Source organism: Thamnophis elegans, chromosome 3, assembly GCF_009769535.1.
Source record: "Thamnophis elegans isolate rThaEle1 chromosome 3, rThaEle1.pri, whole genome shotgun sequence".
NCBI lineage: Eukaryota > Metazoa > Chordata > Lepidosauria > Squamata > Colubridae > Thamnophis > Thamnophis elegans.
In genome coordinates this window covers 142,010,315-142,225,766 of record NC_045543.1, presented here as the reverse complement: position 1 = coordinate 142,225,766, position 215,452 = coordinate 142,010,315, and the positions used below count along the sequence as shown (strand labels likewise).

At 45.7% G+C, this 215,452-nt stretch overlaps 4 protein-coding genes across 4 annotated transcripts in view; 1 reads left to right on the top strand and 3 right to left on the bottom strand.

The window, feature by feature from the left end:
* Window positions 1-5,914, top strand: part of SIGLEC15 (sialic acid binding Ig like lectin 15) — a 6,853-nt gene extending 939 nt beyond the window's left edge. Inside the window, exons 2-3 of the mRNA XM_032213911.1 lie at window positions 4,059-4,418; window positions 5,880-5,914. Coding sequence (XP_032069802.1) covers window positions 4,059-4,418; window positions 5,880-5,914 — 395 coding nt within the window. The remainder of the gene's footprint in view (window positions 1-4,058; window positions 4,419-5,879) is intronic.
* A 10,282-nt stretch (window positions 5,915-16,196) lies between these two features.
* EPG5 (ectopic P-granules autophagy protein 5 homolog) lies at window positions 16,197-125,939 on the bottom strand. Its single transcript, XM_032213219.1, has 44 exons — window positions 125,824-125,939; window positions 111,758-112,633; window positions 109,535-109,781; window positions 106,669-106,805; window positions 105,230-105,337; window positions 103,872-103,945; window positions 100,226-100,331; window positions 98,375-98,489; window positions 94,989-95,139; window positions 93,901-94,056; window positions 92,301-92,458; window positions 90,002-90,156; window positions 88,021-88,161; window positions 87,137-87,304; window positions 85,148-85,267; window positions 80,812-81,059; window positions 76,546-76,686; window positions 75,222-75,366; window positions 73,232-73,429; window positions 72,221-72,331; window positions 71,143-71,262; window positions 67,095-67,261; window positions 65,458-65,685; window positions 63,548-63,671; window positions 60,989-61,133; window positions 58,198-58,369; window positions 54,913-55,075; window positions 52,175-52,317; window positions 48,453-48,609; window positions 46,399-46,593; window positions 44,570-44,783; window positions 41,775-41,935; window positions 39,665-39,872; window positions 37,210-37,285; window positions 36,447-36,550; window positions 35,106-35,281; window positions 33,977-34,162; window positions 30,336-30,542; window positions 29,185-29,329; window positions 28,026-28,268; window positions 26,747-26,966; window positions 24,476-24,691; window positions 18,932-19,046; window positions 16,197-17,044 (listed from the first exon to the last, which is right to left on the bottom strand). The coding sequence occupies exons 1-44, from the start codon at window positions 125,878-125,880 to the stop codon at window positions 16,862-16,864; spliced, it is 7,680 nt and encodes a 2,559-aa protein (XP_032069110.1). The 5' UTR covers window positions 125,881-125,939; the 3' UTR covers window positions 16,197-16,861.
* Window positions 125,940-130,680: 4,741 nt separating this feature from the next.
* Window positions 130,681-184,946, bottom strand: PSTPIP2 (proline-serine-threonine phosphatase interacting protein 2). Its single transcript, XM_032214494.1, has 15 exons — window positions 184,756-184,946; window positions 172,209-172,309; window positions 169,146-169,223; window positions 163,056-163,090; window positions 158,062-158,166; window positions 153,188-153,252; window positions 152,443-152,541; window positions 151,073-151,118; window positions 146,061-146,140; window positions 143,070-143,168; window positions 139,361-139,457; window positions 137,395-137,473; window positions 135,641-135,675; window positions 133,863-133,925; window positions 130,681-131,560 (listed from the first exon to the last, which is right to left on the bottom strand). Exons 1-14 carry the CDS (start codon window positions 184,786-184,788, stop codon window positions 133,873-133,875), a joined length of 1,005 nt encoding a protein of 334 aa, XP_032070385.1. The 5' UTR covers window positions 184,789-184,946; the 3' UTR covers window positions 130,681-131,560; window positions 133,863-133,872.
* A 12,241-nt stretch (window positions 184,947-197,187) lies between these two features.
* ATP5F1A (ATP synthase F1 subunit alpha) lies at window positions 197,188-211,975 on the bottom strand. The gene is made up of 12 exons (XM_032213237.1): window positions 211,787-211,975; window positions 208,411-208,489; window positions 206,252-206,421; window positions 205,242-205,415; window positions 204,987-205,153; window positions 204,576-204,724; window positions 204,267-204,418; window positions 203,948-204,172; window positions 200,806-200,913; window positions 199,664-199,808; window positions 197,708-197,858; window positions 197,188-197,501 (listed from the first exon to the last, which is right to left on the bottom strand). The coding sequence occupies exons 1-12, from the start codon at window positions 211,844-211,846 to the stop codon at window positions 197,420-197,422; spliced, it is 1,662 nt and encodes a 553-aa protein (XP_032069128.1). The 5' UTR covers window positions 211,847-211,975; the 3' UTR covers window positions 197,188-197,419.
* Between the last annotated feature and the right edge of the window lie 3,477 nt (window positions 211,976-215,452).

Below are 215,452 nucleotides of genomic sequence, written 5' to 3'. Positions count from 1 at the left end.
AGACAGAGACAGAGAGAGACAGAGAGAGAGACAGAGAGACAGAGAGAGAGAGACAGACAGAGAGAGACAGACAGACAGACAGAGAGAGAGAGAGACATAGGGAGAGAGACAGACATAGGGAGAGAGACAGAGAGAGACAGAGAGAGACAGACAGAGAGACAGACAGAGAGAGAGACAGAGAGACAGGGAGAGAAAGAAAGAAGAGAGAAAGAAAAGGAAAGAAAGGGAGGGAGGGAGAAAGAAAGAGAAAGAAAGAAAAAGAAAGAGAGGGAGGGAGGAAGGGAAAAAGGAAAGGAAGGGGGGACTACAAAGCTGGCACTAGACGCAGCTTCAGAGGATAATCCAGGGCTGGAAGGGACCTGGAGGTCATCTAGTCCAACCCTACTCTAGCAGGACATTGTTAAAGCGAGTTTCTGTCTTTTGATCCCCCAGTTACAGGACCACAGTCACATGACCCCCACCAAGCCACACTCACCAAGCCAAGCCCACAGAACCGATAGTAAAAACATTTTTAGAGTTCACCCCTGTTGTATTCTGACTGGTTGTCAGACTCCCATGGGGCCATGCAGGGGCAACTTTGTAGGCTGTCCTGAGTCCCAGGCTCGGTTGAGCCTTGCTGGGTGATGTCATCTTCCCAGGTGCCTGTTCTGTCCCCCAAGCCTCCAAATTATACTGATGCCAGCTTGGCCATCTGCCATGCGACTAATGAAGTAGATAAGCCATCCCTTGGCTAGGAGCCCAGAAACTTATCTCTATGAAAAACCAGACTCGCGGAATTCACGGACTTCTTCAAACTGAAATTGATATTTCCTGCAAAATTCCCCTCCCGTCGCTCCACCTATAGGCTCTCTGGGAGGGGCCAATCAGTAACCACCTGTGTTCTATTTCCTTCTGCGAGCCTGTTTCCACAGCTGCTCCCTCCTCCTTGCAGCCCTACGAATCCGTATGTCAGGGACAACTTCCCCTGTTCTTCCTCACTGCTTCCTGGTTCAGACGCCACCTGGTGGCCAACAGGACTCTCTAGTCCCTGCTCTGACTCCGAACACCCCACCCCACCCAGAGTCTTCCTCAGCCTCCAGGGCAGTCCCATAACGTTCATCGCTGTCAGATTCCACCAACAGCTCAGCCGGCCACTGCTGGGCCACAACAGTGCCATGCAGGGGTGAATTGCTGCCGGAGTTACTGCCAGTTCGCTTTGCACGCACTTTTTCCATTGATATTTCTGGTTACCAGGGGTAGGTTTCAGGCGGTTCGCGGCGGTCCCCGCGAACCGGTTGGTCGGCGAACCCAGAAGTAAGTAACTTCCGGGAATGCCGAAGGATCCACCCCCCCACCCGCGTTTCTTACCCGCTTTTGATGAGTTCTGTGCTTCCACGCATGCGCAGAACACATACAGCGCCTGCGCGATCCTCCAGGAGCAGCTGGAGCATCGCACAGGCACTAGTACGCATGCGTGCACTGCGTGCGTGCACGAGGACGCTGCCGGCCCCGTTCCAACCGAACCGGTTGGAACGGGCCGAGAAACCCACCCCTGCTGGTTACGTAATTTGACCTCATTCTGGAATTAACCAACTGGACCGTAATGTTATCAAAATGGCTCAACTGCAGCATGCTGAGCCAAAAGGAGAACGCTCATCTCAAATTAAAAGGAGGCAACCTTAGCTTGTTCTGCAGGATTCTCTCTTTATTTTATTGCCTTGATTAAAGATATTGTGTGAAAGCAGTTCATGTGTATGTACAAGAAAGAGATTGGAAAAAAGGGTCTTGGAATCCACTTGCTTCTCCTTCTGTTTCTGGACAATGGGGTGAATGAGGGATCCTTGGTGCTTTCAGACTGTGTCAGGTTTCCGAAAGATACCTAATTGATTCATGAGTCTCGAGCCAAGTTTCAAAAGAAAACCAGTCTTTTATTAGGAGCACCATTTTGCAGTCAGATCTTAACCTCATTTGAATTATAGCTGAACTTCACCCCTGTTCCTTCCCTCAGTCTGTGTTATAAATCACATTCCCCAATGAGGTGCACCCCTCCCAAGCCTGCTGTAGTAATCTGAGATCCGACTCTAGGCAAAAGTATGCGTGGAATGCAGTGTCCCCCCCTCCTTTCCTCACCATGGCAACTTTATGAGTTGATAGGCTACTTGTTTTCTTGTAGACTTTTCAGCACTGGTCAGCACTGATGATGTTACCTAGTTGGGTAATGAAATGTCTGCAAGAAAACAAGCAAGCTCAGAGAGCACCAAAGACCTCTCATGTCAACCCTGAGCTACAAATATTCTCTTTAATGGGGTGAATTTCCCCTCCAGAGCAATGGGGCCTAAACCAAAGCACACCGAGACAAAGATACTTCAAGGACTTTATTAACAGACAGACAGGCGCTTGGCAGTCATCCAGTATAGACAAGACGTTGCCCTCAATCCAGCATAAACAAGACGTGGTAGCAATCCAGCACAGACTAACCTTGGCAGCAATCCAACCTGCCAAGCTAGCCCCAGAAGTTCTCCCACTTTAGTGCATACATTGACTCCTGCAAAAGGGTGTGTGCACAATCATTCCTTTTATAGTCTTGAGAGGAGCCTAATTACCACCAGCTGAGTGCAATTATCTCCTGTAACTGCGCAACTGTTCCTTTCGCCTATTAGCTCTTCGGTGCCGGGCATTCAGGAACAACTCCCTTGGCTCCTCCCCACTGCTCCAATCCATGACTTCAGGATCACACTCCCTTGTCCCCTCCCCACTGGTCCAAGGCTCAGGTGCCTCCTGGTGGCCAACCAGCCTCTCTGCACCCTGCTCAGAGGCGGAACCCTGTCCAGGGTCCTCCACATCCTCCAGAGCCGGCTCATAGGGCCCCTCGCTGTCGGAGTCTGGTGGCAGCTCCAACGGCTCCTGCTAGGCCACAACAGTTAGGCATACATTTATAATATTTTAAACTTTATATTTTTATCTTTTGTGGGTTTTTTTTATTGAAATGTGATGTGCGTGTGCCTTATGATAAATAATAGTAATGTAGCATGTTATGAATCTAGCTCTTTATAACATATCCATTAAACTAAAGCAAAGTAAGCCATGGTTTACAGCATTCCATTTTGCTTTAATCAATCAAGCAATCAATAATTGAAAGCAACCTGCAGCTTGGTGCAATGCCTAAACTTCAAAAATAGAACCAGGTAATGTCCAGAAGCCACAAATTTAGCCTATATTCAAACTACCGTATTTTTCAGAGTATGAGACACACCGGAGTATTAGACGCACCAAGATTTTGAAGAGGTTAATTTTTTAAAAACGTTTTTGCACTCTGCAGACCTCCCAAACTCTCTTGTATGAAAAACAGGGCATGCAGAAAGTTTGAGAGGCCTTCAAAGTGTTCCTGGGGGTGGGGTGGGGCAAAAATGAGCAAAAAACAGGTCTTTTTGCAAAAACGGGTCAATTTTTTGCCAAAAAAGAGGGCATGCATAGCTTTTAGGAGGCTTTTAGAGTGTTCCTGGGAGCTTGGGGGGGGGGCAAAACTGAGCAAAAAATGGCGGGGTTTCAGGAGGCCAAAAATACTGTATTCAGTGTATAAGATGCACCCAGATAGAGCCGAGGTGGCGCAGTGGTTAAATGCAGCACTGCAGGCTACTGCTAGATCAGCAGTTCAGCAGTTCAAATCTCACCGGCTCAGGGTTGACTCAGCCTTCCATCCTTCCAAGGTGGGTAAAATGAGGACCCGGATTGTTGGGGGCAATATGCTGACTCTCTGTAAACCGCTTAGAGAGGGCTGAAAGCCCTATGAAGCGGTATATAAGTCTACTGCTATTGCTATTGCTATTGCAGATTTTTACCCTCTTTTGGGGGGGGGGAGGTGAGTCTTATACTCTGAAAAATATGGATTTTAAAAACTATAAAATAAGTTATAGTAGCTCCCCCATGGTGGCTGGGAAATTCTGGGAGTTGAAATCCACACGTCTTAAAGTTGCCACAGTTGAAAAACACTAAAAGCGGGTGGGGGGACTATGTTAGAAACAATAACATCCTGAGTGAGTACTAATAATTTATGTTTCCTATTTTTGGATTTTCTGCAGCTGCTCCCAGGATTATAAATATCTCTGTCCAAGCTGGGCAAGATAATGACTTCCATGCCAAGTGCACAGCTGAAGGCGAACCGCTGCCCATCCTGATGTGGGCTGGCCCCCTGTCTGGAAATGCCACCTCTGTGTCCAGCACAGGCCACCAAGTCACCAAGGAGCTTCAGCACCTGTCTCATGATGGGAAATACACCTGTGTGGCCACCAACAGCCACGGCAAAGCAGAAGGGACCGTCTACTTCTACAAGTTCAAAGCCGGAAGTGGGTCCTGGGTTATGATTCTATTGTACGTAGCTTTGGGGGTCAAGTTCGTGGCCCTCCTGGTGATCTTAGGGATCGGGGCCTTTTGCAAGGGAGGTATGTATCACTCGTTTAAATGCCAGTGACGGCTGTGTAAGAGAGGGCAGGCTCGGCTTGAGTTCATTAGTAAACCCCAATGTGGACTGCTGACTTAGTTGAAGTTGATTCAGTAAACTGTGGTACAGTCGCACCTTCTTTAGCAACTACTTTATTTTGCAACCATTCACAAAGATGATGGTAATTTTAAAAATTATTTCCCCGACCAAAATGCATGTATTCAGCACTGAATTTCATACACCTGGTAACTAGAATGAAATGATTAAAGTCTTGTCAGTTTCAGGCAGCAGCCGGCTCAGAGCTGAGCTTGTTAATTTGTGGTGGGAAGCAATGCGCTCTGAAGAAAAGTGGATCAGGAAGAGATTGCTAATTTAAGCAATCTCTTCAACGTGCCAGGAGGGAAGATGGAGGGGAAAAAAACAGGTCAGGCACAGGACGCTGTAGGAGAGAATTTTACTTGAAGAGGATGCAACGACCAGTGATCTTTGCAGCAGTGATCTCTTTCTCTCTATCGTGGGTTCCCTTAGCGTCCATTATGCTTCACAATCAAGTTGTTGGAATGGAGTGTGATCCTTAAACAAGGAGTGGTTGCATAACAAACTAATTGGCATGTTTCATGAGTACAGAAAGAGTACAGGTAGTTCTTGACTTACAACGGCGATGGAGCCCCAATTTTCCATCGTTAAGTGAGACATTTGTTCAGTGAGTTTTGCCCCATTTTGCGACCTTTCTTGCCACAGCTGTTACGTGGATCACTGCCGTTGTTAAATTAGTAATGCTGTTGTTAAGTGAATCAGGTTCCCCCGTTGACTTGGCTTGTCAGAAAGTCACAGAAAAGGGGTCAGGAGAGAGAAATGATCATAAATATAAAACAGTTGCCAAGCACATTTGAATTTTGATCACATGATCACGGGGATGCTACAACAATTATAACTATGAAAAATGAATCCAGCTCTTTGCAACGTATCAACTAAACTAAAGCAAAGCAAGCCATACATTATTTACAGCATTCCATTTTGTTTTACTCAATCAATCAATCAATCAATCAATCAATCAATCAATCATTGAAAACAACCTGTAGCTTGGTGCAATGCCTAATTAAAACTAATTTTAAAAGCTGTTAAGTAAGTTGTAGTACAGGAGTGTCCTATACTTGGGAACTTTAAGATTTGTGGACTTCAACTCCCAGAATTCCCCAGCCAGCCATGGGGAATTCTGGGAGTTGAAGTCCACAAGTCTTAAAGTTCCCAAGTTTGGACACCTCTATTGTAGTAGGTTCCCCATGCTGGCTGGGGAATTCTGGGAGTTGAAGTCCACAGGCCTTCAAGGTTGGACATCCGTGATGTAACTTATCCAGGCCCTGGGCCATTTCCACCTTCCTAATATAATGAGCACCTAGGGATAGTTTAGCAAGAGATACATGGATATTTTCCATTAGTTTTCTTACCTTTTGCATTACAGATAACTTAATGGTTCCAACCAGCTTTTCACGGTAAGAGTTCTCTTGAGTCTCGTTGAAAATACCGTAAGCACATTTCTAGAAGTTATTGATCGCCTGGCAGTTTCCACAAGCTAGAAGAAAAAGGGAAAGGTTTGCTTTGCAGAATTTCAACTGGAAGGAGCTGATATTTCAACCCTTGTGTTCCTGATAGGAAGCAGCCCACAACTAAACCTTCAAAAACGGTCAGCCAGGCGCTTTGGTTATCGGCTCTCCGTATGAGGTCTAAATCTATTTTAAAAGTCTACATTGAACCCCCTAATTTGTATTCTATGGAAATTCTCAGTCATCCAGGTCCTGGTTGTCCCAAAGGTGTTTTTTTTTTTCAAGAGGCAACTGGACTTTCTGGTTTTTCTTTGAAGATGTTTTGCTTCTCATCCAGGAAGCTTCTCCAGCTCTCTTCCACCTTCTTGGATGAGAAGGGAAACATCGTCAAAGGAAAACCAGAAAGTCCAGTTGCCTCTTGAAAAAGCCCCTTTCGGACTCCCAGTTCCTGCTCGCTCAAAACTAGTCAATGAATTCTGTAGGCTAATGAAATAACATGTCAGAAGGTTCTAGAAGAGCCCATTCAAAATTAGGGTGACTTAGTGGCGAAGATGCTGAGCTTGTCGATCAGAAAGGTCGGCAGTTCGGTGGTTCGAATCCCCAGCGCCGCGTAATGGAGTGAGCTCCTGTTCCTTGTCCCAGCTTCTGCCAAACTAGCAGTTCAAAAGCACAGTAAAAAGGCAAGTAGAAAAACAGGAACCACCTTTGGTGGGAAGGTAACAGAGTTCCATGTGCCTTCGGTGTTGAGTCATGCTGGCCACATGACCACGGAGACGTCTTCGGACAGTGCTGGCTCTTCAACTTTGAAACGGAGATGAGCACCGCCCCTTAGAGTCGGGCAGCATAGCTGGCTAGGGAATTCTGGGAGTTGACGTCCAGAAGTCTTCAAGTTGCCAAAGTGTTCAACCACACTATGGCCTGCTCTTGAAGGAAATTCTTCACCGCAAATCTATCAGTGGTGGATTGCGGATCTGGATGCAACCGGTATGGTGCAACAGGGCCTGGCATCCACCACATGAATGGACGCAACATGCGCGTATATGCATACAGTGCGTGCATGCGTCCTTACCTCCTGCGATGCTCCGCAATGCCTCTGCAGCACTCCAGCTGCTTGGCGGAGCGCCATGCAGGTATTGTACGCTCCGTGCACGTGAGCGGAAGTGCCGAAGAGCCCAAATACAGGTAAGGATGGTGGGCGGGTGAGTGGGCCCTCCAGAGCACCATACCAGAACGGTACCCGGTGCTCCCGGAAGCAGCAGTACACCTGTAGCTGGGAGTACCGCCTGCAACCCACCACTGGTGAACATCAACATCAGAGGTGGGTTCCAACTGGTTCGGACTGGTTCAGCCGAGTAGGTAGCAACTCGGCTGACCACACCTGCAAACCCCTTCCATCAGCGGCACCATCTTGTTTTTTTGCTCCTGTGCATGCGTAGAAGCAATTTTTTACTACTGCACATGTGTGCATAGCATGCATCAAATGTGAACCGGCAGCAACAGAAGCTGGAACCCACCCCTGATCCACGTGGTCTCCTGTTAGCACCATTCCCCCCATTGTAACTTGTATTATTTATGGTTTGGAGTTGACGTGTTGTGGATGGATCTCGACAAACCCCAAAAGCAACCATGGGAGATCCGTTCTGGAGGAGAAACGGATCCTCTGGAGGAGGGGCAAAATATCCCAAAGAGGACACTCATTTATATTTTCTTCTTTAAAAAAAAAAGGAACTCGTGGCTTTCTAGAGGGTTACTAATCAAATCCGTTCCTTCAGGAAGCAGAAAGATCAGCCTAATTGAGGCCTCCAACTTGGGAAACAGTGAATCATGATTCCTTTCTGCAGGAAGTTAGCACCCTCTCCTAGAAAAATGAAATATTTTGGGAAATATTAAAAGGGCAGAATATTTCCCCTAAAAGGGAGGCAGAAACTCATCCTCCCCCACCTTTGTGAGTGGACCATTAAGGCCAAACCCAGCTTTTTAGTATGCGGTCTAGATTTGCCATAGCTTCCCTCCTCAGGAGCAAGCGCCTTTTAATTTCTAGGCTGCAGTCCTCATCTGCGGTGATCTTGGAGCCCAGGAAAATAAAATACATCACTACCTCCATTTCTTCCCCTGTTTGCCAGGAATTGAGGGCTGGATGCCATGATCTTAGTTTTCTTAATGTTGAGTTTCAAGCCAACTCTCCTTCTTGAGAGTTTCAAGAAACTCTCCTTCTTCGCCCACCTCAAGAAGAGGCTCTTTAGTTCCTCTTCACTTTCTGCTGTTAGAGATCACCGACTACAGCTGCTATTATCCATGTCTCCTGAACATGTTGTGAGGGATTTGCTGGGTTTAAGAGAGCTTCATGCTGGTGGTAGGTGACCATTTATATACACGGCTTGAAGATGTTTGCCGTATCTGGCAAGCACCCCAAAGGGCAGCCGCTGTTGTTGCACAAAAGCAACACACCGTCTCTGCAAACAAAACCAGATCAGGGGATTTGATAGGATGAGAGAATGTTCATGCTGCCATGAGAATAATTCCTTCAGTTATGAAAGAGAATATTCGCAGCTCAGGGTGGAAATGGGGGGTTCTGGGTGCTTTCTGAGCTTGGTTGTTTACATACAGACTTTTCTTAACCCAGCTAAGTAACGTCATCAGGGCTAGGAGGGAGTGGTGTTTGTTTTCTGTTTATATGGTTATATGCATTTAGGCAAGAAAAACGAAATGCACAGGTACGGTATAGGTGGTACCTCGCTCAATAGTAGTAACTGTGAGAGGGATCTTGGAGTCCTAGTGGACAATTGTTTAAATAGTGTGCAGCAGCTACCAAAAAAGCCAACACAGTTCTAGGCTGCATAAAAAGAGGGATAGAATCAAGATCACGTAAAGCGTTAATACCACTTTATAATGCCTTGGTAAGGCCACACTTGGAATACTGCATTCAGTCTTGGTTGCCACAATGTACAAAAGATGTGGAGACTCTAAAAAGAGTTCAGAGAAGAGCAACAAAGATGATTAGGGGACTGGAGGCTAAAACATACGATGAACGGTTGCAGGAACTGGGTATCTCTAGTTCAATGAAAAGAAGGACTAGGGGAGACATGATAGCAGTCTTCCAATATCTCAGGGACTGTCACAAAGAAGAGGGAGTCAAGCTATTCTCCAAAGCAATAAGAAACAACAGGTGGAAAGTAATGAAGGAGAGGAGCAACTTAGAACTCAGAAGAAATTTCCTGACAGTTAGAACAATTAATCTGTGGAACAACTTGCCTCCAGAAGTTGTGAATCCTCCAACACTGGAAGTTTTTTTAAGAAGATGCTGGACATACAAATAACTTGCCCTGTCAGTGCAAAGAACCACCAAGGCCACATCCACCAACACTAACAGGACAGGCCACCAAAATATAAATTGAGAGCAAACACCATTCCCTAGGAGGGCTTATTTTCAGGGGAGGGCTTATTTTAGCACATGCACGCAAAAGCCCGATTGGGCTTAGTATTCGGGGAGGTAGGTCTTATTTTCAGGGAAACAGGGTATATTACCTATAGGCTGCTAACCTGGTGGTAGGTCTTATTTTCAGGGAAACAGGGTATATTACCTGTAGGCTGCTAACATGGATGCTTTCGTTCACAGACAACCGAGGCCCGAATCTCCATACGAAAACTTCAATCGGAGAATCAACTCCATAAGTCAAAGTCTGTCTCCAGAATCTTGAGTAACACACACTTGTTAAAGATCCAAATCTTTGGCTCAACTCTTTCTCCTGAAGATGGTCCCATTCGGTTTGTCATGGTCCCGTATGTTTGTGACAAGACGTCCGTGGTTAAAACCCGCAACTGCTCAACAGGAGTGTCAGTAATGGAATTACTGATATTTCTATGGGGGAGAACTTATATATAAACGGCTGCTTGTGTGTGTGTGTGTGTGTGTGTGTGTGTGTTTGTATGTATGTATGTATGTATGTATGTATGTATGTTCATTCCAGCATAACTCTGGAACACCTTGAGCAATTTCTCTATATACTTTTTTATTTTCCATTTTCATAACATACAAATCACATGTATAGTATTACATAGCCAATATCCTATTGTATTAAGTAGTAATTACATCAGTTCCTCTTGCCATCAATGCCCAGAAAGATAAAAAGCCATTATTAGCTCTTCTGCTCTCCATACACCTCTTTCTTCTACCTCTCTCCTACCCTCTTTCTTCCCTCCATCATCCTTTTCTACTCTACTTCCCCTTCCTTTCTCCTTCTCCTCTCTCTTCATTCCACTCCTCCTTATCCTCCTCATCTTCCCCCCTTACCCTCTCTCCCATCCCTCTCTTCCTATCTTTCTTCTCTCCTCTGTTTCCCACTCTTCCTCTCTGCACCTTGAGCAATTTCAACCAAACTTGGTACACAGATGACTTACTCTCTGGAAACAAATACTGTGGAGGGTAAGACACCCCTAAAACCCCTCAGGGTGTGTGTACTGTTAAGATACAGCTTGTTGTGCCTTAAAATGGCTTCTCCTGTACAGTGCAGTGGTAAAGGCTTCACAGTACTCCACAAGGGGGCTCCCTCCGGTAAGGGGGAAAATCCAACATTAGAAATTATTTTTGGTCCTGGATTATTTTTGAGGACGAATGTATGGATTAGGATAAATAAATACCGGCAACACCGGGTTATCAGCTAATAGTAGATATATCCAATTGTGGAGTCGACACGACTTCTGAATCCATTCTGGCTGGGGATGATGAAACTTTCAAGTCAGGACACCTTAAACTCACCACATTTCCTGGTTTGCTATGCAGGATATTTGAATGTTATAAAGTTCAGTGTTATTTTGTTGTTAGTCCAATCAATGGTGCGTGTCTTGTCTATTGGTACTGAATGTTCACCCTATCATTTGTGGTTGCCCCAAATATGCTTTTTCCAAAAGGCAAGTGGACTTTGTTTTATTTCTTTTCTCTTGAAAATGTTTTGCTTCCATTCCAAGAAGCTTCTTCAATTCAGTGATTGGAATTCCCCATAAATACATTGCTTGTGATCGTTGCCAACTGCTGCTAGGCAAGTCCCGATGACCACACCAAGCGGATCCAGGACAACTCGGCGTGGCCAACTCACTGCGGCCAACTCGCCACATGACAAGTCACTGCTGGGCGAGTGTTACATTAATATCAAAGAAAGGGTGGAATAGAATCGTTAAAAAAGGAATGGAAAAGGAAGGACAAAATGAAAGGCGAGCGACAAAAATTATAAAATATTTTTAAATTATTTTAAATAAATTAAATTGAATAGTTTGATTGTCCTGCAGCGAGTTGTCCCACAGCGTGTTGGCCATGGTGAGTTGCCTATGGAGAATTGGCCATGGAGTTGGCTGTACAGAGTTGGCCATGGAGAGTTGACCATAAAGAGTTGTCCATGAAAAATTAGGCATGAAGAATTGGCCATGGAGTTGGCTGTACAGAGTTGGCCATGGAGAGTTGTCCTGCCATGAGTTGGCCATGAAGAATTGGCCATGGGGAGTTGGCCATGGAGTTGGCTGTAGTGAATTGGCCATGGCAAGCTGGCCATGAAGAATTAGCCATGAAGAATTGGCTATGGAGTTGGCTGTAGTGAGTTGGCCATGGAGAGTTGTCCTGCCATGAGTTGGCCATGGAGGTGGCTGTAGTAAATTGGCCATGGCAAGCTGGCCATGAAGAATTGGCTATGGAGTTGGCTGTAGTGAGTTGGCCATGGAGAGTTGTCCTGCTGTGAGTTGGCCACTAAGAATTAGCCATGAAGAATTGGCCATGGAGAATTGGCCATGTAAAGTAGTCCATGGAGCTGGCTGTAGTGAGTTGGCCATGGAGAGTTGTCCTGCCATGAGTTGGCCATGGAGAGTTGTCCTGCAATGAGTTGGCCATCAAGAATTAGCCATGAAGAATTGGCCATGGAGAATTGGCCATGTAAAGTTGTCCATGGAGTTGGCTATAGTGAGTTGGCCATGAAGAGTTGGCCATGGCAAGTTGGCTGTGTAGAGTTGGCCATGAAGAGTTGTCCTGCCATGAGTTGGCCATGAAGAATTGGCCATGGGGAGTTGGCCATGGAGTTGGCTGTAGTGAATTGGCCATGGCAAGCTGGCCATGAAGAATTGGCTATGGAGTTGGCTGTAGTGCGTTGGCCATGGAGAGTTGTCCTGCCATGAGTTGGCCATTAAGAATTAGCCATGAAGAATTGGCCATGGAGAATTGGCCATGTAAAGTAGTCCATGGAATTGGCTGTAGTGAGTTGGCCATGGAGAGTTGTCCTGCCATGAGTTGGCCATGGAGAGTTGTCCTGCCATGAGTTGGCCATCAAGAATTAGCCATGAAGAATTGGCCATGGAAAGTTGTCCATGGAGTTGGCTATAGTGAGTTGGCTATAAAGAGTTGGCCAAGGCAAGTTGGCTGTGTAGAGTTGGCCATGGAGAGTTGTTCTGCCATGAGTTGGTCATGGAGAGTTAGCCACCAAGAAGTTGTTCCATTTCAGCATCAAGCAAGTTATCTATATTTCCTCCACTCTCTCTTGATGGTATTGCAAATTACTCTGGTATAATGGTTAACAAGTTGAACTTTGGCTAGGGTGAAATTGGGTGACTTTGAGCCCGTCCTTCTTGCTCAAACCCACTTTGGAAGGTTATGGCTGTTACCTTAGGGAAAATCATACCCTCCCACCTTGCTGTGTACATCACTCTGACCTCTCAGTGGAAAGCAAGGAGACCAATGCAGCATATTAACAATAGGTAGTCCTCAATTTACGACCACAATTGAGCCCAGAATTTATGTTGCTAAATGAGAAATTGGTTGTCAGTGTTTTAAGCCCCATTTTACAACTTTTCTTGTGACGTTTCTTAAATGAATCACTGCAGTTCTTACATTTGTAACACGGTTGTTAAGTGAATCTGGATTCCCCATTGACTTTGCTTGTCAGATGGTTGCAAAAAGGGATCACATGAAATCGGGACACTGCAACCGTCATGAATATGAAGCAGTTGCCAAGCGTCTGCATATAAACCATGTGACCATGGGGATGCGGCCAAGGTCATAAGTATGAAAATCGTATGTCACTCTGACGTTGTAACTTTGGACGGTCATTAAATGAACTGCTTTAAGTCAAGGACAATCTATAAACAATCTGTACATTGACATGCAATGGTTTGTAAGTCATAAGTAGCAAAGCACTTTACTATTCTGACTGAAGCTTCCTGAGAGCATGAAGCAAACTCCTTGTCCCGACAAAAATCCCTTTATTCATTTACTGTGCATTCTGCTCATTCACATCCAGCAAAGTCTTTTAAAGGAGGATTTACAGTCACAGACCTTATCTGGCTTGGAGAGCTGCCAGGCCGATATCTGGCAAGGAGTCTCGGAGAGTCACAAACCAATTAAGTGAACTAATTGTCTTCTGCAAACTCCACTCCCCTTTCGCTCCTCTTTTATTTCCTTTGGGAGGGGCCATTCATCATCCACTTGTGGCCTTACTCCCAAGTCGACCCCTGTTCTTTAGCTGTTCCCTTTTCCTGGCAGCTCTGCTCATGCGCACACTGGGAACAGGCTCCAGCTGTTCGTCTGCCTCACGGATGTCTGACTCTGAAGGCAGCTGATAACTGACATACGGCTCTGGCCCCCTCTCTGCCTCCGACACAGAGCCCTCATCAGAGCCTTCCCCAGACTCCAGGACTGGCCCATGTTCCTCTCCAACCTCCTCACTGTCCGACTCTGCTGCCAGCTGTGTTAGCCGCTGGCGGGCCACAACACTTTCAAAGCAGGTCAAATTCTTATTTCTCTTTATTTCACGTGATCCAGACAAGTAGTGACTATTTTAAACATGCTTTCTGTGCAAACCACACCTCCCAAATTATCATGCACAGACACACCCGCAGTCTGCACCTCCACAAATGTGTTCTTTGAATCATTTCTGCTGAACCAAAATAAAAGAAACATTAAAGATGCTTTGTGTGTCTGTGCCTCTCAAAAAGAAAACCAGCATTTCCCCCGCCACACACACACACACACACACACACACACACACACTTGTGAGATCTGTACAAAGATCCTTTGAAACATTAAACATGTTTTCTCCCCCCTCTATTCGCTTTGCTGTTTTTTTGATCAACCTACCAAAGGGATAGCATAACATCTCCATCTGCAATCTAACTCCTTCTTTCTCAAGGTAACTAATTATTTGCATAATTTGGCAAGGCGGAGAGAGAGAAAAGCGACTAATTTTGCAATAATTAGCTGAAAGGCAAATCATGAACACCGGGCGCTGCATAAGATGCAAATGAATCAGGACAAGCTGTTAGGCAGAAAACACACTCCGCTACTAAGTGGAAAGCAGAGGTGCGAAAATGCAATTACCTTATTCAAAAGGAAATGCCGCCTGCATTTTACTGATGAGCGCCCAGAAAGTGTTTTAAATTACCATATTTTTTTGAAGTATAAGACGCGCCTTCTCCCCCCCAAGAGGGTGAAAATGTGGGTGCGCCTTATACACCGAATGTAGCCCCACCCGCCCACTGCCCCCCGCCCTTTGGCCTCACCCTCCCAGCAATTTACCTGCTTGCAGCAAACGGGGAAAATGGGGCTTGCGGAGGCAGCAATAGGCTATGGCAATCCTGCAGCCTGAAACAGTTGATGATCGGGAGGCCTATACTGAAATTGAAAGTGAAACTTGCTTTTTGGTGCAGGAGGCAAATTGCTGGGAGGCAGAAGCAGATTTTTTTTTCTTGTGCTAATCAGGCTGTTTGCTGCAAGGAGGTAAGTCAACAACTATAAATGCCTATAGAATGTTCAAATTATTAGACTGCTTTATTATTGTTCTAGACAACAAAATGAAGAAGCTTTTTAAAATAAATGCTTGGTCTGAAGAGGCCCAGTGCTATTGTATCTTCTTTTAAACAGCAGAGAATAATGTATACTTCCAGAAAGCCACATCAATTTTAACAGCCTCTGTACAAATATAGTCTGAAATGTAACACTGCAAAGTGTATATTGTCTGTACAGCTTGCTGTTTGTTGCAAGGAGGCAGATTGCTGAGAGGCAGATTTTTTCCCCTTGTTTTCCTCCCCAAAAGCTAGGTGCGCCTTATACTTCGGAGTGTCTTATACTCCGCAAAAATACGGTAGAAAGTGGGAAAGCAAAGACTCCCTGAGCTAGCGATGTGCAGAGCATTTTGACGCAGGAGGGTGAAATGCCAGCACATGGCGATCACAGGGGCACCCTAAGGAAACCCTCACCTTTGCTTTTTTCATTTTTGAACAAGAATTGAAAGACCCTGTAACCAAATGAGAACGCTGCACAGGTTAAATGGTAGATCACGTTTAAGGGAGTGTGTTACGTGTGGCTGGGACCATATCAAAATAAACCGGTGATTCCAGATGTGCTCAGAGGAGAGAAAAATGTATTTTGAGGGTTAAATTGGGATGTGGATCTGGAGCAAAATAGAAAGAGGTGTATTTTGTCCTGTGAGGCCCCCTATTCCTACGGCCACTAAACACCCAACTGTTTTCTTTTAAGAACCTGCTTACAACACAAGACTAAAAGCTGTGTCTTTTTTTCTGTGTCCCTAGCCACAATCACCCTAGCTCAGGGGTGTCAAACTTAAGGCTCGGGGGCCAGATCCGGCCCACGGGAGTATTTAGATCTGGCCCCGGAAACAGTGAAAGACTGCCCCGCGGTGCTTTGGCCAGCAAAAACCAAGCTCGGAAGGGCTGTGCACAGCCCTCCCGAGCTCCATTTTCACTGGCAGAGGGTTGCAGGAGGCTGTGGCAGCCGAAAACGGAGCTCGGGAACCTGTTTTAGCTGGCAGAGTGCTTGGCCCACCACTGGCACCCCAGATATGAGTGATGTCGAGCTGGCCATGCCCACCCCGGCCACACCCACCCCAGCCCCGGAAGTCAAACACAATCCTGATGCGGCCCTCAATGAAATTTGAGTTTGACACCCCTGCCGTAGCTTATTGGAAGTGAGAATAATGTTGGGTTTAATGCAAGTTCATTTTGTCAGATTGCAGGAAGAAACAAAAAAAGATTTCAAGGCGATGGCATATGTTAAAAGAGTCAGCATAAATTCTGCGAAATGGACTATTTTCCCCCCAAAAGGTTATCTGTTGCAAGAAATCTATATTGCTCTCAATTAAATTTATCCTAAGGGCAACCCACTGCCCCTATAATTAATCCGGATTGTACGTTCTCCGCACTCGTGCAAATATCGGGGCTTGCCGTATTTCGCAGTAAGTGAGTCATTGGGAAAACGGGTGATTTATTCCAAGTAGAATCAATTGTGCAAACTTCACACCAGAGTCTCCTTTCTTCATATCCTTCCACAGATAATTCCAGCATAGTAGACAGGGCAAAAACAAAAACAAAAACAACCCCACAGAAGAAGAAGAATCAACACTCTGTTAATTATTTTTAACATCCCAACCAAGGCAAGCATTCACTTCAGGGGAGAGACAGAAAAACAAATGAGCAGGAAATCACAAGGACCATCCAGCGTTTTGAGATGGCAACAGGGGCCAAAAGTTCCCCATTCAAAAGAAGAAGATAACAACGAAGAAGATGGCACAAGAGCAAAGTTTGAAAAAGTGCAAACAAAAAGGCAGAAAAAGCTCGGAAATGGCCTTTAAACAAAACAAACTGCGGACCATTTCTTGACGCACCCAAAGTTGAACAGGCGCCAAGAAAGTGGCCCGTGGTTGGCCTTCTGGCAGGAAGCCAAGGACTTCCCAATCGCTTTCAGAGTACAGCAATGGGAATTCAAACTTTCCCTTCCTTCCATCCTTCCTTTCGTCTCCGACGAGCAGCAAAACCTCCGGGAATGCCAATCCCTTGTGCAACATTATCTCCGACTGTAAACTGATCATCCATGATTAGAGCAAGAAGCAATCACTCTCCGGCTGGCTTCCTGTTATCGTATCGCGTCCAAGTAACGCACTTCCGCGTACAAAGTGTTGAGGAGGATAGCCAGAAGGTGAGTCCCGTCGTGAAGGCAATGGTGAGAGTCTTTGATGAACTGGGATGCTTGGAGGATCTGTTCTTGGTAGTCCCCATATTGTTTGTTTGTTGCTAGAGAGTCCAGAGTGTTGAGCGCCTACAAGGACAGACATGAAATATATCAAGTGGATGGATGCCAGGCCTGTTGTAGCCATCTTTTCTTTTGGGTCTTTGTCCTGCCACACTTTCTATTACTCTATTATGCCTTTTTTATTGTGGGAAAATGGGAGGGGGGATTGTACGGGGATAGATGATATGTAGCCATAACAACATTCTTTCTAGAAAGCCAAGGTCATCCTTTGTCTTTGCACCTCTGCACCTGGATGGGTGGAAGATGCCAGCATGGCAGTGGGAGATTGGACCATGGGATGGACTTGTGGGTGGGGTGGGGGCAAGATCTTGAACTTTCAACTGGGTGGGGAAAACCGGGGAGCTGTCAGATTCAGGTTTTCCCAGCTGTGCCAACATGGCTCTCTTAATAAATTGGAACTTTGAGCAATACTTTGCCTTGGACTCTGATTTAATTTTGGGTGCTATTTGGAACAATGGATTAACCAAGCAAAAGTTCCTATTGCTATGAGTTCTGCTTCAATACAGATTTCCAATTGGCAATCCGTCATTTCCAATTGACATTCCATCATTAGATGTCAATGGAGATTCTCAGTCATCCAAGGTTACGGTTGTCTCAAAGATGCTTTTTTTTCCAAGAGGCAACTGGACTTTCCGGTTTTTCCTTGAAGGCGTTTTGCTTCTCATCCAAGAAGCTTCTCCAGCTCTGACTGGATGCTTCTGACTTCATCCGGTCTGATTCTTTGACTGCAAGGAATATAAGTCCTTCCATTCCCTTCAGGTCCTGTCAGACCTGAAGAAGCTTCTTAAATGAGAAGCAAAACATCTTCAAAGGAAAAAACAAGGAAGTCCTGTGGCCTCTTGAAAAAGCAGCTTTGGGACAACTATGACTTGAATGACTGAGAGTCTCTCTACAGAATCTTTTAGCTATACAATTTGGGATGAACACCCTTTGAAGGGTGTGGGAGTATGAATGGAATTCCAGAGGAAAAAAATTGCAGGCTATAGGGACCAGGAGTGCAGATAAACCTCCAAGTGCTTCAACGGCCCTCTAAAAGGATGCAAAACGACCAGCTGTCTGCAAGGAATGTAAATTCTTCCATTCTCCACCATCCAGTCAGAGCTAAAGAAGCTTCTTGGATGAGAAGTGAAACGCCTTCAAAGAGAAACCAGAAAGTCCAGTTGCATCTTGAAAAAACACCTTTGGGGCAACCATGACCAGGACGATGGAGAATATCTACAGAATTTTTTAGTTATACAATTTGGGATGAACCCCTTTGGAATGGTGTGGGAGTAGGAATGGATTTCCAGAGGAAAAAAATTGCAGACTACAGGAACCAGGAGCATCACTCAGGTGACCCTGAGAACACAGACAAACCTCCAAGTGGCCTCAACGACCCTCTAAAAGGATGAAAATGACCAGCTGTCTCCAAGGAGTATAAATCCTTCCATTCCCCACCATCCAGTCACAGCTGAATGGATGAAAAGCAAAACGCCTTCAAAGAAAAACCAGAAAGTCCAGTTGCCTCTTGAAAAAAGCACCTTTGGGACAACCATGACCTGGATGATGTAGGATCTACATAGATCTTTTTATACCTACCGCCCACTTTTGTATCTCTGTTAGTAGTAAAATGTTCTAACCGCCCACCAGTTCCACAGTAATAGTGATTTATAAAGTAGGGAAGTAACTTTACTTTATAAAATTTATAAAGCAGAGTTACAGCAAACCCCTACCGCCCACCATGAAAGCTGGAACGCCCACTAGTGGGCGGTAGGGACCAGGTTGACGACCACTGATATAGACACTCATCCGTATCACTTTCTTACACATGTTGGCACAGAGTTTGTTACGAGTGTTTACAAGGGTTGAGACAAAGAGTCAGTCCAACCCGAGAGTACCAAGAACCCAACCGACCTGCTGAGCTTTGGAAGACAATTGCAATTCCAGTCCAGATCTCAACCGGATTTGATTCTCTACCGGAATTTGCACCAACAGGAAGGCGGACATGCTCCGGGCCAGGACACGGAATCTGCCAAGAAAAAAAAACAGAGAGGATAGTTAAGAAAGGATGTAGGGCAGTGGTTCCCAACCTTATTTTGGCCATGCCCCACCTAAGCATCTCTATAATCCTGATGCCTCCCCACCACCCCCTGGCCCCATGACATATAATTCTTATTTTACTCAAAAAGTGAACTCTACTTACGTGGAGGAAGCCTGAAAGGCCATGACCTTAATACAATAGCAGAGTTGGAAGGGATGTTGGAGGTCTTCTAGTCCAACCCCCTGCCTAGGCAGGAAACCCTATACCGTTTCAGACAAATGGATATCCAACATCTTCTTAAAGACTTCCAGTATTGGGGCATTCACAACTTCTGGAAGCAAGTTGTTCCACTAATTAATTGTTCAAACTGTCAGGAAATTTCTCCTCAATTCTAAGTTGCTTCTCTCCTTGATTAGTTTCCATACATTGCTTCTATCCTCAGGTGTCTTGGAGAATAGTTTGACTCCCTCTTCTTTGTGGCAGCCCACGAGATATTGGAAGACTGCTATCATGTCTCCCCTGGTCCTTCTCTTCACTAGACTAGCCATGCCCAATTCCTGCAACCATTCTTCATATGTTCTAGCTTCCAGTCCCCTCATCATCCTGGTTGCTCTTCTCTGCACTCTTTCTAGAGTCTCCACATCTTTTCTACATCATGGCGCCCAAAACTGAATGCAGTATTCCAAGTGTGGCCTTACCAAGGCATTATAAAGTGGTATTAACACTTCAGGGGATCTTGATTCTATCCCTCTGTTTATGTAGCCTAGAACTGTGTTGGCTTTTTTGGCAGCTGCTGCACACGGCTGGCTCCTATTTAAATGGTTGTCCACTAGGACTCCAAGATCCCTCTCACAGTTGCTACTATTGAGCATGGTACCACCTATACTGTACCTATGAATTTCGTTTTTCTTGCCTAAATGTAGAACCTTACTCTTTTCACCATTGAATTTCATTTTATTAGATAGTGCCCAATGTTCAAGTTTGTCAAGATCCTTCTGTATCTTTAGCTTGTCTTCTGGAGTGTTGGCTATTCCTGCCAGCTTGGTGTCATCTGCAAGTTTGATGAGTTCCCCTTTTATTCCCTCATCCAAATCATTGATGAAGATGTTGAAGAGTACTGGGCCTAAAACAGAGCCTTGGGGGACTCCACTGCATACTTCCCTCCATGTAGATGCAGTTCCATTGAGGACTACACGTTGAGTGTGGTTGGTCAGCCAGTTACGAATCCATCTGGTGGTGATGCTATCTAACCCACATTTTTCTACTTTATCTAGTGGTAGGTTATGGGCTACTTTGTCACATGCTTTGCTGAAGTCCAAGTAAATTACAGCTCTACACTTGATTGCGGGAGAAGGGGCAGATGATGGATTTTAAACAGGAGCAGATAGAACATGATTTTAGCAACAAGGCATTCTCCTAATGCTTTTTTTAGTCAAACAGAGAAGGCAGAGACCAAGTCACCAGGTTTAACTGAGCCCGTGTCCCATGCCTCTGCGGGCAAGGACAAAATCAGTCATTGCGAGCGGTTTGTGTCACAAGAAAAACCACAGCTATTTTTATCCCGAGCAAACTCAGACTATTTTCATGCAAGGTAAGTTCTCAGATTATAAGGCTAGATAGGCAATGTAAGACTCCCACCTTGTAAGCCAAAACACCACAGGATACAGATGAGCCCTGAAACACTCAGGTGACATTGTTAAAATATTCATGATTGGGAGAGACATGGGAACAAGGTCTGCCAATGAGTAGGCATGGTGACAAGTCAGCCAATGAGGCTTATTTGGAAACAGAAACTTAAGACAGACGTCTGAGCGTGGCTTAGCTGTATTAAAATCTGAGCTCTAGAGCTGAACTACCGTATTTTTTGGAGAATAAGACACACCAAGATTTTGAAGAGGCAAATTTTTTAAAAAAGTTTTTGCACTCTGCAGACCTCCCAAAAACAGCCTGTTTTTCACAAAAAAGGTCCATTTTTGTCAAAAAAAAAAAAAAAAGAGGGCATGCTTAGCCTTTAGGAGGCTTGTAGAGTGTTCCTGGGGGCTTGGGGGAGCAAAAATGAGCTTAAAACGGCCCGTTTTTCGCTCATTTCTGCCCTCCCCAGCCCTCAGGAACACTCTGGAAGCCCCCTAAAGGCTATGCACAGCCATTTTGGTGAAGGGGCGGGGTTTCAGGAGGCAAAAATGATGTATTCAGTGTATAAGACACACCCAGATTTTCAGCCTTTTTTTGAGGGGAAAAAAGTGCGTCTTATACTCCAAAAAATACGGTAAGACGTTTGGGCGTGGCTTAGCTGTATTAAGGTCTGAGCTCTAAAGCTGAATTAGTTTGAAACTGCTTGTAACTCTCTACCACATTGAAAGAATCTACTATTGGTATTGTACATTTATTCATCTGTTATTATGTATATAAAGAAGTTAATGAATCCAGCTGAATCAGTTGTCTGTGTCTTCTTTCTGGATTTGACTCTGACCGACATGAAGTCTCAGAGGCGGCCCAAAGGTGCTTTTTCAAGAGGCAACTGGACTTTCTTGTTTTTTAACTTGAAGATGTTTTGTTTCTCCTCCAAGAAGCTTCTTTAGATCTAGGGAATGGAAGGATTTATTCTCCTTGCAGACAGCTGGTCATTTGCATCCTTTTAGAGAGTCGTTGAGGCCACTTGGAGGTTTATCTGTGTCTCCAGGGTCACCTGAGTGGTGCAAATGGATATGGAGGCTTCTTGGAACTGCTGAAAGCACTGTGTTGTAGGCTGGAGATAGGTGATGTCGTATCCCTCCCCCACTGTTGAGAGGGGGGCTGTTCAGTTTTGACATAGAGGGTGTCAACTCTGAAGCGAGTCTGGCTGAGGCCATTTTGGGACTTCAGGGTTGCCACAATAGAGAAGAGGGGAGAGGGGAATAGAGATATCTGGAGTTTTGTAGCCAGAACAACAAAAGGTTCCTGTGGGAACCAAGGACATTCCAACAAGCGTCTGGAGAGAGGAGGAGAGAAGTTGTCTAGCAACCAGACAGCAACCTTGATCAGAAAATGTGACTGACTGGATTATATCCCTTTTAGCAGTGTTTTTCAACCACTGTGCCACAGCACACTAGTGTGCCGTGACATAGTGTAAGGTGTGCCGTGGGAAAAACACTTTATATATAGTCAATATAGGCACAGAGTTAAAATTTTTTAACATTTTCTAATGGTGGTGTGCCTCGTGATTTTTTTCATGAAAAAAGTGTGCGTTTGCACAAAAAAGGTTGAAAAACACTGCCTTTTAGGATCTTTGGCCTGCCACACTCTCTTATTTCATTATGCTGTTTTATTAGTGTAGTAGTTGGGAGGGGGGAATAGAAAGGAGTAGAATTGTGGAATGTATTGTTGTCATTCTTTTCTAGAAGCCCAAGGTTATCTTTTGTCTCTGCACCTGACCGGAACCAGCTGGGTGGAGATGCCAGCGTGGAAGAAGAAGATTAGACCATGTGATGGATTTGTGGGTGTGGGGACAAGATCATGAACTTTCAACTGCGTGGGAATCCTAGGTAACTTCCAGAATTGGGATTCCACAGATGTGCTAAGATGTCTGACTTATTAAATTGGAACTTTAAGGATCGTTTTGCCTTGGACTCTAGATTTAATTCTGCATGATACTTGGAATGCTGACACTGGGTGGGAAAAGGGGAAACCTTCACTTTTTAATTAGGTGAAAACCACGGGAACTTTTAGAGTTGGTTTTCACCAGCCATGCCAATATGGTAAGTCCAATAAAATTGTTCTTTGTGGAACTAGCCAAAAATAAAGAGAGAAATAGGGGGAAGCAAAAAAGAGAAATCCTGGGGAGGGTTATCCAAACAATCTATCGAAAAGTGAGAGAAAAGATTCAGAAGAAAATATATAATACATATAAAAAGAAAAAAAAAGAATCCAGGAACAGGGGATTAGTAGAATAAAATGAAATATGTCAATCCCGGTAAGGATATGTAGCTATTTAAGATGTGAGAGAATTATACAGAAACTAATTAAGCAAAATGTTTATTATATAAAAATTGAATTTGAAAGAAATATGTTACTTATAGAAAATAAATGGAAATCAAATGATACATTTGGTTTCTTTCTGAAGGGATAATGACATTGTTTATGTGTAAAAAAAATAATTAAGTCTAAGATGGAAAACATGGGAAGAAAATAATACGGCTAAAACTGGAAATGGAAATATAATGTAAAATGAATTATGTATATGTGAGAATGTTTGTTTACAAAAGAATTTTAAATATGTAACAAAAAATAAAAAACTTTGTTTGCAAAATAATGTTCATTGAGGAATCTAACCGCCTCGGACTTCTGTTTGCAATGGATATATTACTTGGAACCCTCTTTGACCCCTCTGGTTCTCTCTGTCCAGAATATAAATCCTCCCATTTCCATAAACAACCCTCTTCTCAACAGGGATACAACATCATCTACCTCCACTCTACAACACCATTCCAAGAAGACTCCACACACTCATTTGCACCACTCAGGTGACCCTGAGGACACAGATATAAACTTCCAAATGGCCTCAATGTCCCTCGAAAAGAATGCAGATGACCAGCTGTCTGCAAGGAGGATGAATCCTTCCATTCCCCACCATCCACTCAAAGCTGAAGAAGCTTCTTGGATGAGAAGCGAAACATCTTCAAAAGAAAAAGAAGAAAATCCAGTTGCCTCTTGAAAAAAGCACTTTTGGGACTTTGATCCTACAGGTATTCCTTGAGTTATGACCCGAATGATGCCTGCAATATTATGACCCCTTTTGTGCTGATTGTTAAGTGACTCGCTGCCGTCATTAACACAATACAATACAACAGCAGAGTTGGAAGGGACCTTGGAGGTCTTCTAGTCCAACCCCCTGCCTAGGCAGGAAACCTTATACCGTTTCAGACAAATGGCTATCCAACATCTTCTTAAAGACTTCCAGTGTTGGGGCATTCACAACTTCTGGAGGCAACTTCTGTTCCACTGATTAATTGTTCTAAATGACAGGAAATTTCTCCTCAGTTCTAAGTTGCTTCTCTCCTTGATTAGTTTCCACCCATTGCTTCTTGTCCTACCCTCAGGTGCCTTGGAGAATAGTTTGACTCCCTCTTCTTTGGGGCAACCCCTGAGATATTGGAACTCTGCTATCATTAGGAGAAAGCTGCAGTCGTTAAGCAGACCGATGCTTCGAAGCATCGTAAAAATGGGGGTTTGGGTGAACGTCCTGATTTCATGACCTGGATGAGAAACGAAACGTCTTCAAAAGAAAAACCCAAGAAAGTCCAGCTGCCTCTTGAAAAAGCAACTTTGGGGACAACCAGGACCCAAATGACCGAGAATCTCCTTAGAGAGTCTCAGAGGCCATTTTACACAACCGGGAACAGGGGGAGGTGGGGAGCACCTTTTGTTCTCCGTGGTCTTACCTGTTTGATAAAGGAGACCTCCTGCCCAGCCCAATAGCACCCAGGAGTCCAGAGGTGAGCCTCTCTTCTGCCAGCAGACTCTGCCGGCTTTGCAGTGTGGTCAAGGCCCGGATGACCGATTCCATCAAGATGGGATCTTCCTGTTCGGTTTGCAGGAGGCACAGCTGCAGAAGTTTGTGCCACCAAAGGAACAGCTTGGCTTCATCCTTGGCAGAGCTGGGCAGGGAAGAAACCCAAGAAAAGACACCGTCTAGTTAGAAACCCCACCAGCTCTCTGGCATCCGCTGCCCGGCCTGGGGAACGCCGCTTGCAAGAAGCCAATTGCAAAACTCAGGGAATGGGTTGGCTAGAAACTTAACGTATTTTTCAGACTATAATACACACCGGTGTATAAGACGCACCAAGATTTCGAAGGGGCAAGTAAGAAAAAAAAGTTTTTGTCATGCCCGGCCTGTTTTGCGGAAAACAGGCCATTTTTTCCAAAAATCGGGGGCATTTTTGCCTTCTCCCACCCCTGCTGAAGCCAGTAGAGTGCTCCTGGGGGGCCGGGGAGGGCAAAAATGCCTGTGTTTTTGTGAAAAAGGGCCCGTTTATTGCAAAAAATGGGATGAAAGGGCGGGGCTTCAGGAGGCTAAAAATGGCTGTATTTGATGTATAAGACACACCAACATTTCCATGCTCTTTTAGGTGGGAGGTGCGTCTTATATTTCAAAAAATACGGTAATTATTTTGCCCCTTTCCTTTTGGAAGTTGGAAGGGACGAGTCTAGTGGTTAAAGGCATCAGTCTGTGAACCAGTTCTAGCCCTGTCTTAGGCACGAAAGCCAGCTGAATGACTTTCAGCCAATCACTGAGAGAATTGGAGTTCTGGTCCTGCCTTAGGCATGTAAGCCAGCTGGGTGATTTTAGGTCAAGCAACAGGAGACTGTGAGTTCTAGTCTTGCCTTAGGCATGGAAGCCAGCTGGGTGACTTTGGGCCAGCCTCTCTCTCTCCGCCCAACCCACCTTACAGGGTTGTTGTTATAGGGAAAGTAGGATGGGGAGGGACTATTAAATATGTTTGCCACCTTGGTTTTTGTTAGTAAAATAATAAAGGTGGGAGAGAGAGAGAGAGAGAGGGAGAGACAGAGAATGAGAGGGAGATAGAGAGGAGACAGCTACAGAGGCATAGGGAGAGACAGAGAGGGGGGAGGGAGGGAGAGGGGGAGAATGAGAGGGAGAGAATGAGAGGGGGAGAGAGAGAGAGAGAGAGAGAGGGAGAGAATGAGAGGGAGGGAGGGAGGGAGAGAGAGAGAGAGAGAGAAGGATATTTTGTTAGCATTTAGAACAGGGGTGTCAAACTCAATTTCATTGAGGGCCGCATCAGGTTTGTGTTTGAACTTGGTGAGGGGATGGGTTTGGTCAGCTCGACATCACTCATGTTGGGGGCGCCTATGGCATTGTTGTGGCCCACCAGCGGCCAGCAGAGCTGGTGGAAGACTCAGGCAGTGAGGAGATTGGGGAGGAACATGGGCCAGTCCTGGAGTCTGGGGAAGGCTCTGATGAGGGCTCTGTGTCGGAGGCAGAGAGGGGGCCAGAGCCGTATGCCAGTGATCAGCTGCCTTCAGAGTCAGAGATCAGTGGGGCAGAAGAACAGCTGGAGCCTGTTCCCAGTGTGCGCATGCACCGAGCTGCCAGGAAAAGGGAACAGTTAAGGAACAAGGGCCGACTCAGGAGTAAAGCCACAGGTGGACAGTGAATGGCCCCTCCCATAGGGAATAAAGAGGAGCGAAAGGGAAGTGGAGTTTGCAGGAGACAATTAGTTCAATTCATTAGAGTGAAGATCTGTTCCTGACTTCTTGCCAAGGATTGTCTGCTACAGAATGGCGTTTGGAAGATATCGGCCTGGCAGCTCTCCAAGCCTGATAAAGGTCTGTAGTTGTGAAATCTCTTGAAAGACTGTTGGCCGGGACTTTGCTGGAGAGGAATTCACTTTAAACTAAATAAAAGAGGTTTTATCAGGACGAGGAGTCGGCTTTTGTGCTTTTGGGAAGTCAGAACATGTGGCCCGAGCACTCTGCGGACAAAACGGGCTCCAGAGCTGCATTTTTGCTGGCAGAAGCACCGCGGGCTGGTCTTTCGCTGGTCCCAGGGTGGCCCCACAGGCCAGATCTAAGCACCCCATTGGTCGGATTCCGACCCCGGGCCTTGAGTTTGACACCCCTGATTTAGAAGATCCAGTAGACAAGAACCCTGCCAGTTACGTGGAGGTTTAAATCCTATAGGGACGTACCTGGGATACACCTGTTCCAACCACTTGCTTAGAGTTAAGAGCACTCTCATTTCGTTGCTTAGTGTTCGCTCAGCATTCAGCTGCTGCAGGGTGTAAACATACAGGGTTAGGTAGCCTCCCAACGAAAGGGACTCTTGCAGGAAGTCTTCGGCTGCGAGTTCTGGAACCTGCAAGGCGGCCACGATTGGTCCCCAGCCCAAATCTTGGTTGAGAGGAGGGTCTTCATCCCCCCAAAAAGAGGGTGAGATGGTGTGGAGGGAGAGAAGAGGAGGGGAAAAAAAGAAAAGAAAAGCTGTTAGGCTAAACTCATCTAGGCAATGATGAACAGCATAGCAATCAATCAATCCATCCATCAGAATGGAGTTAGAAGGGACCTTGGAGGTCTTTTAGTCCAGCCCCCCACTCAAGCAGGAGACCCTGTACCAGGGGTCGCCAACCTTGCAGAACTCAGCAACCAGTAAATTCATAATTTGAAATCCCGCGGACCACTAATATGATCTGCCTAATGACCGGCTGGATGGGTGTGGCCAGGTGGTCATGTGACTGGGTGGGCGTGGCCAATTCAATATCACTCACGTCAAGGGGCACCTCGCCAGCCTCTACTCACCCCTCCCCTCCTACTCCTTAGGGCCTTAACAGGAAGCAGTTGCTGGAGCTAAGCAGCCACCATGAGTTGGCAAAACAGCTGGCTCAGTTCAAATTTCGATCTGACCGAGAAGGAGGCTCAGCAGAAGCACCTCACTGAGGACTACGAGCATAGGCTTTCCAAACAGATGGAAGATCTGTGGGAGTGCAAGGCCAGGGACTGACGCCTGGAGGCTCAGTGGGCGGAGATGATCAGCCAGTTCTAAGCCATGATGCAGTCCCACTGGAACGAGGCCCTTCGGCTCTTCACCACCAGCGGCACTTCCCTCCAGCCTTCACCCAAAGCCCTACACCAGGAGGCTGAAGCAGACCCCAAGACACAATTTCTGCCCCCCTCCGACCCGCACAAAAAGACCCTGAAGGGGGAGACTTTCTGCAGCAACTCAAACGTTCATTGCATGTATCCGTCCCAGGGGGCGTAGTTTGACGACCCCTGATTTAGTGCAATATAAAAAAATGCAAATAATTAGCATTTCCAGCGTCTCCCTGGGAGCAATTACTCTTTGACAAGTGTATCAGAACTGATTGTGAGCTTTCAGGATGATGATTAATATCAGGAAAAATAAGACTGGTTCCATAGAGAGAGAGAAAAAGACCCAGCATGCTATCTGCGGGGAACGAAGCCGCGTCTCACCTTCGTTAAAGTAGGCGGTGACACAGGCCTCCATCGTCATGGCCATGTGTCTTATGGAGGCCAAACTCTGACAAGAGGCTCTTAAGAGGGGCATCACCCCTAAGCCACGCATTGTGCCATCAATCCAGCGGCAGAGGCAAACCAGGAGGGATTCTGCCGAGGCAGCACTGGCGTTGTTGATCACCATCAGGGCTTCGGCAAAGAGGCTGGTTAAGGACGCATTGCGAACCTGGACATCGGCGTCTGCAAAGCAAGGTTGAAAAACAGTTGAGAACTTATGGAACTTCATATATATACATACATACATACACACACTTATTTTCCAGACTATAAGATGCACCTTTTTGTGGGGAGGAGTCAACGTCGCGACGATACGGACATGCGGTCTCGATGCACGCGGAGGGCAAAACCTTTTTTCACACACACACGCACAAACCTTTTACATATATAAGTATTCAATAGATAGTGTATTGTCTGGGTCGTTTTACATAAATAGTGATTATTATTATTATTATATAGAAATTGCAGCTTCCTGCAATAACACCAGCGGAACAGCAAAAAACTGTGCTACTCAGAACATCGTATATTTTAAGAAGGTACTTGGTCGATACCTAGGACGCTGGCAGCAAACCGTACCAACCATTAGCGCCAATCAATGGTTTTTGTGAGGCATTTTTGAATGTTCAGTTGGCTGAGTTTCATGTCTAATGAATAAAGTATATAATAATATTCTTTACTTGTATATAATAATATTCTTCTAACTTCTAATTTTTATTTTTATTATCTAACCATTGGTGAAACAGATCCCAAGTTAAAAAAAAATATTCTTTATCCTTTATCTTTAATGTTAACCTATCCATTTCTGCATAATCTAATATTTTTTAAATTATATTTTCATCTGAAGGAGTTTCCTCGTTTTTCCAATGTTGTGCAAATTTCTTTGGAATTGTTGGGAGATACCAGTCTGGATAGATTCTTAGTCATTCAGGTCATGGTTGTTTTTTTTTCTTTGAAGACATTTCGCTTCTCATCCAAGAAGCTTCTTCAGCTCTGACTGGCCGGTGGGGAACGGAAGGATTTATTAAGCCTTGCAGACAGCTGGTTATTATGCCCAACTCTCCTCCCCACTCAACTCAGGCGCAGTTTTCTCAGGACCCACCTGGGGGATTAAAGATGGCAATATCATCCAACAGTTTTGAAAATTCCTGCTCCAGGGCTGCTGAAGAAATCGTCCCATTTTGTTCCAGAAGACCAAGGAAGTGGACAGCCTGCCGAATGAAAGCTTGGCACTTGAGGCTGGCATCCTAAAGAGAGGAGAAAGACAATGAAGGGCGTTCCCTCCCTCTGTCCTCACTTCTCCAACGGAATCTGGAGGGGAGGCAGGAAAGAAAGAGAGATTTTGCTGGCGGGAGGGAAGGAGAGAGAGAGAGAAAGAGAGAAAGGAAGGGGGAGGGGGGAAGGAGGAAGGAAGGGGGGGAGAGGGGAGAAGGAAGGAAGGAAGGAAGGAAGGAAGGAAGGAAGGAAGGAAGGAAGGAAGGAAGGAAGGAAGGAAGGAAGAGACAAACGGGGAGGGAAGGAAAAAGAAGAAAGAAGGGTGAAAGAATCACAGAAATAAAAAAAAGAGAGAAACAAAAGAAAGGATGAAGGACAGAATGAATGAATGAATAAATGAAGAAAGAAAGAAAGAAAGAAAGAAAGAAAGAAAGAAAGAAAGAAAGAAAGAAAGAGACAAACAGGGGGAGGGAAGGGAAAAGAAGAAAGAAGGGTGAAAGAATCACAGAAATAAAGAAAAGAGAGAGAGAGAGAGAAGGATGAGGGACAGAAGGAAATAAGGAAAGAAGGCAGAGAGAGGGAGAGACAAAGTAAGAGAGAAATTGAGGGAGGGAGAGAGAGAGAAAGAAAGAGAGAGGTAAGGAAGGAAGTGGGGGAGGGAAGAAAGAAAGAAAAAAGAAAGTAAGAGCGAGAGAAAAGAAAGAATGAAGGACAGAAGGAAGGAAGACAGGAAGGAAGAGAGAGAGAGGGAGAGGGGAAGTAAGAGAGAGAAATTGAGGGAGGGATCGAGAGAGAGAAAAGAGGGAAGGAAGGAAGGGGGGAGGAAAGAAAGAGAAAGAAAAAAGTAAGAGAGAGAGATAAAAGAAAGAAAGAATGAAGGACAGAAAGAAGGAAGGAGGGAGGGAGCGAAGGAAGGATGGAGGGAGGGAGGGAGGGAGGGAGGAAGGAAAGGAAAGGAAAGGAAAGGAAAGGAAGGAAGGAAGGAAGGAAGGAAGGAAGGAAAGAAGGAAGGAAGGAAGGAAGGAAGGACCTGCTTACAAGGTGCCCGATGTCCAAAGAGGTGCTGAAGCCGGCAGACACTTTCAAGAGTTTCACCACCAGTTCAGTGGCCGGTTCCTTGGCCAGAAGCACGGAGGGAGGATAGTGGCTATTGAAGTAACCCAGGATGCTCTGGTAGGAGATAATGTTGATGTGTTGCCAGGGAAGGGAGCTGGTTTGGCCCAGGAGGTTGAGCAGCGGAGATTGCTGGAGGAGAAAAGAAACAGGCGTTTCATGCATGGCCTTTTCTCCCCACCCTGCAGGCAGCACCGTCCTTCTTTAACAACCACAATTGAATTTCAATCAGTAATTTCAACCAGTGGTTAGAATGCAGTATTGCAGGCTAACGCTGCCCACAGCCTGGAGTTCGGTCCTGACAGTGCTCAATGTTGACTTCCATCCTTCCTAGATCAGTAAAATGAGGACCCAGACAGTTGGGGACATAATGCTGATATTGTAAAGCACCCACTGAGTGCTGTTAAGCACCGTGGGGCAATATATAGGTCTGTCCTAGTGCTAATCTCCATTCCGATTTTACAACTTCAATCCGTCAATCAGAATAGAGCTGGAAGGGACCTTGGAGGTCTTCTAGTCCAACCTGCTGCTCAAGCAGGAGACCATTTCAAACAAGTGATTGTCCACAGTCTCTTCTGAAAGGCCTCCGGTGACAATGAATTTTGATCATGGAGATGTTGCAACAGTCATAAGAGTGAAAAACATTTGTAAGTCACTTTTTTTTCAGTGCTGTGGTAACTTCAAACCATCACTAAGTGAACTGTTATAAGTTATAACCTGTATAACTTAAGGCCGTGATGGCGAACCTATGGCACGCATGCCACAGGTGGCATGCGGAGGCATTTGTCGGGGCACATGAAGCATTGCCCTGTCTTCAGCCTTCTTTTGAGGCCATTTTTCGCCCTCGGGGGGCTTCAGGACCTTCCCTGAAGCCTCCGGAGTGTGAAAACCCGGCCCTATAGGCAAACCAGAAGTTGGGGAACGTACTTCCGGTTTGCTCATAGGGCCGGTTTTAGCCCTCCAGAGGCTTCAGGGAAGCTCCTGAAGCCTCCGGAGAGCCTCCAGGGGGACAGGGGAGGCTGTTTTCGCCCAAGGTGGCGCAGTGGTTAAATGCAGCACTGCAGGCTACTGCTAGATCAGCAGGTCAGCGGTTCAAATCTCACCGGCTCAGGGTTGACTCAGCCTTCCATCCTTCCGAGGTGGGTAAAATGAGGACCCAGATTGTTGGGGGCAATATGCTGACTCTCTGTAAACCGCTTAGAGAGGCCTGAAAGGCCTATGAAGCGGTATATAAGTCTACTGCTATTGCTATTGCTATTGCTCCTCAGGCTCCCATAAAGCCTCTGGAGCCTGGGGAGGGTGAAAAAAGCACACCAAAAAATGGGGGGAAGTGCTGGTCGTGCGCGCATGTGCGCTGGGGTCGTGCGCATAGCATTATGGGTGTGGCACACCCGCGCACGACCCCCGTGCGCTCCCCCCGCTTTTGGTGCATGAGCCACAAAAGGTTTGCCATCACTGACTTAAGTAGTTCTGTTGTGGCCCACCCACTGCCAGCGGAGCTGGTCGCAGACTCAGACGATAAAGACGTTGGGTAGTAACTTGGGCCAGTTCTAAATCTGGGGAAGGCTCTGATGTATGCTCTGCGTCTGATATTTCCCAGCCACTGGAGAGGCAGCTGCCTTTGGAGGCTGAGATGAGTGAGGAGGAAGAACAGCTGTGGGCCTGTTCCAGATGTGCGTATGTGCACAGCTATTAGGAGAGGTGAACAATGGAGGACAAGGAGTCGACTCAGGAAGCAAAGTACACAAGGACGCTGGATGGCCCCTCCCTGGCTGGGGAATAAATAGAAGGGAAGTGGAGTGGTGGTCATAGGAGACAACAGTTCGTATTTCTGAAGATTTTGCTCATCGTGCTTCATGCCTCAAAGACTGCTTGCCAAAACTTAAATTTGCAGCCTTTCGGCTGGGAGCTCACAGCCTGGATATTATCGTAAGGAACCAATAAGGTCTGTTGCTGCAGTTAACTCCTTGAAGGACACTTGCCTGGACTTTTCTGTGTGTGAATGCCATTAATTCACAGGAGATAAATAAAGAGGGTTTTTTGGGGGGACAGGGAGTCTGTTTCTTGTTTCTGCTAAGGCTGGGTCAATAGCAGTTAGACATATAGCAGTTAGACATATACTGCTTCATAGGGCTTTCAGCCCTCTCTAAGTGGTTTACAGAGTCAGCACATTGCCCCCACAGTCTGGGTCCTCATTTCACCCACCTTGGAAGGATGGAAGGCTGAGTCAACCTTGAGCCGGTGAGATTAGAACCGCTGAACTGCAGATAACAGTCAGCTGAAGTGGCCTGCAGTACTGCACCCTAACCACTGCGCCACCTCGGCAGAGAGCCAAGGAGGGTGCAGAAAACAGTTGTGTGATGCGAGAGCTTCTTCTGGATCGGATTCCTTACGGAAACGCAGTATGATACAGCGCACAAAAATGTCAATTACGGGAAAATCCTCCCTGCGGGGATATTGGGAGACCCATCCCAGGGCTTCCCTTTTCTGAAATACAAACTTCGGCAGCTTAAATCCTCACTACTTTTCTTCTAGCTTTTAAGTGTCATTAAGAAGGGATGAAACCAATTCAGGGGAGATTACGGTATTGTCTAGCTACATGCGACGTTCCTCGGGATTAGAGACAGAATCCTTCTGAGCCATTGAGAGTTGTCGGCAGGAAAGCCCTCTTGGGTTCTGCCCTACTTGGAAACTTCCAAAGAGCTAAAATCTGTCTGAGTAATGAAGCAAGGAAGTTTCTGGGCAAGGTCTGAGTTTGGTCCAACACAACAAGGAGAGAAGCAACTTGGAACTAAGGAGGAATTTCCTGACAGTGAGAACAATTAACCAGTGGAACAACTTGCCTCCAGAAGTTGTGAATGCTCCAACACTGGAAGTTTTTAAGAAGATGTTGGACAATCATTTGCCTGAAATGGTATAGGGTTTCCTGAACAGGGGGTTGGACTGGAAGACCTCCAAAGTCCCTTCCAACTCTGTTATTCTATTCTATTCTATTCTATTAATCTCCGCCTCTGCCTTTTATCCCCAGAGCTAGGGTGGGACTTCGCTAGCAGCGGTGGCTCTTCCATTCCAAGGACCAGTCCATAGATTTCCACTGCTCTCCTCTCCTCTGCCTTCTGCACATCCATGCATCAGCCACTGGACCCAGCTGTTCCTCCTCTTCCTCATCAGCCACCTCCAGACTTAGGGGCTGTTGACTCTCCATCTGAGGGCTGGTGGACGGCTCCCCCTCTGGCCCTCTCTCCCTGCCAGCTCCATTCTCTCTTCCACCTTGGAGCTCTCAGGTTGCCTGACTCCCACGCCTCTGCCTCCTCTTCCGATTCTGGTGCTGGAGGGGCACAACACCCCTGCTCAAGGCAAGAGACCCACCTGCGCCCGAAACCTTGGCAGAATAAACTTTTGATCCTGGTAACCGACTCAGATTGGATCCTACAACAACATCCTGGGACTCGTGTATTTTTCTTCGTCCGAGAAAAACATCTCTGCTACCAACAGGATTCGATGAATGTGTCCTGGGAGCCACCAGGAGTCGAACACACGTAGGGGGGGGGGGGGCTTATCCTTACCTCTTTGCTGATCAGCTCTTCCTCTTTGGCCAGCAGGATCACCATATAAAGCAGGCACACGATGAGGCTGTGGGTGTCCGGGGGAGGGGTGGGATCCCAGGCGTCAGCCAGGACACTGACCCAGTTGACTTCGCACAGCACTGAGCCCAGGAACAGGAAACAACTCTTGGGGCTGCCTCTTTCTACCTGGGACCAAAAAAAAGGGAAAAGGAAAAAGGGAGGGAGAGGTTAGAAAGGAAAAGAAAGGAAAATAGGGAGGGGGAGGGAGGGAGGAGGAGGGGGGAAGAGGGGAGGGAGGAAAGAAGGGAGGAAAAGAGGGAGGATGAGGGAGGGAGAAAGAAAAAGAGGGAAGGAGAGAGAAAGGAAGGAAGGAAAAAAGAAAAAGAAAGGAAAATAGGGAGGGGGAGGGAGGGGGAGGAGGAAGGGAGGAAAATAGGAAGGGAGGAGGGAGGAAGAAGGGAAGGAAGGAAAAGAGGGAGGGAGGAAGGAAGGAAGGAAAAAGGAAAAAGAAAGGAAAACAGGGAGGGAGGAAAAGAAGGAGGGATGGAGGAAAGAAAGAAAAAGGAAAAAAGGGAGGGGGAGGGAGGAAGAAGGAAGGAAAATGGGAAGGGAGGAGGGAGGAAGACCTTAAATATAATCATGGTTCCTCCCATCCCTCTGTTTTTATATTTGGCTCCTCCTTCCAATCATCCTTTTCCACAACCACCATTCTACCATCCTTGCTGTACTGTTTTTTGTCCTATTCCATGAACTCCTCCCCTCCATCTTCCCCCACCAAGGAGATTTCAAAAGCCTCAGAGAAGAGCCGAGGTGGCGCAGTGATTAAATGCAGCACTGCAGGCTACTGCAGTTTGGCTGTTCAAATCTCACCGGCTCAGGGTTGACTCAGCCTTCCATCCTTCCGAGGTGGGTAAAATGAGGACCCGGATTGTTATTGGGGGCAATATGCTGACTCTGTAAACCGCTTAGAGAGGGCTGAAAGCCCTACGAAGCGGTATATAAGTCTTATTGCTATTGCTAATTTAGCAAAGTGAGAATGAAGCTCGGATCTTACAGGAGGCCTCCTTTCCTTCCTCCCCACCTTATTCCTTCTCTTCCTGCCTTGTGCTCACCAGCCATAAGCCATTACCTTAAAGAATTTCTCCATGAGGTGCTGATCTGGATGAACCTCCTTCCAGGGCAGGCGGTCCAATTCCGTATGGAATATGTGCAGGATGTGCTCCGGCATTTTGGGCGCTGTGTACGACTCACAATAGTGCATCACAAGAAGCCAAAGGATTCCGGGGTCGCTTGGCAGCACCTTATCTACGACAATTTTGAAAAAAAGAGAACGGATAGAAATGGCCAGGGGTGAGATTCAACCGCTTCGGACCGGTTCGCCTGAACCGGTTGCTCCAACGATCGCGGAAGCACGCAATCACCGAACCGGATGTTAAACCGGTAGGATCCCACCACTGGGAATAGAGCAGCCTTCAAGAAATCTAAAGGAATAGCAAAATCACGAGGGATTTTCTTTTCTTTCTCAACTCTTACCGTATTTTTTGGAGTATAAAATGCACCAAGGTTTTGAAGAGGCAAATTTTTAAAAGAAGTTTTTGCACTCTGCAGACCTCACAAAAACAGGCCCTTTTTTTAAAAAGGGGGGGGCATGAATAGCCTTTAGGAGGCTTGTAGAGTGCTCCTGGAGGGTGAGGCCCCCAAAAAACAAGTAATAAATGGCCTGGGTTTTTTGCAGTTTTGGTAAAAAAAAAAAAAGAGCATGCATAGCCTTTAGGAGCCTTGCAGAGAAAAACGGTCCATTTTTCGCTCATTTCTGCTCTCCACAGCCCCCAGAAGCACCCTGCAAAGCTCCTAAAGGCTCTGCACGGCCATTTTGGTGAAGGGGCGGGGTTTCAGGAGGCAAAAAAATGATGTATTCGGTGTATAAGATTGACCCAGATTTTCAGCCTCTTTTTGCGGGAAAAAGGTGTGTCTTATACTCCGAAAAATACGATATATATTGAGGAAGGGAAACTTTAGAGATTGTAAGAATCAGGATAACACTTTTTCAAAGGACTTCGACAGTCGGAAATGTTCAGAGTCGTAGTCCTACTACTTAACAGAATAACGGAATAACAGAGTTGGAAGGGACCTTGGAGGTCTTCTAGTCCAACCGCCTGCTCAGGCAGGAAACCCAATGCAATTTCAGACAAATGGTTGTCCAATTTCTTCTTAAAAACCTCCAGTGATGGAGCATTCGCACCAAACTAGGTAACACCATCAGAGCTAAAACTCGCTAGCACTGATGATATTACCTAGTTTGGTAATGCAAAGTCTAAGGAAACAATCAAGCGTAGAGAGTACCAAGGACTCCATACAGGGGATAATTGTTTTTTAGAGGAGGAATTAGTCCATATCTGTTACCTAAGGAGCCACCTTATAAGTGTCCAACCCATGAAGCCACTGAGATCCCAGTGCTGAATCTTCCTACCTTTAAAACCTTTGTGTAAAACGGCTACGCTGGATGCAAACAATTCCACCATAGTTGAAGCAATGGAGGAGTCACTTTCCAGCCATGGATAGCAGCGCTGTTTGCTACAGAGAGAGAGAGAGAGAGAGATTGAGAGAAGGGGGTGAGAGACAGAGAGGGAGGGGGGAGGGAGGGATGGAGGGAAAGAAAGAAAAAGAAAGGAAGGAAGGAAGGAAGGAAGGAAGAAAGAAAGAAAGAAAAGACAGAGAGAAGAGAGAAATATATTGAGAGGGGGAGGAGGGAGGGATAGGGAAATAAAAGAAAGAGAGAGAGGAGAAAGAGAAGATTGAGAGAGAAGAGGGGGAGGGAGGGGAAGGGAAAGAAAGAGATATATTGAGAGAGGGAGGGAGGAAAAAAGAAAGAGAGGGAGAGAAGAGAGGGAGAGACAAGAGAAGAGAGAAGAGAGGAGAGAGAGGGAGGGAGGGAGGGAAAGAAAGAAAGAAAGAAAAGAGAGGGAGAGAAAAAAGAAAGAGAAGAGAGAAGAGAGGGAGGGGAGGGAAAGAAAGAGAAAGAAAGAAAGAGAAGAGAAGAGGGGGAGGGAAAGAAAGAGAGAGAGAGAGAGAAGAGAGGGGGAGGGAGGGGGGAAGAAAGAAAGAAAGTGAAAGGGGAGGAGACAATCAAAGACACATGCTTAAAATTTCCCAGGTGTCCACCATCCCCCAGATAGCTGGAGATCCCAGGTCAATTCTGTTTTCTTTAACCTCGTAACCAGCTTCCCACTTACCTTGTCTCTTCCCCCTCTAAAACCTCCAGCCATGGCTTGAAGAGTTGAATGGTAGCTAAGAATAGAGAATGCAAAGCTGAAAAGAAGAGAGAAAGAGAGACGTCTAGTGAATTGCTTCCAAATACACATGTCCAACCTTTTTAAGGAATTCAAAAGGGGAAGCGCAGAAGATGAAAACTGTTCCCACAGGCCCAAAATAAAAATATGTCTTCTTTTCATGAGAGTAAACATGAGTTGAGACAAGGCTTACTCTACCATTAGGCAGAATACATGACCTGCAATTGTTTTTATATGTATAATTGTTTTGGTACCTCTATTTTTATTTTATTTTTTACTATACTGTAAGCCAGCCAGAGCCCCTTCGAACAGCAATGTTGTGAATCTGTGGGCCAGAGCAGTCTGAGATCGAGGGGGCAGCTGGCTTTCTTTGTTGGCTTTCTTCTGTTTTGGAAACATGGATCAATATTCGGATGAGGAAACCTTAAAATTCCAAAATATCTTGGCTGGAATTCCAAATCTATTGGAAGGATATGGGAGAACTGAGAAGAAGTTAGGGTTAGGGTTAGTCTTCCTCACAGCAAGGGATGATGGAATTGGAGTCCCAAAAATTAAAGGGGAGAATGAAGATATAGAAGATAAAGATAAGACAACAGATGAATTTATTAATGGAGCAAATGTGGGTGAAAGTGGAAAGAAGGGAATATGGAAAAGGGAATTTGACAAATTGGAGCTCTACCCCAGATTCCAGGATACAGAAGAAAAAAAATGGTAATGATGATGGACTTAATAAGAGAAATTTTTTCAGAAGCAAGATCGACAACCAAAGACAAGCTAATTTTAGTAGCAGCTGGTGGGCAACGAGATTACCTGAGAGATCCTTCAAGCAACAAAGTGCGGAGAAAAGTCTATAAAAACCTTATAAATGAGACAAAAAGAAGACTGACACCATAATTGGTGAGAGAGATAAGACTGTTTTGTTACTGGAAAGATACAGGTTGACAATGAAAGTTGATAATAAAAAATTAGTTGATTTTTGGTGATTAAGTAGGAATTTAGTAACTTAAGATTGTTTTAGATTGTCATTAAATGTTTATTCATTAACAAATAATTAAACTATAATAACAATGAAATGATAATGGATACAGCTTAATGATATACACGTGTACTGGAAAACTAGTAAAAGAAATTTGGATATAAATTGCAAATTGTGACTTGGGAAAAAGACCTATAAATTTTATTAACAAATTTTTATTTAGGTCTTGTTATAAAGGTATAAGGTGTTTTTTTTTTGGGGGGGGGTCTGACGAGAGGAGATGGGACATAAATAGTAAATGATTTTTAGCCAATTATAATAACAACAAGGAAATGTCAATGGACATTGTTTAACAATATATGTATGCTATGGTATTGGCAAAAGTAACGGATATAAATTCTAAACAGTGAGTTTGGGGGGGAAAAGGGGGGGAAAGGTTTAGAAACTTTATTAATTGACTTTTACTTAAAAGATGTCATAAAGGTGTAATGTTATTGGAGGATTTTTTGAAATAGCTAATGAATGCCATTATGTGGTTGTGTCTTTAAGTATGAATGATTTGAGGCAAAAAACATGTTCAAATAATTGTAGTCAAATGAGAATTGTGATACTTTGATAGCAAGATATACAAAAAAAATTGATTTAAAGTGTATAATCTAATATGAACTATAAGTAATGATTGTGGAAGAAATGCATAAAAGTTATCTGTAACCAATCGACACGCTTTATACAAGATATAATGAAGGATGATTCTTGTTAGGAATATAATCTGACGGTTGTGTTGGCAATATATAAATCATGTAACAATGCTATACCTGTTTCTTTAAATCATACTGTAAAATGTGATTGGTTGCTGTTTCCTCAATTGGCCATAAGAGGGAGCCAGAATGACTGTTAGCTCTCTGTTAGATGCTGGGTTGATCCGATCTGAGTGTTTTGGAAGCTGGCTGTTAAAAAGTGCCGTGAGCTATTGTAAGTTTTGCAACTGCTAGCAAACTTTGAGTACCAGACTGTTTGTATGATTATGGACTATGTTATTTGGATTATCCCTTAACTGAAAGACATCGATGACTGACTGTCTTATCCGTGTATGACTCGGACTGTTTGATGGACTCTGATACCTCTATTTCCACGAAAGTAAAAGCCTATTTAAACTGCAGTGTCTCTGTATGCTGGTTTGTGTGTTCTCCAACACAACTCTCACAACGCTACTCTGAACACACTCGCTCTCCAAACGGGGAGCTCACCTAACAATTCTTTTTTGTGTGTTTTTGTTCAATTAAAATTTTAAAAAAACATTTCAAAAAAAAATAAATAAATCTGGAATCCAAAGTTTTGGCAGATTCTTGGGACTCCTGGCCGAGGTTCAGGTTTTACAAGATTCAGTAAAGTGTGACAATGATCAGCACCAAACTTCATTACCTTCAAATACCCTGTTGCTGCCTACAGGCTCCCGTGATAAAGTGTCCATTCTTGAGTCGATTAGACGGTGGATCAGATACTGCATGAGGCGTCGGACATGAGCGACGTAAGGGGCCCACTTGGAAAATAATCCAAAACTTCGATAGTCTTGAGAAGACAACCGGAGCTTGAGGAAGTAGTCGGTAATCCACTCTATAGTCTCCGTGACCTGCGAAGTAAAGAAGGAACATTCAGGAAGAAATTGCCTGCAGGTTACAACTCCAAATCCATTCCCAACTCATTGGGGACTGACTTACATTGCTTATGCGGGTAGTCTTCGACTTACGACAGTTCGCTTAGTGACTGTTTGAAGTAATAAGTTATATTGTAAAATATATTGATTCATGAGAATAAAGTAAATGTTCTATATGTTAATATCTCTAGGCCAGGACCCCTCGCATCCTGGATATTGGAGTTTGGAGTTGGAGTTTATTCAATTTGTAGGCTGCCCGATTCCCCGAAGGGACTCAGGGCGGCTGAACAAAAGCCAAGGGAGGGGAAAATTACAAAAAGTAAGACAAAAACAATCAGACAATACGAACAGTTTAAAAGCACAACAGACACAGCAAATTCGAGTAGCGGGGGGAACTCAACCCCAGGCTTGCTGGGACAGCCAGGTTTTCACGGCCGTCCGGAAGGCCTGGAGGGTGGTGAGGGTCCGAATCTCCACGGGGAGCTCGTTCCAAAGGGCCGGAGCAGCCACAGAGAAGGCCCTCCTCCGAGTAGTCGCCAGCCGACATTGGCTGGCAGATGGAATGCGGAGGAGGCCTAATCTGTGGGATCGAATGGGTCTGTGGGAGGTAATCGGCAGAAGGCGGTCTCTCAAGTACCCAGGTCCAATACCATGTAGGGCTTTATAAGTAATAACTAGCACCCTGAAGCGTATCCGGAGACCAATAGGTAGCCAGTGCAGCTCGTGGAGGATAGGTGTAATGTGGGTGTACCGGGGTGCACCCACAATCGCTCGCGCGGCTGCATTCTGGACCAGCTGGAGTCTCCGAACACTCTTCAAGGGCTGCCCCATGTAGAGCACATTGCACCTGAGGGTAAGACGAGAAGCAATGGGTGAAAACTAATCAAGGAGAGAAGCAACTTAGAACTAAGGAGAAATTTCCTGACTGTTAGAAACAATTAATCAGTGGAACAACTTGCCTCCAGAAGTTGTGAATGCTCCAACACTGGAAGTTTTTAAGAAGAGGTTGGATAGCCATTTGTCTGAAACGGTATAGGGTTTCCTGCCTAGGCAGGGGGTTGGACTAGAAGACCTCCAAGGTCCCTTCCAACTCTGCTATTGTATAATGGTCATAAGTATTGAAAACACTCATAATTTTTTTCACTGCGACTGTAACTTTGAACGGTCACTAAACAAACTCTTGTAAGTCGAGACATATCTGTAGTTGACTTATGACCTGTTTTATAACCCCTGGCTGGACTTTCAGAACTTTTTTTTCCTATTTGCCATTGAATTCCAGACAGTCTAAGGCAGGGGTGTCAAATTCAAGGCACACGGCCCACAGGGTGCTTAGATCTGGCCCGTGGGGCTGCCCTGGAAACCAAAGGACCAGGTCATGGTGCCTCTGCCAGCTCTGTTTTTGCTATCAGAGGGCTATCAAAACAAACTAAAAATAAAACGAGAAATGTTTCCCCTTTAGCGTTTGAGCATGCAAGAAGGGACAGGAAAAGGGAAAGGGAAAGAGGAAAGAAAAAGAAGGAAAGATGGGCAGAGAGAAAGGAATGAAAAAGAAGAAAAGAGGGGAAGGAAGAAGAAAGGAGAATGAAGAGGGAAAAGGAAGGAAGGAAGGAAGGAAGGAAGGTTGGTTAGAATGAGAATGAGGGAGGGTCTGAGGAAAGTCCTTCCTTAGCACTTTAGCTCACCCTGGCATCCCCGACATGAGTGACATTGAGCTGGCCATGTACACACACACACACACACACACACACACACACACAAACACACACACACTGAGGTCAAACACAACCCTGATGCGGCCCGCAATGAAATCGAGTTTGACACCCCTGGTCTAAGGTCCTTCAAGCATTGTAACAGAACCAGTGCACCCAGATTGCTCACCTGTTCAGGTGACAGAATTGGCTCCGTTGAAGGCTGCAGTGGGATGCTTGAATTAGCCATCGCTTTCCTACTGTTTTCTTTTGCAACGGAGGATGTAGGGCAGCCCAAAGCTTTAAGAGAGGCTTTCCAACAGTCAGGGCTCAGGAGCCGATCTGAAGAACCTGGGCAGAAAATTCAAACCAAAAATCAAAATTTCACACCGATGTTGAATCCTGTTTCAATATATTAACGGCTCTCTGCTATTCTGTAAAGCCCGAAGGAGATCACGTGACCACACACAGACCCCCCCCGAGGACACTGCAACCGTCGTAAATATGAGTCAGTTGCCAAGGGTTTGAATTTTGAACGTGGGGATGCTGTAAACTGTCATAAGAGTGAAAAATGGTCATAGGTCAGTTTTTTCAGTGTCGTTGTAACTTTGAACGGTCACTAAATGAACTGATGTAAGTCGAGGACTACCTGTACTTAAAGCACGTTATTGTAGGCTCCGTCTGCCCATGGTCAGGAGTTCGATCCTGATGGGACTCAAGGTTGACTCAGCCTTCCATCCTTCTGAGGTCATTAAAATGAGGACCCAATTTGTCGGGAGCAATAGGCTGACTCTGAAAATCACTTAAAGAGGGCTAGTAAAATACTATGGAGCAGTAAATAAATGTAAGTGCTATTGGTCTTCCTTCCTTCCTTCCTTCCTTCCTTCTTTCCTTCCTTCCTTCCTTCCTTCCTTCCTCCTTCCTTCCTTCTTTCCCTCCTTGATCCTTCCTCCCTCAATTTTATCAATAAGGCAACTTTCAAAATATATTAACAGCGCTCTTCTATTCTATAAAGAGATCTCTGTTGTATGAATACCTGCAATTAAAGGAATGCGGAATAAGAATGGACTGAGCCTCTTAAGAATCCAATTTCCCCTGAACTGTGAGCCGCCCTGAGTCCCCCCAGGGAAAAGGGCGGCATACAAATATTAATAAATACCAAATACCAAATACTTTCCACTACATATTAAGGAGCACAGGTTTCTAGTCCTTTAAGTTATGAGATCTGCTTGAAAGCCAATGATAGGTAGCCCTCAACTTACAATCACAATTGAGCCAAAAATGTATACTGTCAAGCGAGACAGTTGCTAAGCCAACTTCGCCCTATTTTACGACCCTTCTTGCCACCGTGCTTAAGTGAATCAGTGCAGTCGTTAAGTTAGTCACACGGTTGTTTGGTGAATATGTTTTCCCCCCTCGACTTTGCTTGTCAAACATTTGCAAAAGGGGATCACTGCAACCGTCATAAATAGGAGTCAGCCAAGCATCTGAATTTTAGCAATAGCAATAGCAGTTAGACTTATATACCACTTCATAGGGCTTTCAGCCCTCTCTAAGCAGTTTACAGAGTCAGCATATCGCCCCCACAGTCTGGGTCCTCATTTCACCCACCTCGGAAGGATGGAAGGCTGAGTCAACCTTGAGCCGGTGAGATTTGAACCGCCGAACTGCAGAACTGCAGTCAGCTGAAGTAGCCTGCAGTGCTGCATTTAACCACTGCGCCACCTCGGCTCTATAATTTTGATCCCTGGTGACCATCGCTGGATGCTGCTGCATGAAAATGGTCATGTCACTTTTTTTCAGTGATGTTGTATCTTCACACGATTGGTAAATGAACTTTCTGTAAGTCAAGGACTTTTTTTAACTATTACCATCTGGCAGACGGTACAGGATAATAAAAACAAGGAGACAAACAGGCTGAAAAACAGCTTCTATCCCAGAGCAATAACCATATTGAGCTCTACAATTCAATATCAGGTTTTCAATTTCAATTATAAGAAATGTAAAGGATGTATGTTTGTGTTTTTATTTTTTACAATTGTAATGTACACTGAAGATGGCATTTAATTTTGTTGTACCATGTGGAATAGCAATAGCAGTTAGACTTATATACTGCTTCATAGGGCTTTCAGCCCTCTCTAAGCGGTTTACAGAGTCAGCATATCGCCCCCACAGTCTGGGTCCTCATTTCACCCACCTCGGAAGGATGGAAGGCTGAGTCAACCTTGAGCCGGTGAGATTTGAACCGCCGAACTGCAGAACTGCAGTCAGCTGAAGTAGCCTGCAGTGCTGCATTTAACCACTGCGCCACCTCGGCTCTATAATTTTGATCCCTGGTGACCATCGCTGGATGCTGCTGCGTGAAAATGGTCATAAGTCACTTTTTTTCAGTGATGTTGTATCTTCACACGATTGGTAAATGAACTTTTTGTAAGTCAAGGACTAGCTGTTGCACATTAAAACAGTGTATTAAAACAGTGTTTCTCAACCTGGACAACTTTTAAGAGGTGTGGACTTCAATTCCCAGAATTCCCTGGCCAGCCACATGCAAACTCCAACTGATGAAATGTTCAAAACATTCTCAAAGATCCATCTCATGGGCACTTTTTTTTTTAACTATTACCATCTGGCAGACGGTACAGGATAATAAAAACAAGGAGACAAACAGGCTGAAAAACAGCTTCTATCCCAGAGCAATAACCATATTGAGCTCTGCAATTCAATATCAGGTTTTCAATTTCAATTATAAAGAATGTAAAGGATGTATGTTCGTGTTTTTATTTTTTATAATTGTAATGTACACTGAAGATGGCATTTAATTTTGCTGTACCATGTGGAATCCCCAGCACAGCCACGTGTTGATTTCAGTTCCCAGAATTCTTAAAAGTTGTCCAGGTCCAGAAATACTGGAGAAATCCATCCTCAAGATTCTTTTCACATTCTTACTAGATGAAAACTAGTCCTGAAAGTCGAGATGGGACTTACTTTGAAGAAGGAGCCTCAAAAAACTACTGTAGTGGTCAGGAAACTGGTATTGCAGGAGGCAGACCCCGTGTTTGCAGAAGATGGAAAAAGGCATCAAGAGGTCTTTCTCCGGTTCAAAGCCACAGGTCTTGAGACCCACGTGGATGGACTCCAACAGCTGGCCACGCTCCGAAAGGGCCGGTTTTGAACTCTGCAACCATTCCAGGAGGTCAAACTGTTTTTGTTTTTAAAAAAAAGGAAAAGAAAAGGGGCATTGAGGTTGGGCCGTAAATGGAGAGATATGGGAGGGGGGTGGAGAGAGAGGGAGAGAGAGAGAGAAGGGAGGCTGATTAATTCCGAAATTAGGAGGGAAAGTTAGAAATGGCCCACTCTGGATCACAGAAGTAATTATGATCATGATTGTTTCCCATAAATTTTATGAGGATCCGGTCATCCTTTGGCTGAATATTCACTGTCAGCAAGTGAAGAAGAGGGGAAAAAGGCAAAGAGATGCAGTGAATTTGAACAAGGACATATATTTTTCCTGGTCCTCCCCCACCCCCACCCCACGGCCCCAAAACCTGCCTGCAGGAATGAGTGTTTACTTTTTAAACTGTACTAATCTTATTTTAGGGTTCTGTATTTTATTTCTATGGGTCTAATTAAAAAGCGGCAGAGAAAGAGAGATGGGGGAGGTAGGTGGATGGACAGATGGATAACAGCTAGACAGATATGTATGTATGGAGAGAGAGGGGGGCAGGGAGGAGGGCAGGCAGGCAGACGGATGACTGGATGGAGAAAGACATGGATGGATGGATGGATGGATGGATGGATGGATGGATGCATGGATGAAAAACAAATGGACAGATGGATGACAGATGGATGGTGAGATAGGCAGATTGACAAACTGACGGAGATAAAAAGATATATATATATATATGTATGTATGTATGTATGTATGTATGTATGTATGTATGTATGTATGTATGTATAATAGATTTACCGATGGATGGTAGATAGATGGATGGGTGGTGAGTGAGAGTGAGAGAGAGAGAAAGGGATGGATGGATAATAGATGGACAGATGGATGGTAGATAGATGGATGGGTGGTGAGTGACAGAGAGAGAGAGAGAGAGAGAAAGGGATGGATGGATGGAAAATAGATTGACAGATGGATGACGGATGGATGGTGAGATAGATAGATAAGACAGACGGAGATAAAGAGAGAGATATATAAATTGATCGATAGCAATAGCAATAGCAGTTAGACTTATATACTGCTTCATAGGGCTTTCAGCCCTCTCTAAGCGGTTTACAGAGTCAGCATATTGCCCCCAACAATCCGGGTCCTCATTTTACCCACCTCGGAAGGATGGAAGGCTGAGTCAACCTTGAGCCGGTGAGATTTGAACTGCCGAACTGCAGAATTGCAGTCAGCTGAAGTAGCCTGCAGTGCTGCACTCTAACCACTGCGCCACCTTGGCTCTCATGGATGGATGGGTGGATAATAGATGGACAGATGGATGATAGATAGACGGATGGGTAGATGGTGAGTGAGGGATGGATGGATGATAGATGATTGATTGATTGATTGATTGATAGATGATAGATGATAGATAGATGATAGATAGATAGATAGATAGATAGATAGATAGATAGATAGATAGATAGATAGATAGAATAAAAAACCCTGCTTTGAGTTCGTTTGAGAGAATAAGCTAATTATTACCCTCCTGAGAAGCACGAAACCCTTAAAATCCAGCCATTGCTTTCAAGAAGGGGGGGCTGGGGGAAAGACTCCCAAATCAATGGCTCAGACATCAAAGCCACATGGCAATCCCCTCGCTTGCCTTTGTCAGCAGCATGAAAATGACATCGCTGTTGTCGTCACCCAGGAAAGCCACAACTTTCTCGTACAAGTTGACAAATTCCTCCGGGGAGGCAACAGGAGTGAAGTACGGGGAGAGCAGCGTGCAAAGCCTTCGGTTCTTCAGAATAGTTTGCAAAACACGCTGACATTCGGACTTGGTCCCGGCAATGAAGACCTGGAACGAGAAGTACGAGCGAGGTTTCATTCATACAACATTCAATCCTGTAGGGTCTCCGAGACCCTCGAACGTGTGCCAAAAACAGCAGCACAGATGATAAAAGGGTCTGGAGGCCGTACAGGTAGTCCTCAACTTATGACCACAATGTTTGCCATTCAATGACCCCTGTAATTGTTTGCGGGGGTGGAGTCTGGGCAGCTGAATGGAGCTGAGTGTTTACTGGCCAGATGCCCTTCCTGTCACCAACGCAGAGTTTTTGTTCAGCAGATATATCCTCATCGTGCTCAGAGAGAGAAATATCTGCCCCTGCCTAGGATCGAACTCACAACCTCACTGATTGCGAGAGCTCCACCTTTAGGCCGCTGCACTGTTAAGTATATCTCCTTTTGGAGACTAGAGTTGAGTAGCAGAAGGTAGCAAGAAATGTGGCACTGAATAGTCACACTATCAATCACAGCCGCCGAAGTTAAAACAAGGATAACTTTACTTGCGTTAACAAAAATAATGTAGGATAAACATTCTCCAAAACAAGCAATAAGTAGTCTTGAATTATATACACCGTCTATGATACAACACGTTGATTTACAGATGATCAACTCACGATTCACCACGTAGACAGGCAACTAACATACAGAGCAACCACCATCCAATATACAGTATTCAACTCCAACAACAAGCACGGAGAACATACAGGAACAACCAGGAACAAACAGTAGTAGTTCCTACTCCCTCTTCTGGCTGATTAAAGCAACAGCATCCAATCACATCTCACTTGAGCATTTAAAGTGACAGATGCATTATTTCAATCATGGTATGTATATATGTATATATCCAACCAAGACTAGGATTACATCCCTAACATTCTCCCCCTTGGGTTGCCAATGTATATACACATACCTCACATCCTTAGTCCATAGTCATCACAACACTTTTTGTGTTTTATAGCACCTTGTGCCTTAGTGAAATGGTCAGCTATATTGTGTTCAGACATACAATATTCCAATACAATCATTTTATTTTTCACTTTAGCAAGCTTTCGGTGGCCTATTAAAACAATTCATTGCAGAACTCTAAATCGGCATCAACAAGAAACTCGGATGCACAATAACGCACAAAAAAGTACAACAAAGAATTTTCTTTGTGCGCCAACTCATAAAGCTCAGACTGCCCAAGGAGCTGCTGATTCTGTTCTACAGAGAAATTACTGAGTCTGTCCTCTGCACCTCTATAACTGTCTGGTTTGGTTCTACAACCCAACAAGACAGACACAGACTTCAGAGGATAATTAGAACTGCAGAAAAATCAATTGCTACCAACCTGCCTTTCACTGAGGACCTGCACACTTCACGAGTCAAAAAGAAGGCTGTGAAAATATCTACAGACCCCTCGCATCCTGGGCATAAATTGTTTCAACTCCTATCCTCAAAACGGCTCTTTAGGGCACTGCACATCGGAACAACTAGGCACAAGGATGGTTTTTTTCCCCGAACGCCATCACTCTGCTAAACAAATAATTCCCTCACCACTGTCAAACTATTCACTAAGGCTGCATTGCTATTACTATTAGTCTTCTCATCGTTCTTATCCCCCATCTCCTCCCACTTAGACTGCAGGACTGTAACTTGGTTGCTAGTATCCTTACGATTTATATTGATATTGATTGTTTCCTGATTGCTTATTTGTACCCTAGGACTATCGTTAAGTGCTGTACCTTATGATTCTAGACGAATGTATCTTGTCTTTTTATTTATGCTAAGAGCTTCTGCACCAAAGACAAATTCCTTGTGGTGTCCAATCACACTTGGCCAATAAAGAATTCTACTATCCGTTAGAGACTCCTACCCCAAACAACTCACCTGGCCAAGGACCTCGATGCAGGAAGTGAAGAACTGTCTGGACGGGGGGTGACGCTGCGTTTCATCGCACACGTATTCCACGACCGCAAAGAACAGACTGATGCCAATTCGTTGGATCCTTGGTGTAGGCTGAAGCTTATAGGTATTTATTAAACCTCTGGTGGCAGGGATTAAAAAAAAAACGAGATTTTTTTTTTTATTTTAGACGCAAAGGACGGAGAACATTAATGTTAATTCAGGTTTTGGACCAGCACCATAAATAAAATTATGCAGTCGTGGGATAAGATTTAGTGCAAGAAGGAGGGCCCGGCCTTCCCCTTTGGGCCAATTTGTCTATTTCCGTATCAATCCTGCAGTAGAAGGCTTCCCTTTCTCACGGATATACATATATATGTATATATGTATGTATGTATGTATGTATGCATGTATGTATGTATGTATGTATGTACGTACGTACTGTATGTATGTATGTATGTATATACCGTATGTATGTTTGTATGTATGTATATACTGTATGTATGTATGTATGTATGTATGTTGTATATGTTGTATATGTTGTATATGTTGTATATATGTATGTATGTATGTATGTATGTATATATGTATATATGTATATATGTATAGAGATAGAAATATGGATGGATGGATGGATGGATGGATGGATGGATGGATGGATGGTTGGATGGATGGTTGGATGGATGGATGAATGGATGGATGAATGGATAGATGATTGATTGATAGATAGATAGATAGATAGATAGATAGATAGATAGATAGATAGATTCGGAACGTAACATATATTACCCACTTAGCTTTCGTTAGCCTCTGCTAACATCATCAGAGTGTAAAAACTACCATTGAAGAGATATCTGCCTTTATACATCATTAATCAATTTGGCCCTTGCATGCGTGATCCACCCACCTCCCACCTTTTTTTACACTCTGATGTTGTTAGTGGACGCTAACGAAAGCTAAGTGAGTAATATATTTTAAGTTCCGGAGATTGCAATGTCTGTATCAGGCCTGCAACCATCTTTTCTTTTGGATCTTTGACCTGCCACACTTTCTATTATTCTGCTATGCATTTTCTATTCTGGGAAAGTGGGAGGGGGGGATTGAATGGAGTTGGATGATATGTAGCCATAACAAAATTCTTTCTAGAAAGTCAAGGTCATCCTTTGCCTTTGCACCTCTGCACCTGACCGGAACTGGATGGGTGGGACTGCCAGCATGGCAGTGGGAGATTGGACCATGGGATGGACTTGTTGGTGTGGGGCAAGATCTTGAACTGGGTGAGGAAAACCGGGAAGCCTTCAGATTCGGGTTTTCCTAGATGTGCCAACATGGCTCTCTTAATAAATTGGAACTTTAAGCCAGTGTTTTTCAACCTTTTTTGTGCAAAGGCACACTTTTTTCATGAAAAAAATCACGAGGCACACCACCATTAGAAAATGTTAAAAAAATTTAACTCTGTGCCTATATTGACTATATATAAAGTAATTATCTTGAATAGGAATCAAATAAATATGTAGTGGAAAATGGGAGCAATGTCAAAATAACTTTGTTTGCCAGAACGGGGAACACCTTGGGTGCTGCAACGGTCGCTAAGTGTGAAAAATGGTCGCAACGGTCGCTAAGTGTGAAAAATGGTAATCAGTCACTTTTTTCAATGCCATTGTAACTTTGGTCACTAAATGTTTTCCCCCTCCTCGAGACTCCTCACTTCTTCCTTCATTCCTTTTGCTTATCTACCTTCACCTTATCCGTCTTCTGCTCTTTCCCTCTCTTCCTTCCTTTCTCCTTCCATCATCTCTTCTTTCCTCACTCACTCCCTTCCTCCTTTTTTCTCTTCCTTCCTCCTTCCATTTTTTCATCTTCATTTCTTTTGCCTATCTATCTTCTCTGTCTTTCTGCTCTTTCCATTTCTCTCTTCCTCTTCGCTTCTGTTCCTTCCTCCTTCCCTCCTTTCCTATTTTTTCCTTCTTCCTTCCTTCTGCCTATCTACCTTCACCTTCTCTGTCTTTCTGCTCTTTCCCTGTCTTCCCCTTTCCTCCCTCCCTCCCTCCCTTCTTTCCTTTCTAGTTCCATCTTTTCTTCTTTCCTCTCTCCCTCTTTTTCTTTTTTCCTTCCTTCCCCCTTCCTCTTGCCTATCAACTTCATCCTCTTTGTTTTTCTGCTCTTTCCCTCTCTTCCCCTTTTCTTCCTACCTCCTTCCCTCTTTTCTCCCTCCCTTCTTCTTTTTCTTCCTTTGTTCTTCCATCTTCCTCCTTCTCCTTCCATTCTTTCTCCTTCCATCCATCTTTTCTCCTTCCATCTTCTTCTCCCCTCCCTTCTTCTTTTCCTCCCCCCCTCCCTCCTTCCTTCCTCTCCTTCCCTTTCTCGCACACAGGAAGGGGAGGGGGGCTTTCTAGTCGCTTTCACAGCATAATTTCTTTATCTAACTTTTAAAAAACAGTGTGCAAATCAAACAAGATTTTTGTAACCTGCGAAGCACCAAGTTATATTATGTTGTTACAAATTCGCAGCTACTCCATTCTTTCCGATAGGGAACTGCATTTCCCAAGATGCCTCAGGTCCTCAAAGCACTGAACGCGGTTTTGCAATTGACTCCAGCGAGGCCCGGTAGCCGCCGGCTGGGGTGGCTGTCAAGGCGCTGCGGAGCGGATGCGCCGTTTGTTACTGCTTCCAGCAATCGAGACGGACAAGGGAAGCGACTGAAACGGACGCCGGCCGCAGGAGAGTGAGGCTTCTGCCGGGCGCCACAACCGGGTGTTTTTCCCACGGCACACTTTACACTATGTCACGGCACACTAGTGTGCCGCGCACAGTGGTTGAAAAACACTGCTTTAAGCAACACTCTGCCTTGGACTCTGATTTACTTTTGGATGCTAATTAGAACCCTGACAGTCTGTCTCATGTTACATACATACCAGTGGTGGGTTTCAAAAATTGTTCGAACCTACTCTGTGGGTGTGGCCTCCTTTGTGGGAGTGGCTTGCCGCCCATGTGACCGGATGGGAGTGGCTTGCCGCCCATGTGACCGGATATGAAGATGCCAACGACACTTGTCAGAACCACCTTAAATTACCTCACACACAGCACTGGCATGCATAAGAATATGATGTAAACTTGTTTTTTAAAAGGCATCTTTGGTTTGCGTTAAAACAATTTCAACACACGCAACGTTCTGATTGCACCACAAGCGCAGTTGTCACCCTTACCTTTCACAGAGGCACTGAGTTTTATAAATAGGAGCATGATAGTGTAGAATAATCCTATCCAAGGACCAGTAGTGGGTTTCAAAAATGTTTGGATCCTCTTCTGTAGGTGTGGCCTGCTTTCCGGGTCCACTGGTGGAACCTCTTCTAACCGGTTCGGTAGATTTGACGAACCGGTTCTACCGAATAGGTGCGAACTGGTAGGAACCCACCTCTGATACATACATACACACACACACACACACGGACACACCTCTCTGTCCCTGGGATGAATATTTCTTTTTTAAAAAGTGGTTACAAACAACCTCTTTAAAAGGCCAATTTGGGGCTCATTCAGGACTACAGGTAGTCCTCAGGTTACGACCAAAAGGAAATATCTTCAAACAAAAAAGTCCATTTGCCTCTTGAAAAAAAGCACCTTTAGGGGCCTGGTTTGCGTTGTTCGGAATCGGAAACACAAAGCAAGACAAGGTTTCATGGCAGAGAGGAAAGCACACAACTCACGTGATGAAGTTCTCCACGTAGACTGCGGCTCCTACGACACTCAGCGGAGGCATCTGAGAAGCTTCTGCCTGCAGGTGCTTCGTTTCTTTCTCCAAAATGTGCAATTGCTGGTTGATGGCTTCATTTTTGTGTTTGCCCTCGAACTAAAATGGAGAGAATATAGACAATATAACAGCATTGGAAGGGACCTTGGAGGCCTTCTAGTCCAACCCCCTGCTTGGGCAGGAAACCCTACACCACTTCAGACAAATGGCTATCCAACATCTTCTTAAAGACTTCCAGTGTTGGAGCATTCACAACTTCTGGAGGCAACTTCTGTTCCACTGATTAATTGTTCTGAATGTCTGGAAATTACTTCTAAGTTCTAAGTTGCTTCTCTCCTTGATTAATTTCCACCCATTGCTTCTTGTTCTACCCTCAGGTGCCTTGGAGAATACCATATTTTTCAGAGTATAAGGCACACCAAGATTTTGAAGAGGCATTTAAAAAAAAAACGTTTTTGCACTCTGCAGATCTCTCCAAAACGGCCCCGTTTTTTGTCAAAAGAAGGGCATGCATAGCCTTTAGGAGGCTTATAGAGTGCTCTTGGGGGTTGGGAGGGCAAAAACGAGCAAAAAAAGGCCCGTTTTTCTCTCATTTCTGCCCTCCGCAGCCCCCAGGAGCACTCTGGAAGCCTCCTAAAGGATATGCATGGCCATTTTGGTGAAGAGGGTGGGGTTTTAGGAGCCAGAAATGCTGCATTCAGTGTATAAGACGAACCCAGATTTTCACCCTCTTTTTTGAGGGAAAAAGGTGCGTCTTATACTCTGAAAAGTACAGTAGTTTGACTCCCTCTTCTTTGTGGCAGCCCCTGAGAGAAGACGGAATCAAACTACTCTCCAAAGCACCTGAGGGCAGAACAGGAAGCAATGGGTGGAAACTAATCAAGGATAGAAGCAACTAAGAACTGAGGGGGAATTTCCTGACAGTTAGAACAATTAATCAGTGGAACAGCTTGCCTCCAGAAGTTATGGATGTTCCAATAGCTTATTGCATTCGACTAATAATTCATAATAACTAATAATTAATAAATTAATTATTTAATAAATTAATAAAAAATAATAATTCAATTTTAGAATAATCCCATAAATCAACTATTATGTTAGATTCGCCACAGCTGCTCCGCCACATTCATTTCTGATCGCGGAGGCAAAAATGGGAATGGAACGGAATCTCCCTTGGGAAGAGAAGAATTACAGGGAGTCCAACTTACAACAGTTCGTTTAGTGACGGTTTAAAGTTGCCACGGCACTGAAAAATGTGACTTAAGGCCGTTTCTCAGAGTTACGACCTTTGCAGCATCCCCATGACCATGTGATCAAAATTCAGCTGCTTGGCAACTGACTCATAGTTATGACCGTTGCAGTTTCCCGAGGTCATGCGACTTTTCTGACCAGAAAAGTCAATGGGGAAGCCAGGTTCACTTAACAACCATGTTACTAATTTATCAACTGCGGTGCTGCGTTTAACGACTGTGGCAAGAAAGGTCGTAAAATGGGGCAAAACTCACTTAACAAATGTCTCGCTCAATAACAGAAATATTGGGCTTAATTGTGGTTGTACGTCAAAGGCTCTCTGTACTTTCTCTCTAAAGGGACTGAATTTTAGATCATGTGACCCTGGGGTTGTAAGTGCGGGGACTGGTTGTATATCACTTTTTTCATTGCCGTTGTAACTTTGAACGATCACTAAACAAATCGCTGCACGTTGAGGACTATCTGTCGTCTTCCTGGATGAAGGGAAGGGACAGATTAAAAATATACAGGTAGTCCTCGACTTACAACAGTTCATTTAGTGACCATTTGAAATGACAACGGCCATGAAAAAAGTGACTTACGACTGTTTCCCCCACTTATGACCATTGCAGAATCCCCGTGGTCACAGGATCAAAATTCAGATTCTTGGCAACTGACTCATATTTATGACGGTCGCAGTGTCCTGGGGTCACATGATCCCTTTTTTGTGACCTTCTGACAAATAAAATCAACGCAGAAACCACATTCACTTAACAACCAGATTACTAACTTAATCACGGCAGTGATTCACATAACAACTGTGGCAAGAAAGGTCGTAAAATGGGACAAACCTTACTTAACAAACATTTAGCAGCAGAAATTTTAAGCTCAGGGATGCCCTAAATAGCTGACTACCTATATCCGTGATGGTGAACCTATGGCATACATGTCACAGGTGGCACGCAGGTCCTTCTCTGCAGACACGCCAGGCGACGCCCCAGCCCAGCTCCAGAGCACACACATGCACGTGCCTCCCGCCAGCCAGCTGGTCTTCGGCTCTTTGCCGCCCATGCGCGGAGGGCAGCACCTTCCCCCATCTCTGCGGGACGAGCGTGGGGGGCACATGCGTGGGGGGGCAGGGCGCATGCACGGTGATGCATGTATATGCGCGGTGATGGGGTGCATGCGCAAGGGTGCTCACATTGCATTTGGGGGGGTTGGGGTTCCAGCGCGTGTTTATTCGTGTGTGTGCATGCTTAGGGCGCTCGTCGCCAAAAGGGTTAACCATCACCGCCCTTTATAAATCAGGAAGCAGCGGCCCTCTAGCCCAATGGTTTCAGAAATTGCAGGGCCGCCCCTCCCCATACAAACACCCTCCACCCTCCCCGGTGATCTGCAGAATAGGCAGGCATTAGAGGGAAGACAGGTTGAGACCCTTGAAGAGGAAGGGACTTCGGTTCTAACCTGGATTGTTACATGAGCCGCTCCGTGGCAACTTTTACCGGATCCTCCCCGACATTCCAGGTGAAGAGTAACCTGTTCTTCTCGGTTGGTATAAAGTTTCGGCAGTGTGTCCAAGATTTCGCTACTGAAAGCCACTTGCTGGGATTCTCGAAGTGCTGCCAGTCTAAAATTTAACAACAATCATCCATTGTAGTTGAGCACTGGCAGCTGGTGGGCCACCAGGGAAAATATTACCGTGGCACAACAAAACCGCGCTCGACTAAAGCGCGCTCGACGAAACCGCGTCGCTGACGTCATCAACAGGGCGACAACAGCGAGCGCGGAGAAAGAAGGGCGCTTTAAATAGCGCTTTGAAAGCAAGCCGATTCAAGTTAAGGTAAGGGTTAGGTTTAGGGTTAGGTTAAGGGTTAGGGTTAGGGTTAGGTTTAGGGTTAGGTTAAGGGTTAGGGTTATGTTAAGGGTTAGGATTAGGTTTAGCGTTAGGTTAAGGGTTAGGTTTAGCGTTAGGTTTAGGCTTAGGGGTTAATTTTAGGTTTAGCGTTTACAGCGTGCTTTTTTCTCCGCGCTGTTGTCGCGCTGTGATGACGTCAGCTACGCGGTTTCGTCGAGCGCCCTTTAGTCGAACGCGGTTTTGTGGTGGAACCAAATATTACATCAGGGAAATGAAGGAGACTGAAGTAAGAGATCTCTCTTTGAGAAATGAGGGATGGACAATCTTTGGAACCATTGTACTCATTTGGAATATGAAACCCGGGGAAATGTTTCCATTCAGGTTGCATTGTGTTGGTGATTCAAAAGTGGCGCTTCAGAGCTTGTAGGCCTGTTGAATGCAGTTCCTGTCTAGATCTCATTAAAGCAGCCCTGTCTTTTTTCTAGGATGACACGGCTGCCATCAAAGGCTTTTCACTGCAACATGGACGCTATGATAGGCCTGTCTTATCATAAATCCTTCGCTGCCCAGTAGATTCCTCCAAGCCTGGCCCGGTGGGTAGTTCTAAAATTAAATCATTGCAGTGAGCCCCCTCTCTGTTTTTTTTAATAAATATGATTCTTGCCAAAGATGGGTATTTTTTTCTTTATCAGATCCGGCCCTTTAAAAAATAGACATTTTTAAAGAAATGAGGTAGGGGAAGGAATTCCTGAGCGCTACACAGAGTCCCACTTTATCTGAACCTGATCAAAAGGAAGAATGTGAAAACTACTGCACATAGTAACGTGATACAGAGTTGGAAGGGACCTTGGAGGTCTTCTAGTCCAACCCCCTGAACAAGCTGGAGAACAACCACCATGCCAGACAAGCGGCTGTCCAATGTCTTCTGAAAAACTTCCAGTATTGGGAGCCCCTGCAACCGTGATGGCGAACCTCTGGCATGCGTGTCACAGGTGGCACATGGAACATATGAGAAGCCAAGTGCACATGTGCGCGCTGGCCAGCTGATTTTCAGCCTTCCGGAGGGCAGGGAAGGCCGTTTTTCGACCTCCCCACGCTTCTGGAAAGCCTCCGGAGCCTGTGGATGGGGAACAATGGGCCCAAGGGGCCTACCGGCCTGTTGGGCCATTTTCTGCCCTCCGAAGGAGACTTTCCTGAAGCCTGGGGAGGTCAAAAGATAGCCCAACGAGCCTACCATTAGTCCAGAGGCTTGTGTGCATGCGTGTGGGGAAAGCGCAGGAGGGTTATGCATGCATGCACTGGAGGGGGGGCATTGCATTATGGGTGTGGGCACGCATGTGCACTAGCCACGCATGCATACACACTTTTAGCACCCGAGCAGAAAAAACATTCACCATCACTGCCCTACAACATCTGGAGGGAAGAGAGCAATTACTCAGTGGTACAATGTGCCTCCAGAGGTTGTGGGTGCTCCATCGACGGAGGTTTTAAAGAAGAGATTGGACAACCACTTGTCTGGGATAGTATGGCACAAGGTGGCACAGTGGTTAGGGTGCAGTACTGCAGGCCACTTCAGCTGACTGTTATCTGCAGTTCAGCGGTTCTAATCTCACCGGCTCAAGGTTGACTCAGCCTTCCATCCTTCCGAGGTGGGTGAAATGAGGACCCAGACTGTGGGGGGCAATATGCTGACTGTAAACCACTGTAAACCGCTTAGAGAGGGCTGAAAGCCCTATGAAGCGGTATATAAGTCTAACTGCTATTACTGCTATTGCTATGGGGGGAGGGGGGTTGGACTAGAAGACCTCCAAGGTCCCTTTCTGCTGTATAATAATGTTATTCTGTTAATCCATTCCGCGGATTAATTGTTCTGATTGTCAGGAAATTTCTCCTTCTAGGTTGAATCTCTTTTTAATTCCATCCATTTACTTCTCCTGCCCTCCGGTGCTTTGGAGAATGAAACGGCCCCCTCCCCACATTGACCAGGAATCTTCTGGGTGATGAAGCAAACATTTAGCAAATATATAAAATATGAGCGTCAGTGTGTTCAGGCTTCTCTCTTGACTTTGAGGGCCCCCGTCTTTACTCAGCTGAATAAATGCATAGAGCTTATTGAGGCATATCAGGATTTTGTCTTTATTTCTACTGAGCCACACCAGGAAACCGGCAAAACACACCTCCGCTTCTGTGAGAACTCCCCAGAACTGCTGTCAAATCACTCCTAGTCCAGTTGGATGTACCGTATTTTTGGGAGTATAAGACGCACCTTCCCCCCCCCCCAAAAGTGTGTGGAAATGTTGGTGTGTCTGCTAACATCGTCAGAGTGTAAAAACAGGTGGGAGGTGAATGTGGATGGGACTATCACATGCACAATGGCCAAATTGATTAATGATGTGTAAAGGCAGATATCTCTTCAATGGTAGTTTTTACACTGATGATGTTAGCAGAGGCTAATGAAAGCTAAGTGGGTAATATATGTTACGTTTCCGATATACCATATTTTTCAGAGTGTAAGATGCACCTTTTTCCCCTCTAAAAGAGGATGGAAATGCTGGTCCATCTTATACACTAAATACAGCCATTTCTGGCCTCCCAAAGCCTCCCCCCTCACATCCCATTTTTGCAAAAAACGGGCGAAAAACAGGCCGTTTTTTTTTTAACAAAAACGTGGTTATTTTTTGCCTTCTCCCAGCCCTGCTGAAGCCTGCAGAATGCTCCTAGGGAGGACCAAAACTTTTTAAAAACTCTTCAAAATCTTGGCGTGTCTTAAAAACACTGGTGCATCTTATAGTCAGAAAAATACGGTACTTAAAGGACACCATAACTAAATACAGTTCAGAAGAGAGGAAACCAAACACAGCGAAAGAGGGAAAGAAAGAAAAAATAAATCTTACTTAGCATGATGTTGGAAGACCCTGAGGTTGGTGCAAGTCAACCCTTTGGCTTCGTGCTGGTTCACCAAGCTAGCAGGAGAAATGACAGGCACAGGGGCTTTCATTGGCTGAAGAGGCAAAGAGGGCTGGGGGGCATCGTACTTCTTCAAGCTGCTGATAATCCTCTCCTTAGCTGGGGGAGGGAAGAGATGCAAAACATTCATTCACCACCCATTCTTAACCTGCAATCACAACGCTTGCTTTCCAGATGACAAATATATTTGGGAAATGTTTGTCTTTCAGGTGGGCCCAGCATCTGAATAACCTGCAACCAACCATAATCTGGAATATCTATGCCAGTGTTGGTGAATCTTTTCGGCACTAAGTGCTGAAACCGGAGTGCATGCGCAGGGGAACACCCAGCAAACGGAAAAGCAGCTCCCTGGAGCGGATGTGAGCGCTGGGAAGCTGAACTTCTGGTTTCGGACAGGTGCATGCGCGACGGTCACCTGGTCTTCTGGTGCACATGTGTGGGAGAAGACCAACTGGTTGGCGTGCATCAGAAACTGGAAGCTCAGCTTCCCAGCACCCGCATGCATGGCAGGGAACTGCTCTTCCAGTTTCTGGCGCTCCCGCGTGCGCGAAGAGCAGCTGGCCAGTGCACGTGTGCACACCGGAACCTGGAAGAGCAACAGGGGGCAGCTGACGTGCCTGGAGAGGACTCTGCATGCCACTTCCGGTACGCATGCCATAGGTTCTCCGGTTCCACCACAAATCCGCGAAGCCCTTATCCGCGGAGACATAAGCGTGAAGACTAATTCGCGCCGTTCTAAGAGCTAAGGAAAAACGCGACCCTACCGCGATGACATAATCGCGGAGGGCAAATCCACGCATTCCCAAGCACTCAGTACCCTAAACCTAACCCTAAACCTAACCCTAAACCTAACCCTAAACCTAACCCTAAACCTAACCCTAAAACAAACCCCTAAACCTAATCCTAACTCTTACCTTAATTGAAATCGGCTTTCTGCCGCAGCGCCGTTTTAAGCGCCCTTCTGTTGCCGTGGCGGTGATGACACGCAGTGATGACGTCGCGGCTTTAGCGACGCGCTTATGTCTCCGCGGATAAGGGTTTCGCGGTTTTGTCGTGCCATGAGGTTCTCCATCACTGATCTATGGAGATTCTCCCTTATCGAGGTCAGGATTGAGTCTACATTGAACCATTTTTACATTTTGGACAGAGAGGACCGCTGGTTTGAAAGAGAGGGTCAAAGGGGCCATCCACATTAAGACAGAACAGCCCTGTCACCACAGGAGGGGGAGGGATATGACACCACCCTTTCAGCAGTCCCAAAAAGGTTCCACTCTGTTTATACTCCGATTCAGGTGAGTCTGAGGGGCACAGGTAAACCTCCATGTGCATCCGAGGTGGCACAGTGGTTAGGGTGCAGTACTGCAGGCCACTTCAGCTTACTGTTATCTGCAGTTCAGCGGTTCTAATCTCACCGGCTCAAGGTTGACTCAGTCTTCCATCCTTCCGAGGTGGGTGAAATGAGGACCCAGACTGTGGGGGAGATATGCTGACTCTGTAAACCACTTAGAGAGGGCTGAAAGCCCTATGAAGCAGTATATAAGTCTAACTGCTATTGCTATTGCTATCCTCACTTGTGCAAGCAGCGGGCGAAGGCACACACGCTCCATTTAAGGGAGCAGCGGGCATGTGCCCACCCCACTCGCGGGAATGGAGCTGCGCACCGAAATGCTTGCCGGTTGCTCATACAGAACCATCCCCTCCCTCTCTCCCACCCCCGGCGGTCCGCAAAGCAGAAAACGTTGAGGAACTATTGGAACCCAGGAGAAGGGCCTTCTCCGTGTTGGCTCCCGGTGGAACATCACCCCTGCAGAAATAAGGCTGGCCTCCACCTCAACACTCTTCTGAACAGGTCCTGAAGACGTGGTTTTGCCAGCAGGCCTGGGGACCCCAGAGGGAATACGGAGCCTGTGACTGTTGCAGTGGTGGCAATAAAGTTTTTTTATTTTTTATTCTCTTACACACCATTGTGTATACATCCACATGTTGTTATCCTTCTTTACATTTGTCATTCTTATAATTTGTTATTCCATTTAATAGGTTCTAATATACAATTTGGATTGCTTTATTTACCATCCCTTCCTCCTGTTGTAATACCACCTTATTTTCCCTTTCTTTTCTCCCTCTCTCCCTTCTCTACTTCCTTCCTTCCTCCTCTCCTCCTCCCTTCTTCCCTTACCTTTCTCCTACTCCTACTCTTCCTCTTCCCCTTCCTACCCTCTCTCCTTCTCTTCCTCTCCCTTCCATCTACTCTCCTTCTCTCTTCCTTCCCTCCTCTTCCCCTGCTCCTCTCCCCCTTTCTTTTTCTGTTGTTATAGGCGTCACTTTCAAATCTCAGATTATGTTTTCTTGGGATGGCATTTCCACAAACCCAAATGTAATTAAGCATCATTCCTTATTCCCTTTCCTTCGCTAATCTATCCTATGTTTTTTTCCCTTTATCTCTCTCTCTTTACTTGTATATTTAGTACTTTCTTTTCTATTTCCCCTTCTCCCCCCTCTTTCTCATTTAATAGTGTATTGTCTGGGTTCTGTATCTTCACCATACTTTCTTTTCTAGATTCCTTTCTCTACCCAGTCATAAAATTTACAGGGGGAAAAAGGTTTGACTGGGTTTTATATTGAGGCTTTATTTCGGTAAGCCACCTGGAATCGCCACAAACAAGTTGGGCAGCCAAATAAATTTTCATGAATGAATGAATGAATGAATGAATGAATTACCTAACAAAGGGTCCGTGAAATCTTTCTGCACCGGCGAAGCACTAGAGGCAGGAAGGGGTCCCACTCTGACTTGGAACCAGAGGTCTAAGGCTTCCTGGAATTCACATTGTATCTGCTGAACGTTGACAAATTCCATCCAGAGATCCTTCAAGCCAGCGGCAGGGAAGAGACAGTAAGAAACAGCCGTAAGGAGGACTAATAATTTTTATTGCCAGTCAGATCAATTAAAGCACTCACTTCAATTTAGCCCCACCTCCGTTGGGGTGGCTGCCAAGTAGCATGGATGTCAATTGCAATGGAAGCTTTGACACAACACACACACACACACACACACCTTGAACAAGTCCAATCGCACTTCTGTGTAATTCAAAATGATTTGTCAAATCTACAGTGAATCAGAACTGAGCAGCCGCTGGGACCTGTTACAAGTACTGTATTTTTCAGAGTATAAGACGCACCGGAGTATAAGACCCACCAAGATTTTGAAGAGGCAAATTAAAAAAAAAGTTTTTGCATTCTGCTGGCCTCCCCAAAACGGGCCTGTTTTTTGTCAAAAAAAGGACATGCATAGCCTTTAGGAGGCTTATAGAGTGCTCCTGGGGGCTGGTGGGGGACAAAAACGAGCAAAAAAACAGCCTGTTTTTCGCCCTCCCCAGCCCCCAGGAGCACTCTGGAAGCCTCCTAAAGGCTTTGCACAGGCATTTTTGCAAAGGGGCAGGGTTTCGGGAGGCCAAAAATGCTGTATTGTATAAGATGCACCCAGATTTTCACCCTCTTTTTTGAAGGAAAAAGGTGCGTCTTATACTCCAAAAAATACAGTACTCATCGGCTTGCAGCTCTTCATTTTGTGACCATTTGTAATTGTAACAGTATGGAACCAAGTGACCCATGACTGTTTTTCACACATCCCTTGTCTGTGATCTAGCTCTCTCAACTGTTCATCATGCAATTTAGCTGACCAGATCCCTGGTCCTCTTTGTTGGTCTTCTTTGTTCACTTTCTAGGGTCTCGGCATCTTTTTTGTATCATTGTGACCGGAACTGTATGTTAAGAGTTTGCAGCAGCAACCACATCCAGAAAGCACACACGGGTAACTGATTCAGCAGGATTCATTAACTTCTCTTTATGTATAACTAGCTGAATACCTGTGCTTCGCTCCAAAACTATGTGATCAGGCTTGATAATTTGACACTTGAAGCTTGAAAATTAATGTAGAATTTGCAACTCCTTAGCATCAGAGCATATTAATATACGGCAACTGGCAGTTGGAACAGTTCTTTTCAGGTGGGGAGGGGGAGTAGAATGTCTAACTCCTTAGCATCAGAGCGTTATTAATCTACGGCAACTGGCAGTTGGAACAGAGTTCTTTTCAGGTGGGGAGGGGAAGTAGAATGTCTAATTCTTTAGCATCAGAGCATATTAATATAATACTGTGTAAGAAATACTAATGATCAAATGGTCATTTCAAAAAATCTTTTCTTAACATCTAGAAGCCAAGAGGAACATATGTGCCAAATTTCAAGTTTGTAGGCTTTACGGTTCTGGAGGTTTCATGATGATGCATGAGTGGTATTTGGCTTTTATAGATAGATAGATAGATAGATAGATAGATAGATAGATAGATAGATAGATAGATAGATAGATAGACAGACAGACAGACAGACAGACAGACAGACAGACAGACAGACAGACAGATGATAGGTAGGTAGGTAGGTAGGTAGGTAGGTAGGTAGGTAGGTAGGTAGATAGATAGATAGATAGATAGATAGATATGGATGGATGGATGAGAGAGAGAGAGAGAGAAAGAGAGAGAGAGAGAACACATGAAGTAAATACACAATACCAAAAGGCAGAATTTCCAATGTGGTAGCAAATACAAGCAAATACAGGTAGAGGAGAGAACAGTTTCAGTTTCAGTTCAGAGAAGCAGACTAGTTTACAGCTCTGCACAAACTCAAGAGCTACAGAGCTAAGCCATGTCCAGGCTCCTTGCTGTCTCGTTGCTCACACAGCCAATACTGTTTCAGTTTCCAAAAAGCCCTCATTGGCTGATCCAGTTGCCATGTCTCTTCATTGGCTGACCTTGTTACTAAGCCCTATTGCAGTTCATGAATATACAGACACTGTATGCAGTACTCCAAGTGTGGTATTCCAAGGTAGACTTCCAAAACTGACTTATGACCATTTCTCACACTTATGACAGTTGCAGCATCTCCACAGTCACATGATCAAAATGCAAACACTTGGCAACTGACTCACATTTATAACGGTTGCAGTGTCCCAAGATCACACGATCCCCTTTTGTGATCTCCTGACAAGCAAAGTCAATGGGGAAGCCAGATTCATTTAAGAACCCTTGTTACTAACTTAACAACTGCCGAGATTCACTTCACAACTATAGCCATAAAAGTCATAAAACGGGACAAACTCACTTAAACAACTGTTTCTCTTAGCAACAGAAATGTTGGGTTCAATTGTGGTCGTAAGTCAAGGACTACCTGTAATGATTTCAAAGTCATGCTTGCACAGCCTAAACCCAACCGATCCGTTCATTTTTACCTGCTGGCTCTGCATGATCTTGGCAAGCCGATGTCCATCATATTGCTTGGGCAAAGAGGGAATGTATGTGTCCCCTTTTTGAAACCTTTCTTCCTCCAGCCAGAGAACAAATGTGGAGAAAAGCCTGAAAGCACATCCAAAAGAGAAGATTTGAAGCAGGAACTCACTTTTTGGTTGTTACGTAACTCAAAGAAGGGTTCTGACCTAGGCTTTCCCAAAAAACACGAGGCAGAGTCCTGGTCCCAACAAAACCCCTTTTATTAAACGTGAATTCCTCACATTCACATTCAGCAAAGGCCTGGCAAACAGTATTTGAAAGGAATATTTATGACTACAGAACTTATCTGTCTTTGAAAGCTGCCATGCAAACATTTTCCAAAGGAGGTGCTGTGCAAGGAAAGACTGGGCACAGAGTCTCTGAGATGCACGGACAGATCTTCACACTCCTGAAACGAATCTAACGACCGAACGAATGAATTGTTTCCTGCAAAAGCCCCCTCCCCTTTTGCTCCTCTTTTATTTCCTATGGGAGGGGCCCATCACCTTCCACCTGTGACTTTACTCCCAAGTCTACCCTGATTTCTGAGCTGTTCTCTTCTTCTGGCAGCTCTGCGCATGCGCACACTGGGAACAGGCTCCAGCTGTTCCTCTGCCTCACTGCTATGTAGCTCTGTAGGCACCTGATCACTGCCAGATGGCCTTGGTCCCTTCCCTGCCTCTGATGCAGAGCCCTCGTCCGAGCCTTCCCCAGCCTCCAGGACTGGCCCATGCTCCTCCCCAACCTCCTCACTGTCTGGCTCTGCTGTCAGTTCTGCTGGCAGCTGGCGGGCCACAACAAGAAATATGTTTAGACTGCGCGCGCAGGTGTCTTAGTGCCTCCGCAATGCTCTAACTGCTCAGTGGAACATCGTGCAGGCGCTGTACACGTCATGAGCATACACGGAAGCGCCAAAGACTTAAAAAACCGGTAAGGAGCTCGGGCAGGTGGGTGGGTCCTCTGGAGCACCGTACCAGAATGGTATCCAGTGCTCCGGCAGGCTCCGGTACGCCTGTACCGGGGCGTACCGCCTGCAACCCACCACTGCAGCCATCCCATTAAAGTGAATGGGACTGTCAGTGAGTCCACAGTGGGTCAGAAGAGGAGCCGCTGCAGGGCAGAGATGACAGCTGCTCTTTAAAAATTATGATTTAAAACAAGTTGATTTAAATCAAGCCTTTTTACTAGTTTAAATTTATATCCACTTGATTTAAATCAAATCCACCCTGCTAGAAGATCCTCAGAAGCCTGATAGGGGTTCCTCAAACAGGTATGTGTCAAGCCTGCAGCTTTCTTTTGGATCTCAGGCCTGCCACACTTTCTATTATTCTACTATGCCTTTTTGTATTGTGAGAAAATGGGAGGGGGGGGGTTGTATGGAGCTAGACGCTATGTAGCCATAACAAAATTCTTTCTAGAAAACCAAGGTCATCCTTTGTCTCTGCACCTCTGCAACTGACTGGAACTGGGTGGGAGGAACTGCCAGCATGGCAGTGGAAGATTGGACCATGGGACGGACTTGTGGGTGTGGGGGCAAGATCTTGAACTTTCAACTGGGTGGGGGAAACTGGGAAGCTTTCAGATTCGGGTTTTCCCAGATGTGCCAACAGGGCTCTCTTAATAAATTGGAACTTTGAGCAATACTTTTGCCTTGGACTCTGATTTACTTTTGGATGCTATTTGGAACCCTGGCAGCATTTTGGGCTTGTCCACAAGGGGATCACTTCAGTCTCAAGGCTACAATTGGCTTGGGACAATTCAGGGCAGATCCTGGTGGATCTCCACCCAGCCTCCTTGCATCCATGGATCCTGGACTTCCGTGTTAGCAGAGACCCTCTGGGAAACTCCAGCCCTGAAGGCCATTTGAAGTTACCTGACCAGGTCCTTGTGAAGTTCTAGGAAAGTCACATAATGGGCTTTGCTGAAGCCTTTTGCCGTTGGTTTTTCGCTTCCACCTGCTGGGCTGTCCAACTGGAGCATTTTGCTAGCTGCATGGTGGAAGTCAGTGGCCTCAATCAGATGCTGCTTCAGGTCGTTCAACAGGCTGAGGTGAGCAGGACTCTGGAAAAACCTCTTCCCGATGCAGCCGTCTTTGGGTAGCCTTAAAAGCAGAAATCCTGTGGTTTACAACCAACACAAACCAACCAGTGGTAGGTTGCCAATTTTTTTACTACCGGTTATGCACAGAAGCGTCCAGATGAGTGGGCAGAGCCTCCCGCCGTCACTACTACTGGTTTGCCCGATCCGGGCTGAATTGGGAGCAACCTACCTTTGAAACCAACCAATTTTAGTGTTCCTGGTGTGTACCGTATTTTTTGGACTATAAGACGCACTTTTTCCCCCCAAAAAAGTAGGTGGAAATGTCTGTGCGTCTTATAGACCAAATACAGGCCCATTTTTTGTCTCCCAAACCCTCCATATGTCTCGTTTTCACCCTCTCCGGCCCACAAAAGTATTCTGCAGGACAAAAAACGGACCAGTTTTTGGTGAAAATGGGATGCACAGAGTACTTCTGGGTGCCAGGGAGGGTATAAATGGGACGTTCAGAGACCAAAAACTATTTATTTCTTGTTTTCCTCCTCTAAATCTAGGTGCATCTTATAGTCTGTGTCAGGTTTCCGAAAGATTTATTTAGATTCTTGTAGCCCGCCTTTCTTGTTTTGATAAATAACTCAAGGCAGTAAATATATCTAATGCATCTTCCCCCTATCTTCCCCACAACAACCCTATCGTGCGAGTTGGGCTGAGAGAGAGGGACTAGTCCAAAGTCACTCAGCCGGCGATCATGGCTAATGCGGGACTAGAACTCACAGTCTCCTAGTGACTGGCCCAAAGTCATAGAGCTTGATTTTGTGCCTAAGGCAGGACTAGAACTCACAGTCTCCTAGTGACTGGCCCAAGTCATATAGCTGGCTTTGATGCTTAAGGTGGGACTAGAATTCACAGTCTCCTGGTGATTTGGCCCAAAATCATAAAGCTGGCTTTGATGCCTAAGGTGGGACTAGAACTCACAGTCTCCTGGTGACTGGCCCCAAGTCATACAGCTGGCTTTGATGCCTAACGTGGGACTAGAACTCACAGTCTCCTGGTGACTGGCCCCAAGTCATACAGCTGGCTTTGATGCCTAAGGTGGGACTAGAACTCACAGTCTCCTGGTGACTGGCCCCAAGTCATACAGCTGGCTTTGGTGCCTAAGGTGGGACTAGAACTCACAGTCTCCTGGTGACTGGCCCCAAGTCATACAGCTGGCTTTGATGCCTAAGGTGGGACTAGAACTCACAGTCTCCTGGTGACTGGCCCCAAGTCAAACAGCTGGCTTTGATGCCTAAGGCGGGACTAGAACTCACAGTCTCCTGGTTTCTTGTCCTGGTACTTTAATCACTGGACCAAACTGGCTCATATAGTCTGTACTCTCTTGAAACTAGAAGACTAGATCATTTGAACGTGGGGCTTTCAAAACAGCTCACCCAATTCAACCAAGTCCCCCGTCGTTAACCAACAATCACTCACCCATCCTGCAATCCCGGGCGCTGCAAATAGAGAAGGAAGAACTTTTGGCAAATAAGAGGAAGGAGAGGATGATCCACCGGAGTGCTTAGTGCTTGGTGAGCCCATCGGTAAATCAGCAGGCGCTGGAGAGAAGGCACGACTGGCAGCTTCAGATGGGCCTGGGCTTTCTGCGAGTGGGAGGGAGGGAAAACAGAAGGAAGGTGGGAAGGAGGGTCAAGGAGAGGGAAAGGAAGGAAGGAAAGGAGGAAGGACAATTGGGAGGGAAAGGGAAAGAAAGGAAAGGAGGAAGGGAGGGAGGAGAAAAGGAAGCAAGGAAGGTGGGAGGGTGGATGGATGGGAGAGGAAGGAAGGACAATAGGGTAAAGAAAGGGAGGTGGGGGGAGGGCGGGAGGAAGGATGGACAACAGGGGGGAAAGGAAGAAAGGAGAGGGAGGAAGGGTAATAGAAGGAAGAAATGACAATAGGAGGAGAAGGAAGGAAGGTGGGAGGAAGGGAGGGCAGAAGGAAGGATGGACGGACAATAGGAGGAAAGGAAGGAGGGAGGGATGGATGGAGAGACAATAGGAGGGGAAGGAAGGAAGGTGGGAGGGAAGGAGGGAGAAAAGGTAATAGAAGGAAGGAAGGAAGGAAGGAAGGAAGGAAGGAAGGAAGGAAGGAAGGAAGGAAGGAAGGACAGACAACGGGGGGAAAGGAAGAAAGGTGGGAGGGAGGGAAGAAAGGAGAGAGGGAGGGAGGGTAATAGAAGGAAGGAATGACAATAGGAGGGGAAGGAAGGAAGGTGGGAGGAAGGGAGGGCAGAAGGATGGATGGACGGACAATAGGAGGAAAGGAAGGAGGGAGGGATGGAGAGACAATAGGAGGGGAAGGAAGGAAGGGGGGAGGGAGGGAGAAAAGGTAATAGAAGGAAGGAAGGAAGGAAGGAAGGAAGGAAGGACAGACAATGGGGGGGAAAGGAAGAAAGGTGGGAGGGAGGGAAGAAGGGAGGGAGGGAGGCAGGGTTGGATGATGTTCAGTAATTGATTTGTTTGTTTTTATATAACATTTAATTCCCACAGCTTCACTGTTCTGAAGCATTCCCAAAACAGAGATGAAGTACAATTGTTTAAAAATGTTTACATATTTGGTAGAAATGTAAGACTGCCAAGAAGTATTGGGATCATATACGTTTGTTTGAGCCGAAAAATATAGGTATCATGGATAATAAGCAGACTGAAAAAAGCCCTGGGTTTTGTTTCCATACGTGAGAAAGGCCTCACAAGATTTTATATGCACAGAGGTGGAAAGGAACACACATTCCCAGAACTAAAGAATGGATTTTGAAATTAAGAAAATTGGCAGAGAAACCAAAACTCACTACTTTGGTGGAAGACAAAAGTCTACCCTAGCTTTGTTTTCATTTGGAGACCACATCTGGACTTCTTGTTTGAGAAAGATTTTAAAAAGCCATTTTGATTTGAGGATTTGACAAATAGATTTGTTTTGATTATGGAAATATTGCATGCTTGGATTCTAAATTCTTACTATACAGCATATCTACTGTATTTTTTTTATTTTTTTTATTAACAAACATGTAAAATACACACACACAAAACCTAGACGTACACCACATTTACACAATACAATACGAACAGGAGCTTCCTGTTCTTTCTATAGCAGTTAGACTTATATACCGCTTCATAGGGCTTTTAGCCCTCTCTAAGCGGTTTACAGAGTCAGCATATCGCCCCCACAGTCTGGGTCCTCATTTCACCCACCTCGGAAGGATGGAAGGCTGAGTCAACCTTGAGCCGGTGAGATTTGAACCGCTGAACTGCAGATAACAGTCAGATGAAGTGGCCTGCAGTACTGCACCCTAACCACTGCGCCACCTCGGCTCTTTATTAGCAATCCTCAATCGATACCGCTCACCTTGTATTATTTCCCCTTCTATTGTATTTCATTTGGATTTCACCATTCTTAACCCTCTTATTTTACTCATAACTATTATTTTTTTGAGTTTTGTTACATTCCTTCATTGATTCTTGTTTCTTTCCTCCATCCACCTATGCCATTTATCCCATATCTGGTAGAATTCTGATTCTTCTTTTCCCTGGATTTCTTTAGTTAGTTTGTCTATTTCAGCACAAACCATAACCTTTCCTATTATTTCATCTTCGCTTGGAAGATCTACTGTATTTTTATGCTTGTGTTTAATCTCAGAATAAGAAATTTATTGTTATATGTTAATGTTATTTGGATTGTTTAATCTGTGTATATTATACAATGTTTTTATGTTTTACTTTTTAACTCAAGAGTAATTTTAGTGCAAGATCGGGAAATGCGGAGAGACCTGGTCCATAGAATTACCAAGAATAAGACTCAAATGAATGGATAACAATATCAAAAGTTGAACTTCCTATTTATTTTTACCTGTACGGAAGAAAGTAGGAAGTCAATTCCTTCCTTTTTGGTGACTTATAACTTTTTTTCCTTTATTTGATCTCACCTTCTCAAAGTTGTTATTTTGTATTTTTTTTAAAAAATAAAGTTGATTAAAAATGCTTAAATAAAAGTTAGTTTTTTTAAAAAAAGGAATAACTGAATAAAATATCTGAGAACTTATATTGCGATTCTAGTCTCCTCAAATATAAATAATACAAGGATATTATTCAGAAAGAAATACAGAGCAGCATCAGCTAATCAAAGGCATCCTGATTTGAAATGAATTCTAAGAAGATTTGGTACCTTCCCAATCAAAACCATATGGCAATATCTCACATTAGCAGTTAGACTTATATACCGCTTCATAGGGCTTTCAGCCCTCTCTAAGCGGTTTACAGAGTCAGCATATCGCCCCCACAGTCTGGGTCCTCATTTCACCCACCTCGGAAGGATGGAAGGCTGAGTCAACCTTGAGCCGATGAGATTAGAACCGCTGAACTGCAGATAGCAGTCAGCTGAAGTGGCCTGCAGTACTGCACCCTACCCACTGCGCCACCTTGGCTCTTGGTGCTCTCTGAATTTTCTTGTTTCCTTGCAGAGGTTCCATTACCCAAACTAGGTAATAACATCAGTGCTAGTAAGGAATAGGTTTTTTCAGAGCTCTGCAAAGCCCATTCCTACTAGTACTTATGATGTTACCTAGTTTAGTAACGAAACGTCTGCAGCAAAACAACCAAGCTCAGAGAGTACCAAGGACCCCTCATTTCAACCCTGAGCTAGAAATATTCTCTTTTATAAATGTCCCACATCCTTCAGGTGGTGGGCCAGGGAAGCCACCTAGATGGGGATTCAGCCAGTTCGTACCTATTCGGGAGAACCGGTTGTTAACTTTCTAAGCAGTTTGGAGAACCAGTTGTTGGAAGAAATCTCCTTTTGGTTTTTTTCCTAAATCCTGTAAGGAAGGCAGGAAAGAAACATTCTGGTGTTGTTACTGCCTCTCCCTTAACCCTTATTACATTCTTGGCAGTAATAGCAATAGCAATAGCAGTTAGACTTATATACTGCTTCATAGGGCTTTCAGCCCTCTCTAAGCAGTTTACAGAGTCAGCACATTGCCCCCACAGTCTGGGTCCTCATTTCACCCACCTCGGAAGGATGGAAGGCTGAGTCAACCTTGAGCCGGTGAAATTTGAACCGCCGAACTGCAGATAACAGTCAGCTGAAGTGGCCTGCAGTACTGCACCCTAACCTCTGCGCCACCTCGGCCTAGACTTACTGACTCCGGATGTTTTTTTTAATTTCCTTTGCTGGGGCTTCACTTTCTTAAAGGGGAAGGGTTGTTTTAAGCTTTTTACATTGCTGTTGGGAGGAAATACTCCCCTGTTGGAGTTCTTCCAGCCGGGATGAAAAGATCAACCCTTTGAAGAAATAATTGACTAACGAAGCAGAGCTGATGGAAAGAATCTCTTAATGACGAGGAACCAAGATGAGTGACATTCAGCAAGGCTTCTTGGCTAGCTGGAAAGATTGACATCCAAATGTGAGTTTACATACCCTTTCTGACTTTTGGTCTAAATGTTCGTTCTGGGAGATGTTATGTAATTAATGAATAAATTTTCAGATTTACCTTCAGAGCCTGGTCGGGTGAAACGGAATTGGTAACCAACTCTCTCACTACGACCCTACGGAGCTGGGAATCCTCTTCAAATATGGACTCCATATTCAGAACACTCCAGGCAAACCAAACCTGTGAATTACAAAGCAACGCTTGCCTCTTTATTTATTTTAAAATAATTTGTATACTGCTCCCCAACTCACTCTCGGTGACTTCCAGTGCCTTGCAAAAGCCCCGTGCAAACAACAAAAAAGCAATTAATTCCCACCCACCCATCTCCAGTGACAGCAATCAAAGGAGTCCCTTGATGGGTTCCTGTCCTGACCCGCCCCTTCTCCGTCCAGGAACGAAAGCCAAAACAGACGTACAAAAGAATATTTTAATCAGTCCAGACTCTTGTTGGCTGCAAGCCCAAAATAAACAAAGAGATAAGCTCTCTGGCAGCAATTAAACAAGCTTCTCACAGCAAACCACTTATCCAAGTTGGTTTCTCTGAATCATGAACATAAGCGAGAACGTTGACTCCTGCAACCAGGGCGTGGCACAAACAGTCTCTTTTATACTCAGGAGAGGATCTTAATCAGCATCAGCTGCTTGTAATCACCTCCTGTAGTTACTCCGTTGTTCTTTACGCCAAGTAGTCCTGCGCCTGCGTGCATCCTGAAACAACTCCCAAATGTTTTCCTGAACATTCCCTTTGATCCAATGCTCTGCCGCCACCTGGTGGTCGACCAGTCTCTCCTCGCCCTGCTCGGAGTCGACACCCTGTCCAGGGTCCTCCACCTCCTCCAAGGCCGACTCATAAGACCCCTCGCTGTCGGAGTCTGGCGGCAGCTCCAACGGCTCCTGCCGGGCCATAACAGGTTCCATCCAATTCTGAGTTAGATTAACGGTCAAGGTAAACTGGGGCTAGGTAAGAGTCAATGGAATTCACAGTGGCAAGGACTTCGGTCTCTTATGGCTGCATAAGGATTCAATGCTGATGGCACGTTTGACTCCACCTTCAGTCTCTACCTGGTCATTTCCTAAAAGAACGGGCCATCAACCCCAAGCTAAACTTTAGCCCATCAACTCCAGGATGGTCCCTTACCTGCGTGGAATTAGCATTTCCCTCGATGAAGGAAGGTGTGATGTTGCCTGCCACAATCCAGCTGACCAAGGAAGACAGCAGCCCTTTGTCGCTGTGATAGCCCAGAGCATTCTGGGAGATTGGAGGAAAAGAGAAAACATGCCGGTGAGAGAAAGCTGCCCTCCAACAGCGTCCTTCCAGGACAAAGGAACATTTACAAAAAATATCTGGGATTGAAATGTCTAAAAATAATTGTTGGCCCATGGAAAAGCCACTTTGAAGAATTGTGTCTATCCATCTTGCAACTTGTTTGGATCCCATTCGCGATAAACAGGTAGCACGTGGAATCACACACCTTCTGGGCCGCAGAAAAATCTCTCTGCACAGAAGGGGTCCCTGCTGCCCAAAAGGTTCGCGGTCACTACCCTTCAAGATTTCAATCCACTGGAGAAGCCTGTGGATTTGTTGTGGTGATCAGCCACCGGCCCCTCCAGCAGCCAAATCAGAGGAGGAGGAGGAGGCGTGGGAGTCAGGGTCAGCATCAAGGCAACCTGGGAGCTCCAACGGGGGAAGAGGGAATGGAGCTATCAGAGATAAGAGACAGAGGCAAAACCTGGGCCAGCCATCAACCCTCAGATGGAGAGTCAACAGCCCCCAGGTCTGGAGGTGGCTGATGAGGAAGAGGAGAAACAGCTTTGTCCAGCGCCTGATGGGCAGATACGCAGAAGGCAGAGGAGAGGAGAACAGTGGAAATCTATGGGCCGGTCCTTGGGATGGAAGAGCCACCGCTGCTAGCAAAGCCCCACCCTAGCTCTGGGGATAAAAGGCAGGGGGCGGAGATGAATAGAAGTGGCAGACAACTATTCACCTTCCAGCCGGACTTATTAGCCTGCAGTGTGAGAGAAATGTGTTGCTGGGGCTGCCGAATAAAAGGAATCTTTGAGTTAACTTTAGAGAGTTTGTGGTGTTCTGGGACAGAACAGGATTCTTCTCCCAATCCGTGGGAAAGTTGGGGAGGATGGGGACCCATACCTTGTGCTGCTGATAGAGTAACTTCTGCACGCAATCCTCTTGGTTGAACTGAAAGGCAGCTTGGCACAAACCGTCCATCAGTTCGAGGACGGCTCTCTCCTTGTACCAGAGCGGTTGGCTGGTCAGGACCTGGACCCAGAATTCTAACACGGCCGCCGGGCCGATTCCGCTGGGGTGGCTGCTCATAAAAACGTGGCTCTGTCAAAATAAAGGCGAGAGTGACTATTGGGCTCGTGCTAAAAAAAGGGGAAAAGATCCGACTCCTATACAGGCGGTCCTCGACTTATGACCACCGTGGAGGTCAAAATTTCCACTGGTAAGCAAAGCAGTTGTTAAGGGAGTCCTGCCCCATTTTATGACTCCCTTTTTTGCCATGGTTGTTAAATGTATTGCAACAGTTGTTAAGGGAGGCATGCAGTCATTAGGAAATTGCTGGCTTCCCCCACTGACTCTGCTTGTCGAACGCTCCCTAGGAAACTCATGACACCCACCTGCTTCCTGAGAGCATGAAACAAACTTCTTGTCCCGACAAAAACCCCTTTTATTAATTTTCTGTGAATTCTGCTCATTCACCTACAGCAAAGTCTTTTCAAGGGAGGATTTACAGTCACAGACCTTATCTGGCTTGGAGAGCTGCCAGGTCGATACCTGCAAAACTTGGCAAGGAGTCTCAGAGAGTCACAAACCAATTAGACGAACTAATGGTCTCTTGCAAACTCCACTCCCCTTTCGCTCCTCTTTTATTTTCTCTGGGAGGGGCCATTCATTGTCCACCTGTGGCCTCCCTCCCAAGTTGATCCCTGCTCTTTAGCTGTTCCCTTCGTCTGGCAACTCTGTGCATGCGCATACTGGGAACAGGCTCCAGCTGTTCATCTGCCTCACTGATGTCTGACTCTGAAGGCATCTGATAACTGGCATATGGCTCTGGCCCCCTCTCTGCCTCCGACACAGAGCCCTCCTCAGAGCCTTCCCCAGACTCCAGGACTGGCCCATGTTCCTCCCCAACCTCCTCACTGTCTGAGTCTGCTGCCAGCTCTGCAGGCCGCTGGAGGGCCACACCAGCACCCACCCACCCCACAAGGACACTGCACCCACATAAATAACTGTAACCTCCCATAGTTTCATTATATGACTGTGGAGTATACTGCAATGGTCATTAAGTGTGAGAACTGGTCGTAAGTCATATTTTTAGTGCTATTGTAATTGGGAACGGTCTTTAATAACATATGGTTGCAAATTGAGGACTTTTTATGTTTGATCCTGGTCCTCCTTATATGGCTGAAACAAAATAAGCGTCTTCGAGGGAACACTCCCCCTCCCAGTGCTTCTATTTGAGCTGTGCTGGAGCAGTGGTTAGAATGCAGTACTGCAGGCCAACGCTGCCCACTGTTTGGAGTTCGATTTTCACCAGCTCAAGGTTGACTCAGCCCTTCCATCCTTCCAAGGTCGGTAAAAGGGGACCCAGATTGTTGGGGGCAAGAGGCTGACTCTGTAAACCGCTTACAGTAAGGACTGTAATGCACTGTGAAGTGGTATATACCGTATTTTTGGAGTATAAGATGCACTGGAGTATAAGACGCACCAAGATTTTGAAGGCAAATAAAAAAGTTTTTGCACTCTGCAGACCTCCCCAAAATGACCTGTTTTTCGCAAAAACGGGCCCATTTTTTGTAAAAGAAAAGGCGGGGCATGCATAGCCTTTAGGAGGCTTATACAGTGCTCCTGGGGGCTGGGGGGGGGTAAAAACGAGCAAAAAACAGCCTGTTTTTCGCTCATTTCTGCCCTCCCCAGCCCCCAGGAGCATTCTGGAAGCCTCCTAAAGGCTATGCACGGCCATTTTGGTGAAGGGGGCAGGGTTTTGGGAGGCAAAAAAATGCTGTATTCAGTGTATAAGACGCACCCAGATGTTCACCCTCTTTTTTGAGGGAAAAAGGTCCGTCTTATACTCCCAAAAATACGGTAAGTCTAAGGGCTACTGCTATTTCCTGACCTGAATCATGGAGTTCAACAGCTTAATGTTTTTGCCATAACTCGTGCCGGTCAAGTGCTGAGTCACCCTGCTGGTCATCTGCTGAGTCATCCCTTGAGGAACACCGCTGTCCAGCTGAAGGAACTGGTGGAAGAAGGAGAGAAACCTAGGGAAGCCACAAACAAATTGGCCATCTAATTATCCGATCACAGGCAGATGTTTCTCCATCCATATCCCCCAACCAACATCCTCCCTCCATCCCAGCGCCGAAAGAGCCTTCGGACTCAGTCAAAGCAACGCGTATATTATATTATATTATATTATATTATATTATATTTATTTGTCTTGTATGCCGCCCACTCCCGGAGGACTCCAGGCGGCTCACAAAAGACAAGGGAAAGGGGGGAAAGAGACAAAGACAACATATTAAAAACAAAACCAACATTCACAATTTCTGTGGAGGTAGATGCTTCTCAGCTCCCCCCAGCCTGCTGGAACAGCCAGGACTTGGTGGCTTTGCGGAAGGCCGGGAGGGTAGTAAGGGTCCGGATCTCAACAGGGAGCTCGTTCCAGAGGGCCGGAGCTGCAACAGAGAAGGCCCTCCCCCGGGGAGTCGCCAGCCGACATTGGCTGGCACATGGAATCCGGAGGAGACCCAACCTGTGCGATCTAATTGGTCTGAGAGAGGTAATCGGCAGGAGGCGGTCTCTCAGGTACCCAGGTCCGATGCCATGTAGGGCTTTATAGGTAGCGACCAGCACCTTGAAGCGATTCAGAGACTAATAGGTAGCCAGTGCAGCTCGCGGAGGATAGGTGTAACATGGGTGTACCTTGGTGCACCCACAATCGCTCGCGCGGCTGCATTCTGGACTAATTGGAGTCTTTGAACACTCTTCAAGGGCAGCCCCATGTAGAGCGCATTACAATAATCCAGTCTTGAGGTCACAAGGGCGTGAGTGACTGTCTGAAGGGCCTCCCGATCCAGGTAGGGTCGCAATTGGTGTACCAGGCGAACCTGGGCAAAGGTCCCCCTGGTCACAGCCGACAGATGGTGTTCTAGAGTCAGCTGTGGGTCCAGGAGGACTCCCAAATTGCGAACCCTCTCAGTGGGGCATATAATTTCGCGTAACAAGCGGCGCGCTATCAATATACAGGCAGTCCTCAACTTTTTCATTTTTCTTGCCTAAATGTAGAACCTTACTCTTTTCACCATTAAATTTCATTTTGTTAGGCAAGAACTACCTGTATATTACCCCGGGGTCTTTTCAGAAGGGTTAAATACCAATGTCATTAAAAAAAAAAACAGCCAAACCATGATCAAGGTTCAAGGTAAATCTGAACTCACTTTTCGTTCTTGAGAAGGTAATAATGGCACGGGTAGAAGAGAAGCAGCACTTTATCCAGGACGTGGACGACGGTCTTCAGATGTCGCGACTGAACCAGAATGCCCAAATAAGGGATCCCTTCAGCACAGAACTTCTCAATGCTGGTCAACATAAAGAAACAAAATAGATTTCGTTTTGCAGGTTCATGCAAAAGCAAGAAACAAGACTCCTTTTCACACAAAACCCCCTCTTTATTTACCTCTTGGGAATTAATGGCATTCACCCACCGTAAAGTCCAGGCAAGAGTCCTTCAAAGAATTAATTGCAGTAACAGACCTCACCAGTTCCTTGCAAGGTGTGAGCTGCCAGCCGAAAGGCTGCCAATTACCGTGGCACGACAAAACCGCGGTCCACTAAAGCGCACCCGATTAAAGCGCGTACCTGACGTCATCAGCAGCGCGACAAATACCACCGCGGAGAAAAAAGGGCACTTTAAAAAGCGCTTTTAAAGCAAGCCGATTCACGAAAAGGTAAGGGTTAGGTTTAGGTTTAGGGTTAGGTTAAGGGTTAGGGTTAGGTTTAGGGTTACGTTAAGCGTTAGGGTTAGGTTTAGGGTTAGGTTAAGGGTTAGCGTTAGGTTTAGGGTTAGGTTAAGGGTTAGGTTTAGGGTTAGGTTTGGGGGGGTTAGGGTAAGGTTTTCGCGTTAATTTTAACTTTACCGCTCACAGCGTGTTTTCGTCGTGCTGTGATGACGTCAGGTACGCGCTTTCGTCGAGCGCGCTTTAGTCTACCGCGGTTTTGTGGTGGAACCGCCAATTACCATATTTTTGGGAGTATAAGACGCACCTTTTTCCCTCAAAAAAGAGGCTGAAAATCTGGGTGCGTCTTATACACTGAATGCAGCATTTTGGCCTCCTGAAACCCCACCCCATTTGCAAAAATGGCCTTGCAGAGCCTTTAGGAGCCTTGCAGAGTGCTCCTGGGGTCTGAGGAGGGCAAAAATGAATGAAAAACGGGCCATTTTTTGCTCAATTGCCCCTCTCCAGCCCCCAGGAGCATTCTGCAAGGCTCCTAAAAGCTATGCATGCCCTTTTGGGGGGGGGGGGACAGGCCCGTTTTTGCAAAAAACAGGCTTTTTTGGGGAGGTCTGCAGAGTGCAAAAACCTTTTTAAAAAATTTGCTTCTTCAAACCCTTGGTGCATCTTATACTCCAGTGTGTCTTATACTCCAAAAAATATGGTAAGTTCTGGCAAGCAGTCCTTGCGGTACAAAACACCATTAGCAAAATCTTCAGAAATATGAACTGTTGTCTCCTACAACCACTACTCCCCTTTCCTTCTATTTATTCCCCAGCCAGGGAGAGGCCATTCAGCATCTATGTGTGTTTTGCTTCCTGAGTCGACTCCTTGTCCTCCACTGTTCTCCTCTCCTAACAGCTCTGTGCATATGTGCATCTGGAACAGGCCTCACTTGTTGTTCCTCCTCACTCATCTCAGCCTCCAAAGGCAGCTGCCTCTTTGGCGGCTGGGAAATGTCGGACAGTCCAGGCTCTATCTCTGTGTCCAACGCAGAGCCTTCCCCAGACTCCAGAGCTGGCTCAGGTTCCGCCCCAACCTCCTCATCGTCCGAGTCTGCCGCCAGCTCCACAGGCAGCTGGCAGGCCACAACACTAGCTTTCACAGATAAGAGGAAGGACTGAAGAATGACACTTAAAACTGGGCTTCCAATTTGGTTTTAAACCCAATGTCAGCATTCCAAGTAACGGAGCCAAAGAAATCAGAAATCCAAGGCAAAGAACATTCCAGAGAGAACATGTTTAATGGACACCTCATATCAGCATACTCAGTGAAAACCAACTCTAAAAAATCCCTGCGGTTATCATGTAGTTGAAAAAGCAAAAGTTTCCCTCCCCAGGTGTCTCAGGTCACATTGTCCAATCAACACAGTGGGCGGGCACCCTCAACACTTCTGTTCCTCCTCCTAGGGCCACCTGTTGGGATGACCTTGGTTCCCACAGGAGAGCTCTTCCTTTTGTCTATGAGACAATGTTGCTATATCCCCCTCATCCTCCCGTCACCCTAGTGTTTTCGCAACTATGAAGCAGTACAAGATGGCTTCAGCCAGGTTCAATTCAGAGTTGACACCCGGTTTAAGTTAAGAGGACAGATTCTTTCCAACTCCTGGCATCAAACTTCTTCCTTTTCTCAACATCCTCTTCTTTAAGCGAGATAGGAAAATGGGTTCTCAGGCGTTCTATCCATCTGCCCACCTGTTTGTAATTAATTAGTCCTACCTTGGCTTAACTACCATGGTTTCCATGGAACTTTGAGAATTGTAATCTATATATATATATAAATGGATCGATCTCTCTCTCTCTCTCTCTCTCTCTCTCTCTCTCTCTGTGTGTGTGTGTGTGTGTGTGTGTGTGTGTGTGTGTGTGTGTTCCAGCATAACTCTGGAAAGCCTGGGCCACTGAAAAATTTCAACCAAACTTGGTACACAGATGACTTACTCTCTGGAAACAAATACGGTGGGGGTAAGACATCGCTAACACCCCTTTGTGTGTGTGTGTGTGTGTGTGTTCCAGCATAACTCTGGAATGCCTGGGCTGCTAAAATGACTTGGTACACAGATGACGTATTCTCTGGAAACAAATATTGTGGGGGGTAAGATACCCCTAACACCCCTTGTGTGTGTGTGTGTGTGTGTGTGTCTGTGTGTCTGTGTCTGTGTTCTAGCATAACTCTACAACGCCTGAGCCACTGAAATGAAAAGGAACGGATTCCATCTATAGTGTCAACGAGAATTGATTGGCAGGTTTCGCCACAGGCGATGAGAAGAACGGTCACTGGGACTGCACTGTCTTGTGCTTTTTCATGCGCAAATTCCCAACCTTGCTCTTTGCTACCCACAGTGAAGGGTTTTTAAGCAGACGGCATGTTAGGAGGTCACAATGATCTGTATTTGTAAAGCAGTCCCACAAAACCACAGATGGCATGCTCAGATATTGCTGGTTGAGAAAGCCACATGAAGTTCACAAAGGAAAACATTGTGACTAAACATGAATTATTTACATTCCTGGCTGACCCTGACATCCAAACTTAGCCATAAGAAGAAAAAAAAGTAGTTATCGGAGCTTCGAAGTGTTGTGGCCCGCCAGCAGCCAGTAGATAGATCTGGCAGTAGATTCGGAGAGTGAGGAAGTTGGGGAGGAACATGGGCCAGTCCTGGAGTCTGGGGAAGGCTCTGATGAGGGCTCTGTGTCGGAGGCAGAGAGGGGGCCAGAGCCGTATGACAGGGTTCCACCACAAAACCACGCTCGACTAAACCGCACCCGACTAAACCGCGTCGCTGACGTCATCAACAGGGCGACAACAGCGCGGAGACAGAAGCACGCTGTAAACCCTAAACCTAAAATTAACCCCTAAACCTAACCCCCCTAAACTTAATCCTAAACCTAACCCTAAACCTAACCCTTAACCTAACCCTAAACCTAACCCTAAACCTAACCCTTAACCTAACCCTAAACCTAATCCTAACCCTTAACCTAACCCTAAACCTAACCCTAACCCTTAACCTAACCCTAACCCTAACCCTAACCCTTAACCTAATCCTAAAGCTAACCCTAAACCTAATCCTTACCTTAAGTTGAATCGGCTTGCTTTCAAAGCGCTATTTAAAGAGCCCTTCTTTCTCCGCGCTGGCTGTTGTTGCCCTGTTGATGACATCAGCGACGTGGTTTAATCAGGCGCAGCTTAGTCGAGCGCGGTTTTGACGGGTCACGGTATGACAGTTATCAGCTGCCTTCAGAGTCAGACATCAGTGAGGCAGACAAACAGCTGGGGCCTGTTCCCAGTGTGCGCATGCACAGAGTTGCCAGACGAAGGAAACAGCTAAAGAACAGGAGTTGACGTGGGAGTAAGGCCACAGGTGGACAATGAATGGCCCTTCCCAGAGGAAATAAAAGAGGAGCGAAAGGGGAGTAGAGTTTGCAGGAGACAATTACTTTGCTTAATTAGTTCATGACTCTCTGAGACTCCTTGCCAAGTTTTGCAAGTATCGGCCTGGCAGCTCTCCAAGCCAGATAAGGTCTGTGACTGTAAATCCTCCCTTGAAAGACTTTGCTGGATGGGAATAAGCAGAATTCACAGTCAATTAATAAAAGGGGTTTTTGTCGGGACAAGGAGTTTGCTTCGTGCTCTTGGAAAGCCTCGGTCAGAACACAAAGAAACTACGGATGGGTTTAGGAAACACAAGTTGCAAGCACGAAGAAAATGAATGTTTACCTGTGGCCCACCGCGGACATCGCCAAGGCAAGGTAGCAGCCAATTGGGAGGCTAGATCTGACTGCCTTTAGCAGCGGGTGAAAGGCGGGTGAATCTGCCAAGTCAGGTATGGGTGCTGGAGCCCAGTGTCCCTGCACGCCGAAATCGTTCATGTGCAGCTTTAATCTCAAAATCATCCCCCAGGCCCACTGATTAAAGGAGCTTTCTGCTGTCTCGCCATAACGGACAATGCTGGCCAGATAGGAGACCTGGTAAACAGAAGCGACATAACAAAATGACAGGGTTGGAAGGGATCTTGGAGGTCGTCTAGTTTCAGGGGCCCCCAAGCTGTGGGCCACGGCCCACCATGGGTTTGCGGCCTATTCGCAACGGGGCCATGTGAGTGAGTGGGTGGCTGGGGTGTGTGCATGTGTGCACAGTTCCATTTCCATGAGCATCACGGAAGGGTCCCACTCGTGCGAGAGAAAGGGGCTCATGGCCCCACTCGCACATGGGCTCAGGACCCCACTCGCATGGGAGCTCAGGGCCCCACTCGTGTGAGCATCACAGGGCTTAGGGCCCCACTCGTGGGAATGTCACAGGGGCTCAGAGCCCCAATCGTGCGAGCAAAAGGGGCTCAGGGCCCCACTCGCACCAGTATCACGAGGACTGAAGACAACACTCATTTGAGTGTCATGGGGGCTCAGGGCCCCACTCGTGCATCACAGGGGCTCAGGGGCTCTCTCGTGGGAGCATCATTGGGGCTCATGGCCCCACTCGTGGGAGCAAAAGGGATCACCGCCCCACTCGTACAAGCAAGGGGCTCAGGGCCCCACTCACACGAGCATCACAAGGACTGAGGGCCACACTCATTTGAGTGTCATGGGGGCTCAGGGCCCCACTCGCCCATCACAGGGGCTCAGGGCCCCACTCGCGCATCACAGGGGCTCAGGGCCCCACTCGTGCATCACAGGGGCTCAGGGCCCCACTCATGTGAATGTCAGAGGAGCTCAGGGCCCCACCCACGCGAGTGTTGCGGAGGTCTCACTCGTGCAAGCTTCACAGGTGCTGAGGTCCATGCTCGCACATGCGCACACCTGATCCTCCCACAAAACGACCCCCAATTTCCCCTTCCCCCTAACAACACGGAAAGGTCGAGGAACTCTATTCTAATCCAGAATAATCTGCTAAACCAGGAAGCTCTATATTATTTCAAACAAATAGTTGTCCAAAATCCCTCAGTTCAAAATCTCAACAAAACAAATGTCCTTTACTAGTCAAAGAACTTCCCAGTTGCCAACCCAAAATACTGTTAGCTACTAGGAGCTTCAAGCACACTTTGACTTATGACCACAGTAGAACCTGAACTTTCTGTTGCTAAGCGAGACGGTTGTGAGTTTTGCCCCATTTTACGATCTTCCTGGCCAGAGGTGCTAAGTGAATCACTCCAGATGTTAAGTAAGGATCACGGTTGTTAAGTGAATCTCACATCCCCATTGACTTTGCTTGCCAGAAGGTCGCAAAAGGGGACCAGTTGCCAAATGTCCGAATTTCGATCACGTGAGCACAGGGATCCTGCAACTGTCACTGAGTAAGAAAAATGGACATTTAAGATACCATGTCAAACTAGTTCAGTTTTAATAGGAGTAAATATTTTTTAGTCCAGGGATGAACTGAGGCGTTCTTGAAGTGAGCTTGCTTGTTTTCTTGTAGACGTTTCATTGCCCAACTAGATAACATCATCAGTGCTAGTGAGTGTGGGATTTTGTTCTCTGTTTATATAGAATTACTAGCTGGGTACCCATGCTCCGCTAAGAAACTATGTGATCGGACCCCTCTCCTCTTTTCTCCCCTTCTTTCCCACAGGCTGGCCCCATTGATCCTCTCCTCTCCCCTTCTCTCCCTCAGGCTGGCCCCACAGAAGCCTTTCCTCTCCTATCCCCTTCTCTTTCAGGCTTGCCCCACAGAGGCCTCTCCTATCTTATCCCCCTTCTCTCCCTCAGGCTGGTCCCACTGATCCTCTCCTATCCCCTTCTCTCCCTCAGATTTGCCCCACAGAGGCCTCTCCTATCCTATCCCCTTCTCTCCCTCAGGCTGGTCCCACTGATCCTCTCCTATCCCCTTCTCTCCCTCAGATTTGCCCCACAGAGACCTCTCCTATCTTATCCCCCTTCTCTCCCTCAGGCTGGTCCCACTGATCCTCTCCTATCCCCTTCTCTCCCTCAGATTTGCCCCACAGAGGCCTCTCCTATCCTATCCCCTTCTCTCCCTCAGGCTGGTCCCATTGATCCTCTCCTATCCCCTTCTCTCCCTCAGATTTGCCCCACAGAGGCCTCTCCTATCTTATCCCCCTTCTCTCCATCAGGCTGGTCCCACTGATCCTCTCCTATCCCCTTCCCTCCCTCAGGCTTGCCCCACAGAGGCCTCTCCTATCCTATCCCCCTTCTCTCCCTCAGGCTTGCCCCACAGAGACCTCTCCTATCTTATCCCCCTTCTCTCCCTCAGGCTGGTCCCATTGATCCTCTCCTATCCCCTTCTCTCCCTCAGATTTGCCCCACAGAGGCCTCTATCTTATCCCTCTTCTCTCCCTCAGGCTGGTCCCATTGATCCTCTCCTATCCTCTTCTCTCCCTCAGATTTGCCCCACAGAGGCCTCTCCTATCCTATCCCCTTCTCTCCCTCAGGCTTGCCCCACAGAGACCTCTCCTATCTTATCCCCCTTCTCTCCCTCAGGCTGGTCCCATTTATCCTCTCCTATCCCCTTCTCCCCCTCAGATTTGCCCCACAGAGACCTCTCCTATCTTATCCCCCTTCTCTCCCTCAGGCTGGTCCCATTGATCCTCTCCTATCCTCTTCTCTTCCTCAGATTTGCCCCACAGAGGCCTCTATCTTATCCCTCTTCTCTCCCTCAGGCTGGACCCATTAATCCTCTCCTATCCCCTTCCCTCCCTCAGGCTTGCCCCACAGAGGCCTCTCCTATCCTATCCCCTTCTCTCCCTCAGGCTTGCCCCACAGAGACCTCTCCTATCTTATCCCCCTTCTCTCCCTCAGGCTGGTCCCATTGATCCTCTCCTATCCCCTTCTCTCCCTCAGATTTGCCCCACAGAGGCCTCTCCTATCTTATCCCCATTCTCTCCCTCAGGCTGGTCCCATTGATCCTCTCCTATCCCCTTCTCTCCCTCAGATTTGCCCCACAGAGGCCTTTCCTCTCCTATCCCCCTTCTCTTCCTCAGGCTGGTCCTATTGATCCTCTCCTATCCCCTTCCCTCCCTCAGGCTTGCCCCACAGAGACCTCTCCTATCTTATCCCCCTTCTCTCCCTCAGGCTGGTCCCATTGATCCTCTCCTATCCCCTTCTCTCCCTCAGATTTGCCCCACAGAGGCCTCTCCTATCTTATCCCCCTTCTCTCCCTCAGGCTGGTCCCATTGATCCTCTCCTATCCCCTTCTCTCCCTCAGATTTGCCCCACAGAGGCCTTTCCTCTCCTATCCCCCTTCTCTTCCTCAGGCTGGTCCTATTGATCCTCTCCTATCCCCTTCCCTCCCTCAGGCTTGCCCCACAGAGGCCTCTCCTATCTTATTCCCTTTCTCTCCCTCAGGCTGGTCCCATTGATCCTCTCCTATCCCCTTCCCTCCCTCAGGCTTGCCCCACAGAGGCCTCTCCTATCTTATTCCCTTTCTCTCCCTCAGGCTTGCCCCCAGAGGCCTCTCCTATCTTATTCCCCTTCTTGCCTCCAGTCTAACTCCTTATCATCAGAGCGTTTTTCAGGCGAGGAGGGGAGAAGATTGTCTAAACTGACAGCCCACAGGCCGGATGAGTCACGCGCTAGCTACGCCCAAGTGGAAGTTGGAACAAAGTTCTTTGCAGGTGGGGAGGGAGAGTAGAACGTCTAACTCCGTGGCATCAGAGCGTGTCAATAAAATAAGAAATACTAATGATCTGAAGGTCATTTCAAAAAATAATTTCTTTGCGAACACCTAGAAGCCAAGAGGAACATACGTGGCGAATTTCAAGTTTGTAGGCTTTACAGTTCTGGATATTTCGTGGTGAGTGAGTGGTATTTGACTTTTATATACTGTATATAGATTTACCCTGCATAAATAGGGAGCAAACCTCATACTCACCAACATTGATGATGTTACCTAGTTGGGTAATAAAACGTCTACAAGAAAGAAAGAAAAAACTCACAGAGACCCAAGAAGTCCTTATCTCAGATCAGGGTTTTTTGTTTTTTTTAATTCATGCTCCAAGGTACTGTGAGAATCCATAAAATTTCTCCTGTTTGGCAACTATGTGAAATTTGATTTATTGCTTCAACCAGCAACTAGGAGAGATTCAAAAGCAATAAAAGGGAATCACCTGTTTGAAGCTCTCAGAGAGAAGTCCGCTGTATGGCTTCTGGGAAAGATACTTCTGATAAGCTTCTAAGATCATCAACGCGACCTCCGTGTGGACAGCTGGGCTGATGTGAAGGTGACCCTGTTCAAAAACATCCAGCTGATTTCCAAGACTTTTCTCTTCCGTCGGGCTACCTAACCACTTGGTAGTTAGTCGGCTAGCTGTTTAAATATCACATTTATTTATTTCAGACACAAAACCATTGCAGAGATAGGATACAGAAAGTTCTCTGTGACAATTCATAGGCTAGGCAGGTTTAAACAAAAGCAACAATTACTAGCGAAAAACCATTGATTGAGCCTTCTGTGCTTAAAAGAACGATCCTCGGGGTTTATTCTTTTCCACTGAAAACCACCTTAGAAGGTAAGATACGGTTGACTGGTCAATCTCATAGGAGAGCATTATTCAAACTCAGCAACTCTAAGAGGCATGGACTCCATCCAGCGGAAAGGGGAGGGGAGGGAGGGGAGATGAGACGAGACCTAGGGGAGAGGAGGGGAGGAGACTTAGGGGAGGAGAGGATGGAGGGGAGGAAACAAGACCTAGGTGAGTGAAGGGGAAGAGCGGGAAAAGGAGGGCAGATGTGACGAGACTAGGGGACAGGAGAAGGGAGGGGAGGAGGGGAAAGGAGGAAAGAAGGGAGAGCAGGGGATGGGAGACCTAGGGGAAAGGAGGAGAAGGAAGGGCGGGGAGAGGGAGAGGGAAACGAGACCTAGGGAAGAGGAGGGGAAGAGAGGGGAAAGGAGAGGAGGAGGGGAAAGAATGGGAGGAGGGGAAAGGAGGGAAGAAGGGAGGGGAGGGGAGACCTAGGGGACAGGAGGAGAAAGGAGGGAGGGGAGGGGAGACCCAGGGGACAGGAGGGGAAAGGAGGGAGGGGAGAGGGAAACGAGACCTAGGGGAGAGGAGGGGAAGGGAGGGGAAAGGAGAGGAGGAGGGGAAAGGAGGGGAGGGGGGAAGGAGGGAAGAAGGGAGGACAGAGGAGGGGAGACCTAGGGGACAGGAGGAGAAAGGAGGGAGGAGGGAGAGAAACGAGACCTAGGGGGGGAGGGGAAGGGAGGGAAAAGGAGGGGGGAGGGGAAGGGAGGGAAAAGGAGGGGAGAAGGGAGGGCAGGGGAGACCTAGGGCATAGGAGGAGAAGGGAGGGGAGGGGGAGAGGGGAGGGAAACGAGACCTATGGAAGAGGAGGGGAAGGAAGGGGAAAGGAGGGGAGAAGGGAGAGCAGGGGAGGGGAGACCCAGGGGACAGGAGGGGAAAGGAGGGAGGGGAGAGGGAAACGAGACCTAGGGGAGAGGAGGGGAAGGGTGGGTAAAGGAGAGGAGGAGGGGAAAGGAGGGGAGGGGGGAAGGAGGGAAGAAGGGAGGACAGAGGAGGGGAGACAGGGGACAGGAGGAGAAAGGAGGGAGGAGGGAGAGAAACAAGACCTAGGGGGGAGGAGGGGGAGGGAGGGGAAAGGAGGGGAGAAGGGAGGGCAGGGGAGACCTAGGGCATAGGAGGAGAAGGGAGGGGAGGGGGAGGGAAACGAGACCTATGGAAGAGGAGGGGAAGGGAGGGGATAGAAGGGGAAGGAAGGGGAAAGGAGGGGAGAAGGGAGGGCGGGGAGGGGAGGGGAGACCCAGGGGACAGGAGGGGAAAGGAGGGAGGGGAGAGGGAAACGAGACCTAGGGGAGGGGAGGGGAGGAGGGAGGGGAGAGCAAGAAGAGAGGAGAGGGGTGGAGAAGGGAGGGGAATGTTGGGATCCTGGTGTTCACTCACCTTGGTTTTCTTCTTGCAAACATTTCATTACCAAATTAGGGATAACATTTGAAACGATGGACGGGAAACATTTGCAAGACCACGGAGGAGGCTCAGGGAATGCCAGGATCCCAATATTTCAGCCCTGAACTACACAGAGGCTCTGCGGTGGCTGAAAGGGAGACGCAGCCTGCTTCCCTCAGTGAGGGTGATACTCACGTGTTGGTCGCCAGGGCCCCAGTTCATCTCTTCCAGGATAATGCAAGCCAGCTTATTTTCCACTTCCGCCAGAGCGTAATTCAGAAGCCAGTCACGGATCAAGGCAATCTCGGAAGCGGAGGGTTTCCAAAGGAGCATCGGCAGTTCTTTAAACAGATAAAGGGTAACCTGACAAGAAAAAAACAACCCATGAAGACAAACGTGAGGAGAGAATCCCGTGGAGTTACGAAGGCCATCTTTAAAGGCAGAGTCAGGGAGAAAAATCTATCTGGGAGGGAGGAAGGGAAGGAGGGAGGGCGGGAAGGAAGGTAAAAGAAAGAGGGAGGGAGGACGGGAGGAAAAAACAAAGGGAGGAAGAAAGTAAAAGAAAGAGGGAGGGGGGGAAGAAGGAAGGAAAGAAAGAGGGAGGGAGAAGATAGAAGAAAGAGAGAGGAAAGAAGGAAGGAAAGAAGGGGAGGGAGAAGATAAAAGAAAGAGGGAGGGAGGGAGGGAAGAAGGAAGGAAAGAAGGGGAGAGGTAAAGGTAAAAGAAAGAGGGAGGGAGGGAGGGAGGAAAAGAAAAACAGGGAGGGAGAAAAGGAAAGTAAAAGAAAGAGGGAGGGTGGGAGGGAGGGAGGGAAGAAGGAAGGAAGGAAAGAAGGGGAGGGAGAAGGGAAAAGAAAGAGGGAGGGCGGGAGGGAGGGAGGGAAGAAGAAGGAAGGAAAGAAGGGGAGGGAGAAGGGAAAAGAAAGAGGGAGGGAGGAAGAAAGGAAAAAGAAAAAAGTTGGGAGGGAGGGAAGGAAGGAAAAAGAAAGAGGGAGGGAGGAAGGAAGTTAAAAGAAAAGGGGAGGGAAGAATTCTTGGTCTTGGGGTTTGAGTTCGCTCAAAGATTTGGGCAATTCTTACCATGCCGACCCTTTCAATGGTCTCCCTGACTCGATCCAGCAGGACAGAAATCATATTTGTATGGACAGCTGTTATGGCAGCCAGGAGCTCTCGACCAACTTTTGAAAAAGTTTCTCTTGTGGAAAGACTGACGTAAGATACCTGAGGGGAGATTTTTTTTAAAAAAAAGAGCATTTCAGAAACACGCTCCTCCACAAACATTCAGCCAAGACTTAACGCCCTCCTCAATATTTTCTACTTAAAGGGTTCATAATATCAGATGTTTTATTTGTTTCAGGCTTAGGAATCACAGTAAGCCTGACGAGTGACATGATGATTGACACTGGGGAGGACTGGGGAATTATGAGGGATCGGGTGGTTAAGTCCCACCTTAGCTATGAAGGCTGTCTAAGGCAGGAGTGTCAAACTCAAGGCCTAGGGGCTGGATGCATAGATCTGGCCCGCAGGGCTGCCCTGGGAACAGCGAAGGACCAGCCCACAAGGCCTCTGCCAGTAAAGATGGAGCTCAGGAGCCCATTTTCACTGGCAGAGTGCTCGGGCCACCACATGAGTGACGTCAAGCTGGCCATGCCCACCCTGGTCCCTCAAGGTCAAACACAACCCTGATGCGGCCTCAAGGAAATCAAGTTCGGCGCTCCTGGTCTATAGGATTTTGGACCAATCGCCAGGAGAGTGTGAATTCTAGTCCTGCCTTAGCGATATAAGCCGCTGGGTGACTTTGGGCCAATCAGCCGAAGATTGTGAGTTCTTGTCCCCGCCTTAGGCCTGAAAACCAGCTGGGGGACTTTAGGCCAGTCCCACTCTCTCAGCCTAACCCACCTCACAGGGTGGTTGTTGTGAGGGAAATGGGAGGAGGAAGTTGTGTTGAATATAGCAGTAACGCTTCGAGTTATATACCGCTTCACAGTGGTTTTACAGCCTTCTCTAAGCCATTTACAGGGTCAGCCCATTGCCCTCAACAATCTGGGTCCTCATTTTAGAGACCTCGGAAGGATGGAAGGTTCAGCACTTTGAGTTATTTGTAAAAATAATAAAGGCAGGATAGAAACTAATATAATATAATAAATATAATATAATAAATATAATATATAATAAATATTAATTATATTATATTATATTATATTATATTATATTATATTATATTATTATATTATAATATTATATTATTATATTATATTATAATATTATTATTATATTATTATATTATATTATATTATATTATATTATATTAATTATATTATATTATATTATATTATATTATATTATATTATATTATATTTATTATATTATATTATATTATATTATATTATATTATATTTATTATATTATATTATATTATTATAATATTTATTATATTATATTATATTATATTATATTTATTATATTATATTACAATACAATACAATACAATAATATTATAATAATATATAATAATATGATATAAAATGATATGATATGATATGATATAATATATAATAAATAAAATAAATAAAATGTAATAAAATGTAAAATAAAAAATAAAATAAAATATAACAAAAATGAAAAATAATAATAAAGTAAAAATATAATAAAATAATAAAATGTAAAATAAATAAAATAATAAAGTAAAATAAGAAATAATAAAATAAAATTTAAAGTAAAAAATAATAAAATAAAATAGTAAAATAATCAATTCAAATAATAAAATCAAATAATAAAATAAATAAAATATAATATAATAAAATTAAATCAAATCAAATAATAAAATAAAATAAAATCAATACATTTCTATTGCTTTAAGACTGGTGGACTTCAACTCCCAGAATTCCCCATAAAGTTGCCAAGGTTGAATATTCCTGACTTAGGGCAACCTCAACCTAGGGAAACATCCCCCTGTCCCCTTCCTAACTCTTCCACCTTGGCCTTGCAACCCCCTGCCCTGAAAATGCTCTCAGGAGAGCATCCCAAAGCCAGTCCCCCACTCCGCCTCCTTCCTGCTCACCTCATAGATCTCCAGCACCACCACTTTCACAAAGTCCTCGTCCACCTCCTCCCGTTTGATCTGGGCCATCTGGGCAAAGGTGGTCAACAGGCAGATCTCCTCGGAGCTGTTCATGGATTGTAAGTAGCGCTCAAAGGTCTCCAGGTTGGCTGGATCTGTTGGAGACACCAAAGCTAGGTTTTTATTTCTTTTCCTCGCAGTTATGTCTAGTCCGTTTAGTGTCCGTGGGAATCTATGGCTTCCAACTTTCTTTGGTACGGATATAAATAATAAACAGATCCAACTCTTTCTTTTAAACAATAGTCTACATTAATTCTGAAATCCCATATTAAGCCAGTTTGGGTTAAGGCGCCAGGTTAGAAACAGGAGACCGTGAGTTCTAGTCGTCCTTTAACGATGAAAGTTGGCTGGGTAACTCTGGGCCAACCAACAGGAGAGGGTGAGTTCTAGTCCCGCCTTAGCCATGAAAGCCAGTTGAGTGATCTTGGGCCAGTCATCAGGAGACAGTGAGTTCTAGTTCATCTTAGCCATCTTAGCCATGAAAGCCGGCTGATTTATATATATATATAAATCAACAAACAAATGAATGATGTTTTAATAATCTCCAGTGCTTCCTCCTCCTCTTTTACCCACAACGATCCTATGAGGTGGATTAAGCTTAATGGGTATTACATATAAAGTAATAAAGGCAAGATCAGGTACAGGTATTCCTCAACGTATGACCACAATTGAGCCCTAACTTTCTGTTATTAAGTGAGACATTTATTAAGTGAGCTTTGCCCCATTTTACGACCATTCCTGCCGCAGATGTTAAATGAATCCCTTTAATTGATAAGTTAGTAACCAGCTGCTCAGGGGCTTCCCCATTGATTTTGCCTCTGTCAAAAGGTTGCAAAACAGGATCGCGTGATCTGGGCACACAGCAGTGGTCATAAGTAGGAATCAGTTGCCAATCCTGTGAATTTTGATCAGACTATCATGGAGATGCAAATAAAGAAAGTGTGAAAAATGGTCATAAGTAGCTTTCTGTCAGTGTCGTTGTAACTGTTCTGGACCAAGGCTTCCCAAGAGCACGAAACAATAGCAATAGCAGTTAGACTTATATACCGCTTCATAGGGCTTTCAGCCCTCTCTAAGCGGTTTACAGAGTCAGCATATTGCCCCCAACAACAATCCGGGTCCTCATTTTACCCACCTCGGAAGGATGGAAGGCTGAGTCAACCCTGAGCCAGTGAGATTTGAACAACTGAACTGCAGATCTGCAGTCAGCTGAAGTAGCCTGCAGTGCTGCATTTAACCACTGCGCCACCTTGGCTCTCGACAAACTCCTGGTCCCGACAAAAAACCCTTTTATTAATTGACTGTGAATTCTGCTCATTCACATCCAGCAAAGTCTTTTGAGGGAGGATTTACAGTCACAGACCTTATCTGGCTTGGAGAGCTGCCAGGCCGATATCTGCCGAACTTGGCAAGGAGTCTCGGAGAGTCACGAACCAATTAAGCAAACTCATTGCCTCCTGCAAACTCCACTCCCCTTTCGCTCCTCTTTTATTTCCTCTGGGAGGGGCCATTCATCGTCCATCTGTGGCCTTACTTACAAGTCGACCCTGTTCTTTAGCTGTTCCCTTCATCTGGCAATTCTGCATATGCCGACATTGGGAACAGGCTCCAGCTGTTCGTCTGCCTTCCTGATGTCTGACTCTGAAGGCAGCTGATAACTGGCATATGGCTCTGGCCCCCTCTTTGCCTCTGACACAGAGCCCTCATCAGAGCCTTCCCCAGATCCAGGACTGTCCCCTGTTCCTCTCCAACCTCCTCACTGTCTGCGTTCAAAGTTACTGTTGTGGCCCACCAGCAGAGCTGGCAGCATTCGTGACTCTCCAAGGCTCCTTGCCAAGTTTTGCAGATATCGGCCTGGCAGCTCTCCAAGCCAGATAAGGTCTATGACTATAAATCCTCCCTTGAAAGACTTTGCTTGATGTGAATGAACAGAATTCACAGTCAATTAATAAAAGGGTTTTTTGTCGGGACCAGGAGTTTGTTTCATGCTCTTGGGAAGCCTTGGTCCAGAACAGTTACGACGACACTGACAATCTGCTGCCAGCTCTGCTGGTGGGCCACAACAGTAACTTTGAATGGCCACTAAATGAAGTGTTGTAATTTGAGGACTGCCTATGTTGGTCTTGAACATCCAGCAGTTCCAAAACATTCACCAAAAGCCCATGGGCTCCAAATCTAGACTTGGAGAGAGGCTTTGACCAAACGCTTCCACCCAACAAGGATAAAGAAAGAATGAGACCTTTGAGCTTCTGCTTGCATTCGGCCAGCTGCATGGTGGAACTGAACTTCTCCAGATCTTCGCTTTCGTTGCAGTGCATGATGGAGAAGAGCTTCCAAAGCATGTCGCTGGACACTGTCCCGTAAGGCATCTCGGACATGAAGAGCCAGACTCCTAGTCTGCAGGCGGTTGAAAAAACCAACAAGGAAATACTTGTTTATTACAATACCCTCTAATAAAGGCTGCATAAATAGAATCAAGATCATGTGAAGTGTTAATACCACTTTATTGTGTGGTAAGGCCACACTTGGAATACGGCATCCAGGTTTGGTCGCCACGATATAGCAATAGCGCTTAGACTTATATACTGCTTCACAGTGCTTTTACAGCCCTCTCTAAGCGGTTTACAGAGTCAGCCTATTGCCCCCAACAATTTAGGTCCTCATTTTACCGACCTCGGAAGGATGGAAGGATGAGTCAACCTTGAGCCTGGTGACATTCGAACTGCCAAATTGCAGGCAGTCAGCAGAGGTAGCCTGCAATATTACACTCTAACCACTGCACCACTGTGGCTCATTCATGTAAAAATGACATTGAGACTCTAGAAAGAGTACAGAGAAGAGCAAAAAAAGAGGACTAGGGGACTGGAGGCTAAAACATATGAAGAACTGTTGCAGGAACTGGGTATGTCTAGTTTAATGAAAAGAAGGACTAGGGGAGACATGATAGCAGTCTTCCAGTATCTCAGGGGCTGCCACAAAGAAGAGGGAGTCAAGCTATACTCCAAAGCACCTGCGGGCAGGAGAAGAAGCAATGGGTGGAAACTAATCAAGGAGAGAAGCAAATTAGAACTAAGTTCTAAGGAGAAATGTACTGACCGTTACAACAATTAATCAGTGGAACAACTTGCTTCCTGAAGATTGCTCCAACACTGGAGGTTTTTCAGAAGAGATTGGACAACCATTTGTCTGAAGTGGTGTAGGGTTTCCTGCCTAAGCAGGGGTTTGGACTAGAAGACCTCCAAGGTCCCTTCCAACTCTGTTATTTTATTCTATTCTATTCTGTTCTATTCTAAATTCTAATTCTATTCTATTCTAAATTTTTATTCTAGTCTATTCTAAATTATTATTCTATTCTATTCAATTCTATTCTAAATTTTTATTCTAGTCTATTCTAAATTATTATTCTATTCTATTCTGTTCTATTCTAAGTTCTAATTCTATATTCAATTCTAGTCTATTCTAAATTTTTATTCTATTCTAAATTATTATCCTATTCTATTCTGTTCTGTTCTATTCTAAATTCTAATTCTAGTCTATTCAATTCTTTCTATTCTAAATTTTTATTCTAGTCTATTCTAAATTATTATTTTATTCTATTCTTTATTCCATTCTATCCTATCCTATCCTACCCTACCCCATATTTTCTATTCCATTCCATTCCATATATTCTGTTCTGTTCCTATTCTACTCTACTCTATTTAAAACAAAAAACAAAAAAAAGTTAACTGCTTGCTGTAATTTCCTCAACATGGACGATTTCCTCCCACTAACGGATAACATGCTGCCCCAGACTGGAATCAGGGCTGTTCCAGACAATAGGAACCCATTTTTTTGCCAACCTTTTTGCTTTCAGGACATGGAGTACGGCCCTCAGGAAAAACTCATCAAATTCCACTTGCAGCTTCTTCAAGGAATACGGCTGCATCACGGAGCCATTCTGTTTGGCATGGCTGACAAACTGGGCCCAGTGATCACTCACGTAGCACAGGGTCATCCTGCAGGAACAGTTGGGAGACAGAGAAAAGAGGAGAAGGGTTCCAATGAAAGCACACCAGATGGGAGAGGAAAAGAGATAACCACAACAACAGAAGACGAAAGGAAGAGAGGGAGAGGAGAGGAGAGGAGAGGAAAGGAGAGGAAGCTTGGGAGGCATAGAAAGAGAAGGAGAGAGGGCAGGAAGGAGAAGAGGAAGAGAGGAGCAGGGTAGAGGAAGGGGAAGAAGGAAAGGAGAGGAGGAAGGAAGGAAGGAAGTAGAGAAGGGAGGGAGGGAGAAAAGGAAGGAAAAGTAGGATACCTCCCAACGGCCGGTAAGATCTTACAGGTTGGACCTTCTCTGGGTGCCGTCGACCGGACAATGTCGGCTGGTGACCCCTCGGGAGAGGGCCTTCTCTGTAGCTGCTCCGACCCTGTGGAACGATCTACCCATAGAGATCCGGACCCTTCCCACTCTCTCGGCCTTCCGGAATGCCACTAAAACCTGGCTATTCCAGAAGGCCTGCATGAACGAGGTCCAGCCCCACCCAGATTGAGTGTATGGTGCGTTGTTTTAAATGTGTTTCTCCTTTTTTTATTTTTTTATTTTTTAACTCTTATCTTTTATCTTGTTTTTGTAGGCCGCCCGGAGTCCTACGGGATTGGGCGGCATATAAATTTATTAAATTACAATTAATTACAATTAGTGATAACACAAAATAGGTGTAGGGGATGCTAAGCAAAGCAACCTTGAATGTATATCTTAACTCCTTGTATGGAAAAATAAATGTGTAAAAATGATAAATATAATAAGAATAATAACTATGTGAATGTATACTTGTAAATATATGCAAGAGACTAAAAAATAAAAAACTTTCTAAAAATTTTCTGCAGTCCTAATTGTGCTCCTTTACCTGGCTCTGCCCAGGAGATAAAGGGGACAGGAGCGTCTCACCTGATGAGATGGCCGATCCGTTTCACAAACTGCCTGTAACGAGCTCGGTTGAAGGTTTCCAGCCCCACAGCAAGGAGATTCACGACGGAATTAGCGAAGGTAAGTATCTTCAGCATTTCTTGGGAAGTTGTTTTCTCCGAGACGTAGCCGCCTGCTCGTAGGAAAGCATTTCAGAATGGAAACGGCAATCAGTGCATGGCTACAGCCAGGGCAAGCAGAAGAAGGGGTCTTCTTTATTAAATTTATATGCCTCCCATTTCACTGCCAGGTGAAAGGACAGCTTATAATATTATAAAATGCAAATACCGTGTTTTTTCAGAGTATAAGACACACTCGAGTATTAAACGCACCAAGATTTCGAGGAGGCAAATTAAAAAAAAGGTTTTGCACACTGTAGACCTCCCAAAAACGGCCCGTTTTTTGCCAAAAAAAGGGGGGCATGCATAGCCTTTAGGAGGCTTGTAGAGTGCTCCGGGGGCTGGGAGGGGCGCAAAAATGAGCAAAAAACAGACAGGTTTTTTGCAAAAACAGGCCCGTTTTTTGTCCAAAAAAGGGGCATGCATAGCCTTTAGGAGGCTTATAAAATGCTCCTGGGGGCTGGAGGGGGGCAAAAACGAGCAAAAAATGGGCCTTTTTTTTGCTCATTTTTGCCCTCCCCAGCCCCCAGGAGCACTCTGGAAGCCTCCTAAAGGCTATGCACGGCCATTTTCGCAAAGGGTGTGGGGTTTCGGGAAGCCAAAAATGCTGTATTCAGTGTATAAGACACACCCAGATTTTCAGCCTCTTGAGAGGAAAAGGGTGCGTCTTATACGGTAACGTGCATTGAAACATTAAATATGACAAAATTAGATAGGTTAGGAGCCTGTAGGAGAAGGAGCTGGAAGAACTGGGATGGGAGTTAAAAGAGGGATCAGCCTACAATCCTTACGTCGCCACAAGCGGTTTAAGTCTAACCTCTCCCTTGTATTGAGTTGAAATTTTGCTAACTCCAAGCAAGTGCTTACTCTTAGTTGAAAAGATTCCTTTGCCTAGGCATGATTAACAATAAATCAGTTTAATTGGACCATGTGTCTGGACCTGGTCTTTCCCATGTGAGAGCCAGAGATGCTATTCACTTACCTTCCCTACCCGATTCGCAAATGTGACCATGCGCGCGTCAGCCTTCCGTGCATGCGCTTTTGCTAAAAAAAGGGGGGCCTAAATGGGATGCTATAGAGCCAGTGTGGGGGCAACCACGATTTGCGCTACCCATTTGGGAAAGCACCAATATGCAATGCGGTAGAGATGAAATCTTCTTCACAGTGCACTAACAATCTCCAATGTGGCAATTCAGCGGTTCGAATCCCTAACGCCACATAATGGAGTGAGCTCCCGTTACTTGTGCCAGCTTCTGCCAACCCAGCAGTTCGAAAGCATGCAAAAATGCAAGTAGAAAAATAGGATCCACCTTTGGTGGGAAGGTAACAGCGTTCCGTGTGCCTTCTGCGTTTAGTCATGCCGGCCACATGATCATGGAGACATCTTCGGACAGCGATGGCTCTTTGGCTTTGAAATGGAGATGAGCACCGCTGCCTAGAGCCAGAAACGACTAGCACGCATGTGCAGGGAAACCTTTACGTGTAAATACTAAAATAAAGGTAAGGTTTCCCCTGTTGAGTCGTGTCTGATTCTAAGAGATGGTGCTGATCTCAATTTCTTAGCCAAGGGAGCCAACATTGTTTAAAGACACTTCCATCATCACCTGGCCAGCATAACTTTATGCCAGGGATGGCGAACAATGGCCCTTTTCTGTCTTTTGGACTTCAACTCCCAGAATTCCTGAACCAGCATGGCTAGCTCAGGAATTCTGGGAGTTGAAGTCCAAAAGTCATAAAGGGACCATATTTCCCCCATGCTGGCTGAGAAATTCTGGGAGTTGAAGTCCACAAGTCATAAAGGGGCCATATTCCCCCATGCTGGCTGAGGAATTCTGGGAGTTGAAGTCCACAAGTCATAAAGGGGCCATATTTCCTCCATGCTGGCTGAGGAATTTTGGGAGTTGAAGTCCACAAGTCATAAAGGGGCCATAGTTGCCCCCATGCTGGCTCAGGAATTCTGGGAGTTGAAGTCCACAAGTCATAAAGGGGCCATAGTTGCCCCCATGCTGGCTCAGGAATTCTGGGAGTTAAAGTCCATAAGTCATAAAGGGGCCATCGTTCCCCACCTCTGCTCTACGCTAAGGCGCACACAACGCCATTATGTTATGTGGATGCTACGTTTTTCTCCCTTTTATTTTTCAATATACCTTACTCCCCCTCACATAGATCTCAACAAATAAACACAATGAAGTTTCACACAACGCAGAGTCAAATACAATATGGCAGGCAACAAAGGAAAAGAACAAACCCTTAAAAAAATCAGAGAGAGAAACTTACGCTGGCCCAAACCTCATGAGGTCTACATTCCTGGATGAGTTCTGCTGAAAAGTCAAGCTTTTCTCATTTTAATTTAAGCTTTTAAAAACCTGGTGAATAGACTTAGCTTTATAAGCAGAGGAAGAATTGGAGGGAATGTAAGAGTAGAAGAGAGGGGAGATAAGGGAGGATGAGGGGAAGGGTAAAGGGGAGGAAGGGGAAGGAGAGAAGGGAAAGGAGAGGAGGAAGGAAGGAGAGAAGAAAGGGGGGAAGGAAGGAGGGAAGGAAGGAGGAAGGGATGCAAGGAGGGAAGGAAGGAGGGAAGGAAGGAGAGAAGGAGAGAAGAAAGGAGGGAAGGAAGGAGGGAAGGAAGGCGAGAAGGAGAGAAGAAAGGAGGGAAGGAAGGAGGGAATGTCGGAGAGAAGGAAGGGGGGAAGGAAGGAGGAAAGGAAGGGGGAAAGGAAGGAGAGGAGGAGAGAAGAAAGGAGGGAAGGAAGGAGAGAAGGAGAGAAGGAGGGAAGGAAGGAGGGAAGGAAGGAGAGAAGGAGAGAAGAAAGGAGGGAAGGAAGGAGGGAATGTAGGAGAGAAGGAAGGGGGGAAGGAAGGAGGAAAGGAAGGGGGAAAGGAAGGAGAGGAGGAGAGAAGAAAGGAGGGAAGGAAGGAGGGAAGGAGAGAAGGAGAGAAGAAAGGGGGAGGGAAGGGGGAAGGAGGGAGGGAAGGAAGGAGGGAAGGAAGGAGAGTAGGAGAGAAGAAAGGAGGGAAGGAAGGAGGGAAGGAAGGAAGAAGAAGTAGGAATGTTGTAAGATAAGATGGATCTATGGGATGGTAAGAAAGCAATTTCAAGTATATTGTCAACTGTAGGGGGAAAAATTGTTATAAATACATATTATTAATAACAGTTATGAGATCATATAATTGTGAATGTATATATGAAATTAATAAAATTTTCCAAAAAAACAAACAAAAAAGACTTAGCTTTATAGAGTTGCTCACCTTCAGCATCAAAGCCAAGCATGTGCTGGAAGAGTTCATGGAAGGGGAACTGAGACAAAAGAGCGACAAGGTCATCTTCCAGAAGGAGAACCCAGCTAGTTTCGGGATCTTCATCCTGGGGGGTGAAAGAAACCTGAATGAAGGACCTGCGTTTTGCACTGCCGGTTTGGTATGGTGGCGAAAGCGCTAGGCTAAAACCGGGAGACTGGGAGTTCTAGTCCTACCCTAGACATGAAGCCAACTGTGGGACCTGGGACCTCTGTCCACCCTGCCTCAGCTCCAACCTTTAAGTAAGAACGATCCTCGACTCCATTTGGTGAAAAAGGTATAGTTTACTAAAGGCCAAGCAGACTACAATAAAGCAAAGCCAGATCTGAGGTTCGCGCGTCAAATTCCCCAGTGCATTTCTCCTTTCCCAAGACTTTGGTTTCTGATTCTCAATCAAATGCAAACCAGATGTTGTTGGGGTTCCACCACAAATGCACGCACAACAAAAGCGCGCCTGACTAAACCGCGGTGTCTAAAGCGTGGTGACAAAACCGCGCGACGAATGAGCGACGAATTAGCCCTAAAGCGCGCCGACAAAAGCACGCCAACAGAAGCGCGCTGTAACGTAACCCTAAACCTAACCCTAAACCTAACCCTAAACCTAACCCTAAACCTAACCCTAACCCTAACCGTAAATCTTACCTTAAATTAAATCGCGCTTCTGTCGGCGCGCTGTTGTCGGCGCGCTTTTGACATCGCGGTTTTAGCGCCGCGCTGTTGTCGGCGCGCTTATGACGTTCGCGCTTTTGTCAGGTCACGGTTGTGGGTCTTCTTTGATATGCAGCTCAGACAGCAGCTGTGTCTCCACCCGCACAGTGAATAGTGGAGCCCTCTTCCCCTCCCCTCCCATTCGTTTACCTCCCCGTCCCCCAAGAACTCATGGCGGGCTGGCCCCAAAGCAAAAGTACAACATGGGTGTGTGCAAAGTCAATGTGGAAGCCAGATTCACTTAACAACCGTGTTACTAATTTCACAATTGCAGCGATTCACTTAACAAAAGTGGCAAGAAAAGTCATAAAATGGGGCAAAACTCACTTAGCAACAGAAATATTGGGCTCAATTGAGGTCATAAGTTGAGGACTAACTGTATTCCATCGGAGAATAATATTGACTTAAAACCTGAAATATTTTTGCTAGGGATTTTGCCAGAAAATTATAGTAAAGAAAATGTATATTTGATTATTCATGTTATACCAGCGGCTAGGATTGTATTTGGACAAAATTGGAAACGTGAAGAGCTCCCTACAGAGGAGAATGTGATTTAGGAAAATATTAGAATGTGCAGAAATGAACAGACTGACATTGGCTATCAAAGAGAAAGAACAAACCGATTATTATACAATTCGGGAATCTTTTTTTCCGGTGGTTCGAGAATAGACACAAGAATTAAAAGTAGAAAAAGTTAACTAAAGTATAGAAAATATTTTAATAGTTAATATAACTAATACAGTTAAATAAATTACGATTGCTATAATATTAGATATTGAAGGTATTGAAGATTAAGCCAAGATGAGATTAAATAATGAATACAATCGTAAATTTTAATGTTGGCACAAAATATTTGAACCCAGGCGACACACTGGTTAATGGAAAATGGATTGTTTATATAAAAATAATTTTTTTTTTAAAGTAACCTCAGTGTGTTTCCTGCTATGGTACTCATACAGTACCAGCCAATATTTTTTTAAATGCAGCCAAGTTGTAACCCACTTCTCTGGAAAACTAAACCCCAAACTAAGCGTAAAGGTCAAGAAAAATCTATAGTGAGTTTGAGCTCAAGTTAAAATCCTCTTTTCGAAATACCTCTTCTCCACCTTCATCTACTAAAGTCCAGTTTCCAGATTCTGCCCCTGAGGACGAACACCTTCGTTCACTCGGCTTCATATGGCACATAAATTCCGCTCGATTTCTGCAGAATATAAAACACGACGGGATTTGAAAAATAGGAACACACATCAACGCATGGGGGGGGGACACTTCCATTTTCTTTCGTTGCTATATTAGAACGGAGTGACCAACTTTACATAGAAAGTTTTTATTTTCCATTTTCATAGCATATAATCACATGTATACTATTACATAGTCAATATCATGTTGTATTATTAAGTACTTACATCAATTCATCTTACCATCAAACTACCAAAGAAAAAAAAGAAAAACCCAGTTATTGGCTCTTCTGCTCTCCATACACCATATTTATACCTTATCCGACACTTTCTTCCCCCTCTCTCCTCCCCCTTTCTACATCCTGTCTTCCCTCCATCATTTTCTACTCTACTTCCCCTTCCTTTCTCCTTCTCCTCTCTCCCCTTACCACTCCTCCTTATACACCTCATCTTCCCCCCTCACCCTCTCTCCTATCCCTCTTCCTATCTTTCTTCTCTCCTCTGCTTCCCACTCTTCTACATCCTTTCTTCCCTCCATCATTTTCTACTCTACTTCCCCTTCCTTTCTCCTTCTCCTCTCTCCCCTTACCACTCCTCCTTATATACCTCATCTTCCCCCTTCACCCTCTCTCCTATCCCTCTCTTCCTATCTTTCTTCTCTCCTCTGCTTCCCACTCTTCTACATCCTGCCTTCCCTCCATCATTTTCTACTCTACTTCCCCTTCCTTTCTCCTTCTCCTCTCTCCCCTTACCACTCCTCCTTATACACCTCATTTTCCCCCCTCACCCTCTCTCCTGTCCCTCTCTTCCTATCTTTCTTCTCTCCTCTGCTTCCCACTCTTCCTCTAATTCACTTGGTGTATTTCAGCTTCTGAGCAAACTCCCTTTTGTGTTGATGGTATTTATAATTCCATTTCAATATACATAAAAAAGAAGAAATAGCAGTATACATGTACAATCATCCAGCACCCCTCCTCCAACTTAGTAAACTCCACTCCCTCCCGCCTTCCCCCCCAACCTTCCCCCACCCTGACTTTCCAGAACCAATACAAGGTATAAATCTTTAACAAGAACAGTTTAAAATATACTTAAAGAGAAAGTAGAAAGTTAATAACGTCTTTGAATTGAGCTTAGCTCCTCCTTGCTAGGCTAACTATAAACAATTTGTATCATTTCTGATCTTAATCGTAAGCTATCTGAAATTTCCTAGCAATAGCAATAGCAATTAGATTTATATACCGCTTCATAGGGCTTTCAGCCCTCTCTAAGCGGTTTACAGAGTCAGCATATTGCCCCCAACAACAATCTGGGTCCTCATTTCACCCACCTCGGAAGGATGGAAGGCTGAGTCAACCCTGAGCCGGTGAGATTTGAACCGCCGAACTGCCGAACTAGCAGTCAGCTGAAGTGGGCTGCAGTACTGCACTCTACCCACCGCGCCACCTCGGCTCTCGCGCCACCTAGACCCATATTTATTTTGAATATAGTCAATCCATTTTTCCCAGTCCCGTTTATATCTCTCGTTTGAATTATCCTTGAGATATGCAAATATTTTAGCCATCTCTGCTAAGTTTGTGATTTTCAATGTCCATTCTTGGATAGTAGATGGAGTGACCAACTTTATCGTGACCTCTCAGCCTATAATACTCCACAGAATGGACCATTCAAACGTGAGACCTTGCTTTAATTTTTTTGACTCCACAAACTTTTGAAATTTCAGGCAACACAAGCAACGTATACAGACTTACTCCTGTAATGGACTCTTGACAATTATGGTCGTAAGTTGTGACGGTTGTAAAATTGCACACACCCATGTGGCCAACTCAATTTTTACGACCAATTTGTGGCAGTTACGTAAAAGCTGTGGGAGTTGTTGAGTGAATTGTTCAATTTTGGGGGGCTGGTTTTGCCCAAAACCAGAAATAAATCAGAAATAAATAAATTAAATGCTGTCCCCTCCCCAGGATTATTAACAAGCCAGTTTTGAAATTCTGACGACAGCCCTCCCCCCCCCCCCCGCGTGGTCAGATGGCCCACATGTGAGGTGCCCTGCATAAACAGAGGGATAGAATCAAGATCACGTTACGTGTTTAATACCACTTTATAATGCCTTGGTAAGGCCACACTTGGAATACTGCATTCAGTTTTGGTCGCCACAATGTAGAAAAGATGTGGAGACTCTAGAAAGAGTGCAGAGAAGATCAACAAAGAGGATTAGGGGACATGATAGCAGTGTTTCAATATCTCAGGGGTTGCCACAAAGAAGTGGGAGTCAAGCTATCCTTCAAAGCACCTGAGGGCAGGACAAGAAGCAACAGGTGGAAACTAATCAAGGAGAGAAGCAACTTAGGACTAAGGAGAAATTTCCTGACAGTTAGAACAATTAATCAGTGGAACAGAAGTTGCCTCCAGAAGTTGTGAATGCCCCAACACCGAAAGTGTTTAAGATGGTGGATAGACATTTGCCTGAAATGGTATAGGGTTTCCTGCCTAGGCAGGGGGTTGGACTAGAAGACCTCCCAGATCCCTTCCAACTCTTGTCTTGTCTTGTATTATTGTATTGTATTGTATTGTATTGTATTGTATTGTATTGTATTGTATTGTATTGTATTGTATTGTATTGTATTGTATTGTATTGTATTGTATTGTATGTTTCAGCATAACTCTGGAACGCCTCAAACAATTTCAACCAAACGTGATACACAGATGACTTACTCTCTGGAAACAAATACTGTGGGGGGTAAGACACCCCTAACACCCCTCAGGGCGGGAGGGTTTCTGTGTCTGTGTGTTCCAGCATAACTCTGGAATGCCTGGGCCAACAAAATGAAAAGGAATGAATTATATTTATAGTGTCAAATCGTAGTACTTTTTACAGTGATAGTGTGCATTTTGGATTCAAGTTCACATATGTGTGTATGTCAGTGTGTGTCTGTGTTCCAGCATTACATTGACTTGACACTACAGATATAATTCATTCCTTTTCCTGTCTAATATAGGATTAGCATAAATAAATACCCGAGCAATGCCAGGTTATCGGCTAGTCATATTATAAAAAAGTTGTTGAGACTTTGGAAAAAGTACAGAAAAGAGCAACAAAGATTATTAGAGGGCCGGAGGCTAAAACATAGGAAGAACGGTTGCAGGAATTGGGTGTGTCTAGTCTAATGAAGTGAAGAACTAGGGGTGACACCATAGCAGCTTTCCAGCATTTGAGGGGTTGCCACAAAGAAAAGGGGGTCAAATTATTTTCCAAAGCACCTGAGGGTAGAACAAGAAGCAATGGGTGGAAACTGATCAAGGAGAAAAGCAACCTAGAACTAAGGAGAAATTTCCTAACAATGAGGACAATTAACCAGTGGAATTGCTTGCCTTCAGAAGTTGTGGCTGCACCATCACTGGAGGCTTTCAAGAAGATGCTGGAGAGCCATTTGCCTGGGATGGCATAGGCTTGAGCAGAGGGTTGGACTAGAAGACTCTCCAAGGTCCTTTCCAACTCTTGTTATTCTGTTATTTCTTCCCCCCTCCCCCCCCAAGAAACACGTTTTGCACTCGGAACCTACTTGGCAGGAGACATGAGCAAAGCCAGGGCCTGCATGAAGTGGAAGACCCCAGATGGGTTACCCAGAATCTGGATCTGAAAGGAAAGGTGGACAAGAGTAAAATTAGGAGTTTAATTTTTTTTTTTAAAAAGGAATAAAAGAAAAAGCACCAATTTGGAGCTCAACGTCACAGATGCTGAATTTTCAGAAATCTGAAATTTGTAATTATGCAACTGTATCGAGAACAGGTAGTCCTCGACTTACAACAGTTCGTTTAGTGACCGTTCAAAGTTACAACGGCACTAGCAAAAGGGACTTATGACCATTTTTCACACTTAATAACCGTTGCAGCCGCATGAATAAAATTCTGATGCTTGGCAACTGACTCGCATTTATGACGGTTGCAGTGCCCCGATCACATAAATTTGCATGCGGTCCCCTTCTGCGACCTTCTGACGAGCAAAGTCAACAGGGGGAGCTAGATTTGCTTAATAACTGTGTGACTCACTTAACAACTTCAGGGATTCACTTAACGAATGTGTTATAGCAATAGCAAAAGCAGTTAGACTTATATACCGCTTCATAGGGCTTTCAGCCCTCTCTAAGCGGTTTACAGAGTCAGGATATCGCCCCAAACAACAATCCGGGTACTCATTTTACCCACCTCGGAAGGATGGAAGGCTGAGTCAACCTTGAGCCGGTGAGATTTGAACAGCCGAACTGCAGAACTGCAGTCAGCTGAAGTAGCCTGCAGTGCTGCATTTAACCACTGCGCCACCTCGGCTCTGTTAGGGAAAGTCGTAAAATGGGGCAAAACTCAGTTAACAAATCTCTCACTTAACAACATAAATTTTGGGCTCTGTTGTGGTGGTAAGTTGAGGACTACCAGTATCGTGATCTGGGAGGGAGGTGAGGAATTTATGGGAGTCGTTGGCAGAGGCTGAGAAAATCCCCGAGACCTCAAGGCCGTGCAGTGGGGATCTTCTGAAGGCACAGACTGTTTTCCCAAAACAAAAATGAATGTGATGGATTGGTGTACAATGGACAAAGGGTGGCCCAAATGGAAAAAAGGGGGATTAATTATGCAGCTTTACACGCGAACACCTCAGAGCCGGCTTCGCTTCTTCTGTGCCCTATAATGGATCTATCGGTAAAGTTATTACTCTTGGTAAAATAATGTCGCAGGGCTTTCTTCCGCTGCTTGTGCCAACGGGACGGTTGACCTGGGTCATAACTCAAGGTCCACCTGTGTACCATTATGAGCAGCCGAGTCCTTTTGGACCCCAAGCAACCGGACAGGCAGATTTTCTCCATCAGAAAAAAAGCCACAGCTTAAAAAAAAAAAACATTTCCTTACAAAGAAATTCAAGTCTAGGCACCTGAACAAACGGAGCAGCCCATTCGCTGACACCGGCTGGACACCGGAGGATGTGGTTTAAGAGGAAAAGGTGATCTCCTGGAGAAGCGACCCTTTGCAAGATGGAGACCTGGAATGGAAGGAGGCCACGTCAAAAACCAGCACCATCGTTATTGTCTATGGAGTTTCTCAGTCATCCAGGTCACGGTTGTCCCAAAGGTGCTTTTTCAAGGGGCAAGTGGACCTTCTGATTTTTCTTTGAAGAGGTTTTGCCACTCCTCTCCTGCTCACGACTCCTCTCCTTAGGACCCCAACAGGAGGCAGTTGCTGGAGCTAAGCAGCCACCATGAGAAAGGGTTGGCAAAACAGCTCAGTTCAAATTGGATCTGACCGAGAAGGAGGCTCAGCAGAAGCACCTCACTGAGGACTACGAGCACAGGCTTTCCAAGCAGAGGGAAGACCTGCGGGAGTGCAAGGCCAGGGACCCACGCCTGGAGGCTCAGCAGGCAGAGATGGTCAGCCAGTTCCAGGCCATGATGCAGTCCCACTGGAACGAGGCCCTCCAGCTCTTCACCACCAGCGGCCCTTCCCTCCAGCCTTCACCCAAAGCCCTGCACCAGGAGGTTGAAGCAGACCCCAAGTCGGGATTTCTGCCCCCCTCTGACCCGCACAAAAAGACCCCAAAGGGGAAGGAAGGAGGGAAGGAAGGAGAGAAGGAGAGAAGGAAGGAAGGAAGGAAGGAGGGAATGTAGGAGAGAAGGAAGGGGGGGAGGAAGGAGGAAAGGAAGGGGGAAAGGAAGGAGAGAAGGAGAGAAGGAGAGAAGAAAGGAGGGAAGGAAGGAAGAAAGGAGGGAAGGAAGGAGGGAAGGAAGGAGGGAAGGAGAGAAGGAGGGAAGGGGGAAGGAGGGAGGGAAGGAAGGAGGGAAGGAAGGAGAGTAGGAGAGAAGAAACGAGAGAAGGAAAGAGGGAGGGAGGGAAGAAGAAGTAGGACCGTTGTAAGATAAGATGGATCTATGGGATGGTAAGAAAGCAATCTTCAAGTATATTGTCAACTGTAGGGAAAAATTGTTATAAATACATATTATTAATAACAATTATGAGATCATATAATTGTGAATGTATATATGAAATTGATAAAATAAAAAAAAAATAAAAAAAAGACCGCAAAGGGGGAGACTCTCTGCAGCAACACAAACGTTCATTGCACTTATCCATCCCAGGGGCCATAATTTGAGGATCCCTGATTTAGTGCAATGTAAAAAACACAAATAATTTTTCTGCGGGCCGCCAAAATTTTCTCACAGACCCCCCAGAGGATGACCACTACTCTGGAAGATGAATAGCCCGACAGCCAATCCAAATAAGGGATTGGCTTAAGCCAGGCCTCAGGCTCAATGAAATCCACACTTTTGTTCCAGCTCTGACTTGTGACTTGGATGTCCATTAAAAGAGGTTCCTCACCAGCCTCCGAAGCCACAAGAGAACGTCAGTCTGGAACTGGGGATCCTCCGTGACACGACGGGTGAAGCTGAAGAGAACGCTGATGCAGTCTTTCAAGGACCCCAAGTCTGAGGAGGGGGATTCCAGGGTCTTCAGAGCTGCAAAACAAGGAGGGAGAAAGGGTTGTGAGAGACCCATGGAGATGGGGAAGACCGTAATGTATGGTGATCCTGGATATTTAGGATTCTCGGTGCAGAACGCGATTAGCATCCTACATCCTGGCTTTTGTTCTGACCGAGGCTTCCCAAGAGCATAAAGCAAACTCCTTGTCCCAACAAAAGACCCTTTTATTAATTTACTATGAATTCTGCTCATTCACATCCAGTCTTTCACATCCAGCCTTTCAAGGGAGGATTTACAGTCACAGACCTTATCTGGCTTGGAGAGCTGCCAGGACGATATCTGCAAAACTTGGCAAGGAGCCTTGGAGAGTCACAAACCAATTAAGTTTGTAGTTTGGAGTTTATTCAATTTGTAGGCCGCCCTATTCCCCGAAGGGACTCAGGGCGGCTGAACAAAGCCAAGGGAGGGGAAATTACAAAAAGTAAGACAAAGACAATCAGACAATACGAACAATTTAAAAGCACAACAGACACAGCAAATTCGAGTAGGGGGGGGGGGGACTCAACCCCAGGCTTGCTGGGACAGCCAGGTCTTCACGGCCATCCGGAAGGCCCGAAGGGTGGAGAGGGTCCGAATCTCCACAGGGAGCTCGTTCCAAAGGGCCGGGGCAGCCACAGAGAAGGCCCTCCTCCGAGTAGTCACCAGCCGACATTGGCCGGCAGATGGAATACGGAGGAGGCCTAATCTGTGGGATCGAATGGGTCTGTGGGAGGTAATCGGCAGAAGGCGGTCTCTCAAGTACCCAGGTCCAATACCATGTAGGGCTTTATAAGTAATAACTAGCACCCTGAAGCGTATCCGGAGACCAATAGGTAGCCAGTGCAGCTCGCGGAGGATAGGTGTAACGTGGGTGTACCGGGGTGCACCCACAATCGCTCGCGCAGCTGCATTCTGGACCAGCTTAATTAAGCGAACTAATTGTCTCCTGCAAACTCCACTCCCCTTTCGCTCCTTTTATTTCCTCTGGGAGGGGCCATTCATCATCCACCTGCGGCCTTACTCCCAAGTTGACCCCTGTTCTTTAGCTGTTGCCTTTGTCTGGCAACTCTGCACATGTGCACACTGGGAACAGGCTCCAGCTGTTCCTCTGCCTACCTGATGTCTGACTTCGAAGGAAGCTGATAACTGACATATGGCTCTGGCCTCCTCTCTGCCTCTGACAAAGAGCCTCCCCCAGACTCCAGGACTGTCCCCATTTATTTTTTATCCATTTCCTGTGTTCATGTCCATGTTTATACTTACACCTGTTACCTTGTACATGTTTGACAAACTAAATTTTAAAAAAATCAACGGGGGAAACCAGCTTCACTTAATTTCATGTTGCTAACTTAACTGCAGTGATTCCCTTTATCCACAGTGGCAAGAAAAAAACAACTTTGGGCAAGTCAAGAGCTATCAGTAAAGGAGGTTTAAGCAGGGATGAAATGCTATCGGTTCGGACCTGTTCGCCTGAACCAATAGTAAAAAATGGTACTGGTTCCTGGAACGAGTAGTAAAAAAAAATCCTACTGGTTCCTAGAATGAGTAGTAAAAGAAATGCTACTGGTTCCTAGAACGAGTAGTAAAAAAATGCTACTGGTTCCTAGAACCAGTAGTAAAAAAATGTGCCACTGGTTCCTAGAACCAGTAGTAAAAGAATGCTACTAGAACCAGTAGTAAAAAAAATGCTACTGGTTCCTAGAACCAGTAGTAAAAAAATATGCTACTGGTAAAAAAATATGCTACTGGTTCCTAGAACCAGTAGTAAAAGAATGCTACTAGAACCAGTAGTAAAAAAAATGTTACTGGTTCCTAGAACCAGTAGTAAAAAAAATTCTACTGGTTCCTAGAACCAGTAGTAAAAGTGCTACTGGTTCCTAGAACCAGAAGTAATAAAATGCTACTGGTTCCTAGAACCAGTAGTAAAAAAAATTCTACTAGTTCCTAGAACCAGTAGTAAAAGTGCTACCGGTTCCTAGAACCAGAAATAATAAAATGCTACTGGTTCCTAGAATCAGTAGTAAAAAAATTCTACTAGTTCCTAGAACTAGTAGTAAAAGGGCTACTGGTTCCTAGAACCAGTAGTAAAAAATACTAAAAAAGGTTTTAAAAAAAAGTTCCGATAATCGCACATCGCACATCTGATCTTCGGAACTTTTTTAAAAAAACTTTTTAAGCATTTTTTTTCTACAGCTTCTTCAGAAACATGGGGGAGATCCGTTTTTGCTCCTAGCAGGCTTCCCTGTGGCCTGCTAGGCCAAAAACGGGGGGGGGGGGGGGGTTGCTGAGAAAGAGAGACAGAGAGGGAGGGAGGGAGGGAGGGAGAGAGAGAGAGAGAAAGAAGGGAGAAAGGGAGGGAGGAAAAAAGGAGAGAAAGGAAGGACTACAAACCTGGCACTAGATGCAACTTCAAAGGACAATCCAGGGCTGGAAGGGACCTGGAGGTCATCTAGTCCAGTGTTTCTCAACCTTGGTAACTTGAAGTCCGGACATCTTCAAGTTGCCAAGGTTGAGAAACACTGATCTAGTCCAATCATTGTTAAAGTGAGTTGCTGTCTTGATCCCCCCGTTACGTGACTGCATAGTCACATGACCCCCAACAAGCCACACCCACAGAACCAGTAGTGAAAAAAAATATATATTTCACCACTGGGTTTAAGGCTTTTGGGGGGGGGGGCGTTAATTTGACAGCCTGGCCTACCTAGTGGAGCTGTCAGGTACCCACCGGTTGACTCCTGCTGCTGAAGTCCCACCGACCTTAGCAAGGGGGAGCCCCTCAGCAGGTTGTAGAGGTAAGACTCTACTTGCAAGCGGGACAACACCGAGGTGTACAAGTGCAGAGAGAGGATCTGGTGCAGGTGTTCGGTCTGGGCATCGAAGAGCCTCTTCAGTTCCCCCAAAGTGCCTTCGTTCACCTCAACTGTCTGGTATCGGTGGAAGCCAGAGACTTTGCACTGATCGGCACAGACACCCTGAAAGAAGCACAAGAGGGGTGAAAAAACACTCAGCAGACAGCTGCAACGGTAAGAGGATCAGGGCCGGGGTGGGCTGCTACAGGTTCGCCTAGGTTCGGGAGAACCCGTAGCTAATGTTATGGCCGGTTTGGAGAACCTCCAAATCCCACCCCTGGCTGGCCCCACCCACCACACGCCGCCCCTGCCACCCCTCCCAGGAGTCTCCACATGGCCCATTTTGGATGCGAGGTACCATAAAAGCTGCAGCCCGCTACCAAGACAGGCCCCGTTCAAAACCGGGCCGTGGGAGAAATGGGCAAGCATGCATCTGCGTGCGAGCAGAAGTGTTAACCCTTAGACTTACCATATTTTTCGGAGTATAAGACGCACCTTTTTCCTCCCAAAAAGAGGGTGAAAATCTGGGTGTGTCTTATACACTGACTACAGCATTTTTGGTCTACCGAAACCACGCCCCCTTTGCAAAAATGGACCTGCAGAGGTTTTGGGAGGCTTGCAAAGTGCTCCTGGGGGCTGGGGAGGGAAAAAATGAGCAAAAAACAGGCCGATTTTGCTTGTCCCCCCCCCCAGCCCCCAGGAGCACTCTACAAGCCTCCCAAAGTTCTGCATGCCCCCCCCTTTTTTTTTTGCAAAACCCTTCAGAATACAAAACCTTTTTTTTTAAATTATCTCTTCAAAACCATGGTGCGTCTTATACTCCAGTGCGTCTTATAGTCCGAAAAATATGGTACGTGTAGGGCCCGCACGAAGGTCCCGGAAGAGGGAAAAATGGGCCTTCTTGGAACGCCTCCGGAGCCCAGGGGAGGCAGTTTTCGCCCTCCCAGAGGCTCCTCCCAGAGGCCCCTCCTCCGCCATGGTGTAGGAGGCCGACTAGGCCATGCCCACCATGCCACACCCACCCAGCAACCCAGCAGAGAACCCGTTGAAATTTTTGAAGCCCACCCCTTGCGGCTGAGATACCCCAGGGGTGTCCGTCAAACTCCTCACATCAGGGCACAATTAAGGAAGTGAGCAAGACGCAAATTCTTTGCAATGTTTTTAATACAAGAATTAGGGATGAGTAGCAAAATCTTCAAAACTTGGAGAGGAACTTCTGGACTTCCTGTATTATAGGGGCTCAAACGGATTGCATTGGGGTTCAAAGAGAGGGAGGCTGCTGGATTGATGGCAGATTCCCATCTTCCTCCCCTCATTCTCTGCTCGTCCATCTTTCCGTTTCGGTGATCATACAGTTGTACGTGTAGTCCTCAACCTACAACCACAATTGAGCCTAACATTTCTGCTGCTAAGCAAGACATTGATGGCGATCACATGACCTCCATAGACTGCGGCTGAATTTTGGCGTTAAAACTTGAGAACCAAAAAGCAGATAGAGCAGCGAGACCTTTTCATACACCAGAGAGTCAGGCCTGCAGCCATCTTTTCTTTTGGGTCTTTGGCCTGCCACACTTTCTATTATTCTACTATGCATTTTCTATTGTGGGAAAATGGGAGGAGGGGATTGTACGGAGTTAGATGCTATGTAGCCATAACAAAATTCTTTCTAGAAATCCAAGGTCATCCTTTGTCTTTGCACTTCTGCACCTGACCGGAACTGGATGGGTGGAAACTGCCAGCATGGCAGTTGATGATTGGACCATGGGATGGACTTGTGGGTGGGGTGGGGGCAAGATCTTGAATTTTCAACTGGATGGGGAAAACCGGGAAGCTTTCAGATTCGGGTTTTCCCAGATGTGCCAACATGGCTCTCTTAATAAATGGGAACTTTGAGGAATCCTTTGCCTTGGACTCTGATTTAATTTTGATTGTTATTTGGAACCCTGACACAGAAATCTGAACCATGGGATTTTGATGGCAACTCATTTGTCTGAAACGTGATAGAGCCTCCTGCTTGAGGAAGGGGTTGGACTAGAAGACCTCAGGGTCCCTTCCAACTCTCCTGTCATTCAGTCCCAAACCAGCTTCCTTAACCCCACCTGGGCATTCTCCTGCTTATCCCTGAAAATCCACAGCCGCTCTTTGACACTTTCGCTATCCAGGGAAAGGCTCTGCAATTTGGCTTCGGCTAGCAGCAACTGTTTCCGACATCGGCAGTAATTCAACACCAGCTCATAAAACTCGTGCTGGTCCTGGTAGGCCCGGCTACCAAATTCCTCCACGTAAGCCTCGACGTTCCCCAGCCAGGACCAGGGCTCGAAAACCTTCAGCTGCTCTTTGGTAAACGGAATCGGTTCGGAATCAACCGGAAGTTCAGGATACAACCTCTCCCCGCGATGCGGCAGCTGGAAGGTAAAATCCGGCAGGCCTTCGGATAACAACGGCGAGAAATCGGGGTACAGCGTTTTAAAGACGGGGGTCTCCATGTGTGTTTTCACTCCCGTTTCGGGAACGGAGATGGGGGCATGGACCTTTTCGGAGGAAGGGGCAGCTGGATGCTGCGTAGGGATACAATGGGGCGCACTTTCCGTGGGTGGAATGTTTTTTTCCAACGAGTCAGAAGTCCTCTTGCCCTTAACCGCTCCTTCCTTGAGATCCTGCCCATCTGCCGTTGCCCCGTTTTTCCCCTCCTGCAAGATTTCTGCACCCAGGGGAGGTTGGGTTTGGGGAGCTGCTGGGGGCCCTTCATTTTCAGGAGCGAGCACTCTGGGTGGCACTTTGAGGTCCTTGTTCCCGGTTCTGGGCGGCTTGAGGGCGGAGCCTGGGTTCTGGGGGGCTTGAGGGCGGGGCCTGGATTCTGCCACGAGTCCCGTTTCAGGCCTGCTATCCTCCCGCAAAGCCTCTTCGTCATTCTCTTTGCACGAAGGCTGTTTGGTTGCCCCGCTTTCTTTCTCTTCGTTCTTCTTCTTTTTTTCCTAGTGGGAATGAAAACAATTTTTTAAACAAAAAACAACAACAGCGGCCTAATCATCAGGGATGAGGCACAACGGGAAAGTCCTATTCAATACAATCAAGCGATAGCAACATTGGTTTTACCCAAATTAATAAAGATCATTCACCTTTTAGGCTGGGGCGGGGGAGGAGGGGGGCAGTGGCGGGATTGAAATAATTTAACAACCGGTTCTCTGTCCTAATTGACGGCTGGGTGGGCGTGGCCATGGTGGGCATGGCCAGGGGTTTTTGACAGGCAGCACTCGGCCTCCTGCACCTCCATGGAGGTAAAAATGGAGTGGGTGGTGCCTCTCCCCCCCGCACGCTGTTTTGGGCCTAGTAGGCCTTCCTGCAGCCTTCTGGGAGCAAAAATGGGTTGCGGGGGTGTGTGTGGCTGTGCTGCACCCCCTCCCCTGTGCCCTGTTTTTGGCCTAGTAGGCCTTCCTGCACTTACTTGGGAGCAAAAACAGACCACAAGGGGACTCTTGGAAGGGGTGGGGCAAGAAAGGGTGTGGCCAGCCAGCAATTTAACAACCGGTTTGCCAGAACCGGTTGAATCCCACCACTAGGGGGGGGAGCATTTCCCAGCCTGGCAACTTTTAAGACTTCCAACTCCCAGCATGGCTGACTGAGGAATTCTGGGAGTTGAAGTCCACAAGTCCTAAAAGTTGCCAAGGTCGGGGAGATTGCTGCTTTAAGACCCCAAGTAGCAAAAAAATCCTTCAGGCAATCATCATCTTGAGAAATATTTGTCTGGACTTTTGGAAGACTGTTTAACTAGGTAAGTTTAGTAGCAGAGTAGAATAATATATAACTCACTGCCGGAAGGAATTTTAAGGGGCAATTATGGTTCTTACAGTAGAATAAAACTGGGGTTGCCTATCTTGTTCCATTTGGTTGTGTAGAGGTTAAGGTGCTGAACCAGAAACAACCCTTATTACAGTAGTTTAAAACTTTGGTTTTTGTCTTTTTATCTTCATCTTATTTTACGCCACTTGCTTGGGATAAAGGTTAAGGTGCTGAACTAGAAACTAGGGGGTTGTGAGTTCTAGGTCTTCCTTTGGCTTGAAATGCGGCTGGGTGACTTTAAAAAGAGCCGAGGTGGCGCAGTGATTAGGGTGCAGTGCTGCAGGCCACTTCAGCTGACTGTTATCTGCAGTTCGGCGGTTCAAATCTCACCGGCTCAAGGTTGACTCAGCCTTCCATCCTTCCGAGGTGGGTGAAATGAGGACCCAGACTGTGGGGGCGATATGCTGACTCTGTAAACCGCTTAGAGAGGGCTGAAAGCCCTATGAAGTGGTATATAAGTCTAACTGCTATTGCTATTGCTAAACCAACCTCTCTCTCTCTCAACCCAACCTACCTCACAGGGTTGTTGCTGTGGGGAAAAATAGGAGGAGGAAGGACTATTAAGTATGTTCCCTGCCTTGAGTTATAGTTATATTAACATTCAGGATAAAATCATAACACTAGCAAAAACCACATAACCTCTGTGAAGTGGGTCATATATAAACATGAGCCATGGTGTCAGGCAGGCCTGACTCCTTCACTATCCAAGAAAGAAAAACCTCAACTCCACTTGAATAGAGATAAAGTCATTTTACTAGATATGAATTGAAAGCAGAGAAAAGGAAAGCAAGATCTGAGCCAAAAAGGCACAAACAAGTACATATCAAATGATTACCCGGCCTCCTTCCTCCAATTATCCCGGCCCAATGTCCAATCTGCAACTCCCTACTAAGATGTCATGTGGGGTGCATCTTCAAAAGGCCTCATCAGGTTGGTATGCGAGACTGTTGGCCTTGATCAAGACTAAACATCAGCCATCAGCATGCGCAGAAGATGGTGAGAACAAATCTCCCTTCTAAATCCTCCAGTACCACACAGTTCCCTTCCAAATACACGCCCCCCACCCTCCCCGTTTCTATGGCAGCCGACAGCAAGAAAGCAAAGCAGAGGTGGTGCAGTGGTTAGAGTGCAGTACTGCAGGCTACTTCTGCTGACTGCCGGCTGCATGCAATTTGGCAGTTCAAATCTCACCAGGCTCAAGGTTAGCCTTCCATCCTTCCGAGGTGGGTAAAATGAGGACCCAGATTGTTGGGGGCAAGACGCTCACTCTGTAAACCACTTAGATCTTAGACCGCTTAGAAACCTCTGTAAATCAAGGACTAGCTAGATTGCAGCTTTTTCCCAATGGTTCTGATCACTGATGGAATAAATCGTAACTTTTACACGTGTGTGGCTGCATCAGGGGTGGGATTCAGCCGGTTTGGACCGGTTCAGGTGAACCGGATGTTAATTTTACCTACTGGTTCACTGAACTGGTACTTTCAAGGACTGGCTGGCCCTACCCACTCTGCCCCTCCCCTCCCACGAGTCTCCACGCAGCCCATTTTGGATGCCCATGAGGAGCCTCCAGGAGGATGAAATTTCCTGGAAATTTCAGAAGTCCAGAAACGAGGCCGCTTCCGCCCTTCGGAGGGCCCCTGGGGGCCATGGGAAGCTGTTTTCACTCTCCCGGAGACTCAAGGAAAGCCTCCGGAACCTGGGGAGGGCAAATATGCCCACTCCCACTGTGGTGCTGGAGGCTGAGTAGGCCATGCCCACAATGGCCATGGCCACCCAGCAACCGGGCAGAGAACCGGTTGCTAAAATTATTGAATCCCACCCCTGGGCTGCATGTTTAAAACAGCTGAAATAATAGACAAGACACACAAACACACCCAAAAAAACCAACCAAATCCTCCTTTCTCCTCCACCCATTTTTCTTCTCTAACAATTGGTATTTTTTTCTCTATTTAAGCTATTGCAACAAAAGAGGAGGGGAGGTAGAAATCCTTATTTAGCAACTTATTATTTTGAAAGATCTTTCTAGCAAGACTTCCCTAGTCAATAAAAATCTTTGTATCACAAGACACACAAGTAAAACGGTACGTGCCAAGGGAGGAAAAAAAAAAAATCACATGAGGGCCACGTTACTCCATCTGCCTTGGTTTCAACTCCCAAGTAAACCCTGATCCAGAAAGGATTTTTCACAAACCACCACCGTTTTTGAACACTGTAAGAAACTGGTGGGAGATGTTCTCGTTCTTGCAAAGAAAGCATTTTTTAAGAATTATGGGTATAAAGGTTCAGTAGGACATGGAGACATTGAAGGTAAAAAGTTCAAGGCTGGAAATCAGGAGGGGGGGGGAAAGGTTATTCCAATAAGCGAGTCCGTTTGGCAAAGCAGGTTAGTTAACTGTTTTAACCAGTCCAGCAATATAGTGAAGAAATTAATGAATAGCTTGCCTCGATTTATTACGCGTATTTTGCAAGGATCGTAAGGAACCAAGAAACATAGGTTAAGAAAGGAGGGAATAAAAAGTTGAATAAATGTATTCGTCTGTTGAATACTAGTTAACCACTTGCTCTTGCAAGAACGTATTTTACGTGCAACAAACTTCTTGTGGCTTCACTTTATGCTTCTTGTCAAATTTCTGACGGGTGATGTTTTGACCTAGGCTTCCCCAAAAAGCCCGAGGCAGAGTCCTGGTCCCGACAAAACCCCTTTTATTAAACGAATGTGAAGTCCTCTTATTCACATTCAGCAAAGGCCTGGCAAAGAGTCTTTCAAAGGAGTATTTATGACTACAGACCTTATCTATCTTGGAAAGCTGCCATGTAAATATTTTCCAAAGGAGGTGCTGGGCACAGAGTCTCTGAGATTCACGGACCGATCTCCACATTCCTGAAACGAGTCTGACTGAGCGAACGAATTTTTTCCTGCAAAAGCCCCCTCCCCTTTCGCTCCACTTTTATTTTCTCTGGGAGGGGCCATTCACCGTCCACCTGTGAAGTTACTCCCAAGTTGACCCTGATTTCTCAGCTGCTCTTTTCTTCTGGCAGCTCTGCGCATGCGGACACTGGGAAAAGGCTCCAGCTGTTCCTCTGCCTCACTGCTGTCTAGCTCCGTAGGCACCTGATCACCGCCAGACGGTCTTGGCCCCATCCCTGCCTCCGACGCAGAGCCCTCATCAGAACCTTCTCCAGCCTCCGGGACTGGCTAATGCTCTTCCCCAACTTCCTCACTCTGCAAATCTGCTGCCAGCTCTGCTGGCCGTTGGCGGGCCACAACAGTTGAGTCTATTTCTCACAAACACCAAAAGTGTCAGCGTTCCAAGTATCATGTAGAATTAAATCAGAATCAATGGCAAAACAATCCTTAAAGTTCCAATTTAATAAAGCGGACATCTTAGCACATCTGTGTTAAGATGTCCGCTTTATTAAATTGGAACTTTAAGGATCGTTTTGCCTTTGATTCTGATTTAATTCTACATGGTACTTGGAACGCTGACAGTATCCCATTACTCTCTTCAGAGGACAGTGACAAAAAGGCTTCCAGGTTTCCCACAGGTGCAGGTCATCCTCAACTTACGACAGTTCCTTTTAGTGTGACACCACCACTGGGGAAAAGCGACTTGCTCACACTTTCTGCCCTGGCAGCATTCCCCACGGTCACGTGATTGGAATTCAGAGGCTTGGCAACTGGCATGTACTTGAGACGGTTTTGCAGGGTCCCCTGAGGTCGCATAATCAACCTTTGCGACTTTCCGACCATGGGGAAGAAGCCAGATTCGCCTCACAGCCGGGTTGCACTAAACCGCGGGGGTTCGCTTCACAAGAACGGCGGAGACAGGTCACAAAACGGGGCAAAACTCCCCTGAAGCAACGTTTCCCTTAGCAGCAGAAATTTGGGGGCTCCATTGGGGCGGCAAGGCGGGGGCTTCCGGCATTTTCAGGCCTTCCAAACAGCTTTCTAATCTAGCGATTAAAAATGCAGACCAGCTCACAAGGCAAGGGGGGAAAAAAAACAGAAGAAAGCTGCTTTCATGGTTTTTGAAACAGAACAATGCAAACTAGCAACCCCCTCCCCCACCCCGCCCAGCCCTTCCTTATCGGTAAGCTGCTTTTCATAGGATTTGGTGCAAGTGCCAGAGTTGGGCATAAAAGTCTGTAGAGATTCTCAGTCAACAATAACCTGGATGACTGAGAATCTCTACAGACTTTTTAGCGGTAGAATTTGGGATGGACATCCCTGGAATGATGTGGGAATAAAATAGAATGGAATCAGGGGTGGGTTTCGGATCCCGTTCCAACCGGTACTGTTGGAACGGGCCCGGCGACGTCCACATGGACGTGCACACGAGCACAATACGCGAACGCGTCTTAGCGCCTCCGCGAGGCTGCAGCTGCTCAGCGGATCATCGCGCAGGTGCTGTATGGGCCGTGCACAGAAGCGCCGAAGACTTAAAAGACCGGTAAGGAGCTCAGGCGGGTGGGTGGGCCCTCCGGAGCACCGTACCGGAACAGTATCCAGATCACCGGGCAGGCTCCGGTACGCCCATACCAGGACATACCACCTGCAACCCACCACTGAATGGAATAGAATAGAATATCGGAATAGAATGGAATGGAATAGAATATTGGAATAAGGAATAGAATGGAATGGAATAGAATGGAATAGAATAGAATGGAATAAGGAATAGAATGGAATAGAATGGAATGAAATAGAATGGAATAGAATAGAATGGAATAAGGAATAGAATGGAATAGAATAGAATGGAATAAGGAATAGAATGGAATAGAATAGAATATCAGAATAAGTAATAGAATAGAATGGAATAGAATGGAATAAGGAATAGAATAGAATGGAATGGAATAGAATGGAATAAGGAATAGAATGGAATGGAATGGAATAGAATATCAGAATAAGGAATAGAATAGAATGGAATGGAATAGAATGGAATAAGGAATAGAATGGAATGGAATGGAATGGAATAGAATATCAGAATAAGTAATAGAATAGAATGGAATAGAATGGAATAAGGAATAGAATAGAATGGAATGGAATAGAATGGAATAAGGAATAGAATAGAATAGAATGGAATGGAATAGAATATCAGAATAAGTAATAGAATAGAATGGAATAGAATGGAATAGAATGGAATAAGGAATAGAACAGAATAGAATGGAATAGAATGGAATAAGGAATAGAATAGAATGAAATAGAATAGAATGGAATAGAATATCAGAATAAGTAATAGAATAGAATAGAATGGAATAAGGAATAGAATAGAATGGAATGGAATGGAATAGAATGGAATAGAATATCAGAATAAGTAATAGAATAGAATGGAATAGAATGGAATAAGGAATAGAATAGAATGGAATGGAATAGAATGGAATAGAATATCAGAATAAGTAATAGAATAGAATGGAATAGAATGGAATAAGGAATAGAATAGAATGGAATAGAATGGAATAAGGAATAGAATAGAATGGAATAAGGAATAGAATGGAATAGAATATCGGAATCAGGAATAGAATAGAATGGAATAGAATAGAATAGAATGGAATAGAATAGAATGGAATAGAATAGAATGGAATAAGGAATAGAATGGAATAAGGAATAGAATGGAATAAGGAATAGAATAGAATGAAATAGAATAGAATGGAATAGAATATCGGAATAAGGAATAGAATGGAATAAGGAATAGAATAGAATGAAATAGAATAGAATGGAATAGAATATCGGAATAAGGAATAGAATAGAATGGAATAGAATAGAATGGAATAAGGAATAGAATAGAATGGAATAGAATAGAATAGCAGAGAGTGGAGTGGGGTGGAATAGCAATAGGAATAGAACATAGAACAGAACATGGAACATTGACTAGGTCTGGACTAGAATAACAGGGTTGGAAAGGACCTTGGAGGTCTTCTAGTTCTTGCTTAGGCAGGAAACCCTATACCTGTAATGGCAAACCTATGGCAGAGGTGCCACAGGTGGCACACGGAGTCCTCTCTGTGAGCACACGAGCCGTCGCCCAGCTCAACTCCACTGCACAAATGTACGCACCTCCCGGCAGTCAGCTGATTTTGGGGTCTCTGCTGCGCATGCAGGAGACGCATGCGAATGCGTGGGGGCCGGGAGAATCACGTGCACATGCATGGAGGATGGGGGGAGCACAGGAGTTATGATGCCCACCCGTGTCTCATTTTTGGTTTCATGAGGCTTCAGGGAGGCCTGCTAGGCCCAACACGGGCCACGGGAGGGGGGGTGAGGTGCAGCGCCTTCCACACAGCTCATTTTTGCTCCCAGGAGGCTTCAAGGAAGCCTGCTAATCCCATGGGCCACAGAGGGGTGGGGGGTGCAGCGCCCTCCCCACAGTCCGTTTTTTGTCCGAGGCGGCTTCAGGGAAGCCTGCTAGTCCCAAAACGGGCCGCAGGGGGGGGTTGTGCACATGCACAGAGGAGCGTTGGGGGGGTCACGCACATGCATGGGGAATGGGGGGGTGCACGGGGGATGTAACACCCCCCGGTGCCTCATTTACTATCCGCGGGGAGCCACCGAAGAGCAGGAAGGCTTCACTGACCGTTTAGTTAAGGTGCTGGACGATCTCTATAGGATGAACCACATGCCACCCCCTGATGTCTCGATCGGGGCCACAGTAGCCAGCAGTGGCTACGGTGCATCCCTTCCCCAGGAGCCGCCTCCTATCTACACCAACCTGACCAGCTATAACCCTCCTGCCGCCCTGAGTACCACGTCCACCTTCCCCAGTGCCAACCTGAGCTATATGCCGCAGCATCACGGCCTCGCCTTGCCCCACCCCGCGCGGGGTTTCAAAGAGGAGCCCCAGACGGTGCCAGATGTACAAAGCCCACCACTATCTTCCATTAACATGGAAGACCAGGAGCACATCAAGGTGGAGAGAAAACCGCTTCACAACCCCGCCTGGCCGCCAACAAATGCAGGAAGGGGAAGCTGGAGCGCATCACTTGGCCCCGACCCACCTGCCACCCCTCTCGCTAAAGAGACGGCGGCGAAGGGAAGCAGCCAGGATGCTGTTGCCATTGGGGCGGGATGGGAGGTTTTAGGCCGTGAGACGTGCGGCTTACCGGAGACTGGCGGCTCCGTCACGGTCCAGTCTGTGAGGGAAACACCTTGCACAGTAAAGAAAAACTTCTCACAAGTTTGAGAAGTTACCGTATTTTTCAGAGTATAAGACGCACCAGAGTATAAGACGCACCAAGGTTTTGAAGAGGCAAATTATATTTTAAAAAGTTTTTGCAATCTGCAAATCTCCCCAAAACTACCCGTTTTTCACAAAAACGTCCCCCCCCCTTTTTTCTGTAAGAAAAGGGCATGCATAGCCTTTAGGAGGCTTGTAGGGTGCTCCTGGAGTTTTTTGGCCAAAACTGACCAAAAAACGGCCCATTTTTTGCGAAAACGGGCTCGTTTTTTGTCCCCCCAAAAAAAGATAGCCTTTAGGAGGCTTTAAAGTGCTCCTGGGGGCTGGGGGGAGGGCAAAATTGAGCATAAAACTGCCAGTTTTTTGCTAATTTCTGCCCTCCCCAGCCCCCAGGATCTCTCTGAAAGCCACCTAAAAACTATGCACTGCCATTTTGGTGAAGGGGCGGGGTTTCAGGAGGCCAAAAATGCTGTATTCAGTATATAAGATGCACCCAGATTTTCAGCCTCTTTTTTGAGGGGAAAAAGGGGTGTCTTATACTCCGAAAAATACAGTAATTGCTCGCACTCGCGAGAAGTTTTTTTTTTTTTTACTATGCAAGGTGTTTCCCTGAAGAAGACTGGCCGAGAGACGCAACGAAGCTGTCGGGTGTCCGGTAAGACTCACGGCCCGGCCTGCCCCACCCCCAGCCCAACCTGCCACCCCCAAATTGCGCCCTATCTCGAGACGCATGGCTTACTGGAGACTGGCAGCTCTGTCGCATTACTCACCATTGTGTCCAAGGAAGCACCTTGTAAAAAAAAACCCTTCTCACGAGTTCAAGAAGTTTCACCGAACTCACGAGAAGGGTTTCTTTACGTGTTTTCCTGGGCACAATGGGTAGGAACGCGACGGAGCTGGGAAGGTAAGACACGCGTATCGCTTCTCGCTGCCAGAAAATAGCAATAGCAATAGCAGTAGACTTATATACCGCTTCATAGGCCTTTCAGGCCTCTCTAAGCGGTTTACAGAGAGTCAGCATATTGCCCCCAACAATCTGGGTCCTCATTTTACCCACCTCGGAAGGATGGAAGGCTGAGTCAACCCTGAGCCGGTGAGATTTGAACCGCTGACCTGCTGATCTAGCAGTAGCCTGCAGTGCTGCATTTAACCACTGCGCCACCTTCCCCGATAATATGGCCAAGGCCATATTTCAGGGGTTAACACAGCAATATAAAATAAAATGAAAACTTGAAAACGTAGTATTCACTAGTGTTTACATTTCCCCAGGTAAACACACCTTTGTGCTAGTAGCAAACAATTACAGATGTCTTGAAAAGACACACAGCAGCTGTTTCCAGGATATCCGGGGAGGAGAAAGGTGTGCGTTTGATAAAACGCCATTACTAGAAACTTCCCATTCAAACTGGTGCCCCCTCTGTTGAAGGGGTCTCAGCCACACCCCGTCCCTCCGTCAACCGCCATCCCTACAGGGAATCCCTTAACTTACAACCACCATTCAGCCCAAGGCGGTGGTTCAATGAATTGTGCCCCATTTGACAACGTCGTTCGCCACGGTCGTTAAGCGAATCGTGGCAGTTTGTAAGTGAATCGTGAGGTCATTAAGCAAATCTAGATCAGTGTTTCTCAACCTTGGCAACTTGAAGATGTCCGGACTTCAACTCCCAGAATTCCCCAGCCAGCATTCGCTGGCTGGGGAATTCTGGGAGTTGAAGTCCAGACATCTTCAAGTTGCCAAGGTTGAGAAACACTGATCTAGATAATCCCCTCTTGACCTTGTCAGAAGCTGGATGGGGAGGTCACAGAGGATGACTCACAAATAGATACATGGGAAAGAGCCATCATGATAGATACACACCTGTTGTCAGGTGTCTGGATTCTGATCACCTGACCATGGGGATGTGGCAACAGTTGTTAAGGGTGAAAATAGGTCGCACGTCATGTGTTCCAAGGCTGTTGAAACTTCAAATAGTCTCTAAAGCAGTGTTTCTCAACCTCGGTGACTTTAAGTCCTGTGGACTGCAATTCCCAGAATCCCCCAGCCACTGGTGCTGGCTGGGGAATTCTGAGAGTTGAAGTCCACAGGATTTAAAGTCGCCAAGGTTGAGAAACACTGCTCTAAAGGAATAGTTGTTAAGTCAAGGACTACTTGTAACACAAACAACAACAACAAAACACACATACACACAAAAGAAATGAAAACTACTCAGAAAAGCAAAATTCCCAGAGCAGACCCACTGCAAAAGGACTATCTAGGACTGTGAGAACTAACCTTTTTGTTGTCATGGGCCAAAAGCATGCATCTGTATCCATAATGCAATGCACATGTGAAACCTCCCCCACCTGCGCCCCCTAACCCCCTGTGCTTGTGTCCTGCCCCCGTGTATGTGCTGAGGACGCCCCACACACATGCACGCACGACCCCACGCACATGCGTACGTGACCTCCCCCTGCTTTCCCAGCCCCTGCACATGCGCACTGCCCCATCCCCCTTGCCCGTTTTTGGCTTCCGGGTTGCTGCAGGCAGCTTTCCAGGCCCAAAATGTGGTGTGGGGAGGCCTCCGCACCCCGTTTTGGGCCTGGAAGGCCTCCTGCACCAACCTGGAAGCCAAAATGGGGCATGGGAGGGCCACGTACGCCCCCTCTGAACCCCGTTTTGGGCTTGGAAGGCCTCCTGCAGCACCCCGGAAGCCAAAATGGGCCATGGGTGCGCCACGTACGCCCCCCTGAACCCTGTTTTGGGCCTGGAAGGCCTCCTGCAACAGGTCCTGGAGCTGCACCTGGAAGCCAAAACGGGGTGTGGGGGTACTGCGTGCAGCCCCAAAATGCAATGCGAGTGTCCCATCGTCCATGCGTCCCCCTGCGCATGTGTCCCACCCCTGCACATACACACAGATCCCCCGCATGTGCAGCAAGACCTGAGGACCAGCTGGCCAACGGGAGGTGCACATGCATGTGCGATGGAGCTGGGCTGGGCCGACGACTGGCATGCCCACAGAGACGGCTCTGTGTGCCACCTGTGGCTCTGGTGCCATAGGTTCGCCCTCCCGCATCTTAGGACTTCCTCTCCTCTGCTAGCAGACAAATGGACAGTCGGGTGTTTGAGTAAGATTAGCCCCCCCCCCAAAAAAATCCCATGGGATGTATGGGGAACGTGATCCCAGGTAGTCCTCAACTTACGACCAAAATTGAGCCCAATATTTCTATTGTTCAGACTGTGGCGAAGTTTCGCCCCCTTTTACAACCTTTCTTGCCACAGTTGTGAAGTGAATTCGCTGCGGATGTTAAATTAGCAACACGGTTGTTGAACGAATGTGGCTTGCCCGTTGTCAGAGAGTCACAAAAGGTAAATTATATAACACCCGGGAGTGTTTAGTGCCATTGTAACTTCAAACGGTCGCTAAACAAGGTGTTGTAAATCAAGGACTATCTGTCCCTCCCCCCCTCCCCTTTCATCCCAGACTGGCTGGGCTTCAGCATTACCAGATCACAAGGCGGCTTTTTTCCTCCCTCCATCGCTCTGCAAGAATGAGAATTTCTCCACCTGGGCCAGGGGAAGAAGGCTGGGACTTCAACTCCCAGCATGCCATGCTGGCTGGGGGAATTCTGGGAGTTGAAGTCCAGCCCTCTTGCCCTGGCCCAGGTGGAGACACACACAGCTGTGATGATTTTGCTCTCATGAAGACACACAGCTGTGATGACATCCAATTACAAGGCCAGGAGTGGCTTTTCAAGGCCACATTTACAACATGTGATCCAATTATGCTTTCTTTCTGGATGAGCCTCTAGCTCACCATTTGGGTGGGAGAGGCAGTGGAGCAATTCAATAAATGAAAATAAAATTTATATATATAAGTATGTGTATGTATAGATAATGTGTGTCTGTGTGTGTCTGTGTCTGTGTGTGTGTGTGTCTGTGTGTATATATATTACAGTTACAGTTATGTAACAAAAAGCACAAATACAACATATATATATATATATATATATATATATATATATATATATATATATATATATATATATATATATATATATACATACATATACATACACATATATATACATATACATACACACACATATATATACAAACATATATATATATATATATATATATATATAGGTCTCTAGTTGTTCGGGTTTTCTCCCGCGTAGAATTGGAGATGTCTTGGCCAAGACATCTCCAATTCTACGCGGGAGAAAACCCGAACAACTAGAGACCTACATACTAACACCCGCGAAAACCTCAGAAAACATATATATATGTGTATATATATATATATATATATATATATATATATATATATATATATATATATATATATATATACACACACACAGACACACATATACACAAATATATACATATAAGTGTGTGTGTGTATATACATATATATATACATACATACACATTCATATACACATACACACACATATACACACACATATACATATATGTGTGTGTATACATATATATATACATACATACACATTCATATACACACACACATACACACACATATATACATACATACATACATATAGTTTGTGTATGTATGTATATGTGTGTATGTGTATGTATATGTATATGTGTGTGTGTGTGTGTGTGTGTATGTATGTATACGATAGACAGGAAGGGAAAGGAAGGAAGGAAGGGAGGGAGGGAGGGAGGGAGGGAGGAAGGAAGGAAGGATGGAAGGAAGGAGAAATATCACAGCTCCTCATTAAGAGGAGCCAATAGAACCTCCATGGCCAGGAGCAGTCTATCTTACTGAGCCCTTGAAATGATATTTCTGGGCTTCACGCACCTCCCCCCCCCCACAGCCAAAGGGGGAAATCTGAGGGTGGGATTACAACTCCCAGCATCCACAGCTGGGCTACCCTTTGCCTTTGGTTGGCTGGGGGGGGTGAACCCTCCTTTCTCTATCTACCCCTCCCCCTAACTGTACTCCCAATGGCTGGTAGGGAAGAGGAGAGTTTAAGCCCCCGGCGGGAGCGATGGGACTTGTAGTCCACCCCATCGACGCCCGCTGGGAACCATGGGCTCCGTGGTCCGACCCATCATTCAAAGCGGATAGTTAGGATGGGTTACCAAAAAGGGGGGGGGGGCTTCCTGGTAGGGGATGATGAGTGTTGTAGTCCCCCGGGGTTACCTTCGCTCTGGACCGGCTGGTCTTGCTCCGGCTGCGGGGCTTCACCGCCTCCTCCATCCGCTCGGCTCCTTCTTCCTCCGGGCTTGTTGTTTCTGCGGTGCCCGAAGAGGCGGAGGGGTGGGGGCGTGGTCAAGGTCACGTGATCGAAAAGGCGGGGGGCCCTAGACGCAGGAAAGGGAAGAGGCGCCAACCAAACGGCAACTTCTGCGTCCCAATCCGAGGAGAAGGTTAATTTCTCCCCCCCCCCATCACTTTGGCTCCTCCGAATGCGTAGCCACGCCCTCCTCTGAATTCAGCCTTGCTTTCCTCCAATCACAGAGCCCGGAACAGGGACGGACTTCAATTCCCAGGATTCCCCAGTCAGAAGGGCTGGATTCTGAACACTGAATTCAGAGCAGAGAATTCTGGGAGTTGAAGTCCAGGGCTTTCAAGATTCAGAAATATTGCTTAAAACACCCCTAGAAGTGAATTATGTAGTGATGCTCACCTGTTATAAGGTGGCAGAGAATGGAATGGAATGGAACAGAATAGAATAGAATTCTGAATGGAATGGGAAGAGAAGAGAAGAGTTGAGTTGGAAGGGACCTTGGAGGTCTTCTAGTCCAACCCCCTGCTTAGGCAAGAAACCCTACACTATTTCAGACAAATGGCTATCCAACATCTTCTTAAAAACTTCCAGTGTTGGAGCATTCATAACTTCTGGAGGCAGGTTGTTCCACTAGTTAATTGTTCTCACTGTCAGGAAATTTCTCCTTAGTTCTAAGTTGCTTCTCCCCTTGATTAGTTTCCACCCATTGCTTCTTGTCCTGTCTTCAGGTGCTTTGGAGAATAGCTTGACTCCCTCTTCTTTGTGGCAGCCCTGGAGATATCGGAACTTTACCAGTTTCTGCTTATAGGGACAGCTCAGCAAGCTGGCGGGGCTGCTTGGATGGGAGACCACCGGGAAATCCTAGGCCCGGCTGATTTAATTTGAAAACAAAGGGGAAGACGTGGGAAACTGTTCCCGTGTTTGTTTCTGAGAAAACTCTCTGAATTTCTCCCTAAAATCAGCAGAGTCAATTTGAGTTGAAGGCAAATTGGCTTCTTTGATCTTTAGCCCCACTTTGAGCTTTTTGGGAATGTGGGCAATGAAGGACTGTCCCACTTCGTGGATGTATACAAGTGTGAGGAAATCAATGAAAAAAATAAGGTTTGCATTAGTTTTGACATTTTAATGTTATTCATTTGCGACGATGTAAGATCATTGCTTCTCTTTCAGCCATCTGCAGGCTCCATCAATTTTGCAAGCCAGCACTGGGGAAAATATGCTCCTCTACACTTTTTAAGTCTACCGACTTTCTTCTCCACCAATCACCATCGAGGAAGGGAGTCCTGCGAAGTCATAACATTGCAACGTGGAAGAGCGACCCCTGGCGGTTCGGGTGGGAAAGGCAAAGCCGTTCCTCCTTTAAAACAAGCGTTTCCAATTTCTTTTCGGATTTTCGGCCCTGCTTATGCAAATTCTTAATGTGCAATTTTATAGTCCTAGAGCGCATCTATTTTCTTGGCCTATGTGATTTCCAGCCCAATAGCACATCTGGAGGGAACTAGTCAGGGGTTGGTTCCTGCCAGTTCTAACCTCTTCTATAGAAGAGGTTCCACAAATCTACAGTGCCATTTAGAACCGGTTCCAGCTCCCTCCCCCCCCCCCCCCCCCCGCTTCCGCACATCATCAAGATGAAGAGCGAGAGGAGGGATTCTGGGAGTTGAAGTCCACAAGTCTTAAAGCTGTCAAGTTTGAACACCCCTGGGGTTTTTTTTTTCCTAAAGGGTTAGGGGTGCAAGGGTCTTGTAACTTGACAGCTTTAAGACTTGCACACTTCAATGCCAGAGTTCCTGAGCCAACATGACTGGAGAAGGAATTCTGGGAGTTGAAGTCCACAAGTCTTAAAGCTGTCAAGTTTGAACACCCCTGGGTTTTTTTTTCCTAAAGGGTTAGGAGTGGAAGAGTCTTGTAACTTGACAGCTTTAAGACTTGTGCGCTTCAAATGCCAGAGTTCCTTAGCCAACATTTTGGTTGCTAAGCAAAAGCGTTGTTAAGTGAGTTTCACCACATTTTACAAGTTGGCCATGCCCACCCAATCACATGACTGTCAAGCCACTCCCACTCGGTCACATGGCTGTCAAGCCACTCCCACTCGGTCACATGGCTGACAAGCCACTCCCACTCAGTCACATGGCTGGCAAGCCACTCCCACCCAGTCACATGGCCAGCAAGCCACTCCCACCCAGTCACATGACCGGCAAGCCGCTCCCACAAAGCAGGCCACACCTACAGAAGTAGTTCTAAAAAATTTTGAAACCCTTACTCCCTTAAAGGTAAGTGAGAGGAGGAAAAAGGGAGAAGAAAGATGGGAAGAGAAGGATAGGAGAGAGGGTAAGGGGTGAAGATGAGAAGGATAAGGAGGAGTGGATTGTAGAGAGAGGAGCAGTGGAAAGGGAGGGGAAGTAGAGTAGGAAAGGATGATGGAGGGAAGATAGAAAGTTGGAGGGTGGTAGAAGAAAGAGGTGTATGGAGAGCAGAAGAGCTATAATGGGTTTTTAATTTTCTGTGTATTGTTGACAAGAGGAACTGATGTAATTATTATTTAATACTATATTATACGGGCTATGTATAGTATACATGTGAGTCAGGGGTGGGTTTCTCGCCCCGTTCCAACCGGTTCGGTTGGAACGGGGCTGGCGGCGTCCTCGTGCACGCGCGTGGTGCACGCATGCGTACTAGCGTCTGTACGATGCTCCAGCTGCTCCTGGAGGATCGCGCAGGCGCTGTATGCGTCCTGCGCATGCGTGGAAGTGCAGAACTCGTCAAAACCGGGTAAGGAGCGCGGGCGGGCGGGTGGGCCCTTCGCCGTTCTCGGAAGTTACTTACTTCCAGGTTCACCGACCAACCGGTTCGCAGGGACCGCCGCGAACCGGTTGAAACCCACCCCTGATGTGAGTGTGTGTTATGAAAATGAAAATAAAAAATATTCATGGGGAAAAAAATTTTGAAACCCACCACTGGTTTTTTTGGCAATCCATGGAAGTTATTTTCCATGCCGGTCCTTCGTAGAAAATTAGGCAGCGTTAAGATTGCTCTCCCCACCGGCATTCCTGTCTCTCACGTGGGTCATGGCAGAAAAAGAATGGACATTGCAGGAGCCAAACTGCCTGCTTTGTGGTGTTCTTTTCGATGTGGATTGGGGTGTGTTGATGGTTGGCTTTTAACACATTGGCTGTTGTTTGCTTGTTCTGCTCAGCCTCGCCTTCTAAGTACTTGATAGCAAGGATGGGAGTGAAAAATATTAGCAACCGGTTCTCTGCCCAGTTGCTGGGTGTGCGTGGCCTACTCGGCCTCCTGCACCATGGCTGGGGGGGGGTGTTTTTGCCCTCCCCAGGCTCCGGAGGCTTTCCTTGAGCCTCCAGGAAGGCAAATCCCCCCCCCCCAGGCTCCAGAGGCCAGAAACGGGCTCGGTTACGGACTTCCAGGAGATCCGTTTTTCCCCCTCGGTGCCTCCACACAGGCCCTGCATTTACCTGGCATGATGAAGGGCCACATGGATACTCCTGGGAGGGAGGGCGTGGCCAGCCAGTGCTTGCAACTATCAGTTCACGAATCAGATGTTAACATCCATTTCACCCGAACCGGTTGGAACTGGCTGAATCCCACCCCTGCTTGATAGTTTGGTGGTAAATCAGCATTCCTGTTGACCGACGAGGGGCCTGTTTCCCAGGATTCAATCACCTCCCTGGGTTTTTTTGTACCTGCTCGTCCGACAATCTTAGTAGCAGCAAAATTGAATGTGTGCCCTTGTTCATTGCAGCGTGAGGCTACCAATGAGTTTGGGTCTCCTCATCGGACCATTCACTTGTGTTCTTGCAATCTGGTGCTCAGCTTCCTCCGGGTCTGTCCTGCATAGTGACAGGGGCAATCCATGCAGGGGATCCGGTAGATTACATTGGAAGTCTCCCACTTCCAAGCGATCTTTCCAATGCCTAATTTGTCCTCATATGATAGTCTCTGGTCAATGTGCGATACCCACTTGCAGATCTCAAGCAAGCAAAAGGACAGCCATCAACACACCCCAATCGACACCTTAAAAAACCCACTTACAACAGGCACTATGAATATCACACACAGAACAGCACACTTGTTGGTGCGCTTCGTTTTTCTTGCAGACATTTCATTACCAAACTAGGTAATATCATCCCTGGTAGTAAACAGTGTGTTTGTTCTCAATTTCCATACAATGGTTGTTCTTGATAAAGAAACCACCAAAAATACTCCCACCACCACCAACACTGACAGGGCAAGCTACTTGTATGTAAACTGAGAACAAAACCCCGCACCCTTGTAGCACTGATGATGTCACATAGTTTGGTGACGAGATGTCTAAACAACCTCACAGTTCAAACCTGAAAAAAGCTGGGAAAAGTTTCCTAAATTAACGGAGCCCACTTATGCCCAACAAAGCCCACAGAACACAGTTTAATATTAATTGTTTTTTTTCCTCTCCTAAAATAATTCTTAGAATTCACCTTCCAAAAATTAAAATAGTACAATAGAAATGGGGGGGGGGGGGGATTAAAAGTATGGATGGCAAAAAAAAAAAAAAAATCCAGAGAGAAATCCTGCAGCAACCTGATTTGGCTTCCAGAAATTTCCCTAAGTATGTAATATAGCAGCCGCACATTTTCTGATGAGGACTAGAGACTTGCTTTTAACTAAAAAAAAGTTTCACAGGCTGCTGACCCCGCACCATCACCATTCGAAAGTCCAGGAAAGAATTAACCTGGATGTTACTGCAATTCCCACATAGATTGATTCCCGAGTCATTTGCAGACAAATCAGTATTTTAATTATTATTGCTCATTGAATCTTTCTTGTTGAATCAGGAAGGGTCCATTTGCTTGAGATTTCACTGGGTTTTAGCCAAGACTAAAAAGCAAAAAGGAAGGTACACAGTAAAACATAACAGAGTTGGTGTCTTGGAGGTCATCTAGTCCAACCCCCTGCTCACGCAGGAGGCCTGGACTAAGGATTCAAACCGCCGAACTGCCGACCTTTCCGATCGACAAGCTCAGTGTCTTAGCCACTGAGCCTGGTAATCAGACCTCTGTAAGCTTTCCCAGCGCTCTCCAAGAGAATTAAGGAAGATCTAAGAATGAAAGCCAATGCATCGGGATTGTCTTGTTCCATCCTCACAACACCCCTGTGAGGTAGGTCAGGTTAAAAACTGCAGTGTTTCCCAAGACACCCAATTTTAAGGTAACTCACCCATACGTGTAATCCTTTCGATGTCAAACCCCTTCCCCTTTTACAAATTAAAGAGGCAGGGGGGGAGTACAAGGATGTGGCCAAAAAAAGGCTAGATTGTGGCTGTGATGATGCAGTTGATGCTACAGCCGCCATCTTGACTTTTTTTATATATATAACACTTTTTATCCCTTCCTTCAAACGAATAAAACAACAGGATATTGACGTTATTTGCCAGGAAATTAGCATTCTCTCGGTGCTTTTCGGCTGTGGAGGGCAACCATCCTCCACCCCTCCAAAATGTTCTCTTTGGATTGTGCTTTTAAAATAATAATGGCTGCACCCCCCCCCCAAAAAAAGAGCAAAACTCCATTTGGGGGAACGTAGAGGGAGACAGCTTTCAAAATGCTGCCGTTCCGTTCCTCATAGAGGTATCGTCCATTGAAAAACCCCCGAGATCTAGAGGGAGGAAAAAGATCAGAGAGTGAGGAGAATACAGACGGGATTCACCTACAGGCAGTCCTCAATTTACGACCACAATCGAGCCCAACATTTCTTGTCGCTAAGTGAGACATTGGTTAAGTGGGTTTTTGCTCCGTTTTACAAACCTTTCTTGCCCTAAATCAGGGATGGCTAACCTTTTTGTCATTGCGTGCCGAAAGCGCGCATATTCGCACGCAACAGTACGTGCACAACCAATATACAATGAGCGCACGACCCCCCCTATGCACCCCGCCCCCTGTGCATGCACATTCTACTTCCCGCGCTCCCCTGCACATACGCATGTGACTCCCTGTGCCCCATTTTGGGCATGGAGGCCTCTCTGCAGCCTGGGACCAAAAAATGTTCCCCCTCTGCCCTCCGCGCATGCACGCATGACTTCCCCTCTCTCCCTACACAGGCACACACGATTCCACGCAGGCACGCATGTCTCCGTGTGCACCCCCCCCCCGCACATGCGTAGCAGAGACCTAAAATCAGCTGGCCGACGAGAGGCACATGTGCATGCGCTGTGGAGCTAATCTGGGGCAACGCTCATGCGCCCACAGAAAGGGGCCTAGGTGCCACCTGTGAAATGTGTATCAGAAGTTCGCCATCATGAGCCGAGGTGGCGCAGTGGTTAGGGTGCAGTACTGCAGGCCACTTTAGCTGACTGCGATCTGCAGTTCAGCGGTTCAAATCTCACCGGTCAAGGTCGACTCAGCTTTCCATCCTTCCGAGGTGGGTGAATGAGGACCCAGGCAACTTGACCCAGGGGGCAAGTTGCTAACTCAATTTGCTAAAAAAAATTGTAAACCCGCTTAGAGGGGGCTGAAGCCCTATGAATCGGTATATAAGTCTGATTAATAAATAAATAAATAAAATGTTAAGTAAATGACTGCAATTGCTAAATTAGGAACACATTTGGTAAGTGAATCTGGATTTTTCCATTGTTCGTCAGAAGGTCGCAAAAGGGATCACAGGCCCCTGGGACACTACAACTGTCATAACTATGAGTCCCTTGCCAAAATTCTGATTTGGATCGTGTGACCATGGGGATGCTTCAACGGTCGTTAAGTGTGAAAAATGGTCATAAGTCTTTTTCTCCCAGTGCCCGTGTAACTTTGAAGATCACTAAATAAACTGTTGTTAAGTCAAGGACTACCTGTGCTAAACTAAGCCATGATCTGTGATTTGCGGATCAAAACACAGGTTTACATTTTGTGGTAAGCCAAGATCCCATGCTTCCAATTGTAAGAGTTGAATTCTTGCCTTAAGGTAAGTCCAGATTGAGCAAACCGTATTTAGGGAGATTAATACAATATGTTAGTTTATGGTTTAGCGTCGTGCATTAAACTGGCCGTGCTCTTTGTAAACTATGGTTTATGACGAGGGCTGAGTGTGCAATCAGCAATCTTGTTTATTTGTACATACGAATCGTCAGTTCAACCATAACTTCACACATTTCAAGCAACTTGCGGGACTTCAATTCACTTTGCCTGAAACCTATAGAGCAGGGGTGACAAACTCAAGGCCCACGGGCCAGATGTGGCCATGGGGTTCTTGAATCTGGTCCCTAGGGCCGGCCAGCAAATAGCAAAGGATTGGCCTGCGGTGCCCAGTTGCCCGTACCCTGTTTTGGCTGGGAGGGTGCTGCAGGAGGCACCTGTTCTGTTCAAATCCAGTTTGACCTCCTGGCGTAGAGTTTCCTGTGTGAGCAAGGGGTTGGACTAGAGGATCTCAGGTCCCTTCCAACGCTATTATTGGGGTTGGCTGGCTGGGGAATTCTGGAATGTAAGTCCAGACATCTTATTTTGGGTTGGCTGGCTGGGAATTCTGGGAATTGAAGTCAGACATCTTATTTTGGGTTGGCCGGCTGGGGATTCTGGGATTGAAGTCCACACATCTTATTTTGGGTTGGCCGGCTGGGGAATTCTGGAAATTGAGTCCACACATCTTATTTGGGTTGGCTGGCTGGGAATTCTGGGAATTGAAGTCCAGACATCTTATTTTGGTTTGGCTGGCTGGGGAATTCTGGGAATTGAAGTCCACACATTTTATTTTGGGTTGGCTGGCTGGGGAATTCTGGGAATTGAAGTCCACACATTTTATTTTGGGTTGGCTGGCTGGGGAATTCTGGGAATTGAAGTCCACACATCTTAAAGTTGAAAAACACTGCCTTAAGATGTTGTATTAAACACAAACATTCTGTATTATCCTATTCCAGTAATATGCCTAATTAGATAAGCACTTAAGTTCCTTTCTAAATGACCAAACTTACCATCTCTGGGCTAGTGAGGGTGAATTAAGGTATACCCATCCACAGAAGCATAGTTAGCTTCCCCTATAAAAACAAAGGTGACAATTAATCCACAAGGTAAAATGTCTGAAGCTAAATTTAAAACATACTTGATTAACCACAACGTGGGTAAGAACAAAAGAACCACCATTTAGGAACTATCAGGCAGGGGTAAAGTCTGCTAATTAAGATGAGGAGATTCACAAAATGTTTATTGCAAACAGCTGGAGGCAATTCAAATCAAAGGTGGGGAACTAAACCACATCATTTAAAGGATCCAAAATTAACCCTTCCCTCCCTTGAAGCTGCTCTTTGTCCACAATGCAGGTAGTCCTCAACCTTTCGACCCGCTTTAAGTCACCGTGGTCATTAAGCAGATCATCACGTGACCGATTCCTGATTTTATGACATATTTTTGCAAGGGTTCTTAAATGAATCACCAGGGTTGTTAAGGGAAGTCATTGTCAGCCATGGGCCTTTTTGCTGGAAACCGGAAGTAAACGCCAGTTTCCCGCCAAAAAAACCCCGGCATAAACCATGATCACCTACTTGGATGCTGCAAATGGTTGTAATGTGGTTTGACTGCCGAATGGCCAAAATGTGATCATGACAAGAGAGAGGAGGGGAGGAGGAGGGAGGGAGGGAGGGAGGGATGGAGAGAGAGAGAGAGGGCAGCCGTTGACTCTGGGTCACAAAAAGTACCTTTTGAGTCCGTTGTAACAGTCGCTACGCGGCCGTTATCAGTTGAGGACTAGCTGCATGGGAAATTTTCATGCACCTGTTTTCCATAATGTTGGGGGAAGCAGAAGGGGATGGAGAAATTAAATCTCTGCCTTCCTTCCATCACAAGTTCTCTCTCTCTCCTCGCTCAATTTCCATTTTTAACAAGGCTGGAATTCTGCTTCAAAGTTCTCCATCCGTGGTCCAGAATTGTTATCCTGCCAGTTCGGTCTGGTTCGACCCGATGGAAATCGTGGCTGGCCACACCCACCCCTCCCCGGCTCTATGCTATCCCATTTAGGCACTTTCTTTATCCAAGGTACATGCGTGGAAGCCTGGTGCGCATGCGCAGACGTTCACATTTGCGAACCGGTAGGGAAGCTAAGGAAATACCACCCCTGCTGTGGGTCCCCAATTTAAAAAAGATGGAAGACCCAGGGTGGTACAAGGCTGTGGGCGAAATCTATTTTTTTTTTACTGCCGGTTCTGTGGGCGTGGCTTGGTGGGGGTTGGCTTAGTGGCATCATGTGACCGGGTGGGTGTGGCTATGTAGTCATGTAACTGGGGGATCAAAAGACAGGAACTCACTTTAACAATGTCTTGCTGCAGCAAGGTGGACTAGATGACCTCCAGATCTCTTCCAGCCCTGGATTATCCTCTAAAGCTGAGTCTAGTGCCAGGTTTATAGTCCTTCCTGCCTCTCCTTATTCCTTCCCTCCCTCCCTTTTGTTTTTCTTTCTTTCTCCCCTTCTTTCTTTCCCTTCTTTCCTTCCTTCCTTCCTTTCACAGCATCCCCCACCCCATTTTTGGCCTAGCAGGCCTCAGGGAAGCCTGATGGGAGCAAAAACGGACCCCTTACTCCACCCCGTGTTTCTGGAGAACCTGTAGTTTAAAAAAATGCTTAAAAAGTTTATTTTTTAAAGTTGCGAAGTTCAGCTGTATGACGTGCGATCTTCGGAACGTTTTTTTAAAACCTTATTTTAGTATTTTTTTACTAGCTGTTTGGGTAATATTTCACCTCTGGTGCAAGGTTTACTCACCTGTATCGCTGGAAGGGATAGGCATCTGGGGTCTCCTGCAGAGGAAAAGAGATGCAGGTAAATCCGTCCTCCAGGCAACTCGGTTACGCCGAGCCAGCACAACTAACTCTTAAGCAAGTCCTCAACAGAGGACACGACACTCATCCTAAGTACGGGCAGTCCTTGAATAACGGCCACAGTTGGGTCCCAAAATTTCTGTCCCAAAGCAAGACAGCTATTAAGCAAGCTTTTGCTCCATTTTACGAGCTTTATTGCCTCCGTCGTATAAGTGAATCCCTGCAGTGGTTTAGTTAGTAGCGCGCTTCCACCGTTTGCGACATGGACTTATCAGGTCACAAAGGAGATCGCATGACCCATAAATATGGGCCAGTTGCCAAGCTTCCGGCTTTGATCATGTGACTATGGGTTGCTACAAAGGTCGTAAGTGTGAATAACCATTACACAACTACCTGTATATGACAGGATGCATTTTGGCTCTCCCTTCTTTGTTTTTTTTACGGGCTGTAAGTTGCCCAAAGGAAGAAGCTTGTAGACATAAGTCTAGGAGTAGTGCATTTTTAATTACTCAAAGATAGATTCTTGGCAGAAAACTATGATGTTAGCATAAGCAGGGTCATCAATCCATGGCTCTGGAGCCGCATGTGGCTCTTTCATCCCTCTGCTGCAGCTCCCTGTCGCCGGTTGCGCCACAATTGATAGGGCTTTCGGTTAAGACAGGTAGAGGAAAAAGGATGCTGCACTAGGAGGAGACTCTATGGTGGGAGAAGCAGACTTCCGGTCAGTAGAGGAAAAAGGATGCCGCACTAGGAGGGGACTCTATGGTGGGAGAAGCAGACTTCCGGTCAGTAGAGGAAAAAGGATGCCGCACTAGGAGGGGACTCTATGATGGAAAACCAGACTTCTGGTCAGTAGAGGAAAAAGGATGCCGCACTAGGAGGGGACTCTATGATGGAAGAACCAGACTTCTGGTCAGTAGAGGAAAAAGGATGCCGCACTAGGAGGGGCTCTATGGTGGGAGAATCAGATTTCTGGTCAGTAGAGGAAAAAGGATGCCGCACTAGGAGGGGGCTCTATGGTGGGAGAACCAGATTTCTGGTCAGTAGAGGAAAAAGGATGCCGCACTAGGAGGGGACTCTATGGGAGAACCAGACTTCTGGTCAGTAGAGGAAAAAGGATGCCGCACTAGGAGGGGGCTCTATGGTGGGAGAATCAGATTTCTGGTCAGTAGAGGAAAAAGGATGCCGCACTAGGAGGGGGCTCTATGGTGGAGAACAGATTCTGGTCAGTAGAGGAAAAAGGATGCCGCACTAGGAGGGGACTCTATGATGGAAGAACCAGACTTCTGGTCAGTAGAGGAAAAAGGATGCCGCACTAGGAGGGGGCTCTATGGTGGAGAATCAGATTTCTGGTCAGTAGAGGAAAAAGGATGCCGCACTAGGAGGGGGCTCTATGGTGGGAGAACCAGACTTCTGGTCAGTAGAGGAAAAAGGATGTTGCACTAGGAGGGGACTCTATGGTGGGAGAACCAGATTTCTGGTCAGTAGAGGAAAAAGGATGCCGCACTAGGAGGGACTCTGACGGGGAAACTGGACTTCCGGTTGGCTCCAGAATTGAATGGGGGCCTTCCGGTTAGGACCTTTGTGGCTCTTTGAATGTTTACGGTTGCCGACCCCTGGCATAAAGCAACTAAGCAAATAACTGAAAAGAACAACATTAGCATTAAAAAGAAATAACATGTAATTTTTCATTCTTACGTGCCAGACACCGGAACCTGGCTTCTTCTGGCCCCTGTGTTCCTCTGTGTGTTATAATAATTTTCGTAGACTACAGGGACTGCAAAAAAAAAAAACAGAAAGCAAAAGAGAAATTTGAAAAAAAACCAGCAACTTGTTTTCCAACTAACGTTGGCCCGCGTTGGATGGGATATGTTACTTTCTGATGTTGAGATTGCAATTCTTAGAATTCTGAGCCAGTGGAGAGGTATGCTGGGGTTTGTTTATTCTGAATTATACTTTTTCCACCAAAACATGACCCTGAATACATGTTTGTTTGTTTATAATCCGATGTTATTCTTTGTATGAATAACTCAAGGCAGGAAACATACTGAATACAGTACACCTTCCTCCTCTAATTTGCTCCACAACGACAACCCTCTGAGTTGGTTGAGTTGAGAGTGAGTGATTGGCCCAAGGAGGTCATTTAGCTGGCTTTCATGCCTAAGGCAGGACTAGAACTCACAGTAACCTAGTGATTGGCCCAAAGTCACCCAGATGGCTTTCATGCCTAGAGGAGGAACTAGAACTCTGAGTCTCCTGGTGATTAGACCAAAGTCACCCAGATGGCTTTCATGTCTAATACGGGAATAGAATTCACTGTCTCCTGTTGAGTGGCCCAAAGTCACCCAACTGGTTTTCATGCCTAAGGCAGGACTAGAACTCACAGTCTTCTAGTGATTGACTCAAAATCACCCAGCCAGCTTTCATATTTGAAGTCGCCCAGCCGGATTTCATGTGTAATAGGGGGGTAGAATTCCTGGTGATTGGCCTAAAGTCACCCAGCTGGCTTTCATGCCTAAGGCAGGACTGGAACTTACAGTCTCCTGGTGATTAGACCAAAGTCACCAAGATGGCATTCATGCCTAAGGCAGGACTAGAACTCACAGTCTCCTGGTTGATTGGCCCAAAGTCACTCAGATGGCTTTCATGCCTAGAGGAGGAACTAGAACTCAGAGTCTCCTGGTGATTAGACCAAAGTCACCCAGATGGCATTCATGCCTAAAGCAGGACTAGAACTCACAGTCTCCTGGTTGATTGGTCCAAAGTCACCCAGATGGCTTTCATGCCTAGAGGAGGAACTAGAACTCAGAGTCTCCTGGTGATTAGACCAAAGTCACCCAGATGGCTTTCATGCCTAAGGCGGGACTAGAACTCACAGCCTCCTGGTAGATTGGCCCAAAGTCACCCAGCTGGCTTTCATGTCTAATATGGGAGTAGAATTCACTGTCTCCTGTTGAGTGGCCCAAAGTCACCCAGGCAGCTTCCCTGCTTAACACAGGACTAGAATTCACAGTCTCCTGGTTTCTAGCCTAGTGTTTTAACCCTAAACAGGGGACTCGGAGCATTTGCAGAGCTTGTGAAGTGGCTGTACTGATAGTTATATGGATGGATATGGCTACCCCGGTTATGAATCTTGCTATATAATTTGTTACACAGCCAGAAAAAATAAAGTGGGGTAGAGTAAGAGGAAGTGGTGAGACACAAATCTTTAAAATTGATATCAGCCCTTCGAGTTCAAACCAGATCAAGGAAGAGGCAGAGAAGGATTCTGGGATTGCCGCTGGGTATAATCACAGAAACTTGAAACCCTGTCCAAATTTCTCCCTATCGCCTCTTACGCTAAAGAAAATTAAGGTGGGTTTAACTTGAGTCTCTTTCTCACGCTCCTTCCTAGCTCTTTTTCTTCCTCTTCCTTGAATCTCTTATCCCCCAAATCAGTGTTTCTCAACCTTGGCACTTTCAGTCCTTGGACTTCAACTCCCAGAATCCCCCAGCCAGCATAGCTGGCTGGGGGATTCTGGGAGTTGAAGTCCAAAGGACTGAAAGTCGCCAAGGTTGAGAAACACTGCCCCAAATCATCTCCAAATTGCTTTACACAACCGTATTTTAAGGACTAGAATTGAGCATCGTTTGAAACTGAGTCCTCAAGCTTCCATCTCTTTACCTGGAGGGAGGCTTCCGGTCTTGCGAATATGTACAAAACTCTCTATGTCGTTCGCGATGCTGCACTGCTCGAGGGCCTTGCGGATCTCTTCGTAATTCTGTCGTAGGGAAGAGGACACCGCTTTTAGCGGCAGGAAAACGACACGCCCCCCCGAATCGTTCCTACATTCCCGAATCAACATGCCATTGCAAGAGAAGCAGGGGGCAAAAGACTGCGGGCCACGCCTTCTGCTTACACACAAAGCAATCACTTTTGGAAGAAAAATCTTTGTGGGGTTTTTTGTTTTTTGTTTTGCTATGGATGAATGATTCCTTCATAGCAAAAATCCAGCAGGATAGGATAGGATAGGATAGGATAGGATAGACAAGAAAGAAAGAAAAGAAAAGAAAAAAGAAAAGAAAAGAAGGAATAGAATAGAATAGAATAGAAAATATGGAATGGAATGAATGAATAGAATAGAAAAAATGGAATGGAATGGAATAGAATAGAAAAATGGAGTGGAATGGAATAGAATAGAATAGAAAAATGGAATGGAATAGAATAGAATAGAAAAATGGAATGGAATAGAATAGAATAGAAAAATGGAATGGAATAGAATAGAATAGAAAAATGGAGTGGAATAGAATAGAATAGAATAGAATAGAAAAATGGAATGGAATGGAATAGAATAGAATAGAATGTAAAATGAATGGAATGGAATAGAATAGAATGTAAAATGGAATGGAATGGAATGGAATAGAATGTAAAATGAATGGAATGGAATAGAATAGAATAGAATAGAATAGAATAGAATGTAAAATGAATGGAATGGAATGGAATAGAATAGAATAGAATGTAAAATGAATGGAATGGAATAGAATGGAATAGAATAGAAAAATGAAATGGAATGTAAAAGAATAGAACAGAAAATAGGAATGGAATAGAATGGAATAGAATAGAACAGAAAATATGGAATGGAATAGAATGGAATAGAATAGAAAAATGAAATGGAATGTAAAAGAATAGAACAGAAAATATGGAATGGAATAGAATGGAATAGAATAGAAAAAATGAAATGGAATGTAAAAGAATAGAATAAATAATGGAATGTAAAAGAATAGAATAGAATGGAATAGAATAGAAAAATGGAATGGAATAGAATAGAAAGAAAAATGTAATGTATGTAATGTAATAGAATAGAATAGAATAGGAAAATGGAATGGAATAGAATAGAAAAATGGAATGGAATAGAATGGAATGGAATGGAATAGAATAGAATGGAATGGAATGGAATGGAATGGAATGGAATAGAATAGATGGAAGGGAAGGGAAGGGAAGAGATTTTGTGATGGTTCAGAAAATTTTGTTTTGAAAATTTTAATAAATTAGTTTTTGGAGAACTAATCTGATTGAGGGGAGAAAAATGGTCCTGCAAATGTACCTGGATCAATTCAGAACTATCCAATTCAATTCAGCCCTTCAAATCAATTTTTTTTTTCCAAGCATCAATTCGGAATTTCGATCAAAAGCATCTCTTAACTGAATATTCGCATCACGCCTGTCTCCTCAACTCCTGACAAGGAGTTTTCATTTTTAATAAACTCCACACATCTTCTCCTGTAGAGGTAGTCCTCAAAGTATGACTGGCTACTTAGCGACCATTCGAAATTATGATGGATCTCTGCACAGCGACAGCTAGTCCTCGACTTACGACAGTGGCTCAGTGAATTTTGCCCCATTTTATGATCTTTCCGCCACCCTTGTTAGGTGTGTTGCTGCAGTTGTTAAGGTGGGCATGGCTAGTCTAGTGAAGAGAAGGACCAGGGGACATGATAGCAGTCTTCCTCTATTTGAGGGACTGCCCCAGAGAGGAGGGGGTCAAGCTATTCTCCAGAGCACCTGAAGGCCAGACAAGGAATCATGGATGGAAGCTGAACAAGGAGAGATTCAACTTAGAAATAAAGAGAAATTTTCTGACAGTGAGAACAAATGGAACAAAATTGCCTTTGGAGGTTGTGGGAACTTCATCACTGGAAGCTTTCAAGAAGAGACTGGACTGTCATCTGTCAGAAATGGTGTAGGGTCTCCTGCTTTGGCGGGGGGTTGGACTAGATGACCTACAAGGTCCCTTCCAATTTGGTTAATCTGTTAATATTTTAACAGAATAACAGAGTTGAAATGGACCTTGTAATCCAACCTCCTGCTCAAACAGGAGACCCTGTATTGTTTCAGACATGTGGCTGTTCAATCTCTTTTTTTAAAAAAAATTCCATTGTTGGAGCACCCACAACCTCTGGTGGCAAGTTGTTCCACTGGTGAATGGTTCTCACTGCCCAGAAATTTCTCCTTGGTTCTAGGTTGCTTCTCTCCTTCATTAGTTGATGTGATTTTAGGGGAGGGGAATCACCGAAATCAGAAAACTGGATCTCAAGGAATAGAAGAAGGAAAATGCTGATATTTCCTCCTCTCTCTTCCCCAGGGCCATTGTTCTGATCAAAAGGGAAACCACAGCAGACATATAATGCAGGGAAGAAATGCTGGGAAGAAGAGAAAGACCTTGATTCAGTCTTTTTTTAAAAAAATAATATCGCCAGTCTTTGTTTGATCCGTATTCAGTTTTTCTGCCTCGAGGGTGCTCCAGGCAAACAGAACAGGACTTAAAATCTGATTTATAGTTAAAACGGCTGAAAAGAATCCATCCTCCGACTGGGGAAGGAAGGAAGGAAGATCAATAGCCTGTGTCTGCTCTGCCTCTTCTTTACTTCCAAAATGCAGTTCCCAGTATTCAATCTTGTCTCTTTCACAGGTGGTCCTCGACTTACGACCATTTTTTTAGTGACCGTCCAAAGTTACAAGGGCCCTGGGAAAAAAATGACTTTTTCCAACTATCCCTCAGACTTCTGATCAGCACAGAGCGTGTAAAAATGTTGAAAAATAGGATCCGACTCAGCTTACAACCGGAACAACTTACGACGGAAGTTCAAGTCCCGATTTCAGTCGTACATTGAGGACTACCTGTACACCTTCATGGCAGACCCACATAGATTAAATGACAGTAGTCTAGCAGAGACGGGGAGAGGCGGTTAGACTTCTGCTTCCAATGATTTGTTTAGGGACCGTTCAAAGTGACAGCAGTAATGGAAAAAGTGGCTTGTGACCGTTTCTCACACTTACGACCATTGCAGTGGTCACGTGGTTATAATTCAGGGGCGCGGCCTCTGAATGTACAGCCATCGTAATGTCTCGGGGGTCACGTGATTGCCGTTTGCAGCCTTCCTGCAGTTTCTGACCAGCAGTCAGTGGGGGAAAACAGATTTGCTTAACGACAACATGGGTCACATGCTGCAGGGGTCGTAAGTGTGAGGAAGGATTGCAAACTGCTCTTTTTTTCAAAGCCATTGTAACTTTGAACAATCATTAAACAAATGGTTATAAATCAAGGACTACCTGTAGTCTGAAAATAATCTTTTAATCTTTTAGTCTGAGCAACTGAATGGAGCGGAGTGATTACTGGCCAGATGCCTTCCCTGTCACCAATGCAGAGTTACATTCAGTAGCTATATTCTCATGGTGCCCAGAGAGAGAACAATCTGCCTCTACCTAGGATCGAACTTACAACCTTCTGATTGTAAGGCGAGAGCGCCACCTCTAGGCCACCGCGCCACTCTTCTATAGTCTGAAAATGCCAAACCCCATCTACCGAAGGTAGGAATTGACGCTCCTTTCTTACATCGTCATTCTTGACACAGCCTTCCGACAGCTGGTTGATATGCAACCACATAGCGTTCCGAAAGTAGTTGATCCGCTCGCATTCTTGGCTCTCGAAGAACTGCGGGAGACACAGAAGAAGATGCTGAACTCAAAGAAGCAGCATTAGATCAGAGGGGCGATGGAGATTCTCAAGTCATCCACGTCATGGTTGTCCCCAAAAATGCTTTTATTTTTCAAGAGGCAACTGGTTTCTCTTTGAAGACGTTTCGCTTCTCATCCAAGAAGCTTCTTCAGATCTGACTGGAAGATGGGAACGGAAGGATTTACACTCCTTGAAGACAATTGGTCATTTGCATTCTTTTTAGAGAGTCTGTTGTGACCCGCCGCAGAGTCGAACAGGGAGGAGGTTGGGGAGGAACATGGGCCAGTTCTGGGGGTTGAGGAAAGCTCAGACGAGGACTCTGCCTCGAGGCAGAGAGGGAGTTAGACAGCAGTGAGGCAGAAGAACAGCTGGAGCCTGTTTCCAGTGGGCGCATGCGCAGAGCTCAGTGGTGGGTTCCGGATCCCGTCGCAACTGGTACGCTGCAACAGGGCCGAGCGTCCACCACATGCATGCGCACTGCACACACATGTGCACCCGCCACCCTCGACGCTTCAGCTGCTCGACAGAGCGTTGCGCAGGCGCCGTACACTGCGTGCGCATGCGCAAATGGCCCGGTTGGGTCCAATACAGCTCAGGAACGGGGGCGTGTGGGGGGCCCTCTGAAGCACCGTACCGGAATGGTGCCTGCTGCTCCCAGAGCTGCTAGAAGACAAGACAACTAAGAAAGCAGGGTCAACTTAAGAGTAAAGCCACACCTTGGAGGTGATTGGCCCCTCCCATAGGAAACAAAAGAGGAGCGAACGGGGGTGGGGCTTTTGCAGGAAACAATTTGTTCATTCGGTCAGTTCAAGTGTGGAAAGTTCTGTGTGTGACTTTAAGAGACTCTGTGCCAAGTTTGCCTTGCCCTGTGTTTGGAAACTGGATACTGGCAGCATGGCACAACAAAACCGCGCTGGTCAAAAGCGCGGCGATAAAGCGACGACATCATCACTGCGCGTCATCACCGCCGCGACAACAGCGCAGCAACAGAAGGGCGCTTTAAAATGGCGCCACGGCAGAAAGCCGACCTCAATTAAGGTAAGCGTTAGGATTAGGTTTAGGGGTTTGTTTTAGGGTTAGGTTTAGGGTTAGGTTTAGGGTTAGGTTTAGGGTTAGGTTTAGGGTTAGCGTTAGGTTTAGCGTTAGGTTTAGCGTTAGGGTTAGGTTTAGGGTTAGGTTTAGGGTACTGAGTGCTTGGGAATGCGCGATTTTGCCCTCCGCGATTATGTCATCGCAGTAGGGTCGCGTTTTTCCCTAGTGCTTAGAACGGCGTGAATTAGTCTTCGCGCTTATGTCTCCGCGCAGAAGGGCTTCGCGGATTTGTGGTGGAACCATCTGGCAGCGCTCCAAACGAGATAAGGTTCGTGTGGATAAACATTCCTTTGAAAGACTGTTTGCTAAGCCTCGCGGACTGTGAATGAAAGGAATTCACAGTCGGGTAAATAAAAGGGTTTTTTGCCAGGATCAAGACTTTGCTTCTTGCTTTCTAAGGACTCCTGGGTCAGAACAGAGTCGTTGAGGCCACTTGGAAATTTGTCTGTGTCCTCAGGGTCACTTGAGTAGTGCAAGTGGGTGTGGAGTCTTCTTGAACTGCTGAAAGCATTTGCACTACTGACCCTGAGGACACAGAGGACTCAACGACTCTCTCAAAGGATGCAAATGACCAGGTCTCTGAAAAATATAAATCCTTCCATTCGGCGCCGTCCAGTCACAGCTTCAGTCATTAGTGAATCTATTTTCCCCAATGGGCGTCTTTTGGGGGGGGGGGGGTTTGGCCCAGAAATAGGTAGTTTTCAAATTTGATATATATAAATAATTAAATTTTATGGACAATGCTATTCCAAAAGGGAGAAGCAATAACCAAAAATAAATAGCACCTTCGATGGCCCCCACAAGTGCCAAGAAGGGGTGTAGATATAATCTGCAGAAAGAACTTTTTTATTTTTATTTAATTTTATTAAAAACTAGCTGACAACTCGCCGTTGCCCGAACAAATCCCCTTTCCCAGAGGGAGCCCCCTTGCTTTTTTTTTTTTTAAGAACCAATTCCCCTTACCAGAGGGAGATTCCTTGTGGAGTACTGTGAAGCCGTTACCATGGCAACTGCACTGTACTGTACAGTAGAATCCATTTTAAGGCACAACAGGCTATATCTTAACAGAACTCCAAAATGCATACTATCACGATCAAAAGTACTGTGATTTGACACTATAGATATAATTCATTCCTTTTCATTACAGCGGCCCAGGCGTTCCAGAGTTCTGCTGGAACACCAGACGCATACACACACTGACGGTGTTATGGGTTTCTTACCCCCCACAGTATTTTTTTTCCAGAGAGTAAGTCATCTTTGGACCAAGTTTGGTTGAAATTGCTCCAGGCGTTCCTGCTGGAACACACACACGCACACACAACCATTTTCATATATAGATAGATGTATTCTAGAATCTATTTGGGATGGAGTGGAGGGGAATCCATTTTTTAAAAAATTGTTTGGCTCTCCGCCTTGTTGCTTCTCCTTCGCTGGGTAAGTAAACCTTCCTGCTTTGGGTTTTCCAAAATAATTATACCCATATGTGGAAGTATTTACATGCAGCTGTTAAATTACAGGCTGCGTCCACTTAGGTCTCTACCGAACACCAACCATGTAGCTGAATCAGCAACTAAACTGTTGGTTCAGCTGAATATCTTACTTTTTGTAACCACATCACAGAGGAGAAGGAGAGAAGGGAACCTAGAAACAATGGAGAATCCTGCCCAACGTGAATGCCAAAATCTCAGAAACTTCTCTTATCACCCCGCCTTAAACATCGCACTGAGAAAAAAGATTTCTGCTTTATTTCTGTTGCGTTGGTGTTCTATTTTTTACCTCACAACTCTTCATGTGCTCATTCTGCCATTCCTCTCTGATCTTCTCCAGAGCGTTGACATTGTTCTGATACATCCTGTCTGCAAATGGGCAACAAAATGAAGTTATCCACTTGTGTGCAGCAGCTGCCAAAAAAGCCAACACAGTTCTAGGCTGCATAAACAGAGGGATAGAATCAAGATCACGTGAAGCGTTAATATCACTTTATAAATGCCTTGGTAAGGCCACACTTGGAATACTGCATCCAGTTTTGGTCACCACGATGTAGAAAAGATGTGGAGACTCTAGAAGGAGTGCAGAGAAGAGCAACAAAGGTGGTTAGGGGACTGGAGACTAAAGCATATGAAACGGTTGCAGGAATTGGTTAAGGTAAAAGTAAAGGTTCCCCTCGTTCCTGACTCTAGGGGGCTCATCTCTGTTTCAAAGGCTAAGCCAGCGCCGTCTGAAGACGTTTCCGTGGTCATGTGGCCGGCATGACTTAACACCAAAGGCACACGGAACACTGTTCCCTTCCCACCAAAGGTGGTGCCTATTTTTCTACTTGCATTTTTACGTGCTTTCGAACTGCTAGGTTAGCTGGGACGAGTCACGGGAGCTCACTCCATTACGCGGCGCTAGGGATTCGAGCCGCCGAACTGACAACCTTTCTGATCGACAAGCTCAGCGTCTTAGTCACTGAGCCGCCACGTCCAGAATGGAGTATGTCTAGTTTAATGAAAAGAAGGATTAGTGTTTGAGGGGCGGTCACAGAGAGGGGCAGTCAAGCTACTCTCCAAAAGCACCTGAGGGCAGGACAAGAAGCAATGGGTGGAAACTAATCAAGGAGAGAAGCAACTTAGAACTGAGGAGAAATTTCCTGACAGTCGGAACAATTAATCAGTGGAACGACTTGCCTCCGAAGTTGTGAATGCTCCAACACTGGAAGTTTTAAAGAAGAGATTGGATAACCATTTTCTGAAATGGTATAGGGTTTCCTGAGTAGTGGGACAGCAGGTTTCCTGATCAGGGAGTTGGACTAGAAGACCTCTAAGGTCCCTTCCAACTCTTGTTATTCTGTGTTAAAAAGGTGCTGAACCCAAATTGCAAACCCATCTTAAAACCCTAGACGAAAAGACACAGGGATAAGAGTCAGTTACCAAAAGATAACAGATTCACCTGAGCAACTGACTGACATGGGATACCAATAATTCCTTTGTATGACCCTGTAAACCCTTAATTTGGGGCAAAGTAAGGGCAACTACTGAAGGATGTTTATCATACAGGTAGTCCTCAACTTACGACCACAATTAGGAGCAGAATTTCTAGCATAAGTCATTGTGGTGGGGCAGGTGGTTAGAGTGCAGTACTGCAGGCCACTTCAGCTGACTGCTATCTGCAGTTCAGCGGTTCTAATCTCACCGGCTCAAGGTTGACTCAGCCTTCCATCCTTCCGAGGTGGGTGAAATGAGGACCCAGACTGTGGGGGGGATATGCTGACTCTGTAAACCGCTTAGAGAGGGCTGAAAGCCCTATGAAGCGGTATATAAGTCTAACTGCTATTGCTATTGCTATTGCTAAATCAAGTCAGACCAACTTTTCGAGAAGTTTTACATTGGGGGGTCATTCAGCAAATTGTGTTGTCATTAAGCGAATCACATGGTCGTTAAGTAAATCCAGCTACCTACCCCAATGATAGGGTTTTTTTTAGCTGGAAATTGGCAAATAAGTCATGAATCACAATAGGATGCTACAATTGGGGTATAAATGTGATCTGAACACAACGGAGGGGATAGTGCAACTGTGAGTACAGATCATAAGTTATTTCAATCACAGATGTTAAGTGAATCACAGAGGCATTAACCGAATCTTGCTTCCCTCACTGACTCTGAAACTATCATAAGTACATGCCAGTTGCCCGGCAACTGAATTTTGATCACATGACCTTGTGGGGAATGCTGTGATAGTCGTAAATCTGAAGACCGGACATAAGTGTGAAGACAGTCACTTTCTTCAGTGTTGTTATAACTTCAAGAAATCACTACAAGAATTACGATAAGCCACGAACTACCAGTACTACCATTTGACAAAATATCTATTGTTTTTTCTTTTTGTGTTACACTTTAAAAAAAAACTTATTAATAACAGGAAAGGAACACTAATTAGTCCCTTTACCTGGAATCAATTCCTAATCATGCCTAGGGGATGATTACTTGAATATGAGCCGTGTGCAGCAGCCGCCAAAAAAGCTAATGCAATCCTTGGAGGTATAAACAGAGGCATAGAATCAAGATCACATGAAGGATTAGTACCGCTTTATACGGCTTTAGTAAGGCCACACATGGAATACTGCATCCAGTTTTAGTTACCACATTACAAAAACATGTTGAGACTTTGGAAAAAGTGCAGAGAAGAGCAACTAAAATGATCAAAGGCCTGGAGAAGAACGGCTGCAGGATTTGAGTTTGGATAGTCTAAAGAAAAGAAGGACTAGGGGAGACATGATAGCAGTATTCCAATATTTGAGGGGCTGCCACAAAGAAGAGGGAGTCAAACTATTTTCCAAGGCACCTGAGGGTAGAACAAGAAGCAATGGGTGGAAACTAATCAAGGAGAGAAGCAATTTAGAACTGAGGAGAAATTTCCTGACAGTTAGAAGCAATTAATCAGTGGAACAGAAGTTGCCTCCAGAAGTTGTGAATGCCCCAACACTGGAAGTCTTTAAGAAGATGTTGGATAGCCATTTGTCTGAAATGGTCTAGGGTCTCCTGCTTCAGCTGGGGGCTGGACTAGAAGACCTCCAAGGTTCCTTCCAGCTCTATTCAAATTCTAATATACATAACCCACTGCATAATTTTCTTGGTCATTTCAAGATCTGAAAGGAGAACTTTTGCTGAAAATATGCAGAAAGCATCATTATGAACAGATTTGGGAGGGTTTTTTGGTGCCTTTGAGGAAATGTTGACATCCAACTTTAAAAAAAAATGAGCAAGAAAAATTAAAGTCTTAAAAAATCCTGCTGATCATGGATGAATGTTTCCTTCTGGATTTTTTCCTGTAGAAATGTGGAAATTCTTATCTGATCAATGTTATGGTCATGGATATATAGAACATAGATTAACCAGGCTGGAAGGGACCTTGGAGGTCTTCTAGTCCAACCCCCTGATCAAGGAAGAAGAGTTTTTATCATCCCGGTCAAATCATTCATAGGAAGAATTTGGAAAAAATCTAACGGAGTTTCTTGTTGATTAACCTTTTTTACCCATTTCTAAACAAGATGTATGTTTTTCCCCTAACTCACAAACCAAGGAAGAAGACAATTAACCAATGTGGTTGAAGTTCCTTCACTGTATATATTATATATATCCATTTTAGGCAATTTCCTTCCTCTTTTCACTTCTACCTATTCCTTTTTTTAAAGCTATATTGTGTACGGCCTGAGTTCATACAAAATAATGAATCCTAAATCTGAATTCACATCCAATTGCTGCATTCAGACAACGTGCTATGCCCAAATAAAATCACATTTTGACCTTAAGCTCGGACTGGAACACAGGACATGCTAAGACAATGACTGATACCCCCAAATTCTTACCACTAACCTTAATAATTCCACTCACATAACACGCTAAACTCAGGTTGACATATCACCGTTGCTGTGTTTGCATTAAGAGACACACTCAAGGCATCTTATCTGTATGGTGGTAGTAATCCTGTTTAAACCCCCGTGGTTAATTCACTCGGCCTTTTTGTTATATTATACAGTCACAGTGTCCTGGCTGAGTTCAACAGAGGAGAATGATAAACAGATACTGGCTTACGACAATTGAGCTCAGCATTACTGTTTGTTAAGTGAGTTTTGCCCAAGTTACGACCTCTCTTACCACAGTCGCTAAGCGAATCACTGCATGAATTGGTTGGATTTTCCCAGCACAGAACAGTACATTTATAAAACAGTGTTTATAAATGTCTACATAGAGATCCTTAAGTCATCCAGGTCATGGTTGTGTCCCAAAGGTGATTTTTCAAAAGGCAACTGGGGTGTCTTTGGTTTTTTCCTTGAAGATGTTTCGCTTGTGTTTTTGTTTTGCACCCCCCTTCCCATGTATTGTAAGCCGCCCTGAGTCCCCTCAGGAAAAGGGCGGCCTATAATCATAATAAACTACAAACTACAAACTGCTTCCCATCCAAGCCGTGGCACGACAAAACCGCGCTCGACTAAAGCGCGCCCGATTAAACCGCGTCGCTGATGTCATCAACAGGGCGACAACAGCCAGCGTGGAGAAAGAAGGGCGCTTTAAATAGCGCTTTGAAAGCAAGCCGATTCAACTTAAGGTAAGGGTTAGGGTTAGGGTTAGGGTTAGGGTTAGGGTTAGGGTTAGGTTAAGGGTTAGGATTAGGTTTAGCGTTAGGTTAAGGGTTAGGTTTAGGTTTAGGGTTAGGGTTAGGTTAAGGGTTAGATTTAGGGTTAGGTTTAGGATTAGGTTTAGGGGGGTTAGGTTTAGGTTTAGGGTTAATTTTAGGTTTAGCGTTTACAGCGTGCTTTTTTCTCCGCGCTGTTGTCGCGCTGTGATGACATCAGCTACGCGGTTTCGTCGAGTGCCCTTTAGTCGAACGCGGTTTTGTGGTGGAACCATCCAAGCAGCTTCTTCAGTTCTGAAGGAAGTCCAGTTGCCTTTTGAAAAAAAGCACCTTTGGGACATTGTTTCCAAACCTCAAGAGTGTTAAATTGCATGGACTCCAATTCCCAGAATTCCCCAGCCAGTCAAGGGAACGATCCACAATTGAACAGCCAAGTCAACGTATTGACTTCAACTCCCAGAATTCTCAGCGATTCTGATGTTGACCGGAGAATTCGGGAAGCTGAGTCTATATACATCTAGAAGCTATCAGGTTGGGTAATGATAGTTTAACAAGTGATGTTATCCTAGCCTCTTTGTGTCAGTCTCTGCGCATTAAATTGGTCTTCCTTTAAGACCGAGAAGTGGAAATAGGTTTGAAAGTTGGCAATACTCTTCAGAGGTAGAACAACTCACCTGAATCTTCCAAGGCAGTTTTGGCCTGAGCAAGTTTTACAAACAGCTGTAAAAGGAAGAAAACAAAATTGGGGAAGATAAATAACGGTGGTCAGGGAACATGTTAATTCTGAAAAGGGGAAGGGAGAGAAAAGAGAAAGAAAAGAGGAGAGGAGAGGGGAAAATATGGAATGGAATTGAAAACAGAATGGAATAGAATTACAATTAAGTAAAGGCTCCTTTATAACTGGATTGAGCTTACGGCCTGTGATCGACTTACGACCACAGTTGAGCCCAAAATTTATGTTGCTAAGCAAGACATTTCTTAAGTGAGTCTTGCCCCCTTTTACAACCTTCTCACAGTTGTTAAGTGAATCTCTGCAGCTGGAAAGGTTGACTCAGCCTTCCATCCTTCCGAAGTCAGTAAAATAAGGATGCGGATTGTTGGGGGCAGAGTCAACCGCTTAGAGAGGGCTTGTCAGTGGAGAACTCCCATGTAAATGCCATTTTATGGGGTGGCCTCTCAGCCACCGGCCCCTCCAGTAGCCAAATCAGAAGAGGGAGAGGCATGGGAGTCAGGATCAGCATCAAGGCAACCTGAGAGCTCCAAGGGGGAAGAAGGAATGGAGCTTGCAGAGAGAGAGAGAGAGAGACAGATGGAGCCTGGGCCATCCGTCAGCTCTCAGATGGAGAGTCAACAGCCCCCAGGTCTGGAGGTGGCTGATGAGGAAGAGGAGAAACAGCTTTGTCCAGTGCCCGACGAGCATATGCGCAGAAGGCAGAGGAGAGGAGAGCGGTGGAAATCTATGGGCCGGTCCTTGGGATGGAAGAGCCACCGCTGCTAGCAAAGCCCCACCCTAGCTCTGGGGATAAAAGGCAGGGGGCAGAGATGAATAGATGTGGCAGAGGAGAGGAGAGCAGTGGAAATCTATGGGCCGGTCCTTGGGATGGAAGAGCCACCGCTGCTAGCAAAGCCCCACCCTAGCTCTGGGGATAAAAGGCAGGGGGCAGAGATGAATAGATGTGGCAGAGGAGAGGAGAGCAGTGGAAATCTATGGGCCGGTCCTTGGGATGGAAGAGCCACCGCTGCTAGCAAAGCCCCACCCTAGCTCTGGGGATAAAAGGCAGGGGGCGGAGATGAATAGATGTGGCAGACAACTATTTATCTTCCCTGATAGGCAGACTTCTTAGCCTGCGGTGAGAGGGAGAACCTTTTGCGGGGCCTGCTGGCGCGCCTAATAAAGGAATCATTGCTTCAACTACAGAGGCTTTGTCGTGTTCGGGGAGCTGGGGCAGAAGATTTTGGAGCAAAACGGTCATTGAATTGAAGCCCCAAGCCATCTTGGCAGCTGTTCACACATTCTGCTTGGCCTGCAAGGGATCCCCTCTACCTTCTCCTGCTGCTTCGGGGTCACCAGGTTGCTGCTCCGATGAACGGCTTGCTCTGCTTCGTCTTTGTCTCTGCATCGCTGTTCGTAGAGCCTCTTGGCCTAGGGAATTGCACAACAGAACAAGCTGACGGGGACAGACAATCATCACATATTTTAATAAACAGAAGGGGTGTGTGTGTTGTGGCCTGCCAGAAGAGCTAGCAGCAGATTCGGACAGTGAGGAGGTTGGGGAGGAACTAGGCCAGTCCTGGAGTCTGGGGAAGGCTCTGATGAGGCTCTGTGTCGGAGGCAGAGAGGGGCCAGAGCCGTATGACAGTTATCAGCTGCCTTCAGAGTCAGATATCAGTGAGGCAGCTGGAGGATGTTCCCAGTGTGCGCATGAGCAGAGCTGCCAGAAAAGGGAACAGCTAAAGAACAGGGGTCGACTTGGGAGTAAGGCCACAGGTGGATGATGATGCCCCTCCCAGAGGAAATAAAAGAGGAGCAAAAGGGGAGTGGAGTTTGCAGGAGACAGTTAGTTCGCTTAATTGGTTCCTGACTTCCGAGACTCCTTGCCAGTTGCAGATATCGCCTGGCAGCTCTCCAAGCCAGATAAGGTCTGTGACTGTAAATCCTCCTTGAAAGACTTTGCTGGATGTGAATGAGTAGAATTCACAGGAAATTAATAAAAGGGGTTTTTGTCGGGTCCAGGACTCTGCTTCACGCTCTCGGGAAGCCTCGGTCAGCACAGGGGGAAATCACTCACTTCTAAGGTCTTCTTGTACTGCAGATTCCGGTTTTTGTGAATGGCGTCCATTATAAGTTCAATCTGTGGAAAATAAATAAATAAACGAACCACACTTTGTTTCCAAGCAAAACATTTCCCCCTTCTAAAAATAGAAGACCGCACATCAAGAATGGAAAAAAACCCACTCTTATTTTTAACCTTGCAAAGCACAATTCCCCGTTAACCCTAGAGAGGCTCAACTCACAAGGAATCCTCGACTTAAAACTGCATTTGAACGCAAAATTTCCATTGCTAAGCGGGATAGTAGTTAAGTGAATTTTGCCACTTCCCCCCCCCTCCAGGGTTGTTAAGTGAATCACTGCAATTGTTAAGTTAGTAACATGGTTGTTAAGTGAATCTGGCTTCCCCGTGGGCTTTGTTTTTTCAGAAGGTCGCAAGAGCGGGATCATAAGACTCCGGCACACTGCAACCGTCATAAATGCGAGACAGGGGCCAAGCATCTGAATTCCGATCACATAAACATGGTTGAAAGTGTGAAAGACGATCATCAGTCACTTTTTTCAGTGCCGTTGTAACTTTGAACCGTCAATAAATGAATGGTTATACTTGTTAGAGGAGTTCTATGAGGGATCAATTGTGTGGGAAGCAATGGTTCCATGAGGACTAGAAACCTGATTTCATTTAACAGCCCTTTGAGGCAGGCAATTTCAGGAAGCAAGAATCAGCTGGGTTTCTAAAATATTTATTTCTAACTGGTTAAGGTAACCCAATCTTGAAAACCTGCCAAAACAGTTCTCCAGATCAACTTATATAACTTGCGTAATGAAGGAATCAACAAATCAATTGATTGGGAAGATAAAAATGTCCCTTCTTCCATCTTTGGTTCTTCTTTTCAAGTTTTGTACTACTGTATCTGCTATGGTCATTATTCTCTAGGATCCAAGATTAAATTCTAACTTTATTTTATTTTATTTTATTTATTTATTTAATTGTACTTCGTCCAACAAAAATGAAAACAGGAATAATATAAAAATACAATGACAGGGACGATATGCACGTCAGTGCACTTTTCAAGCCTCTTCTACGGACCTCTTAAGTATGAAGTGAGGTCCACGGAAGTCAATTTGTGACTAAAACTGTGAAAATTTGTAGCTGACACAATGGAATCAGGCTGGGCATTCCAGATTTTGACAATTCTATTACAAAAATCATATCTTTTTAAACATTAGAATGTGCAGAAATGAACAGATTAACATTAGCATTTAAGGAGAAGGAGCAAACTGAATTTTATATGATTTGGGAATTTTACCAATAGTTGGAGACAGTGGTGGGTTTCATTTATTTTACCAATAGTTGGAGACAGTGGTGGGTTTCAAAAATTGTTGGAACCTACTCTGTGGGTGTGGCCTCCTTTGTGGGAGTGGCTTGCCGCCCATGTGACCAGATATGAAATTATGAATTAGTACTTAGGTCGGTCCAAGTAGCTATTCAGAAATTCTGGCATTGAAGCATGCAAGTCTTAAAACTGTCAAATTACAAGATCCTTGCCAGTGGTGGGTTTCAAAAAAAATGTGAACCTCTTCTGTAGGTGTAGCCTGCTTTCCGGGTCCACTGGTGGAACCTCTTCTAACCAGTTCGATAGATTTGACGAACCGGTTCTTCCGAATAGGTGCGAACTGGTAGGAACCCACCTCTGGTTGGAGAGCAAAAAATGAATGAGGTCCAGCCCCACCTAGATTGAATGTATGATGTGTTGCTTTTTAATTCTGTTTTTCTCTTTCCTTACTTTTAACTTTTTATCTTTTTAGTCCTGTGTTTTGTAAGCTGCCCGGAGTCCTTCGGGATTGGGCGGCATATAAATTCATTAAATTTACAATTTAAATTTACAATTTAAAAAAGGAGTTTGAAAATGAAGAAAGCTATAAAAAAAAGTAGATAATACACTTAGATGCAGACATAAATAAGATTGAAACTGTTAGTATGTGTATGATGAGAAATGATGTTTAATGTTGATATGACATTATTACTAGAAGATATTAAGGAGAAAAACAGAGAATTTTATAACGTTTAAATGCTCAATATATTATAATACTAAACTTAGGGAAATGAGGTTAATATGAATGTGAAAGATGTGGCAAAAGAGGAACGATGTTTCAGAGATGTTTGTACCCAGATGACACGCATGATAAGGAAAGGCAGAATGTTTATTTTTGTAACTAAAAAATAATAAAACTCTTTTTTTAATCATATTTTTTACAGTCAAGTTGAGAATGATTTACATTAAGTGGAACAACTTGCCTCCAGAAGTTGTGGGTGCCCCAATATTGGAGGTTTTAAAGAAAAGATTGGAGAATTATTTGTCTGAAATGGTATAGGGCAGGGGTGTCAAATTTGATTTCATTGAGGGCCACATCAGGTTTGTGTTTGACCTCAAGGGGGCTGGAGTGGGGGTGGCCAGCTCAACATCACTCGTGTCGGACGGCACATGGAGTGGCCAAGTGCTGAGGCACGATTTCCTTCAGATCCTCCCTCACTCTCATTATAATCTTCCTTCCTTCCTTCTCTTCTTTTTCCTTCCCTCTTCATTCCCTTTCTCGCTGGGCCCTGGGGTTTGAAAACTGGAGGTTTTCAAAAATACACGGACGACCATTGGACCAGTAAGGTATAACAGCTCTGGTCTTGGGGAGGGGGTGGATTAGAAGACCTCCGAGGGCCCATTTCAGCCCTATGGTACTATCAGAAGTGGGTTCCTCTCGGTTCGGACCGGTTTGGCCTGAATAGGTAGTACTTGGCTGGACACACGACCGTACCGGTTCTATCCCATCTTTATTTTCTGTCTGCACATGTGCAGAATAATCTTCATTGAAAAATGTCATTTTCCCCCCTTTTAATGGTGTCCACATGCCAGTCCCAGAGAGATCCCAGAGAGGGCCGTTTTTTGCAAAAACGGAGGCGTTTTTTTCTCTTTCCCCAGCCTCCAGAATCACTCTGCAGGCTTCAGCAGGGCTGGGGGAAGGGAACATGCCTCCGTTTTCCGGCCATTTTTCACAAAAACGGGGGCGTTTTTCCCTCCCCCAGCCCTGCTGAAGCCTGCAGAGTGTTCCTGGGGGCCGGGGAGGACGAAAACTTATTTTTCTTACTGGCGCTCCCTTAGCTCTGATGAGGATGGAGCGCCCCCCCCTCCCATCAAAACTTTTCACCCACCCTTTCGGTGGGCATGGCTTGGTGAGGGTGGTCATGTGACTGAGTGTGCGTGAGTGATGTCAAGTTGGCCACGCCCACTCAGTCACATCCCCCGCCCCATCTAGCCACGTCCACTGAACCGGTAGTAAAAAACGTTGAAGCCCACTCCTGGGTTCTATGTACTATCTGTTGAGTTACACTGAGTCTCTCTTTTGTGTTTCCGCTTTCCATAAACTAGGGTTGCTCAACCTTGGCATCTTGAAGATTTGTTGACTTCAATAATTCCCCCAGACTGCTATGGGAATTCACCCGTGATAACCAGCCCATGTTGCTGGGGAAGTCTATGACCTCCATACTTCTTAAAGCTATCAAGGTTGAGAAACACCATCATTCACTAAGAAATATTTCCTGTAATAGTCCTGTTTCTTCCTCTACATTCTCATGGACATTTGGTTACTCTGTGCTATGTTCAAACTCAACTTATGTCTAGTGAAGGAGGGGGGAAACCCCAGCCCATTGGGATGTCCTTCGACAGTAAAAACTAAAAAATGGCAGCTTTTAATTCTGAACTTTGAAATATAACATAAGCATCACCTTAACAGAACAGATTAACAGAGTTGGAAGGGACTTGTAGGTTATCTGCTCCAACCCCCGTCGCCCCCCAAGGCAGGAGACCCTACAACCAATTCGGACAGTGGCTATCCAGTCCCTTCTTGAAAGCTTCCACTGATGAAGTTCTCCAAAACTCCGAAGGCAACTTCTGTCCATGGGTTGATTGCTCTCCTTCTCCTTCTTTCGAGGTTGAATCTCTCCTTGATCAGTTTCCATCCATTTTTCCTTGTCTGGCCTTCAGGTGCCTTGGAAAATAGGTTGACCCCCTCCTCTCTGTAGCAGCCCCTCAAATATTGGAAGACTGCTATCATGTCTTCCCTGGTCCTTCTCTTCACTAGACTAGCCATGTCCAGTTCCTGCAACCGTTCTTCCTATGTTTTAGCCTCCAGTCCCCTAATCATCTTGGTTGCTCTTCTCTCCTTCTTTTCCTTCATTAGTTTCCATCAATTGCTTCTTGTCCTCCCCTCAGGTGCTTTGGAGAATAGCTTGACTCTCTCTTCTTTGGGGCAGCCCCCTGAGATATTGGAGACTGCTATCATGTCATCCCTGGTCCTTAGAGCCGAGGGTGGCGCAGTGGTTAATGCAGCACTGCAGGCTACTTCAGCTGACTGCAGTTCTGCAGTTCGGCTGTTCAAATCTTACCGGCTCAGGGTTGACTCAGCCTTCCATCCTTCCGAGGTGGGGTAAAATGAGGACTCGGATTGTTGTTGGGGGCAATATAGTCATAAACAAAACACCTTCAGCTCCATGGGAATTAAAAATTACATTCCCCACCCAAAACCTAAGAACAGGACATGAGCTTTAGGACATAATAGGATTTACCCACCAACATTAGACTAGCAAAGGCACAAGGCTCACTACATTGCACAACCCCCCTGGAGCATCTCAAACACAAAACCCCAGAAACCTATAAGCTCCATCCACTCATTCAGCCATTTTGTTAGCTTGTTCCTGAACTACATGCTATGGTTGGTTCTGCTCATCCATAAACTTTCTTTCTTAAGCAGCTTCCATTTTATTCCCGGTTTGGAACTGGAACTGGATTTTTTTTCAGCAATACCTCCCTCCGCACACACATACCTAAAAAAATCCTCACCTTTTACGATGGAGTTTTGCTTGTCTCTGAAATCCTCCAGTTTTCTTTGCTTCTTCCCGGAGATTCTGGGCTAGTTGCATATGAACTTGACCAACAGTCTCTACTCCTAGGAGCAAGAACATCAACTCAGGTAGGAGAGCCACTTTTATTGTCATTTTACAGATGGAGAACCTGCTGCAGAAACTCTACAACTGGACTTGTGCCTGGTGCAAAACCATAATTTGCTTAATTAAGCATGTTCCATTCCTTACGCTACAATTACCGTATATACTCGAGTATAGGCCGACCCGAATATAAGCCGAGGCACCTAATTTTACCACAAAAAAACTGGAAAAGTTATTGACTTGAGTATAAGCCTAGGGTGGGAAATGCAGCAGCTACCGGTAAATTTCAAAAATAAAAATAGATACCAATAATGTTTTGAATATTTATTTCAAAGAAAAACAGTAAACTAGCGGTGCATTCAATGAAATACTTCACTCAGCTCATGATGCTGATGTCCCGCTGTGATGGATAATGTCCCGTGCAGCCGCGGGAGCGATGTCCCGCCTCCTATGACACACGGCACAGTGATTCCTATCATTGATCACTGTACCAGAGGAGGTGGGACATCGCTATGTGGCTGCTTGCCATAACAAGGAGGAGGTGGGACATCGTTGCAGAGCGGCAGGAGGGGGAGGAAGGGGAATCGTAAGACAGCCCTGCATTACATTAGAACGTGAGGAGGGGGGATGGTGCGGTGCGCGCTGCGCGGCAAACTGACACAGAGGGAGGGGAAACTCACAGGGGCACTGGGCCATTCACGAGTGTCCCCAGCGGCATGGCCCCGCCCCTTTTTCTCCTCCATTTCGGGCAAATTTTCACTGACTCGAGTATAAGCCGAGGGCGGCTTTTTTCAGCCCAAAAGTGGGCTGAAAAACTAGGCTTATACTCGAGTATATACAGTACCTAACTTCACATTTAACAGTTCATAAATCGGTTCACCGTCCAAAGCGCCCCGACTAACCGCGGTGACAAACCGCTATTTCTAAACCGTGCCGAAGAATGAGCACTGAATCGCGCCGACAGAAGCGCGCTGTAAACCTAAACCCAACCCTAACCCTAACCCTAAACCTAATGCTAACCCTAACCCTAACCCTAACCCTAACCCTAACCCTAACCCTAAACCTAATCCTAAATCTAATCCTAAACCTAACCCTAAACCTAACCCTTACCTTAACTTAAATCGCACTTCTGTCGACGCACTGTTGTCGGCGTGCTGTTGTCGGCGCGTTGATGACGTCGCGGTTTTAGCGACGCGCTTTTGTCGGCGCGCTTTTGTTGTGCACGCTTTTGTCGGGTTCACGCATAAATCTAGTCTACAAACCACAATGGCTGGATCGACACCTTTTAAATCAAAGTCAAACTCACCCAAACAAACCATGGTTTACCTTCAATAAGATTCTCGCCAGTCAACTCAAGGTTGAGTCAGCCTTCCATCCTTCCAAGGTGGGTAAAATGAGGACCCAGATTGTTGGGGCAATAGGCTGACTCTGTAAACCGCTTAGACAGGGCTGTTAAGCACTGTGAAGCGGTATATAAGTCTAAGGGTTATGCCTTCCTTCCTCCCTCCCTCCCTCCCCTTCCCTTCCCGGTGTTTAGAATGCAGCATTTGCAGGTTAATTCACTGCTCACTGCCAGCAGTTCGATCCTGACCGGCTCAAGATTGACTCAGCCTTCCATCCCTTCTGAGGTCAGTAAAATGAGGACCCAGATTGACACTACCTCTGTAAACCACTTAGAGAGGGCTGTAAAAACACTGTGAAGCGGTATATAAGATAAGTGCTATTGTTGTTGTTATTTACTACACAAACCAAGCTAAACAATAGCTCCTTAACGGTCAATGGCTGAGCTAGCAAAGAAACCAGGTTGAGCATTATTGTTTGCTAAATCAAGCTTTAGAGTGAATCCGAGAAAGAACGCTTTATTGTGATTCCTTAGATATGTGCCTAGAGGGGAGGACAGAGGTGACTTGCAAAAAGAATGCAAACGCGAGTTCAGTCTGAGAAAACAGGAAAGTGTGAGAAAGAAACTCTTTGCAGTCCTTGTCATTTCTACAAGGCAAGAAATAGAATCAAGGTCACGTGAAGTGTTAATGCCACTTTATATGCCTTGGTGAGGTCACACTTGGAATACGGCATCCAGGTTTGGTCGCCAAGATATGAAAAAGATGTGGAGACTCTAGAAAGAGTGCAGAGAAGAGCAACAAAGATGATGAGGGGACTGGAGGCTAAAACATATGAAGAACGGTTGCAGCAACTGGGTCAGAAGGGGTTCCTACCAGTTCGCACCAGTTCGGTAGAACCGGTTCGTCAAATCTACCGAACCGGTTAGAAGAGGTTCCACCAGTGGACCCGGAAAGCAGGCCACACAACTACAGAAGAGGTTCCAAAAATTTTTGAAACTCACCACTCACACACACACAGACTCACACAGAGAGAAAGAAAGAGAAGAGAAAGAAAGGAAGAAAGAAAAAAGAAAAAGAAAGAAAAAGTGAGAGAGATGAAAGAAAAAAAGGAAAAAGGGACAGAGAGACAAAATTAAGGAAAGAAAGAGAGAGAGAGAGGAGAGAGAGAGAGAGAGAGAGAAAGAAAGAAAGAAAGAAGAAAGAAAGAAAAAAAAGAAAGAAAGAAGAAAGAAAGAAAGAAAAAAAAGAAAGAAAGAAAGAAAAGAAAACACTTGGCCAGCAAGCCATTCCCACCAGGTCACATGGCTGGCAAGCCACTCCCACAAGGAGGCCACACCCACAGAGTAGGTTCGAATTTTTTTTTGAAACCCAACACTGAACTGGGTATGTCTAGTTTAATGGAAAGAAGGACTAGGGGAGACATGATAGCAGTCTTCAAATATCTCAGGGGTTACCACAAAGAAGAGGGAGTCAAGCTATTCTCCAAGGCACCTGAGGGCAGAACAAGAAGCAATGGGTGGAAACTAATCAAGGAGAGAAGTAGAGAAAAGCAACCAAGATGATTAGGGGACTGGAGGCTAAAACATATGAAGAACAGTTGCAGGAACTGGGTATGTCTAGTTTAATGAAAATAAGGACCAGGGGAGACATGATAGCAGTGTTCCAATATCTCAGGGGCTGCCACAAAGAAGAGGGAGTCAAGCTATTCTCCAAGGCACCTGAGGGCAGAACAAGAAGAAATGGGTGGAAACTAATCCAGGACAGAAGCAACTTAGAACTAAGGAGAAATTTCCTGACAAATGGCAATCACATGACCACAGGATATTGCAACCATTATAAGTATGAACTTCTACAGATGTTAAATACTAGGGAAAAGTTTGACTGTTTCCTATGATATCTGAGATATAGATGGAATGCTCCACCTTCCGAGGTCAAGAAGATTTCTCCAGCTTCCCAAACCTGGGCATGACCCTAGTGACTAACTCTGTCCTAAGATGAACAAGACTTAACTCAGAAATTCATGCCTGCTGACGGTCACCATATTATAATCCAGCAATGTGGGAAACTCTCAAGCTGCATGCCCCTAACATAGCCTGAAATGTTGGCTTCTTTCCAATGACTCAGACTGAGAACTAGGGTTCCTCAAACTCTACAGCAGGAATGCCCAGGCCTGGAAACTTTAAGCCTTGGGAACTTCAAGTCCCAGAATTCCTCAGCCAGCCATTGCCAGGAAGGAGACTGGGAGTTCTAGTCCTGCCTTAGGCAAGAAAGCCAACTGGGTGACTTTGGGTCAATCACCAAGAGACTGAGAGTTCTAGTCGTGCCTTAGGCATGAAACCAACTGGGTGACCTTGGGCCAATCACCAGGAGACTAAGATTTCCAGTACCGCCTTAGGCATGAAAGCCAACTGGGTGACTTTGGGCCAATTGCCAGGAGCCTGGGAGTTCTAGTCCTGCCTTAGGCACGAAAGCCAACTGGGTGACTTTGGGCCAATCACCAGGAGACTGGGAGTTCTAGTCCTGCCTTAGGCATGAAAGCCAACTGGGTGATTTGGGCCAATCACCAGGAGACTGGGAGTTCTAGTACCGCCTTAGGCACGAAAGCCAACTGCGTGATTTTGGGCCAATCACCAGGAGACTGAGAGTTCTAGTCGTGTCTTAGGCATGAAAGCCAATCACTAGGAGACTGGGAGTTCTAGTCCAGCCTTAGGCACGAAGGTTAGCTGGGTGGCTTTAGGCCAGTCATTCTCTCTCAACCCAACTCATCTCAATGTTTTGTTGTTCTGAGAAAGAGGAGGAGGAGGAAGGAGTATTAGGTATATTTGCTGCCATGCTGGCTGTGGAATTCTGGGAGTTGAAGTTCACAAGGCTTAAAGGAGACCACCCTGCTGTAGAGTTTTCTGGCACAGGCATTGATGGAGGAAGTTATGATGAACATGGTGTGTATGGAACAAGCTCCATCCTGAGCTGTGGTGGCTCAGTGGTTAGGGTTAGGGTTCAAATCACCCAGGCTCAAGGTTAACTCAGCCTTCCATCCTTCGAGGTGGGTAAAATGAGGACCCAGATTATTGGGGCCAAGAGGCTGACTCTGTAAAACCGCTTAGAGAGGGCTGTAAAAGCACCATGAAGCAGTATATAAGTATAATCATGACTCAACACCGAAGGGCACGGAACGCTGTTACCTTCCCACCAAAGGTGGTTCCTATTTTTCTACTTGCATTTTTACATGCTTTCGAACTGCTAGGTTGGCAGAAGATGGAACAAGTAACGGGAACTCACTAGGGATTCGAACCGCTGAAACTGCTGACCTTTCTGATCGACAAGCTCAGCGCCTTAGCCACAGCACCCCAGCATCCCTTAACACCCTTTATCATATAGGACCTCAACTGGTTTTATCCTCAACCGTCATGTATGGGGACCCCCTTATCTGGGTATTATTATGGAAATTGTATCTTAGTGCCCAGGGAGAATCTACGGATGAAGCTGATTTATTTCCCGGCAAACAAAGTTCAACTTTTGTAACCGTTAGACGCCCACAGATGACTTACGTTGCTTGAAAACCTCCAGTGCTCTTCTAAGGGTGCTAAAATGAAAGGAAAACAGACAATGAGGTTGAGCAACTGTGAAATTGTGTTGATCTCACCCAAAAACACAAAAAAACACCCCAAGACTTTGTTACAGGCTTCCAGAAATGGGTCCAATTTCAACATCTGATTAGGCAAGTTATGAAAGTCAAAACTTAAGCTCTACAAGTCAGATAAATTTCTGAAGTTTCCTTTCCTCCTTTGCTATTCATTCTCTGGGTAGCCGGGGAAATATTTCTCAATCATTCAAAGGACGCCGATGCAAAAGGCAAAATCCAGGAGACATATTTAGTTCAGGCAGCGAGGAACACAACCTTGCGTGCCTCGTGCCGCGGGGTCAAGTTCATACGAGGCCGACTGATCCACGGCAAATGAGTTGCATCCCTTCTTAGTTGGGTCCCTCCCAATCTGCTAAACCGCGGAAGACGCAAGACACGTTTCCAATTTTGTGCTTTGCAAATTTACAAAGCAGCAAATGGCTTGTAAGACAAAGGTGGGACCCCCAGTCTGTGTTTGAAGGATGAAAGGAGGAGCTCCTTAAGACAATGGGGGAACCAAATGGTTGGCCCTTCCCAGGTTCACCATTGGTCCTGTCCTGATTGCTTTGAGATCAAATCAGTTTGGCCTCGTGATTAAGGCATCGGGCTAGAAACCCGATAGGGGTGATGGTGAGTTCTAGTCCTGCCTTAGGCAAGAAAGCCAGCTGGGTGATTTTGAGTCAATCACTAGGAGACTGTGAGTTCTAGTCCCACCTTAGGCATGAAAACCAGCTGGGTCAATCACCAGGAGACTGCGAGTTCTAGTCTGACCTTAGACATGAAAGCTGGCTGCGTGATTTTGAGTCAATCACCAGGAGACTGTGAGTTCTAGTCCCACCTTAGGCATGAAAACCAGCTGGGTCAATCACCAGGAGACTGCGAGTTCTAGTCTGACCTTAGACATGAAAGTTGGCTGGGTGATTTTGAGTCAATCACTAGGAGACTGTGAGTTCTAGTCCCGCCTTAGGCATGAAAACCAGCTGGGTCAATCACCAGGAGACTATGAGTTCTAGTCTGACCTTAGACATGAAGCTGGCTGGGTGATTTTGAGTCAATCACCAGGAGACTGTGAGTTCTAGTCTGACCTTAGACATGAAAGCTGGCTGGGTGATTTTGAGTCAATCACTGGGAGACTGTGAGTTCTAGTCCCGCCTTAGGCATGAAAACCAGCTGGGTCAATCACCAGGAGACTATGAGTTCTAGTCTGACCTTAGACATGAAAGCTGGCTGGTGTGATTTTGAGTCAATCACCAGGAGACTGAGAGTTCTAGTCTGACCTTAGACATGAAAGCTGGCTGGGTGATTTTGAGTCAATCACTGGGAGACTGTGAGTTCTAGTCCTGCCTTAGGCATGAAAACCAGCTGGGTCAATCACCAGGAGACTATGAGTTCTAGTCTGACCTTAGACATGAAAGCTGGCTGGGTGATTTTGAGTCAATCACCAGGAGACTGTGAGTTCTAGTCTGACCTTAGACATGAAAGCTGGCTGGGTGATTTTGAGTCAATCACTGCGAGACTGAGAGTTCTAGTCTGACCTTAGACATGAAAGCTGGCTGGGTGATTTTGAGTCAATCACTGGGAGACTGTGAGTTCTAGTCCTGCCTTAGGCAAGAAAGCCAGCTGGGTGATTTTGAGTCAATCACTAGGAGACTGTGAGTTCTAGTCCTGCCTTAGGCATGAAAACCAGCTGGGTCAATCACCAGGAGACTATGAGTTCTAGTCTGACCTTAGACATGAAAGCTGGCTGGGTGATTTTGAGTCAATCACTGGGAGACTGTGAGTTCTAGTCCCGCCTTAGGCATGAAAACCAGCTGGGTCAATCACCAGGAGACTGCGAGTTCTAGTCTGACCTTAGACATGAAAGCTGGCTGGGTGATTTTGAGTCAATCACTAGGAGACTGTGAGTTCTAGTCCTGCCTTAGGCATGAAAACCAGCTGGGTCAATCACCAGGAGACTGCGAGTTCTAGTCTGACCTTAGACATGAAAGCTGGCTGGGTGATTTTGAGTCAATCACTAGGAGACTGTGAGTTCTAGTCTGACCTTAGACATGAAAGCCAGCTGGATGACTTTGAGTCAATCACCAGGAGACTGTAAGTTCTAGTCCTGCCTTAGGCATGAAAGCCAGCTGGGTGACAGGGCCAATCACCAAGAGATTGTGAGTTCTAGTACCACCTTAGACATGAAAGCCAGCTGGATGACTTTGAGTCAATCACCAGGAGACTGTGAGTTCTAGTTCCACCTTAGGCATGAAAACCAGCTGAGTCAATCACCAGGAGACTGTGAGTTCTAGTCTGACCTTAGACATGAAAGCTGGCTGGGTGACTTTGAGTCAATCACTAGAAGACTGTGAGTTCTAGTCCCACCTTAGGCATGAAAACCAGCTGGGCCAATCACCAGGAGACTGTAAGTTCTAGTCCCGCCTTAGGCATGAAAACCAGGTGGGTGACAGGGCCAATCACCAGGAGACTATTAGTTCTAGTCCCACCTTAGATATGAAAGCCGGCTGGATGACTTTGAGTCAATCACTAGGAGACTGTGAGTTCTAGTCCCACTTTAGGCATGAAAGCCAGCTCTGTGACTTTGGGCCAATCGCCAGGAGATTGTGAGTTCTAGTCTCGGTTTAGGCATGAAGACTGACTGGGTGACTTTGGGTCAGTCCCCCTCTCTCAGCTCAACCCACCTCACAGAGTTGTTGTTGTGAGGAAAATAGGAGGAGGAAGAATTAGTTATTTTTGCTGCCTTGAATTATTTATACGTATAAAGGCAGGATATATATAGAGAGATAGATAGAGGAGATAAAAGAGAGAGATATAATTTGGATAGAGATTAGAGGTAGAGACAGAGATTAGAGATTTAGATAAACTGGTAGATATAGATATGTAGATATAAGAGAGATAGAGATTAGATTATTTGGGGGGCAGGATTTATATTGGGCGCATGTGCAAAAATCAAGCTAGGGCTTACTTTTGGGGGTAATTCATATTTTCAGGAAAATATGGTAAACATAGATATGTAAATAAAGGTAAGGCTCCCCTCGCACATATGTGCTTGTTGTTCCCGACTCTAGGGGGCAGTGCTCATCTCCATTTCAAAGCTGAAGAGCCAGCGCTGTCTGAAGACGTCTCCGTGGTCATGTGGCCGGCATGACTAAATAGCAAAGGCGCACGGAACGCTGTTACTTTCCCAGCAAAGGTGGTTCCTATTTTTCTACTTGCATTTTTTATGTGCTTTTGAACTGCTAGGTTGGCAGAAGCTGGGACAAGACACGGGAGCTCACTCCGTTACGCGATGCTAGGGATTCGAACTGTCGAACTGCCGATCTTTCTAATCGACAAGCTCTGCGTCTTAGCCACTGAGCCACCGCTTTCCTTTATAACTATGTAGATATATAATAGATATAGATCAGGGGTGGGTTCCTGCCAGTTCTAACCTCTTCTAAAGAAGAGGTTCCACAAATCTACAGTGCTGTTTAGAACCGGTTTCAGCTCCCTCCCCCCGCCTGTCCGCACATCGTCAAGATGAAGAGAGAGAAAGAGGAGGAATTCTGGGAGTTGAAGTCCACAAGTCTTAAAGCTGTCAGGTTTGAACACCCCTGGGGGGTTTTTTCTAAAGGGTTAGGGGTGCAAGGGTCTTGTAACTTGACAGCTTTAAGACTTGTGTGCTTCAAACGCCAGAATTTCTGAACCAACATTTTGGTTGCTAAGCAAGAGCGTTGTTAAGTGAGTTTCACTATATTTTATAAGTTGGCCATGCCCACCCAGTAACATGACTGCCAAGCCACTCCCACCAGGTCACATGGCTGGCAAGCCACTCCCACAAAGCAGGCCACACCTACAGAAGAGGTTCTAAAAAATTTTGAAACCCACCACTGATATAGATCATATACTTTAGGTAGATATATAGATGCAGATGTATGGTATGATAGATAGATAGATAGATAGATAGATAGATAGATAGATAGATAGATAGATAGATAGATAGATAGATAGATAGATAGATAGATAGATGGATGATAGATGATACATAGATAGATAGATAGATAGATAGATAGATAGATAGATAGATAGATAGATAGATACATACATACATACATACATACATACATACATAGATGATAGTTAGATGATAGATAGATAGATAGATAGATAGATAGATAGATAGATAGATAGATAGATAGATGATAGATAGATAGATGATAGTTAGATGATAGATAGATAGATAGATGATAGATAGATAGATAGATAGATAGATAGATAGATAGATAGATAGATAGATAGATAGATAGATAGATAGATAGATGATAGATAGATGATAGTTAGATGATAGATAGATAGATAGATAGATAGATAGATAGATAGATAGATAGATAGATAGATAGATACATAGATACATAGATACAGATAGATAGATAGATAGATAGATAGATAGATAGATAGATGATAGATAGATGATGATAGATAGATAGATAGATAGATAGATAGATAGATAGATAGATAGATAGATAGATAGATAGAGATTAGACATAGAAATAGATACAAAATATAAACCCAGACAAAGTCATAGTCATACGGTTGGAACGTGCCCGGCGTCATCCACATGGACGTGTGCAGCGCACATATACGTCTTACTGTCCAGCGACGCCTCCGCGATGCTCCAGCTGCTCAGCAGAACATCGTGGAGGCGCTGTACGCACCGTGTGCATGTGCAGAAGCGCCAAAGAGTTTAAAGCACAGGTAAGGAGCAAGGGTGGGAAGGTGGGCCTCCAGAGCAAACGGTACCCCGTCCTCCGGATAGGCTCTGGTACGCCCGTACCGGGACGTACCGCCTGCAGCCCACCACTGATACCAAGTCATCTCTCTCTATAAGTGGTAATGCTTGGGACTGTCTGTCCAGGACTGCATTTTCCTACCAAATTGGGAACTGAATGTCAACCCTTAGGAGGACTCTCCCTTAGATGGGGCCAACCTGAAGCAATGGCAAAGCCACTGCTGCCATGGCTAAGGGGATGTGCTTCCTATGAATTCGTCCTTGCATGGATGCAGCCGTTGATGAGTCATTATTTAAAAAAAGAAAAAAAGAAATAAACCGTCAAACCAAGGAGGTCAAATAAGATTTCCTTCCCATTTTCAGAAGTTCATCTGAACGTAAAAAAAAAAAAAAAACTAGGGCAGGGTTTGGCAAACTTAAACACTCAAAGAGCCATTTGGACCCGTTTCCCAAAGAAAAGAAAACACCGGGAGCCACAAAGGTCCTAACCGGAAGCTCCTTGTTCAATTCTGGAGCTAACCGGAAGTTCAGTTCCCCCCACCATAGAGTCTCCTCCTAGCACGGCGTACTTTTTCCTGTACCGGTCATAACCGAAAGCCCTATCAATTGTGGAGACAACTGGAAAACCCGCCCCTTGCCATAGAGTCTTCTCCTGGCACACTGTGCTTCTCTCCCCCCCCACACCGGAAGCTCCTCTCAAAATTGTGGCGCCGACCAGTGACGGAGCCGCAGCAGAGGGAGGAGAGAGCCACATGCGGCTCCAGAGCCGCAGTTTGCTGACCCCTGAACTAGGGATAAATGGCCAGGCTGAAGTGTAAGCCTGTGATGGCGAGCCTGTGGCCCTCTCTGCAAGCACTCAAGCTGCCGCCCCAGCTCAGTTCCACTGCCTCCTGCCAGTCAGATGATTTTTGGGACTCTGGCACGCATGCACAGAGGGCGGCCTGCTAGACCCAAAACAGGGCGGGGGGATTAGCACCACCACCACCCCGTGGCCCATTTTTGGTCCCAGGAGGCTGCAGGCCCAAAACAGGATGCTGGGGGGGGGGGTTAACACAGGCATGCGCATGGAGGTGTGGGGAGCGTGGGGAATTCGCACACACATGCACAGGAGTGCACAGGGTGTGTGTCGCGCATGCGTTTTCACAACAAAAGGGTTAGCCATCCCTGGTCTAAGTGAATCGTGTGGTATTTGACCAAGGATGATGACTAAGAGATTTCTCCAAACCCCAACAAAGAGGCTTGGCTTACTTTAGTTCTGTCTGCCCACAGGGCTTCTTCCGCGACAAGCTGATGAGCTCCTTCCCGTATCTCTCTTCCACGGAAGCCCTGAAACAGACAAAGATAGGCGTGAAAATCAGGGTCGCTGCCAAGCGAAGATCTCTAGCCCGTGGTTTCATCCAGCCAAGGATCAGCCACTGAAATTCAACTCAAAAATAGACAATCTTCAAGAGATGGGCTTTCCGAAAAATAAATGAAGCCAGCAGAGAGCCCTCTGCAAAACCAACTGCTCCTGTTTTTAACCTTCAAATCCCTACTTTCTTCCTCCTCCTCTCCTTTCCCTTCCTTTTTCCCTTACCTCTCCTCTCTTCCTCTTCCCCTTCCTACCTTTTCTCCTTCTCTTTCTCTCCTTTCCACCTTCCTCTCCTTACCTCTTCCTTCCTTCCCTCCTCTTCCTCTCGTCTCTTCTCCCTCTTCTTCCTTTCTTTTTCTGTTGTTATAGGTCTCTCTTTCCACTCTCAATTTATGTTTTCCTGGGATGGTATTTCCACAAACCCAACTACAGTTTGATCTCATTTCTTGTTCCTTTTCCTCCGCTAGTCTATCCCAACTATTTTTTTTCCCTTTTATGTCTCACTCTTGAATATATACTTCCATACTAATATTTTCTTTTCTATTTCCCTGCCCCCTTCCCACCCCCTTTCCCATCTAATAGTGTCTCGTCTGGGTTCTGTATCTTCCCCTCACTTTCTTTTCTGTATTTCTTCCCCGTGTCTTGAAGTACTCCGATTCCTCTTTATACTTTATTTTCAAAGTCAACCTGTTCATCTCTGCACAGTCTAGAATTTTAATTTATTTATTTTTTTATTTATTTATCTCCCAAATTTGGTCCTGTGGGAAGTAATGTCCTTCTTTCTGATGAAATTCACTTAACAACGCTCTTGATTAGCAACCAAAATGTTGGCTCAGAAACTCTGGCATTTGAAGCACGCAAGTCTTAAAGCTGTCAAGTTACAAGACCCTTGGACCTCCAACCCTTTAGAAAAAAACCCCCAGGGGTGTTCAAACTTGACAGCTTTAAGACTTGTGGACTTCAACTCCCAGAATTCCTCCTCCAGTCATGTTGGCTCAGGAACTGTGGCATTGAAGTGTGCAAGTTTTAAAGCTGTCAAGTTACAAGTCCCTTGGACCCCTAACCCTTTAGGGAAAAAAACCCCAGGGGTGTTCAAACTTGACAGCTTTAAGACTTTAAGGTTTAGATAGGACTCTTAGAGGTAGGCGGGGCCATTGGTGAGCCAGCCAATCAGTGAGTGGCGGGCAGGGCAAGCGTGGTACGGACGGGCGGGTGGAGGGAGCTGGAACCGGTTCTAAACAGCACAGTAGATTTGTAGAACCTCTTCTATAGAAGAGGTTAGAACTGGCAGGAACCCACCCCTGCACGTTATCTACAGCTACTCCTCGACTTACAACCAACAATTGAGCGTAGAACAGGGATGGCTATGTTTTTTTGTCAGAGCCGAGGTGGCACAGTGGTTAGAGTGCAGTACTACAGGCTACTTCAGCTGACTGCTAGTTCGGCAGTTCGGCTGTTCAAATCTCACCGGCTCAGGGTTGACTCAGCCTTCCATCCTTCTGAGGTGGGTAAAATGAGGACCCAGGCTGTGGGGGCGATATGCTGACTCTGTAAACCACTTAGAGAGGGCTGAAAGCCCGATGAAGCGGTATATATGTCTAACTGCTACTGCTATTGCTATCGCGTGCTGAAAGCAATACTGAAATGCGTGCATGACACAAACACCCCTGCGCTCCCCCCGCCCCCCTTGCATGCATGGTCGATACCCCTTTCCTTGTGCCCCATTTTGGACCAAATAGGCCTCCCTGCAGCCCACCCCATCCCTCCTAGGAGTCTCCACACAGCCTGTTTTGGATTCCAGCTAAGTGCAGGAGGGCCCGGGAGGGCAAAAACCAGGCCTTTCGGAAGTCCGAAAACAGGGCAGTTTCTGGCTTCCGGTGGGCTCCCGGAGTCCGGGAGAGGCATTTTTCACCCTCTGGGAGTCTCGGGGAAGCCTCTAGAGCAGTGGGTCTCAGCCTTCCTAATGCCGCAACCCTATAATACAGTTCCTCATGTTGTGGTGACCCCCAGCCATAAAATTATTTTATGTTTCCCATATTTTTTCGAAAATATGCATTTTCTGATGGTCTTAGGCGACCCCTGTGAAAGGGTTGTTCAACCCCCAAAGGGGTCCCGACCCACAGGTTGAGAACCACTGCTCTAGAGTCTCCGGAGGGCAGAAAATGGGCTTATTGAAAGTACCGGAAGTCCGGAAATGGGCCGTTTCCGGCTTCTGGGGGAGGGGGGTTCTCCGGAGCCCGGGGAGGGAAATCCTCCAGAGCCTGGGGAGGGTGAAAACGCCCCCCCTCCCTGGTGCAGGAAGCTAAGTAGGCCATGCCCACCATGTCCACGGCCATCCAGCAACCAGGCAGAGAATCGGTTGCTAACATTTTACAATCCCACCACTGCTCATATTTAACTGGCTGTCCACTTCCAAGATCCCTCTCTCAGTTACTGCTATTAAACCTGGATTCACCCAGTCTACATGTGTCCTTTTTTGTTTCTCTTACCTAAGACTTTACTTTGTGATGGATGTGTGACCGCTGGAGCAAGGGGGTGTGGCCAGCCATCAGAAATTTGAAACCAGATATAAGCATCTCTGTGTAAGTCCATCATAACTTCAAAAGTCCGCTAAGCGCGTGGTGGTAAGTCAAGAACTAACTGAATTGGCATCTGGGAAGCCCATGAGAACATTCAAGAACCTTTCAGAGCCGAGGTGGTGCAGTGGTTAGGGTGCAGTACTGCAGGCCACTTCAGCTGACTGTTATCTGCAATTCAGCGGTTCTCACTGGCTCAAGGTTGACTCAGCCTTCCATCCTTCCGAGGTGGGTGAAATGAGGACCCAAACTGTGGGGGCGATATGCTGACTCTGTAAAACCGCTTAGAGAGGGCTGAAAGCCCTATGAAGCGGTATATAAGTCTAACTGCTATTGCTACTATTGCTATTCACCGTTTCAGGAAAGAAAGCCAGTCATACGCACCTTTCTCGCAAAAAGTCTTCAAATTCTTTGCAGTTCTTCCTGCCGTCGTTCAAATGTTGGACAATGCTGTCATATCCGGCTGTGCTGATCAAATCTGTTGTCTAAAAAAGAACGTTTAAAACTTAGTTAGGCAAATAGCGCACGCAGCATTTTCTATGTCGGTAGCTAGAAGCAGCCTATTTTGGCCTGTCCGCCACCAGCCCCCCACCCCAGCAGCCGAATCAGAGGAGGGGGAGGCGTGGGAGTCAGAGTCAGCATCAGAGGTGGGTTCCTACCGGTTCACACCAGTTCGGTGGAGCCGGTAGTGGAAATGGCGTCTGGGTCGGATATTTTGCCCTCCGGCATGCGCCCGCGCACACATACACACGAATTCCGGTTTGGGCCCTCGGTGCCGAAAAGGTTTGCCATCACTGAACTGGGGTATGCAGACTGGGGGGTTCTGGGAGTTGAAGTCCACCGACGACGGACGAGAAACACTTTGTTTGGACCCAGCTCCCCAAACATGACAACAACCTCTGAAGTTATATCAATGATTCTTTTATTCGGAGCACCAGCAGCCCCGGCAAAAAGTTTCTCGCTCAATGCCAGCTAACAAGTCTGTCCGGCAGGGAGAGGAATTGTTGTCTGCCACATCTATTCATCTCTGCCCCCTGCCTTTTATCCCCAGAGCTAGGGTGGGGCTTCACTAGCAGTGGTGGCTCTTTCATCCCAAGGACCGGCCCATAGATTTCCACTGCTCTCCTCTCCTCTGCCTTCTGTGCATCCGTGCTTCAGGCACTGGACCCAGATGTTCCCCCTCTTCCTCATCAGCCACCTCCAGACTTGAGGGCTGTTGACTCTCCATCTGAGGGCTGACGGATGGCCCAGGCTCCACCTGTCTCTCTCTCTCTCTCTCTCTCTCTCTCTGCAAGCTCCATTCCCTCTTCTCCCTTGGATCTCCCAGGTTTCCCTCAGGCTAACCTTGATTCCCACGCCTCCTCCTCTGATTCAGCTGCTGAAGGGAGCTACGGCCAATGGGCCACCACACACATATATGTGTGGGAAGCCCCCTCACTGCCAGAGAATGAAATATTTTAGGGAACATTAAAAGAGAGAGGGTAGGGGAGAGGTAAGGGAAGAAAGAAGGGGAAGGAAAGAAGCTTTCCTGAAGGCCATGAGAGTGGGTATGGTCCGGATCTCTGGGGGTAGCTGATTCCAAAGAGTAGGAGCAGACACAGAGAAGGCTCCCCTCCGGGGGCCCGCCAGCCAACACTGTCTGGCTGACGGCATCTGAAGGAGGCCCAATCTGTGGGATCTTACTGGCCACTGGGAGGTATGTGGCAGTAGGCGATCTCGAAGGTACGCTGGCCCTAAGCCATGTAGGGCTTTAAAGGTAATATCCAATACCTTGAATTGCGTCCGGAGAGCAATAGGTAGCCAGTGCAGCTCGCGGAGGACAGGTGTAACGTGGGTGTACCTCGGTACACCCAGTATCGCTCAGTGTACCTTAGTGCACCCAATAACCTTTAGGGCATAATAGGATTAACCCAGCACTATTGAAATAGCAAAAAACAACAAGGCTGGCTACATTGCATAACTCCCCTGGAGCATCTCAAATGCCAGAGCCTTATAAAAAACCATCCACTCACTCAGCCATTTGGTGAGCCACCCCAGAAACATGCTGCTGTCACAGAAGTTTCTGGAAATCCAAATAAAGAGAGACCTTATTTCCTTGTAGCCAGCCTGCGTTTTATTTCCAGTGTTTTTCTCCCGGGCGTGGAACCAGAATGGATTTTTCTCTCCACACATGAAACAGAGGTTCAGGAAGCCAGATGTTTTTCACCCCCCCCCAAAAAAATGCATCCTCTTAAGATCCAGGAGGAAGGTCCAAAGATTAAAGCACCCTTTTTCAATATTGGCAGCTTTTCAGACATGTAGACTTCAACTCCCAGAATCCCCAGCCTACGTAACCCCAGCTGGGAATTTGGGGAGGTGGAGTTCCCCTACTTGGAAGCTTCTAGATTGAGAAACCCTAGGTCAAAAGTTAAACTATTCCTGGCCTGGCCCGTTTGGGGAATCGTTGCCGTTTCTCGGTAGTCTCCCAGAAGTTCTCTTTTAAATTTTAAATTTCCTCAAAAGTTTACGTAAGAAACCCAAAAGGGCTACTAGGGTTTGGAGCACTTCCCTGCCAGTGTGAGAAACATGCAGTTTTCATTTGAGAATCAAGTCTTAATCCTTCAATGGATGACCAAGAATCAGAAACCGTTTCAGAAGATCTCAGCTAAGTGTCTCTCTTTCACCACAAAGTCACTTATTCCCAAATTCAACACTTCAGTAGAATAAAAGAGAAGTGGGACTTAATAGAAACATTTGGGGGGGGGGGGAGGAACAGATGCACACAAAAGAGGCAGAAACAAGCATTTGGTGCAGCACAGACAGTCTTTGACTTATGACCACAAGTGAACCTAAAGTTCCCATTGCTAAGTGAGACCTTTTGCCCCGTTTCACGCCTTTTCCTGCCGATGTTGTTAAGTGAATCACTGCGGTTGTTCAGTTAGTGACACGGCCATTAATAGCAATAGCAATAGCAGTTAGACTTATATACCACTTCATAGGGCTTTCAGCCCTCTCTAAGCGGTTTACAGAGTCAGCATATCGCCCCCACAGTCTGGGTCCTCATTTCACCCACCTCGGAAGGATGGAAGGCTGAGTCAACCTTGAGCCGGTGAGATTTGAACCTCTGAACTGCAGATAGCAGTCAGCTGAAGTGGCCTGCAGTACTGCACTCTACCCAAAGCGCCACCTCAGCCATTAAGTGAATCTGCCTTCCCCATTGACTTGGCTCGTCAGAAGATCGCAAAAGAGGATCGCATAACCCCGGGACACTGCAACTGTCATAAATACGAATCCCTTGCCAAATAGCTGAATGTTGTTCATATGACCGGAGGGATGCTGCCATGATTTTGTGAAAAAAGAATCATGAGTCACATTTTTCAGTGCTGTTGTAATTTTGAACGGTCACTAAATCAAGGGCTACATGTATTTCACACTTAAAATGTGAAAAACGCTGTTTTGACTCTGAGTCAATTACCAGGAAAATGTGAGTTCTAGTCTTGCATTAGCTATGAAAGCCGTCTGGTCGGCTTTGGAGCAATCACCAGGCAACAGGGAGTCCTGGTGATTGCTCCACATTTATATGAAGAATGGCTGCAGGAATTGGCCCAAAGGTCCTTTTTCAGGAGGCAACTGGCCTTTCTTGTTTTTTTTTCTTTTTCTTCCTTTTCTTCTTCTTCTTTTCTTTCTTTCTCTTTTTTTCCAGTCTGACCAGGACCTGGATGACTGAGAATTTCTACAGACTTTTTGTAGGAATTGGGTCTGTCTTGTCTAATGCAAAAAGGTTTACGGGAGATGATAGCAGGATTTCAAGCGGCTGTCACAGTGGTGGGATTCAAATTTTATTACTACAGGTTCTGTGGGCATGGCATGGTGTGGCTTGGTGGGTGTGGCAGGGGAAGGATACTGCAAAATCTCCATTCCTCACCATTCCAGGGGAAAGATACTGTAAAGTCTCCATTCCCTCCCCACTCCAGGGGAAGGATACTGCAAAATCTCCATTCCCTTCCCACTCCAGGGGAAGGATACTGCAAAATCTCCATTCCTCACCACTCCAGGGGAAGGATACTGCAAAATCTCCATTCCCTCCCCATTCCAGGGGAAGGATACTGCAAAATCTCCATTCCTCACCACTCCAGGGGAAGGATACTGCAAAATCTCCATTCCTCACCACTCCAGGGGAAGGATACTGCAAAATCTCCATTTCCACCTGATCAGATGGGATTTGGGAGGCAGAGAATAGATGGGGGCGTGGCCAGTCAGAGGTGGTATTTAACGGTTCTCTGAACTGTTTCAAATTTCCGCTACTGGTTCTCCAGAACTGGTCAGAACCTGCTGAATACTACCTCTGGGCTGCTACAACCTGTTCTCCAAAGCACCTGAGGGCAGGAAAAGAAGCAATGGGTGGAAACTAATCAAGAAGAGCAGCAACTTAGAACTAAGGAGAAATTTCCTGACAGTGAGAACAATTAAGCGGTGGAAGAACTTGTCTCCAGAAGTTGTGAACGCTCCAAAACTGAACGTTTTTAACGTGTTTGATAACCATTTGTCTGAAGTGGTGTAGGGTTTCCTGCCTAAGCAGGGGGTTGGGCTAGAAGACCTCCAAGGTCCCTTCCAATTCTGCTATTCTGTTCTATTTTGTGAAGGTTTCTGCAGAAGAGGCGTTACATTGCTTCCTTCTTAGGGCTGTGGGAAAGTGACTGGCCCAAGGTCACCAGCTGTGACCTTTGTGCCTGACATGGGCCAGTCTGTTCAGCAGAAAACGTTTGCATCTGGTCGTTTGTTCATCTTTAATTTCCAATAAAGTTTAGAAAAATGTAGCCTTTGTGGCTCTCTTCACCCCACCCCACCCACCCCAAACTGCGTTTCTGAAATACAGTATTCATCTAGGCAAACATATCACCTCTTTATCTTTGGGGAAAAGGATAAATGCAAATAATTTATCCAGGGGGGGTCAATCCTTTGCTAACTGCCTGCTTATTTGCATATTCAAATATTTCCAAATATCATTTGCAGCTTCCTTTTTTTTTGCATACCACCCTGAATGTTTTGTGTTTCAGTTTTTGAGCAAGGCAATATTTTTGTTTTAGTTATTTTTTTTTTAATTTGGCAGAACTTTGTCCTCTGCAGAAAATTTCGCTTTTTCTTCACAGATTTGCTCTTCAACTCCTTGGCAACCTGTGTGACTTTCTGTTGCCCTTCCCGCCTTTATATATTATATTTAATTTTTTTTGGAAGGAAAATGTTTAAAGTCAGAATGGTTTAAAATAATTTTTGGGTGTCCGGGCTTCCGTAAGTGGCTTCCCCTTTTTTTTCCTTTTTAAACCAAATCCTGTTTTTTGAGGAAGTTTCTCATGAAGTCAAATATGACTTTGCTAGCCTTCTGAGGTAATTTTCCAAACATCATGTCATTTCAATAGAAAAGAATATTTGTAACTCAGGGTTGAATGGCAGAATCCTTGGTATTTTCTGAGCTCGGGGGGTTTTTTTGGCAGATGTTTGATTACCTAGGCAACATCATCAGAGCTAGTGAGTGTAGCGTTTGCTCTCTGTTCATATAGCAGTAGCAGTAGACTTATATATACCGCTTCATAGGCCTTTCAGGCCTCTCTAAGCGGTTTACAGAGAGTCAGCATATTGCCCCCAACAATCTGGGTCCTCATTTTACCCACCTCAGAAGGATGGAAGGCTGAGTCAACCCTGAGCCGGTGAGATTTGAACCGCTGACCTGCTGATCTAGCAGTAGCCTGCAGTGCTGCATTTAACCACTGCGCCACCTTGGCTCTTACGGCATATACGGCAGGGGTGTCAAACTCAATTTCTTTCATTTCTCAATTTCATCAGGGTTGTGTTTGACCCTGGGGGGGGGCTGGTGGGCGTGATCAGCTCAACATCACTCATGTTGGGGGGTGCCAGGGGTGGGTTTCAACCGGTTCGCGGCGGTCCCTGCGAACCAGTTGGTCACCGAACCCGGCAGTAAGTAATTTCTGGGAACGGCGAAGGGCGCGCCCGCCCACCCGCGGTCCTTACCCGGTTTTGACGAGTTCTGCGCTTCCACGCATGCGCAGGACGCATACAGCACCTGCGCGATCGTCCAGGAGCATCTGGAGCGTCGCGCAGACGCTAGTACGCATGCGTGCACCGTGCGCGTGTACGGGGACGCCACCAGCCCTGTTCCAACCAAACCGGTTGGAACGGGGCGAGAAACCCACCCCTGGGGGGCGCCTGTGATGGACTAAGTGCTCTGCCAGCGAAAACAGGTTCCTGAGCTCCGTTTCGGCTGCGACAGCCTCCTGCAACCCTCTGCCAGCAAAAACGGTGCTTGGGAGTGTAGCCCGGGGCCCTCGTGAGCTCCGTTTCTGGCTGTGACGGCCTCCTGCAATCCTCTGCCAGTGAAAATAGAGTTGAGGGTGCCACCCGCAGCTCTTGCAAGCTCCATTTTCAGCTGCAACGGCCTCCTGCAGGTTCACCCACAAATGCGCGAACGACAAAAGCGCGCCTGACTAAACCGCGGTGACAAAACTGCGCCGACAAAAGCACGCCGACGAATGAGCACTGAAGCGCGCCGACAACAGCGCGCCAACAGAAGCGCGCTGTAACCCTAACCCTAAACCTAACCCTAAACCTAACCCTTAACCTAACACTAAACCTAACCCTAACCCTAACCCTAACCCTAAACCTTACCTTAACTTAAATCGCACTTCTGTCGGCGCGCTTTTGTCGGCGTGCTGCTGTCGGCGCGCTTTTGACATCGCGGTTTTAGCGCCGTGGTTTTGTCGGCACGCTTTTGTCATTCGCGCATTTGTCGGGTCACGCCTCCTGCAACCCTCTGACAGAGAAAATGAAGCTTGGGCGTGCTGCCAATGGCTCTACTCGAGCTCTGTTTTCGGCTGCGACGGCCTCCTGCAACCCTTAGCGTGCAGCCCTCCTGAGCTCTGTTTTTACTGGCAGAGGGACCGTGGGCTGGTCCTTCACCGTTTCCAGAGTGACCCGGCAAGCCAGAGCTAAGCATCCCACGAGCCGGATCCAACGCCCAGGCTGGCTGGGGAATTCTGGGAGTTGAAGTCCACAGGACTTAAAGTCACCAAGGTTGAGAAACGCTGGGCTAAATAAATAATAAATAAATTGGGTGGTTTAAAAGTGAAAGAAAGAAAGAAAGAAAGAAAGAAAGAAAGAAAGAAAGAAAGAAAGAAAGAAAGAAAGAAAGAGAGGAAGGCAGGAAGGCAGGAAGGGAGGAAGGAAGGAAGGAAGGAGAGAAAGAAAGACAAGAAAGACAAGAAAAAGAAAAGAAAAAGAGGAAGGAAGGAAGGAAGGAAGGAAGGAAGGAAGGAAGGAAGGAAGGAAGGAAGGAAGGAAGGAAGGAAGGAGACATAGTACAGGTAAACCTCGATGTATGACCGCAATTGAGGCCAAATTTTATGTTGCTAAGCGAGACTCTTGTTCAGGGAGTTTGGCCTCCTTTTATGAACTTTCTTGCCACAGCTGTTAAGTGAATCACTGCAGTTGTTAAGTTAGTAACATGGTTGTTAAGTGAATCTGGCTTCCCCCATTGACTTTGCTTGTCAGAAGGTCACATGACCCCCAGGAGGCTGCAACCATCATAAATATGAATCAGTTGCCAAGCATCTAAATTTTGATCACGTTCCCACGAGGATGCCACAACGGTCATAAGTGAAAAGGATAAAAAAAAGCGAAAGCCACTTTTTTCCAGTGCTGTTGTAACTTTGAACGGTCACTAAATGAACTGTTGTAAGTCAAGGACTACTTATATTATTAGATAACAATTCCACCAAGTCAACTTCTAGCACAAAACATAGATGAATTCAGACGTCTTTTCTGGCAAAAAAAAAAAAGGAAATATTCTACAAATGGTTTGTGATCAGTCTCTTCCAGGGAAAAAAACCTGTATGTATTCTAATCTCCAAAGTGCAATTCACAAAGCTGAAACACCTCATTTTACTGCTCATAATAAATTTAAATGTTATCCTGACTCTATACCTGCCTGAAAGTTTATACCAGGTATGTCCAACCTGGACCACAGACCACATGCAGTCCTGGATAGCTAGTAACACAGCCAGACAAGATAATAAAAATATATTTTGAAAAAATTTACATTTTTAAAAATATTTAAAAAATATTTACATTTTAAAAAATATTTTAGAAATATTTACATTTTTAAAAATATTTTAGAAATATTTACATTTTTAAAAATATTTTAGAAATATTTACATTTTTAAAAATATTTTAGAAATATTTATATTTTAAAAATATTTATATTTAAAAACTAAAGCAGGTTTGTTATTATATTATATTGTATTATATTATATTATATTGTATTATATTAATTATATTATATTATATTATATTATATTATATTATATTATATTATATTTATTATATTATATTATATTATATTATATTATATTATATTATATTATATTATATTATATTATATTATATTATATTATATTATATTATATTATATTATATTATATTATATTATATTATATTATATTATATTATATTATATTATATTATATTATTATATTATTATATTATATTATATATTTTACTTGTGGACATTCAATTCATGCAATTTCGACCCATGCAAGCCAAAATATTGGGTAACCGCTGTTTTATACAATTTGAGTTTTACTCAAAATCAGAATTTTGGAATCCCAAAAGGGATTGAAGCTCCTGTAGGTTCAGGCAGACCGAGCATACAGAACCATGGATGTGGAGAGGTAAAATTTTGATGAATGGGTATTATCTAGAATTTTTTTTAGTTCTGCATGGCTGACTGAGGAATTCTGGGAGTTGAAGTCCACATGTCTTCAAGCTGCCAAGAAGTATTTATTATTTTTCCCTTTTTTTTTTACCATATCCTGCCTTTTTGTTACTTTTATAAATAAGTCAAGCCGATGAAAATAGGCAACACATCTTCCTCCTTCTATTTTCCCCCAACAACAACAACAAGCCTTTGAGGTGGTTTTGAGTTGAGAGAGAGAGAGAATGACTGACCCCAAAGTCACCCAGCTGGCTTTCATGCCTATGACGGGACTAGACAACTCACAGTTTCCCGCTTTCTAGTCTGGTGCTTTAACCACTAGACCAGGTTGAGAAATATTGGCCTAAGCCTAAGGAGTAAAATCTATATATATATATACAACATAAAAGCCAAATACCACTGACTCATCATGAAATCTCCAGAACCGTAAAGCCTACAAACTTGAAATTTGGCACATATTTTCCTCTTGGCTTCTAGAATGCTCTCTAAAAAAGGATTTTTCCAAATGACCATCAGATCATTAGTATTTCTTATACAGTAATTAACATGTTCTGATGCTAAGGAGTTCTACTCCCCCTCCCCACATGAAAAGAACTCTGTTCCAACCGCCAGTTGCCTCACATTCCGTTTACCTCAGTTCAAACTGGCAGACGTTCCAGTCGATATCTCAAAAAAATGTCTACGCCTTCCACCTATGGAACTGCTTCCGGACTCAAGGTGTTTGGAGCGATATTCCCTTATGTGTTTCAATCACCGACCACCACTGAGCCAATAGGATCGCGAACCGAATTTCTCCTGCATAGCCCAATCACATAGTTGCCTCACGAAGCACGGATATCCAGCTAATATATTATATAAAGAAGCTACTATCTTTCCCCAATCCATGTGCTTAACTGAATGAGGAGAGTGTGACTGAATCATTTCTATAATTTCTTAATTTCTCCTTAATACACAGGAAATCAATGTTTCTTTAAACCTAGAAATGCCACAGGTAGTACAGGTAGTCCTCGACTTACGACCACAAGGGAGCCCAACATTTCTGCTGTTAAGTGAAGCATTTGTTCCGTGAATTTAAATTTGTTTCCCCAATTTACAATATTTCCGGCTGCAGTTGTTAAGTGTGAATCACTGCAGTAGTTACACTAGTAACACGGTTGTTAAGTGAATTTGGCTTCCCCGTTGACTTTGCATGTCAGAAGGCCGCAAAAAATATCACACGACTCTGGGACCCTGTCATAAATGTGAGTCAGATATCAAGCATCTGAATTTTGATCATGGGACCACGATGGGGAGGCCATCATGGGACGTCTTAAGTGTGGAAAAAGGGTCATAAGTCACATTTTTGGTGCTGTTGTAACTTTGAACTGTCACTAAATGAACTCTTGTAAACCGAGGACTACCTGTACTTTCAAAATAATCTGGAGAGCCTCTGTGGGAGGACAGAGCCACAGAGCCCATCAGCCACATCCAGACCAAGCATAATGCCATTGGAAACTAAGCGTCACAGCACATGAGCTTGTACACTACATACCGGGACATTCCACAACCCAAACCATGATTGGCATAAGCCTTAATTGCCAAATAAAAGCCCCTTTAGACGTAAACCATGATTTGAACATCCTTCAACCCATAAGTCTCACATTCACACAAAATAAAAGAAAGTTACTCCAGCTGGCTTGATTCAACCCATAAGCTCCCATCCACACCACCTGGGCCTGCTTTCATCTGTTAGCTGCATCAATTCACCTGCAAGCTTCGCTACCATTTGGAAACTCGATTCAGAAACGGAATCAGAATCCAGCTGGAAGGGGCCTTGGAGGTCTTCTAGTCCAGCCCTCCCCGTTCAAGCAGGAGACCCGACACCATTTCTGACAAGTGGCTGTCTGGTCTTTCCTTAAAAAACTTCCTCTGATGAAGCACCCACAACTTCTGGAGGCAACTTCTGTTCCACTGGTTAATTGTCCTCCCTGTTGGGAAGCTTCTCCTTAATTCCAGGTGGCTTCTCTCTTTGATTAGTTTCCATCCATTCTTTCTTTTCCTGCCTTCTGGTGCTTTGGAGAATAAGATTGAGCCCCTCTTCTTTGTGGGAGCCCCTCAAATACCGGAAGACTGCGGTCAATGCAGTACTGCAGGCTATTACTTCTGCTGACTGCTAGCTGCCTGCAGTTTGGCAGTTCGAATCCCACCAGGCTCCAGGTTGACTCAGCCTCCCATCCTTCCGAGGTGGGTAAAGTGAGGACCTAAATTGTTGGGGGCAACACGCTGACTCTGCAAACCGCTTAGAGAGGGTTGTAAAAGCACTGTGAAGCGGTATATAAGTCTCAGCGCTATTGGTATCATGTTACCCTAGTCCTTCTTTTCTCTAAACTTGTTAGTTGCGAAGTTGTGTCCGACCCATCGCAGCCCCATGGACAACCTTCCTCCAGGCCTTCCTGTCCTCTACCATCCTCTGGAGTCCATTGAAGCTCACGCCTACTGCTTCGGTGACTCCATCCAGCCACCTCATTCTCTGTCGTCCCCTTCTTCTTTTGCCCTCAATCGTTCCCAGCATGAGGCTCTTCTCCAGGGAGTCCTTCCTTCTCATTAGGTGGCCAAAGTACTTGAGTTTCCTCTTCAGGATCTGGCCTTCTAAAGAGCAGTCAGGGTTGATCTCCTCTAGGACTGACCGGTTGGATCTCCTTGCAGTCCAAGGGACTCGCAGGAGTCTTCTCCAGCACCAGAGTTCAAAGGCCTCCATTCTTTGGCGCTCAGCCTTCCTTATGGTCCAACCTTCACGGCCATCCATTGCAACTGGGAAAACCATAGCCTTGACTGGTTTTCCTACTTTCTCCTACCTAGCCAAACCCAATGAGCCGAAGGACAGAGAGTGGAAGTGTGACCTTCCTCCCATATTTGGGCATACCAGGGGTTGTGACTTTAAATATATACCTTTCACCCTGGCCTGGCTGATAAGGAGTCGAGCTCTGTAGCTCAATGGTTAACACATCTGCCTAAGAGGCAATAGAGCACAGGTTTGATTCCCAGCAAGGGTATGGCTAGCTGATGAGAGCTAAATAGCTTGAAATAGATCTATACTAGTCTCCCTTTATTTATTTATCAGCACAAATACAACACAAATGTAACAAAGGCAACAGTAACAATATTGGGTTTCTGTCTGGATGGTCTCTTGTGACGAGCCGAAGGACAGAGAATGGAAGCAGTTAGCTTCCTCCCATAATTGGGGCATACCAGGGGTTGTGACTTTAAATATATGTATGTATGTATGTATATATGTATATGTATATGTATATGTATATGTATATGTATAAATTGTATTTAAAGTTACAACCCCTGGTAGGCCCCAATTATGGGAGGAAGCTAACTGCTTCCATTCTCTGTCTATCGGCTCGTCACAAGAGACCATCCAGACAGAAAACCCAATATTTTTACTGTTGCCTTTGTTACATTTGTGTTGTATTTGTGCTGATAAATAAATAAAGGGAGACTAGTATAGATCTATTTCAAGCTATTTAGCTCTCATCAGCTAGCCATACCCTTACTGGGATTAGAACCTGTGCTGTAATCCCAGTAAGAGTATGGCTAGCTGATGAGAGCTAAATAGCTTGAAATAGATCTATACTAGTCTCCCTTTATTTCTTTATCAGCACAAATACAACACATATGTATATATTGTCTCTAGCGCCCTTTCATCAACACAGTTATTCTTTTGGGGGGGAAACTTTCCCCAAAAGTCTCTACATCTTTTTGGGGGGTAATGCGGTCCCCAAATCCTCACCATACAAGGTGAAAACTCCCCCCCCCCCTCAACGCATCGCGAGAACCAGGTCCCCAGTCGCCAAGTTGGCGTCCCGGATCCGAAACGGCGTCCCGCCGTCCCGTTCCCACACCTGGCCCGCTTAAACAAGGCGAGGTGGTCGGATTCCCCGCGAACCAGGGCGTCGCTCTCCCCACCCCCACCCCGGCTGAACCTTCCCCAACCGGGCGCCCGCTGCTTCTCTCTCCCCGCCGGCTGCGATCTCCCTTCCAGCCGCTCCCCGAGTCCCTCCGGAGCTGCCTTCCTTCTCCACCCCCGGCACCAGCAGCAGCCACGGCCGCCGGGGGGGGGGGGGTTTCCTTCAACGACCCCCGCACACACAATCCCAGCCCGGCCGCCCAGGGGCTGCTCACCCAGAAGTTGTCCTTAAAGAGGGTTTCCCGCATCGCGGCTGCTGAGCGGGGCGAAGGGCGAGGCTGGGATCCAAGGTCTGGCCGTCCTCCCCTCGGACGACGACGACGGGGCTCCCCGTTTCCTCCCTCCGGGACGAAGGGACGGGCCGCCGGCTGAGTCTCCGCCCGCTCGCCTGCCCGGCACCGTAGGCGCCGGGTGGCCGAAGGGGGGAACTGCTGATCGCGGACAGGAGGGGGGGGAAGGCTCCTGTCCCGCGTGGGGGGTGGGTAGGTGGGTGGGGGGTCTTTTCCTCGCGACCACCCTGCGAGTAGAGGCTGGACGAGGAAGGGGAGAGAGAGGTGGGGAGACAAACCGGGGCAGATTCCCCCACCCAAGGCACCCAAGTTGAAGCGAGGGAGGGAGACTCTGGTTTTTTTTACACAATCTTCCTTTGGGGAAGTAAGTGGTTAAGAGTCAGAAGGGACCTTGCAGGTCATCTAGTCCAACCCCCTGCCCAAGCAGGAGACCTCTACATCTGCGAAGACTTGTTGTTTAACCTTGGCTCACCTGGCTGGAGATCGATGGGTGGGGGATTGGGGGGATGGAGATCAGTGGGCTAGAGGTTTTTTTTTAAAAAAAGAAAGTTTTTAAAAGTTTTTTTTAATTTATTTAAAGTTTTAATCGAAGAGAATATTTGTAGTTGAATTGTGGGGGGAGGTGTCCTGGGGGGCTCTCTGAGCTTGGTAGGTTTTCTTGCAGACGTTTCGTTACCCAGCTAGAAAACGTTCTCAGGACTTTGGGCTTTGTGGAGAAGCTAAGGCGCTGAGTTTGTCCATAAGAAAGGTCAGAATTTTTTTTTTAAAAAAAATTAATCCTCTTTCTAATAACTCTGATAAAAGTCCATTTACTGCACACAAAATTAGAATTATTGTAGAAAAGTGGGAGGTTTGGAGTTGATTTGGCATCTCCACAATGTAATTAGCCCACAATTATGGGTCATTTCAGCATCTTTCCAAAGTCCAGTCTATGCTTAGAAAATTGCCATAAATCTTCAGCCACAAGGCTTGTTCCTTTAGCAAGCGGCAATTTCTGATTCCACGCTGTCTTACCACAACGATAAATATACTTGTACATGCAAAATCTAGTAGTAAATAATATGCTGCAGTTATTAGAATCAGAATTGCAAGAATTATAACCATATTATAAGAATTATAATACGAGCCAGCAGTGTGTGCAACAACTTTCAAAAATGCCAACGCAGCTCTAGGCTGCATAAACAGAGGGATAGAATCAAGATCACGTGAAGTGTTAATACCACTTTATAAGGCCTTGGTAAGGTCACACTTGGAATACTGCATCCAGTTTTGGTCACTACGATGAAAAGAAAGATGTGGAGACTCTAGAAAGACTGCAGAGAAGAGCAACCAAGATGATTAGGGGACTGGAGGCTAAAACATGAAGAACGGTTGTAGGAACTGGATATGTTTAGTTTAATGAAAAGAAGGACTAGGGGAGACATGATAGCAGTCTTCCAATATCTCAATTCTATTCCCCCCTAGGCATGAAAAACTAACTGGGTGACTTTGGGCCGATCACTAGGAGACTGAGTTCTAGTCCCATCTTAGGCATGAAAGAATGATTGATGCAATTGGGTATGTCTAGGCTGATGAAAAGAAGGACTAGGGGAGACATGATAGCAGTATTCCAATATCTCAGGGGTTGCCACAAAGAAGAGGGAGTCAAACTATTCTCCAAGGCACCTGAGGGCAGGACAAGAAGCAATGGGTGGAAACTAATCAAGGAGAGAAGCAACTTAGAACTAAGGAGAAATTTCCTGACAGTTAGAACAATTAACCAGTGGAACAACTTGCCTCCAGAAGTTGTGAATGCTCCAACACTGGAAGTTTTTAAGATGTTGGATAACCATTTGTCTGAAGTGGTGTAGGGTTTCCTGCCTAAGCAGGGGTTGGACTAGAGGACCTCCAAGGTACCTTCCAACTCTGCTATTCTATTCTAATCTGTGGCACGTTAAAAATGATAAAGATTTTTTTAATGGAATAGAGTCTGCAGTGCAATTTAAGATAACATTACAATACCACCCAATATCTTTTAATCTCTCTCTTTCTCTTCCCTGTCTTCTTTCCAGGAAATAAAATCAGTGCTGCTCTGGGCACAGTTTGGATTTTAATTTATAACTTCCCAAGAATTGCCTGGGGAAACCATGCGGCATTTTGCTCAGACACGCGGGCCCTTTAAAAAGCTATAAATTTGCTTTACGGAAGTGTTTTGCATGGAGATCAAAGACACTTCAGCAACTCCTCTTTTAACCTCCCTGTACTTTTATCCATAATTTCAAAGAGTTCCTGCTTGACGGGTTAATTAGTCATTTTGTGGGTGGGGGACATGTGTCTACTTCAGCAGTTCTCACATTGAGACCTACTGGAGTTTTACTGCGGGCAGGTAGCCTCAATTTATGACCGCAATTGAGCCCAGAATTTCTGTGACTGAGTGAGACAGTTATAGTCAAACTATTCTCCAGGGCACCTGAAGGTAGAACAAGAAGCAATGGGTGGAAACTAATCAAGGAGAAAAGCAACTTAGAACTAAGGAAAAATTTCCTTAGAGTAAGGACAATTAACCAGTGGAACAGCTTGCCTCCAAAAGTTGTGAGTGCTCCATCACTGGAAGTTTTTAAGAAGAGATTGGACAGCCATTTGTCTGACATGGTATAAGTTTTCAACAGGGAGTTGGACTAGAAGACCTCCAAAGTCCATTCCATTATCCTAGTGTGGGAAGTTATTATCCAGCCCTCTCCCAGAAAAATGAAATACCCTAGGAAATATTGAAAAGGCAGAATATTTCTCTGGAGGTGAAAAGAAACATGTTTTAAAAGACAGAATAGTTGCCTATAGCTTTCTGCCCATCCCCAGCTAATGGGCCATTAAGATGGCCCGGCTAGCCCACTTTACATAATAAAGACTTCTCCTCACTGCAGCTGTAGGGGGAAGGGATATTACTCAACTGACCACAAGGCATCTGAGAACTCATCACAGCCTAGAGAGTAGCCCCCTGCATGGCACCATGGGAGTTTGATAGCCAGTCAGAATACATTTCTTACACAGGAACAGGAAACAGAGAGGTGGGACTAAACAGGGTATAGCAAGCCCCTTCCTCAGCCCTTCTCTCTTCTTCTCCATCAACATTGAAACATGTGATCACCTTTTCTGGTCAGGGCTCAAGCCATGTGGCCCTGTCCAATAGTAAACCATCTTTCCAAGCAGCCTCCATGTCTCCAGTGTCTTTTTCCCCACTTGGAGCTGAACCCAGAAGGACATTTCTTTCAACACTAGGATAACACACTATCGCAAAATTCTGCCTATAGAATGTGTGGTGTTGGCTGCTCCTAACTCAGAAGCCAGAAACTGAGAAAGGGAGGCAGAACAATTGTAATTAAACACAGACACACGCAGTGTCATTGTGGCTGCAATAAGCAGGCGCTTCTGCGTTGCACTTTGTAAGATCTGGGAAAGGGCAGGTCCCAATTAGCCAACCACACTCATTAGCATAGAATGGAAACTCTACCTGTCCTTCCTGTAACGAGGATTAGCCGTGTTACTAAAAATACAGCTGAGCAACGCGGAAGGCCACCCTGGAGAATTTTGGTTCCATGCTAAAGAGTCATGAGGATGAGCTCCCTCGTGCCTCCCTGCTTGCTGATCATGGAAACAGAATATTAGAATATTCTGCATATGAAAACGAAGAGGGCTAGGAGAAGCGTCGGCAAGTAGAGGAATACAATCAAGAGAATAACAGAGTTGGAAGGAACCTATCCGTGGAGGTCTTCTAGTCCAGGGGTCACCAACCTTTTGGAAATTAAGGACCACTAAAGTCACAATTTTAAATCCCGCAGACCACGAATATGATCTGCCTAATGACCGGCTGGGTGGGCGTGGCTAGGTGGGCATGTGACTGGGTGGGCGTGGCCAACTTGATGTCACTCATGTCAAGGAGCGCCTCGCTGGTCTATATTCGCCCCTCCCCTTCCAGCCACTCCGCCAACGACTAACACGTATGTGCGAGGGGAACCTTTGCCTTTAACCTTTATCAATCACAGGTAGTCCTTGACTTAAAACAGTTCATTTAGTGGCCATTCAAAATTACCACTGAAAAAAGGGACATGACCATTGTTCACACTCACAACCACAGAAGCATCGCTATGACCATGTGGTCAAAATTCAGATGCTCGGTAACTGATTCCCATTTATGACCTTTGCAGTGTCCAGGGGTCACGGGATCCCCTTTTGCGACCTTCTGACAAGCAAAGTCAATGGGGAAGCCGGATTCACTTAACGACCGTGTTACTAAATTAACAACACATCAATTCACTTAACAAACATGGCGCGAAGTGTCATCAAACGGGGCAAAATACACTCACCAAATGTCTCGGCAACAAAAATTTTGGGCTCAATTATGGTCGTAAATCGAGGACTCCCTATGCGTCGCAGAAATAATCTCTTGATGGGAAGATGGAGGAGGCCAAACCCTATTTCAGGGGTGGTGATTTGCTTGCTTTAAATCTTAATATTGAAGTATGTCTTTCAATCCTCCCCCCTTAAATATTGAAATGTATTTGCTTTCCTCATACCAAGATTTTTAGCCCGTAGCTTATTTGCCCTGAAAGATTTCTTCTTGTAAAGGATATTTGGGGTCTTGTTTCTCTAGATCTCAAGCCTATCGCCTTCTTTCCGCAGGTTGTGGGTGTCCTAGACAAGCCCAGACAGATACACAGCGCTCAAAATTAAATTCTTCATCCAGGATCAATTGTAGCTCTTCCTTACCTCTTTTGCCAATGCTGTTTCCTTCGAGAACGTCTTTCCCGCCACAGAAAATGTACTCCAGAGTAACTCCATGCTTCTTTTGCTGTCTGATCTCCCTCCTGCAGTTGAGACGTTGCGGTGGGACATCAGCAACGGGTGTGAACAGCTCTGTGCTGGGGGGGAAAAGGAGATTTACCCACCGGTAAAACATGACAGCTACCTCCAGTCTTGTCTATAGAGCAAGATCAGAGACGGGGAAAACCCAAACACGCTCCCTGCTTATAATTTCCTGCAACCTCTTGGATCATCCAAAAGAAACCCTTTGTCACAGAGAAATGGGAAGGAGAGGCACGTCCCAACCGAAACTGTTGGAAAATCGTAAAAAAGGGAGGGACATTCAAAGCAGCATCCCCAGCCCACGATAGGCTCAACAGAGAAAACACCACAAGAGGCGTGATGGAAACGTCATGGAAACGCACGGTGTGTGTAGAAACAGTGCTTTGACGGCATGGCTGTGGCCACCATCTTGAATTTTCCAACCCTCCCCTTGCTCAAATGTATCAGGAAAAAAAAAACCAGAAGGGACGAGTACGGGGTATAATGGTTAGAGTTCCTGGGTGAACCAAGGTGTCCGTTTCTATCTCGGTTGTGTGTTTGTGTGTGTTTTCACCCCCCAACATTCTTCAATGACTGTGACTAAGCGGAAATTGCTTAATAGTATTGAAGGAAACATCGCAGGATGTAAGTGGTTCCAAATCAAGCTACCTTTTGCAATTGGGACTGGTTGCAGCATCTCTGGGGGCGAAATTGATCACAATTCAGGTGCTTGGCAACTGACTCATATTTATGACGGTTGCCCTGTCCCTGCGTCATGTCATCGCCTTTTGCAACCTTCTGACAAGCAAAGTCAATGGAAGTGAAGCCAGATTCACTTTGCAACTGTGTCACTCAGGAGTGGGATTCAGCCAGTTCGGTCTGGTTCCAGCGAACTGGATACTAATTTTACATCAGTTTCAAGGACTGGCTGGCCCCGCCCGCCCCTCCCCTCCCAGGAGTCTCCACGTGGCCTGTTTTGGATGCCAGAAAAGTGCAGGGTCCGTGCGGAAGTTCTGAGAGGGTGAAAAACGGGCTTCCAGAAGTTCCAGAAGTCCCAAAATGGAAGGCCTCTGGAGCTCGTTTTCACCCTCCCAGAGGCTCGAGGAAAGCTTCCAGAACCTAGGGAAGACAAAAAAGCCCTCCCCCTCCCACATTGGTGCTGGAGGCGGAGTAGGCCACGCCCACCATGGCCACGCCCACCCAGCAACTAGGCAGAGAACAGGTTGCTAAAAAAAATTAATCCCACCCCTGGTGTCACTAACTTAACAACCGCAGTGATTCACTTCACAACTGTCTCATTTAGCAAGGGAAACCTCGGCTCAATCGTGGATGTGACTCAAGGGCTACCTGTATTCGTAGCCAATGTACCTCTGTTTTACCACATGTCCAAAACATGGAGTATATTCTCTTTTCCTTCTTCTCTAGGTATAGTATGATTTTGATTGCTTATTTAATACCCTGTGACTATCCCTAAGTGTTGTATCTTATGATTCTTGATGAATGCATTTTTTAATGGACACTGAGAGCTTATGGACCGAAGACAAATTCCTTGTGTGTTCCATCACACTTGGCCAATAAAGAATTCCAATTCGAATTCTTTTACCTGGCTCCTGAAATTGTACCAACCATATCCCGGGTGAAAACTATGGAAAGATCTCTTGCATAACTGAGCACGTAGCTGCCAAGGAAGGAAGGAAGGAAGAAAGGAAGGAAGGGGAAAACTCGCTTGCCAGCACATGGAATTTGTCTCTCAATGTTTTGCAGGGTGAGTCAATCAATTCCCGGCCTCACACACTGCTGACTCTGTTCACCTTTTAAGATTTCATAGAATAGAATAACAGAGTTGGAAGGGACCTTGGAGGTCTTCTAGTCCAACCCCCTGCTTAGGCAGGAAACCCTATATCATTTCAGACAAATGGTTATCCAACATGTTCTTAAAAACGTCTAGTGTTGGAGCATTCACAACTTCTGGAGGCAAGTTGTGCCACTGATTAATTGTTCTAACTGTCAGGAAATTTCTCCTTAGTTCTAAGTTGCTTCTCTCCTTGATTAGTTTTCACCCATTGCTTCTTGTCCTGGCCTCAGGTGCCTTGGAGAATAGCTTGACTCCCTCTTCTTTGGGGCAACCTCTGAGATATTGGAACACTGCTATCATGTCTCTCCTGGTCCTTCTTTTCATTAAACTAGACATACCCAGTTCCTGCAACCATTCTTTATATGTTTTAGCCTCCAGTCCCCTAATCATCTTTGTTGCTCTTCTCTGCACTCTTTCTAGAGTCTCCACATCTTTTCTACATGGTGGCGACCAAAACTGAATGCAGTATTCCAAGTATGGCCTTATCAAAGCATTATATAGTCGTATTAACACTTCATGTGATCTTGATTCTATCCCTGTTTATGCAGCCTAGAACTGTGTTGGCTTTTCTGTGCTGGATTTCATGTGGTCATTTCTGAAGCACATGGTCTTTGGCTCATCAATGGACCCTATCAGAAACGACTTGAATGGGAAGGGAGGAATGGTACAGCTGTCCTGAACCCATTGCTGTGAGGAAGCCCCAAATTTGCATTAAGGGCAGAGGTGGTGCAGTGGTTAGAGTGCAGTACTGCAGGCTACTTCAGCTGACTGCTAGCTGCACTTCAAATTTCACCAGGCTCAAGGTTGACTCAGCCTCCCATCCTTCTGAAATCAGTAAAATGAGGACCCAGATTGTTATGGGCAACATGCTGACTCTGTAAATTGCTTAGAGAGCGGAATCGGAAATCCAGTTCAGAATTGGAATCAGAATAGAGCTGGGAGGGACCTTGGAGGTCTTCTAGTCCAGCCCCCTCATCAAACAGGAGACCCTATACCATTTCAAATAAGTGGCTGCCCAGTCTTCTTAAAGACCTTCTGTGATGAAGCACCCAGAACTTTTGGTGGCAAGCTGTTCTACTGGTTAATGGTCCTCCCCGTTAGGAAGTTTCTCTTTAATTCCAGGTTGCTTCTCTCCTTGGTTAGTTTCCATCCATTGTATCTTGTCCTGCCTTCTGGTGCTTTGGAAAATAAATTGACCTCCTCTTCTGTGTGGCAGCCCCTCAAATACTGGAAGACTGCGGTCAGAGGTGGGTTCCTACCAGTTCGCACCTATTCGGTAGAACCAGTTCGTCAAATCTACCGAACCGGTTAGAAGAGGTTCCACCAGTGGACCCGGAAAGCAGGCCACACCTACAGAAGAGGTTCCAAACATTTTTTGAAACCCACCACTGGTCCTTGGATAGGATTATTCTACACTATCATGCTCATATCTATAAACCTCAGTGCCTCTGTGAAAGGTAAGGATGACGGCTGCGTTTGTGGTGCAGTCAGAACATTGCGTGTGTTGAAGCTGTTTTAACGCAAACCAAAGATGCCTTTTAAAAAACAAGTTTAGATCATATTCTTATGCATGCCAGTGCTGTGTGTGAGGTAATTTAAGGTGGTTCTGACAAGTGTCGTCGGCATCTTCATATCCGGTCACATGGGCGGCAAGCCACTCCCATCCGGTCACATGGGCGGCAAGCCACTCCCACAAAGGAGGCCACACCCACAGAGTAGGTTCGAACAATTTTTGAAACCCACCACTGACTGCGGTCAATGCAGTACTGGAGGCTACTACTTCTGCTGACTGCCAGCTGCCTGCAATTTGGCAGATCGAATCCCACCAGGCTCCAGGTTGACTCAGCCTCCCATCCTTCCGAGGTGGGTAAAACGAGGACCCAGATTGTTGGGAGCAACATGCTGACTCTATAAACCACTTGGAGAGGCCTTTAAAAGCAATGAAGTGGTATATAAGTCTAAGGGCTATTGCTATATGAAGTAGGCAGGATGAAGACTTCAGACCCTGAAACATTCATTCCCAGCAGGAGCTGAGTTATAGTGAGCTCTTGACTTACAACAAGTGAGCCCAACGTTTCTGCTGCTAAGTGAGACAGTTGTTGAGTGATGCCCCATTTTACAACCTTTCTTGCCACAGTTGTTAAGTGAATCCCTGCACTTGTTAAATTAGTAACCCTGTTCTGAAGGGTTCCACCACAAAATCGTGCTCGACTAAACCGCGTCCGATTAAACCGCGTCGCTGACATCATCAACAGGGCGACAACAGCGCGGAGACAGAAGCACGCTGTAAACCCTAAACCTAAAATTAACTCTTGTGCGAAGTAGAGGTTGCTGCGACTGGCTATTTCTTCTCGTTCCAGGCTCCGTGGGAATCGCGGATCCCACCCTCCTCGCCAGTCTTGTAAATGGGTTTGCAGGGATCACAGGAGCCATGGAATAGCCAGTAAGATGGAATTTATTATACATAAGCAAGGTGACAGCGATTCGAATTGTAACAGATCGCGCCCCAGTATTTATAAGACATGTAACAACCCAAATAACCAATCAGAGCCAGATACTGCACAGCAACTGCTGCTGCAGTACCTTGGCCAATTAGAGGAGCCTAGCTGCTTCTTGGAGGCTAGCAACAGCTTCTAATGCCCCTAGGCCAATTAGGGCTCAGCAGAGTGGTTGCTGGCCCTTTTCAATGTATCTGAATACACAACATTAACCCCTAAACCTAACCCTAAACCTAACCCTTAACCTAACCCTAATCCTAACCCTTAACCTAACCCTAAACCTAACCCTAACCCTTAACCTAACCCTAACCCTAACCCTAAACCTAACCCTAAACCTAACCCTTACCTTAAGTTGAATCAGCTTGCTTTCAAAGCGCTATTTAAAGCGCCCTTCTTTCTCCGCGCTGGCTGTTGTCGCCCTGTTGATGACGTCAGCGACGCGGTTTAATCGGGCGCGGTTTAGTCGAGCACGGTTTTGGCGCGTCACGGTTCCGAAGTGAATCTGGCTTTCCCCACTGAGCTTGCTAGCCAGATCACCAAAGGTGATGGCATGAACCTGGGATGCCGCCACCATCATAAAGATGAGTTGGTTGCCAAACATCTGGATTTTAGATCACGTGACTGTGGGAACGCTGCAATGATCATGTGAAAAATAGTCACAAATCACATTTTTTCAGTGTCCGTTGTAACTTCGCTCACTAAAAGAAATGGTTTTAAGTTGAGGATACCTTATTAAAGTCAGAAGTAAAACCCCATTATGGTTAGCCTATATGTAAACTAGCTAAATGTGCCTACTAGGTGTTAAATGTGCTATTGTGGTAGAATCCGGAGCTAAAGTGAGGGGAGGATTTAAAAGACTGAGTAGGCTGTAGTAGAGGAGAGGGAGGAATGGCAGAAAGCAGACCTTCCCTAAACCTTGGAACTGCTTATCTAGTTGTTCTGTAGAAAGTGCAATTTGTCTGGGCAGAGTAACAATAAACATACCGTATTTTTCGGAGTATAAGACGCACCTTTTTCCCCCCTCAAAAAATAGGTTGAAAATCTGGGTGTGTCTTATGCACTGAATACAGCATTTTTGGCCTCCCGAAACTCCGCTCCCTTCACCAAAATGGCTGTGCATTGCCTTTAGGAGGCTTTCTGAGAGCTCCTGGGGGCAGGGGAGGGCAGAAATGAGCAACAAATGGGCCAGTTTTTGCTCAATTTTGCCCCCAGAACCCCCAAGAACAGTCTATAAGCCTTCTAATGGCTATCCATGCCCTTTTTTTGACAAAAAACGGGCCCCTTTTCGTGAAAAAATGTGCCTTTCTTGTTTTTGGCCCTCCCACTCCCCAGAAGCACTCTACAAGCCTCCTAAGGGCTATTCCTACCCTTTGGGGGGGGGGGGGAATGGGCCCATTTTCATGAAAAATGGGCCATTTTTGGGATGTTTGCAGTGCAAAAGCTTTTTTTTTTTAAAAAAAATTCCTCTTCAAAACCTTGGTGCATCTTATACTCTGGTAAATACGGTACATTTATCTGTGATTCTGGTTCCTTGCACCTACCTGTAACAGCTACAGAACAAGAATTGGAAGGGACCTTGGGAAGCCTTCTAGTCCAACCTCCTGCTCAAACAGGAGACCATATACTATTCTGGACAAGTGGCTGCCCAATCTCTTCTTAAAAAACCTCAGGTGATGAAACACCCACAACTTCTGGAGGCAAGCTGTTCCGCTGGTTAATTGTTCAGTCAAGAAATTTATCCTACGTTTTAAGTTGGATCTCACCTTGAGTAGTGTTCTGACCTAGGCTCCTCCAGCAGTATGAAGCCAAGACCTCTTCTCGATTAAACCCTTTAATTTACGGTGAATTCCTCTCCAGCAAAGTCCCGACCCAGAGTCTTTCAAGATCATTCAATCACCAACAATTATCAGGCTTGGAGAGTGGCTGGGCTGGTATCTTTCAGACGCCATAATACTTGGCAAGAATGTAGGAATGAATGAATGGTCTCCTGCAAATACCCCTCCCCTTTTCCTCCTTTTTTATTCCCTATGGGAGGGGCCATTCACCATCCACCTGTTGCCTTAATCCCAAGTTGACCCTTGTTCCTTAGCTGTTCCCTTCTCCTGGCAGTTCTGCGCACGCGCACACTGGGAACAGGCTCCAGCTGTTCGTCTGCCTCACTGATGTCTGACTCCGATGGCAGCTGAGAACTGTTGGACGGCCCTGGCCCCCTCTCTGCCTCCAACGCAGAGCCCTCATCAGAGCCTTCCTCAAACTCCAGGACTGGCCCATGTTCCTCCCCAACCTCCTCACTGTCTGACTCCGCTGCCATCTCTGTTGGCGGGTTCCAACTAGTTTTCCTCCATTATGTCTTGTACTACCTTCTGGTGCTTTGGAGAATAGTTTGACTCCCTCTTCTTTGTAGCAGCCCCCTAGATATTTGAATGCTGCTATGTCTTCCCTAGTCCTTCTTTCCATTACACTAGACTCAATTCCTGCAACCGGTTCCACCACAAATCCGCGAAGCCCTTATCCGCGGAGACATAAGCGCGAAGACTAATTCGCGCCGTTCGAAGTGCTAAGAAAAAACGCGATCCTACCGCGATGACATAATCACAGAGGGCAAATCCGCGCATTCCCAAGCACTCAGTACCCTAAACCTAACCCTAAAACAACCCCCTAAACCTAATCCTAACCCTTACCTTAATTGAAATCGGCTTTCTGCCATGGCGCCGTTTTAAAGCGCCCTTCTGTTGCCGCGCTGTTGTCGCGGCGGTGATGATGCGTGGTGATGACGTCGCGGCTTTAGCGATGCGCTTATGTCTCCGCGGATAAGGGCTTCGCGGTTTTGTTGTGCCACGCCTGCAACCGTTCTTTGTATGTTTTAGTCTCCAGAATCCTAATCCTCTTTGTTGCTCTTCTTTGCACTCTTTCTAGAGTCTCCACATCTGTTGTATATTGTGGCAACCAAAGCTGGATGCAGTATTTCAAGTGTAGCCTTACCAGTGCAGTATAAAGTGGTACTAACACTTCACATGATCTTGAGTCTATCCCTCTGTTAATGCAGCCAAGGACTACATTACCACCACCACCCCTCAAAAAAAGCTATAAAGGTTTCTCCAGTACCAATACAAAATATAAAGAAAAATATTTTCATGCTTTGAAGTGCTACAATACTCTAAAAGAAAAGAATCAGAGCAGAGTTGCTATGGTTTGTAAGATTTTATTTGCTATGTGGTTTGTACACAATCCTGCCAGCGGTCAACTAGATCCAGTGAGGACTGTGTCCTCGAGGGCTAGCATGGAACCGTAAGTTCTCAGTGACACCTGTACACTCATCTCACACATATTTTTTTTTAAGTCTTTGGAAAAATGGAACTCAAGCAATACCAGCAGTCAGCGACAGAGGTATCCTGGTGCATGGAACTTTCTGAAAGTTTTATGCTTCAAATGTAGACAGAAAAGTTGTGACAACTTCCTTCAACTTGGCTTCCGTTTGCTCAGAGATCTTCCCTTCGGTCCTGTCAAAAGTAAAAGAAGAAATGAATTTCAACTCTCACCAAAACAAACTGGAAGAGAGGCCTTCTTCAGCCCCTTTCCCACCCCACCATATTCTGCAAAACTTGCAATTGTCAAAATCGCAAATGAATGATTGGTCTACCAGGAAGCAAATATTTTTAGCCTTCGCTCCCTTGGCCAACCTTTTAGGGATCCACATGGACCTTACCTGATTGTGGTGAGCAGGGGCTGCTGGCTGCTTATAATGTGAGCAAGGAAAGCCTGTTCAAACTTAGTGATCTTGCTAGGTTCCAACTTGTCCAGATAGCCTCTGACCCCAGCATAGATAACAGCAACTTGTTCTTCAATGGCCATGGGAACTAAGAGAGAGAGAACATCAAAGTCCAGAGCAGCTCACCACAAAGCACACAAAACTACATCCTTAAATGTGATTGGACGTAAAAGGTTGATACAATGTAAGGCGCAAATAACCAGGGATATTTGTTGAGTTCAAAGCACAGAGTTTATTGCTACCTATACCCAAGAATCTAGTCAACTAACAGTCAAAGCTAAATTGGCACTAGGTAAGGGTCAAGGTAGTTCATAGGGGAGCAGGACTTGGATCTCTTGTGGCAATGCAATGACTCCAAACTGATTACATGCTTAATTCTGCTTTCCAGCTCAGCCTGCTCTTCTCCCACACACATAATGCTCACGAAAGTGATCAAGAGCAGGGCTCACCAACCTTTCAGACCTCAGGGACCACTAAATTAATAATTTTAAATTCCGCAGACCACTAATGTGATCTGCCTAATGACTGGCTGGGTGGGCGTGGCTAGGTGGTCATGTGACTGGGTGGACATGGCCAACTCGATGTCACTCACGTCAAGCAGCGCCTCGCCAACCTCTACTCGCCCCTTCCCTCCCAGGCACTCCTTGCCTGCCCTCCTGGGCTCCTTAGGGCCCCAACAGGGAGCAGTTGCTGGAGCTAAGCAGCCACCATGAGAAAGAGTTGGCAAAACAGCTGAGTTTAAATTGGATCTGACCAAGAAGGAAGCTCAGCAGAAGCAACTAAGGACTACGAGCACAGGCTTTCCAAGCAGAGGGAACACCTGTTGGAGTGCAAGGCCAGGTGTCAGTGCCTGGAGGCTCAGCGGGCAGAGATGGTCAGCCAGTTCCATGATGCAGTCCCACTGGAACGAGGCCCTCCGGCTCTTTGCCACCAGCGGCACTTCCCTCCAGCCTTCGCCCAAAGCCCCTCATTAGGAGGCTAAAGCAGAGCTCAAGTCGGAATTTCTTCCCCCCACTGAATTGCACAAAAAGACCCCGAAGGTGGGAGACTCTCTGCAGCAACATAAGCGTTCATTGTATCCGTCCCAGAGATCGTAGTTTGAGGACCTCTGATTTAGTGCAAAATAAAAAATGCAAATATTTTTTCTGTGGACCACCAAAATTTTCTCATGTACCACCAGTGAATCAGTTGGTAACCGCTGATCAAGAGAGTATCTTACTCTTCATTGACCTCAGTTTTTGTGGCTGATCCCTTGGTCACACGGATACCCAGAAACTGGCTTACATATGTAGCCAGGCTGTGTCTTATTTATAATTGCACAAACCCCACAAGGCAAAAAATCACAATTATTTGAGGTCAAACAACATACTATGCCGGACATAATGGTAGAGAATTGCACAGAAAGGATAAAGATTGCATACAGGTAGCCTTTGACTTACAACCATAACCGTAGCCCAAAACTGCCATACAAGTAAAACAATTAAATGACATTTGCTCCATTTTATGACCTCTTTCCTTATTGCTAGTAATCACTGCAGCTGTTAAGTTAAGGACACGGTTGTTAAGTAAACCTGGCTTCCCCCTTGACGAAGGTCACTAAGAGTGATCCCATGGCCCTGGGGACACTGCAACTGTCATAAATACATGCAAGTTGCCGAGCGACCAAATTTTGGTCATGTGACCATGGTCACGCAACTCTGTTTCTTTCAGTGCCGTTGTAACTTTGAAGAGTCAATAAGCAAATGGTTGTAAGTTGAGGACTACCTGTAAATCAGTGAGATGCCCTCGACATGTTTGCACACTTTCTGTTCCAAAGGATTAAAAAAACAAAAGGAAGTAACGATGACTACAATTCCGAACGGCAACTCGGCACGGGTACCAAGGGACTCTTACCGTATTGTCCTTGTTTAAGCAGCTCAGTCAAACGGACACCACGGTTGAGCAGCTGCTGAGTGGCAGCGTCCAGATCGGATCCAAACTGGGCAAAAGCAGCAACTTCACGGTACTGGGCTAACTCCAGCTTCATGGTTCCGGCCACCTACACAATGGGATGATGCGCTTAGAGAGTTGCAGACGGAACTTTGCACGCGCGATCAGCTTTTAATAGCTGCAACTACCGTGTTTCTCCGAAAATACGACCTACTCAAAAAGTAAATCCTAGCTTGATTTTTACATGTGCGCCCAAAATAAGCCCTAATTAAGGCCCTGCCCACTCTGGTGTACACAGGTAAAAATTAAGCTGGGGTGGGGATAGAGCTGCCCTACTACTTATCTGTAGCCAGGCCTCGCAAACCTCGGCCCATTTCTTTTGCTGCAGTCAGCAAGGCTTTTCCTGAAGGCCTCTAGCCGATAACAGAGCTCTGGATCGATCCAGAGCAGTTATCGGCTGAAGAGGCCTTTTCTAAAGAAATTTCCTGAAGGCCTCTCTAGCCAATTGATCTGGAGCCCTGTTATTGGCTTGCAGAGGCTTTCGGGAAAGCCTTGCTGGCATTGCCAGACGGAGAAGTTCCTGAAGGCTTCTGATAATGAAAAAGAGGCCCGGGGGAGAGGGGGGATGTGCGCAAATGTGTGGTCAGCAGATGCCCCCCCCCAAAAAAAAGACCTGGTGCCGAAACACAGTACTCCTGAATTGCTGATTTAAGTGCCCTTCAGCCGTTCCTAATTTAAAAGTTTGTCCCTCTTGTTCTGGAATGATTACAAAAAACATTGAGAACGTTACATCCTCCTTGCTCAAATTGTTTTTCTGATCTGTCGAAAAGCATCTTATACTTTTATGAAAGCAACTGCTGCAACAAGGGGCATTGCCTGAAATCTGTTTGTCAGAATGTGGATCGTTCTCTTCCTTTGGCTTAACTTCTTTGACTGAGGAACCTTCCCTGAGGTATAAAAAGGCTGGCCCAAAATCATGCTTGGCACCACAATTTTTATACTGCCCCAGTCATAAGACTCTGGGAAACCTGTTTGGAATGTATGTGTTAGGTCTCAAACACATGAAGTGGTTGATGATGGCTTTCCACGACAAGTTTTATACATACCTGCTTCATGGCTCTCGTCTGGGCAGCAGAACCGACACGAGACACAGACAGACCCACGTTAATGGCCGGACGGATACCTTTGTAAAACAGTTCTGTTTCCAGGAAGATCTGCCAGAAAAAGGGATTTAGTTCCTGCCTTTATGATTTTTCTGCACAACAGAAGGTGACAAGCATATTTAATACTTGTTCCTCCTATTTTCCCCACAACAACCCTCTGAAGCAGGTTGGGCTGAGAAGTGACTGGCCCAAAGTCACCCAATCAGCTTTCACAACCAAGCTGGGACTAGAACTGTTCCCTGGGGATTGGCCCAAAATCACCCAGCTGGCTTTCATGCCTGAAGTGGGACTAAAATTCACAGTCTCCCAGTTGCACCAATTATAAGCAAACTGGAGAATGTATTTATCAGGTGCACCACACATACCTCCTAGTTTATGGAATATAGACAACTGTTTAGCTTATAAAATGACCTCTAAGATTAAAGCTTGTATAAAAATAGTGGAGAATCCATGCAATAAAACGGGTCTTTGGGTGTTATGGCATATTGATCAAAGTGTACAATAACAGGACACTATTGTATTTACCATAATGTGGGGTGCTGTATGAAGCATTAAGCTAATCTGTATTTTCCCTACATGGGAAAAATCGCATTGATCCAAGCTATAATGCAATTACTGACAGCAACAATGATGGTTTGAGATGCAAGAATACATACTGAACAATGAGTTTGGTTAACAACCATGGTGTTTGCTTAATCATTGCCTTAATGATTGCAGGGGTGACACCGAAATATAATTGTATGATATTTTATCTATATCTTAAATTATTGTATTCTATTCCAATTCCATTTTAGACTGTATTTTATTCCAATTCCATTTCAAATGGCATTTTATTCCAATTTCATTTTAAGTTGTATTTCATCAAATTCTATTTTATATTGCTTTTATCGAATTTTAGTAATAGTTTGTTTCTGGAACTTTGCACTTTAATATGGCCCAAGGGTTAATCAATAAAGACTCAGTATCAGTGACTGCCTCAATAAAATTGAGTCACTCTTAAGAGTGACCTGCTGACCATCACAACTCACAAATGTAATGGGTAGGTTGTATTACGGTCATAAGCAGGGGTGGGATCCTAACGGCTTTACTACCGGTTCACTGAGTGTGCACGGGCCTGATGCGCGCTGCTCGCACATGCAGTTAAGAGAAAATCGAACTTCCGCATTTAAAACAAGGAAAGGACCAAGGAAAACAGCTGAGGAGCGGCAATTCAATCTGCCACCCGATTAGCTGGTCTTCCGAAGCAGAAATAAAGGTTTGTATAATGCGGTGTGTGTGTGTGTCACACTTTCACAGAAACAGAGAACTGGTTCACTCTCGGCTTGAAGTCAGAGCTAATGATTTGGGCGAACCAGTCAAATACCACCTCTGGTGTTACAAGTTGAGAACTACACTATATTGCCAAAAGTATTTGCTCACCTGCCTTTACTCGCATATGAACTTACTGTAAGTGACATTCCATTCCTAATCCATAGGGTTCAATATGATGTAGGTCCACCCTTTGCAGCTATAACAGCATCAACTCTTCTGGAAAGGCTGTCTACAAGGTTCAGGAGTGTGTTTATGGGGATTTTTGACCATTCTTGTGAGGTCACACACTGATGTTGGACGAGTTTACGTGGCCTACCACTTCGTGGCTGAGTTGCTGTCGTTCCCAAACACTTCCACGTTCTTATAATACAGCTGACAGTTGACTGTGAAATATTTAGAGCAAGGAAATTTCCCCACTGGATTTGTTCCACGCTGGAATTCACTGAGCTCCTGAGAGCAACCTCGTCTTTCACAAATGTTTGTAAAAACAGTCTGCATGCCTAGGTACTTGATTTTATATACCTGTGGTCATGGAAGTGATTGGAACACCTGATTCTGATTATTTGGATGGGTGAGCGAATACTTTTGGCAATATAGTGTATCTGTGTATAAGACAATATGTTGATAGGATGGGTGGTCAGCTGGTACGGACAGAAAAATATGGAGTGTTGTGGATATGAACCAGATTCAACTATACTTTCTTTAAAAATAATAATAACAACACTTAATTTAGGCCTTGCATCATACCAATTCTACTCCAAAAGAGAAGTAGCACAGGATTTAAAAATAACAACAGTGGACCCCAATCGCTCTTCTTACAGTTAAGCCTTGGTTTGCAACACTATTTGAAGTTATCATGGCACACCCCAAAGTGACTTATAACTGTTTTTCATACTTCTGACCATTGCAGCATCCTGAGGTCATGTGATCACCTTTGGTGACCTTCTGACAAGCGAAGACAATGGGGGAAGCCAGATTCGCTTAACACCTTACTAACTTAATACCTGCAGTGATTCACGTAACAATTGTGGCGAGAAAGGTTGTAAAATGGGGCAAAACTCAGTAGCCGTCTTGCTTAGCAACAGAAATATTGGGCTCAATGGTGGTCGTAAGTCAAGGGCTAGCTGTATAAACTGGATTTAGCTACATTTTCTTTAAAAAAAAAACCAATGCTTTTAATTTCTTTGACTTATTATTTCTTACTATATTCCCCTATTGTTGGTTTTGCATAACATTAATACTGTCTATTCCAGGGGTGTCAAACTTGATTTCATTGAGGGCCGCATTAGGATTGTGTTTGAACTCGGGGGCCCAGGGGGGACATGGCCAGCTTGACATCACTTGCGTCGGGGGGCACCTGTGGGAGCCCAGGCACTCTGCCAGAGAAAATGGACTCGAGATCCGTTTTCAGCCGCTACGGCCTTCTGCAGCAAAAACTGAGCTTGGGGGGGCTGTACGCACTCCCCCTGAACTCCATTTTTGCTGGCAAAGGGTTGCAGGAGGCCGTCACGGCTGAAAACGGCGTCTGGGAGGGACGAGCACAGCCCTCCCGAGCTCTGTTTTCGCTGGCCGGCACTGAGGGCTAGTCCCTTGGTTGTTTCCAAGGCGGCACCGCGGGCCACATCTAAGCACCCCACACACTGAATCCAGCCCACAGGCCTTGAGTTTGACACCCCTGGTCTACTCTAAGAGAGAAGTAGTGCAGGTTTTAAAAATAACACCCCTGGGGCTAATCGCCCTTCTTAAGAGGCTCTCGTTTCCCTTGGGATCCTACCTGCCCATCGGTGATGGAGATCACGTTCGTTGGAATGTAGGCCGACACATCACCAGCTTGAGTCTCGATGACTGGGAGAGCGGTCAGGGATCCCCCTCCAAATGCATCGTTCATTTTGGCTGCTCTTTCCAGAAGACGAGAGTGCAGGTAGAACACATCGCCCGGGTACGCCTCACGGCCAGGGGGACGTCGCAGCAAGAGAGACATCTGGCGGTAGGCCACCGCCTGTTGAACAAAAGAGAGCACAGATGCTGTTACTGCCTCAAGGGAGAGCTGGCTCCCTGTCCCCTAAATTCAGAGGCCAGCCCGAGGTTCAAACCTGCTTAGATAAGTCGTCGTAGATGATCAAGGCGTGTTTGCCGTTGTCTCTGAAGTATTCGCCCATGGAACAGCCGGAATAAGGAGCCAAGTACTGGAGAGGGGCAGCATCGGAGGCTGTGGCAGAAACCACGATAGTGTACTTCATGGCATCTGAAACAGAGAGATGACCAAGGTCAATGAAGGTGGAAGCAGCTTAGCCAGGAGAGAAATGCCTACATTCCCCCCAGCCGAAACATCAAGCCTTAAGGCTGCTTTGGGCTGCACATTTTGGCAAGCACAAAGGTTTGGGCGAAGGGAATGCCAGTACCTGCATCAGTCAGCCTCTTCACCAGCTGAGCAACGGTTGATCTCTTCTGACCGATGGCAACGTAGATACAGTACAGTTTCTTCTTCTCATCAGTTCCTTCATTAAATCTTTTCTGGTTAATTATGGTGTCGATAGCAATTGAAGTTTTGCTGCAAATTGAACATGTTAACAGTCAACAACATGTTATTGCCCCAAAGTAACTCAGAGGCCTACAAATTCGGTGTTGAGAAAAAACTGGAAAGGTGAATAATCCCAAAGAGGGTTTCCTACTGTTAATTTTGCATTACTCCATGGAGGTTTTTGAATCAAATGCCCTCAGGTGTATCCCCATGTAAAGACGATTCCAAAAGCTAAGAATTCACAGTAGCCACGATCACTTGGGGATAGGAGAGGATCTCCCATATTTCTTACCCAGTCTGCCTGTCTCCAATGATCAACTCCCGCTGCCCACGGCCAATGGGTACCAGGCTGTCTACTGCCTTGATCCCAGTTTGCATGGGCTCCCGGACAGAGATCCTGGGGATGATTCCAGGAGCCTTCAAGCCAACCCTCCTGCGGAGTTTGGAAGTGATGGGACCCTGTAAAGCAAGGCAACAGAATCATGCTATCACATTAACTCCTCAACAACAGCCCCACCCGTAACAGCAGTCGCCTTTCCACACCGACCTTTCCATCGATGGGATTCCCCAGAGCATCGACCACACGCCCCAGCAGCTCCTCTCCAACGGGCACATCCACAATGGCCCCCGTTCTCTTCACAATGTCTCCTTCCTTAATCAATCTGTCGTTACCGAATACTACCACACCAACATTGTCAGGCTCCAAATTCAGAGACATACCCTAAGAAAAGAGAAAACCCATTTAGGGGGTTTCCACTTAGGAAAACCCATATAGTAAAGATCCCATCGGACATTCCCAAAAAGCATAATTCATACAAATAACAGAAGCAATATGTAATAGGTAGTCCCTGACGTATGACCATAATTGAACCCACAAGTTGGGTTGCAAGTCATGAAAGTTATAAAGCAGGTCAACATGCGCAATTTTACCTTTTTTGTGGCGGTTGTAAAGCAAACCATTGTTACTTTGGGGGGTTATTTTTCTCCCCAGAAAGCGGAGGTAAATGCCACTTTCTAGAAATATCATCATAAATTGCAGTCATGTGACCATGGGACACTGACAATGGCCATAGTGGACACACCACAAATGCCACAACTTCAAATCCAGGCCACAAGTTTCTTTTTCAGGGTCTGCTCTAACTTTTAAGGGGTCACTAAGCACCGATAAAGGAGAATATTGGTAGCTCAGGGTTGAAATGAGGGCTCTGAGTTTGGTTGATTACTTGCAGGTGTTTCATTACTACCAAACGAGGTAATATCATCTGTGTGTTAAGCAACCGGTCATATGTTAAGGACTACCTGTACATTGTAAAATATAAGTGAGCACTGCCATGAGGATATAGTTCCACAAATATTCTGTATATATTGTCAAATGAAAATGTTAATGGTTAGCAATCAGAGATAACCGCTAACACCACCTGATGGATGTGTTGCTTTAAATGGCATTTCCATCACTCATACCCTGCAACATCATTTCACACAATAATACAATGGGCAGAGAAAAACCAAATCATGACAATTAAGTTTTAGTATGCAAATATGGATATGAAGACTGACCTTCAACCCAGACGAGAATTCCACCATTTCTTCTGCTTGAACATTTTTCAAGCCATACACACGGGCAATGCCGTCACCGATGGAAAGCACGCGCCCAGTTTCCTGGAGCTCAGCCGAAATGTCAGCCCCTAGAATACGTTCCTCAAGAATAGAAGATACTTCGGCAGTGCCTGGAAGAATACAGACCAATATTAAGGTGTTTTTTTTAAAAAAAGTAGCCCTGGTTTAAATATCACGTTTTGTAAGTCAAGCAACAGGCAGTTCCGTCCAACAAAGAAAACAAAATAAAAGGTACAAGCTGGAAAAGTTTCTACTGCAGACAAATTTGGAAGTTTCAGAGTGTGCCCTGTTTGCTTTCAAACAACTGTTCTTAAAAAATTTGGAGAACTATAAATTTCGTGGCTCTCAGTCCATGACATCAAGTTAATACAGCTTCAATACAGGTGCAGATTATGCACCTGTATTAAAGCTACATACTTGTACTTGTACTTGACGCCTCTTCACCCATCATGGGTATAGGCGACTTCCATGGAAATTTGACGCCACTGTTTTCGGTCCTGTGCTAGGGTTGTCAGGTGGTGCAGCCAGTCGCTATTATATGATTTTCGGCTAAGATTGAATGGGCACATGACTATATCTTCGGCTTTCTGTTTGAAGTGACGCAGAGTGATTAGACGAACACCTCCTTTTGGCCGTTTCCAGGTCGGACCAGGCTCTGCAAGCAGGGAAATTTTTGGGATTCGATTTTCTGGCATTCTCAATATATGGCCTAGCCAGCGCCAGCGTCTAAGTTCTATAATGGCAGATACATTTTCATTGATATCACATCTTCGGCGGATTTCAGCATTGGATATTCTTTCAGAGTACTTGATTTTCGTAAGTCTACGCAAGCAACGGTTTTGAAATAAGTCCAGTTTGTGTTGATGAGCAACTTTTATTGGCCAGGTTTCACAACCGTATAATAACGTTGGTATGATAGCAGCCTTGTATATACGGACTTTGGTTTTCAGGCGAATGTCTTTCCTAGCCCAGAGTTTCTTGAGTGAGCTCCAGGCAATTGTTGCTTTTTGAATTCTAGCACTTATTTCTGAAGAAACATCTCCATTTCCCGTAATGTTGCTGCCAAGGTAGGTGAAATGATCAACAGCTTCAATTGGTTCATTTTGAATGTGGATGGTTTGGTCGTCTATGTGGTTGCAGCATATCATAAGCTTGGACTTGTTGCCACTAAGGACTAAGCCTAGACTTGCAGCTTCTTTTGCCACTCTATCCACCATGCCTTGTAGTGAATCCAACGAATCTGCGATCAGGGCAATGTCATCGGCGAATGTTAAGTCGGTCAGTATAAAGTTATTTGGGTAGATAATGACTCCTCCCGGTTGATTATCAAGCGCTTTCGACAATATGGCATCCATTCCGATGTTGAATAAAGTTGGTGACAAGATACCACCTTGCCTGACTCCAGAGTTTATAGTGAAAGTGTCACTTTCTTCATTATAGGCTTTTACTTTGCAGGATGTATGGCGATAAAGGGCTGTTATTATGCCACACAGCTTGTTTGGAATTCCGTCTTGATGTAATAACTTCCACAGACTTTCTCTATGAATGCTATCAAAAGCAGCGGTAAAGTCGAGAAAGGCAACGTGAATATGCTACTTGAGATCACTCTCGTTTACACACACACACAATTCCAATTTGGTATTTTCAAGACAGCCAAGTTCTCCGTACAAGACACCTAAATATACAATAAAAGTAAATGTGGGCAAACTGAATCGGGTCCTTAAGCTAATAAATTAGCTTTCTCTCTTAATTCTAAAAAGTTCACAAGTATCTGTAGTACTCAGAATGTATTTTTGCCTTGATTAGCTTTAAGAACTGAAGCACAGTTCTATTCAAACCAGAAATTCAAATAAAGCACAGTTAGTTAAATTCCAGAAAACCATGGAACAATGGTGAACTCAGACATAAATCTAAGTAGCACCCATGGTTTGCAACATGTCAGGGAAAGTCACTTGTTTGAATTGGGCAGCTATAGAAATGGAATGAATGAATGGCAAAATGTCAAATAACTTAAAAGCTGTAAGAGAACCACAATTAATTTAGAGATAAAGCCAGGAGTATTTTTTTTAAATCAAAAGAGAGATTTGCACACTGTTTACCAGTTTTCTGTAGAGTTGTTTGGGAGCCATGGATGTTCCTTGTTCCTACAAATGATGCGCCCAAAACATTACGTGACACCTAAGACAAAGAAAAACCACAGGGTCTTCTATTTGAAATTTAAATCTCATTTTCCTTGCAAACTTTTGAGTTAAAAGTTATCATTTATGACCAGAAATGATCTTTACTGGAATACATTATTTATATTTATATATATTATTTATTTATATTATTTATATACAAAATTGCAAAATAGGGAGTACTGAATAGATACTGTTTACTTAGGCATCAGCAACCAGCAATACAGAAAATGAACCTGAATACTACTTTAAAAATAATTGGAAGAGGGCTCTGTAGGATACAAATATCACTCTCCAGCTCTTTAAAGCAGCTGAGTGTATTATGAGGCTCATCTGTTTGCCATGGATACCAGAGGAAAATGTGAGGTGCTTTTAAAGAGTGGCGTTCAATTAGGGTCTCTCTCCAAAGCCCTTTTTAGGAACCAGAACAGATGAAAGGTGTATGATTTGAAAAGCATTTAATTCTATCTCATTTCTGCAAAAGCTTGGGATTAAAGCTTTAAGGTAAATTATTTCAAAAGGCTGCTCACTTACAATCCTCATCTGGCAACAGCTTATTCATAGCCCTCATTCTCTAGTAATGTCCAAACAGGAATCTTAAGGGTATCTGTGTCTAAAATCTAAAGTGTACCTGGACACAGGAAATCCCATTAAAATACATCCCAAACATTTGCTGCCACTTTTAACAATTTCAGAAACAGTGGGGTTTTTTTAGAGACAAACCATCAATTCAATATACTATGTATTGGATTTGGACTAGACCAGTGGTTCTCAATCTGTGGTTGGCAGATTTGAGAGGCAGCGATGTCAACACATAAGGTGAGGATGTCAAAATCACAACATCATGGTAGTGTCACGTGATGTATCAAGACTCCCCCCCCTTCGCTAAAATGGGCATGGGCGTGGCCAGCACATGACAAAACGTGGCCTACGGGCTGGGAGTTTGACAGCCCTGACATAAGGGGATCCACAAAGACTTGATGCAGTCTAGTGCTTTAAATGGGTTAAGTCTTTGTGGTCCGTGGAAACAAAAGGTATTTAAAGAGGGTCTGTGATGAAGAAATGGTTGAGAACCACTGGACTAGACAATACTGCAATGACTGGAAAAAGTAAGGACAGACTCACAGACTTTCAAGCCATGGCACACATGAAGGAATGCCTCTAATACAGGTAGTCCTCGATTTACAAGAGTTCATTTAGCGACCGTTCAAAGTTTAAACAGCACTGAAAAGTGACTTATGACCATTTTTCAAACTTACCACCTTTGTAGCATGTGATCAAAATTCAGATCTTGGCAACTGGTTCATACTTATTATGACTGTTACTGCGTGCCAAGGTCATGCAATCTCCTTTTGCAACCTTTTGCCAAGCAAAATCAATGGGGAAACCAGATTCACTTTGCAACCCATGTTAGCTAACTCTGCAATGCAATTGCAGTGATTCCATGCAATGAATAACCAATTTCATTGTATTTAAGTACAATGACAATAAAGATTATGCTTATATTCACTTAACTTCAGGAAGAAAGTTCATAAAATGAGGCAGATCTCACTTAACAACGGAAATTTGGGGCTCATAAGTTGAGGACTACTGTAAAACCCTACAAGAACTTACTAAATTTTAGCAGCAAAGTCATTGCTGCAAATACTGCATAATCAAAACTGCACAAAATGATGCACCGAGGTTTTTTTTTCTAAAAAGGCTTATAATTCTCTTCAATAAAGATTTAAGCCAAGGCTTGCAGCTCTCCACTTCCAGATTTTGAAACAAAAGGAGCAAATGCCTAGTGAGGCCTGCAAAACTGGCCTTTCAGGGCAGACAGCAAGAGAACAAGCCTGCAGTGCAGAAATGTCCCCGGGGTGCAAACAAAAATAAAATCTTTTAACTCATTGGAAAAAAGGGGTTGTAGATGATCCATAGATACATGCAGTTCTCAACTTACAACAGCTCATTTAGTGACCGTTCAAAGTTACAACGGCACTGAAAAGGGGGATTTATGACTGTTTTTCACACCAATGACCTTTGCAGCATCCCCATGGTCACAGGATCCAAATTCAGACAGGTGTCACCTGTTTCCCATTTATGATGGTGACGGTGTCCCAGGGGGGTCACACAATCCCCATTTGTGACCTTCAGACAAGCCAAGTCAATGGGGGAATCCAGATTCACTTAACCCTGTTACTAACTTAACAAATACCATGATTCACTTAACAACCATGGCAAGGAAAGTCACAAAGCTCACTTAACACGTTTCAACTTAGCAACTATCTCTTCCCACTTAGGACTATAACCATGTTGCTTGTATAGCTTTACAATTTATATTGTTGTTTCCCAGTATGTGATTGCTTATTAGTAACCTATGACTATCACTAAGTGTTGAATCTTCTGATTCTTGATGAATGTATTTTATTTTATTTTTCTTTATGTGCATTGAGAGCATATGCACCAAAGACAAATTCCTTGGGTGTCCAATCACACTTGGACAATAAAGAATTCTGTTCCATTCCATGTTTTCTATTCTATTCTCTCTTCTCTAATTTATTCTATTCTAATTCCTATTTCATCCTATGCTCTCTTCTATTCTAATTCCTATTTCATTCTATTCTATATTCTATTCTAGTTCTTATTTCATTCTATTCTCTATTTTATTCTCCTCTCATTCCTATTTCATTCTATTCTATTCTTAAATCCGTTGTGGTCGTAACTCGAGGACTACCTGTAATGAATGGCCGCAGGAGCAGCAGCTTCTCTTGCGAGAAAACCTCCAAGGTCATAAAACGCATCCGGGTGGTGTTGGGGCTGGTACAACCCCTTCCCACGCCCCCATCCAAGCCCTCCTCCATCCAGGTAGCCGGGAACACACCACCCATCATCCACATCCAGAAATCGAAAGCGTCCCAGTCAGCCCCATTGATGATGACCTTCCTCTGACAAGCCGCGTCTCCCCGACCCCACCCCAGAAAAGGCGCCGGGGTTTAAACGGCCTCCGGCCTCGCTTCTCGACCGCGTCAAACGGCCTGAGTCCTTCCTTGTCCGGGCCCCCCGGATGCAGAGAGGAGCCTGGAAGAGGGATGACCTTCCCGGGGTCACCGCCAGGCCGACATAAAGGCCTCGCCCTGGGCGTGAAGCGAGGCTGAGAAGCGGCGAGACCCGCAAGAAAGGACCGGAGGGGGAAGGCCCCGAGAGGCTCCGGGAAGCCACGGAGGGCGCCGCCGCGTCAATGTCACCGCCAGGCCAGAGCCCAAGATGGCGGCGTCTGCTGAATCAAGACCGGCCCTTCTCCCGCGTTCTCGCTCACCAAGCCGGCTTGGCGGGGCAGGGCCCGGGCGAGCGCGGCCACTACGCGCACGGACAGCATCGTCGAGGGGAGCCGGGCAGAGGAAGAGACGACGCGGCTTCTGGCTGTCGCTGCACCCGCGGCTGCCTCAGGCTGGCGCTGAGGGAGAAAGCAAAATGGCCGCAGCTCCGCCCCCTCCGGTGGGAGGCGGACGGAGGCGGGAACCGCCAGAGGCCCCGCCCCCTTGCCCCTTGAACGTTACCGCGGTGACGACCCGGAAGCGCTTCTTTCACCCGCCTCATGTTTCTTGACTTCAGGTTTCAAAATGCTCCCGTAAGAATTGTATTTTTCGCTTTTTGTTGTTGTTTGGAGGAGAGGAAAGGAGGGGTTTTTTTGTTTAAAAAAGCATTCGCTTTCTTTAAAAAATAGAACAACGTTTCTTTTTCTAAAAAAGGGGGCGAGCCCGCCTGGCGGAAAAGTCGCGGGCCGCGCGCACACCCGCACGGCGCCGCCGTTGGAAGGGGCGTGGCCCAAAGGGCGTGGGGGCGTGGCACGCATTGTGGCCCTGCCCCTGAGGCTGGGAAATAGCCGAAAAGGAGCACGTGGCCCGCTCGTTGTCAACTGCGGCTCTGCTGCAGCCGGAGGAGAGTGCCTCTGAGCATGCGCAGAGAGCGGCTTCTCCATCGCTGCCTTTCCTGTTCTCCATAAATGAGTCATTTTATCTTTCTATCAAAATTAGGATCTAGCTTAATGCTATGGAGGGAAGAAATGTCCTTCTGGGTTCAGTCCCAAGTGGGGGAAAAGACACTGGAAACATGGAGGCTGTTTGGAAAGATGATTTTAATGGTGGACAGGATCACATGGCTTGAGCTCCTGAACAGAAAACGGGGAATCCCATGCTTCCAGGTGAAGAAGAAAGGAGAGAAAAAGGCTTGCTAAGAGTTCCTGGTTTTTTTTTTATACTCTCTGTTCGGCCCCACCTCTCTGTTTTCTGTTCCTGTGTAAGAAATGTATTCTGATTGGTCGTCAAACTTCAAGGGGTGGGTTTTTTTTTTTTACCTAACATTGTAAGTTGTGTGTCTTCTGAGTCCCAAGCTTGGTTGAGTTCCCAGATGCCATGTGGTAAGTTTCTGTGGAAGGCTAATCCTACCATTGTTATGTAGAGCAGACTAGCTCAGACCTTTTTAAATGGCCCATTGACAAAGGTGGGGGCTATTAAGCGTGAGTCTGCTTCCTGCCTAAAAACATGTTTCTCCATATCTGATCCGGGGAAATATAACATTCTGCCTTTTCAATATTTCCCAGGATATTTCATTTTTCTAGGAGATGGGGGTGGGTTTTAACGTAACAATTACAAGGTGCAGGGGAAACAGCAGTAAGGATGTTTTGTGATCTCAAAACATTTGAGAGGAAACTGCAGGTTTTTGAAAGAGACCTTGGAAGAGGGCAGCTGAAATATTTTCCACATCTAAAAAGGCATTTAGAAAATTCTACAACATCTGCAGACAATCCTAAAAGCCATCAGGAAATCTGCAAGGAATTTTCTAGCATTGTAGCAGCTGCAAAGGCGAATTGTAGAAGTAGGTTTTCACAGTTCCGTAAGATGGAGACAACCCTGTGTTTTCTCACATCTCCAGATAAAGCCAAATTTGAAGAACTTGATCTTTCCTGTTTCCACTGCAGTGGTGGGTTTCAAATTTTTTTAGAACCTCTTCTGTAGGTGTGGCCTGCTTTGTGGGAGTGGCTTGCCAGCCATGTGACTGGGTGGGAATGGCTTGCCAGCCATATGACTGGGTGGGCGTGGCCAACTTGTAAAATGTGGTGAAACTCACTTAACAACGCTCTTGCTTAGCAACCAAAATGTTGGCTCAGAAACTCTGGCATAAAGCTGTGAAGTTACAATACTCTTGCACGCCTAACCCTTTAGAAAAAAAATGCCAGGGTTGTTCAAACTTGACAGTTTTAAGACTTGTGGACTTCAACTCCCAGAATTCCTCCTCCAGTCATGTTGGCTCAGGAACTCTGGCATTTGAAGCACGCAAGTCTTAAAGCTGTCAAGTTACAATACTCTTGCACCCCTAACCCTTTAGGAAAAAAAAAACAGGAGGGTTCAAACTTGACAGCTTTAAGACTTGTGGACTTCAACTCCCAGAATTCCTCCTCTCGCTCTTCATCTTGATGATGTGCGGACGGGCGAGTGGGGGGAGGGAGCTGGAATCGGTTCTAAACGGCACCGTAGATTTGTGGAACCTCTTCTATAGAGGAGGTTAGAACTGGCAGGAACCCACCCCTGTTCCACTGGTTAGATTTAGGAAATCTGGAAATGGAGCTAGTGGAATTTCAAGAAAGCTCCATGTGGACAAATAAATTCTATGAGCTGCGTGAAACACTTGAGAAGATAGAAGGCATGACAAAGGACAGCACTGTTAGTTCTGAAAATGAAATCCTTAAAGCGTGGAATTCTCTGCCAGTTACTTTTAAGTCAATGAAAGCCCTTGGGATTGCTTTCCTTACTTTCTTTGGATCATCTTATGCTTGGGAGAAGCTGTTTTTAGCTTTGAATGGTATCTGACAGACTAAAAGATGTCCTGAGTGCTGCATGTGTTGCTCTCAAACTTACGAAGTATAAGCCAAGGTTAGACAAACTATCAGCATGCATACAACAGCAAAAATCACATTAATTGTTCAAAAGCATGCCACGTGCAAACTTTTACCTTTCAATTAAAAAAAAATTGTATCAATGAAAGCTCTGTTGTTCTGTTTCTTTAAGACAAAAGATGTTAATCATGCATGAGTTGTTGTTTTTTTCTAAACTAAAATATTATTCAGGATAAATTGCTGTGTTGATACTTTTCGATAAATAAGTGGGTTTTGGGTTGCAGTTTGGGCACTCGGTCTCTAAAAGGTTCACCATCACTGCCCTAGACCAGGGGTTTCCAACCTTGACAACTTTAAGACTTGGGGACTTCAACTTGAATTGAAGTCCACAAGTCTTAAAGTTGCCAAGGTTGGAGACCCCTGCCCTAGACCATTCTGGGCAAATGGTTGTCCACCTCTCTTCTTAAAAATCTCAAGTGATGAAGCGCCCACAATTTCAGGAGGCAAACTGGTTCCACTGATTAACTGACAAGCCATACTTGGCTGACAAATCATACTCAATGAGTATTCTTTAATGGTGCTGTTGGAAGAAACGTCCTTCTGGGTTCGGCTCCAAGTGGGGAAAAAGACACTGGAGACATGGAGGCTGCTTGGAAAGATGGTTTTAATGGTGGACAGGACCACATGGCTTGAGCCCTGAACAGAAAAGGCGATCACATGCTTCAATGTTGGTGGAGAAGAGAAGGGAAGGAAGGACTGAGATGCTGAGTCCCTGGTTTTATGCCCTCTCTGGCCTTTGATCTTGAGCTTGTATTCTGATTGGTTGTCAGACTCCCATGGGCCCATGCAGGGACAACTCTCTAGGCTGCGTTTGGAATCAAGGTTTGGTTGAGATGCCATGTGGCAAGTTGGGTAAAGTGCTAATATTATCATGCCTTAATCCCATCTCCCTGGAGCTGAAGTGGAGAACTCTTTATTATGTAAAGGGACCAGCTTGGCCTTCTTAATGACCCATTGACAAATGGGGGGGGGGGGAGGGCAGGAAGCTGCAGGAAGTTTCTCTTTAAAACATTTCTCCCTTTCACATCC

Bases quoted from the DNA above. Each gene is read 5' to 3' on its own strand.
- ATP5F1A (XM_032213237.1), bottom strand. From the start codon at position 211,846: ATGCTGTCCGTGCGCGTAGTGGCCGCGCTCGCCCGGGCCCTGCCCCGC. The intron at 204,725-204,986 runs GTAAGAAATATG...TTCAATTTGCAG, and splicing joins ATTGGAGACAGGCAGACTGG to CAAAACTTCAATTGCTATCG. The intron at 197,502-197,707 runs GTAAGGTCCATG...TACTTTTGACAG, and splicing joins CCCCTGCTCACCACAATCAG to GACCGAAGGGAAGATCTCTG.
- EPG5 (XM_032213219.1), bottom strand. From the start codon at position 125,880: ATGGAGGAGGCGGTGAAGCCCCGCAGCCGGAGCAAGACCAGCCGGTCC. The intron at 55,076-58,197 runs GTAAGATTTATT...GTTAAATTTTAG, and splicing joins GTCTTCCAACATCATGCTAA to ACTGGCAGCACTTCGAGAAT. The intron at 26,967-28,025 runs GTGAGACGCGGC...GGGGGGATGAAG, and splicing joins CACCGCCTACTTTAACGAAG to ACCCTCCTCTCAACCAAGAT.
- PSTPIP2 (XM_032214494.1), bottom strand. From the start codon at position 184,788: ATGCGGGAAACCCTCTTTAAGGACAACTTCTGG. The intron at 172,310-184,755 runs GTGAGCAGCCCC...GTTCTTTTTTAG, and splicing joins TCTTTAAGGACAACTTCTGG to ACAACAGATTTGATCAGCAC. The intron at 158,167-163,055 runs GTAAGTCATCTG...TCTTGCTCCTAG, and splicing joins ACTGGAGGTTTTCAAGCAAC to GAGTAGAGACTGTTGGTCAA.